The 288,358-nt window shown below is 40.6% G+C and overlaps 2 protein-coding genes and 1 pseudogene across 12 annotated transcripts; 1 reads left to right on the top strand and 2 right to left on the bottom strand.

The window, feature by feature from the left end:
• Nucleotides 1–53,021: 53,021 nt before the first annotated feature.
• On the bottom strand, nucleotides 53,022–229,810 carry OSBPL3 (oxysterol binding protein like 3). 11 transcript variants are annotated; one of them, XM_053553467.1, is made up of 24 exons: nucleotides 229,543–229,810; nucleotides 147,960–148,197; nucleotides 147,603–147,653; nucleotides 120,514–120,630; nucleotides 120,316–120,369; nucleotides 119,154–119,267; nucleotides 115,788–115,955; nucleotides 115,084–115,207; nucleotides 112,984–113,087; nucleotides 112,685–112,777; nucleotides 109,898–110,054; nucleotides 103,400–103,530; nucleotides 99,980–100,087; nucleotides 93,640–93,774; nucleotides 92,594–92,687; nucleotides 88,387–88,637; nucleotides 85,571–85,708; nucleotides 72,099–72,162; nucleotides 68,491–68,569; nucleotides 67,275–67,419; nucleotides 62,302–62,446; nucleotides 59,289–59,415; nucleotides 57,596–57,718; nucleotides 53,022–54,444 (listed from the first exon to the last, which is right to left on the bottom strand). In XM_053553467.1, exons 2-24 carry the CDS (start codon nucleotides 148,053–148,055, stop codon nucleotides 54,348–54,350), a joined length of 2,715 nt encoding a protein of 904 aa, XP_053409442.1. In that variant the 5' UTR covers nucleotides 148,056–148,197; nucleotides 229,543–229,810; the 3' UTR covers nucleotides 53,022–54,347. The 11 variants fall into 11 exon arrangements, with proteins under 11 accessions (XP_053409442.1, XP_053409450.1, XP_053409447.1 ...); XM_053553475.1 differs by lacking the exon at nucleotides 147,603–147,653 and adding an exon at nucleotides 129,071–129,101; XM_053553472.1 differs by lacking the exon at nucleotides 57,596–57,718.
• LOC128560026 (uncharacterized) lies at nucleotides 228,361–230,840 on the bottom strand. The gene is made up of 3 exons (XM_053553479.1): nucleotides 229,961–230,840; nucleotides 228,932–229,119; nucleotides 228,361–228,658 (listed from the first exon to the last, which is right to left on the bottom strand). The coding sequence occupies exons 1-2, from the start codon at nucleotides 230,422–230,424 to the stop codon at nucleotides 228,948–228,950; spliced, it is 636 nt and encodes a 211-aa protein (XP_053409454.1). The 5' UTR covers nucleotides 230,425–230,840; the 3' UTR covers nucleotides 228,361–228,658; nucleotides 228,932–228,947.
• Nucleotides 230,841–238,436: 7,596 nt separating this feature from the next.
• On the top strand, nucleotides 238,437–239,339 carry LOC128560276 (T-complex protein 11 X-linked protein 2-like; annotated as a pseudogene).
• Nucleotides 239,340–288,358: the final 49,019 nt, after the last annotated feature.

Here is a 288,358-nt window from a genome sequence, read left to right as displayed (position 1 = left end):
GAGATGAATGATATGAAGAATATAGAAAGGATATAGCAGAGCTGAAGGAACTGAAGCAGTCAATTAGGGAACTTAAAGATGCAATGGAAAGTATCAGCCACAGGTTAGACCAAGCAGAAGAAAGAATTTCAGAGGTAGTGGACAAAGCTCGTGAGATAACTCAGATAGTAAAAGAGGCAGAAAAGAAGAGAGAGAAAGCAGAACGTCACTGTCAGAATTATGGGACTTTATGAAGGGCTCCAACATACGAGTTATAGGAATCCCAGAAGGGGAAGAAGAATACCCCAGAGGAATGGAATCCATACTACAAAACATTATAAAGGAAAATTCCCAAATGTCACCAAAGATTCTGACACACTGCTTTCAGAGGGATATCAGACCCCAGGTCACCTCAACTCTAACCGAGCTTCTCCAAGACACATTGTGATGAACCTGTCCAAAGTCAAGACAAAAAAAAGATTCTGCAAGCTGCTAGGAGTAAATGCCAGTTGACCTACAGGGGCAAATCCATCAGAATGACTGCAGACTTCTCTAATGAAACTTTCCAAGCAAGAGGACAGTGGTCATCTACCTTTAATCTACTTAAACAGAACAATTTCCAGCACAGAATTCTATACCCTGCTAAGCTAAGCTTTAAAATTGACGAAGAAATCAAATCATTTACAGATATACAAACACTGAAGAAATTTGCCACAACAAGACCAGCTCCACAGGAAACACTTCAACCTGTTCTACACACTGACAATCACAATGGATCAGCAACAAAGTAAGAACTCAGAAATTAAAGGACAGAACCTAACTTCCACACATATGCAAAAGATAAAACTAAGCAATGGACTCTCACAAAATAAGATGAATAGAATACTACCACATTTATCAATTATCTCAACAAATGTTAATGGCTTGAATTCCCCACTGAAGAGACACAGATTGGCTGACTGGATTAAAAAACACAAGCCATCCATTTGCTGTCAGCAAGAAACACACCTGGCTTCAAAAGACAAATGAAAACGCCAAGTCAAGGGTTGGAAGACAATTTTTCAGGCAAATGGAATTCAGAAGAAAAGAGGAGTTGCAATCTAATTTTCAGATACATGTGGATTTAAAGCAACTAAAGTCAAAAAAGACAAAGATCTTCACTTTATATTGGTCAAGGAAAAAATGCAACAAGAAGACGTTTCAATTTAAAATATTTATGCACCCAATTTAAATGCTCCCAGATTCTTGAAACAGACCCTACTCAGTCTGAGCAATATGACATCTGATAATAACATAATAGCAGAGGACTTTAACACTCCTCTTACAGAGCTGGACAGATCCTCTAAACAGAAATTAAACAAAGATATAAGAGATTTAAATGAGACTCTAGAACATATAGATAGATGCATATAGAACACTCCATCCCAAAGATAAAGAATATACATTCTTCTCAACAACACAGAATATACAATGTTCTCATGGAACATTCTCCAAAATTGATCATATCCTGGGACACAAAACAAATATCAACAGAATCAAAAGAATTGAAATTTTACCTTGTATCTTCTCAGACCGTAAGGCACTAAAGGTGGAACTCAACTCTAACAAAAATGTTCAACCCCACCCAAAGGCATGGAAATTAAACAACCTTCTGTTGAATAACAGATGGGTGCAGGAAGAAATAAAACAGGAAATCATTAACTTCCTTGAGCATAACAACAATGAAGACACAAGCTACCAAAACCTGTGGGATACTGCAAAAGCAGTTTTGAGAGGAAAATTTATCTCTTTAGACGCCTACATTTGAAAAACAGAAAGAGAGTGCATCAAAAAACTCACAAGCCACCTTAAGGAACTGGAAAAAGAAGAACAATCTAAGCCTAAACCCAGTAGAAGAAAAGAAATATCCAAAATCAAATCAGAGATCAATGAAATTGAAAACAAAAGAATCATTCAGAAAATTAATGAAACAAGGAGTTGGATTTTTGAAAAAATAAATTAAATAGATAAACCATTGGCCAGACTAACTATACACAGAAAAGTAAAATCTCTAGTAACCTCAATCAGAAATGATAAAGGGGAAATAACAACTGATCCCACAGAGATAAAAGAGATCATCTCTGAATACCACCAGAAACTCTATGCCCAGAAATTTGACAATGTGAAGGAAATGGATCAATAGTTGGAATCATACCCTCTCCCTAGACTTAGCCAGGAAGAAATAAAACTCCTGAACAGACCAATTTCAAGCACTGAGATTAAAGAAACAATAAAAAAGCTTGGAACAAAAAAATGCCCTGGTCTAGATAGCTTCACACCAGAATTCTATCAAACTTTCAAGGAAGAACTTATTCCTGTACTGTAGAAATTATTTCAAAAATTGAGGAAGAAGGAATTTTCCCCAACACATTCTATGAAGCAAACATCACCCTGATACCAAAACCAGGAAAAGACCTAACTACAAAGGAGAATTTCAGACGAATTTCACTCATGAATATAGATGCAAAAATTCTCAATAAAATCCTAGCCAATAGATTACAGCTTATCATCAAAAAAGTCATTCATCATGATCAAGTAGGTTTCATCCCAGGGATGCAAGACTAGTTTAACATACACAAGTCCATAAATGTTATCCACCGTATTAACAGAGGCAAAAATAAAGATCATATGATCCTCTCAATAGATGCAGAAAAAGCATTTGATAAAATTCAGCATCCTTTTCTAATTAGAACACTGAAGAGTATAGGCATAGGTGGCACATTTCTAAAACTGATTGCAGCTATCTATGACAAACCCACAGCTAATATTTTACTGACTGGAGTAAAACTGAAAGCTTTTCCTCTTAGAACTGGAACCAGACAAGGTCGTCCTCTGTCACCTTTACTTTTCAACACAGTGCTGGAAGTTCTAGCCAATACAATTAGGCAAGACAAGGAAATAAAGGGAATCCAAATGGGAGCAGAGGAGGTCAAACTCTCCCTCTTTGCTGATGACATGAAACTATACTTAGAGAATCCCAAAGGTCAACCACAAGACTCCTAGAAGTCATCAAAAAATACAGTAATGTTTCAGGATATAAAATCAATGTCCAAAAGTCAGTAGCCTTTGTATACGCCAATAACGGTCTAGATAAGAAGCTAATTAAGGACACAACTCCCTTCACCATAGTTTCAAAGAAAATGAAACACCTAGGAATATACCTATTGAAGGAGGTGAAGGACCTCTATAAAGAAAATTATGAAATCCTCAGAAAGGAAATAGCAGAGGATATTAACAAATGGAAGAACATACCATGCTCATGGATGGAAAGAATTAACATTGTTAAGATGTCTATACTTCCCAAAGCAATCTACCTATTCAATGCCATGCCTATTAAAATACCAACATCCTACTTTCAAGATTTGGAAAAAATGATTCCGCATTTTGTATGGAACCAGAAAGAACCCTGTATAGCTAAGGCAGTTCTTAGTAATAAAAATAAAGCTGGGGGCATCACCATACCAGGTTTTAGGCTGTACTATAAAGCCACAGTGGTCAAGACAGCATCGTACTGGCACAAGAATAGAGACATAGACACTTGGAATCGAATAGAAAACCAGGAAATGAAACTAACATCTTACAACCACCTAATCTTTGATAAACCACACAAGAACATACCTTGGGGGAAAGACTCCCTATTCAATAAATGGTGTTGGGAGAACTGGATATCCACATGTAAGAGACTGAAACTGGACCCACACCTTTCTCCACTCACAAAAATTGATTCAAGATGGATAAAAGGACTTAAATTTAAGGCATGAAACAATAAAAATCCTCCAAGAAAGCATAGGAAAAACACTGGAAGATATTGGCCTGGGGAAAGACTTCATGAAGAAGACTGCCATGGCAATTGCAACAACAAAAATAAACAAATGGGACTTCATTAAACTGAAAAGCTTTTGTACAGCTAAGGAGACAACAACCAAAGCAAATAGACAACCTACACAATGGGAAAGCACATTTGCATATTTTGAATCAGACAAAAGGTTGATAACTAGGATCTATAGAGAACTCAAATTAATCCACATGAAAAAGCCAACAATCCCATATATCAATGGGCAAGAGACGTGAATAGAACCTTCTCTAAAGAAGACAGATGAATGGCTAATAAACATATGAAAAAATGTTCATCATCCCTATCTATTAGAGAAATGTAAATCAAAACCACCCTGAGATACCATCTAACCCCAGTGAGAATGGCCCACATCGCAAAGTCTCAAAACTGCAGATGCTGGCATGGATGTGGTGAGAAGGGAACACTTTTACACTACTGGTGGGACTGCAAACTAGTATAACCCTTTTGGAAGGAAGTATGGAGAAACCTCAAAGCACTCAAGCTAGATCTCCCATTTGATTCTGCAATCTCATTACAGGGCATCTACCCAGAAGGAAAAAAATCCTTTTATCATAAGGACAATTGTAGTAGACTGTTTATTGCAGCTCAATTTACAATCACCAAAATGTGGAAACAACCTAAATGCCCAGCAACCCAGGAATGGATTAACAAGCTGTGGTATATGTACACCATGAAATACTATTCAGCCATTAAAAAAAATGGAGACTTTACAGCCTTCATATTAACCTGGTTGGAAGTGGAAGACATTATTCTTAGTAAAGCATCACAAGAATGGAGAAGCATGAATCCTATGTACTCAATTTTGATATGAGGACAATTAATGACAATTAACGTCACGGTGGGTGTGGGGGAAGGGGAGAGCAGAGGGAGAAAGAAGGAGGGAGGAGTGGGGAATGGAAGAGCAGAGAGAGGAAAGGGGGGGTGGGATGGGGCCTTGGTGTGTGCCACACCTTTTGGGGGCAAGACATGATTGCAAGAGGGACTTTACCTAACAAATGCAATCAGTATAACCTGGCTTATTGTACCCTCAATGAATTCCCAACAATTAAAAAAAAGAAAAAGAAAAGAAAAGCACACACAAAAAAATTCAAGTAAATGGAATGGATTTACTGATGGATTGCTTTAATTAAAACCTTCTGCAGCAGATATAAGTTTTATTGAACAAATGAGCCTGGTGATTTGGAAGCCCAAAGGGCATTCTGTCAGCCTCATTCTCTTCTTTCTTAGGTCATTAGCCTCATCCCCTGCTCCAAGGATGACTTACTCTCTGGATCCATCTGATGCTAATTATGTCTTTTTATTTCTTAAAGTCTGGAAGTTCATGTATATATATGGGTGTGCTTATAGTCACAGAAATAGCACTAAAAAGTAAAAAGTTATATGCCAAAATAGTGTTTTATTATGGTGGTGCAAACTCAGGAAATTTCTAGTTCATTCTTTCCTTTTAGTTATGATTATTGTGTTTCTATTTCTAAAATTAATGAATAGAATTATTATGTTCATTGTATTATTCTATTATGTTATTTTATAATTATTTAACTTTTTATATTTCTAAAAGTAATTATTTTATGATTAAGAAAGTAAACAATGCCAGGTACAGTGGCTCACACCTGTAATCCTAGCCCTCTGGGAGGCCAAGGCAGGTGGATCGCCTGAGCTCAGGAGTTTGAGACCAGCCTGAGCAAGAATGAGACTTCCGTTTCTAAAAATAGCTGGGTGTTGTGGTGGGTGCCTGTAGTCCCAGCTACTCAGGAGGCTGAGGCAAGAGGATTACTTGAACCAAAAAGTTTGACACCAAGCATGTGAGCTGTGACACCATGGCACTCTACCCAGAATGACAGAGTAAGACTGACAGGTAGTGACAAAATCATCCTCTCTAGTGACTTTCCAAGGAGATAAACAAAATCTCTGTGACATCCTCACCAACTTAGTATGACCACTGGAAGGGCAGTGAGGAGTAAGTCTAACTCCAGAAAACCTTCTAGAAGGTATAGGGCTTGAGCTGAGCCTTAAGGGGGAGGAGGTGTGTGGTGGGCAGACACACCAGCCAGGCATGACATGTACGAGAGTGTGGAGAGTGGAGACTGCAGCAGCTCAGAATGACAGGACAGAGGCACACCCAGGGGAGGTGGTGACATGTGGACATTCATTAGAGCAGTCATCGCCAATGAATTTGTATTTGTTACCCAGCACCTTATAAAATAGTGAAAGCTGCTTCATTCTCCATTAGGCACTGTGACAAGAAATTTACATACATTAGGGACAGTTTTGGACTACACATTACATATATTATGCAGAGGTGTGTTCTGCAAACTATTTGGTTTCAAGATACCTTTATCCTCTTAAAAAATACCAAGAATCCCTAAAAGCTTTTATTTGTATGAATTATATCTATCATTTTTTTTTTTTTTTGAGACAAGGTCTCACTGTGTGGCTCCCACTGGAGCACAATGGCATCATCATAGCTCACAGCAACCTCAAACTCCTGGGCTTGAGTGATGCTTCTGCCTCAGCCTCTAGGTAGCTGGGACTACAGTCACCTTACATGTCTGGCTACTTTTTTGCGGGGGAAAGAGGTTATGTCTATTGATATTTACCATGCTGGAAATTCAAACTCAGAAATTTTAAAATATTAATTCATTTAAAATATGTTAACATCAGAACATACTTCTAACGAATACGTGTATAGCTATCATCTTCAAAAAAAAAAAGAGAGGGAGGGAAGGATAGCATGATTTTACATTTTTACAAATCTCTCTGAGGCCTAGTTTCAAAGAAGACTGTGAGATTCTCATACATACTTCTATATTAACCTGTTTTGTAGTTTCTGGAAAACACTGTATGCTCATGATAGAACACAAGAGAAGGTGGGGGGACAAAATGGCAAACTGAAGCCAGCTTTCCACAGAGGCTCCCTCCTGAAGGAGAGTTAAGGGACGAAAATTTAGCAAGTAACCTGATGGATTCAAGCAGCACCAAGCGAGAAAGTTGAAGAACGCACATCAACCCTGCTGAGGAGAGCTGTGACCACAAGGACACAAACAAAAGGTACAAAACCCACCACCAAGAGAACGGGAGTTGCCCCTCCCCCACCTGATCAGCTTAAGAACCCCACAAACAAACGGGCAGAAATCAAAGGCCCTCCCACTACACTTCACGGGAGAAACCTACTAAAATCTGGACCTACCTCCCTTACTAGGGTGCCTAGGCTTTCTCCTGCCAGACATAAAACTGTATAAAACTGTAAATATCCTTTGCCGGCAACTCTGAGCTCCCAGCACTTCCCTCCACTCTCTCTGAGGTCTAAAAGCCTGTCCCCCAAGAGTTCGGATTCTTGGGTGACTTCTAGAGGGGGAGGACATTCCCCGAGCTGCGGCTGGTCGGCGCTGATTCTGGGGCATGGGAGAGAGGTGAGGACAGTCAGCAAAGGGCGGCCCTCACCAGGGCGGTGCTTCCCTGAGGCGTGGTGCAGCAGCCCTCCTTGGGCAACAATACAACCAGGCATAAAACTGAGCAGAACTGTAGGACCTCACTACCGGTGGCTCTGGGCTCCTGGCTCTGGGCTCCTGGCTCTCCCCCCGCCCTCACTCTGTGGTCTGGAGACCTGAGCGCCTACCATGTGGCCGGGCAAGGAACTGGGTCGAACTGAGTCTGTTCGCTGCTGGGGCTCTGAGATCCAGCTGCTCCCCCCACCCGCCCTCACTCTGAAGCCTGATGGCTTGAGCTGCAGCACTGCAGCCGGATGAGAGACTCAGGACTCTGGGCTCTGGACCCCCACCCCTCGCTCTGTGATCTGGAGACCTGAGCACCTGCCGGGCAGCCGGGCAGCCGGGCAATGAACTAAGTGGAACTGAGTGTGTTCACTGCTGGCGGCCCTGGGCTCCCACTTCTCCCCACACCCTGCCCTCACTCTGAAACCTTGAGGCTTGGGCTGCGGCAGTGTGGTGGAGCTAAAGATTGGGAGGAACTGAGTGAGCTCGCTACCAGTGGCTCTGGGCTTCTGGCGCCACACTCCACCCTCACTCTGTGATCTGGAGACCTGTCCCCTGGGAGTCCAGATTCTTGGGGAATTTGTCAGGGCGTGGACAGTGCCCAAACTGTGGCTGGTCGGTCCTGACTCTGGGACACAGGAGTGAGGCTGGGGGAGAACCACATCAGAGCGGCAGTTCCCTGAGGCGGCTGAAGCCACACCCCCTGCCTCCCTGGGCAACCAGAGGAGGCCACCCCTGAGTATAGGATTTGCCTGAGGTGACTCACAGACCCAGGAAACTTACAGGGCAGGGCCAACTCAGAGAACTGAGACTTCAACCCAGAGCAAGTGCTTCACTGGGGTCAAACAGAAGCCAGCTGAAAATAAATCAGAACCACTTAGCCCCACCACACCAGACAGGGCCCTAGTCTCTCAGGCCACAACACTGAACGGGCCCTCAACTAAACCACAGGGGAAAAATCAAAGGGAGTAAAACAACCATGGGGCGGAATCAGCGGAAAAACTCTGGTAACATGAATAACCAGAATAGATCAACACTCCCAAGGAAAGATATGGCAGATGTAATTGAAGATCCCATTCATAAACAACTGGCAGACATGTCAGAAATCGAATTCAGAATTTGGATTGCAGACAAGATTGATAAAATGGAATTAGGAATCCAAGGAGAAATTCAAAAGTTTTCTCAAGAATTTAACGAATTTAAAGACAAAACCACCAAAGACTTAGACACACTGAAGCAAGAATTTGCAGCCCTTAAAGATATGAAAAATACAGTGGTATCCCTCAGCAACAGAATGGACCAAGCAGAAGAAAGGATTTCTGACATCGAAGATAAAGCCTTTGAACGCTCCCAAACTCTCAAAGAGGAAGAGAAATGGAGAGCAAAAACGGATCACTCTCTTAGAGAGCTCTGGGATAATTGGAAGAAGGCCAATATACAAATAATAGGAGTTCCGGAAAACAATGAAGTGGCATCAATGGGCACAGAGGCCCTTCTGCATGAAATTATGAAAGAATTTTCCAGACATGCCTGGAGACTCTGAAATTCAGATAGCAGATGGTTTCAGAACTCCAGCACGATTCAACCCCAATAAGTCATTCCACAGACATATCATAATTAGCTTCATTAAAGTTAACATGAAGGAGAAAATTCTCAAGGTTATCAGGCTAAAGAAAGCCATTACCTACAGAGGTAAGAACATTAGAATGACTGCAGATCTCTCTGCTGAAACTTTTCAAGCCAGAAGAGGGTGGTCATCGACTTTTAATCGCCTAAAGCAAAATAACTTTCAACCCCGGATCTTGTACCCAGCTAAACTGAGTTTCATCTATGATGGAGAAATTAAATATTTTAATGACATTCATATGTTGAAGAAATTTGCCACAACCAAACTAGCTCTTCAGGATATTCTCAGACCTATCCTCCATAATGACTAACCCTATCCTCTACTACAAATGTAAACTCACTCAGAAACTCCCGATCAAACTCCAACTTCTACAATGGCGAAAAGATTAAAAATGTCCACTGGACTTTTAAAAAACTCGATACCCAAAATTTCACCAAACTTATCAATAGTCTCCATCAATGTGAATGGCTTAAACTGTCCTCTAAAGAGACATAAGTTGGCTGACTGGATACAAAAACTCAGACCAGATATCTGTTGCTTACAAGAGTCACATCTTAACTTAAAAGACAAATACAGACTCAGGGTGAAAGGATGATCTTCCATATTTCAGGCAAATGGTAATCAGAAAAAAGCAGGTGTTGCAATTTTATTTGCAGACACAATAGGCTTTAAACCAACAAAGGTAAGGAAGGACAAGAATGGTCACTTCATATTTGTTAAGGGTAATACTCAATATGATGAGATTTCAATTATGAATATCTATGCACCCAACAAGAATGCACCTTAATTTATACGAGAAACTCTAACAGACATGAGCAACTTGATTTCCTCCAGCTCCATAATAGTCGGAGATTTTAACACTCCTTTGGCAGTGATGGATCGATCCTCCAACAAAAAGCTGAGTAAAGAAATTTTAGATTTAAATCTAACCATCCAGCATTTAGATCTAGCAGACATCTACAGAACATTTCATCCTAACAAAACTGAATACACATACTTCTCATCAGCCCACGGAACTTACTCTAAAATCAATCACATCTTAGGTCACAAGTCTAACCTCAGCAAATTTAAAGGAATAGAAGTTATTCCATGCATCTTCTTGGAACATCATGGAATAAAACTTGAGCTGAGTAACAACAGGAATCTGCATACTCATACAAAAACATGGAAGTTAAATAACCTCATGCTGAATGATAGCTGGGTCAGAGATGAGATGAAGAAGGAAATTGCCAAATTTTTGGAACAAAACGACAATGAAGACACGAACTATCAGAACCTCTGGGACACCGCAAAGGCAGTTCTAAGAGGGAAATTTATAGCACTGCAAGTCTTCCTCAGGAGAACAGAAAAAGAGGAAGTAAGCAACTTAATGGGACATCTCAAGAGACAGGAAACAGAAGAACACTCCAACCCCAAATACAGTAGAAGAAAAGAAATAACCAAAATCAGAGCAGAACTAAATGAAATTGAAAACAAAAGAGTAATACAACAGATCAATAAATCAAAAAGCTGGGTTTTTTGAAAAGGTCAACAAAATAGATAAACCCGTTGGCCAACCTAATCAGGAAAAAAAGAGTAAAATCTCTAATCTCATCAATCAGAAATGACAAAGACGAAATAACAACAGACTCCTCAGAAATCCAAAAAATCCTTAATGAATATTACAAGAAACTTTATTCTCAGAAATATGAAAATCTGAAGGAAATTGACTGATACTTGGAAGCTCGTCACCTTCCAAAACTTAACCAGAATGAAGTGGAAATGTTGAACAGGCCCATATCAAGTACGGAAATAACATCAACCATACAAAACCTCACCAAAAAGAAAAGCCCGGGACCAGATGGTTTCACATCAGAATTCTACCAAACCTTTAAAGAGGAATTAGTACCTATACTACTCAACCTGTTCCAAAAGGTAGAAAAAGAAGGAAGACTACCCAACACGTTTTATGAAGCAAACATCACCCTGATCCCCAAACCAGGAAAAGACCAGCAAGAAAAGAAAACTACAGACCGATATCACTAATGAATATAGATGCAAAAATATTCAACAAGATCCTAACAAACAGAATCCAGCAACACATTAAACAAATTATATATCATGATCAAGTTGGCTTTATCCCAGGGTCTCAAGGCTGGTTCAACATACCTAAGTCTATAAATGAAATTCAGCACATAAGCAAAATAAAAAACAAAGACCATATGATTCTCTCAATCAATGCAGAAAAAGCTTTTGATAAAATCCAGCATCCCTTCATGATCAGAACACTTAAGAAAATTGGTATAGAAGGGACATTTCTTAAACTGATAGAGGCCATCTACAGCAAACCCACAGCCAATATCATATTGAACGGAGTTAAATTGGAATCATTTCCACTTAGATCTGGAACCAGACAAGGCTGCCCATTGTCTCCATTGCTTTTTAACATTGTAATGGAAGTATTAGCCACCGCAATTAGAGAAGAAAAGGCGATCAAGGGTATCCACATAGGGTCAGAAGAGATCAAACTTTTGCTCTTCGCAGATTGTATATCTGGAAAATACTAGGGACTCTACTACAAAACTCTTAGAAGTGATCAAGGAATATGGCAACATCTCAGGTTACAAAATCAACATTCATAAATCGGTAGCCTTTATATATACCAACAACAGTCATGCTGAAAAAACAATTAAGGACTCTATCCCATTCACAGTAATGCCAAAGAAGATGAAATATTTGGGAGTTTATCTAACAAAGGACATGAAAAACCTATATAAAGAGAACTATGAAACTCTAAGAAAAGAGATAGCCGAGAATGTTAATAAATGGAAAAACATACCATGCTCATGGATGGGAAGAATCAACATTGTTAAAATGTCCATACTACCCAAAGCAATATATAACTTCAACGCAATCCCTATTAAAGTTCCACTGTCATACTTTAAAGATCTTGAAAAAACAATACTTCGTTTTATATGGAATCAGAAAAAACCTCAAATAGCCAAGACATTACTCAAAAATAAAAACAAAGCAGGAGGAATTACTCTACCAGACCTCAGACTATACTACAAATCGATAGTGATCAAAACAGCATGGTATTGACACAAAAACAGAGAAGTAGATGTCTGGAACAGAATAGAGAACCAAGAGATGAATCCAGCTACTTACCATTATTTAATCTTTGACAAGCCAATTAAAAACATTCAGTGGGGAAAAGATTCCCTATTTAACAAATGGTGCTGGGTGAACTGGCTGGCAACCTGTAGAAGACTGAAACTGGACCCACACCTTTCACCATTAACCAAGATAGACTCTTACTGGATTAAAGATTTAAACTTAAGACATGAAACTATAAAAATACTAGAAGAGAGTGTAGGGAAAACCCTTGAAGAAATTGGGTTGGGCAAGTTTTTTATGAGAAGGACCCCCAGGGCAACTGAAGCAGCTTCAAAAATACACTGCTGGGACTTGATCAAACTAAAAAGCCTCTGCACAGCCAAGAACACAGTAAGTAAAGCAAGCAAACAGCCCTCAGAATGGGAGAAGATATTTGCAGGTTATGTCTCTGACAAAGGTTTAATAACCAGAATCCACAGAGAACTCAAACGCATTAGCAAGAAAAGAACAAGGGATCCCATCGCAGGCTGGGCAAGGGACTTGAAGAGAAACTTCTCTGAAGAAGACAAGCACGCATCCTTCAGACATATGAAAAAATGCTCATCATCTTTAATTATCAGAGAAATGCAAATCAAAACTACTTTGAGATATCATCTAACTCCAGTGAGACTAGCCCATATCACAAAATCCCAAGACTAGAGATGTTGGCGTGGATGTGGAGAAAAGGGAACACTTTTGCACTGCTGGTGGGAATGGAAATTAATACATTCCTTTTGAAAAGATATATGGAGAACACTTAGAGATCTAAAAATAGATCTGCCATTCAATCCTGTAATCCCTCTACTGGGCATATACCCAGAAGACCAAAAATCACATCATAACAAAGATATTTGTACCAGAATGTTTATTGCAGCCCTATTCATAATTGCTAAGTCATGGAAAAAACACAAATGCCCATCGATCCACGAATGGATTAATAAATTGTGCTTTATGTACACCATGGAATACTACGCAGCCTTGAAGAAAGATGGAGACTTTACCTCTTTCATGTTTACATGGATGGAGCTGGAACATATTCTTCTCAGTAAAGTATCTCAAGAATGGAAAAAAAGTATCCAATGTACTCACCCCTACTATGAAACTAATTTAGGACCTTCACATGAAAGCTATAACCCAGTTACAACCTAAGAATAGGGGAAAGGGGGAAAGGGTGGGGAGGGAGGGGGGAGGTGGTAGAGGGAGGGGCATTGAAAGGATCACACCTGTGGTGCATCTTACAAGGTTATATGTGAGGCTTGGTAAATGTGGAATGTAAATGTCTTAGCAAAATAACTAAGAAAATGCCAGGAGGGCTATGTCAACTAATGTGATGAAAATGTGTCAAATGGTCTATGAACCAAGTGTATGGTGCCCCATGATCATATTGATGTACATAGCTATGATTTAATAATAAAAAAAAGAACACAAGAGAAAAAGTCAAATAGTGTCTTAATATTTTTATAAAAGTATTTTAGACCTTGCAGACCTCTTTCATGGGACTTAAGTGTTTCCAGATCAGGCTCTGAGAACTTAGAGACTAAGAGTTTCTATCATGGCTTCAAGTTCAAGACCATACTATGAGCAAGTTACCTGACCTAGGTCTGAATTTCTTCTTGTTAAGAATGGGGTCAGTAAGGGACCCTCAGAGCAGCTTCTAGCACAGAGAGAGGGCTCCATAAACGACAGTGGTCACTGAGCCTCATGACCAGCCTGAAGGTTTACTCCAGTTCAGAACTGAGGAGACCCAGGCTCAGCACAGCAGAGCTAGGACTCAGATGCAATCGTTCTGACTTAGACGTTGACCTGGTGACTGCTGTGTTACACACATCACACTCAGACATTTCAGGAGAGAAGGATTATAAGAAGATTAATGATATGACCTGATTTTAGAAAAATCACTCTGGTGACAGCACAGAGTATGGATGGGAAGGAGTGTGGGGACTGCAGATGGGGCTCCATTCAAAGTGTCTGGCCTGAGTCAGGGGCTCTGGGGCCGGGAAGAGGAACTTCCCAGGTAGGTGGAATGAGGGAGAGGGAGGAGGTCAAATTCAGTTCCAGGTTCCTTGTGTGGGTTTATGGGTGGTAGTGACATTTACTGAGACAGAGAGAGGAAGAATGGGTTGGAAATGGGGAAGATGATTTCCTTCTTGAATGTGCTGAGTGTGAGATGCCCCAGGGGTTCCAACCGGGGTTTTCATAGGCAGAGAAATGAAGATGCCAAAGTCAGGCATGGCAAGGCTGCATCAGGTGTACATCTTCTCTGCAGAGAATAGAAGCCTAATTTTGGATGAGCATTGCCAAGGTGCTTGCCTTTCCAAGCTTCTCATTGCTATAATAACTTCCTAAGACCCAAAGTGAAGCTTACCTTTCATTAGTTTAGTAATGTCTTTCTGGGACCTTGAATTTCTTAGATGATGACTGGAGAGAGAAGACTCCCCACCCATGTCCATGGGTACCTGCCAACCATGGTTCCGGATACAGCAGGTGTCAGCAAACTGTAGCCTGTCAAGTCCTGCCAACTGCCTGGCACACAGCCATGCCCATCCAGGTACTCTGGTTGCATTGGTACCATCTGGATTTATTTTTGCAGATCCCCGGGGTGGAGTCTGGACTGGTCTGTACCTTGAGGGGTAGTTTCATTATTCTCTTAATAAAGTGTCTTTAAGCACAGTTCCTGACACAGAAAATACTGAAGAACTATCAAATAATGATCACACCTTTTTCTTTTTAATATAAAGGGTTTTCAGGATCTCTTTAGCCCATAGTGCACTTGTTTAAACATTTTATCACCTCAGTCTTGGACTACCACTTCCTGTCTCCCTAGCACCTTCCTTCCAGTGCCGGCTCTGACAACTCTTCAGCCCCACTGCTCACTGTGCCACTGACTGTGGCTCACAGCCCCTCCCCGTGCACATGCAGTGTGATTCTTCTGGGTGGGCAAATAATTTTCACTCTTAAGATTAAAAAGAGAAGATGATTTAGAGCAGATTGTCCTGGGTCTGGGAATATTTGTTGACTGACAGAAAAACATTTCTACCTATTCTTGAGATCACCGAGAGGCAGGAGCAGACTTTAATGATAATCTGTCCCTTTGCTGTTGGGGCAGATGAGATTTGAAAGGGGACATGGCCTGTCCAAAGTCTCACCACTAACTAGAATTAGGTTCCCCAAGTCCCATTCTGGGGCTCTTTTCTGTATGTTGAGTTGCCCGCATCCATGTCAAAGACCTGAGAAACCTTTGAAACTAAGATTAAAGAACAAGCTTTTAAACTTGGAAAGGAAAGGGGTGCTGGGATCACATCCTTTACATCTCATCATGTCACTCAAGGAGCTGGATTTGGAAACAAGGCAGACATGCCCTCGTATCCCTGTACTGTTATTAACAGGTGGTGAAAGTTTGGCCAAATACCTTAACTTCTGGTCTTCAGTGAACACTTCAGATAAATGGGGATTGCCTATCTGGGGCTGTGGTGAGGCTTCTGCAGTAGGGTTGCAAAACTACAACTCACAGTGTAACTCAGAAGTGAGAAAAATATCATGCTGTCATCTTGTCAATAACTGTGGGTTGGCAGAAATAAAACTTAACTAAAGATCCACCTTTGTTTAAAATGTAATCTAAAGTCTAAATGGGTACAAGAGTTTCAGTTTGGGATAATGAAAAAGTTCTGGGGATGGAAGATAGTAATGGTTGCACAACACTGTCAATGCATTTGATGCCACTGAATTGTGTGTTTAAAATGGTAAAATGTAAGTATATTTCACCACAATAAAAAAGTATTTAAAACACCATGTAGTCTAATCTGATTATTTAACCAGGGTTACCCAACCTTATTTTTTTTTTCTCTGCTGCACACTGGAAGAGTAAGAGTTGTCTTGGGCCACACATTAAATACACAAACACTAATGAAAGCTGATGAGAAAAAAAAAAGGCCTGTGCATATTTTTCATGGCATCTGACACCACAGATTAGCAAACAAAGTCCCCACAAAATCAACATGCATGCAGCCCATGGCCACACAGGTTGGACACCCCCACCATCTGGACAATTGTTTTGATAGTGCTCAGTTACTTTTGGAGAGATGATTTCTCTCATAGATTCCTGAAGCTTAGCCTCACTGTTCCTCCACAGACTATTTAGATGTAAGTAAAGAAATTGGAGGTGGAGGCTTATGTGACCTGTGGCTAAAGGAAGAGTTGAGGTCTCTGGGCATAATTCTGTTGGTTTCCTCTGGTCCCCTCAGCCACCTGAGTGCTGCCTGCCTCTACTCCACATCCTTTGCCTCTGGGTGGAGGAAACACCAGATATTATGATGTGTCTGAAATTTCAAGGCTGGACAACAGTGTAGGTTGTAGGTGTAGGCTGAAGGCTGTAGGTAATTGGAGGTTAATTACCCCAGAGAGGAACCTTGAGTCATCCTGGCTGCAGGTTCTCCTCTCCTTCCAGTCAGCAGCTTGGTCGATCCCACATCCTCTCTCACCTCACCACTTGGACGTCTTCTATTACGAAGCCTTCTCACCACACTGTGCCTGTTGACTCACCCACCAGCTTCTCCCCAGGCTGGAAACTTTCAAAGGTACAGGATTGTGTATTCCCAGCATCTAGGACCATTCCCAGTTCAATGTTTTCAGAGACTCTGTCATAGCAGCTGCTGGGTGCTCCCAGTCCACAAACTCTTTTTAGAATATTTGTCAGATATTACAGGGGAAAGGGAGATATAGCCCCTACCTTTAAATTGCCAAGATAGTACAAAAACAATATACAAAATTAATGAAAAGAAACACATAGTTTTATCAACATTCCATTTTTTAAGTCCTAGAACAAGCATGATAATTAGAAGGTGGTTTCCTGGCTCTGTGGTGATCAAATGCTGATCAACAAACCATGGTGCTGTGTGGGTCTGAACTCCCAGGGGGGACTTCGTGATGTATGAGAGTATGCATGTGAGGGTGCAAGTGAGTGTGTGTATATTACCATCAGGACATTAGCCACGTCTGAGAATCTCTGCTTATGTTGACATATCTTCCTCAGTCTGATAGCTGTTTAAATTATGGTGGTTAATAAACAGGAGATCCTGCTCACAGCTCCTTAAATACATTACAACAATAATATTACTGAGAACCAAAGAGTTTGTAAAAAGCACTTGATCTTATACTCTGGTTTCTCTTCAGATCACATAAATCTTTCACCTTTTACTAAAAAGCACTTGATCATAATTCACCCTTGGTAAAATAAATGCCAGCCAAAATCATTTCACAAATTCTATTCTCTCAAAGGCTCTTCCCTGTATTTGCTTATGGAAAATTCCTCTAATGCTCAGACATGATCTATGTTGTGAATAGGAGCTCCAGGTGCTTGTTTTTCTATTTGCACTGGCCCTTCCCCTGCCCTGGGGACTAAGCCCTAAAAACTGAACCCCAGCTACTGTGCTCACTTGGCTCAGCCACTCCTTAGCTCTGCTGGGACACTTGCACCCGGAGGGAACAAAGGTTGGGCTAGTTCTTCCATACTCTGGGCTGGAGTTTTCTGGCAGAGGCTATATGTCTCTCTCCAACTACAGCTGGCTGTCCCCTCCTCAGAAGCTCCTGCTACTGGGAGGTAGTAATCACTTCCCACTGCTGCTAATCTCACAACCCTGCAAGTAATCCTTTCATTTAAGTCTTTTTAATCATCTACCTTGGATTCTACTTCCTGTAAGGGCCCCAAATATTTAGTCCATAATAAGAAATCCTCTTCTGGTGTCGACTAGAGAGACGGTGATATCCTGGTTTGCTAATCACTGATGGACATTAACTCTGTTAGTATTTCATTGGTACGACTAGAAAACAATCAGACTTCATTTCTAAACTAATGGCTTGGAACTTATACCTTCAAATTTTATTGCTTCCTCAAAGTCGACTCTTAGGATGCTTTAATAGCAATATGTAAAATAATGGCCAACATGTTGAAATATTCCGAGGCTGCCTTTTAAGAATACTTTTAGTGTCAAGGCAGAACAAGATGGCAGCTGAGTAACAGCTTTCTTGCATCTGGGCACCGTGAGTTTGGGGAGATAGAACTCCAGGCATCTCTGGCTGGTGGGATCTGCCTATCATCACCCCTGCGCAGGTACAGGGAGTCAGGGAGAGACTTCTGGACCCCAATAGGAGGACTAAAACAGTGGAAAACTGGCAAGTGGTCGCGTGTGTTCAATCCATCTAAACCCGCCCGAAACTGTAAGTTCAGTAGCAGCGAGACTGCAAACCAGAAAGGCCTTACCTGTGAACTGTTTTGGTGTCTTTGGACTTGGCACTCAGTTGAACTGCCATGGGGAGAGCCTGAGAGGGAGTGCGGGGAGCTTTGGCCATTGTCTAGGACCCCAGTCTGAACTGCTGAGCCAGACGGAGCTTATAGTGTTTGGCTGTGGGTCACAGGGAGCCATTGTGAGCGATCTGCCCTGGCAAGCTCTGCCCTCAGGGTCACAGAGCTAGAATTGGGTGGGAGCTGGTAACCCAGCGACCAAATAGCCTAAGAGCAGGGTCTGAGCCGCCTTGCAGCCCTAAAACTCAGGGGCAGAGTGAGACCAGTTTTGGCACACTGGGTAAGTGGATAGCCACTTCAGCAGTGATTCCAGCGACAAGCACTTTCCTGGGAAAGCTTCTGCTCAGCAAGTGAACAAGCTCAAAGTGCCTTTTAAGTGGGCTGAAGAGAGATTTAGGGTGTCTACCTGCTGGGGTTTGAGAAATCAGCACCCTCCAGTCGTATCAGAACTGTGATTAACATCTCATACCCCAGAAGACCATGTGTTGCCCAGACAATATTCAATAACATATACATACTGCTTTAGTTTTGGTTGTGTTTTTTTCTTTCTTTTGGTTTGGTTGGTTTTTTTTTCTTTATTTTGATGTTGTTGATGTTGTTTTGTTTTATACGTTCAACCTTTTCCATACAGATCCTTTTTCCTTCTCAATTTTTCTAGTTTAATTATAATTTCCCATTGCTGTCTTTTTCAATAATTAGAACTTCATTTTTGCTAGTGTTTCTACTACTATTATTTGGTTTCTCACCCAATTTTATCCCATAAAGTTTTCTGTTTGCTTGTTTTCGTTTGATTTATAGCATTTTTGTCTTTCCTCTCTACTGGGTGGAGGTGGGGTACTGTGTCTGATCAGGTTAGCAAAGAGCTGCTGACCTCAAGGGAACCACACCACTGGGCACCCCCAGAAGGTGGGTTTTTTTTAAGGTTGTGTCAAAGTACCCTACTGTACACCTATATTGTTCTGTCTCCCTCTTTCTGTGCCTCTCTTCTTTTTGTCAATATTCCTTTTACCCAACCCCTCTTCTTTCTCTATTTTTCTTTTTTTTTCTTATCACTTGGTCCTCCTTTCTTTCATCCCTTTTTTGCTCTTCAACCTTCTCACCCCTCTGGTCCTGTAACCCTTAGTCCACAGGCACGAGAACTTAAAGAGCAAGAGGAAGTAAAAGGAAAATTAGGGCAAGGAAACAGATAAAAGAACCACTCATGAGGAACCATCAGAAGAAAACTCCAGGCAACATGAAGAACCAGTCCAGAAAAACCCCGCCAAGGGACCGTGAGGTAGCTACTGCAGAGGATTCCACCTATACAGAAACGTTGGGAATGACAGAAAGGGAATTTAGAATACACATGTTGAAAACAATGAAAGAAATGATGGATACAATGAAGGAAACTGCTAGTAAAGTGGAAAATAACCAAAAGGAAATCCAAAAACAGAATAAAATAAGAGATGAAAGATATGAACAATATAAAAAGGATATAGCAGAGCTGAAGGGACTGAAACAGTCAACTGGGAACTTAAAGATGCAATGGAAAGTATCAGCAACAGGTTAGACCATGCAGAAGAAAGAATTTCAGAGGTAGAAGACAAAGTTTTTGAGATAACTCAGATAGTAAAAGAGGCAGAAAACAAGAGAGAGAAAGCAGAACGTTCACTGTCAGAATTATGGGACTTTATGAAGCGTTCCAACATACGAGTTATAGGAATTCCAGAAGGGGAAGAAGAATGCCCCCAGAGGAATGGAAGCCATACTAGAGAATATTATAAAAGAAAATTTCCCAAATATCACCAACGATTCTGACACACTGATTTCAGAGGGGTATCAGACCCCAGGTCGTCTCAACTCTAACCCAGCTTCTCCAAGACACATTGTGATGAACCTGTCCAAAGTCAAGACAAAAGAAAAGATTCTGCAAGCTGCCAGGAGTAAGCGCCAGTTGACCTACAGGGGCAAATCCATCAGAGTGACCACAGACTTCTCTAATGAAACTTTCCAAGCAAGAAGACAATGGTCATCTACCTTTAATCTACTTAAACAGAACAATTTCCAGCCCAGAATTCTGTACCCTGCGAAGCTAAGCTTAAAAATTGACGAAGAAATCAAATCATTTATAGATATACAAACATTGAGGAAATTTGCCACAACAAGACCAGTTCTACAGGAAATACTTCAACCTGTTCTGCACACTGACCACCACAATGGATCAGCAGCAAAGTAAGAACTCAGAAATTAAAGGACAGAACCTAACCCCCACACTGATGCAAAAGATAAAACTAAGCAATGGACTCTCACAAAATAAGACGAATAGAATACTACCACACTTATCAATTATCTCAATAAATGTTAATGCCTTGAATTCCCCACTGAAGAGACATAGATTGGCTGACTGGATTCAAAAATACAAGCCATCTATTTGCTGTCTGCAAGAAACACACCTGGCTTCAAAAGACAAATTAAAGCTCTGAGTCAAGGGTTGGAAGACAATTTTTCAGGCAAATGGAATTTAGAAGAAAAGAGGAGTGGCAATCATATTTTCAGATACATGTGGATTTAAAGCAACTAAAGTCAAAACAGACAAAGATGGTCACTTTATATTGGTCAAGGGAAAAATACAACAAGAAGACATTTCAATTCTAAATATCTATGCACCCAATTCAAATGCTCCCAGATTCTTGAAACAGACCTTACTCAGTCTGAGCAATATGATATCTGATAATACCATAATAACAGGGGACTTTAATACTCCTCTTACAGAGCTGGACAGATCCTCTAAACAGAAATTAAACAAAGATATAAGAGATTTAAATGAGACGCTAGAACAACTGTGCTTGACAGATGCATATAGAACACTCCACCCCAAAGATAAAGAATATACATTCTTCTCATCACCCCATGGAACATTCTCCAAAATTGATCATATCCTGGGACACAAAATAAATACCAACAGAATCAAAAGTATTGAAATTTTACTTTGTATCTTCTCAGACCATAAGACACTAAAGGTGGAACTCAACTCTAACAAAAATGTTCGACCCCACCCAAAGACATGGAAATTAAACAATCTTCTGTTGAATAACAGATGGGTGCAGGAAGAAATCAAACAGGAAATCATTAACTTCCTTGAGCATAACAACAATGAAGACACAAGCTACCAAAACCTGTGGGATACTGCAAAAGCAGCTTTGAGAGGAAAATTCATTGCTTTAGATGCCTACATTCGAAAAACAGAAAGAGAGCACATCAACAATCTCACAAGAGATCTTATGGAATTGGAAAAAGAAGAACAATCTAAGCCTAAACTCACTAGAAGAAAAGAAATATCCAAATTCAAATCAGAGATCAATGAAATTGAAAACAAAAGAATCATTCAGAAAATTAATGAAACAAGGAGTTGGTTTTTTGAAAAAATAAATAAAATAGATAAACCATTGGCCAGACTAACGAGGAATAGAAAAGTAAAATCTCTAGTAACCTCAATCAGAAATGATAAAGGGGAAATAACAACTGATCCCACAGAGATACAAGAGATCAAGTTTCTGAATACTACTAGAAACTCTATGCCCAGAAATTTGACAATGTGAAGGAAATGGATAAATATTTGGAATCACACCCTCTCCATAGACTCAGCCAGGAAGAAATAGAGCCCCTGAACAGACCAATTTCAAGAACCGAGATCAAAGAAACAATAAAAAATCTTCCAACCAAAAAATGCCCTGGTCCAGATAGCTTCACTCCAGAATTCTATCAAACCTTCAAGGAAGAGCTTATTCCTGTACTGCAGAAATTATTCCAAAAAATTGAGGAAGAAGGAATCTTCCCCAACACATTCTATGAAGCAAACATCACCCTGATACCAAAACCAGGAAAAGACCCAAACAAAAAGGAGAATTTCAGACCAATCTCACTCATGAATATAGATGCAAAAATCCTCAACAAAATCCTAGCCAATAGATTACAGCTTATCATCAAAAAAGTCATTCATCAAGATCAAGTAGGCTTCATCCCAGGGATGCAAGGCTGGTTTAACATACGCAAGTCCATAAACGTTGTCCACCACATTAACAGAGGCAAAAATAAAGATCACATGATCCTCTCAATAGATGCAGAAAATGCATTTGATAAAATCCAACATCCTTTTCTAATTAGAACACTGAAGAGTATAGGCATAGGTGGCACATTTCTAAAACTGATTGAAGCTATCTATGACAAACCCACAGCCAATATTTTACTGAATGGAGTAAAACTGAAAGCTTTTCCTCTTAGAACTGGAACCAGACAAGGTTGTCCTCTGTCACCTTTACTATTCAACGTAGTGCTGGAAGTTCTAGCCAATACAATTAGGCAAGACAAGGAAATAAAGGGAATCCAAATGGGAGCAGAGGAGGTCAAACTCTCCCTCTTTGCTGACGATATGATCTTATACTTAGAGAACCCCAAAGACTCAACCACAAGACTCCTAGAAGTCATCAAAAAATACAGTAATGTTTCAGGATATAAAATCAATGTCCACAAGTCAGTAGCCTTTGTATACACCACTAACAGTCAAGATGAGAAGCTAATTAAGGACACAACTCCCTTCACCATAGTCTCAAAGAAAATGAAATACCTAGGAATATACCTAACGAAGGAGGTGAAGGAACTCTATAAAGAAAACTATGAAATCCTCAGAAAGGAAATAGCAGAGGATATTAACAAATGGAAGAACATACCATGCTCATGGATGGGAAGAATCAACATTGTTAAAATGTCTATACTTCCCAAAGCAATCTACCTATTCAATGCCATTCCTATCAAAATACCAACATCGTACTTTCAAGATTTGGAAAAAATGATTCTGCGTTTTGTATTGAACCAGAAAAAACCCCGTATAGCTAAGGCAGTTCTTAGTAACAAAAATAAAGCTGGGGGCATCAGCATACCCAGATTTTAGTCTGTACTACAAAGTCATAGTGGTCAAGACAGCATGGTACTGGCACAAAAACAGAGACATAGACACTTGAAATCGAATTGAAAACCAAGAAATGAAACTAACATCTTACAACCACCTAATCTTCGATAAACCAAACAAGAACATACCTTGGGGGAAAGACTCCGTATTCAATAAATGGTGTTGGGAGAACTGGATGCCTACATGTAAAAGACTGAAACTGGACCCACACCTTTCCCCACTCACAAAAATTGATTCAAGATGGATGAAGGACTTAAATTTAAGGCATGAAACAATAAAAATCTTCCAAGAAAGCATAGGAAAAACACTGGAAGATATTGGCCTGGGGAAAGACTTCATGAAGAAGACTGCCATGGTAATTGCAACAACAACAAAAATAAACAAATGGGACTTCATTAAACTGAAAAGCTTCTGTACAGCTAAGGAGACAATAACCAAAGCAAAGCAACAACCTACAAAATGGGAAAGGATATTTGCATACTTTCAATCAGACAAAAGCTTGATAACTAGGATCTATAGAGAACTCAAATTAATCCACATGAAAAAAGCCAACAATCCCATATATCAATGGGCAAGAGACATGAATAGAACTTTCTCTAAAGATGACAGACGAATGGCTAACAAACACATGAAAAATGTTCATCATCTCTATATATTAGAGAAATGCAAATCAAAACAACCCTGAGATATAATCTAACCCCAGTGAGAATGGCCCACATCTCAAAATCTCAAAACTGCAGATGCTGGCGTGGATTTGGAGAGAAGGGAACACTTTTACACTGCTGGTGGGACTGCAAACTAGTACAACCTTTTTGGAAGGAAGTATGGAGAAACCTCAAAGCACTCAACCTAGACCTCCCATTTGATCCCGCAATCCCATTACTGGGCATCTACCCAGAAGGAAAAAATTCCTTTTATCGTAAGGACACTTGTACTAGACTGTTTATTGCAGCTCAATTTACAATCGCCAAAATGTGGAAACAGCCTAAATGCCCACCAACCCAGGAATGGATTAACAAGCTGTGGTATATGTATACCATGGAATACTATTCAGCCATTAAAAAAAATGGAGACTTTACATCCTTTGTATTAACCTGGATGGAAGTGGAAGACATTATTCTTAGTAAAGCATCACAAGAATGGAGAAGCATGAATCCTATGTAGTCAATTTTGATATGAGGACAATTAATGACAATTAAGGTTATGGGGGGGCAGAAAGGGGGATGGAGGGAGGGGGGTGGGGCCTTGGTGTGTGTCACAGTTTATGGGTGCAAGACATGATTGCAAGAGTGACTTTACCTAACAATTGCAATCAGTGTAACGTGGCTTATTGTACCCTCAATGAATCCCCAACAATAAAAAAAAAAAAGAATACTTTTAGTGTCTATAACACATTGTTTTGAAGAATGCTGGAAAATTGGCAATAACTTCATCATTATGTTAATATACAAATTTCACTAATTGTCCTCAAAATGTCTTTTATAGCTTTTCCTTTCTTTTTTCTTTCTTTCTTTCTTTTTTTTCTTTTTTTGAGACAGAGTTTCACTATGTTTGCCCTGATAGAGTGCTATGGCATCACAGCTCACAGCAATCTCCAACTCTTGGGCTTCAATGATTCTCTTGCCTCAGCCTCCCAAGTAGCTGGGACTACAGGTGCCCACAATTTTTTGTTGCAGTTGTCATTGTTGTTTAGCTAGCCCAGGCCAGGTTCAAACCTGCCAGCTTTGGTCTATGTAGCTGGCACCCTAGCCAATGAGCTATAAGTGATAAGCCAGCTTTTCCTTTCTTTTAAGCCAGGATCCAATAAAGGTTCATGAATGGTTTCTGGATGTCTCTTTAAGTTCTTTTAGGGATGCAGAAACAACTTTATGTGAGTAACTCTGCAATCTAGTGCATTGTGTAAACGCTGTAAATAGTATATCAACAAAATCAAATGGGACTTTAGAGAATGCTAAAGGTCTTCCTGACATTGCAAAGAATTCAACTCATGTATGGGAATTTATAGAATGAAATAGTATATTGATGGAGAGCTAGGAATTCAGGATCTATTCAAGAACCCAATTGGAGAAATGGTAGCCCATACAAAATTTCAAAGGGGCTGAAAGTTGAAGCCTGTTTGGGTGCAGTCCTGGTCCTCAATAAGGCAATACTTGGAACCAGGCTGGGAAGTTTACTGAGTCAATTTCCTAATAGTTTGTTTAACATATTGATTTGCCTATTCTACTTTTTCTTAAGACTGAGGTCCCCAAGGGCAACAGAGATGGCAAGTCATGCCAAAGCCTTGGAGACAACTTGTGTAATGGTAGACATGAATGATGGTGCATTACCTCTTTGTAGGGATTTAGGCAAGCCAGGGTAAGGAATGATCTCATTTAGCAATATCTTGATGAGTTCAGATTTTTTTTTTTTTCTGTTCTTATTAGAAAGCTTTCATTCCTTTCTAGCTTCTGTTTTTTGGGGTAGTGTTTCTGATGTGGGAATTTGATGGAGTCTTTTAATTTGACAACTTCTGGTTGGGCTTTCAAGGCCCAACAAGGAATTCCCTGATCCCAGACAACTGGATTGATTTGAGACTTAAATTTAGCATCTTGTGAAAAAAGTATGCATTTCTGATTGTAAAGAAGAAATTATATCCCAGTGATTTAGGAGACTCCAAAAGTATCTTAGTGTGGAGAGACCTGTAAGACGACGGTGGCCACTGGCCTAAAAAGGCGGAGGGATGGGAAAAACCTAACCTGTAGAGATAGCTGCTCCCCAGAAACAGATGATGCGCTAACTGCTTGTACTACATTAGGCAACCTATAACGGAGCCCCTTCCCTAAGCCCGGGGGCCCCCTCCTCAGCCGGTGAGACTCAGTACAGAGGCGTCCCTCCAGGAGGGTTTTAGACTCTGTAGGGAAGATGAGACAATTAGGCTTTCTCACCTGAGGGCCACGAGGAGCCAGATTATTTTGAGTAAGGATGATTAGTCAGGCAGGTGTCCGTGCTTTCTTAAGTAATGATCATTAGGCGTGATTCAGAGCCACTGTTGTTCTGGCCACTACTTAAGGCTTTTCACCTGGGGGGACGCTTCCGCGCTTGCTCACCTGTCCTCCGCAAGCTGCCTGCAGGGCGCCCCACGAGTCTGTCCGAATCCCGTGTGAACCTTCCTGCCTCAAACCCTGGCAGTACAGATTCCATTTCAGGAGAAAGAAGAGGAAGGAAGAGGAGAGCTTGCTTTTTTCCGAGCTGTATCATTTCTACAATAAAGTGCCCTTGATCCTTCCGTTGGTGTCCTCGTCCCTGCTGGTCAGCGGCCCTGCGACACTGACATCTTAGCCCTCATGCAACAAAAGATGTCTTGCCCAAGAAAACGATCAGGACATTTTGCACTACCAGAGATATATGAGTAAAAGAATGATTATTAAGAAGACACAGTAATAGGGGTGTGAATTTCCTAATGAGTGGGTAGCCCACAATCGCTAAAATAGTACATATTTTTGAAGTGAGAGGTCCTGAGAAGAAGGTGAGGACAGAGTGAGCCACCCCAGTATCTAAAATGAATTTATAAAGCTTATCTGCCATGTCCATATGTACTCAGGGTTCAAGGCTGGTGATGGTAATTTGCACAGGTGGGCAGACTGAACCAGGCCTCCTCATTCAAGGGCAACCTGGGTTTCCAAAGAAGCCAATGCTTCCCCTGCCCCACCAGCTCCTCAGTCCCTGGGGCAAAAGACTACCTAATGTCCCATTCCCATTACATCTGTAACTTGGAGTTTGGGGAGAGTGATTACAGATTGGGCAGCCCTTTGCAAATTGCCCCTCATTGTGGTAGATACATTTAGGATTGTCCAAAGAGGACTTAGACATCCTGGTGCATTGCCTGTCCTGTAGGTGGGGCTAAGAACTGGGTATGCCTCTTCTCTTCCCTCTGCTCCCTCTCCTGAGCCCAAGTCTTATGCTCTCCATTTCCATTGTAATTCACTGTATTTGCAACAGCCAAAAGCACCTCTAAAGATGTCTCACACCTTGTGACAAAAGCTTTTGACAAAAGCTTCTGGAGTTTTGTCCCATTGCCTGAGGCTGATTGAGCCTCTTATCTCTCAAAAATGACCTTTCACTCATGACTCTCAAGGTCTAGTGCTGCTTGGCCAGAGCATCTTTAAGATGCTGAAGAAAAGTGATAGGATCTTCTTCCAAGGATTGAGTGACACTAGCCACTGCTACATAATCAATGAATTTCTTTCTGGCCACACAGAGACCAGATTTAATGCACAAGGCATAATGATCTTGTTCCTACCACCTAGATAGGTAATTATAATCCCAACTGGGATCAGCTGCAGCACAGCTATGTCCCCTATGGCAGTGATTTTCAAGTGGTGTGCTGTGCACACTAGTGTGTCCTGAGAGGATCTTAGGTATGCTGCAAAAAATTTTAAAGATCAATAATTAAATTGTTTTCAAAAGAAGTTCAAAGCACAGTAAGTATATCATTTTTTTACTTTTTTGGATCAAAAAAACTTAAGTGTGCTGCAGAAGTTTGACTGTAGTTTGAAGCATGCTGTGAGATTAAAAAAGGTTGGAAAACATTATCCTATGGCATATTTTTCATTTGAGAAATGAAGGCTGTCTGCAAATTTTTGAGCCTCTTTTAGGACCTGTCCCTTTTCCAGGTCAAAGCTTGTACCAATATAATTTGGAGGTCCTTCCAAGTAAGATCATATGCCAAACAAAGATGTTTAAAAGCCTCAATATGTTGGTCAAGATTATCAGTGTAAGAGCCTAACTTGGTTTTGATTTGTTTAACTCAGTAAGGGAGGAAGGATTGTGAACTAGTTCTGGCCCAAACTTTCCATCTACAGTCTCAACCAGGAGCAGAAACATGGTGCCTTTTGGTTCAGCCTATGGTGGCCTGGTGATACGGGGAGAGAGGTTCAGGTGTAGGAGGTCCTTCCTGTGGAGGAAGGACCAAGGCAAGAAGGTAGGAATGTTCTCATTAAGGATTTAACCTTTTGGTAACAGAGGTCAGGTTGATCTCTGAGATGGAAAAATACCTGGACATATGGGATCTATGACCACTTACCCAGATACTTACAAAAATTGTATGAGACAGTCCATATGTCATAGTTTAAGGTCCTGTTAAGTGGCCAATGTTGAGAATGTTCTAATTCATATTGCGGCCAAGCTGTTTTACAAAAGAAAATCAAACGACGCTTTTTAAGAGTCTGGGGCTCAAAGTATTTCCAATTAGAAAGAATATATCCCAATACGCTGTCAGGTGGAAGAGATGATTGGTGACCAGACAGCTGGTTACCCATCTGGAAAAAGGAAATGAAAAGACTAGCCCCAGGGTCTAATCAGCTGCCCTTGTCACAAGGTAGTGTCTTCTGTTACCTTTAGAGGAGGTCTCTGAAAAAGGACGGTCTCTTACTAGTGAACCAAATGATACCTCGAATGTTCCTGGGATCCTGTGCAGCCGCCTTCAGGTGGAAGCTTTGGAAAAGAGACTTCTCTGCCAACGGGAGTCTCAGCAAGGAGAGTCGATCAGCGCTGGGAGAAAGTAACAAAGTAAAAAAGGAGAAGGGGATGGATGGGATTATTAGGCCATGGTGAACGAATGCTGTCCCCTTTGCCAGCACTGGGAAAAATAAAAATGTAAAGGGGGAGAAGGCAAAGTTGAATTTGTCTGATGTAGACCTCCTTGAAATAACAGGCTTGATTCATCACTGACTCAGCTGAGAGATAGGCTCCCACATTGCCAATACCACTGGCTGTCTTAAATAGCTAACCAGGAAGGCAACTGTGGGAGGCATGGGAAGGGCTTTGGCCTCTCACAAAGAGCACAGGAATCTCTGTTCCTCTACCAGGTCAGAGTGGCACTCCTCTTCTGGACCTTCTAGGGAAAATGGAAGGGAAGAGATCAAGTCCTGGAATACAATGCAAATTAAAAGAAGCTGTTTGCTAAGAGTGTACCAAGATACAGTAATGCCAATTAAAGATTCTCACTCACACTGTGACCTTCTGTTTAACCTGGCTGTGAAACAGAATATAGATGACTCTCTGGCATACACAACCATCTGCCTTTCCTCAGGAGTAACAGAAGAAAGAGTTAAAAGTGAAAGTACATCAGCAGGGTGGCGCCTGTGGCTCAGTGAGTAGGACTCTGGCCCCATATACCCAGGGTGGTAGTTCAAACCTGTCTCCAGCCAAACTGCAACAAAAAATAGCCGGGCATTGTGGTGGGCGCCTGTAGTCCCAGCTACTTGGGAGGCTGAGGCAAGAGAATCGCTTAAGCCTACGAGCCGGGGGTTGCTGTAAGCTGTGATGCCATGGCACTCTACCAAGGACAAAAAATTGAGACTCTGTCTCTAAAAAAAAAAAGAAAAGAAATTACATCAGCAAAGCATACCTCCCCCTGACTGGCTCATCAAAATGTTAGTGCACAAGGTGACTTGAGAGAACAAATAAGGTTCTAGTAAGAAAAAGAATTTATTCATGATGTATGACTTCTTTGATAATAAACTGTAATCTATTGGCTAGAATTATGTGGAAAATTTTTGTGTCTGTATTCATTAGTGAAATTGGTCTGAAGTTCTCCTTTTTAGTTGGGTCTTTTCCTGGTTTTGGTATCAGGGTGATGTTTGCTTTGGAGAATGTGTTGGGGAAGATTCCTTCCTCCTCAAGTTTTTGGAATAATTTCTGCAGTATGAGAATAAGCTCTTCTTTGAAGGTTTGATAGAATTCTAGGGTGAAGCCATCTGGACCAGGGCATTTTTTTGTTGGGAGACTTTTTATTGTTTCTTTAATCACAGTGCTTGAAATTGGTCTGTTCAGGAGCTCTATTTCTTCCTGGCTAAGTCTAGGGAGAGGGTGTGATTCCAAATATTGCTCCATTTCCTTCACATTGTCTGATAGTATTCAGAGATGATCTCTTGTATCTCTGTGGGATCAGTTGCTATTTCTCCTTTGTCATTTCTGGTTGAGGTTACTGGAGATTTTATTTTTCTATTGCTAGTTAGTCTGGCCAAAGGTTTATCTATTTTATTTATTTTTTCAAAAAAACAATTCCTTGTTTCATTCATTTTCTGAATGATTCTTTTGTTTTCAATTTCCTTAATCTCTGATTTAATTTTGGATATTTCTTTTCTTCTGCTGGGTTTAGGCTTAGATTGTTCTTCTTTTTCCAAATCCATAAGATGGCTTGTGAGTTTGTTGATGGGCTCTCGTTCTGTTTTTCAAATGTAGGCATCTAAAGCAGTAAATTTTCTTCTCAGGATTGCTTTTCCTGTATCCCACAGGTTTTGGTAGCTTGTGTCTTCATTGTTGTTATCCTCAAGGAAGTTAATGATTTCCTCTTTTATTTCTTCCTGCACCCAACTGTCATTCAGCATAAGGTTGTTTGATTTCCATGTCTTTGTGTGGTTGAATGTTTTTGTTGGAATTGAGTTCCACATTTAGTGCCTTGTGGTCTGGGAAGATACAAGGTAAAATTTAAATTCTTTTGATTCTGTTGAGGTTTGTTTTGTGTCCTAGGATATGATCAATTTTGGAGAATGTTTCATGGGGTGATGAGAAGAACATATATTCTTTAGCTTTGGGATGGAGTGTTCTATATACATCTATCAAGCACAGTTGTTCTACGGTCTCATTTAAGTCCCTTATATCTTTGTTTAATTTCTGTTTAGAGGATCTGTCCAGCTCTGTAAGAGGAGTGTTAAAGTCCCCTGTTATTATGGTATTGTAGGATATCATGTTGCTCAGACTGACTAAGGTCTGTTTCAAGAATCTGGGAGCATTTAAATTGGGTGCATAAATATTTAGAATTGAAATGTCTTCTTGTTGTATTTTTCCCTTGACCAATATGAAGTGACCATCTTTGTCTTTTTTGACTTTAGTTACTTTAAATCCACATGTATCTGAAAATAAGATTGCAACCCTTCTTTTATTCTTCTTCTTCTTTTTTTTTTATTTTTGAGACAGAGTCTCATTATGTCACCCTCGGTCCTTGGTAGAGTGCTGTGGTGTCACAGCTCACAGCAACCTCAAACTGTTGGGTTTGAACAATTCTCTTGCCTTAGCCTCCCAAGCAGCTGGGACTACAGGTGTCTACCACAACACCCAGCTATTTTTTGTTGCAGTTGTTTAGCTGGCCCAGGCCGGGTTCAAACCTGCCACCCTTAGTGTATGTGGCTGGCACTATAACAACTGTGCCATAGGCACCGAGCCCCCTCTTTTCTTCTGAATTCTGTTTGCCTGAAATGCGAGGCTGGTTTAACATACACAAGTCTCCAGAAACATTATTCACTATATCAACAGAAGCAAAAGCAAAGACCATAAGTTCCTCTCAATAGATGCAGAAAAAACATTCAATAAAATCCAGCATCCTTTTTTTTCTTTCCAGCATCCTTTTCTAGTTGGAACTTTTTTAAGTGGCGCATTTCTTAAACTGATCGAAGCTATCCTTGACAAACACATAGCTAATAGTTTACTGAATGGAGTAAAACTGAAAGCTTTTCCACTTAGAACTGGAACCGGACAAGGTTGTCCTCTATTGCCATTACTATTCAACATAGAGCTGGAAGTTCTAGCCAATACAATTAGGCAAGAGAAGGAAATAAAGGGCATCCAAATGGGAGCAGAGGAGGTCAAACTCTTCCTCTTTGCTGATGAAATGATCTTAGAGAACCCCAAAGACTCAACCACGAGACTCCTGGAAGTCATCAAAAAATACAGTAATCTCTCAGGATATAAAATCAATGTCCACCAGTCAGTAGCCTTTGTGTATGCCAATAACAGCCAAGATGAGAAGCCAATTAAGGACACAACTTCCTTCACCATAGCTTCAAAGAAAATGAAATATCTAGGAATATACCTAACAAAAGAGGTAGAGGACCTCTATAAAGGAAATTATGAAACCCTAAGAAAGGAAATAGTGGAAGATATTAACAAATGGAAGAACATACCATGTTCATGGCTGGGAAAAATTGACATTGTTCAAATGTCTATAATTCCCAAAGCAATCTACTGATTCAATGTCATCCCTATTCAAATACCAACATCGTACTTTCTTTTTTTATTTTTATTTTTATTTTTTTATTAAATCATAGCTGTATACGTTGATATGATCATGGGGCATCACACACTAGCTTCATAAACCGTTTGACACATTTTCATCACACTGGTTGACATAGCCTTCCTGGCGTTTTTCAGTTATTGGGCTAAGACACTTACATTCTATATTTACTAAGTTTCACATATATCCTTGTAAGATGCACCACAGGTGTGATCCCACTGGTACCCCTCCCTCTACCCACATCCCCCCTCCCTCCCCTCCCTTTCCCCCTTCCCCCTATTCTTAGGTTGTAACTGGGTTATAGCTTTCATGTGAGAGCCCTAAATAGGTTTCATAGTAGGGGTGAGTACATTGGGTACTTTTTTTTCCATTCTTGAGATACTTTACTAAGAAGAATATTTTCCAGTTCCATCCATGTAAACATAAAAGAGGTAAAGTCTCCATCTTTCTTTAAGGCTGCATAATATTCCATGGTGTACATATACCACAATTTATTAATCCATTCGTGGATTGACGGGCACTTGGGCTTTTTCCATGACTTAGCAATTATGAATTGGGCTGCAATAAACATTCTGGTACAAATATCTTTATTATGATGTGATTTTTGGTCTTCTAGGTATATGCCCAGTAGAGGAATTACAGGATTGAATGGCAGTTCTATTTTTAAATCTCTAAGTGTTCTCCATGTATCTTTTCAAAAATGAATGTAATAATTTGCATTCCCACCAGCAGTGCAAAATAATTTGCATTCCCTTTTCTCCGCATCCACGCCAACATCTCTGGTCTTGGGATTTTGTGATATAGGCTAGTCTCACTGGAGTTAGATGGTATCTCAAAGTAGTTTTGATTTGCATTTCTCTGATGATTAAAGATGATGAGCATTTCTTCATATGTCTGAAGGCCATGTGCCTGTCTTCTTCAGAGAAGTTTCTCTTCAAGTCCTTTGCCCAGCCTGCAATGGGATCCCTTGTTCTTTTCTTGCTAATGCGTTTGAGTTCTCTGTGGATTCTGGTTATTAAACCTTTGTCAGAGACATAACCTGCAAATATCTTCTCCCATTCCGAGGGCTGTTTGCTTGCTTTACTTACTGGGTTCTTCGCTGTGCAGAGGCTTTTTAGTTTGATCAAGTCCCAGCAGTGTATTTTTGAAGCTGCTTCAATTGCCCAGGGGTCCTCCTCATAAAATACTCGCCCAGACTGATTTCTTCAAGGGTTTCCCCTGCACTCTCCTTTAGTATTTTTATAGTTTCATGTCTTAAGTTTAAATCTTTAATCCAGTGAGAGTCTATCTTAGTTAATGGTGAAAGGTGTGGGTCCAGTTTTAGTCTTCTGCAGGTTGCCAGCCAGTTCACCCAGCACCATTTGTTAAATAGGGAATCTTTTCCCCACTGAAGGTTTTAATTAGCTTGTCAAAAATTAAATAATGGTAATTAGCTGGATTCATCTCTTGATTCTCTATTCTGTTCCAGATATCTACTTCTCTATTTTTGTGCCAATACCATGCTGTTTTGATCACTATCGATTTGTAGTATAGTCTGAGGTTTGGTAGCATGGTTCCTCCTGCTTTGTTTTTATTTCTGAGTAATGTCTTGGCTATCCGAGGTTTTTTCTGATTCTATATAAAATGAAGTATTGTTTTCTCGAGATCATTGAAGTATGACAGTGGAGCTTTAATGGGGATTGCGTTGAAATTATATATTGCTTTGGGTAGTATGGACATTTTAACAATGTTGATTCTTCCCAGCCATGAGCATGGTATGTTTTTCCATTTGTTAACATTTTCAGCTATTTCTTTTCTTAGAGTTTCATAGTTCTCTTTATAGAGATATTTCACGTCCTTTGTTAGATAAATTCCCAAATATTTCATCTTCTTTGGCATTACTGTGATTGGGATAGAGTCCTTAACTGTTTTTTCAACTTGACTATTGTTGGTATATATAAAGGCTACCGATTTATGAATGTTGATTTTGTAACCTGAGACGTTGCTGTATTCCTTGATCACTTCTAAGAGTTTTGTAGTAGAGTCCCTAGTGTTTTCCAGATATACAATCATATCATCTGTGAAAAGCGAAAGTTTGATCTCTTCTGACCCTATGTGGATACCCTTGATCGCCTTTTCTTCCCTAATTGCGGTGGCCAAAACTTCCATTACAATGTTAAAAAGCAATGGAGACAATGGGCAGCCTTGTCCGGTTCCAGATCTGAGTGGAAATGATTCCAATTTAACTCCATTCAATATGATGTTGGCTGTGGGTTTGCTGTAGATGGCATCTATCAGTTTGAGAAATGTCCTTTCTCTACCGATTTTCTTAAGTGTTCTGATCATGAAGGGATGCTGGATATTATTGAAGGCTTTTTCTGCATCGATTGAGAGAATCATATGGTCTTTGTTTTTTAATTTGTTTATGTGGTGAATTACATTTATAGATTTACGTATATTGAACCAGCCTTGAGACCCTGGGATAAAACCAACTTGGTCATGATGTATAATTTGTTTTTTTTTTTTTTTTTTTTTCAGCCTTCTGCCTTTTATTTTATCTTTGTAGCATTTTTTTTATTTTTTTATTAAATCATAACTGTATACATTGATATGATCATGGGGCATCATACACTCGCTTCATAGACCATTTGACACATTTTTATCACAATGGTTAACATAGCCTTTCCGGCGTTATCTCAGTTACTGTGCCAAAACATTTACATTCTACATTTACCAAGTTTCGCAAATACCCCTGTAAGATGCACCACAGGTGTGATCCCACCGATTCCCCTCCCTCTACCCACCCCCCCCTTTCCCACTTCTCCCTATTGTTAGGTTGTAACTGGGTTATAGCTTTCATGTAAGAGCCCCAAATTAGTTTCATAGTAGGGCTGAGTACATTGGGTACTTTTTCTTCCATTCTTGAGATACTTTACTAAGAAGAATATGTTCCAGCTCCATCCATGTAAACATGAAAGAGGTAAAGTCTCCATCTTTCTTTAAGGCTCATCATCTTTAATCATCAGAGAAATGCAAACCAAACTACTTTGAGATAGATAGATAGTCCACTGAGACTAGCCTATATCACAAAATCTCAAGACCAGAGATGTTGGCGTGGATGTGGAGAAAAGGGAACACTTCTGCACTGCTGGTAGGAATGCAAATTAATACATTCCTTTTGGAAAGATATATGGAGAACACTCAGAGATCTAAAAATAGATCTGCCATTCAATCCTTCTGGCTTTTAGTCCAATATTTCTTTTTTTTTTTTTTTTTTTTTTTTTTGGTGAAATTTTTTTTTTTCTTTTTTTTTTTATTGTTGGGGATTCATTGAGGGTACAATAAGCCAGTTACACTGATTGCAATTGCTAGGTAAAGTCCCTCTTGCAATCATGTCCTGCCCCCATAAAGTGTGACACACACTAAGGCCCCACCCCACTCCCTCCCTCTCTCTTTCTGCTTCCCCCCCCATAACTTTAATTGTCATTAATTGTCCTCATATCAAGATTGAGTACATAGGATTCATGCTTCTCCATTCTTGTGATGCTTTACTAAGAATAATGTCTTCCACTTCCATCCAGGTTAATACGAAGGATGTAAAGTCTCCATTTTTTTTAATGGCTGAATAGTATTCCATGGTATACATATACCACAGCTTGTTAATCCATTCCTGGGTTGGTGGGCATTTAGGCTGTTTCCACATTTTGGCGATTGTAAATTGAGCTGCAATAAACAGTCTAGTACAAGTGTCCTTATGATAAAAGGATTTTTTTCCTTCTGGGTAGATGCCCAGTAATGGGATTGCAGGATCGAATGGGAGGTCTAGGTTGAGTGCTTTGAGGTTTCTGCATACTTCCTTCCAGAAAGGTTGTACTAGTTTGCAGTCCCACCAGCAGTGTAAAAGTGTTCCCTTCTCTCCACATCCACGCCAGCATCTGCAGTTTTGAGATTTTGTGATGTGGGCCATTCTCTCTGGGGTTAGATGATATCTCAGGGATGTTTTGATTTGCATTTCTCTAATATATAGAGATGATGAACATTTTTTCATGTGTTTGTTAGCCATTCGTCTGTCGTCTTTAGAGAAAGTTCTATTCATGTCTCTTGCCCATTGATATAAGGGATTGTTGGCTTTTTTCATGTGGATTAATTTGAGTTCTCTATAGATCCTGGTTATCAAGCTTTTGTCTGATTGAAAATATGCAAATATCCTTTCCCATTGTGTGGGTTGTCTCTTTGCTTTGGTTATCGTCACCTTAGCTGTACAGAAGCTTTTCAGTTTAATGAAGTCCCATTTGTTTATTTTTGTTGTTGTTGCAATTGCCATGGCAGTCTTCTTCATGAAGTCTTCCCCCAGGCCAATATCTTCCAGTGTTTTTCCTATGCTTTCTTTGAGGATTTTTATTGTTTCGAGCCTTAAATTTAAGTCCTTTATCCATCTTGAATCAATTTTTGTGAGTGGGGAAAGGTGTGGGTCCAGTTTCAGTCTTTTACACGCAGACATCCAATTCTCCCAACACCATTTATTGAATAGGGAGTCTTTCCCCCAAGGTAAGTTCTTGTTTGGTTTATCGAAGATTAGGTGGTTGTAAGATGTTAGTTTCATTTCTTGGTGTTCAATTCGATTCCAAGTGTCTATGTCTCTGTTTTTGTGCCAGTACCAAGCTGTCTTGAGCACTATGGCTTTGTAGTACAGACTAAAATCTGGTATGCTGATGCCCCCAGCTTTATTTTTGTTACTAAGAACTGCCTTAGCTATACGGGGTTTTTTCCGGTTCCATACAAAACGCAGAATCATTTTTTCCAAATCTTGAAAATACGATGTAGGTACTTTGATAGGAATGGCATTGAATAGGTAGATTGCTTTGGGAAGTATAGACATTTTAACAATGTTGATTCTTCCCATCCATGAGCATGGTATGTTCTTCCATTTGTTAATATGCTCTGCTATTTCCTTTCTGAGGAGTTCATAGTTTTCTTTATAGAGGTCCTTCACCTCCTTCGTTAGGTATATTCCTAGGTATTTCATTTTCTTTGAAACTATGGTGAAGGGAGTTGTGTCCTTAATTAGCTTCTCCTCTTGACTGTTATTGGTGTATACAAAGGCTACTGACTTGTGGACATTGATTTTATATCCTGAAACATTACTGTATTTTTTGATGACTTCTAGGAGTCTTGTGGTTGAGTCTTTGGGGTTCTCTAAGTATAAGATCATGTCATCAGCAAAGAGGGAGAGTTTGACCTCCTCTGCTCCCATTTGGATTCCCTTTATTTCCTTGTCTTGCCTAATTGTATTGGCTAGAACTTCCAGCACTATGTTGAATAGTAAAGGTGACAGAGGACAACCTTGTCTGGTTCCAGTTCTAAGAGGAAAAGCTTTCAGTTTTACTCCAGTCAGTAAAATATTGGCTGTGGGTTTGTCATAGATAGCTTCAATCAGTTTTAGAAATGTGCCACCTATGCCTATACTCTTCAGTGTTCTAATTAGAAAAGGATGCTGGATTTTATCAAATGCTTTTTCTGCATCTATTGAGAGGATCATGTGATCTTTATTTTTGCCTCTGTTAATATGGTGGATAACGTTTATGGACTTGCATATGTTGAACCAGCCTTGCATCCCTGGGATGAAGCCTGCTTGATCATGATGAATGACTTTTTTGATGATAAGCTGTAATCTATTGGCTAGGATTTTGTTGAGAATTTTTGCATCTATATTCATGAGTGAGATTGGTCTGAAATTCTCCTTTTTGTTTGGGTCTTTTCCTGGTTTTGGTATCAGGGTGATGTTTGCTTCATAGAATGTGTTGTGGAAGATTCCTTCTTCCTCAATTTTTTGGAATAATTTCTGCAGTACAGGAATAAGCTCTTCCTTGAAGGTTTGATAGAATTGTGGTGTGAAGCCATCTGGACCAGGGCATTTTTTAGTTGGAAGCTTTTTTATTGTTTCTTTGATCTCAGTGCTTGAAATTGGTCTGTTCAGGAGGTCTGTTTCTTCCTGGCCAAGTCTAGGGAGAGGGTGTGATTCCAAATATTGATCCATTTCCTTCACATTGTCAAATTTCTGGGCATACAGTTTCTGGTAGTATTCAGAGATGATCTCTTGTGTCTCTGTGGGATCAGTTGTTATTTCCCCTTTATCATTTCTGATTGAGGTTACTAGAGATTTTACTTTTCTATTTCTAGTTAGTCTGGCCAATGGTTTATCTATTTTATTTATTTTTTCAAAAAACCAACTCCTTGTTTCATTAATTTTCTGAATGATTCTTTTGTTTTCAATTTCATTGATCTCTGATTTGATTTTGGAGATTTCTTTTCTTCTACTGAGTTTAGGCTTAGATTGTTCTTCTTTTTCCAATTCCATAAGGTCTCTTGTGAGATTGTTGATGTGCTCTCTGTCTGTTTTTCGAATGTAGGCATCTAAAGCGATGAATTTTCCTCTCAAAACTGCTTTTGCAGTATCCCACAGGTTTTGGTAGCTTGTGTCTTCATTGTTGTTATGCTTAAGGAAGTTAGTGATTTCCTGTTTGATTTCTTCCTTCACCCATCTGTTATTCAACAGAAGATTGTTTAATTTCCATGCCTTTGGATGGGGTCGAGCATTTTTGTTAGAGTTGAGTTCCACCTTTAGTGCCTTATGGTCTGAAAAGATACAAGGTAAAATTTCAATTCTTTTGATTCTGTTGATATTTGTTTTGTGTCCCAGGATATGATCAATTTTGGAGAATGTTCCATGGGGTGATGAGAAGAATGTATATTCTTTATCTTTGGGGTGGAGTGTTCTATATGCGTCTATCAAGCATAATTGTTCTAGGGTCTCATTTAAATCTCTTATATCTTTGTTTAATTTCTGATTAGAGGATCTGCCCAGCTCTGTAAGAGGTGTGTTAAAATCCCCTGTTATGATGGTATTATCAGATATCATATTGCTCAGACTGAGTAAGGTCTGTTTCAAGAATCTGGGAGCATTTAAATTTGGTGCATAGATATTTAGAATTGAAATGTCTTCTTGTTGTAGTTTTCCCTTGACCAATATAAAGTGACCATCTTTGTCTTTTTTGACTTTAGTTGCTTTAAATCCACATGTATCTGAAAATAAGATTGCAACTCCTCTTTTCTTCTGAATTCCATTTGCCTGAAAAATTGTCTTCCAACCCTTGACTCGGAGCTTTAATTTGTCTTTTGAAGCCAGGTGTGTTTCTTGCAGACAGCAAATGGATGGCTTGTGTTTTTTAATCCAGTCAGCCAATCTATGTCTCTTCAGTGGGGAATTCAAGCCATTAACATTTATGGAGATAATTGATAAGTGTGGTAGTATTCTATTCGTCTTATTTGGTGAGAGTCCATTGCTTAGTTTTATCTTTTGCATCAGTGTGGGGGTTAGGTTCTGTCCTTTGATTTCTGAGTTCTTACTTTGCTGCTGATCCATTGTGGTGGTCAGTGTGCAGAACAGGTTGAAGTATTCCCTGTAGAGCTGGTCTTGTTTTGGTGAATTTCCTCAATGTTTGTATATCCGTAAATGATTTGATTTCTCCATCAATTTTGAAGCTTAGCTTAGCAGGGTACAGAATTCTGGGCTGAAAATTGTTCTGTTTAAGTAGATTAAAGGTAGATGACCATTGTCTTCTTGCTTGGAAAGTTTCATTAGAGAAGTCTGAGGTCACTCTGATGGATTTGCCCCTGTAGGTCAACTGGCGCTTACTCCTGGCAGCTTGCAGAATCTTTTCTTTTGTCTTGACTTTGGACAGGTTCATCACAATGTGTCTTGGAGAAGCTCGGTTAGAGTTGAGGCGACCTGGGGTCCGATAGCCCTCTGAAAGCAGTGTGTCAGAATCTTTGGTGATGTTTGGGAAATTTTCTTTTATAATATTCTCTAGTATGGCTTCCATTCCTCTGGGGCATTCTTCTTCCCCTTCTGGAATTCCTATAACTCGTATGTTGGAACGTTTCATAAAGTCCCATAATTCTGACAGTGAACGTTCTGCTTTCTCTCTCTTCTTTTCTGCCTCTTTTACTATCTGAGTTATCTCAAAAACTTTGTCTTCTACCTCTGAAATTCTTTCTTCTGCATGGTCTAACCTGTTGCTGATACTTTCCATTGCATCTTTAAGTTCCCTGATTGACTGTTTCATTTCCTTCAGCTCTGCTATATCCTTTTTATATTCTTCATATCGTTCATCTCTGATTTGATTCTGTTTTTGGATTTCCTTTTGGTTATTTTCCACTTTATTAGCAGTTTCCTTCATTGTTTCCATCATTTCTTTCATTGTTTTCAACATGTGTATTCTAAATTCCCTTTCTGTCATTCCTAACATTTCTGTATAGGTGGAATCCTCTGCAGTAGCTACCTCATGGTCCCTTGGCAGGGTTGTTCTGGACTGGTTTTTCATGTTGCCTGGAGTTTTCTGCTGATTCTTCCTCATGAGTGATTTCTTTTATCTGTTTCCTTGCCCTAATTTTCCTTTCACTTCCTCTTGCTCTTTAAGATCTTGTGCCTGTGGACTAAGGGTTACAGGACCAGAAAGGTGAGAAGGTTGAAGAGCAAAAAAGGGATGAAAGAAAGGATGACCGAGTGATAAGAAAAAAAAGAAAGATAGAGAAAGGAGAGGGGGTAGGGATAAGGAATATTGACAAAAAGAAGAGAGGCACAGAAAGAGGGAGACAGGGCAATATAGGTGTACAGTAGGGTACTTTGACACAACCTTAAAAAACCCCACCTTCTGGGGGTTGGGTGCCCAGTTGGGTGGTTCCCTTGAGGTCAGCAGCTCTTTGCTAACCTGGTCAGACACAGTACCCCACCTCCACCAAGTAGAGAGGAAAGACAAAAATGCTATAAATCAAACCAAAACAAGCAAACAGAAAACTTTATGGCGATAAAATTGGGTGAAAAACCAAGTGATAGCGGTAGAAACACTAGCAAAAATGAAGTTGTAGTTATTAAAAAAGGCAGCAATGGGAAATTATAATTAAACTAGAAAAATTGAGAAAGAAAAAGGGATCTGTATGGAAAAGATTGAAATTAAGAAACAAAGGAACATCAACAACGTCAAAATGAACAAATAAAAAAACCCAACCAAACAAAAAAAAAAAAAGAAAAAAAAATACACAACCAAAAACAAAGCAGTTTGTATATGTTGTTGAATATTGTCTGGGCAACACGTGGTCTTTTGGGGTATGAGATGTTAGTCACAGTTCTGATACGACTGGAGGCTGCTGATTTCTCAAACCCCAGCAGGTAGACACCCTAAATCTCTCTTCAGCCCACTTAAAAGGCACTTTGAACTTGTAAACTTGCTGAGCAGAAGCTTTCCCAGCTTTCTCGCTGGAATCACTGCTGAAGTGGCTATCCACTTACTCAGTGTGCCAAAACCGGTCTCACTCTGCCCCTGAGGGTTAGGGCTGCAAGGCGGCTCAGACCCCACCCTTAGGCTACTTGGTTGCTGGGTTACCAGCTCCCACCAGTTTCTAGCTCTGCGACCCTGAGGGCGGAGCTTGCCGGGGCAGATCACTGACAATGGATCCGTGTGACCCACCGCCAAACACTATTAGCTCCGTCTGGCTCAGCGGCTCAGACTGGGGCCCTAGACAACGGCCAAAGTTCTCCGCACTCCCACTCAGGCCTTCCCCAAGGCAGTTCAACTCAGTGCCAAGTCCAAGGACATTAAAAGAGTTCACAGGTAAGGCCTTTCTGGTTTGCAGTCTCGCTGCTACTGAACTTACAGTTGTGGGCGGGTTTAGACGGGTTGAACACACGCGACCACTTGCCGGTTTTCCACTGTTTTAGTCCTCCTCTTGGGGTCCAGAAGTCTCTCGCTGACTCCCTGTATCCTCATAGGAGTGATGATAGGCAGTTCCCACCAGCCAGAGATGCCTGGAGTCCTATCTCCCCAGACTCACGGTGCCCAGATGCAAGGAAGCTGTTACTCGGCTGCCATCTTGCTCCGCCCCCTCGTATAATTTGTTTGATGTGTTGCTGGATTCTGTTTGTTAGGATCTTGTTGAATATTTTTGCATCTATATTCATTAGTGATATTGTCTATAGTTTTCTTTTCTTGTTGGGTCTTTTCCAAGTTTGGGGATCAGGGTGATGTTTGCTTCATAGAATGTGTTGGGTAGTCTTCCTTCTTTTTCTACCTTTTGGAACAAGTTGAGTAACATAGGTACTAATTCCTCTTTAAAGGTTTGGTAGAATTCTGACGTGAAACCATTTGGTCCCAGGCTTTTCTTTTTAGGGAGGTTTTGTATGGTTGATGCTATTTCCGAACTTGATATGGGCCTGTTCAACATTTCCACTTGATTCTGGCTAAGTCTTGGAAGGTGACGTGCTTTTTAGTATCGGTCAATTTCCTTCAGATTTTCATATTTCTGAGAATAAAGTTTCTTGTAATAGTCATTAAGGATTTTTTGGATTTCTGAGGTGTCTGTTGTTATTTCACCTTTGTTGTTTGTGATTGATGAGATTAGAGATTTTACTTTTTTTCCTGATTAGGTTGGCCAAAGGTTTATCTATTTTATTGACCTTTTCAAAAACCCAGCTTTTTGATTTATTGATCTGTTGTATTATTCTTTTGTTTTCAATTTCATTTAATTCTGCTCTAATTTTGGTTATTTCTTTTCTTCTACTGGGTTTGGAGTTGGAATGTTCTTCCTTTTCTAGTTGCTTGAGATGTCCCATTAAGTTGTTAACTTCCTCTCTTTCTGTTCTCTTGAGGAAGGCTTGCAGTGCTATAAATTTCCCCCTTAGAACTGCTTTTGCAGTGTCCCAGAGGTTCTGATAGTTCATGTCTTCATTGTCATTTTGTTCCAAAAAATTGCCAGTTTCTTTCTTAATCTCATCTCTGACTCAGCTATCATTCAACATAAGGTTATTTAACTTCCATGTTTTTGTATGAGTTTACAGATTCCTGTTGTTACTCAGCTCAAGTTTTATTCCATGATGGTCCAAGAAGATGCATGGAATAATTTCTATTCCTTTAAATTTACTGAGGTTAGACTTGTGACCTAAGATGTGCTCAATTTTGGAGTAATTTCTGTGGGGTGATAAGAAGTATGTGTATTCAGTTTTGTTGGGATGAAATGTTCTGTAGATCTCTGCTAAATCCAAAAGTTGGATGGTTAGGTTTAAATCTAAGATTTCTTTGCTCAGCTTCTTGTTGGAGGATCGATCCAACACTGCCAAAGGGGTGTTTAAATCTCTGACTATTATGGAGCTGGAGGAAATCAAGTTGCTCATGTCTGTTAGAGTTTCTCTTATAAATTGAAGTGCATTCTGGTTGGGTGCATAGATATTAATGATTGAAATCTCATCATATTGAGTATTACTCTTAACAAATATGTAGTGACCATTCTTGTCCTTCTTTACTTTTGTTGGTTTAAAGCCTATTGTATCTGCAAATAAGATTGCAACACCTGCTTTTTTGTGATTACCATTTGCCTGAAATATGGATGACCATCCTTTCACCCTGAGTCTGTATTTGTCTTTTAAGTTAAGGTGTCACTCTTGTATGCAGCAAATATCTGGCCTGAGTTTTTGTATCCAGTCAGCTAGCCTATGCCTCTTTAGAGGACAGTTTAAGCCGTTCACATTAATGGAGAATATTGATAAGTCTGGTGAAGTTTTGGGTATCGAGTTTTTCAAAAGTCCAGTGGGCATTTTGAATCCGTTCACCAGTGTGGAAGTTGGAGTTTGATCAGAAGTTTCTGAGTGAGTTTACTTTTGTGGTATAGGATTGGGTTGGTCTTTATGGAGGATAGGTCTTAGACTATCCTGAAGAGCTGGTTTGGTTATGGCAAATTTCTTCAACATATGAATGTCATTAAAGTATTTAATTTCTCTATCACAGATGAAACTCAGTTTAGTTGGATACAAGATCCGGGGTTGGAAGTTATTTTGCTTTAGGAGATTAAAAGTCAATGACCACCCTCTTTTGGCTTGAAAAGTTTCAGCAGAGAGGTCTGCAGTCATTCTAATATTCTTGCCTTTGTACGTAATAACTTTCTTTCGCCTGGCAGCTTTGAGAACTTTCTCTTTCATGTTAACTTTAGTGAAGCTAATTATGATATGCATGGGGGATTTCTTATTCGGATTGAGTTGTGCTGGGGTTCTGAAGCTTTCTGCTATCTGTATTTCAGAAACTCTAGGCATGTCTGGAAAGTTCTCTTTCATAATTTCACGTAGAAGGGCCTCTGTGCCTTCTGAGGCCACTTTATCGGTTTTAGGAATTCCAATGATTCGGATATTGACATTCTTCTAATTATCCCAGAGCTCTCTGAGAGAATGATCTGTTTTTGCTCTCCATTTCTCTTCCTCTTTGAGAATTTGAGAGCGTTCATAGGCTTTATCTTCAATGTCGGAAATCCTTTCTTCTGCTTGCTCCATTCTGTTGCTGAGGGATTCTACTGTATTTTTCAGATCTTTGAGGGCTGCAAATTCTTGCTTCAGTGTGTCTAAGTCTTTGGTAGTTTTGTCTTTAAATTCGTTAAATTCTTGAGACAGCTTTTGAATTTCTCCTCGAATTCCTAGTCCCATTTTGTTAATCTTTTTTGCCATCCAAATTCTGAATTCGATTTCTGACATCTCAGCCAGTTGTTTATAAATGGGATCTTCAATTTCATCTGCCATATCTTTCCTTGGGGGGGGGGTTGATCTATTCTGGTTATTCATGTTACCAGAGTTTTTCTGCTGATTCCACCCCATGATTGTTTTACTCCCTTTGATTTCTCCTCTGGTGCTTTGTCGAGGACCCATACAGTGCTGTGGCCTGAGAAACTGGGGCCCTGTTTTGTTTAGAGGGGCTAAGTGATTCTGTCTTGTTTTAAGCTGGTTTCTATTTGACCCAAGTGAAACAGTTACTCTGGGTTGAAGTCTCAGCTGTGGAGAAATACCAGCAATTAAGTCACCCCACCCACCACAAGCAACAAATGGAAAAGGAAAATCAAACCTTCCTACAATCAGACACCCAAGGCACCACCTGGATAGTCCCCAGGTGATTGGCTCAGTTCAAAAGGTCGAAATCAATTGTCTGAGTCAGCAGCTGTCTTGGGTGGGAGAGTTCAAGAGGTCCCTGGGAACTGGATCACAGGGGTCTGGTGACTGCTCTACTATGGCTTGCTCCAGTGCTGTGTGGGGTCAGGAGGAGCCATCCAGTAAATAGATCAGTGTGGGAACGTTGATGCCTCCTTCCCCACCTTACAGCTCTGTCACACCCAGTTGCTGCTAGCCCCACAGGGCTGTTACCTAGTCAGTTGTCTGCAGTAAGCAGATACTCCAGAGGTTTGCACCTGCCTATGTCACAGGGTGGTCTGTGGCTGCTCATCTAGGCCGCTGCTCTCTGTCTTTATCCAGCAGGGGGTGGTGTGGCCTGTCAACCTCGGGCACTTGATGGAGGCTGGAGTTGTTCACTCAGTTCCAGTCCCACCCTTAGTTTATGTTACTGGATGAACGGAACAACCCTGTGGGGTTGTTTCTGACCTTGCTAGATTCCTCAGCAGAGGAGAGGCTGATTTGCGTTCCCAGAACCTGTGCCTCAGGCCCTGTCTTTAGTCCTGTGGGTTTGTATTTGCAGCACAATTAGTTGTCAGCTGTAACCTCTTGGCCTCCTTTGTCTGTAGGCTGGTGATCCCCTGAGGGCCAGGTGCGTCTTAGGCTCAGTAGAGAGGTCCTCTGGATCAGCCCCACCCTGGGAGTTTCCTGGCTCGGTGGGTGTGTTTTCTAGTCCCTGTGTTCCACCCAGGTCAGTGCCGCCTCAGGCAAACCCTTTACTCACAGGGCCTGTGTTTCAGTCCCAGGTCTGTTCTGTGATGGTTGCCGTCTGAGAAGATGCTCGGCCTCATCTGGTTGCCCAGGGAGACAGGAGGAGAGGCTATGGGATATCTGGGAGTGGGCCTTGTTATTGATGAAGATGGCTGTTGCTCTGCACCTTGGGGCACCACTGCTCCATTGTGATTCCCTCTTAGCTGACCGTCATCTTCTCACTCCTGAGCTGCAGAATCAGCACTGGCCAGCTGCAGTCCAGGTCCTGTCTACACCTCTTGAGAGTTCACCCAAGAATCTGGACTCCTGGGGGGGCAGGTCTTCAGATCACAGAGTGAGAGTGGAGGGGAGTGCTGGGAGCTCAGAGTTGCAGGTCGTAACACCAAGCTCATTGAGACCAAATGAACAAATAAACAGATACAAAGGTTATTAGGCACATAGGCCCATAGATACAGAAACAGACGGAAACACATAGACATACAGACAACACCCATGACAACAGCAATATAAAAACAACTGCAATAAAAATAGTGATAATCATAAAATAATTGAAAGAAAGAAAAAAAAGAGGGAAAAAAGTGGCATTATTAGAAATGTTAAAAGAGAAGAAAGAAATTAAAATTAGAAAACATAGAAATAAAAAATATATCTATATAAAAAGTAATAATAAAAAATTATCGAAAGCTCCTCCAAGAAAATGGTGAGGAAAAAACAGGACAAAACAAAACAAACCCCCCCCAAAACAACAACAACAACAAAGAAAAAAAAAGGCACCAACTACAAAAATATTTTTGCGCGTAGAAATATACCTATATACATCTATATATCTGCTGTAGGGATCAACTTTCGTAGGAATATATTCATACTGCAATATACTTTCTGGACACCAGATGGCGCTGTGAGTGGTTCCAAGGCTTATACCTGATTTTCAGTTTAGGTTGTTACCATGGTAACCACCTTCCATGGCCGATCACCATTTTGGAATTTCTGTAAAAGTTTGTCGCCCAAGAATTGTGTAACCTCAGCTATTCCCTTCCAGATAGCACTTGCGACCGACCTTCCCACTCAGTGCAAGTGTCCACGCCTCTTAAGTCTTTCTATTCTGCTCCCAGGTTCTCCTGCAAACTGGTGACTGCAATCGGCTGTGGGGAGAGTGGCGCTGGGTTCCCATGGTTGCTGGCGGGCTTGTGGCTCCAGCTGGCTGTAGCTGGCTCCTGAGGCTCTGTCCTCGGCTTTAGCAACTTCAGTGGCGGTAGCCGGGATGGCGTCGGGTTGGGGGATTCAGCTGGTTCCCGTGGTTGGAGCACTGGGGGACCTTATTCTGAGTTTTATGGTTGAGAGTTTTCCGTTTGGATCGGCACCCGCCAGATCGCCCCTCAGCCTGAACTGCCAACCCCCTCCAACACCTGGGGAAAGGTGCCCACCCTTTTGGGTAGTTCTGTTTCCTGGGCGGGATCCCTTTCCTTCAATTGTCTAACAGGTTGCCCAGCTCCCCGTGGTTTTGAGTGGCTCTCCTTTCAGATGTCTCCCTCAGTTCAGGAATAAATATTTGTCAATTGGGTTTTGTCAGCATTTACAAGCTGCTGACCTCCGTAGGGGAGCAGGGAAGAATCTCTACAACAGAGTCTGTGGTTTAAATTACCGCTCATATATAGCAATCTGCCAGTTCGCTGAGCGTCTCCAGCTGTCTGTCCGCTGCAATAATCCACACACGGGGAACCAGACCCCCTTTCCTCTCACCTGATGGCTTGGGAGAGGTGGGCTACATGTCCGTCCTGTCCGCCATCGTGCTCTGCCCCCCACCCCTGTACTTTCAATATTTGGAAAAAATGATTCTTTGTTTTGTATGGAACCAGAAAAAACCCCATATAGCTAAGGCAGTTCTTAGTAATAAAAAATCTGGGTAGCATCTGCATACCAGATTTTAGGCTGTACTACAAAGCCATAGTGGTCAAGACATCATGGTACAGTCACAAAAATAGAGACACAGACATTTAGAATCAAATAGAAAACTAGAAAATGAAACTAACATCTTACAACCACCTAATCTTCAATAAACCAAACAAGAACAAACACTGGGGGAAAGACTCCCTATTAAATAAATGGTGCTGGGAGAACTGGATATCCTCATGTAAAAGACCGAAACTGGACCTGCACCTTTCTACACTCACAAAGATTGATTCAAGATGGATAAAGGACTTAAATTTAAAGCACGAAATGATAAAACTACTCAAAGAAAGCATAGGAAAAACACTGTAAGATATTGGCCTGGGGAAAGGCTTTATGAAGAAACTTCCATGGCAATTCCAACAACAACAAAAATAAACAAATGGACTTAACTAAACTGAAAAGCTTCTGTACAGCTAAGGAGACAACCAAAGCAAATAGACAACCTACGCAATGGAAAAGGATAGTTGCATATTTTGAATCAGACAAAAGCTTGATAACGAGACAAAAGCTTAATCCACATGAAAAAAGCCAACAATCTCATATATCAATGGGCAAGAGAGATGAATAGAACCTTCTCTAAAGGTGACAGATGAATGGCTGGCTAGCAAACATGAAAAAATGCTCATCACCCCTAATTATTAGAGAAATACAAATCAAACCCACCCTGAGGTATCATCTAACCCCAGTGAGAATGGCCCACATCACAAAATCTCAAAACTGCAGATGCTGGCGTGGATGTGGAGAGAAAGGAACACTTTATACTGTTTGCTGGTAGGACTGCAAACTACTACAACCTTTTTGGAAGGAAGTATGGAAAACCCTCAAAGAACTCAAACTAGACCTCCCATTTGATCCTGCAATCCCATTACTGGGCATCTACCCGAAGGAAAAAAATCCTTTTATCATAAGGACACTTGCACTGGACTGTTTACTGCAGCTCAATTTACAATCACCAAAATGTGGAAACAGCCTAAATGCCCACCAACCAAGGAATGGATTAACAAGCTGTGGTATATGTATACCATGGAATACTATTCAGCCATTAAAAAAGATGGAGACTTTACATCCTTTGTATTAACCTGGATGGAAGTGGAACACATACTTCTTAATAAAGCATCACAAGAATGGAGAAGCATGAATACTATGTATTCAATTTTGATATGAAGACAATTCATGACCTAGTACACAGTGGGGGGTGGGGGAAGGGGAGAGCAGAGAGAAAGAGAAGGTGGGAGTGGGTGGGGGAAAGGAAGAGCAGAGAGAGGGAAGGAGGGAGGAGGTGGAGTCTCAGTATGTGACACACCTTTTGGGGGCAAGACACAATTGTAAGAGGGACTTTGCCTAACAAATGCAATCAGTGTAACCTGGTTCCTTGTACCCTCAATGAATCCCCAAAGATAAAAAAAAAAAAAGAAAAGAAAAGAAAAGAAAACCCAACCAAGCTCAAGGTCAACAAAACAAAACAGAAAAAGATTTCCATTCATCTTGAGTGTTTGCTACTGAGCACATTGTTTTTTTCTGCTAGCACTTTTATTATTTTCATGTCTTTTTCTTCTCCCAGTTTTAGTAACTATAATTAACAAATAAACATTGTGTATATTTATGGTGCACAACATGATGTTTTTATATAGCTGCACATTGTAAAACAGTTACCATAATCACACTGGCTAACATATTCACCCTCTGGCATGGTCGTATGTGTGTGTGAGAGCAATTAGAATACTTTAAGATCTACTTACTTAGCAAATGTCAACCATACAATACAGACTTATAAAGTAGAATCACCAGGCTGTACATGAGGGCTCTAGAACTTGCTCATCCTTTATAACTCAACATTTGTACCCTTTGACCAACATCCTTCCATCCTTAACCCCACCCCAAAACCACCAACCTTCTCTCTCCTTCTGAGTTTGACTTTTTTAGGTCGCTACTGCCTATTTTTAATCTAACCTTCAAAAGCAAAACCTGTAAGCAATGAAGAGATGCTATCTAATTGAAATAAAATTACAGACGACAGTCTTTTCTTTTACCTTCACATTTTCTGTTTCCCTTTTCCCTCCCCTCTCCCATGCCCATCTATAGCCTTGAGAGGAAGAGGGGGAACCAGACAGGGCAGAAATCATGAATAAATAAAACTAATAAAAGTGAAAAAAAAAAAAAAAAGAATTTATTAACAACCTGCACAGCAAGCCGGACCTTGTCCTAGTGACTGCAGACAACATGGAAAGCGGGCTTCTGGGTTTTGTACATAACTTTCAGGCATATCAGCAGCTTCTTGAAAGTCTCCTACAGGCTTAATTAACTGTTCTCAAAATAGCCCACTTCCAAAGTCTTGAAAACAGCCCCTGGCAAGGTCTTAATAACAATCCACCTGTAACTTCTTAATTAGCCTCATTCCTATAATAGCCCAGACCAGTCCAAAATAGCCTAACTGCATCCATCACGTACCCTGCTCATATCTAGCTAGCTACCTAACATTTCCAAAATTCTTTGTGTTCCAGGGTATTCTTATCTCCAGCCCCCATTACTTTCGGTAACCTGATCTGTTTCTTCCTTGAAAGTGTCTTGTTCTATCTCCCTTTGGCAGCCACATATACCCATTAATCTGGAAAAACAAAGACAATGGTGACCTTTTTCCATATTATTTATTCACATTCAACTAGCTACATGAGGGGGATAAACATTAATAGGAGCTTTGGGGAAGGCATAAGGGTATGGAGGGAAGGGTTGGATTTAAACAGAAAACAATTGCACAGTTAAAAGTAAGACTTATAAATACTCATTTTAAAAACAACAGTATCCTCTGAGGGTAACAGAGGAAGATATGTAGTAAAATCACAAATGAAATAGTAGCCACTTATGATCACTGCATTCCCCAAAACCAAAGTCTCTGAAAATGATTTGGAATTTTGACTGCCATAAACTGCAGATATTCAGCAATGCGGATTTTCAATACAGAAAAAGACTAACACCGAGTAGATTGAGCACATGAAAATAGCTATCATCTGGTAGCAAAAATAGATTTATGCTAATGTTAATATCAAAATTAAAGACGTTCAAACAAACTATGCCAATACATCGGAACTATTATTCCTAAGATCCTAACAACAACTTCTTGTGTCTTTTGTTCCTAACTGCAAGGTTTCAGGAGATTCTATGATAGCTAGAGACATCATGGAACTTGTCCATGGTAGATAGCAGGCCTAACTTAAAGTTCCACAGCCCAATCAAAACTTTATTATTTTTCTTTTAGGCTTGACATCTTTAACAGTAGAACAAGATCACTCACCCTATATCTGGAAAAGACAGATGAAAGAAAGTGCTTGAAGTGCAAGCAAATAATTTATTGGAAGTTATTAAAAGTAGAAAAGGAGAAAAGCAGCAGCCCCAATGAAGTAAACATCAAAGAAAATCATCTTGTATATTCTCCCTGCAGAGTCCTGTATGAAGGACAGGAAGACTGCGGCACTGTCCAGGCATCCTGGTACTTGCTGCCTGCAAGTGAATTCTCTTCTCTTTAGTTAGGACCAGAACCAGCCTGGCTGCAGGGAGGGACCTCGACTGAGAGGCTGCATGGAGGCTTTTATTATTAGCTTTGACTCAGGGAAATACCAGCCTTGGGGTGCTCTGGGGCCTGGGGAGGGAACTGATCTCTCCTGCTACCCTGGAGACTGGTGGCTCATTCCGGAATGGATTTCCAGGGGTTTGGGGTAGTCAATAGTGGCAACAGGAAAATCATCTGAAGTGCACAGATGAAGTGGGTGGTTCCCTGCAGAAAGCCCTATTTCTGAGAATTTCTTTTGTAATTCACCAGAAATTTAGGATGGAATCATTAGGAATAAAATAGAGGTTAAAAAATGCATCTCAAATGGCGCGGTGATTGGCATTATCTAATAGGGCGATTTAAAGTCTAGAAAATTAAATTCTACCTCAATCCTTCCCAAATAATGCCATGTTTCTATTTTCTTCATCATAAAAACATAAAATGTGGAGATATAAATTTGGTGGCAAGGTGCTTTTGAGAAAAGGAACAGAAGGAAAGAAGCCATTTCCCTCTGAAGGTAGTTTTAAGCTTAGAACATCAAGATGCATCACCAATCTGTTAAAGTTCAAGAAAGTCTTTTGTAGATGTTGGCACCAACATGTTCGTTATCATATTTTAATTTGTCCTCATCCCCATCTCAAATAAGATGACTATAAAGGTGAAGTTTGGTCCAGTGTCCTTCTGATTCCAAAATAAAGCATAATATAAATTGAAATAATAGCATTGGAACAATTAAAGAATTTCCAAATACTGCATGACAATGCTACCTCCATTCAGGCTGTATGATTTGTTTTTGTTGTTGTCTTTTTCTTTTTTGAGCCAGCCTCTGGAACAGCCAGTTTAACAGCCAATATTACTAAAATGTTACGTTTACCCTCACATTGTGAACACTGGATTTGTTTTCCCCTTGAGTACTCTTAAATCTATATCCTGCTTCCTCAGTCTGTGAGCAGAATTTGGATAAATACTTGAAAAGGAAGGAACAAAACACATACCAAAGAATGTAACTATGTCATTCGACTGCTGAGAAATGGAAATGACATTCACATTGTATTCATCTTGGCGTCTCCATAATGGAATAAATGAATCCCATATTTAATGAGTGGTTTTAAAATGCCAGTCACTTGCAGATTCCAAAGACCCACTTTAAGTAACTCTCCATTTTGAAAAAGCAATGCTGTCCAGCTGGTTCTTTCATGTGACACTGAAAAATCCTCCATTCTTTTCCTATTTTTTAGTCTACTCTTCACTTACAACATTCCACATGCTCCGAGTATCTTTGAATATCTAAAAATGTTTTTGGGAGAAAGCTTTTTGCCACATCATTTTACCTGGTATTCTTCAGAATTGTTATGGTTGTTAGAATAAAAGGCTTAACAATTAGGCTTTGGTTTTAACATAATCTGGGCAGAGGGTGGAACTGCTTTGGCAATACAATTCAACTACTAAACAAATTATATTCTTGTAATTCGAAATAACACATTTAGAAAGACAAAGTTTCCTCTTTTAGAAATTATAATATTATTCAAGGCTGCTGCAAAACTCAAAAAAGAGTGATATGAATAACAAGAAATTGTAGGAAAGGGCTAAGACACTTAAAGCTTTATCAGAATACAGCACGAAGGAAGAACATCAATTCTCTACGTTTGTCTATAAGGCAGATGGTCAAACTTTTTATACAAGATCTAAAATACAGTGCTTATTAAGAGGTAGAAAATACTAGAACAGTATTTAAGAAAACATGTTGAGTTATTCAAAACAATCAGTTATTTTGCTAAACTTTTAGAAAGTCAAACTGCTGTGTGGAATGAACTGTATGTTTTTTCTAAACAGGGACATTCCATACTCAACAGAGATGGTCGAACAGGAGGGGTGGGAAAGCTAGGGGTGGAGTGGGAAGCGGGAAGTAATTTCTTGTTAAGGATTCAGCTCCCGAGAAGGAGAAATTTCCTCCTACTTCTATGGGATGCCATTATGATATTTCATTAACAGGGGAAGTCTCTAATTAACGATAAATTCTCTGAGCAAGAGTGTATGATTTTGCACATAAGGCAATAGGAACTACAGGGAAGAATGAACTCAGATGCTTCTTTATCAAGAAGGTGCCATATCCGTCATATACTAAAACACATCCCACTAATATACCCTCCCCCAATCACTAAAATGCACATGAAAATATTCTTCAGACTCCAGCACCAACAGAATTGTTCTGTATGAGCAACTCAAGAGCTGTCTGAGGCAAAAAGATAGCTCAGCCACCAAATTAAACTTGGGTAGCTTACGCATGGGTGAGTGACCCCGGGTATTTTGCTTATTTCTTAATGCACCTGGGAGAGGTTGATTTTTTTTTCTCTAATATAATTTATAAGGCATAAATTTGAATTGAATTTTCCCTAACCTTTGGAAAATTAGTGTTAAAGCTTCTTTTTTTAACCCATACGTTAACATTCAATTCTTCATTTTTATTACGTAGTTTATATATAAAAAGAAATGGCAAGGTGTTCTCCATTCACATAAACAATCATGATAACATTTGATATTGTGAAGAAACCCACTGAAGAAAATGTATACTTAAATACAATGCTAAGCTAAGCACAAGTGATCATTCCAGATTTTATCTTTTAAGTATGCAGACACAGGTTTGTGCTGCTTCAGGAAGCACACAGGAGAAGTACACCAACATTTCCCTCTTCTTCTTCCCTTTTTCACCACAAGACAGGATGGTCCAGTTTGGAAAAGGCAAGATCCTTCCTAAGTTCTAAATAGGTGCCGTTGCTCAGCCAAGAGTCATCATCCGATTTCCTATGAAAGAGGAAACGATTTCTTGCAGACTTTTAAAAATAGTGTCATATTCTCTCTCTCTTTTTCCCTCCTTGCCTCCCTCCTTCCCCCACCAGTATTTTCATATGCATTTGACATCCCTGAGAGTTCAGTATTGGCTGGAAAAGGGAACTGGTAGCCTACAAACCATTTGGATACTTTGACTTTACCTCTCAATCTTAGAGGCTGTGAAAGTACTTCTGAAAGAAGGACTGAGTGGGTGGGGGCGGAGAATCTGTCATGTATAAAACATGGCTGGGATGACAGCCACTGGCTTGGGAATGACTACATAAAAGCTACACATTAACCAGGTTGTACATGGGAACTGATAAATTAACACTGAAAAAAAGGGGAATTGGAACCCATAACGCTCTGAAGAGCATAGTCTTTACTATTCTTTAAATAGATAATATATTATATAGATCAAACTTCAAAAGGCATGAAAGGGTATTTGGGTATAAGTTTTCTTCCTACCCCTATCTCAGAGCCCCTTAGTTCTTCTCCTCAGAGGCAGTGATGTGATCCGCTTCATTTTTGCAGAGAAATTCCGTGGCCATGTGTGCATGTATACACACACTCCTCCACCCTCTCCCATTTTGACAAATGCTATACTAGATATAACAATAGACATACTTGAGTTTTTGACATAACAATACAAGTGGAATGCTGTTTTATTGGAAAACAGCCATGCCCGTTTGTTCAAATATTGTTTATGGTTGCTTTCCTGTTGAACATCACAGTTGAATAATTGCTACTGAGACCTCATAGCCTGCAAAACCAACAATATTTATCATTTGCTCCTTACAAGAAAGGTTTGGTGACTCCAGCAGTAAAGGATTCTTCATTTTCCTTTATGACATTTGGTGACATTCCACTGCATGGATGGACCATGATTTACCTAACGGGTATCCTATAGATGGGCACTTAGGTTATTATCCAACTCTAGCTATTATAAACAAAGCATATGTAATTTTCTATGTGTGTGAGTACAGTTACATTAAAAATTGCTGTAATTAGAACAATTGCTGTAAAGAGTCCATGCATTTCTGACTGATGCTCTCATATGTTTTTGGAAGCAAAAGTGGAGCGTGCCTGTTTTCTCAATTCTCAGGAACACAGGTATTTATCATGATTGTTTCCCTGTCCCAATAAAGGGACATGTTTGAAATGAGCCAACCTGTGTATCAGGTAGTCCACTATTTTAAAATAAAGAGGCCTGATGCTACCTGAACTCCGCCTACACTCAAGACGTCCCAGTGACACTGCTGTCCATCCTCAGCAAAGGTCAATGACAACATCCAAGTCTCTACACTCCTCTCTGAAATCTCTTTCCCAGGTTTCTAATTTGAACAGTCCCAAATGGCTCTGTTACTGATAAACAACTCTCCCTTTTTCTCCAATTTTTAAAAAGTTCCCACACAATACTTTGATGACATTATAGACAATCAAAAAGAAGAGGAATGGCCTCCTCAGCTGCAGCCCTTTCCCACCCCAACCTGATGCTTTCGTGGCTACAGTGACAGGATGTGAAATGTTCTATCTTTTGCATTTAAATGTTAATTTAATATGTTTCCCACAGAGCCCTACAAACTTTATGAGGTCATTTTTAATGCTTTCATCTTGGTGGACTTGAGGAATCTCCTTAACTAGTCCTGGAGACAGTTTGGTTACCCACAATTTTTAATGATCCTAAAAAGTGTTGTAATGAAAATCTTTATAAATGTAGACTTTCCTTTTTTTTAAGAATGGAACTAGGTGATCTGTGGGGGCGGAGGGGGGAAGAACTGATCTATTAAATCAATTGATTGGCCTGTTAATCTATCCATTTTGCTATCCCTTGCCTTTTTCACAAAAGAATTTATCATGTCTATCTTATTTTTAAAATGTTTAAACAAAGTTATGAATATTTTGGATGTAATTCTGGCCAGTTAACTTCAGTCAGGATATCAGTTAACTAATATCCTGAATTTGTGGACATTGCCAGAAAGGATCTGATAGAATCTACATCAATTTTAGGCAAAAAGAACACCATATTTTGGAGATAAAATGTTATTTATTGCTATTTTGGAATACATATTTTATTGCAGCTACTTAACCCTTCTAAAAATACTTCTGTTGTCTGTTAAAAACAACCCCCCCCAAATAAAAAAAAACACACAAACAAAAAACACCCCCAAATAAAATAAAACCCTGGTTGCCCTGAAAGCAGGACTGGGCAGGAGCTTGCTACTTTTCTACATATGGCTGTTTTAACTTTGATTTAAAAAAAAAAAGAATAAACAAAACTCCTAAAACCATCTCGAGGCTGGCCTGGTAGTCAGAAGAACCAGGCCTTGGTCTAGAACAGTGGTTCTCAACCTTCCTAATGCCACGGGCCTTTAATACAGTTCCTGTGGGTCGCGACCCACAGGTTGAGAACCGCTGGAGAATGTTCTACTGGTTCCTTTAACAATCACTCATGTTCCCTGGGTCTTTACTTCTCAGTTAAACTAAAAGAGGGACAGGAGAGGTGAAGAACTGAGGATCTTTCCTGCCTTTTTCAAAATGTAAACGTATTTTTAACAAGACCCTCTTAGTAAGTTATTTTAAAAATAACAGTAGAAGTTCCAAGTCCAAACCCAAGTGCATTGGCACTTCTAAAATCCAAGAATTAGACTACTTGGAATTTCCATATTGGTAACCAGCAGAGTGATCATTAATTATCTCTATCATTGAGTAAAACAGGAGGGCTGTGTGGGAAGTATCCAGCCATATAATGTGAAAAATCGTATTAATAATGGCTGGATACTTTCTGGACAGCTGTCATCTGTCCATGGAGGTGTCCAACCTTAGCTGTGAATTTAATAAGCTGGCCTGGTGTCAGAACAGCTCTGACGGCCTCCCTTACTGCGTGCCACCTCTGCACAATTCACCAGCTGAGGCGCTGCAGGGCAAAAAGGGGCTCAGCTGCTGCCTGAGGTGCCCGAAGGAAGTCGGGCCTGGCACAGAGGAAAGGTTTCACCATCTACAGCAGGAAAAACATGGAGAATGCTCCCATCTAGGGAGAGGACGGTTCTCTTCACTTTCTGCAGAACAAAAGCCTGACGTGCCAGCACCATCTACTAACCAACGACCCCCATGCCCCAGCACCAACCTGAAAAACCGAGGCTGGTACTCCCCGTAATTTTCTTCTAAGACCCGTCGCCTCTCTCTCTGTAGCTGTTCTATCCTTTGCTTTTGTATTTCAGCTTCTTCTAAGTTCCCTTCTTCTAGAAACCTGAGGCATTCAGGGAAATAAATACAGGGAATTTAACTTCACGTAAACATAACAATCATTACCACTAAACTTGCAAGTGTCCAAGACTGATGTCTCCTCTGCATAAGACCCCTCCCTCAACCCTTCAAACAATGTCTTGCAAAAGTCAGGGAAGATAATATCTTATGCATCATTCTAGAGATTATTCTACATTTACAAACATATATTAATATATATTCTTACCCTGCCCTCCCTTTAAAAAATATAAATGTAGCAAGCTATACATACTATTTGTACCTGAATCTTGTGTTTTGCTTTACTTAATACATTTTAGAGATCTTTTCCCGGTAGTACGTGGGTATCTTCATTTTTAATAGCTATGTAATACTGAGTTGTGTGGACATACTTTAATTTTATGTAATTGAAATCATTTATTACTTAAATGATTCCCTATTGATAGATACTGTGATTGTCCCCAGTTTTTCAATGTGGCTGCAACAAATGAGCTTGTATATCCATCATTTTGTACATGAGTAAGTAGGAGAAGTCTAAATAGAAATTTCTGGAAATGGAATTGCTGGGTTAAAGGATGAGTTTGTAATTTATATATTACCAAACTGCCCTCTGTGGGGGGGTTTATAGCAATTTACATTCCCATCAGCAATGTTACGAGAGTGCCCTTCTTTCCCACAGACTCAAGAGTGTACCAAACTTTAGAAATTTTGCCAGTCTGCTAAGTTAAGAAATGGGATGTCAATATAGATTTTAAAATGGCATTTTTCTTTTTCTGAATGAGGCAGAGCATCTTCATACTTGTTGAAAGGACATCTGCATTTCCTATTTTGTGAACTGTCCATTTCCCCATGTCCATTTTTTTCTAATGGGCTGCTGATCTATTACTTAATTTCCTGAAGCAATTCACGATATGGATTACAGGCATAGATTTCTCAGTTTGTCATTTATCTTTTGATCTTATATATTTTTATTTATTTTGCCACAAAGAAAAAGGGATTTGGGGTTGTTTTCTTTTTCTTTTTTTAACTAATACTTAGTTCATGGAATTGTTTGGTTTGTTTTTGATAAAGCCAAACATAGTCATGGGGATTCTGGATTCTGAGTGTTAATTAGAAAGACCTCAGAGAGAGATTATTATTTCTATTTTACAGAGTGGGAAACTGAGGCTGAGAAAGATGAAAAGATTTATCACATGTCACATAGCCTGCTAGTAGCAACCAGTAGTTAGTTCTCAGTATACCAAAATAATGCTGCTGGACATTTTTCCCTTTTTCAAATACACAATAAGTTCTTTATTATTGCACGAAATAAAACTCTTAAAATAAACATCTTTTTTTTCTTTTTGGCATTTCATTAGAACCAGAACTTTACTGATAAATATAGGCCCCACAGAGAACTAAGCTGGGAGCTCCACTTCCCGCACAACACAATTGCTAAAAGCCCCCCTGCACCTCTCCACTCCCACTGACTTTTTCTACCTCTCTTGGGTGGTTCTGGTAGCCTGGGAGTGGTTAATAAGACTTTTTGTAAAGAGTTTTACATATTTGGAGAGAAAAATATTTTAAAAAATCCTTACCTTTGGTCTGGCCTAAATCGAGTGTCAGTAGGTGGCAAAAAAGACTTTGACAATGAATCCATTTCATTTAATTCTAGTGCGAACTGTGTGAAGCCATAATATTGTTCATAGCCTTTTGGCATGGGATCTAAAAGAAAAATCATTCATCCTTAATGTGCATTTCTTTTTTTTTTTTTTTTGTAGAGACAGAGTTTCACTTTATTGCCCTCGGTAGAGAGCCGTGGCATCACACAGCTCACAGCAACCTCCAACTCCTGGGCTTAGGCGATTCTCCTGCCTCAGCCTCCCGAGTAGCTGGGACTACAGGCACCTGCCACAACGCCCGGCTATTTTTTTGTTGCAGTTTGGCCGGGGCCGGGTTTGAACCCGCCACCCTCGGTATATGGGGCCGGCGCCCTGCTCACTGAGCCACAGGCGCCGCCCCTTAATGTGCATTTCACTTATGTTATACTTTAATTCCTTTACTGTTTTCATATCAAACTAGCTACAATTTTTCTCGCTTAGCTCTAAACGGTTTCATTTCTATTAGGATATTCTGACTCATGAACAGGTGATGAATATTTCTAAGTTTCCTTCTCTGTAAGTTTCCTCCCCTCTACAGGGATTTAGCCTCCTTTGTGTGGTCAGATAGCAAATTTATACAATAGTGTGAAGCTTATTATTGTTTAAGCTATAAAAATAATTTAATATTAAAATAAACATGTTAAAAAGAACCCTGGGACCACTCTTACTAAGAAGACGCTTACTCTAGAGTAATTAATTTTTTTTAATTTTAAAATTAACTTTAATTTTATTTTTTCTCAATTTTTTATTAAAGCAACACCCTGAAACTCTTGTCTAGCACCTAGAATGAAATGGTGTAGAACCTATACCAAGGGGTCAATAAATGTTATTCTTTCCTTTCATTTGTGCCCTTCTTTTTACCAACCCTCCTGTCCAAAATTTTATATCTATAACTTTAAAATACATGTGTTAGGTGCATTGCCCTATCTTGAACTCCAGCTAAAAATCAGGCTAAACATACCCAAACTTATATACCATATAAATTGAATGTAGACTAATAAAACCCACTCATGGCCTAAGGGCCCATCATTAACACGTAACAAAATAAATGCCCTCCAAAAACTTTTCTGCAGATCCATTTTTGGAAACTTTAGAAGTCCTCCTGGTAACTAATCTAACTCTTCATGTATCTTAAGCATGAAAATAATAGAAAAGCTTCCTGCCGTGAATTCAAAAAACTACCCCAGCTCTACAACCACCAGAACACAGTGGGATTTTTCATCCTTTTAATAAAGCTTTTTTTTTGTAGACAGAGTCTCACTCTGTCACCCTGGGTAGAATGCTGTGGCATCATAGCTCATAGCAACCTCAAACTCTTGGGCTTGAGCAATCCTTTCGCTCCATTCTCCCGAGTAGCGGGGACTATAGGCACCTAGCATGATTCCTGGCTAGTTTTTCTATTTTTAGTAGAGACGGGGTCTTGTTCTTGGCTCAGGCTGGACTTGAACTCCTGAGCTAACCAATCCACCGATCTCAGCCTCCCAGAGCACTAGGATTACAGGTGCGAACTGTAGTGGTTTTTCTGAAAAATGGGCCAGGGATGCTTACAGCCATGGCAGAGACATAAAGTCAAGGAATAAGAACATAAGAAAAAACTCCCACAGGTTGCTTTGTCAAGATACTACTTCAACCTTGAGAGAGGATGGCAGTTCTCATCTGTGACATATGCTTCCAGGAGGAGAGAGACTATCTCACAGGTATCACTGAAGCTAGGAAGGCATTCATTGGTACCATTCATTCTAACTTCGTGGCAATCTCTGTGATTGTGGAAGATGTGGCTGCCACCCATTGAAAGAGCCACTGCTGACTGCCTACTCTACCATTTTTGCTCTTTCTTACTTGCTACGGGAGCACTGTTGCTGTTTGGATGGTACTGTGCCCTCACCAGGAATAAACCATTTAAAACCCATCTGAGTCTCTCCTGCCTGCCCTGTTGCCCATGATTGGTTCAGAGATGGGTCTGGATCCACTTCAGGCTGATGTGATGGAAAGATACATTTGCTGGGGGATCTTAGGAAATATTATACTCCTAAGAAAAAAGAATTGTAAGAGCAGAAAGCTCTTTTGTATTCCCCTTCTTCCGTGCTTGGTGTGCTGTCCTGTAGAGACATGATATTGAATTGTGACAACTGTTTTACACCCATTAAGGGGAACATCACAGCCCCCTGGGAGTGGCAGAATGTGTCCTCTCTGATCTATGACCTTGACACAGCTAAGCTGCCTATGTAACAATGCTGAAGCCATCTCTTTACTTATTGCTAAGTAACAGCACATAATGCGTTAAGCAATTAGTAGAATATTTTTTTTTTTAGTTTGGGTTTTATCAGCTTAAAGCATCCTAACAATTGTATCTCAGAACAATGATTTTATTTAATCACAATATAATTGTGACTTGGAAACAATATTTTTCAGATTAGAAGATGGAATAAAGTGCTAAAAAGTTGTGGGGACATTCTGGTGGAAGTGAGGACTCCCCAGCCCTTCTCCCCACAGCTTCCTTCCAGGCTCAGTGTCTGTCTGAATGACAGGAGACATCAGAATGGTGCTGGGTCAACCCGGTGGTTCCCTAAGTCTTGCAGCAAGCACTGCCAAGTTACTGTTTTTCCAGCAACACTTTCCTCACTGTCTTGACTCTGGAATGACTTCTTGCATTTCACTGTATTTTCTCATCATGCCCAGCACTGTGGACCGGAAGACTCCCTCAGAGAACGCCTAAGGATTAGCCGAGCTTCATTCAGGACCCAGCAGCCCAGCAGAGGTGTTGCTATAAACCATGATGAGGAGCTGGAGGTGACGTTAGAGGAATGAAAGAAGGGCCAACACCTCCAACCAAGTTCAAAGCGAGAGAGGCCGGAGACATCAAATGGACACTGTCGCCTGACCACTGTGGCTCCTCTTGCCACCCCCACCAGCTGCCCTTGGCGTGCAGTCCATGGACCCAGACACTCACTTGCTCTCCAGACACAAGCCGAGGAGGAGGAGCCTCCACAGTAGATGCTTTCATGCCACTTCCCAAACAGCCGATGCACCACCTTCCCACTCCTGTCAAACACCGTGCCTTCAATCTCGTGGGCGTTGGTACTCCAGTATTTCGCCTAGCATCAAACGAGAATTGCCTGCTTAGTACTCTGGCATCAGTTTCTTACAGATAGCGAGAAGAGGAAAAAAAGAAAAGAAAAAAGCAAGAGAAGGAACTGGAACGGATTCCATGCTGCTTATGTTTGCCAGTTCTGAGGTCCTGTTCTTTGTAACTGACAAAAGAGTGTGTTGTGTACAACATATTTTAAAATATACATATATCGTGGAATGGTTATATCAATCTAACGTGTATTAACTCACATGATTGTCACTTGTGATGAGAACATTTAAAAACTACTCTTGGCAATTTTCAAGCATACAATACATTACTATTAACTCTAGTAGTGTTATACAATAGATCACTTGAACTTATTCTTCCTGGCTGATTGAAATTTTGTATCCTTTTCCAGCATCCCCTGATCCTCCTGCCCACTCTCCTACACTCTCGTATTAACCACCCTTTTACTCTCTGCTGCTACCAGTCGACTTTTTTTGATCCCACATATGAGTGAGGTCATGTGGTCTCTGTCTTTCTGTGCCTGGCTTATTTCACTTAGCACAACATCCTCTGGGGTTATCCATGTTGTCATAAATGACAGGATGTCCTTCTTCTTGTACACACACACACACACATCACATTTCTATCTGTTTATCCATTATGGATACTTAGGTTTCTCCCATATCTCACCTACTATGAATAATGCCTCTGCAAACATGGGCGTGTAGGTATCTATTCAACCTTATTTCCTTTGGTTCTATACTCAGTAGTGGGAGTGCTGGATCATATGGTAGTCCTATTTTTAATTTTTTATGAAGCTCTACTCTGTTTTTCGCAATGGCTGCACTAATTTACCTTTCCACCAATGGGTGTAAGGGTTCCCTTTTCTGTATAGCCTCACCAAAACTTATCTTTTATTTTCTTGATAACAACCATTCTAACAGATGTGAGATGATATCTCATTGTGTTTTTAATGTAGATTTCCCTCATGATGAGTGATGTTGAGTATCTTTTCATATGTCTGTTGGTCATTTGTATGTCTTCTTTGAGAAGTATCTGTTAAAAGTCCTTTCACCATGTTTAGCTTGTTTTTTTACTATTGAGTTGGGTTCCTTGCATAATATATTTTGTGTATTAACCTCTCATCAGATGTATAGTTTGCAAATATTTTATCCCATTCTGTAGGTTGTCTCTTCACTGTATTGATTGTTTCTTTCTCTGTGTAGAAGCCTTTTATTAATAGTCTGATGTGGGCTCGGTACCTGTAGTTCAGCAGCTAGGGTGCCGGTCACAAATGACCAGGGCTGCCAGGTTTGAACCTGTACCAGGCCTGCCAAACAACAATGACAACTGCAACAAAAATATAGCCGAGCATTGTGGCAGGCACCTGTCGTCCCAGCTGCTTGGGAGGCTGAGGTAAGAGAATCACTTAAGCCTAAGAGTTTGAGGTTGCTGTGAGCTGTGACACTACAGCACTCTACTGAGGGTGACATAGTGAGACTCTGTCTCAAAAAAAAAAAAAAAATAGTCTGATGTGATTCCATTCCTCTATTTTTGCTATCATTGCCCCTGCTTTGAAGGTCTATTGATAAAAACTTATTGCCCTGACCCATGTCATAGAAGTTTCCCCCTGTTTTCATGTAGTGCTTCTATGGTTTTAAGTCTTATATTTAAGGCGTTAATCCATTTTGAGTTGATTTTTTTTATGTAGTGTGAGATAAGATTCTAATTTTATTCTTTTACAAATGGATATGCAGTTTTCCCAACATCATTTATTAAAGAAAATGTCCTTTCCCCATTATGTGTTCTGGGAATCTTTGTCAAAAATCATTAAATATAAATGTGTGATTTACTTCTGGGCTCTCTATTATGTTTCATTGGTCTGTGTGTCTGTTTTTATGCCAGAGTTCTGGCTTTTTAATTTTAAATCATAGCTTTATTATTTAAAAAAAAAAAAGGTTAACCCTCTATTTGTAGTTTAAAATTCAACCAATATTTGTGAAGGATACATTTTCTACTTTTGCTATGCACAATGTAGAAAGGAAAGGCTCTGTTTTACTCTTAGATGTCAGCCAAGCGGCGTTCCTGTCCCATGACTGCCACTGTGTCTCTTACAACACGGCAGCTCTGACTACTGCAACTGAAAAGGAATTTAACTCATATAATTTTTTTCTCTAAAGGAACTAGATGGTCCTTGGCAAACCAATCAAAGAGATTGCTTGAATTTTCAGTTTATTTTTCCCCCCCTAAAACTAGGATTGTTCATCCAGCCCAAAGGAACCTTATATTCTCACTGTGTATTGATGCCCGTGAGGCAGCTTTGCACTCGGCTCGGTTCAGCTCAGCCCAGTTCTGCCTTACACGTTTTATAAAGTACCACATGCAAACCAGCAGAGGGAGCTATAACTCCCCGGAGTTGTCTTTCTGCAAATCTCGCAATTACCTGGCTGTCCTAAAAATCTATGAAAGAACAGAAGGCACTTTTCCATAAATCAAAAATCCTGGTACTATTTTCAGCTGCAGAACTCACGTTTGGAAACCAATAAAGCTGAATGGCATTTTCAGGTCATGTTTTGGCGGTTCAGCTTCCCCAATCTAAGGCTGTGGTAAAAATGGTCTGAATTAGAAATTTAAAGTTGAGTTCTCTAGCCATGTAAGAATGGAGAAAAGATGGGGAAAAACAGTCTCTTCAGTTTATTTTGAAGCAGGAATCATATTTTTAAAAGAGATATTTGCCTACAAATCCAATGCTGACAATCCAATGGAAGCCACAACAAAGCACTGTCATATTCTGCAGGGAACTAACTCTGGCACCTGCTTCTTGCGTTTGTGTTCTTGGTCAACCTCAGAAGCGTATCCAGTGTGCATCTCTTATAACCACAAAACTCCATTTTCTGCTTCTAAATCAATGAGAACTGGGTAGGTGGTCGACATAAGAACTAAGCACAATTCCCTGGGGATAATGTTGAAAGCTAGGTGGCTGTCACCTGGATCACTAGTAATACATCCCTGCTCCAGAATATCTTTTGTTTCTTTCTGTAGAGAGTTTAGACAAAGTTTTCAAAGAATGGTCATTTTTTCTTTTGCCCCACATATAAGCTTTACATCTGCCTACCACCCCATTTGACTTATTGGATATAATAAAGACCTCAATCCACCTCTTCATAAGTGTCCCTTATGCAATACAGGTGGTACAGAGTTATTACATGATACTCCACAATTAAAACCTACTTATAGCTTATAATTTTTTTTCTTTGAGACAGAGTCTCACTTACCCTCAGTAGAGTGTCGTGGCGTCACAGCTCACGGCAACCTCAAACTCTTGGGCTTAAGTGATTCTCTTTCCTCATCCCCCCCAAGCAGCTGGGATTACATGTGCCCACCACAATGCCTGGCTATTTTTTTGTTGCAGTTGTCATTGTTATTTAGCTGGCCTGGGCTGGGTTCGAACCCACCACCCTTGGTTTATGTGGCTGGCACCCTACCAACTGAGCTACAGGCACTGACATGTTACAGCTTATAATTTTGATTTTAGTTAAATGCAAATATTCTTTGAGGAAGGTAATGTTTTAAAGCCACTTCAAAAGTGCCCGAGATTTTATTTATTTATTTTTGCTGTTTTCGGCTGGGGCTAGGTTTGAACCCACAACCTCCGGCATATGGGGCCGGCCCCCTACAGAGACCACTCCATACTTTTTGCCTCTGGCCAATCTTTCCAATGTTCTCTGAATGTTTATAAGTCTCTGACTGTGCTGGGGACCATTCTGGGCATCAGGGCTACACTCTGCTAGAGTTAGGAATGATGAGGAATGTGTTGAGAGCAGAAAAAAATCAAGTACTACAATAATGAGCCAGTTAACTTTAGATAGCAATAAACACTCTGAAGAAAACAAGAAACAGTAGGGAGTGAGTGACAGGATGGGGCTAGATCTGGGGAGAGTAGCCGAAGCAGAAGGAAATGAAGAAAGGGAAAGAACGCCCGTGGCCAGGTCGGAGGACAGCAGGGAAGGAAGGGGAAGGCGATTGGAGCTGAGGTTGGGGAGAAACAAGGGTGGCACATGGGTGTGCATGTGTTTTGCACATGTGGGTGTGTAAGTGCATGTGCAAAGGGGTGTGGGAGGGAGTGCAGATGGTGCAGGGCCTTGCGGGTTACTGAAAGGACATAGACTTTCACTCTAAGAAACAAGGGAGTTGTTAAGAGAATTTTGCTGAAGGAAATAAAATGGCATGACTTTAAAAAAAAATTGTGGTAAACCATCTAAAACACAAAATTTATCATTTTAACCATTTCTAAATGTATGATCTGGTGGCATTAAATACATTAAAATGTGGCCCAACCACTGTTGTTATCTATTTCCAGAACTTCATCACCTTTCCAAATTGAAACTCAACCCCTTAAACAATAACTCTGTAGTCCTCCCTCCTACAGTCCTTGGCAACCACCATTCTACTTTCTGTGTCAATGAATTTGGCTCCTCTGGAGACTTTCTGTAAATAGACTCATGCGATATGTGTCCTTTTGGGTCTGGCTTTTTCATTTAGCATAAGGTCTCCAAGGTGCATCAATGACGTAGCATGATGACTCAGGATGCCTTATGTTTTAAAAAGGCCCCTCTGCCTGCAGCACTAAGACTACATGGGAATTAGGGTGGAGGGGGCCAGAAGGAGCCATGGCCCTGGTCCAGGTGAAGGGGTAGGCCGGGACTGGGGAAGCCAAGAACTGCTTGTCTGCTGGCACAAAGGTAAAGGTGAAATGCCCCCACCTCGCACCCCTGCCCTAAGTGCTCTGTGCTCTGAGGCCCTGGATCTGCCACAGCCCTTCAGGGACAGAGAGACCCACCAGTTACCTTTATAAAATTCACTTTGCAGTGGCAGGAATCATCATTCACGTTCCTGATGACAATCTCCCCGTAGTGCTCAATCCATCTCTGGCCGCTTAAGATGTTGTGGATACAAGAGGTCACTTTGTTCCACTCAAAATGATCTCCAAAACTGAAAAGAAGGAAAAAGTAAAAGCACCGAGTCTCAGAAGAGCCAGCAGCACATGCAAACAAGCACTGCTAGTTTATAAAATAAGGCATACAATGAACTACTCATTCTTCCATTCACAAACCAACGCTGCCTGGCTACACCACGCTGGTGTTCTAGAAGTGTCCACTCTTCAAGGAGGCATGCATGTCACTGGGGACGGTGCAGTCACACTAGCATGCTGGAAGGGGCCAGAGGCTTCACCAGGTGCTGGCGTTCTCCTGGAGAAATCCACTTCCTCTTGTGACCAAGGGGGCAATTAAGAGTCAGAGGTGACTTGCCTAAAGTTGCTGAATGAGGAGGGAAGTGGGCATGAGGAAGGTATGGGGGTGTTATAGAACTCAGTAAACATATATTACCTGCATCTTTTATGATGAGAAATTGTTCAGATATTACTAATGGAGTTACATAATACTTATGAGGAAATAGTAATAAGACTAGATATTATCTTGCATGTGCTGTGTGCCAAGTACTATTTTGAGTGCTTTACATAAGTATATTATCTGTTTAATCTTCACAACAGCCCTACCAAGAAGGTGGTTTATTATGCAGATTTTACAGGTGAGGGAACTGATGATTGGAAAGGTGACATAACTCACCCAGGGACTGATTCCCAGTCAAGGGCAGAGCAAGCCTGAAGCCTTGGTGGTCTGGTTCCACAGTCCCTGCTCTGAATCATTTTGCTTTATAAATAGCTTCAATCCTCCCTATCTGATCAAGGCCATATCTTTCTTAAAAAGAATTCTGACAGCAAGGTGGGACTACGATATTAAAGAAAAACCTCCATTCTTGGTCTTGTTAGGAAGTAGAAATGAGTTTTTAAAAAGCTTTTATTCAGGGAACTTTGATATCCAGGAGACACTTCCATATGAAGGGGAAAAATGTGAGATTGTCAAAATGAGGAACACTTAAACCTACTGTCAATCAGATTAAAAGAAAAAACATATACTCAATGCCACGGGGAGGATGGTGAATGTCCTGTCCCCAAATCCTGGCCCTAAATTCTATACATTTCCTAACTACAGAAGAACTTACGCTGGCAGAGTCACATGTGTTGTGCCAATTGGGACAATTTCCATGGATTTGCCCCAGAATTTATTTTTCCATCTTACATCTGAAATGAAACACCAAATATTACATATTTAGCCAGAGAGACAGGTAGATCAGTTCTTAGGCTAAATAAATGATCAATCATCAACCTCTTCATAAGCTGATCAATCATTGTATAGAATAACTTTTCATAAAATGTAAGTACCAAATGGATACAGAACAGAATCAGGGAATATAAATCATATGATAAAGTCCTTGCCTCATGTTAGCAGCATGAAAGTAGTAACCACACAAAGAGGCGCTAGCTTTAACTGAGTGGCTATGAGTTACCTTTAACTGTGAGGTGAAATGGACCAGAGAGGAATGAGCATGCTTAGGGATGGCGTCAGGGGAGGCTTGTCAGAAGGGGCCATTTAAACAGGACTTTGAAGGAGTTTACCAGGAAGAGAAAAAATAATTCAAGGCAAAAGAAATAGCTCATACAAGGGGACAGAGGTGTAAGAGAACATAGTGTGGTTCTATCCTGTAGGTCTCAAATTGGCTTGAAGAAAGAATAGAAAGTCAGACTGAGAACAAAAAACAGTAGGCTTTACAAGTCTGGCTGAGAAGTCTGGTTTGTGTGCACTGGGTAAAAACAAACAGGGAACTGATGTGATTAGACACAGGACCTTGCAATTGGAAGCAATGTGGAGAATGGGACAGGGGAGGAAGAGATAAGATGTGACCAGTTAAGAGGCTGTTGCCCATGGGATAAACAGGGAGGAAGTGAGCCAAAACACAGGACGCAGTGGATCAATATTTTGATTCCCAAAATATTAACGGAATAGAAATAGACAGAACCAGATGACAAATTAGATACAGAATTTATGAGTAACGTCAGATTTTTCTAACTTGCAAGAATGATGATACCAACAGAGGAGACGGGGAATAAAAAAGCAGTCGAGTGGGTCTCTTGGTCTGGCTGCTGTTCTGAGGACATACAGACCTTTGGAAGCAAGGAGGCCAGTCGGGGGCATGGCTGTGTCCAGGGGTTGGAGAGGTAGGGCTGGAACCAGGGAGCACCTGGGCCTCATCTTATATGATCCTATATATAAGATGCCCCACTAGGTAAATTTATGGAGGCATATAGTAATTGCCTAAGGCTAAGGGATGTTGAGGGAAATGGGGAAGTGGGTATTTGCTAAAGTGGTTTCTTTCTGAAGTGAAAAAAAATATTCTAAAATTAACCATGCTGCTGATTGCACAACTCTGTGAATATAATTTTAAAAATATTTAATTGTACACTTTACATGGGTGAATTGTATGGTATATAAATTATATCTCCATAAAATTGTTACCAAAAGAAAAAAGAAAACTCGTTTAAGGCAAAAAAAAGAAACGTAGGGCTTATAACATACATAAGTAAAATGTATGTCAAAAATAGCACAAAGATTGGGAGGGAGGAAATAGAAGTATACTTTTCTAAGTTTTTTCTTTTTCAGGACAGAGTCTCACTATGTTGCCCTTGGTAGAGTGCTGTGGCATCATAGCTTACAGCAATCTCAAACTCCTGGGCTCAAGTGATTCTCTGGTCTCAGCCTCCTGAGTAGCTGGACTACAGGCACCCACCACAACGCCCAGCTATTTTTAGAGACAGGGTCTTGCTCTAGCTTAGGGTGGTGTCTACCACCTGAGCTCAAGCAATCCACGCATCTTGGCCTCCCAAAGTGCTAGTATTACAGCCATTGTGCTCAGCCTCTTTTGTAAGTTACTTATACTATACATGAAATGGCATAATACTACTTGATAGATTGTAGTACATTTAAGATATATAACATAAATTCTGAAGTAACAGCTAAGAAACAAAACAAAGAGTTATAGCTAATTAGACAACATAGGAGATAAACTGGAATTATAGAAATTGCTTAATTCATCTAAAAGAAGGCAGAAAAAGAGGAAAAGGATAACAAAGGACAAATGTGACAAACAGAACCCAATAACAAGAGGGCAGATTTAAACCCAACCCCATCTATAATCACATTAAATGTAAATGATTTAAGAAACATAATTAAAAGGCAGAGAAATGTCAGCTTGGTCAAAAAGTAAGATCTGCAAATCATGGGCCTATGGTAATAGGTGGGATTGCCCAGGAAAAAGCTGATGAGGAAGGAGCTGAGAAAGGAACCATGTAAGGTAGGGAAAACACAGGAACTACTTTGAGAAGACCCCTCCCAATTAAAAATACATAACTTAAAAAAACAAAAACAAAAAATAGGTGCTTATCGTGTCAATGAGATTTAGCAAATAAGAAGTCAGGGATATTATAAAAATTATTTCCAGAGGGTTTTGGTAAAAGTTAGAGAAGTTTCAAATCAAGCTTTAATTTTAAACTTGAATGGCAAAGATGAAGGAAAAAATGCATGATACTTGTAACTTTAAACTGGTAACATTGATTGAGAGAGGAACTGGGTGACTGGTAAAAGGGAGGAGGAGAGTATTACAATATACTCTTATACTTTTAAAATTTTAGAGGTATGTGTGTACGTGTATTTAAAGACCATGTGTGTGATATCACTGTCAACAGAGAAAAATGTTTTTTTGTTGTTGTTGATTTTTTTGAGACAGAGTCTCACTCTGTTGCCCAGGCTAGAGTGTCGTGGCATCAGCCTACCTGATAGCAACCAACTTTCTGGTTCAAATGATCCTCCTGCCTCAGCCTACTGATAACTGGGACTACAAGAGCCCTCTACAATGCCCAGCTAAGCTTTCTATTTTTAGTAGAGATGGGGTCTTACTTGGCTCAGGCTGGTCTCAAACTCCTGAGCACAAGGGATTCTCTCACTTCAGCCTCCCTGAGTGCTAGGATTACAGGAGTGAGCCACTGAGCCTGGCTGAGAAAAATGTTTTAAAAAATGATCTGTGTTCACTGCTTGAAAACTCAGGATGCTCCTTTTTTCTTTCTATAGTACATTCTGAGTTTTTGAATAAATGAAGATGTTAACAAAATTAGTTAATGCATCTAGGAAATATATGCAGCCTTATTTATTCTTGAGAAAAACTCACCCACTTACCCTCCAATTCAAAATATAAACTGAATAAAATTATAAGAACCACCTTAAAAATGAAAAAAAATCAATGATATAAAATGTGATTTCAGAATGAAATTTAAATTTTAAAAAGCAAAAAAATTCTCTGCTGTCTATACTGTGACAAATAACTGTAAATATTTAGCATCTCTTGAAATAAGTGAGACATTTCAAGTACTTGTGAAATAAGATAGAGAAAAATCCATAGGAATAAAGGTGGTAGCTCAGATAAAGATCGGGAATTTTTTCCTGATAAAAGCTAAAGATAAAAACTAAACAATCCCCTGAATATTTAATATCAATAAATAAGAAATTAAAATTAAATACTTAACATCAATTGACAATTGACAAATTCTAATTACTGTTCAGAGATGAGAGGTGAGAGCAAGTGGTGTGGATCCTTCTTACCAGGCCCAGGCCCAAGGACCACTTTTGATATTAACCAGCAGTTATAGCAATACTTGAATAAAATAAATCTATAATATCATACAAAATGATGGAGGTCAAATATATTACTTGGTACATTACCTTGCCAGAAAACAAAATTTCTAGACTCAGCATGACACGCAGATATAGGTGGGTGGTGGCTGACCTGATGAAAACAAATTAGAAAAAATAAAAAGTGAATGAACTTTTGTGTCTCATGAAATCCATGCCTTCACCCTTGCCCTGAAATGTAAGAAACACAACATGCAGTGTTTTAACTAAAGACAAACTTCTTTAGTTTCCTTCCTCAAGTCTGTCCTCAAGAGGGCGCTCCTGATACAGTCCGCTCCGACTTCCTAGGTTTGTCATGAGTTAGAAGTGAGTGAGCGAATGGAAGCCTCCAGGAGCCTCCTTGGGAGGGCTGCCAGGTGGCCAGTGGGGAGGACTGAGAGAGAGACCCACTTTGAAAGATTTTCCAAGGACTGCCTATACATAAACTATATGATTGGACATAAAAGCCTCTCTTAGTTGTTATGAAAGTGCCTCCAAATGTTTTCATTAAGATGTCAAATACCAAGTGTTTTAACATGCTATTTCTAAGCAACCACAAAAACACATTTTTTTAGGCTCAGGGGATTTAACTGTTGAAAACTCTTCATCACAAATGAACCAGATCATTTGAACTGTTGAAAACTCTGCATCACAGGCGCTTGTCAAATCACCTATAAAAAGAACAATGCAAGATAATTTTCTAAATAACAATAATGTTTCTATAAAACAGCTGCACACATAATTGTTGAGGAAACATTTGTCAACTGCTAAAAAAAAATATTTATTTTTTGTGAAGTAAAAAATATCTTGAGTAAATAAATACATTCCAGAAAATAGGATCCTATGTAACAGAGACTGCCTTTTGGTAAAGGGTCATACTTGTTTTATTCAGTAAGGAATAAGCTCAAGAGAAAACAGCTCCTCCAGTCTATTTCCTCATTATCTCAGTAACACGCATCATTGAGAGGTGGCGGGTATGTGCTGTGATTATAAATCAGCACTAGTGAAGCCAGAGCAATGCTGCCAGTGGTGCTTCCAGAAATTTCTTTGATTTAGCTGGGTCTTTGCAGAGATGCTGTACTTTTAGAGTATTACACTCAAAGCCTTCATATTATAAACAAGGAGACTGGAACCCGAAAGATGAAGTAACATTCCCCAAACCACACTAATAGGGAAGAAGTCAGGTAACTCAGCAGTTTCCCTTAGCCCCAGTGATTTTCAAACTTAAAAAAAAATTTTTTTTTAAGTAGCTGCCCTCTGTTCGCAAACACATTTTTTTTTTAGAGACAGAGTCTCACTTCTCACTCTATCGCCCTTGGTAGGTGCCAAGGCATCACAGCTCACAGCAACCTCCAGCTCTTGGGCTTAGGCAATTCTCTTGCCTCAGCCTCCCAAGTAGCTGGGACTACAGGCGCCCGCCACAATGCCTGGATATTTTTTTGTTGCAGTTTGGCTGGGGCCGGTTCGAACCTTCTACCCTCGGTATATGGGGCTGGTGCCCCACTCACTGAGCCATAGGCACCGCTCATTCAAACACATTTTATCAAGAACTCTTTCAAACACATCTTATCAAGAATGCTAAGCACTGTTTGAGATGAATAGGGAGGCCTCTCCACAGAACTAAGGAACAGGGTTCAAAGCCACTCCATTGTGGCATGCCTCTAGGTGGAGAAACAAGGGTGGGATGGTCCCCGAGTCATGCATGCCAGCCATACCCACATCTAACAGATGGCGCTACGACCATTCCAGCTGGGATCACAAACAGGAAAGACAAAAATTAAATAGTGTGAGTATTGTTCAGATACTCAGTGAATATAACTGCCACAGCAAAGTGGAGTAGAGGATGTAAATGCTCTGTGTTTTTTCTTTCTGGGCTCCTGCAAGCCTCCTAAGAATGCACGTCCCTCATGGTAACTTACAGGATTTTCACAGGCCATGTTCACTTCAAGCAGACTTAAGAAACCTAATTCCACCTAGCACTCTGGGAGGCCGAGATGGGAGGACTGTTCTGAGACCAGCCTGAGCAAGAGCAAGAGCAAGACCTGTCTCTACCAAAAATAGAAAAAGTAGCAAGGTGCTATGACTCGCACCTATAATCCTAGCACCCTGGAGGCTGAGGTGGAGGATTTGCTTGAGCTCAGGAGTTTGAGTCCAGCCTGAGCAAAAATAGAAAACTTAGCTGGGCATTGCAGAGGGCCCCTGTAGTCCTAGTTATCAGGATGCTGAGGTAGGATAATCACTGAGCTCAAGAGTTTGAGATTGCTGTGAGCTAGACACTATGGCACTCTACCCAGGGTGACAAAGTAAGACTCTGTCTCAAAAGAAAAAAAGAGAAACCTAACTCCTATATAATGTAACTCTCTGCTTTCCTTTGTTGTTTTTTATCAAAAACTGTTGCATCCTTTTCCTTCTCTCCCTCATTAGTTGGCTCTCACTGAGAACAATGGAGATGAATTTAAAACCATAGGATCACATAAAACTAAATCAGGGCACAGTGGTGATGTGTGCCCGTAATCCCAGCCACTTGGATGGCTGAGGTGGGAAGACTGCTTGAACCCAGGAGTTTAAGGCTAGCTTGAGCAACACAGCAAGACCTAATCTCAAAAACAAACTAACCCCCCCCAAACGAACCCCACCAAAACCCACGAAAAACTGAATCAGGGTAAGACAAGTTCCACACCTCTCTGTTGATGGAAGAAGAGCTATGGAATGCTTCCCCTCCCCACAAGGCAGACATACTTTAAAGTGGGTTATAATAAAGTAGATTATGTTCATCCTTCAGAAACAAGGTACTAATGGGTGAGGGGGGCATTACAGCCTTGATGGAGAATTTGGCATTTGTATAGGTGTGGCTAATGTAAAAGTCAAAGCCAAATATAGTATATGAGAACTGCACATTTCTTCTGTAATAATTTTAAACCCCATAAAACAAGCATAAATTACTGTCCAAATGAATTATAAGAGAAGTATTGTGTCCACACATTCCATAAAAACCCAACTTTGATTTTTCAAAAACTACGACATATTGTGTTAGATTAATGAATCAACGTTCAGGAGAGTACCTTTATATAGGTTCAACAGATGTTGTCTGAATGAATAGATTTCAACATTCAAATAAAATTATTTTCCTTATTTCTTTATGGCTTACATCAGCCATTGAGAATGGTGTATTTAGTCCACATGGCTGTAAGGGGTCTACAAAGCTTTCTGGGGAAATTTACATGGATGGATGGCTTATTTTTCTTTAGTGTATTTTCTCATAGTGAGTATTCATGACGCATTTCTGGGGTGTCTGGCAAGTACTGTGCTAGTGCAGGGAACAAGGGAGAGCTTTTTGTTGCCCTACAGAGCTGGGACCTGACTGCAATGCCATCTGCTGGCTGTATGACCTAGAGCCCATTTCTCCACCCTCTCCATCCCAGTTATCTCATCATTGAAATAAAGCTAATACCACTGCCTTGGCCAGTTATTGAAAAACAGTAACTTGTAAAGTGTCCAGGATCATATGCTGATGTGGTTTAGGCAGAAATTAAGTATTGAATTTTTATGAGTGTATTGTCATTAAATTCTTCTATTGTTTGGTGTCTTTATCGGCCTCTTTTTATAAATATGGAAACAGGGGAACTGTACAGCAAAGAGCCTGCCCGACACTATCCTGATAGCAAGTGACTAAGGCAGCACTTTATCCCCAGCTCCTTTGATTCCAGATCCAGTTCTTTTCTGAATGTTTCCTACGGCTGCTCTCAGAGCTGGACTTGTTTCTCCCAAAGCCACACCATATCAGTGAGGTACCCTCTCATGGTCATTTAGAGAAAGAGTCCTCTTTTGAATCTGACTTTTCCAACCTGAGTCTCAACTGTTCCTTTGTAACCTGAGGCTGGGGAATCCCTCTTGGCTTCCACAGGCTCTGATTCTGTTGTAACGTCTGCTTTCAGGGTCTTCTTCCAATCTTGGCATCGAAGGTGGAGAAGGGTGCTGGCCAATTTGAAAAGATTACACGAAGGCTTTGATTAACTTGAATCCCCATGGAAAGAGATAATTCAGGGTTAACCATTTATCTTAGTTGATGGCAATCTTTCTAAAATCTCTTAAAGAATAATAAACACAATCTAACCTGTCTGTGTCAGTGTGGGATCTGGTTTAGTCTCTATTCTCCTTACATCCTAAACTAGGCAAAAAAGGACAGTGGATGCATTTCAATTTGGGCTGACCAGCCCTGGTGTGGATGCTGCCTTAAGTTAGGCTGTTGGAAAAATCTAGTTTAGAATGATTGGTTAGCATCCTTCTCCATCACTCCCTCTCCCTCAGTCAAAGAAGAACAATTTCTGATGGGTAAGGATGCCCAAGCACTCAAAAAATTATTGGAAATGTTTATATGATAGAATATGTATCTTTCTACAAGCCTCAATACAGTTCTCATGGCCATTAAGAAGTCATATAATTTTGGAGGAGGGGAAGGGGAAAACCCTATCTAGCAGGTACAATGAACATTATTTGGGTGATGGGCATACTTACGGCAGTAACTCAAGTGTGACAAAAGCAATCCACGTAATGAAAAACATTTGTACCCCTTAATACTTTGAAATAAAAAAAAAGAATGTATGCAATTTACCATTTATTTGGCAATCTGAGGCCTTTATCTACCCTGACCTAGTCACTTCTGATTTATGTTTTGAATGAACTTTATATGTGTCAGAGGGTAAAGGAGAAACAGATGGAGAAAGGACATATTTCAACGTTTGCCTATTTGGAAAGCTTTTATTTTTCAGACTTAGAAAAACATCCCTTATGAAATACACCACTTCATCCCTGCTACTGCCTAGAGAGGTAACTACCTAGTGTCCCATTCCTTATGGAAAGAGAACACGTACCAGGTGAAAAAGCCACTCAGGGAGGGGACCAAGTGGCCATTTTTCCCAGCTCGTTCATCAGGCACTTACCAATAGCCTCTGATGTGTGAGGCGCCATCCTCATCACTGGGGATACAATGATATAAACAAAAGAAACAAAAGCCCAGGCTCAGAAGGAGTTTGTTTTAGTGTGGGAGTGAGTGAGACAGACAACACAGAAATAAGCACATAATTTGTCAGTAGGAATATGTGCTAAGGAAAATAAAGCAAGTCGTGTGGATGGGGGGGCAGTGGGTAGGAGTGCTATTCAGACAGTGGGTAGGGGCAGAATTCCTGAATTATGGAAACCTCTGAATTATGGAAGTTAACCACAGAAATCTCTGGGAGAAGTACATCCCAGACAGAGGACACAGTGAAGTCTGGGGGTGGAAAATGCTGGATAAGAATCCAGAGAAGCGGCTGGGTGCAGTGGCTCACACCTGCAATCCTAGCACTCTGGGACGTCGAGGTGGGTGGACTGCCCAGCAAGAGTGAAAACCCATCTTTACTAAAAACAGGACAATTAGCAGGGGGCTGTGGTGGGCACATGTAGTCCCAGGTCCTTGGGAAGCCAAGGCAAGAGAATTGCGTAAGCCCCAGAGTTTAAGGTTGCTGTGAGCTATGACACCAGGGCCCTTTACTCAGGGTGACAGAGTCAGACTTTGTCTCCCTAAACAAACAAACAAATCAACAAACCAAAAAAAAAACAACAACAACAAACAAACCAGGAGAAGCAAGACCAGGGTGGCTGAAGCTGAATGAGGGGCAGGGGAAGTGGGAGAAGTGTGGTATGTGAGTACAGGCCTTGGAGGGCTTTGTATGCCATGGCCAAGACTTTGGATTTCATTCCAAGTGACGTGAGAAGTTGTTAGAGCAGATGTTGTTTTTGTCTAAAACAATCACTGGCTGCTGGATGAGGAATTAGTTGGCTATAGAAATAAAAGACCAGTGAATGAGTCAATTGCAAAAACTGCCAGTCATTGACTGAGGTGCCTTCGGCTAGGTGGCCAGCACAGTGAGGGAGACAGTGAAGACGGCAGGCTTCGGAAGGAAGGTTTCTGGAGGGAGACCCCAAGATTTGCTGATAAATAGGATGTGGATTTTAAGAGAATGAGCTACTAAATGATGCCAAAGATACTGGCCTGACTTTTGGGAGAATACACTTGCCAATTATTTTCTCTTCCACTATGTTCAAGTGAATTACGTATTTCAGGAACACATGGTTTCTTGCCCAAAAACAAAAACAAAAACACATTAAGTGATGACTTGGTCTGGAAATGTAAAAAACTGCAAAACACTGGTAGAGTTGTCTCATATTCAACTTTTTGCTAGTTTTATTTCAACAGCTTGAATTTCCCCTCTGATAGTGTCTTTAAATAAGATACCACTTGAATCACTGGTAAATAACTCTGCCTATTAATAGAAGAATTACTCCGAGAGGTGGGATGAGCCTGCACGGAGAGAAGGGTGGGGGTGGTATTTATGTCTGTCCAAGAATGTATGTTCAGGGTCCTCCAAATGAGCAACAGAAAAGGGAGAGAGGGGCTAAGCCCGTAGAACAAAGGAAAAGAGACTTCTTCAAATCTCTTACATTTTAGTAACTTTTAAGGCTGCATTCTGCTTGTTTGACACAAACTCGCAACAGGATTATAGCTGGGCGGGTAGATGGTTAAAATCACTTGAACAATGATATGAATAACTGAAGTTTCATGTAATTAGGAAAAACTACTTTTAGACTATAGCTTCATTACATTTCCTTTTGATACTAAACCTTTCCAAAAGGTACAAAAAATGAAGAAATGAGTTTTCTGATCCAACCCTTTCTTTGATGAAGCTCAAGACTAGCATGTTAGCTCAGCCAGGCAGCAGAGGGAAGTATGGAATAAGCTGCCAGCAGGATACTCCATCCCTGACCAGAAACCAAAGAAAGTCCTTTCTTTTTGAACTCCCTGTTTTCTGGGCTTATGTAGAAAACCAAGGCTGAAGCAGATTTCTTGGCACAAAGGAAATCCCTGAGCAGGTGGAGCAGAGTGTGAGAACATAGGACAGGAATGTTTATGATTTACCCCTGAGGGTAAACTCCCCAAAGCCACACCCCACCCTGCAATGGGAGTTGAGAACAAAAGCCTATGTGAGTTTGGAGGAGTAAAGGTTTAGATCAGGGTAGGAAACCTTTCCATATTGGAAGGCTACATTAATTTAGCTGTCATCAAATAAAGTTGCAGTCAAGAAATTTCGAGGAGATATACTTAAAAATGTATATTATGTGTAAAAATCTAACCACTGTGTATTTAATAATTTCAAAAAATGAAAACTATTTGTTAATTTTGAAGTTAACTAACCTTTCAGTGACTTTCTTTTGTCTGCTTTTGTTGCAAAGCATTTGAATAGCTGGTTGCAGCACAGAGGTTCACGGTGAAGGACGTCTTGCTTTGGGTTAGGGAGGAGAATGTAGATTCACAGCAATAAGTAGTTGAAAAACAAGAAAGCGTTTTCCAGGCATATTGCCTAAAGCACGGGTATTCTGTATTTTCCAATATTACTAATGGATCTTTCTTAGCATAAAACAGTACTGAGCTCAATCAATTCCATCCACAGTTCTTCAGATACCTTGGTGATATCAACAAGGTGAAGCGGAAATGCTAACTTGAGTGTGACGTGATTCTCAGTCAGTGAATCATTCATTGTATTTTCTAATTAATAGGTCTATGACAGCTGTGTAATCTTCAAGTGATTTTCATATACATGTATTCATCCTGCTCATCAATGACCTTTGATAACTGGGAAAAATGTTCATCTGCAATTTCCTTTTGAAAAAAGATAGCTTTTTCTAAATGTTTGGAGTTTTTGCTACATAACATATATAGACTTAGTTTTACCTTGCAAAGAAATATTCAAGTCGTTTTGATTCAATATGATATCACACAGAAATGCTGCATTACTATAGAAATTTTCTTTCAATAATTCCCATTGCTGATTCTGTTCTTCATAAAATGTAACTATCTGTTCTTGCAAAGATGAAATACTGGCTAATGCCTGTCCCTGCAATAGCCAACATACTTCACAATGATGGCAGCAAATCCACACTGAATACCTCATCCTTCGACTTCATCATGTTATGAAACCAATGTGTGTTGCATTTGCATGAATATAGTTTATAATTATAACTTATTGCAAAGTGTCACTTAAAATAGCAGCTTTAGCACAAATATTTTGCTGATACAAGACACAATGAAAAGAAAAGAGAGCATCTGGATCTCTTAATACATTTTTTTAATCTGTGCAAAAACCCTTCATGTTTTCCAGTCACAGAAGGTTCGCTGTCTACACATACACTCACTAAATTTACCAAATTCTGTCTACTTCACAATATTTATCTTGAAAGTTGTTGAAGATATCTATTCCCTGTGTCTGTCCATAAGAGTGCCCAAAGTGAGTAACTGTTCATAGCAAAGAAAATCTTCTGTTATGACCTGAATGAAGTATGAAACCTGTGCTGAGTCAGGACTAGCAGTTGATTTATCCAATGTGATTGAATGATAAATATTTTCCTTTTGGAGCATTGCACGAAGTTCTGTTAAGTTGAAGGCTAATTCATACTGCTGATCAGTTATGGTTCTCCTTGAAAGAGGCAGTTGTTTGTACTTTGAAATATTACTGGAGTCTAAGCATCCGACGACCTTGACAGTACCTTCTTTCACAATTTCTGCACCACTGAATGGTTTTGCTTCTAATCCTGAGTATATAAGCTACTTTATAAGTTGCTTCAGCAGCATTATTTCCAGGTCTTACTGCTGCCTGAAAGAATATTTTCTATTGCTTTTCATCTTTTAATTTCTGCAAAACTCTTTAAGCCTCTTTCTTTTATTTAAAATAAATGAGTTCCTTATGAGGGTCACAGTGCTGATGAGCACTGAATTTCTCTAATGTTGATATTACATTTGTATCACAAGGCAGGCAAATCATCTTGTCTTCTGCAGAAAAAAGACAATATGACAATTCCTAATCCTCCTTAAAAAATCTGTTTTATTTGTTCAGTGTTCTCTTGGCCTTCTTTGACATGATGGGCTGTTAGTCACACCAATGGGGGGGAAATGTCAGGAACATGCAGAAACAAAGGGGTGCCTCACTCCCCCATTGGTATGCAACTGTTAATTAAGCAGACAGAATTTGAAAATACTGTGGAGCTGTGCAACTATTCACAGATTGCACTTCAGACAGTAACACAGTGCACTGCTGTCAAAGTGGATAACAGACTGGCACACCTGACCTCCATAAACTCTCACGAATTGGTACAGTAGTGGAACCAGTCAGGTGGGGGAACTCAGAACTAAATCATGAATGTAGCAGCTGTCAATTTAGTCCCTATGGCTTTCTAATGCTCTAACTGTGCTGGTCAATCAGGAAGGTTTATTTCCTTGAAACTTTATTTATTCTTTGGTATTTTAAAAATAAAATAAAACATAAAAGATGACAAAACTATATTAGTAAAAATAAAAGGATTTGTTCTGTAAAATTTGGATTCAGTCCAAAGGCAGCACTTAAGGACCTAGAAGGCCACATGTGGCCTGAGGGCTGCAGGTTCCTCACCCCGGTTTTAGACAAGGCCATGTAAAATCTCATACACAGAATAGTCTACAAAAAGGCTATTTTCACAGCTACCAGCATCAACTCTAGCAGCTCTGAGCACAGTCATTAAATCTATACAAGACACCAAAAAGGGTGAGTAAGAAAGGACGCTGGAACGGAAGCAGAGGGTCTGGTTCTAGCATTAGCTGAGGGGCACTGGGAAGTGCTGAGCCTCTAGGTTCAACCCGTGTGTGCAGGATACCAGTGTGCTGTGAGAGGATCTTACGTGTGCCATGAAAAATTTTAAAGATCATTAATTAAATTATTTTCAAAAGAAGTTCAAAGCATAGTAAGTATATTCTTTCTTTTACTCTTTTTTTTGACCAACATAATTTAATTGTGCTATGGAAGTTTAATTACAGGGTCAAGTGTGTCTTTAGATAAGAGGGTTGAAAAACACTGCTTTAGGCCTTGGTTTCCTCACTCATAACTGGTCCTTGCCTCACCCGCTGCACAGGGCTATTCTGGGGATCAGATCATGTACACATTTGGAAGCATAAAGCACTCTACAAACCTAATACTTTTAATTGTTGTAAGGAAAATTGGAGCAAGAGATGCTTTCTCTGTCTTGTGATCGCATGAGTCATTTCGGTACCATGTGTTGGGTCCTTTAGGATGAGAACCAGCACAGAGAGGCTTCAACGTGGTTGGACTCTCTGAGCAGTAGTTACTTCTATGTCCCTGGACACTCCGCACCTGCAATATCTACACACACACCAAAAGCACAAACAAAATCCAGGGACTGGGAGGAAAGAGATGGTTACCACCTTTCAAGTCTCAGGCTTTGTAGTCTAGGAAACTCAGGAAAAAAGCCAAGTTATTTCTCTCTGGGTGCTTTAGTTTAGAGATATCATTTTCATCAATGTCCTCTTTGGAATAAAATTCTATCCAAGAATATGAATTTGGGGGCCTCACCCAGTTTATCATCTTATTTAGAAACCTGTATTCATTATAGAGAGGTATAAGAAAGCACAGAAACTCCAAACCCTAAAAGCCTAAGTATATATATCACCTCCACGTGATGGGCAAGGGTAGAGTCATGCTGTCTCCATAAAGGAAGACTGTCTCGTGGGGTAGAAGCAGAAAGAACCACACTGGCAGGTACCAGCATGAAACAGAATAAATGGTCTGGCATTCTCTTTAGAAGCATTACATCGTGTACAGTGAGTGAGCTGGTCAACAGAAACAAGATTGTGAGAAGGGGGTGGTGGGAGCTAAACTGCTGGGTCTCCTGCTGATCAGGAAAAAGAAGGCCCTGGCTTCACACCATTCCTACTCCTAGGGTAGAAGACAGCCTGCCGTATTGAATCAGACAGCCACATCTTCTTCACATTGTACACTCATCTATGACTATAATTTGGTTTCCTAAGTCATCTGTCTGTTGGAAAAACATACCTGGTCACAATGACCAAAGCTTTCTGGTCCCCGTGGTAGGTTGATTTTTCACAATAAATGCATTCTAGTTTATATATCAGTCTCCTATAAGCCTAATTAGTGTGACTCTATCCCTGAGACTCATCCATTCTTGGGTATATTAAGATAACCAACTCTCTGAGGTCATCAGGATAACCTGCTGTTAGATGATGCAGCACCATCATAATCAGGATTGATGATATTACCATGGCGAAGCTGGCCATGAGAACTCCTGGCTACCTGATGGCTGGCTTTTTGTCAGAGATTCACCAGCAACACCAGGTCCCCTTCAAACCACTTGCACTAGTAGAGTAGGTATAGCATATTTTATTGTAATAAATTAAAGCATGTATGATAAAGGATACATACCTTTCTAGTTTTCTTTGATCTAGTTGTTCCTGAAGCTCATCTCTAACTTGTAACACTCCTCTCCCTATTCTTAACACTCTATATTAAAAGGTATTTTAGAAGTTCACTTTGGATATAAGAGCAATAGCCACTTACTGAACTTTTACATCAGTGTGTTATTTCATTTAAGCCTAACTACAACCTGTGAGCCAAGTGTTATCATCATTCCTCTTTTACGGATGAAGAAACAAGTGAGGCTCAGAAAGTCAAGTAAGCAGCTTATACAATGCCACACAGAGTGACATGTAGAGTTAGGATGGGAAGCAGGCAGGTCTACAAATCTTCACCCTGTTCATCTTATGCTAAGAACAACAGCCAGATCTCTTTCTTGCTCTTTTCCTTGGGATCCATTCCATGGAAGTAAAGTTAAGTTATGTAACCCTTTCCCATCTCTGTGCACGTGTGGTCCAGGAACTCTCCTGAATTTGGCCTTGCCCCGTTGGGCTCAGGGGACTGAAACTCAGCTTTACACAAGCTCACGTTACTACTCTTTTCTTATAGCTATTCATCTTCTCCTGATTGTCTGCTGTAGTCTGGGGCTATTTCTGGTCTTTATTTTTTTCACCAGAGTGGATATAATACCATGGAAACCAAATTATATTTTCATTTATTCGTATTCTATTTTGGGTTCGGTATTTAAATAACCCAGATGAATTTGAATTAGACACACCATCTTATCCCTTTTAACTGCTGATTTAACTCCTTTTGTCCCGACAATCAGCCAGTGTCTAATTTCTTGTTTTAGTTTCTAACTAGCAAGTTACTTAAAATATTCTTTCAGCTGTTACTGGATATTCATTTTCCTTTGAGTTCCAGAAAACACAGCTTGTCGTTTACAGTGAAGATAAGCACCATCCTTCATAAATGTCTCAGCCATACCATGTGATGCAAATCCGTTGATGAAAAGGGCAGCAGGGTAAAAGGAAGAAAATAGCATTTTAGCAATCCATTCCCCCTTTTCCTCAGTGTCCCAAGAATTGGGAGGAGAGAGAAACATGGAAGCAACGATGTTTTGCAACCAGGCTGACATTTAGGGATATACAGAAAGAGAAAGTGCTCGATTATACCCTAACAAGAGAGGAGAGGGTTATTTTTTATTTCAGTACGTACACACTCTGTTTTAGCTAAACAATGCCTTGTTGACAGATATTTTGGATGTGCCCAACATCCCACTATTAACAAATGATGCTGTCACCCAGCAGCGACGATAGCGAACACTCACACAACATTTACCTTCATGCCTCAGAGGCTGGTCCAAGTGCTTTGTAGACAGTTTCTTATTAACCATCACAAAGAAAGATGACATTTAATTGCCATCTTTCCCCTTTAAAGAGGAAACTAAGCATAGAGAAGTTATTTGAAGAAGAATTTGCCCTGGTTATAAAGCTGGTATGAGGTAGAGCTGAGATTGCAACCTGGGCTGTCTGACTCCTGAATATCCTTCTAATTCTTATGTGAGAAGAATCTAATGGGACCTAAGGCTACATAACTGGAAGGTCTGTCCATGCATTAGATGAGGGCAGGGATGCCTGCCTGGCCCCCTAAGCCCTACCCTGCTGTAGTATCTTAGCACCTAGAATAGTGCCAGGTACATGGTATAGGGTCTATAAACAATTTCTTGATTTGAATGAATAAATATAAGAATGAATGATTTCTCTTACATCATAATCAAGAATAGCATGTTTATGTGGTGCTTACCCACTCTGATGGTGGTATTCATGCTGTGGAACAACAATGTTAGTGACTTAGGGAGCATACTTTAAACTTCTAAAATTACAGTTTTGGCAAATGCTTCATGCCTTGAAAATTCCTTTCACTAATAACTTTAAAGAAAAAGGACCCTGGCTATGCATATAGCCTACTGAGTACTAAGAATTACACCTTTATGCCCATGGTGGTGGCCAGGTTTCAGTGGAAAAGAAATCTATCCCTCCCTTTATGTTTAAAGCACTGTAATCATCTCAGTTGCTTTGAAGGCAGTGAAAGGTGAGAAATAAACATTTTAGAAGCACATTTAATGAAAGGCATAAGCAAATCCTCCCGACAAACAAAAAGAGTATATATTCACCTGTTCTGAAAAAAACTGGAAGCCCTTGTCCTCACGAATACATTCATAGGTTTCTCCAAGAACCGGATTAAATGGTTAGCAAATCCTCCCGACAAACAAAAAGAGTATATATTCACCTGTTCTGAAAAAAACTGGAAGCCCTTGTCCTCACGAATACATTCATAGGTTTCTCCAAGAACCGGATTAAATGGTTTGCTCCCAGCTCGGAAGTAGCTAGATGCATATGCTGATATGGCAAAAGCTGCCACATACACCTAAGGACAAGAAGGAGAGAACTTTGTCATTTCTGTGTCACCAAGAAATTTATTTTTCACAAAGAAATAAAACCTTTTTCTCTTTCTATGGCTTTATTTCAGAAAGTCAAAGATTTGCCTTTGGTTAAACACTACCAAACCAACATAGGTTTATAATTGTAGGTTTATATAATATTTGTTTGGGTCCAGAAACAAACCAACCAAACATTTTTAAACTGTTCATTTATTTTGATGCCTAAAAGTTGGGAGATGCTATCAAGATGATGACGCTGTTAGCATGGACTATACTGTTTTTTGAACTGTTAAGCTGATGCCAGTACCTTTAAGCCTGACATTACCTGAGAATCCTGATTAGCAGAAGAGAGGGAATGAATATTTTTAAAAAGCCATATTTCCTCCTAAATTGAGAGATGATTATCTATCATAAGCTTAGCTATTTGCAGTTTGATATTAACAGAAACCTAAAACTCAGTGTGACCAAAGAAAATCTGTAAGAGTCATTTCCCTAAGCCTGGGAAACAAGACATTAAAATTATTCTTTTCTGGGAGGGCGAAAAGAATGTTAAAAAAAAGGAAAGAAAATTTTATGTGAACATAAAATTAACAAAATCTCTTAATGGCCCTCACTGTGAGATTCTCAGCATTTTTCTCAGTTCCCTGTTGAAGGTACCACCAAAGAGACATATTACCCCCTCCACCAATTTTTTTTTTTTTTTTTTTTTTTGCTAAAAAGTTAAATCCAAGTAGTGATAGCAAAGTTTTCTTTCTAATGTTGGGTAGTAACAATCTCAACATTTCTTCTTCCCAGCACATTTCATAAAATTTCTTATATTGAAGAAGTGCTGAGTGCCTTTCATAAATATTTACTAGTCATATACACGTATGACCTTCCTTGTTAGCCTTTTGCAAAATTTCTGGTGTTTCCTGAAATAGATCCCACCTTGCCACCTCAGGTCTCAGGAGGCTCTAGAACAGCTGGGTGGCTTTATAAGAAGAAGTGCACTACACTCGAGCCAGTCCCATCTGTGAATGCCTATTCTTGAAACCTGGGTATCTGCCCGTCCCTCTGCTTCCCATATGTTTGTGACACACTGGATATGGAACGCTGACTCAATCCTGAACTGCATTCCAACTTAAAATACAACCAAACTGATAAGAGCACCTAGTGCCATTCATGATGCTGGGAGTGGGAGGGAGAAAGTGAGGGGCAGGAAAGGAAAGCCCTCTTGTTTTGGGTTGGTGACACGAGGGACACCTCTCCTCAAACTTCTGCTGAAGGCTGCTTATACCAATCAATCAGCCGAACATCCTAGGTGGCTCTAGGATAGAGTCTGCTACAAGACTGACACCTTTAAGAATAGTTTCATCTTCAAGGTGGATGGTTTCCTTTAAAGAGCTGTCCACAAATGTTGACTTCTAACACTTGCCTTAGAAGCTGTTTGCCTCCCTCTCTTTTATTTCCTCACAAGCAAAAATTCTCTAGGGAAAAGTAACAAAGAAGAGTTTTGAAAAATACAGCTTGTTTTTCTCTCCTACCCTGATTATCATTTGTGTCAAGGAAGAAAGTCTCTTTGACGGCAGAGGCCCTGGAGACTGGGTAGGATGACTGTGGGGTCTCTCTGAGCAGGCAGTTCACATTCCACCTTACCCTTCAAATCGCCAAAGTAAGGATCTTGTAATGAGAGTTAAGACTCCAGAATGCCTAGGATTTAGGAAAGAATGGCATCCTCTATCAAGGGGAGGGTATGGGCCTGGTTAGGTCTGTGAGGTCAAGGGGGCATTCCAATCCCAATTTAGCCAATCAGTGAATGCCCAGGAAGGAATCTGCATATGGGGACACTGAATCTCATACAATGACCTTATTGCTCATCAGGTAACTTATCAAGAGGCAAAAAGAGACACAGACACCCAGTTTCCAAGAATAAAGTCAGGCACAGTCATAAAAAAGACTGATTTGCCCCTAGTCATAACACCCCCCACCCCCCCAGGACTGTCTGTCCTCCCCATCCCACAGGACAGGGGAGCCTGAGGGAGACTCAGTAGCACCTTTGAAAGCCAAGGATCTGTGATTGAAGACAGAAGATGAATTTTTCTAGGATGAGTTTTGTTTTGTTTTTTTGAACTTACTCATTAAAATAAGAGGGAGGAAAAAAGATAATCTTTCTGATGTGAAAACCTCCTCTGTGAACTATATTTTCCAAAAACCTAGGAGCTGATGGGACAAATCCAGAAATAAACAAAAACATTCTCAAGGGAAATTTACCCTGGAGGATAAAAACAGCTCCAGAAATTAAATTCCGTCCACCCAGGGGTAGCAAAAATAAACACGCAGACAGCCCTGAAGATGTTTTCCAGCAAGGCATGTGAGGACAATCAGATGGAAGGCTCTGGAGAAAGATGAAGCACAAACCACAGACCCAACCACCTCAGGCTTCAGCTGCCAGAGAAGGCTGCCTGAGAAGCCCTCCATCCCCAGGGCAAATCCTGACAAGGTAACCGGCAGAGGAGAACCAGACAGTTCTGAGAAATGACCCTATCTCAGGAGCAATCAAAATGAAACCGGAGGGCATAAGAGCTATCTCTCAGCTCTGCCCATTTTGGCTCTGATGGACCCACGTGAGTGGCCTCATGGCGCAGGGATGAAGGTTGGACGGTGACGTTGGAAGTTAAGTCCTTACCATTCTTTCCAGGGGGTTTGGAATTTGTGCAGCCTTGTCCAGAAGCTCACTGTACTCCAGCTCCTCACAGAGCCTCTGCAGCGTGTTCAGGGGCTCATTCAACTCCACGGGCATGGCCACCTTGGATAGGTCCTTCCCTATGTTATTCCTCAGGATGTTCCACAGGCTGATGTTACTGGTGTTGGGGCCTGGGGCCGGCAAGCAAGTTCTTCTCTTGGACTTTGCATCCCCACCACCTTCAAGAACGAGCCCTGAAAGAAAGACACCTGGTTGTCTCTACAAAGCTTTTGATTTTATTCCATTATTTTTTAAAAATCTGTGAAAAACCTTACCTAGCAAGTACTCAATTTTTTTTTTTTTGAGTCTGATTTTTTTGCCCCAGTAGAGTGCTATAGCGTCATAGCTCACAGCAAACTCAAACTCTTGGGCTCAAGCAATTCTCTTGCCTCAGCCTCCCAAGTAGCTGGGACTAGAGGCACCCACCACAACACCTGGCCATTTTTAGAGATGGGGTCTCTCTCTGTCTCAGGCTGATCTCGAACCTGTAAGCTCAGGCAATCCACCCGCCTTGGCCTCCCAGAGTGCTGCAGTTACAGGCGTGAGCCATCACACCTGGCCAAAGTACTCAATTTTACTATTATACTCAGGTATTCAATCTTATGACTGGAAGCCAGAAAATAAGTAAAAGCATTTTGAGTATTTAAATATCAAAAGTTGGCTCAGCACCCATAGCTCAGTGGTTAGGGTGCCAGCCGGTTTTAACCTGGCCTGGGCCTCCTAAACAACGACAACTACAACAGCAATAACAAAAAATAGCCGGGCATCATGGTGGGTGCCTGTAGTCTCAGCTACTTGGGAGGCTAAGGCAAGAGAATCGCTTAAGCCCAACAGGTGGAGGTTGCTGTGAGCTGTGACGCCACAGCACTCTACCAAGGGCAACATAGTGAAATTCTGTCTCAAAAAAAAAAAAGAAAAAGTAACAATAAATAAATAAATATCAAAAGTTTCATGCACTAAAACTCATGGACTTCATTCATAGGGAGGCCCTTAAGTTCCTACTCAAGCTAGTTCCTCGTTGCTCACATACACTTAGAAATTAGAATTAGAAATTAGGCTTCTCTGCCTGCAGCAGGTTACTGAATATAAAAACTTATACATTAACCTTTAAAAATGCCTTCAAAATCTGATTTTAAAATTATGTTTATTATAGGAGAATTATATAGGAAATAATAGTAATTCATTATTCCACCACCCCCAAATTAGAGCCATTTATATTTTAGAATATCTTCATTTAGTGTTTTCATCACTCATATTATTCATACTGTATGAATTTTTCATGTTCTACTTATTCAGCTAACAAATTCCAGGTTATTTAAAATTCTCCTAAAACATCCTTTTTGTAGTTGTTTGTTTTTGGAAACAGAATCTCATTCTTTGTTGCCCAGGCTGGAATGCAGTAGTGTCATCATAGGTCACTGAAACCTCAATTCCTGAGCTCAAGTGCAACTCAAATTCCTGCCTCAGCCTCCCAGGTAGCTGGGACTACTGGCATGTGCCACTGTGGCTGGCTAATTTCCACACCCCCACTCACCTCTCTCTCTCTCTCTCTCTCTTTCTCTCTCTCTCCCTACAGAATCTCACTCTGGCTGGTTTTAAACTTCTGACCTCAAGAGATCCTTCCACCCAGGGTACTAGGATTACAGGCTTGAGACACTGAGCCCAACCCTAAACCATTTTTAAGGACTGTAAAAATACTCCATGTTGTTGTATGCCATAATTTACTGAATCATTCACGTACTGTTGGACTTTTAGATCTGCTTCAATGTTTCATGATACAAAACCAAAGCCGACAAAAATCCAGTAGTGAATGTTCATAATTTAAATATTTGTCTGTATCTCTGATTATTTTCTTGGATACGAAGAAGTGGAATTACTATGTCAACAACTATGAATGTTTTTAGACTTTCAATTCATATGATGTGGCTGCTTTTCAAAAAGGCTAAATCCATTTTCCCATTTATGGGTAACATATGTGAGTATTGATCTTCTGAGGCATTTCTATGCTTGTCATTGTTTTACATTTTTGTCACATTGTCAGTTAGGCAGTATTAGGCCCATGGAATTTTTTAATGAATAAAACACACACAATTTATATAACTCTATCAATCTTTTCCTTTGTTTCATGCTCTGAAATTCTTTTTCCATCCCAAATATGCCTATATTCAAATGAAATCTTTTACATTATACCAATATATTTTAATGGTATATATTTATTAGACATAAATCTTTAACATTTACTCATTATAAAAGTCAGTCACTCTGAATAGAAAGGCTGCTTTGATGAATAGATAATATGAAAATGGTGTGATACTATGCAATCTCAGGTTAATCTAGGCATGCAATTAACTTTTGAATTTGTTTTAATTGCTTAATATGGGTAAAGTCTAACATAGGTAAGTAGTTGTAAATGGTATTTGTTTTTTTCTTAATGATAATTGTTTTTTTAAATAGTTTCCATGTAGTCTTAAAATAGTTTCTTTGATTTCAAAAATATAAATTTTGAAAGAATACTTCTGTACCACCAATACTACCAGTGGCTATCACACATCTTGCTTCTGCTTGTCTTCTAAGCATTTTGCATGTATTATTCACATTTATTCTTTACAACTATTTCTTGAGGCATACAATATTATTAACCCCATTTTACAGATGAAGAAGATTAAACAAAGAGAAGTAAGTTGTCCTAGATCACACAGCCAGTGAGTAGCAGAACTGCGGTTAACTGACCAAGCCTGGTCCACAAATCCATATTCTTAACCACTTAACTTCCTCATAGCACTGAGCAAAGTAACAGTTCCTAATATGTACTCAGTGAGATTTGGGGGAAAACATTGATATGAAATATTCTAAATGCCTCACATTTACTTTAAGCTTGGAGAAATTCTAGAATAACAGTGTATCAAGACCTTGATCCTATCCTTTTTCCTACTGTAGCAAAATGGTACTATGAGACATAATGATAATTTCCACATCCTATCTGTACAAGCTAGTATTGATGTTTAGATATATGATCCCCCTTCTTGAAGAATTTCTGTGACAAAATGGAGGATACCCATTTCTAGCATTCAAATACTGACAAAGAAGGCTGGGTTTTGCCCAGTGCTCGTTTAAGCTAAGGCAACCTCAGCCAGGAAAACAGCTGTGGAATAAGGCAGAACGAGCCCTGAGCTCTCATCCAGGCTGCTATCAACTCAGCGCAGTCAAGGTCAAGGTTCTGGATCACATTCTCTGTTTTCAGTCTCCGCTTGCAGGTACTCTATACCAGTGACCCTTGAACAATATGGGTTTGAACCACGTGGGTCCACTTATGCTCAGATTTTCTTCCACTCTGCCACCCTGGAAACAGCAAGACCTACCCTTCCTCTTTCTCCTCAGCCTACTCAACATGAAGATAACAAAGATGACCTTTATAATGATCTATTTTTGCTTAATGCAAATTAAATAGATTTTGTCTTCCTTATGATTTTCTTAAGATTTTTTTCTCTAGCTTACTTTAAGAATGCAATATATAATACATATTATACATATATATAATACATATACATATTATAATACATATAATACAAAATATGTGTCAATCAACTGTTTATGTTATTGGTAAGGCTTCTGGTCAACAGAATGGTATTAGTAGTTAAGTCTCTGGGAAGTAAAAATTTATAGGTAAATTTTTCTTTCTTTCTTTCTTTGTTTTTTTTCTTTCTTTTCTTTCTTCTTTCTTTTTTTTTTTTTTTTTTTTTTGAGACAGAGTTTTGCTCTGTTACCAGGGCTAGAGTGCCATGGCCTCAACCTACCTGACAGCAACCTCAAACTTCAGAGCTGAAGTGATCCTCCTGCCTCCTCCCAGTAGCTGGGACTACAGGTGTGTGCTGCCATGCCTGGCTAATTTTGCTAATTTTTTTTAGTAGACATGGGTTCTTGCTTTTGTTAAGGGTGGTCTTGAACTCATGAACTCAAGCAATCCTTCCTCCTCAGCTTGCCAGAATGCTAGGATTATAGGTGTGAGCCACCATGCCGGCCCTAAGTAAATTTCTGACAGCAAGAGGTGTTGGTACCTTAACCCCAACATTGTTCAAGGGTCAACTGTATATGCTTTTTAGTATTCTGTGAAAATTCAATCTTTTCAGAGTTCAAATAATGTAAATCTTACCCAAGGTTTGTCTTTCATTGTCTAAATCATTACTGAGATTGTCTAAGGAAAGATTGTCACTTATATCACTGACATAAGAATCGTCATCAGAAATCTACGGGAAAGAAGAAACAAATATATCAGAGTCAGAGTACACAACCTTTGTCATAACATACTTATTCCAAATGATCAAGCATTTTGAGTCCCACATTATAAATCTATAGAAATATATTTGAATGCTGTTTTCATAGAGGTAACTCACCAAACTGCCTAGGTTTTCACAGAAAACCTGTTGTTAAAATTCTTATAAATTCTTGATTAGCTCTTGCAAGGAAAACAAGTAAACTTGATATTTTTGTTACTATAAAAATTCTTAGTAATTCAGATTGCATTTTCACAATCTGTTCATGTTAGAATAGGAGGTACAATTTATCTTTGAACTACTTGTGAAAACAGAATCTTCCGTGGGAATTAATATATAAGCAAGATTACTACTCCTATATTAAGGGGTAAAATTGTTAGTAGACATGCACAGCAATGTAATACTTTGCTTCCTATTCAGGAAAGTATGATTTTTATGTATTAACTAAAAATAAATTATTATATTATAAATTAATATAGGTCAAATTCCATGTTAAAAAAGACATAGGATGCTAATTTTTCCTGTAGTAGAAATACTACACCAGTAAAGAGGTAGAAGTCAAAATTAGTAACCTTTATTTGAAAAGAAATGAAACAAATCAAGTAACAGAAACAAGAAAATATTCAACACCTTCTACTTTTACAACTACTTTTCTTCTAACACAGTGGTTCTCAACCTGTGGGTCACGACCCCTTTGTAACAATGAAAATACATCACGGCATTAGGAAGGTTGAGAACCACTGTTCTAACATGTTGTATCATTTTGAACCTTTTGGGTGATTTATGAGGGGAATTCTCAGAATATAATGACGGAAAGAGGTCTCTGAAGTCAGTGTTTCTAAATGCAAATAATTACTGAACAGGTTAACAAACAAAGCAACAAAAAGGGATCTTTGAGGCACCTAACTGAAAACAGAGCTCAAACCTCATTTTCTGAAGAGCTTGGAGATAACAGAACTTCCTGAGCGTCAAAAAACTCTGAGAGGGAGTCAGTGATGGAGAGTCTACTTTCATTGGAAAGCTGATGGACTAGAGCTCGGTTTTCATCTCCGGAATTTTCCTATTGGAAGAACAAAAATACATATGTACTCCAGAAACAATCTTAAGAGAAGCAAAATAAACAAAAGATTTAGTTGCATAACACATGAGGTCACAGGCCCATGCAAACTAGCAACTCAAAGCACAGGTCAGCTCCAGTGCTGAGGAGAAGCAAGCTTCCCACAAAACAACAGGAACATGAAGTTCTCCCTGAAATGGGAACCTACTTACAGGCACCATTACTGTTCACCCACATGCAACAAATTACAAAGCAAAAAAAACCGCCAAAGTGAACTTGTTCCATTTACGGGGGGAAAATTCCAGTGCTCTCTGAATCACATCCTCTTATTCTCTACCACTGCTGAATGTTTCTTTCATCCTGAAATTCTTTCTGAATTACACTCAATGTACGTCCTTGAACGCCTGGTTCAGACCAACATAGCTTTTTCTTCTGCCCCCCCGCCCCTCGCTCAGAGCCCTACATGCTGCTTTTGAGGCACCCCAAGTAAACAGAGTGTTTTGGTCCAGAAGTGCCCCTGGTGGTAAGTCATTCACAATTCATAGACAAAATGACATAAATTCTCTTTGTTTGTCTCTCTCCACCCACAATGACTCTTCAAGAGAAGGAAATCCCTATTCCTCTTTATAAGCCTTTGTATAAACAACACAAAAGAGTATCACTGTTTTCTCATCTGGCATGGCCCGCCATTCTCTGCTGCATCGTGCGGACTCCCTCTCAGGAGGACCTAAATGCTTTGGGTTGTATTTTCTATTGTTTGCAAGTGAAAATTCAGCTCAATTCAATAAATTGAAAAAAAGGTTTTTAGAGGCCTGAGCTGGCCATGAAGGGATAAAACAGTAAGATACGGTTTCTGCCCAGAATGTGCCCTGACGCACAGCAGATCCAGACTGTAGCTCAGACAGCGTGCTACACAGGCAAAGAGGTGCGATTGGCTCTGAGTAGGGGCTTTGGTATGAGGGGAGGAGCACAGAGGTAAAAGAACAGATTCAGGACAAGATGATTCAATCTGTTTGAATCAGAGTACATTGCTCCCCTGAGTTTTCCAACTCCTCATATCTTTCACTGGGCTGATAAAGGAATTGCTTCTCTATTATGTATCTGATAAGTGAGTCCCAGAATAATATGGGGGACAAAAGTTAAGACAGATTATTACATTTCACTAAGAAATTTTATGATTTCAGCATACTCAGTCTCATAAGTTTAAGTTATACCCACGTAAGGGATACTATGACAGAACCACAGATTTTCCTAAGTAATCAAGGGCAAGTGGTCCCTTTATGAAGTATCTACCTCAGGAACACACTAAAATACATACACGGCATCCCTTTCCTAAATGGCAAGCTGCTCTTCTACCCTACCCAAGAGATCACTTTAGAATCTTTAAGTGTCACAACTGTCATCATCAAGGAAAAGGGCCTATTCACTACCCTGTCTTCCAATTCAATATCTTTTCAAAAGAGCCAGGCACAAAGATACTGAATTGGAAGACAGTGTAGTGAATCGGCCCTTAATGCTCACTTAAACAACAGAATCCTCCTGTGGCTTTGGTGTGCTCCTGCCACATAACAAGCTAATGATTTATTTACTTATCCTCTCATTAATTTACTACTAGTCACTGCTGTTCTCTCTATAGCTTTCCCCTCCTAAAACGATGAGTCAAAAAGATCTCCTGGCTGACCAACACCAAAAATAAATAATATTCACTGTCCCAAACACCACAGAACCTCATTTGTTAAAATATTAACCTATTTTTGCTTCATTCAATAATTTCCCCTCGTGTTTGTAATGCACTAGTGGTTCTTTGTTGTTTACCTTACAAAAAGTTAAACAAAGAGACTAGGAGGGAAGAGAACTCTCATAATCCTATCACACTGAAACCACCACTTTAGTAAGCATTTTGACACATTTCTTTCCAAACCTTTTTATACATGTAGTTTTGTTTTGAAATAACTGTAATCATACTATTTGCATATATGTAATTTTGTAAGTTCTTCCCAAACAATACCAAAATAGATTTTTTCAAAATTAAAATGTGTTTTGAGGATAAAAGAAATATGTATTCAAAATAAAAAATACTAAAAAATGTAAATAAAATGTAAGTATTAATTCATTTCCCATCCCCTAGATGTGGCCACTGTTACCTGGTGGTCTACATAGAATTTTTTTGCATTAAGATATTTGGGTTTAGATTTTTTTTTTTAATATGAAAAATCAGGTTCAAACTGTACCTAAGTTATATATTATCTGTTACATTAATGTTTCCCTAGACCATTAAATTTCTTTAAGACAATGGACTCAATTGATAGTATTTTATTATACATATGTGTCATCGGGTAATAATTCCCTTTATTGGAAATTAAGGGTGTTTCCAAATTTGCAAAGATGGTGTGAGGATGTTTATAAATATGACTTTGTTTTGTCTTGTTATTTCTTAGAATCAATTTTCAGAAGTAGAATTATTAAAAAAATTTAAGGCAAAATATATATTACTTCATCACACCAACAAGTAATAACACCTATTTTCATTACATCTCTAATATTAAGGAACTGAATAGCATAATTCATACAATTTTTTGTGCTAATCTAATTGTTTTCATTTTCATTAGGGTGAACATTTTTTCCTTTTTAAAAAACAAGTTAGAGAGATTTTAGTATCAGGAGAGGCTGGAGGATTCAAGGTCCTTCCTCTGTGTATTTTTGTACTTTCTTGTGAATTTAAGTGTTGCAAAATAAAAAGTAAAAAATAGCTCTCCCACAACTATCTGTATTAGGGTTTATTTGTTTTGTGAGTTACATCCTTTACCCACTTAGTTCTTGAGGTCCTACGTTACTCGATATTATTTGTTTATTGTTTACATATTAAAAAATTACCATTGATTTAGCATTAACTAAGTCTGTTCTTTTCACTGAAAATATTTTCCCCAGTATATTATTTGCCTTCTAATTTTTTTATACACACTATTTTTTCCTAAAAAAAATTATAGTCAAATCTAGTCAACATTCCTTTCATAGTTTTTTCTATTGCCCCCCAATTTAGAAAATTCTCCCTACTGTAGCAGTTTGATATTTAAATGAATATTTTTCAGTCTGAATTTTTTTTTATTTACATACTTTGTTATTTTACAGATTGAGTCAGTTATTCACATGAAGCATGCCCTTCACCCAGATAGTGTGCATTGTACCCAATAGGTCTGACTTTACCTGTGTCCTTTCCCCTCTTCCTCCCAGCTTGACTTTCACTGAGATTGACTTCCATAAACTCGCTTAACTGTTGGTTGAATGGTTCCAGTTCAGTTCTGATTTCTCTATTCTTGTGATGTTGCACTTAGAAGAATGGGTTCTAGTTCCCTCCAGGTTGTCCAAAGATACTAGATCATCATTTTTTTTTTTATGGCTGAGTAGTATTCCCTAGTATATCACATTTCATTAATTTATTCATGTATTGGTGGGCTCTAGAGTTGTTTGCATGTCTTTGCAAATGTGAATTGTGTTCAGTTTAAATTTTTATATTTAACTTGAATTCACTGGTGATTCACTTTAGCATGCAAAGTGGAAAGAGTTCATCTTCTTCTAAATTGCTTTGAGCTGCACCAACCTAATTTACTGAGTAAGCTTTCTTTTTGATGCCTTTTCCACCATATAAAATGGTGTTTGTGCCTGAGATAGTTATTCTGTCCCATTTTTACACCATCATTGCCTTATTTTAACAACTAGAGCTTCAATGAGTGTTTTATTTTCTGGCTTGGTATATCTATCCTCATTATATAGGAGCATGATGTTATTGAGGAAACAAGTATTTTGGCCTCTTTAGAGGTTAACTCTCAGCTCCATCTCTTATAAGCTGTGTATGAGTGAAGTTATTTAACCTCTTTGGGCTTCAGTTTCCTTGTCTCTAAAATGAAATCACCACCACCTACCTCACAGAATAATGGCTAGGATCTGTGAGATGATGCATTCAAATGCATATGGGGCATAGCAAACTGCCAAGCCCTTAAAAGAAGTTTCCTTCTTCTCTTCCAGATTTTTCTTTAAAAGTTTTGCTCTTTTTTAGTCTCTTAAATGGACTTTAGATGTAGTACAATGTTACCTCCAGAAGTCACTTGGCTTTTCATTTGGAATCTAAGTCAATATAAAACAATCTAAGAACTAATAACCTGATCATACTAAATCTTCATATTCAGGAATATAAAGCAGGAGGACTTTCAGATAGCAAAGGGGGGATTTTTGAATTCAAGTAGCCAGGTCTAATACTAAAGAGCTGAAGAAAAGCTAACAAAGTAAGCAAAGGAAGTGAGGGGTCCTGAAAACCAAGCACATTGGGCCAACCTCACTGTCAGGGACTGTGCTGCAACAGAGTGCTGGAGCCACCTAAAAAAAAACCAGAGTCAAGTTCTTGGTCTGGGAGGCCATTTCCACGTACTCTCCGACTTATTTCCTGAAGACAACAATAGCTTTTCCCTTGCTGGGAAAATCAGCCTGAGTCACTTAGTAAAAGAAGGGATAAACTGTGAGAAACAGACAATTTCTGAAAGAGGAAATAGGTAAATGAGACAAATGCACCATTGATTCGAGACTCAAGAAGGCTATTTTAAAAGTTTGAGAGATATTACTGCCACCCTTCAAGAACAGTTCATAGCATTTATGCTTTCAGGTATGTTACCTTTGATATCAATTAAAAAATATGCATTTAACATATATGATTTAAATATATGCATTTTAAAAGACTTGTAATTTTAGTTTCCTTTCCAAAACACAAATAGTCCCAAGTATAAAGGCTGCCCATAAAGCGATAAAAGCGTACATGAAGCTTACCTATTTAATTTGTTAAGTAGATAAATTCATGTAATAATGTACTGCTTAAAAAGTAAGTACTATTTGGAAACATGTTCAAAACTTTGGAGAATGACATGGTGCTTGGCAAAAAACAACTCTCAATGATGGCCGGTCTTGATCACAACTGAGCCCTACTGTTAGCAATTATGCAGATTTAAAAGAGGACCCATCCAGGCCTAAAATGAAGGCCATCATAAGTAACGTTTAGGTGATCAATCCTGCAAATGACAGTTTAGGTCGGGGCTAAAATAACTGAAAAGTGATCTCTTTGGGGTAGTGCCATCTGTAGAGAAATTTCACACTCAACCACTACCATGTGACCTGGAAGTAACAAGAGCTTGCGAGCCTCTGCATAGAGGAGGCGACTCTCATCAGACAGGATGGTCCCATTCACAGGGGGCATAGTTGGTGCTGCAAAGGGGACCTGCGGCCTGCAGCCTTGAGTCTGGCTGACTTCAGACTAAACTCTCCTCCTCATCACCTTTCACAACAGCTTCCCCTGTAGGGAAGGAAGTATTTTCTTTGAGGACAGTAAAAAAAAGGATTATGATTAAACATGACCAACTTCTTTTAAAAATGTATATAAACACATACCCCTTATTTATTACCTTCCTTATTTTTTATTTTAATGTACTTAGCCTCATAAATGTGTTAATACAAAATATAACACATATGAGGCAAGCATATAATTATAAAAAAATAACTAAAAATGTTTTTACCTTTGCTACTCTTTCTATTTTTTGAGTAACCTACTTGTATTTTTCTGAAATTTCTCTAATTTTAAACACATTCAAAGTCTATTTTGGATACATATCCCAAGTCTAGAAAAAAAGACCTTTTTGAATGTACTATTAATGGACCAAGACACTTCACTTATAACACAATTGTGTTCTAGAAAAGAAAAAGAAAAATCACAGGAAGGGGGAAAAGGGAACAGCCAAAAGGAAAGGGTAGAGTGATTCTACCAGAGGGAGCAAAGGAAGCTGGCGAGGAACTGGGAAACTGTAGGTCAGAGAAATACATGTTTCTTCAAGAATTAACAGGAGAAAATGTCTATTTCTCTATAGTTTCCACCCCAGTAACACCTAGTGGAAGGGGTGATACTCAAGAGGAAAATGGGGTGAAGAAATGCAAAACGAAGCATCCTAGACTTGGGGTGGGGAAGCAGTTTCACAATGCAGTTAGCAGCATACTCTCAAGAGAGCTTCTGGGACCTCAGCCCTGGCGGCCTCTGTGACCAGGCCCCGGAGGAGGTGGGTGGAGATGTGCCCCACTCATGAGGACGAAGCAGGGAGGCCGTGCAATTGGACAGAGGGTGTCATGGGAGGGGGTGGCAGTTGGGGAGATGTTACCAGATGAGAAACCTACCCACCTCTGCCAGATTGTCCCCCGACTTGGCCACAGCAGGGGGGTCGAGGAGCAGAGACTCAGCATGGATTCTGCGTAAGCGTTCTTTAAGGTCTGTGTTTTGTGCTAGGGCCTAGAACATGTTAAAAATAGTGGGGCTCTGTTAATAAATGGATGTCTCATAAAAGCACAGCAGGGGGCCCAACAGGAAAGCTTGCTAAGACCCTGATAAACCTCTCAGTGAGGGCTTGTCCCTGGACTGCTCTCCAACAGGACACTGGCTCTAAGAAGCCTGGGAGGTAACAAATTGGAAACTCCGGAAATGACGCTCCTTCTCTGTCTCGTTTCCAGCAGGGGAGGAGGGTTAACAAAGTGATAGAGACAGAAATCACAGACACTAGGAGCTTTTAAGACTAGGGGCTCCGTGGCACCTCCCCCTCCTTTCCAACCGTCTGTAGTCTCTTTGGCCAACTCCCTTCTCCCCTGAAGAATGAGGGAGTCCAAGCTTTTCTGGCCTTGAAAAAAATGCTACGTCCCCCACCCCATGACTGAGCATCTTCATAATCTTTAATTATCACCCCCACTGAATTAGATCATAGGAAGAGTGCTGAGAAGTAGGACCTTGTGGAAGTCCTGCTTTGTTATTAATTTTACTCTTTTCAAAAATAGGTATTGATTATTTTATTCATTCTTCAGGATGAAGGCAATTTATTTTTTAAAAAATAAACAAGCCTCACTTACCTGCATAAGGACTTTAAGAACATGGCCCTGGGAATGGGTTAATTTGCTCACGATGTGAGCATATATGTGATCACCCCTGATCTCTTTTCTATTCCCCTGGGCAGGTCCCATATCTTATCTCAAACTCTCAGTTAGGAGGGACCTGGCTCAAAAGGAAAGGAAAATATTTCTTTCATGCTGATACTCCTATGTACTTCATGACAACTGGTCTCTGATGGTCTGACTTTGGAAGGAGACAAATTCTCTGGATTGTCTCCCCAAACACTACCACCACCAACCCCACAGGTGGTTGTGCGTGGATTCAGCCATCTGCCTGTGTTCCTGCCTCTCTTCTGAGAAGCTCTGAGCTGTTCCCATCCATCAGGGCCCATGCAGCTGACCTGCTGAGAGCATAGGAGGACACAGCACTGGGTGATCCACCAGGTGAATATCTAATAGGGATTCTGGGGCTTTAAAAAAATTTTTTTTAGTACCCACAGCATGTATGGGCTATTTGAAAATTCTTGAGGACCATTTAAGAAACATTGCACTAGAACTAAGATCACACAACCACACATAACAATCTCTCTGGGGCTCTCACTTTATTCTGGCCAATAAGTTGCTGGGACGATGGCTACAATCTTAGCATAGCCTGAAAATTATGTTAATTTAGTAGCTTCTCTTTCTTTTGTAAGCCAAAGGAAGAAAAAGAAACACTAAGACTGCACATACAACACCGGTATGTGCATTCTAATAGCTCTGATATGATTCAAAAAATTTTAACTTTAAAAAACAAGTCTTGACCTAATCATGAATCCAGGCCACAAAAAGAGAAAGAAAAGTTCATTCTGTTTTATCTGAAGTTTTCCAAATCATGAACATGGATGAGAACATAAATTCCTTTGTGAAGGTGAGAACAAACTTGGCCTAGGATAGCACTGCAAATGGGTCTCCGTGGCTGTACAAGCAGATTAACAAGATGAGGCCAGATCTCCCCCAGGGAGAGGGCAGGGAGAGGTGAGAGAGAGACGGAGAGCACAGGAGACAGACTTTTAGGAGCCCATCAGAGATTCCTTCTAATGTGCTAAAAAGCTAACCTAGAAATGCTTTGTACACTTTTAAAAAGGAAAAAAGAAACATGTTTGTAACCCTAGCACTCTGGGAGGCTGAGGCAGGTGGATCTCCTGGGCTAAGGAGTTTGAGACTGGCCTAAGCAAGAGGGAGGCCCCGCCTCTACTTAAAAAATAAAAAAAAAATAAAAAAGCAAAACAAAAACTAGCCAGGTGTTGTGGAGAGCACCCATAGTCCCAGCTACTTGGGAGGCTAAGGTTCAAGAGGATCACTTGAGCCCAGGAGTTTAAGGTTGCTGTGAACTATGATGCCACAGCACTCTACCCAGGGCAACAACAACAACAAAAAAAGACCACTTTGCCCCTTTCACACCAAGGGAGCACCTAGTATATGGCCCGCTGTCCACTACAATCCAAAAGATGGTGTTTCTGTCTCTGACCCTAAGACAACAGTATGACTCTTCTTTATACATGGGGTAAGCCAATGTTATTTTTAATCGCTCTTAAAGACAAATGAATATACCTTAAGTATATCCTATAACAATTATATACACTATTGGTAAAAGACTTATGATTAACATTATGCCAAGAGCATTACTTTCCTCAGCAACATGATGAATAGAAAATAGGAATGGACATTTCCTAGTTTTTTCAATGACTATATTGGCCTCTGGTAACAAGATCCCAAAAGTTACCATCACCCACTCTTACCCGACCCAAAATAGAAAATTCAGTATTGCTTCAGATGGTAACTTTTTATGTGCACATTCTGTTTCTCTTTGTAAAGCAGGAATTTTAAAGCAAAAAGTAAGAACAAATAAATATGTGATTTTAAAGGTTTTCTAGTCTCTTAATAGAGGGTAGAAAACTCAACAATTTCACCTTATTCACATAGGGTTAGGACACAGCACTTCAACAGAGCCGAACTATTCTGAGGAATAAATTGAAACTGATGGAAAACAGGAGAGAGAATGAGTGACAGAACGGTACACTGAAAAGCATTTGAGGCCTTGACAGTGATTTTTCTGTTGCTATGCAGGCTAAGTGATTGCCTGACAGACCCTTCTGCATGATTCATGCCTTGTACCATGGGGGTTGGGAGGAGAACTAACTGTTGTGTACCATCTAACCAAATAAAACAATGCTCACGTGTTTGAAGGAGTGGTAAATGGGATCAGTGCTTTACAAAAGAGAAGATAAGAGTGTGACTTGGAGATTTTGCTCTGCCACCTGTCATTTGGAAAACTCAGTCTAAGCTTGTAGTGTCTCAGAGCCACAAAATCATCTCCAAACTGTTATATTCTATAAGCATTAATAAACTAACTCCTGCAAGACACACACACACAAACATACAATAAAAGTTTTAGAGAAACATAAAAAATTAAGATTAATTGGCGGAAACCAAACTGAAAGAATCTAACATTTAGCAAAACACCAGCTACTAAGATTTGGGGTGGGCTAAATTTTGGTGTTTCAAATAAGATCTGATGAAAGGTGGAATATAATTTGAATAACTTGTTTGGTTTTCTCCTGAATTTTCAACACAACCATGACAATCACAAATTTTCAACACAAACATGGAAATAAAAAATACAAAAAATTCATGAGCCTGCCCACATTTTCAGGCATTTCTGTGACACAGACATGTAACTTACGGATGACAGGGCGTGCTTCAGACCAATGACCTGAGCACAAGGGGAGGAAGAGGTATCCTGCTCCATCAGCTGCCTCATTTTCTCTCTCTCCGTTGACATGATATTAAAAGCTGACCTTAAAGTGAAGTAAACTATAGAGATATAATCATTATAAAAAGGAATAAAAGAAGAGGCATAATTATTAATAAAAACAAAATACATTAAAAACGTATTTCTTATAAATGAATTTAACAAAGTAACAGCCCCAAATATTTTAAGGGTGGCAAATGTAAACAGTACCTTGATTTTTTTTTTTTTTTTTGAAACAGAGTTTCACTTTGTTGCCCTCTGTAGAGTACTATAACCTCATAGCTTATAGCAACATCAAACTCTTGGGTTCAAGTGATCCTCTTGCCTCTCAGCCTCCTGAGTAGCTGGGACTACAGGGGCCTGCCACAACATTTGACTGTTTTTTTTTTAGACACAGGGTCTCGCTCTTGCTCAGGCTGGTCTCAAACTTCTAAGCTCAGGCAATCCACCTGCCTCAGCTTCCCAAGGTGCTAGGATTATAGGTGTGAGCACAGCGTCTGGCCTAATACATTGACTTTTAAAATAAAACACATTTGCTATGTACAAGATGAAGAGTGAGCCCTAATGTAAACTGAGGACCCTGAGTGATGATGTGTCAGTGTAGGCTCATGGGTGGTAGCAGGTGTACCCCACTCTGGGTCCCACACAGCTGACAGTGGGAGACGCTGTGCCTATGTGGGGGAAGGAGTTTATGGGAACTCTCTGTACTTTGGGCTCGATTTTGTGTAGACCCACAACTGCTAGAAAAAATAAATTCCATTAAAATTAGCACATAAACACACACATTTTCCAATCCTAAAGTTACCCATCCACTATAACATCTCATGACTGTATGACTTATCATCAAGACATTTTGACACTTGGACTATGCTTCTAGATTTTCAAAGATTAGCATTTAGTTTTGTTTGTATCCCAAAGACTGGAAATGATTCAGAATCATTTGAATGATTCAGAATAACTTGTTTGGTTTTCTCCTGAATTTTCAACACAACCATGACAATCACAAATTTTCAACACAAACGTGGAAATAAAAAATACAAAAAATTCATGAGTCTGCCCACATTTTCAGGCATTTCTGTGACACAGACATGTAACTTATGGATGACAGGGCGTGCTTCAGACCAATGACCTGAGCACAAGGGGAGGAAGTGGTGGGGCAGGGGAATTCCCCTAGCCAGGGGAATTGTGACAATACAGCAGAAACCTAGCCAGCACCTTAACCAGGTGATCAAAATTCATTATAAGTGAGAGGCAGGTGGAATGTGTGCCTCTGGGTATGATACCCAAAGACATATCTTCTTTGCTGTGGGCCAGCCAGGGATAAGCAATCTCAATTCGATCATCAGGAAACATCAGACAACCCCGAAATGAGGAATATCTATTTTAAAAAAATGGCCTGTATTTTTCAAAATACCAATTTTATAAAAAGAGAAAGAAAGGCTGAAGAACTGCTCCCAATAAAGGAGGGCAAGGAGGCATGACAATGAAATGCATGGACTAGACCCTGTATTGAAGAGGAAAAATGGAAGTAAAGGACGTTATTGGGATAGTTGGCATTTGACTATGGAAAGTGGAATGGATGAAAATAGTTTCAATGCTACATTTCCTGACTATGATAACTAAACTGTGGTTATATAACAGAGCATCCCTATGTCTATATACTAAACTATAAAGGCATAAAGAATGACATAATGCCTGCATCCTCTCAGATGTTTCAGAAAAATGACAGTGTGTGCATTGTGCATGTGTGTGAACAGCGATAAAAGAAATGTGGCAAAATATTAAAAATGGTGCATCTGGGTAAGTGTATATAGGTGTTTTTTGTGTTATTCTTGCAATTTTTCTGTGTGTTTGAAATTATTTCAGAATAATGTGTTGCCTCTTCTCTTTCTTGCTAGTCCTTCCAGCTGCAGGACCCAGAGCCCCACCCCTAGTCCTGCCATTCAGCTTCCCTGTTCACTTTCGTGAGCGTTGAGGTCCAAGAACTCAGTGCTACTGGGCCTCCAATACCTGAAGTAAAGTTTTAAAAACCATTAACATATACAGCAAAAAACTCATCCGGTTTTGAGCACATAACATACAAGATACCTTCTATGGATGAGAAAACTGTCCTCTAAATTATTCATCCTGGATCTCACATTGTATATTATCTTTCCAATCTCCCTTATTATATTTGCTTGAGAAAGGCAGGAAGAAGGAAGAGACTGAGATACACATCTTCTCAAATGACCTGGCACGTAAGAAGATTCAGGACAACTACTTTAGAACATTTAACAGATGAGGCAACTGAGGGCCCGAGAGGTTAACCAGTGAAGGCCAAGCCCCATAGCTGGTCGGTGATAGAGGTTCCCTACTCAGTAACATACGTTAACTCCAAAAAGACTTATGTTTGAATTGTTTCTTGAGGTATATTTTTTAGGAACTTTATTTCTTTCCAGGGTATTAATGGCTGTTGGGGGTTGGAAGAAAGGGAGCTTTTCAAATAATACTGAAAATCACTGAGTTAAACAAAACTAACAGGTTTCTTTGCTGCAGGACTTTTCAGGGCCTTTACTATTTAATGTTTAATGTGTAAATCCAAAGGGTATCAAAGTCAGCAGTGTTTTCCAAACATTTTCAACCACGAAATTCTTGTTTTCTTAAACATTTTATAGTTAATGGGTTCCATAAAATATGTTTTAGAAGGCCAGGTGCAGTGGCTTATGCTTGTAATCCTAGTACTCCAGGAGTCTGAGGTAGGTGGATTGTCTGTGCTCAGGTTTTCCAGAATAACCTGAGCGAGAGGGAGACCCCCATCTCTAAAAATAGCTGGGTGTTGTGGCGAGCGCCTGTAGTCCCAGCTACTTGGGAGGCTGAGGCAAGAGAATTGCTTGAGCCTGAGAGTTTGAAGTTGCTGTGAGCTGTGATGCCACAGCACTCTACTAAGGGTGACAAAGTCAGACTCTGTCTCAAAAAATAAAACACATTTTAGAAAATGTAGAAGAGTGATGCAGTCAAGAAGGTACAATAGACACTGCCAGCAACAAAACCAGGCTTCCATGGGAACAAAGGCCATGGTGCTTTCAGTCTGAATGTAAGGAACTGAGAAAGCAAACTAGGTCACAGGCTTAGAGTGAACCGGAGCGCTGCCCTTATTCCGTGAGGCCCCTGAATTATATAGCCTGTGTAAAAGGGACTCCCTGAACGAGGAAAAGGAGTAACTTTCTGTCTCTGCAAGTGTTCTTTATAACCACAGGGATGAAATACAGCTTGTTAGGCTCCCTGTGAAATTCTCAGTCTGTAAGCCCACAGGGCTCAGGCTGTTGCTGAATAATCACACCTGGGCCTTTCTCTTGTGTACAAACCTTGCCCTAGTCTAGGTATGTGGCTTATGAAGCCCAAAAGACAGAACAGCTGGCTGGGGGCCATTATAGATTTCCCACAAGGTGGAAGCCTCTGTAGGAGGATTGGATCAATGGACCCACTCAACACGTAGCCTCTGTCCTGCTGAAGAGGCAGACTCTTCAATGTAGGTAAAACTCAGGATGTTTCCTTTCTGCAGGGATGCTTTATCTTCTCATTTAAAAAAAGACAGCTCTTGTTATTAAAAAAGAATGGTGTTTTATAGAAATTTCCTCCCACAAAACCTAAAATGCCCTAATTAAAATGTACTCTTTTGATACTACAGTATGCCCAAGGGAGCGTTGGAAGAGTTTTTAAGGGTGGGCCAGGTAAGTCTTCCCATTTTACATATGGATTGTACAATAATCTGACAATTTTTGTCCACGTAAAACACTGACAACATCCTAATGGTAATTGGGATAAGAATTTGAGGTAGCAATCTGTAAAAAGGATGAATGGTTTCCCTTTGACCCACTCCATAACTAATATGTTTCACACTTGTAGGATAAAACAGAGCTGAAGGCATCAGTAAGGTGAAGAAAGGAAACTATGGGGCTGGGAGAGGAAGAAAGAGAGGGAATGAATATCTTCTTTCCTCCCACTTCAAGCACGTCCTCACTGTGCTCCCACTGAAAATTTTTCAATCTATTTTCTCTTTAAGAAAAATAATCACTATATGAAAACTGAAAAAAACAAAAGAAGATAAGAAGAAAGAAGATAGTAAGTACTTATAACTCCAGCCTCCACACTGAAACATTTGTATCATTCTTCTGGACCTTTCAGTATGCCTATATATGCCAGAAATATATTTCCTTTTTCCAAAAAAAGGGATCACCCCTATATATTGTTTTGTAACCTTTCATTTTTACTCAATGATGTGCATGTGAACATCCTTCTATGTCTGTAAGGAACATAGGAAGCTTTCCTAAGCCTGACCACTCCATCTGTAAGGCCAGTGAAACACCAGGTAGGAATTCAGACTCTGGGACCAAGCAAGTTAGGACTCAAGTCTCAGCTTACCTATTTTGTAACCATGTAACCCTCAAGAAGTTCTTTAACATCACTAAGCCTTAGGTTTCTCAACTATACAACAGATATCACAGTAATACCATTCCACAGGGTGCTGCTAGAATTAAATGAAACAGTGCAAGTACTCAGCAAATACCTCTCGTGACAGTTATGTGCTCAGTGTAAGGTAGCTATTATTATTATGGCTGAGTATTTTATTTATATTGCTTTAAAAAAATCTAATCCTCTATTTTGAGCATGTAGGTTATTTCTAATTTTTTAAAAACTTTTTACTTTGAAACTGTTATAGATTTCTAGGAAGTTGCAAAGGACAGTATGGAGAAGTCCTATGTACCCTACATCCAATGTTCCCCAGGGATCACATCTTACATAACTATGGTACAATATAAAAACTAGGAAATTGACATTAGTATAATCTACAGATCTTATTTGGATTTCACCAGCTTTTTAAATGCACTAATTTGTTTATATGTTTGTGAGTAAAAGTCAATGCAATTTCATCACACGTGCAGATTCCTGTAGCCAGCACCACAATCAGGTGACAGAACTTCTCGTCAGCACAAAGATTCTTTGTGCTGCTACTTTTTTTTTTTTTTCCAGACAGAGTCTCATTGTGTCGCCCTTGGTAGAGTGCTGTGCAGTCACAGCTCACAGCAACCTCAAACTCTTGGGCTTAAGCAATTCTCTTGCCTCAGCCTGGGACTATAGGCAACCGTCACAAAGTCCAGCTATTTTTTGGTTGCAGTTGTCATTGTTTGGCAGGCCCAGGCTGGGTTCAAACCCGCCAGCCTTGGTATATGTGGCTGGCGCCCTAGCCACTGAGCTACAGGTGCCGAGCCCCTTGTGCTGCTCCTTTATAATCACACTGATATCCTTCCCCTTTCCTTCCTCCCTGCTCCTAAGCTCTGGCAATCACCAATCTCTTCTCTATCTCTATAATTATATCATTTCAAAAATGCTATATAAATTGAACTATATAACTATGAAGCCTTTTGAGATTGTCTCTTTTCACTCAGCATAATGCTCCTGAGCTTCATCCAGGTTGTGGTATATAACAATACTTTGTTCCTCTTTATTGCTGAGTAGTATTCCATGGTATGGATGTATCACATTTTGTTTAACCATTCCTCTGTTGAAAAACAATTGAGTTTGTTTCCAGTCTTTAGCTAATACAAAGAAACTTGCTCTGAACATTTGTGTATATATTTTTTATATTTCTGTGTAGATATAAATTTTCATGTCTCTGGCATAAATGGCCAGGAATACTAGTACTGATTTGTATGGTAAGTGTGTGTTTCTTTTTATATAATAAACTATTTTCCAGAGTGGCTGTAGCATTTCATATGGCCACTAACAATGTATGAGAGATTAAGTTTTATGCATCCTCACCTGCATTTGATACTGTATTTTCTTTTCATTTTAGCTGTTCTCATAGGTGTGTAGTGCTGTCTTAACATGGCTTTAATCTGCATTTCTCTAATGGCTAATGTTTCTGAATACCTATTTCTAATTTTTGATGTGATAAACAATGTTACAGTGGATATCTGTGGATAAACTTTAAGTTAATTAATTCCAAATAAACTCTTCAAAATGGACTTGCTGGATGGGCAGATTTAAAAGACACAGTAGGACCTCCATAGTTGACCACCTCCCTACATTAGCCACCATCTTAAATTGATCTAATTTTCATTGGTTACAGTTTGTTACAGTCCCTTGCGTGGTCAACTTATAGAGGTTTTCCTGTAGTTGTACATAACATCATACTGCCCTGCAGAAGAGTGCAATTTGCACTTCTGCAGTATATAACAATCTCACTGTCTCTCTCAAGAGGTTAAAAAGAAACTTCTTGCCAATACATTTTCTACTACCAGAGAAATAAAATAAAAATTAGGTTCCCCCAAATATTAATAGAGTAGAAAAATGAACCAACTAAAATTACCGTCTCCAAAGACATCCCACATTCAGACATGCAATTAACGTTTTTATCAAATACATTAGGAGAAAAGAAAACTCATTTACCTTTATGGGCAATATGACACAGATCTTCCTGCATTTTAGAGAACTCTGATGAGGTTTCAGAGCCATCGGAATAATTTTTCTCTTCTCCAAAATCTAGTGTTGACAAATTAGGATTGGAGGAGTGCAGTCTTACTGGGCCAAAAAACGGTTTAGGGACCTAAAGTGACATCAAAGGGAGAAATTTTCTTTCATATGAAGATGGCTTAGAATATTTACTTGGTTCTAAGATTGGAACATATTAAGAAAAGAAGATTGTACAGGCAAGTCTTTCTACTGAGTGATAACTTATAAGAAAAAATAAATGAAAACTCAGTAAAACTCCACAACTTGCTTCTTATGAATTAAAAATGGGTAAGATAGGGCGGCGCCTGTGGCTCAGTAAGTGGGGCGCCGGCCCCATATGCCGAGGGTGGCGGGTTCAAACCCAGCCCCGGCCAAACTGCAACAAAAAAATAGCCGGGCGTTGTGGTGGGCGCCTGTAGTCCCAGCTACTCGGGAGGCTGAGGCAAGAGAATCGCTTAAGCCCAAGAGCTGGAGGTTGCTGTGAGCCGTGTGACGCCACGGCACTCTACCCGAGGGCAGTACAGTGAGACTCTGTCTCTACAAAAAAAAAAAAAAAAAAAAATGGGTAAGATTTCACATATTCTTCTGGAAATGATAGAAGCATTAAAGCTATAGGTTGAAAATGACAGCTCAAGCTGCCAGGATTTCTCATTTATACTCAATTTTTTCCTCTTGGCAATAATCAGCCAGTATCTAGGCTGTTAGTAGTGGATAGGTTTAAAATGCTTTACTTTTTTGCACCTGGGGCTTCTACACAACAAAGGAACTTTGTATATGGAACATTCATTATAATAAATTTAAGTTCAACCCCTAAAGTGGTTTGAACTAAAGGTGTACAGGAGCCTATCAGATGATTTATTCAAAAGTTTGGGATTTATTTTGATTCTAACAAACTTGCAATTTAATATGCAACAGCTAAGCTGTTCATCTTGGCTTAGCTGGGCATTAAGAAAGACAGCTCCGGGCGGCGCCTGTGGCTCAGTCGGTAAGGCGCCGGCCTCATATACCGAGGGTGGCCGGTTCAAACCCGGCCCCGGCCAAACTGCAACCAAAAAATAGCAGGGCGTTGTGGCAGGCGCCTGTAGTCCCAGCTACTCGGGAGGCTGAGGCAAGAGAATCGCTTAAGCCCAGGAGTTGGAGGTTGCTGTGAGCTGTGTGAGGCCACGGCACTCTACCTGAGGGCGGTACAGTGAGACTCTGTCTCTACAAAAAAAAAAAAAAAAAGAAAGAAAGACAGCTCCTAGCATGACACTGTGAACCGCTGATGAGGGATTGGGAATTTGGAGATAAGAGGCAGCGGAGAATCTGCACAATATTATGTGTCCAGAAAATCAGGCCTGTGGTCTCACAAAGATGACAGATCCACGGAGCGTCAGCAGAAGCAGGAGGTCAGAGCACACGGCAACAGCAGCCACAAAAACAAGGCACACGCTCCAGCGGGAGGAGGACAGGCACACGCTCCAGCAGGGAGGACAGGCACGTGCTCCAGCTGGGAGGGAGGACAGGCACGCGCTCCAGCTGGGAGGGAGGACAGGCACGCGCTCCAGCTGGGCGGGAGGACAGGCACGCGCTCCAGCTGGGAGGGAGGACAGGCACGCGCTCCAGCTGGGAGGGAGGACAGGCACGCGCTCCAGCAGGGAGGGAGGACAGGCACGAGCTCCAGCAGGGAGGAAGACAGGCACGCGCTCCAGCAGGGAGGGAGGACAGGCACGCGCTCCAGCTGGGAGGGAGGACAGGCACACGCTCCAGCAGGGAGGAGGACAGGCACGCGCTCCAGCAGGGAGGGAGGACAGGCACGCGCTCCAGCTGGGAGGGAGGACAGGCACGCGCTCCAGCAGGGAGGAGGACAGGCACGCGCTCCAGCAGGGAGGGAGGACAGGCACGCGCTCCAGCTGGGAGGGAGGACAGGCACGCGCTCCAGCAGGGAGGAGGACAGGCACGCGCTCCAGCTGGGAGGGAGGACAGGCACGCGCTCCAGCTGGGAGGGAGGACAGGCACGCGCTCCAGCTGGGAGGGAGGACAGGCACGCGCTCCAGCTGGGAGGGAGGACAGGCACGCGCTCCAGCTGGGAGGGAGGACAGGCACGCGCTCCAGCAGGGAGGAGGACAGGCACGCGCTCCAGCTGGGAGGGAGGACAGGCACGCGCTCCAGCTGGGAGGGAGGACAGGCACGCGCTTCAGCAGGGAGGAGGACAGGCACGCGCTCCAGCAGGGAGGAGGACAGGCACACGCTCCAGCAGGGAGGACAGGCACGCGCTCCAGCTGGGAGGAGGACAGGCACGCGCTCCAGCAGGGAGGACAGGCACGCGCTCCAGCTGGGAGGAGGACAGGCACGCGCTCCAGCAGGGAGGAGGACAGGCACGCGCTCCAGCAGGGAGGAGGACAGGCACGCGCTCCAGCAGGGAGGGAGGACAGGCACGCGCTCCAGCTGGGAGGAGGACAGGCACGCTAAACATTACAGGGGGAGAACCAAATATTTCCCTGCAACCTCATGCCTTTATTCCCTTAGAAAATATTCTCTCCCCTGACCAACTACCCACTACATGCTTGTCCTAGTACCCAGAAAATCTAAGTGATTGAATCCATCTCCCTGTAGAGGCCGGGAGAGAGAAAAAGTAGAGTGTTTACTTGTCTATCATCCTGCTGGAGTCACAGTGGCCCCCACACACTGCGTGCAGAGAAGGGTCAATGAAGAGACCAGTCTGCTGGGGGAAGCGATGGTTACCTGCAGCATTCCTTTAGCATCTTTGCCAATAGCTCTGGACCGCCACCTCCTGTGCGATCTTTTTTCCTTTTTGGGACTTTCAAAAGCTCCACCCTTTGTTTCAAAACAGGAAAGAGAGCACAGACAGTAAGGTCCACCAAACCAACAGGGGATAAATGCATAGCAAAGTGATCACCTCCATCCCTTTGAGTTTGGCTGAAGCAACCGACCAGACAACATTCCACTGTTAGTCAAAGGCTGGGGAGGAGAAAGTAAAGAAGAAGGTGCCAGAACGCACACAGAAGAGGGGTGTGGCTAACCTGGATGGCATTGATAGCTGGTGCCGAGTATGTCCGATGTAGGACGTCCATACTTTGTAGGAGCTGGCTCATTTCCACCAGGTAGGCATGGCAGTGTGCCAGGTCTGGGGGGGCAAAAGGAGAGTGCTCGTAATTCTCCACTAGCAAGCAGGATCACTATGCTGGGGCCAGCTACTTTTCTTATTTATCTCTATTTGAGTTTTCATCTGCAAGGGTAGGAAATTTTACATCCTTTTTGCAGGCAAGCTTGTGATCTAGAGCATGGATCTTGAGAACCAGGCTGCCTCAATTGGAATCCACTTAATGACTTGTGTCTCTTGGAAAGGTTACAGAACTTCTCTGTGCCTCAGTTTTCCTATTTGAAAAATGGGGTAATCACATACCTCATTCACAGGATAGTTGCGAGAGTTGAATAAGTTGATCTGATATATGCGCAGTGCTTAGAAGAGTGCCTGGCTGAATGAATCAGCCATCATCATCATCATCACCATTATTTGTAAGCCTGCAACAATGGGCTGCCACTCTCTACTATAAGGACCCAGTACACATTACATGAATAAAACTCAAATGAAGGTTGCCCCTAGTCTCTAAGGGCAACTTTATCAATCACAGACCTGCCTCAGGAACACGATATAAAAGGACTCTCAGGCCAATTATAGTCACTAACTTAACAGAGACCCCACAGTTTGCTGTACACTGGATGCCAATGGATGTTTTGCTTCAGAATAAAGGTCCAAATGCCTTAGGAGAATGGCTCGAAAACTTTGTCATGGGAATTACCTAGAGACCTTGTTAACCTGAAGTTCCTTGGGCCCTACCCCATCTCTGATGCAGTACCCCGGGGTTGAATTTGTATTTCTAATAAGTGGCCATGCCAGTGCTGCCGGTCCAGAGACAACACTTCAGGGAATGTATTGAAAAAATGTCATTCAGAAAAGCTGTGAGTGATATTTATTGGAAGGGCAAAGCCTACATGGCCTCTGGGTTAATAAAATCTGTATTCAATAAAAGAAAGTGCAATTTTTCAGGGCAACCACCCAAAGTCTTTCTCTAGTGACTCTTAATTGTGGCTACACATTTAAATCAACTGGAGAAATTTTTTAAATTACATATACCCAAGTCTCAACCCCAGATAATTAAATCAGAACCCTCCCAATCCTATTGGGGATGTTTTCATTTTTGAGTTTCCAGGGAGAGTCTCAGCTAATTAAGGTTGAGAACGCTGAGCTTCCTTATAACAGGAGAGTTCAACCCCGGCTCCTTGTCAAAAATCACTTGGGGAACTTTGGAAATTTAGTAACTCCATAGCCCCATTCAGACCAATTTAAAGAGATTCTTTGGGAAGGAGGCCTGAGCATGGGTACTTCCGTACAGTACAAGCCCTCTGGGGGTTCTAATGTGCAGTAGAGAAGACCCACCTCACAGGGCTCTCCATCTGGCCACTGCCTCACCTCCAGAACACTGGTTCTCAACCTTGGATGTACATCACAGTCATTTTTAGTACTTAAAAAAATAGAGCTGTGCAGACCCCCACCCCTGGGGACTATGATTTATAGGCTCATGTGGAAATCAGCCACCAGTACTCAAGAAATAGCAAAGGAAACCTGTCTGCATGCACAGTCAGGTGAACATGTAAAGCTCTTCAAGGACAGCATCTTTAGGCCCGGTGCAGTGGCTCATGCCTGTAATCCTAGCACTCTGGGAGGCTGACGGGGGTGGACTGCTTAAGCTCAGGAGTTCAAGACCAGCCTGAACAAAAGTGAGACCCCCATCTCTAAAAATAGCCCGGTGTATGGTAGGCACCTGTAGTCCCAGCTACTCAGGAGGGTGAGGCAAAAGGATCTCTTGAGCCTAAGAGTTTGAGGTTGCTGTGAGCTATAACACCACAGCACTCTACCAAGGGGCAACAAAGTGAGACTCTGTCTCAATAAAAAAAAAAAAGGGAGAAGGTCTTTGTTGATAATGAGTGCAACCTTCATAAACAAAGTAGAGGCAGGAATATGGACAGGCCCAGGAGGCAGGATGCAAATGAGGTGTGTTATCAAACCAGCATCATTTAGACTTGTGACAGAAAAGAGCAGAGATTTTAAGTCACTCTACCTTTCGAGCATTTTTCCATGTCCTCTGAAGACTGTAACCATAATGGAACTCGTGTCTCACCACCACAAGAAAATGATAAATTGCTTCCAGTTTGAAATGAATTCTGTTTTGATATACTGCTATGCTGTTCCCCAGAAAACAAAAGCACATTATAAATGAAAACAGACCAGCGGGGACACTTTAGAGTCAAGGATAACAGAGTGAGCTAGTCACTAATAGGACACCATCTGCCTATGATGAGGAAGAAGCTTCTGGCAAAGCATGAAGATCTCTGGGTATACCCAGGTTGGCTGTATTATACTATGAGCTCTTGGATGGCAATCCTTAGTTTTTCTTTTCTCAAATAACAAATAATGATATAAATGTTTGGAAATATTTTGCAACCCCACCATACACAGACCTACTATATTTTACAACCAGAAAAAGAAACCAAAGTCAAGTCAAACCAGTTAAGAGAAAGGGAGTGCAATTCTAGATAAATTCCTCTTTACATGCCGTTTTTCAATCACTGTTCCTTGATTAATAGATGCTCATCTGGTCCTGGTTCTGACTCCCTGGGCAAACAGACTAATTAAATATAGCCCAGGCTTACCCTGCACCTCCCCATAAACCTTTCCTTCCTCAGGCTCAGCTGCTGAGATGGAACAACCCCCATACAAAGCACCCCCTCCTTTCAGATTCATTATTGGCAAAATACTCCCTACCTTCCTACTTGAAATGGAGTCAAACACTGCAGATGCAGAGTCTGTGACCGTGGACCCTGAGAAAAAGTGATTAACTTCATGTGGAAACATGGCGATTTCATTCTGACGATACATTCTGTGATGGCGGAGTTTGGATACCCACTCATCAAAGACTTCTTCTGACTTCACCTAAAACGTGTGAAGTTGAAAGAAGGAAAGAAGAGAGTCACAGGAAGGAACAATTATTCATCAGATTGAGATAACTCCTGACATCCTCTTTTTTTTTTTTTTTTTTTTGTAGAGACAGAGTCTCACTGTACCGCCCTTGGGTAGAGTGCCGTGGCGTCACAGGGCTCACAGCAACCTCTAACTCTTGGGCTTACGCGATTCTCTTGCCTCAGCCTCCCGCTGACATCCTCTTTTTAAGTAGGCACAAGTAGAAATAGCCTCATAGTGACTTGGTTTACTTGCATGTAGTCTACAGAAACAAATTTGAGGAGGAAATGGAGAGTAAAAATGATTTTCATAAAGCATATATTTAGGCTTTCTATGAAAGAGTCCAATTGTTATGCTATTTTTAAGAAAGCAAAACAGTGCCAGTTATGTTAAAGAACAGATGAGCTGAAAGTTATATTTATCTGTCCCTGAAGCATTTCCAAGTTCTTTAATCCCAGCTTCTCTTATCCCTACTGAAAATATTAGCACCATTTTTCTTTTTAAACTCTTTTATAATTCAGACATTTCAGATCAATCGTCTCTGAACTAGAATGAATTAGTAAATTCTTCCTAAAATATTTAACCTTGCTCATCTTCTCTGACAAAGACTACACCAAGAGGAGTGTATGTTAATGATGTGAAGGTTATTCCAAAGAACATTTCCAGTACTCTCAGAAAAAACTGGCAAAGCATTATACAGCAATATATTTTTTTTAATTTTTATTGTTACATACTCACATATAACCATTCCTTCCATAGATGAATGACTAACAATTTCTAATTTACTCAGAGAATAATGTTTGTAACTAGTATTTATTTTTATTGGAAAATATTTCAAATATTCATAAAAATACCAAAAAGAATGTAACAGACACCCACCTATCATGGCTAGTTCTTTAAAAGTCAATAATTGTGTGTGTGTGTAAGACAGTATTAATATTTTCAATGTGAAAACTGATAGGTACCTACATATTAGGACACAGAGACTTAGGAAGCTGCAATTTAAAATAAGCCAAAAGGATGCATGGCAGGCTAACTTCTAAGATGAGAAATCCAAGTTAATCCTATGAGAGGCTTTATTAATGCCACAGCGGATGGCATTAGGATGTGCAAAATACCAGCACCATTCATTGAGGAATGGGCAGTTGTGTTGATTAGTAGATGGAAATATAAAACTGAAAACCCCTCTCGAAGCTATTTAATGTGTCATTTATAGGAAGAAGCAGTACAGACTCACACTTATTTGTCTACCTCAAATTATGTTCTTGAAATGTATGTCATTTCCCAGATGTGTTAAAGAGGAATTTTACAGGAATCTTGGGTCGTTTTGGACTGATCTATTCTCAGAGGCCGTTTAAAAGTCAGTTCTCAAAGCACTCTTGGACTCATTTTTTATTAGTTAAACGAGGTAGAAGAAAAGAAGGACTTTATAAAATAACTGACCAGGGTTCTGTTCTGGTCCCTAAGGTTATTGTAAGGGCTATAGGTGGACATTTACCCTCTCTGCTGCCCATATCTCTCATCTATAATGTCAGAGAAGGGGACCAAGTGGCTCACATTTAAAAACTGTCTGATGCTGAGGCTATTTACTCGAATGCTCAGATAGCTACACTTACCTATGCTAAGTGATAGCTGATGTTCAAAAGAATGAATAGGAAACCAAACAGAACTTAAAGCAAATCACACAGAAAAATGTTAAACTGTATTTGTCATAATATTAGCATTCAGTGTATTTTAAAGCATTCTAATTCTTTAAAAATAAGGAAGAATTGCTTTTATTCTGCTAATACAATAGTGGATAAATAAGAGCTTATTATTTCTTGACCATATCAAATCAGAACTAAGAGGCATTGGAAGTACATGGAGAAATGTTCTAACCGACCCCAACAGAGACTGACATTGAAATAGGAATTGTGGCAGGAGGGTAGTATTTTTCTTAATTTTTTTCTAAGATTATGGATTTTTTCTTCCTTAATACTAGTGATTTAAACCAGGGGTGATTTTATGCACTGGAGACATTTTGGTGTTCACAACTGGAGGGGGATGCTCCTAGATTCAGAGAGAAGGTAGAGGCCAGGGACACTGCTTAACACGCTACTGTGCACAGGATGGCAAACAGTTGTCTAGTCCACGGCATCAACAGTGCTGACCTTGAGAAGCCCTGCTTTATATCAATGGCACCCAGAGGTACAGTTAAACTGGGAAACAGTAAGAACTCAGCTGTCTTGCCTATTGAACCAGCCACCTGTCAGTGTTAGGCTCCTATAGCACAGTAACCACACATATGCTATGGAGAAGAAGGGGACACACTAGCGCAAGCAGCTCCTGACCTCATGCTTTTATTTTCCTAACTCTCAGCATGGCAATTTGCCCAAGTAAGAAAAGAATTGTAACATTTTCTCAATTGTCAACATTCAGGTACCACCTAATAATCACAATAACTATAATTCTTGAGCTTACTGTGGGCCAGTTTTTATGCCAAGTTTTCTACGTGATGAGCACTATGATAATTTTCATTTTGTTTTAGGTGAGAAAACTGAGACTCTCAGAGATGAGGTAATTGGCCAAAGTCCAATGGCTAGTAAGTTTAGCCATGTCAAGATCTGAGTCAGGTCTAGATATCCGGCTTCATGCTTTTACCTTTCTCTACCACAGATGGGATAGAGAGAAAAAGAGGGTAAATAGCTTTGAGAAATACTATCTGGAGACCAACACTGTAGGGAAAAAAATCCCTGACATTTCACTGTAATATGGAATTTTAATGGAATCTCTATAAGATTAGCTGAAGTTTTAAGGTAAGGCTCCACTGACTAAAAGTTACATGGTATTTCAGGCAACATAATTTAACCTACAGTGAATGGGTCTTCACTAAAGATGTCACTAGCTCACTAGCTGCAGGAAGGGTGGTTTGGAGGCATGAAAGTTTTCTTGTTATTGTTGTCACAATCACTGGAGAGAGGGATGGTTATTAGCAGATGAGGTGAGAAGGATGCTAAACCTTCAAGCAGCGTGATAGACAGTCCTGCACAGCTAAGACCTGTCCCACCCGAATATCAACACTGTCTGCTGGGAACACTTAGGTAATGAAGATCTTTTGCATGTTGGCTGAAGACCCAAAAGGCATCCACCTTCCCAACGTAAATGGACTCTGCACAACGGAAGCCGTCTTACCTTCAGATGGTAGATGTGCTCCTCGGTGTCAAGGTCTATGCATTTTGATGACTTCTTTACGGACATCACTGAGAGCCCAACGTCAATGCAGCCATGCAGCTTCTCTCTCTCTATCTGCAGAGGTACGAAGAGGGCCACTCAAGAACCTTGGCCTGGCCCTCCTCTCCCTCACCTCCCCAAGCCCTCAGTGTGAACCGGTACTGACTTCAGAGCTATGCATGCACAGGATAGGAAGTATCCTCCCTGGTTTACAGATAAGGACACTGAGGTGCAAAGGTGGTAACTAACAGGCAGTTAACACAGCCAGGAAGGTAGGAGGTGGGAGAGCAAATCCCAGGGTTGACTCCCACAGCAAAGAATTTACCGGTTGACTGCCCAGCCTCTTGCTGAATTAGTTTCTACGGCAATGGTTCTCAACCTGTGGGTCAAGACCCCTTTCAGGGTCGAATGACCCTTCACAGGGGTCACCTAAAGACATCCTGCATATCAGATATTTACATTGTGATTCATAACAGTAGCAAAATTACAGTTATGAAGTAGTAACGAAAATAATTTTATGGGTGGGGGTCACCACAACATGAGGAACAGTATTAAAGGGTCGCAGCATTAGGAAGGTTGAGAACCACTGTTCTAGTGTCTAAATTCATTTAGAAGTGATTTGAAAGGAAGGAGTGTGGGGAAGAGGCTAGGAGAGGAGGGAAGGAGGGGAGAAGGATGCCTACATGGGGCAGAACTAATGGCCATCAGACCCATTTCCTAGTGTCAACTAGAAGAGGACCTTCTCCTTCCCCCAGGGCTTTCATTGCCCCTCAGTCACTATAAGACTGGGAGTGACACTCACCCTGTGTTTTGTTCCTGTTCTCGAGCTATAAAGATGTCCTCTCCCACCCATAGAACTCCTCAGGTACAGCTCCAAGACCAGAACAAACCTTTGGTTATCTCGTAGGGTATGGGAGGAGTCCCTGTACCTTTACCAGGTGGGCAACTGAGGCTACCTAGATCCCAGAGCTAAGAGCTGGCACCTTGGTCACACCTTAGAGAGACTATGAACCTCCATGCTTTCTAGATCAGAGATGTGTAATCACCTGTTCCATTTTCATCCCTGAGCTGATAACAATTACCCTTCCGAATTGTTCTACATTGCACCCACAAGAAGACTTACATCAGTTTGGCTCTTGGCATATTTCAAGATTCCTTTGTCCAGATAGAAGAATCTCTGTGGGGAAGAAAATACTAGTTATTAAAACATTCCATTTAAACATCCTTGGTCTCAAATTTCACCTTAAAATTAAATGTAAGTGCCTAAGAACTAGGTACTCAGTACGTTACAAATAAAATGAGGCCAACGCAAATGACGTACCTTATGCCAGCCTTTTAAGGGCCATTTCCTCTTTTTCAGCAAAAATCCTTTCTGGACTGGTGGCTCCTGGGTGTAAGTCATCTCCCCCCTCAGTCCTTCCACCACTTCCCAGCTGTCCTGTTCCAAAAAAAAAGAGTCCACGGTAATTGTTTACCTCAAAAATAATAATAATAATGTGAAGAAGCACTTGATCCTATCACTAAATCCATTCGACACAGTGAGTTGGCTGCATTTGCTGTGGAGAAGAAATTCAAATTTAATTTCCACCCAATCTCTGGACTTTATAGATGTAAAGCTATAATTTGGTGGCACCAAATTTGATTTTTTATTTATTTATTTATTTATTTTTAATTGTTAAATCATAGCTGCGTACATCACTGCAATCGCCTGTACCCATTCTAAGATGCACCATAGATGTGGCCCCACCCATTACCCTCCCTCCACCAAAATCTCCCCCCTCCCTTTCCCTTCCTTGGCCCTTTCCCCATAGTCTTGTGCTACAGTTGGGTTATAGTCTTCATGTGAAAGCTATAATTTAGCTTCATAGTAGGGCTGAGTACATTGGATACTTTTTCTTCTATTCCTGAGATACTTTGCTAAGAAGAATATGTTCTAGCTCCATCCATGTAAACATGAAAGAGGTAAAGTCTCCATCTTTCTTTAAGGCTGCATAATATTCCATGGTGTACATATACCACAATTTGCTAGTCCATTCGTGGGTCGATGGGCACCTGGGCTTCTTCCATGACTTAGCAATTATGAATTGGGCTGCAATAAACATTCTGGTACAGATGTCTTTGTTATATGTGACTTTTGGTCTTCTGGGTATAACACTAGTAAAGGAATTATAGGATTGAATGGCAGGTCTATTTTTAGGTCTCTAAGTATTCTTCAAACATCCTTCCAGAAGGAACATATTAGTGGGCACTCCCACCAGCAGTGTAGAAGTGTGCCCTTTCCTCCACATCAAGGCCAACATTTCTGGTTTGGGGATTTTGTTATGTGGGCTACTCTTCCTGGGGTTAGGTGATATCTCAAAGTAGATTTGATTTGCATTTCTCTGATGATTAAGGATGATGAGCTTTTTTTCATGTGTTTGTAGATCTTGCATTGGTCTTCTTTAGAGAAGTTTCTCTTCAAGTCCCTTGCCCAACCTGAGATGTGGTCACGTGTTCTTTTCTTCTTAATATGTTTGAGTTCTCTGTGGATTCTGGTTATTAGACCTTTATCGGAGGTATAACCTGCAAATATTTTCTCCCATTCTGAGGGCTGTCTGCTTGCTTTACTCACTATGTTCTTGGCTGTGCAGAAGCTTTTTAGTTTGATCAGGTCCCAGTAGTGTATTTTTGATACTGCTTCAATTGCCTAGGGAGTCCTCCTCATAAAATATTCACCTAGGCTGATTCCTTCAAGAGTTTTCCCTGCAATTTCTTCAAGTATTTTTATAGTTTCATGTCTTAAGTTTAAATCTTTTATCCAGTGAGAGTCTATCTTAGTTAATGGTGAAAGGTGTGGGTCCAGTTTCAATCTTCTACAGGTTGCCAGCCAGTTTACCCAGCACCATTTGTTAAATAGGGAATCTTTGCCACACTGAATGTTTTTAATTGGCTTGTCAAAGATCAAATAATGGTAAGTAGCTGGATTCATCTCTTGAATGAATTCTATTCATTCTGTTCCAGACATCTAATTCTCTGCTTTCATGCCAGTACCATGCTGTTTTGATCACTATGGATTTGATCACAGTCTCAGGTCTGGTAGCGTGATTCCTCCTGCTTTGTTTTTATTGCTCAGTAATGTTTTGGCTATTCGAGGTTTTTTCTGATTCCATATAAAACGAAGTATTATTTTTTCAAGATCTTTAAAGTATGACAATGGATCTTTAATAGGAATTGCATTAAAATTATATATTGCTTTGGGCAGTATGGACATTTTAACAATGTTGATTCTTCCCAGCCATGAGCACGGTATGTTTTTCCATCTGTTAATATCTTCAGCTATTTCTTTTCTTAGAGTTTCATAGTTCTCTTTGTAGAGATCTTTAACGTCCTTTGTTAGGTATACTCCCAAATATTTCATCTTCTTTGGCACTACTGTGAAAGGAATAGAGTCCTTGACTGTTTGTTTGGCTTGGTTATTGTTGGTATATATAAAGGCTACAGATTTATGGGTGTTGATTTTGTAGCCTGAGACATTGCTATATTCCTTGATCACTTCTAAAAGTTTTATAGTAGAATCCCTAGTGTTTTGCAGATATACGATCATACCATCTGGCGAAGAGTGAAAGTTTGATCTCTTCTGACCCTATGTGGATACCCTTGATGGCCTTTTCTTCCCTAATTGCAATGGCTAAAACTTCCATTGCAATGTTAAAGAGCAATGGAGACAATGGGCAACCTTGCCTGGATCCTGATCTAATTGGAAATGATTTCAATTTAACTCCATTCAAAACCATATTGTCTGTGGGTTTGCTGTAGATGGCCTCTATTAGTTTAAGAAATATGCCTTCTATACCAATTTTCTTAAGTGCTCTGATCATGAAGGGATGCTGGATATTATCAAAAGTTTTTTCTGCATCAATTGAAAGAATCATATGGTCTTTATTTTTAAGTTTGTTTATGTGTTGAATTACATTTATAAATTTATGTATATTGAACCAGCCTTGAGACCCTGGGATAAATCCGACTTGGTCATGGTGTATAATTTTTTTGATGTGTTGTTGGATTCTGTTTGTTAGGATCTTATTGAGTATTTTTGCATCTATATTCATTAGTGATATTGGTCTATAATTTTCTTTTCTTGTTGGGTCTTTCCCTGGTTTGGGGATCAAGGTGATGTTTGCTTCGTAGAATGTGCTGGGTAATATTCCTTCTTTTTCTATATTTTGGAAGAGGTTTAGTAGTATATGTACTAGTTCTTCTTTAAATGTTTGGTAGAATTCTGACGTAAAGCCATCTAGTCCTGGGCTTTTCTTTTTAGGGAGATTTCATATAGTTGATGCTATTTCAGAACTTGATATAGGCCTTTTCAACATTTCCACTTCATTCTGGCTAAGTCTTGGTAGGTGGCGTGCTTCCAGGTATTGGTCAATTTCTTTCAGATTTTCATATTTGTGAGAGTAGAGTTTCTTGTAGTATTCGTTAAGGATTTTTTGAATTTCTGAGGGGTCTGTTGTTATTTCATCATTACCATTTCTAATTGATGAAATTAGAGATTTTACTCTTTTTTTCCTGGTTAGGTTGGCCAAAGGTTTATCTATTTTATTGATCTTTTCAAAAAACCAGCTTTTGGATTTATTGATCTGTTGTATAGTTCTTTTGTTTTCAATCTCATTTAATTCTGCTCTGATTTTGGTTATTTCTTTTCTTCTGCTGCATTTGGGGTTGAAGTGTTCTTCTTTCTCTAGTTACTTGAGATGTTCCATTAAGTTATTGACTTCCTCTCTTTCCGTTTTCTTGTGGAAGGCTTGCAGTGCTATAAATTTCCCTCTTAGGACTGCCTTTGCAGTATCCCAGAGGTTCTGGTAATTTGTGTCTTGATTGTTGTTTTGTTCCAAAAATATGGTGATTTCCTTCTTAATCTCATCTATAACCCATGCATCCTTCAGCATAAGGTTGTTCAGCTTCCATGTTTTTGTATGGGTATGCAGGTTCCTGTTGTTATTGAGTTCAACTTTTATTCCATGATGGTCTGAGAAGATGCAAGAAATAATTTCTATTTTTTTAAATTTGCTGAGGTTAGATTTGTGGCCTAGGATGTGGTCAATTTTGGAATATGTTCCGTGGGCTGATGAGAAGAATGTGTATTCAGTTTTTGGGGGAATGAAATGTTCTGTAGATGTCTGTTAGGTCCAGATGTTGAATGGTTGAGTTTAAATCTAAAATTTCTTTGCTTAGCTTCTTTTTGGAGGATCTATCCAGGACTGCTAAAGGGGTGTTAAAATCTCCAACTACTATGGAAGTGGAGGAAATCGAGTTGCTCATGTCTGTTAGAGTTTCTCTTATAAATTGAGGTGCGTTGTGGTTGGGTGCATAAATATTAATAATTGAGATCTCATCACATTGGATATTACCTTTAACAAATATGAAGTGTCCATCCTTATCCTTAATTATTTTGGTTGGTTTAAAGTCTAGTGCGTCTGTGAACAGGATTGCAATGTCTGCTTTTTTCTGCTTTCCATTTGCCTGGAATATAGATGACCATCTCTTCACCTTGAGTCTGTATCTGTCTTTGAATGTAAGATGCAATTCTTGGATGCAGCAGATATCTGGCTTGAGTTTTTGTATCCAGTCTGCCAACCTATGCCTCTTTAGAGGACAATTTAAACCATTCACATTAATTTAGAGTATTGATAAGCCTTTCGAGAGACCGGTGGATATTTTTAATCCTTTTGCGACTGTGAAAGTTGGAATTTGATCAAAAATTTTGGGGGTGGGTTTACTTTTGTGGTGGAGAATTACTCTGGTCTTTATGGAGGATAGGTCTAAGAATGTCCTGGAGAGCTGGTTTAGTTGTGGCAAATTTCTTTAACATGTGAATGTCGTTGAAGTATTTAATTTCTCCGTCATAAATGAAGCTCAGTTTACCTGGGTACAGGATCCTGGGTTGAAAGTTATTTTGTTTTAGGAGATTAAAAGTCGATGACCATCCTCTTCTAGCTTGAAAGTTTTCAGCAGAGAGATCTGCAGTTATTCTGATATTCTTCCCCTTGTAGGTAATGGTTTTCTTTCGTCTGACAGCTTTCAGAACTTTTTCCTTCATATTAACTTTGGTGACATTGATTATGATGTGTCTGGGGGATGTCTTATTTGGGTTGAGTTGTGCTGGAGTTCTGAAACTGTCTGCTATCTGAATTTCGGAATCTCTTGGCATGTCTGGAAAGTTCTCCTTCATAATCTCATGGAGAAGAGACTCTGTGCCTTGTGAAGCCACTTCATCACTCTCGGGGATCCCTATAAGATGAATATTGGTTTTCTTCAAATTATCCGAGAGCTCTCTGAGAGAGTGGTCTGTTTTTGCTCTCCATTTCTCTTCTTCTTTGAGGGTTTGGGAGCATTCGAAAGCTTTGTCTTCGATGTCAGAAATCCTTTCCTCTGCTTGCTCCATTCTGTTACTGAGGGATTCTACTGTGTTTCTCAGATCTTTGAGGGATGCAACTTCTTGTCTCAATGTGTTGAAATCTTTGGTCATTTGGTCTTTGAATCCATTGAATTCTTGAGATAACTTTTGGAATTCTAATTCGATCTTATTTGCTATCCAGATCCTGAATTCAATTTCTGACATCTCAGCTATTTGTTTGTGCATGGGGTCTTGTGCTGTTTCTGCCCCCATTGATCCCTGGGGGAGTTGATCTACTCTGATTATTCATATTGCCAGAGTTTTTCTGTTGATTTCGCCTCATGATTGTTTTTCACCATTGTCTCTGGCTGTCCTCAGGGTTGGGGAGGTGTCTCTCCAAGATTAGACCTCAGCGGGATCACTCTATTGTTGCTGGATCTTTGTAGGGAGTGACTCTGTGTAGTTCCTCTGGGGCTGCTCTAGCTGGGGAGTTCTGATTGTGGAAGCAGCTCCGGTTTGTGACACACCTGGATCCAGCAACAGGGCTAGGGGTGGTGCGCACGGTTCTGGGAGTGCCAGGTGCCCAGTGAGTTTGGCACAGAGAGCCCAAGGCTCCAGCAGTCTCTGGCCAGGAGAAGAGCTCTGTGCAGAGGCAGGGAGGGCTCCAAAGGGCACGCAGCTACCAGAGTCCCTGTCCAGATGAACTGGCTAGTGTGGAAGCTGGGAGGACACAGGAGGGAGGATTCAGGGTTGCGTGGCTCCCGCAGTTCCTGGTCAGGGAATGTGGAGGCCCGGTGGGTGCGGGTCACCGGTGGAGGGTTGCTGCACAGCACTTATGGAGGTCTGGGCAGCGCCAAGCCCAGGAGTTGGAGGTTGCTATGAGCTGTGACGTCACGGCAGTCTACCCAGGGCAACAGCCCAAGGCTCCAGTGTGCCAAAACTGTCTCACTCTGCCCCTAAGGATTAAGGCTGTAAGGCAGCTCGGTCCCCGCCTTTAGGCTGTTCAGTCAGTAGGTTACTTTGACCGGCTCAATCCTTGCTCTGAGACCCTGAGGGCAGAGCTTGCTGGGGCAGTTCTTTCACGTGGCTTCCTGCGCCCGGCTCAGTGGCTCAGTCTGGGGCCCCAGGCAATGCCCAAAGTTCTCCACACTCCTGCTCAAGCTCTCCCCAAGGCAGTTCAACTGAGTGCCAAGTCCAAGAACACCGGAACAATTCACAGGTAAGGCCTTTCCAGTTTGCAGTCTCACTGCTGCTTGTACTTACGGTTGCCGGCGTGATTAGGTCCATCGAACACACGCAACCACTTGCCAGTTTTCCACTGTTTTTGTCCTCCTCCTGGGGTCCAGAAGTCCCTTGCTGGCTCCCTGTATCCTCAAAGGGATGATTATAGGCAGATCCCACCGGCCAGAGATGCCTGGAGTCTTGTCTCCCCAGACTCGCTGTTCCCAGTTGCAGGGAAGCTGTTACTCGGCTGCCATCTTTAATCTCTCCCAAATTTGATTTTTTAAAACTCTCTTTTAGGAGAGAATGACTTTCTCTCTTTCGGTGTTTAAAACTTGACAAGCAGAGCCAAAGGTAAAGATTTTACCTTAGTTCTATTTTTGTTCACTTTGACATTGTCACATAATTACTGTTCACTCACTGCTAGACTTCTGAAATCAAGTCGGTAGGAAAAATGATTTAGTTGAAAACTAACATTCACAAGTGGTAGGTATTTAAATACCAGAAATCCTTAAGCACTAAAAGGATGGTTTTGCAACAAGTACTATCATCCTCTTTTTGTAAAAATTTTTTTTTTGTTTTTCCCTCTTTCCTTTGTTCCAAAAACTTTTCTATTTTGGTCAATTATTATAAATAGTTGTTATAATCAATCTTCTCTTGTTGGCCAACTAGTCGAAAAATGCTAAAAGTTTTAAAAATTTATTTTAAAATGCTTAAAAATACATAAATCATCGCTCTATTACCCTGAGATAAACCAAAATTGGCAATACTTTAGTGACTGGGAGAGCAATATTTATTGTTTTAATTTTTATATTTTTAACTGGGATGTAATATAATGACATGCACAAATCTTAGGAGTACAACTCGGTGAGTTTATTTATATACATATGCACTTAGTAGCTATCATCCAGATCATTTACAAACCTTTTCCAACTCAGAGTAATTAAGTTTTGACAAGCATGCCATTTTGGCCAAAATTTCACATTGACTAGCTTGCTGTGAGTCAAATCTCTAGCCTACCAGCAGGTGGCACAACCAAACACCAAAAGTATAAGGACATAGATGGTAAATCTGGACCAGCACCAGGGAGTGGAAGGTAGGTAGACTCACATCCTGGGACCTGGGCCCCAGGCAATCTAATGGTGTGGCCTTGGAAACCTATAGAGCATCTTGAGAGGTTCTAGTTCAATTTCTATGTTGTTCTCAAGTTCAATACCTGGGACCCACCTGGTAACAAGAACCTTTTCCTACTTTATACCATAATGATCCTGACAGACCTGCCTTCTTTCTCATGGTGCTTACTCTGAATGGAGTTAAAGGTTTATTCCAGAGTTTTGAAATGCCACGGTGACATCCCAAGATCTGAGATTGTGAAAGGAATTTCTTCAATTGGAAAAAACAAAGCTTAGAAAAAATATTTAGCTTTTAAATTTGAGGATTTTTTTTCTAGAAAGGTAGAAATATTGAATAAGACTTCTTTATAGCAATTATTACCAGTTATTCAAAATTGCTTAATTTCAATCAGACAATAAACGGAGAATGTATACTCCTAAGTGATGAGGCCGCTCTTCCCAACGCTGAAAAACACACACACACACACACACAAAATCCTGCTCAAGTTTATTTTAGTTCAGAATGCTATTCCTCAAAATTTAACATGTTTTACTTGCCTAGATGTTAATGAATCTCTAAGGTTAAAAATTCTACCTCCTCCAGAGGAAAGTACCATTTCATCCCTAGAGAATCCATCAGTTTTGTACCTTATTTTGCAAAGGTTTACCTCATGCATGATAATATCCATGAGGTGTTACCATCCCTGCTGGACAAGAGGCTCCTTGAAAGAATAAAGGATCCAGTTTTCTTCTGTTCCCTCAGAAGGCCTACCCTGTTGTCCTGTCAATGGTATGTATTTGACTGACAAATGAATAAACGTAGTCCTGGAATAAGGCTGCAGATTTATATTCTTGGATATTATACATTGGTGCTCATTTGAAGTATGCCCATTACTTTTTGACCAAAGAACATTTTACAAATTACATGCAACACACTCATATGAAAGAGGGGTATGTGTGTTGTTGTTATTGTTGAATAAAAATCTAAGGCACAAAATCCTCAGGAAAGCATTCTGAGTGGATCAAGCCTTTTTGACTTGTTTGGTTTTAGACTCCCCAATAAAAGCAACCTGCTGAATGCTAATACTAAACAATCCTGCACATCTGCTCAATAGGGTCGACTGTGTACCATGCAAATGCCAAGAGGGATTAGGTTTTTGCATACTTACAGAACTGAATTAAAAATAGATGAGATCATACCTGTAGTTAAAAAAAAAATCCAAGAATTAAATCTCAAAACTGTTTCAAGAAAAAAAATGTCATGAAGGCTATGTTAACCAGTTCGATGAAAATATTTCAAATTGTACATAAAACCAGCACATTGTACCCCATGATTGCATTAATGTACATAGCTATGATTTAATTTAAAAAAAAAAAGAAAAAATGTTTAAAGGATTCATGTTTGAACTAGATTTCTCCTGAACTTTTGAGACAAGGTACATTCTTATCCATGAGCCAACATGGAAGGCAGGGAATTAGAGTGGGTTTCTTGGCCATTAAGCCAAAAAGGGCTTGCATTCTTTTTGTTTTTTTACAAAATATCATATTTTCTCACTTTATCTTCTACCTGGGCTTAGAACATGAAACTGTTTGCAGGTTGGAAAAGCCAGATTTGAAATATTTAAGAAAGTGGGGGGCCTTCCTTGACCGAGGAAGAAAGCAACACAGCTAAATTCTTTCTGGACTCAACATCCACATCTTCCCCCCCACCCAGCTTCCCTGTGGAAGCCAATATGCAGCCAGGTAGTTCTCAGGGCCTGAAAGCCAACATGCAGCCAGGTGGTTCTCAGGGATGCTGAGACTGCTCCCTCGAGGCATGATGGAACCCTGGGGGCACTTTTGGGTGTCCCAATGTCAGAGGGATGACTCTAGTCTCTGAACAGCTGGGAGCCAGGAGTGTAAGATGTCCCCCAGTGCCCTAGTCTTGCACAATGAACAAGCTGCCCCACATACTAAAAGATTTTCCAAAGTGCTGTTAGACACTTTTGTAGGTAGAAGTGTGCTAAAAATCACTTGAGCATACCGAACTCTATTTCACACACATACTGAGGTATTTGTGCATGTTTTTTTGTACTCTGAATTTTTGAGAATGCACATACTAATTAACGGAGGGAAGACTCAGCTCTTTTAGGAAACTTAGTAAGTGTTGCCCACCATTTAAGAGAACATTGCTGAAGGTCATGCCATGTGAGTTATTAACACAACACACCAGAATCATCTGCATTCGGAGCTGTTCTTTCTATATATAGGTTTATCTGACCACTTCACATGTCTTCTGGTGTAGTCATGCTTGGGCTTTTATGTATTGAAATTTGTTTTAATATTAACCATATTCTTTGAATTTTCCTTTACATTGTAGTAAAGCATGATGTTGATGTTTTCAAAATTATGTTTCAAATATATTAAATTAATAATGAATTTTATTTGAGGAGAGTAAAACAGTCATTGAAATATTGTTCATAATAAGGGGATACTGGTGAAGAGGATGATGAGGTTAGAACGGCTGATGAACCTGGCACAAATTCTCTGTACTGTTTTAGGAAAGAATACCAGGCCAGGATGCCACATAGATTGAAAATTGTGAGGGCTGCCGGGTGCAGTGGCTCACATCTGTAATCCTAGCACTCTGGGAGGCCGAGGCAGGTGGATTGCCTGAGCTCAGGAGGTCAAGAGCAGCTTGAGCGAGACCCCATCTCTATATCTAAAAATAGCCGGGCATTGTGGCAGGTGCCTATAGTCCCAGCTACTCAGGAGGCTGAAGCAGGAGCATCACTTGAGCCCAGGAATTTGAGGTTGCTGAGAGCTACAACGGCATGGCACTTTACCAATGGTGACAAAGTGAGACTGTCTCAAAAAAAAAAAAAAAAACAAAGGAAAGAAAGAAAATTGGGAGAGTTCTAATATTTTATTTTTTTTTTTCCTTTTTGTAGAGACAGTCTCACTTTATTGCCCTTGGTAGAGTGCCATGGTGTCACACAGCTCACAGCAACCTCCAACTCCTGGGCTTAGGTGACTTCTCTTCCCTCCCGAGCAGCTGGGACTACAGGCACCCACCAAAACGCCCAGCTATTTTTTGATGCAGTTTGGCTAGGGCCAGGTTTGAACTCACCACCCTCTGTATTTGGGGCCGGCACCCTACCCACTTAGCCACAGGCGCTGCCCCTAATATTTTCTTATAAGTAAGTCTTGTTGGTTTCATCTTCAAAATGTGTTATTTTCTCTGTCCCATCCCTCATGCAATATAAAAAGGCATGTGACATAATGTTTGTCTTTATTTCTACTTCAGTGATTTACTTATATTGTTCCAGCCTCCCAGAATCTTCCCTTGATCTTTTCCCCCCAGGAAAACTCTTCGGGATTTTAGTGCAGTTTCTACCTTCTTCCACAAAAATTCTTAAATTATACAAACCGCATTAGTCACATGTTCCTATAAATTATGGTAGTTTTTGTTTTATTTTTATCTCCAGTGCTTTGGTCTTTTCTTCCCAAACCATCCTAGGGATTATCTTCTCAGTTTGCTTAGAATGCTAGAAAAGTACTAAGTATACAGTAGGTACTAAATGAATTCCCCTGGTTTATTAATTGTTGAAGTCTCAGAAAATGGCACAGGGGAGTTGGCCTGTGGTATTAAGCTGTAACCTCAATATTATACAGTGCACCACAGAGAACACAAAACACTAGTGCCTCAGGAAATACTATTCGGTAGAGTCGATGGAAATAATACATAACGACAACAATATAAACAACACAAAATGATTGCAGGACACTTTCCAGCTCAATGAAAGCAGGAACCTTTTTAGTCTTGTTCCCTTCTTAAAATAGTTTACTGTAGATATTAGTACATGAAAATATGGTGAAAGAATAAAGCAATTATTATAGCTACCATTGATTAAGCACCTTCTTTATGTCAAATAGTGTGCTAAAAACCATACTTACATTCTCATGCTTAATTATTGCACATTTCAAGGTTGGATTTATTAGTATCCTTATTCTTAAATGTGGATCACTTCTCTGATGTTATAAAGATACCAAATGAACTGCAGAAGATATATATATATATATATATCTTTTTTTTTTTTTTTTTTTACACGGATTCTCACTCTGTTGCTGTTGCTCTGGGTAGAGAGCCATGACAACATAGCTCACAGCAACCTCAAACTCCTGGGCTCAAATGATCCTCTTCCCTTAGCCTCCCAAGTAGCTGGGACCAGAGGCACCCACCACAATGCCTGGCTAGTTTTTCTATTTGGTAGAGAGGGGTCTCAATCTTGTTCAGGTTGGTCTTGAACTCTAAGCTCAAGCAATCTACTCACGTAGGCTTCCCAGAGTGTAAGATTAGAGGCATGAGCCACCATGCCTGGCCAGAAGCAGCTACAGTTTTAATGATTTTTCTGCATATTGCATTTTTACTGTAGTTTAAATATGTAAATTCTGAGGATGAACAAGGAGTGATTCCCATGGGGCAGGGAGATAATGGTGGGTAGAACTGGGAAGTGGCCAAGAAAGACAGTGAAACAGTCAGGAGTTCAGAAGCAGCGCCATACAGTGGAAGTAAGGTCTGGGACCCTGCTCACAGCCACCATGTTTCCTATCCTATATACCAAACAGGAATGGGAAATTTGCCTATGCATTTTAATATTGCCAAGTCTTTGCGCATTTGTTTTTTCACATCTGGAATGCTTGCCTCATCTACATCATAGCCTGGTGAATTCGCATTTAGCCCTAAACCTCCTGTTCCAAGCAGAAATTCCCTTCTTCCATGATTTTTTTTTTTAAAGACAGCATCTCACCCTGTTGTCCTGGGTAGAGTGCTGTGGTGTCAGTCTAGCTCACAGCAACTACTCCTAGGCTCAAGTGATTCTCCAGCCTCAGCTTCCTGAGTAACTGGGACTATAGGCATACACCACCATACCCAGCTAATTTTTCTATTTTTAGTAGAGATGGCGTCTCACTCTTGCTCAGGCTGGTCTCAAATTCTTGGCCTCGAAGGATCCTCCCACTTCTGTCTTCCAGAGTGCTAAGATTACAGGCATGAGCCATTGTGCCCAACCTCCCTCCATGATTTCAGCATTAACATCCCTTGCCTGGCCTGCCTCAAGAGCTAGAATGTGGGGATTCAGTGAGGACAGAGTCTGTGTCTTATCTATTACCTGGGAATAGAGGCTCTAAATAAATATTTACTTAATGAGTCTTCGGCGCAAGAGGGGTGTCAAAAACCACCCACCCCAAAGCACTCAGGGTGTGGGAGTTTAATAATGTGTGCTAGATTAGAGTGAATTGGTACCTTGGACAAAGTAAGAGAGGCTGGATTCTCTTGGCTAAAGGGACCAGGCCTCAGGGAGAGGCTCTTACTGTCCTCCATGTCCCCAGTGACTTGGAAATAGGGCATATACCTGAATTGAATATCCTAAGAAATACAACATAGGGTTAACTGGGGCCCCCAGGGAGCCCAAGGTCCTGCTAACTTAGCCCAACACAGCTGGGCTGATGTCCCATCCTATGGGGTGTCAGGCTTATAGGTTACCATGAATATCAGATGGAGAGAGAAACATGATAGGGGCTGGGTAAAGGGGCTTCTTAAGGGTTTTGCTTGAGTTGAACCGAAGATAGTCTGGCGCAGTCATCTGGTGTTACATTCAGTCTGTTTTACTGAATGTCTAAAATGTGCCAAAGATAGAAAGCTGCTTTCTGGTTGGAAAGGCAGCTAAGCATTTATTCATGCTCATGAGCTGGCAAAGTTCATTTACATATTGCTGAGTACATGAATTGAAAGCGCATCCCTCCAGCACAGCTGCTTTCAGGGTGTACATCTCCCAGGCACCTTTCAAATGCTGAATCTTCAGTTGCTGCCCTTGTAGTGATGTCAGAAATAGAAAACGACTTAAACTTTCATTCTTCCCACAGCTGAAAAGGGTTGGAGAGGGAAATTTTGTGGCTGCCTCTATCGGGCTGGACTAGAGAGTGGGTTGTTCTAATCACTTATTTTGTCTGTTTATCAGGTTTTTTAAAGTCACAATACCAGGCATTAAATCACATAGAGCATAATTTCATCAGCCTTTTATGATTTGAAAGGCATTTGTGATCTTCAAGGGCCTATTAAGAAAGGTTAAAGCTCTTTAATATTACCTTTTATGATTGTACTAGGGACACTGGCAAGGCCTGTCAATGGATTTCCAATTAATAGAATGACAGCTTTAAATGATGTCAGACCAATTCTGTACTTATATTTCAGTCGCTGAGAGTTGATGGAGTTGTTGCTTTTTGTTAAAAGTTTCTTTCTCGATTAAGATTTTTTTGAGCACCAGCAGGCCTGATAGCAATAGCAATTAAAAAAGAAAAAAATTGGTTGGGGGAAAGATAGTGTATGAGATTTCCTTCAGTGCTTCTCGAATTGCGACGCATGTCAATACCTGGGGATTTGTCAAAATGCAGGTTTCAGTTCAGTAGGTCTGAGGAAGGCCTGAGATTCTGTACCATCAGAGATGAGGCCACAAGCTTACTTCAAGCATGCATGGCCAGGAGGCCAGGCTGTCCTGAGGAACTGGGGTTGACTTGATAGACTCAGAGGGCACAACCAGGACTCATGGGGGAGCTGCAAGGACCTAGGTTTTAGCTCCCCCAAAAGATGGATCATCAGATTATCCGATAATCAGTGCTGTGAAAAATGACAAAAAGACGTGGCTGCTCTATGAATGTGCAAACTCCCTAGTCTCCACAGAGCTCCGTCAGAGGCTGAGGGCTACCTGCTAGAGACAGCAAAGAGGGCAGCCCGAGACCAGGAGGGAGGTCAGCATAAGTGGGCTACGAGGTCCTTTCTAAATCTTCTATCACAAACTTGTATCACATTAAACAGCACATTAGCCTCTGCCTAGTAACCTCAGGTACAATCCCTGACTTTAGGAAATAAATAAGAACATTAAAGAAAAAAGGGGACTGAAGTAAGAACCACTCGGATTCTGCAGGTTACGGGGAAGTGGTAGTCACCAGCTGCCAGCTGGCACTGTCCTTCCTCTCCCCTCACACAGGGATGTAGCTCACAACCAGAGGATTCAGGCCCAGAAATGTTTCAAGTCCAATTAGTTGGCGAGCCACATGCCAAAACCACTGGTGTCTCAATTACTTGTAATTAGATAATGGGAGACTATTCACCCAGTTTGGGCAGTGACCCCTTGAGAAAGCACAGGAGAGAGGTTAAAGGACTACCTGCCAGCGGCTGATACTGACAATGGGGAGACAAAAACATGAGCTCTCAGCTCTGTTGGGCTCCATCTGAGGCCATTCCTATTTTTTTTTGTTTGTTTGTTTGAGACAGAGACTCACTCTGTCATTCTTGGTAAAGTACCATGGCATTACAGTTCACAGCAACCTCAAACTCTTGGGCTCGAGCAATTCTCTTGCCTCAACCTCCCAAGGAGCTGGGACTAAGGTTATCCCAGATAACCTTATGCATCAACATAGCAAGACCCCGCCACAACGCCTGGCTAGTTTTTAGAGATGGGGTCTCACTCTTGTTCAGGCTGGTCTCGAACTCCTGAGCTCAGGTGATTCACTTGCCTCAGCCTCCCAAGTGCTGAGATTACAAGCATGAGCCACTGAGTCCAGCCAATCATTCCTATCTTGAGTTTCCAAATAAGAGAAAAATTTTCCAAATGTGCTGACCACTGATGGATGTGTAATTCAAATAATATTAATAAAAAAACTTCAATGCACATACAAGGATGACACTTATCCTGTCAATCAGGGCTGCGATTACTTTGGCATGTTTTTTAATATTTGTTAAATATTCTCCTAATTGTATCCAGCCCCTTAAGGCTATGAACAGAATTCTCTATGCATCTTTCTTTCACAGGCTGCTAACTCCTCAATGTCACTCTGCTCTGGCCAGGCAGCCCCCAAGGTGGTAGTGGTATACACGTAGTTGTTATCATGATAGTGGTTACAGTAATACAAATAACAACTACCTTTTTTTAATACTGTGTCCCTTTTAGTGATTCTATAATGGAAGTATTATCTTCATTTTATAGATGAGAAAATTGAAGCTTTCAAGTAGTTGGACCAAGACCACAAACTATTAAGAGATGGAACCCACTTGTGGACTGAGTCTGCAGATCACAGGCAGAAACTTGCAGTGGAACATCCACTCTGGACATGATTCAGTGGTTCTCAACTTTCCTAAGCCATGACTCTTTAATACAGTTCCTCATGTTGTGGTGATCCCCAACCATAAAATTATTTTCGTTGCTACCTCATAACTGTAATTTTGCTACTGTTATGAATCGTAATGTAATTATCTGTAATGCAGGATATGTTTTTCGATGGTCCACAGGAGTTGTGACCCACACAGTTGTGACCACTGATCTAGAAGTAAACACACACTCAGCTGAGTTTGCCGAGGGCCACCTACTCCCCCAGCAATCCTGCCCGTCACCTCCAACTCTGCTCTCTCCCCAGGCAGAACGAAGCTGTCTCTGATGGCACGTCCCTGCCTTTTACACACTCTGTGTCTCAATAGTGAAGACAGATGGCTCTGTCCAGAGTACTCAAGGGTCTCTTCTGGGCTTTTCTTTTTTCCTTTCAGGGTATAGTGTAGTGATTGGCTTACTCCCACAGAGTCAAGGAGTATTTTTTTTAAAGCTCAGAGTTTGAAAGAGAACGGGAAAGTCATCTATCCAGCTTTTTCATTTTTCAAGATACAAGGCTACATCTTACGTGAGCAGGACTACAGAAATGAGTGAGGGCCTTCCGAGGACCATGACCCAGGCCTGACTGTGACCTCTTTCTCTGCCCTCTTTCCTAAGAAGTGCTGTTTGCACAGCAGCACTTGGCTTTGTGGAGGAGATTCTGGACTAACTCACCACACATAGGCACATACCATGTGGGGATGCAGGAAAATCTCCAACCTACACTCCCATGTGAATGGCACAGGGGCTAGTGGTGAGAAGGTAGAAGTATGTTTGTTCTTTACTTTATACCTTCTAGCACTGTTGTAGTATTTTACCTTTATTAGCTTTCAATTTTTAAAAAACAAGGTCAGGTGCAGTGGCTCATGCCTATAATCCTAGTGCTTTGGAAAGCTGAGGTGGGAGGACTGCTTGAGGCCAGGAGTTTGAGACTAGCCTTAGCAAGACCCCAATTCTATAAAAAAATAGTAAAATTAGTCAGACATAGTGATTGCACCTGTAGTCCCAGCTACTTGGGAGGATGAGGCAGGAGGAATGATTGAGCCCAGGAGTTCGAGGTTGAAGTGAGCTATGATATTGCCACTGTACTCCACCAAGACCCCATCTCAAAGAGAGAGAGAGAGAGAAAGAGAAAAGACAAGACCCACCCCATTGCTGGATGGTGCTAGCTGACTACAGCTCTCTTACAGTGTGCTCAAAACTATTTTTTTTAGAGCTAATTAAAATTTAAAGTCAGAGACACATTCAGGTAATTAATGCATATATGATTAGAATCACAGGAGTAAGTGGCAGAAATTTAGCACAATAAACTCTTCCTATCTTTGATCCAAATCAGCAGTGATTTTTTTTTTCCACAGTACTAACACAAGGAGAATTGCTTCTCATAATGAGAACCTAGTGACAGGTTAAGATCCCAGATAACCTTGTGAATCAAAGAGGGAACAACTTTAGTGCTAAGCATGTTATAGTCCAGGCTGTAACTGAGCTTCTCCTTAACCCCTCCTTAAAGGTTGAAAGCTTATCACCAGGAACTCAAAATGCAAAGATGTAAACCATGTGCTGGCCTTCAAGAAGTTAATATACATTAAAAATAAAGACACACATCACAAGGTTGAAAACTTGTAAATGTCAGGTGGGAGATTCAAACCAACCCACTGTAAGAGCTCAGGTAGGCGCAATCACTAAGGCCTAGCTCCACCTTAGTTACAGCCAAGGACGCAAGCTGGGACTCCCAGAAAAGTTGACGCACAGCAAGCAGCAGAGCAAATTAGTTTCCCTGAGGCTACCCTAGTGAAATACCACAAATGTGGTGGCTTAAAACAATAGAATTTTATTCTCAACAGCTGTGGAGGCCTTAAGTTCAAAACCAAGGGCCATACTCACTCCAGAGGCTTGAGGGGAAAATTCATTCCTTGCCTCTCCCTGTTTCTGGTAGCTGCCGCCACTCTACAGAGTTCCTTGGCTTGTAGCTCCATCACTCTTATCTCTGCCAGCATCACCATGTCACCTCCTCCTCTGTCTGTCTTGTCCACTATGTGTTTCTTAGAAGAACACTTGTGAATGAATTTAGGTCCCCCCTGGGTAATCCTAGATGCTCTCCTCATTGCAACATCCTTAAGTTAATCACATATGCATATGCATATCCTCCTCTCAAATAAGGTAACATTCACAGGTTCTGGGGTTAGGATGTGCCTACTACACAGGGCAAGCAGGACTGCTAGGCCAGGGATCTGACTCATCTGGAGTAGCAACAGAGAGGTGATTTTGTTACGATGCAGCTTGTGGACAGGTACAAAGAGAAACATAGTTATACTCGACTGTAGGGTGGAGGCTTAGAGGGACGCCAGAGTATTCTAGGGAAGTCTTCTGTTTTTCTCGTCCTACTTCTTGCATGTCACTTCTGGGCCTTTAGTATATTAAGATCTTCAAAGTACTTTAGTAGACTCTCCCCTTCCCAACCATGGAGTCAGTTGCATCCATATTTGCATAGCTGGTAAGTTGTACTCTCAACCAAAACATGTGGGGCAGGTTTCTGCCTTCTTGTATCCTGCACTGTTGCCAGATAAAAGATATTCATTTTCTTAAGGCATCCCATGTAGTTTTTAATCGAAGTAATAGCTCTAAAACCTACCCAAATATATTTGCTAGGTTTGTTCTGGAATTGCTGAAGACAGTGTCAACAGTTCAGAAACTTCCAGAAATATTAAGAATTCAGTTTCTCTGCTCTTCTGAGTGGGGTGGGTAGCTGACAGCCTGTTATTTGTGGACATGGAGAAGAACAAAGAAGCAGCAGTGTGATGTGAACCTGTGGCCTTGGGGCCACATGTGGCCGTCTGGATCCTTGAGTGCAGCCTTTGACTGCATCCAAACTATACGGAACAAATCCTTTTAATAAAGGTTGTGAAAGTGAGCTCTTCTGATAATGAATGTTTGTTTCTTTCTGTGTAAGGCTTATTCAGCATGGAAATATATTGAGAATTGAGTCTAATTTCCCTGCCTCCAAGGTACACTGTCCCAACCATGGGTGCAGCTAAAAGGTCGGCAGTAAGGAAAAGTAAAAGGCCAGAAAATAAGAATCTGGAGAACTAAACTCTTAAGAAATATATACTAAATGATTTTCCTCCTTGGGCACACCAGAAAAAAATAGCTCCAGGCAAACAGAGATGAACAAGGCTGCTTTACTCACCACGTCATCCTCGGTCCTGTACTTACAGAGGTGTTGGCTGATGGAGGCTTATTTTGATAAATATGATTGGCATGTAAGACACATGGAACTGAATCAACTTCTGAAGAAGGCTTCCTGCATCTAAAGAGACCCAGTACTCTCCAAATAGATGGTGAGTCTGGTCCCGTGACTCTGAACAAGTCAGCTCATATCTCTGGGCCATATTTTCTTTTCATGGTGGAGACAACAACACAGACCTCACTGAGTTATCTTGAGACTCCAAAGCACAGCGTGAATGAATATTATGAGCTGTACAGAGGCTTCTGAATAGTTTTAACTCCCAGCGTCCTTGCTGACCCTTCCACTCAGAGCAGCCTAGACAGACAAGCCAAGCCATCTGACCTGCTCGGTGCTGCCCACTGCACAGCTGGGAAGGATGAATGAGGCAGGGAAGCAGCTGTGGTGTTGCCCGAGCAGCCGGGGAGCCCCCTGCTCACCAGCAGAGAATGTTTACTTGTCAAACACCTGCACAGCGCTTACTAGTGCAGGCTGTCTTCCACCTAAGCACCTGAACCTTATAAGAAACCAAGGCACAGAAGGATACGTAACTTGTACAAGGTCAAACACCTCACAAACAGCCCAAGATTCAAACCCAGGCCACGCTCGCCTCTTCTATGACCACTACAGAACAATGTGACACAATCGTGACCTTCCCAAGGCCCCTCCTCCTCAACTGGTCTTCCCTGTGGTGTTTATTCAGCTCATACTTACAAAAGGCAGCTGGTAAATCTCCGAATCTAAAGGCATGACAAATTAAAAGAAATAAATGAAGCTAAGCATTTCTAATATCCAGGAAGCTGAAATTATAAACACCTGAACATAATAGCTGTAATTCACTTTTCTCTCCTTGGCATATTCACCCCCATTAAACTCACTCATCTTATGGGTGCTGGCACTGAGCCCAGGCTGGGCTCTCTGGAAGGCAACATAATCAAATAGCCTGCATAAATAAGCTCCCATCAGGTGACCCTGGGAGAGCTCAAGCCACCCTGGATTAGCCCAGAGACAGCAGGGTGAAAGAGTGAACTGCATAATTGTATGGGGACTCACCTAGAAATAGATCTCTCCATTTCAAATCCCCTGCAAACATGAATGAAGCAGTTGTTGATTATTTTGGTGGGATTCACTTTCTGATTTCTGACTTTCATGTCAAATGCTGACAACACATAAAGAAAAGAAGGGAGGCTGCAACCCATAGTCATTCTAATCAGAATTGGGTTTTATTCATGACAGTCTGGCTGTCAAAGCATAGCTTCACATCTCCTGGTCAGGGCCTTTCAATAATAGGTTCTTAAAAAAAAAAATAGTTTCTTAATAGATTTTGGTTGAAGAAATAAAACTCAGGGCTATAGCACTCTTTCAGTAAAGACAAACTATATTCCTTTTTTATCTGGCTTGCTCTGGTCTCTGAAATGCATTACTTTGAAGTTCTAGGAAGGAAGTGTAAGGGGGTAGTGGGAAAAAGACTAGGAAATTGCAATTACTCATATTTTACAGGTTTTTAAATAGCAATTCTCCCTCCCACTTAGATATCTTTCAATCCTCTTAATACATCTACAGAGCTCTGTGAGTAGTAAGCTTTCTAACTGCACGCTTATTCATTCATTTCATTTGTATTTACTGAATGCTTTCCATGTGCTAGCCCAGCCCAGTGGCTTCATATTTATTATTTCATTTAGTTCTCAAAAGGAAGCACAATTATCAAAGTCTTATAGCTAAAAAGCTGTGACTCAGAGGTTGTAAATAATATGGCAAGGTCATCCAACAGGTAAAAAGCAGAACTGATACAAACACAGGTTAGTTTCAATACTCTTGGCTTTTGTTCCACAGGTTCAGTAGAGTAGTTCCTTCACAGACCAAAGGCATAGAAGAACATTATGGATTTCCTCACTTGACAGAATAAACTCGATGAAGATGTCCTTCTTTATTTTTTTTTTTCAAAGATCCTCATATTATGTCCCTGAACTGAGGGAGCTTAAGAATTTGTAGGGTTTTTGCCCCATGTGCTCCCCATGAATACGGGGCCATAGAAACTAACCTACCCTGACAGAAGGATATTTGCTGCCAGTGTTCAATGAATTCAGTCCAATCATTTATATCTTCACATGCAAAGCCTGGTGAACTGTGAGAGATACAAAAACAAGTAAACAGGACCCAGGACTCAAAGACCCATATAAATTAACCAATGAATTAATCAAAAGAATTGATCACATGGGGCAAGAGGACTGCCATGTTAAGCACAGGGTTAGCCAAGCTCCAGGTTCCAAAGTAGAACATTTGTGAAGAGCTCTTATCAAATCCTGTCCAGGAGCCTAGTGGAACTGGGTGTTCTATTCCTGTGTTCCTGGTCTCTCATGAATCGACTCTCACCAGACTTTCGCCTCACAGCACTGCAAGGAAACCACTTGACAGAAACCAATGACCTCCACAACCCATGCTCATTTTCAGGCTTCATTTTATTTGATCTACCACCAGCCATTCAAAACTAAATCCATTAAAGTATTACAACTCACATTTACCTTGTCAATGACCTACAGTGCACATATACTATTTTTATAAGAAATTTTTTTGAAGGTTTTGAAGCAATAATTGAAGATTCTTGCCAAGGAAATGACAAAATTCAAAAGGGCAGTTTGGTTTCCTCTGGATCCGTTAGCTAAAGGAATAGCTGAATCAAAGCCTAGGATGGGTAAGAACACTGGAGACAAGATCAACTTAGAAGCCCACAAATAATAATAGGGTATGATTAAGATAATCAGAAGGAACCAACAACCTATTTTTTGCATAAGTTGGATTCCTTCATTTGGGTATTTCCTATCAAAAAAATAGATTCCCATATGGTGAAGGCACCATATCTGAAAAGTGGTCTACTTCAAAGAGACTCATTTCTTCTGATGAGTGTCAGCATTCCTGAAACCAGACCATCTCAGTTCTGGTTGGCTTCTGAACTAGCCAAAGTATGGGCAGGTCCTCTGTAATTCTACCATTTTGTAAGTTTACAGAAGACTTTTATCCAAAGAGTTTCAATCTCTTTTAGCCAGTTCAATCACTCAATTTTCTCTCATATTGCAAGGAAGAAAGCAGGAGGGAAGTCTTTTCTCTATTAATGGATGAAACAAACTTCAATTGCCTAAAGTTTCTCCAATAACAAAATATAAAGATTGCATCGGAGAGCTCTCTTTCATTTTTTATTGTTTGGTACTCATTGAGGGTCCAAAGAATTAGGTTACACTGCTTGCATCTGTCAGGTAAAGTCCCTCTTATAATTGTGTCCCACCCCGAAGAGGTGTGCCATATATTGTGACCCCCAACCCCCTCCCTCTTCCCCTCTCCCCGCTCCTTCATTCCCATACTCCCCCCCACATGTATTTAGATTATCTACTGCCTTCATATTAGAAGGTACACTGGATTCTTGTTTCTTCATTCTTGTGATGCTTTACTAAGATGAATGTGTTACACCTCCATCCAGGTTAATACAAAAGATGTAGTCCCCATCCTTTTTAATGGCTGAATAGTATTCCATGGTATAGATTTATCACAGCTTGTTAATCCATTCCCGGATTGGTGGGCATTTAGGTTGTTTCCACATTTTGGCGATTGTAAATTGAGCCATCAGAGAGCTCCTGATTTCAGTTTTCCCCCTCAATAAGGGGTGACAAATGTGGTGTCTATGGTGCTGCTATCACTGCTGCCCAAAAGTCACAGCTGAAACCATGGTACTCTTTCCTCAAACCCAGACTTAATTGTTGAGCCCTTCTTAACACAATGCTCTGACAGCTGCTACCAATAGATAGAGGCTGGCATGGGGTGACAGGTGAAAATCATTTACGCCCATGCACGGTCAAGGCCCAGCAGAACAGAACAGGGTAAGAATTCACCAACCTTTCTCACTTGTTTTAGGTCCAGCTTATGCCAGATGTTAAAGATATCAAATATAGCCCAATTATTAAACGTCTTATTAAGTATTGTATTAACGTGTAAAACAAGGCACTTTGTAATTGAAAAGTACATAGTCACACGTACAGTATATGTTTTGGTTGGCTTTTGTACAATTTTAAAGAGGTATATGTGGGTACATGCTGTCTTTGAAAGTTTTGGGGGGACAAAAGGTAGAATTATTTACTGTAAACATTCAGGCCTTTCACAATAAGAATGAAATTCAAATTAATGTTAACTATTATGATAACAATGAATGTTTTATTTACTCCGCACTTACCCTTAGTCTGACCCTGGATTAGGTTCTTTTCTTTTAATCCTTACAACAACCCTATGAAAAAATAACTATTATTATTCTAATTTTATTATGGGAAAACCAAAGTTTACAGAGTTTAAGGTCACAGAACCAATTAGCAGAGGTCCTCAAACTACGGCCGTGGGCTACATGTGGAGGTGTGATTGTATTTGTTCCCATTTTATTTTTTTTTACTTCAAAATAAGGTATGTGCTGTGTGCATAGGAATTTGTTCATAGTTTTGTTTTTTTTTTAACTATAGTCCGGCCCTCCAACGGTCTGAGGGACAGTGAACTGGCCCCCTGTTTAAAAAGTTTGAGGACCCTGAATGGGTGGAGCCAAGATTGGAGAGTTCAAGTTCTAATCACTATGCATCTCTTTCTCCCCAAACTATCTTGATTAAAGTTTTATTCACAGGCTGTTTATATACTGGCAAAGTGAAGCCTACTGTTTTTAAGATCTTAAAGGCCCCAATGTTTAATTTAAAAGATGAAAAAACCTTCTCCTAGGGTTTGCATGGCCCTAAGTTGTATACATTTTAGGTCAGATGTAAAAGTGACAACACAGATCACAATTAACACTTAGGTCTCAATCATTTTCTCCTTTAAAGAAGCAAGTTCTCTCAGCATAGATGCACAGATAGGGAGTATCTACACATAAATGCACAATCCTTGAGATTTCATAGAAGCAGATCTCTGATAGGAAGGCCACATTCAAATCCAAGTTCAGTTCAAAAAATATGGACAAGGGTAAATTAATTCTAGGAACTGAAAGAGAGCCAGTGGGGCTGGAATATAGACTCTAAACATCACCTGCCAATCCTGGGTGAGAATTTTAATGAAAATAACTTAAGAAGAACAAGTCTTGCAGCCAACAGAGGATTTTAAGTTTATATATTCAGTGCCCCTTCCCTACAACCACCCCCACTCCAAATATAGCGAAAATATACAAAAGTATAAACATGTAGGGCTCTTTTGTATGTGATAAAAAACAAGATTCAAAATCTAAGAAAATGTGGTATGTGTGTGCGTACACACAAAATGGAATATTTAGTCTTAAAAAAGACGGACCTATCATTTAAAGCAACATAAATACTAGACATCTAATATACACATGGTGATCACAGTGAATAATTCTGTATTGCGTACTTAAAATTCGCTACAACTATAGATGGTAAATGTTCTTACCACACATACACCAAAAGATGGTGATGCAAAATGATAGATATGTTAATTAACTTGATTGCAGTAACCATTTCACAATCTGTACATATCATGTTGTGTACCATAAATACATACAATTTTTATTTATCATTTATACCTCAATAAAGCTGAGAAAAAGAGAATTTGGCAGGAAATAAAAAGATTAAATATCTCCAAGGATCAGAAACCAAAGAAATGTAGAGTCTACTGTGGACAAAGGTGTCCGTTAGTTGCTTCTGTGGGCTAATGGGGCTAAAAATGTCCCCAGGAAAAGGTAAGCACCTGGGCCAGGCTCATTGTGGGGAATCAGAGAACAGAGAGGGGGAAGCTTCCACACCACAATGAAGCTTTAAAAATCTGCTAGCCCGGCGGCGCCTGTGGCTCAGTGAGTAGGGCGCCGGCCCCATATGCCGAGGGTGGCGGGTTCAAACCCAGCCCTGGCCAAACTGCAACACCAACAAAAAAATAGCCGGGCACTGTGGCAGGCACCTGTAGTCCCAGCTGCTCGGGAGGCTGAGGCAAGAGAATCGCGTAAGCCCAAGAGTTAGAGGTTGCTATGAGCCGTGTGACTCCATGGCACTCTACCTGAGGGCGGTACAGTGAGACTCTGTCTCTACCAAAAAAAAAAAAATCTGCTAGCCCGGGAAGGTGATAGGAGGCAGACACAGCCCCACAACCTGAAGCTGGGCCACGCTGTCTGCTGGCCTGGTACTAGGTCTAGATATTCCATCATCACCATGGAACAGAAGACCCTACCTATAAACATAAGACTTGGCTCTGGATTGGGGTCCTTGGAGGTAGGAAGTAGGCAAAAGCAAAGCCCTAGATGGGTTGGGGTGAGCGTAGAGAAAGAACATGTGAGGTTCCAAGCCATAATTCCAAAACACACGAGAAAAACTAAGAAAGATGGCAAATAAAATCAACATCAGGTATATCCCCTCCAGATGCAAGGAAAAGAACACAGCAACTTGAAATGATTTTAAACTGGAGTTTTAAAAACAAGTAGACATTTGTACAGATTAGCTGCAGTTATATTTTAATATTTCTCAAATTAAACTTCTCACTATCTAATTTTGAGGTTTTAAACATTTAACTTGTACTTGCCAGTAATGTGACTGGAAACAGTGTCATCCCTATAATTAGGAACCAGGAGACCACCAGATGTGGCTGTGTTCCCTAAGAACTGTGAAGCAAGCGCTTCCAGGGAGCACCTTCAAAGCACCCAATCTTGGGCCAGTTTGTGAGGGAAGAACAGACACGAGCTGCCAAGGATGATTACATGATGGAAGTGTGGAGGCTGTCCTGGGACAGGACATCTTTCTTTAACAGAAGGATGGGAAAGCAGAGGAACTACAAAAATGGTCCCCTGAAAATTAAACATGGACTTTATAATTCACTTCAGACTAAAGGTTAAATAAACTTACTAAATTCTCCACAGAGGAAACATAAGTGTTTACATTTACAAAGAAACATTATATATATGTATTAAAGTGGGAGGTTCTAGATATAGAAGACGACCATTTGATGTCTGACCAAGCATTCAGGGTCAGAAACAGTTGAAGCATCAACTATATTTCTCTTACCCTTTATGAGGTAACCTCAAAAAAGCTTTATGGAAACATAAACAATTTCCAATATCACACTAAAAAAGTTCCTGCAGTATTTGACCTGAGAATTTCACCAGATTCCTAGGGTATTACCCCCACATTCTGTTTACATTAGTCAGGTTCTCTCCCTTTATCCACAGAGAACATAGCAATAGATGCTATGGGTGCAAAAGGGGACGGGGTGGGTGGAGGAAATTGCACATTCTGCTCTACTGACAACCAGAAGTTTGGCTTAGGAAGAAAAATACCCCCGTGGAAATCTGACAAAGGAGGCAAGCACAGTCACCCTCTTGAAAATAGAACTCAAGGGAGTCATAATGGATGATGACAGTGGTTCTCAACCTGTGGGTCGTCACTCCTTTGTAACAATGAAAATACACCACGGCATTAGGAAGGTTGAGAACCATTGCATTAGACAATAACTAATGTTAGTCTTTTTTTTAATCTTAGAAGGAAGTGATGACAAAACTCTCCTTCTTAGCCCTTCAGATGATATCTTGAAGGGCTTCCCAAATGCCTGGCCTATGGCAAAATCTAATTTGCCTAGAAAATACATTCATGGATAGCAAGCAGTGTTCAAATGGAGAGAGACCCATGATGATGTGTCATAAGCATGTGAACATGCCTGAGGTGGGAGGCACCTTCCAAATCTGGAACCAAGGAACGCTGGGTAAAGTCCCAGGCCAGTACTTCTCATGGGGGAAAGGCGATGCCAACAGAGCCAGCAGATGCTGAAAAGGAGAGAGACCACTTCAGTTGTAAATTCAGCTTTTTGACAGCTCACGCTCTCTCTAACTGAAGGAGGAAGAATTATAAAGATTAATATGCATTTACTGCCATTGCTCTACAACCAGCAAATTCTGCCAGTAGAAATTGGAAAGGAAGCCAAGAAACAATATATAATTGTTACTTAGGAGTTAATTTTTATGTCTTTTGTTTCACTTTTTTCTTCCTCCTACTTAATTCTTTTGACCATTTTCCTCTTGATTAGGTTCCTTATCTATTCAAGAAATAAGCAGGTAATAACCAAAGCAATCTAAGCAGGTACTAACAGAGCAATCTGTGGTTACAAGCTGTCATGAAAGGTTTGGTGAAGGGAAGGAAGTGGGGGGGGTGGATACTATAATTACTGGAAAAGTGATTGTTTGGGGGTTTTGTTTATTTATTTGATTTGGTTAGCAAGATATAAAGGAAAGTGTGGCTGTGAAACCAAACAGATTGATCTTCGGGGCTTTTTGCTGCCTTACTCACTTACTAGCTGTGTGTCCTTGAGCAAGTAACCTGGTAAGTCTGAGTCAGCTTCCTCCTGGGGAAAATGGAGATACTAATATCTAGGTTGGAGGGCAGTTGCAAAGATTAAATAACAAAGAGCTGAACACAGGTCTTCCCTCCTGGGAGGGACTAAAGCTGCATAATTGAAATTATCCAGAAATCACTCTCCTCATATAATTAATTACATTTGCTTTTCAGTCACATATAATTTTCATATGTGACTGAAAAGCAAATGTTCTTGAAGTGGGAAGTAGGATTTCCTAAGTAAATGAACACATTTTAACTGGAAAACTTGGTGATTTAAATTTGCATCTTAAAATCTGTCTGTGTTTGACTTTACCTGCCGGCTTCCCTGCTTGGAGGAACAGCTGCTTGTGCTCCTTGAAGGGGAGACCAATTTTTGGGACACAGCAAGGTTCTTCTCATCACTCATCATGAGCAGCTAGTCACTTGACCTTGACACAGTCAAAACGCCATCAGAAGATAATGGAGCCCAGAGAATGGAATCCCACACAGGCGGGGGCTCAGCTCTTATCCAGTATGTCTAAAAAGCATTTTGAATGATCCACAGGAAATCCCTAAAACCAAAAAAAGAGAGAAATTAGAAAGCCAAAGGCATCAATACATCATCTCTCATTAGCCATGGTTATCTGTAAGTGGCTTGAACACACTACAGATTACAGAGCTACAATGTTCAGCTACAGCAGAAGCTGAGAAGGAAGACACTTTACATCTTTCTCTTACTGGGAATTTTGTACAGGTGGTTCTTCATGTAGCTTTGCAATATGACAGGCTTAAGAACATTAATGTGTTCTTAAGCCCAGAAAACACACGAAATCAGTACTATAAGAAATCCCAAACCACAATGAGATACCACTTTCACATCTACTATGATAGCTATGATAATAATTTTAAAGGGAAAAGAACTTGCGTTGGAAAGGGTATGGAGAAATTGGAACTCTCAGACATTGCTTGTGGGAATGTGAAATAGTGCAGTCATGGTAGAAAACAGTTTGTCAATTTCTGGAAAACCTAAATAAGTAACTACCTTATGACCCACCAATTTTACTTCTAGGTATAGACCCAATAGAATTGAAAATAGGTGTTCAAACAGAAAATTGTAGACCGATGTTCATAGCAAGGTTAGCCACAAAAGCCAAAGGTGGTAACAGCCCAAATGCCCATCGAACTGATGATTGGATAAACTAGATCCGGTATATAAGGAAACATCACTGAGATATTAAAAGGAATGAAGTGCTCATACATGCTATACGCATGTTCCTTAGATGAACCATGAAAACATCATGCTACGTGACAGAACCCAGCTCCAAAAGACCACATACTGTATGTTTCTACATGAAAAATCCAGATTTAGCAAGTCCATGAAGACAAAAGGCCCATAATTGGGGGCCCCTGAAGGTGGGTGAGGCCTGCTCAAAGGCTCCAGGATTTCTTCTGGGGGTGATGAAAATATTCTGGAACTAGATAGTACTGATGGTTGCACAACACTGTGGATGAACTAAATGTCACTGAATTATAGATTTGAAAATGGTTAAAAAGGTGAATTTTATGTTGTATATATTTTATTACAATTTTCAAAAATAGCTTTCTGCTTTGGGGGGAGTAGAGTGGGGGAATTTTTTCTCCCTAAGGCTTTGGAAACATCTAAAAAACTATACCATAATGTGACAAAAACTATTGAGGGAGGAAGAATTTTCCATATCATCTATTAGCATATTAATAATTTATAAGGGTGATGATTTATTGAGTATGTACTACTCACTGCGAAGGACTATATTAAGGTTTCCCACAATTGTTCTCTCATTCAATCAACATCTGATGGGAGTGTAGTATTTCTATTTTATAGAGAAGAAAACTGAGCCTCTGAGAAGGTAGGGAACTGGCCGGATGACATAGCTGGCAAGAAGCTGAATGGAGGTTATTTCCCAGCCCTATACCCTTGGCACTGGAAATTAGCACACCCTAGTGGCCAGGTCTGGTGATAACAGCCGTTGCCCCACATCTATGACCTAAGAGAACAGGTATGTGGAGGGCAGGGGAGGAAGGTGGACTAGAGAGAATCAGGAGGGAGACTGTCAAGCCAGTGTTGAAAAGGGACAGCCCCACTCCTCCCTCCAGCACACTTCCAGTCTCCAGGATGGCGGCAAGTGGATTGACCAGGACAGAAGCAGGGACACCCACTATAGGTAGTCAGCTGGGCTGCCACCTGCCATCCCTACAGCTCACTGGAAACTTGTCCTGAATGTGGGCTTCCTAGTTTTCAGAGAGGAGAAATGTGGGTTCAGAATCACTGCCTTCTTCAACAACCTCGGGTTGATGCTAACTAAAATGTTTGGTTTGGGTTTCAGAAAACCAGGACATTAACACACTAGGTTCAAGTAAATTCTATAGTTTTCCACAGCACGTTAACAACATAAAAATAAAAATCACGTCCGACCCATTCAGTTCTTAATGTTCACATAATCTAATTTTAAAAAGAAGAGTGTTATATAATTGTCCAGGATACAGCTAGTTAGATATCAAACTTTGGGTCAATTACTAAATACTCAAATCTCCTAAGACTTCAATAACACTTAGTTCTTTTAAAAATAAGCACGTTAAAGCCATAAATAAAAATCAAAACCATGAACAGGAATATCCCAATATCAACAAATGAAATTAAGGTAGAGTTCAATTCCCATGTTTCTCTCAGATAACCCCCCCCAAACCTCTTTATTCATTTGGTCTTGGATCCAACAGCAAGTAAGCAAATCACAGTAGCCTCTTTATAAAGTTAGCTTTTACTTATGGGGGCATGACTAAGTGTACCTGAAGTTAGAGGCAATTGCAATCCAGTTAAAAAACCGCCAAGAGAGGCCGTAAAGATGTATTAATAGATTGTTTAATAACAGTGGCAGCTGTTGCTGTTTAAGAAAGGGAAGGAAAGAAAAAAAACAACCTGATGGGAGCCCAAAATGATGGTGATGGTGGTGTGTGTGTATGTGTGTGTAGCTGTTGCTATGGCAACCAATTTCACAGTGCTTCAGGAATACGTGCAAGTTTTGTGGGGTTTTTTTTTTGTTTGTTTTTGAGGCAGAAGTTCTGACAAATGAGTCTTGGATGAGAGACTGTGTGAAATATGAAGAAGGGAAGAGAGACTTGGACAATAAAATGAGAGCCACAGGGATTCTAAAACTATACCAAATCAAAAACACCATAACTCTGTCCCAGAGATGACTGATATTGAGGGCCATGTTCACCTCTTCATTTTGCTGAATTTCACTTTGCAGGCAACAGCCAAGGTTGTTAGCATAAACCCAATGCTACGGGAGTTGGCACTTAGGGTTAAGGCCTCTGGCAGCACTAGTCCAGCAGCCTGCATCCCACCTCATTTCCCCTTTATGGGAAAGAAAGGGGGATGATCCATTATCCCTTCCCAGGCCCATTCCTGCCCAGAGTCTGGAAATGTTGCCTAGGAAAATACATCTATTTCACCCCAGAATCTTCTCGTCTAGCTTCTTCCAAAATTTGGTTAAAATTACCAAGAGCAGCTTAAAGGGCAAAAGAAGCCAAATTCCAAGAGGAGGATATATAGTTATACACCACTAATGACATTTTGGTCAATGACAGACTGTGTATATCAGTGGTTCTCAACCTGTGAGTCACGACCCCTTTGCGGGTCAAACAACCCTTTCACAGGGGTCGCCTAAATTCATTCTGCATATCAGATACTTACATTACAATTCATAACAGTAGCAAAATTACAGTCATGAAGTAGCAATGAAAATCATTTTATGGTTGGGGGTCACCACATGAGGAACTGTATTAAAGAGTCATGGCATTAGGAAGGTTGAGAACCACTGGCATATATGATGGTGGTCCTGTAAGATTATAATACCATATTTTTACTGCCCTTTTGCTGAGTTTAGATACACCTTGTGTTACAACTGCCTACAGTATTCAAAACGGCAACACACTGTGCTGGCTTGCAGCCCAGGAACAACAAGCCACACCACCGAGCCTGGCCGTGTGGGAGGCTGTGCCATCCAGGTCTCTGTGAGTACATTCTGCAACAAAATTGCCAAAATTCCTCAAAACACACCCAGCATAAAGTGATGGTGACTGTACTTAAAGGGGGGGCAGAATAAAGAGTAAAGGCAACAGAAGCCCAACACTACGCATCTGAGGTGCCAAGGTGGTCACTTGGATGAGGGCAGCTACTGCAACCACTCCAGGGACACCACAGGACTGGGCTGGGGTCACTAGAGGGAAACCCAGGGCAAAAGTCCCAAGAGAGTAGGCCTCAGTGAGGGGTGTCTCCTACTCCCTGACTTCACTATGCTCACCTAGGAAAATGCTAAAGATAAATTCCTTAAGAGGAATAAGGGGCCAAGGGCTCTGCTGATTCCATGGTATATGAACTAATAAGCTGGGTGCATATGAAAGACCCGGTGTGTGCTTTCCTCCACCTGTAGGCTCTACTATGGAAAACCTCTAATTCAAAGGGTTTAGAACTTGAACAATATAGTTTTCTGTTCACACAGTGTGAATAACTTAAGGACAATGATTTATTTCTACTTTATTTTTTACTGACGTATGCGTTAGATATACTAACATGCACAAATCTTAAGTGTGTATCAGAATTCTACACCTGTAAATACTCATACAATCCTCGTCTGGATCAAAAAAACAGAACATGTACAGCCTGCCAAGAAGGCCCCGTGGTTCCCTGGAGCTGAGCCTCCTACAGAGTCTGTCCCCAAGGAAATCTGTCCTGCAAGTCCTAGAGAGGCAGGACTGGCCCAGCTCATAGGAACGGGTTGCTTTTGTGTGTTCCACCCAGTTCAAGTGTTCAATGTGTGACAGGATTCAGTCTGGGATCTGTTTTCATTTCAACAAACCCCCTGGAAGTGAGGTTGAAGAGTGGAGGACTTAAAACTTTCCCCTTCCTCTAAATCAGGGAGACCACCAAATCTGACAGGTGTGAAAAGTCAGACACGCCTATGTTGATTCAAACAACCGCTTGTGCTTCTGCGGGGAAGGCGGCCTCTCTCCCCACTGCTACCACCTGTGAGAGGCTAAAGATGGTTAGACCCAGAAGAAATGGGCCGAGACATACATGGAAGCAGACACCATGCTGGGGCTTCCATTCAGGAGAAAGAGAACTCTGATTTCTACCAAAGAATGGGAAAAAATAAAAGACAAACACACGGCCCACTATCCTGGCAGCAAAGGCTCACTTTATGGACTTACACATCTTGTGAAAAGATGTAAAGTAGACAGAGACACACCATAGGTGTGCACTGGGGGGGATCGGACAGAGATTTGAATTGGTGCACCTTGACACACGGACTAACCTCTCTAATCTCCCAAGAAGCATTTCCCATATAAAACAGGAAATAATAATAACCACTTCTAAGGGAACTGTGAGGATTATGTGAGAAATTGAGGATACAGTGTCTGGCTTCTGAGTAGAACAGACACTCCACAGACTATAAGTCCCATTTCCTCCTCTCTCCCAGAGGTATGTGCAGTGCAGGATAAGGACCTCTGACCTTCTTTCAACCTCAAACAAATAATGACTCTATAGAATCTTAAAACATGTGTCTTTCAACATATTAACATTTCTAAAAATCCATCACACAAGTGTGAATAGATAATTTTTAAATCACTCAAGTGCTGTGCTTTCTTTGAAAGAAGACATAGAGAGCTGCACCAGGACTGCGATCGACACTATCCCACCTCCAGAAGAGCTGCCCCGCGACCCAAGATCGGCACCCTGCCAGACCTCCAGAAAAGCTGCGCCCTCCAGGAGCCCGGTAAGAGCTACGCCAGGACCTGCTACCCTGCCCGCTGGGCCTCCCACTCCCTGACCAGGAACTCCAGGAGCTGAGCAACCCCGCGTCCTCTCTCCTGACCCTCCCTGCCTCCATACCACCCGCTCATCTGCCTAGGGACTCTGGTAGCCACATGCCCTCCGGAGCCCTCCCTGCCTCTGCATGGAGCCCTTCACCTGGCCAGAGACTGCTGGAGCCTTGGGAACTCTGTGACAAAGTCACTGGGTGCCAGGCACTCCCAGAACCTTGTACACCACCCCCCATCCTATTGCTGGATCCGGGGGTGTCACACTCTGGAGCTGCTCCCACAACCAGAATCCCTGGCTGGGGCAGCCCCAGAAGAGCTACATAGGGTCACTCCCTACAAAGATCCAGCAACAATAAAGTGATCCCCCAGGGTCAGAGAGACACCACCCCAACTCTGGGGATGGCCAGAGGTAACGGTAAAAAACAATCATGAGACGAAATCAAAGGAAAAACTCTGGCAATATGAATAATCAGGCTAGATCAAATCCCACAAGGAACAATGGGGCAGACACAGCACAAGATCCCATGCACAAACAAATAGCTGAGATGTCAGAAATCGAATTCAAAATCTGGATAGCAAATAAGATCGAATTAGAATTCTAAGCAGTAACCCAAAAGATGTCTCAAGAATTCAGTGAATTCAAAGACCAAATGACCAAAGATTTTGACACATTGATGCAAGAAGTTGTCACCCTCAAAGATCTGAGAAACACAGTAGAATCCCTCAGTAACAGAATGGAGCAAGCAGAAGAAAGGATTTCTGACATTGAAGACAAAGCTTTTGAATGCTCCCAAACTCTCAGAGAGGAAGAGCAATGGAGGGCAAAAACAGATCATTCTCTCAGAGAGCTTGGACATAATTCTAAGAAAACCAATATTCATCCTATAGGGATTCCCGAAAGCGATGAAGTGGCTTCACAAGTCACAGAGTCTCTTCTCCATGAGATTATGAAGGAGAACCTTCCAGACATGCCAAGAGATTCTGAATTTCAGATAGCTGACAGTTTCAGAACTCCAGCACAACTCAACCTGAATAATACAACCCCCAGACACATGATAATCAATTTCACGAAAGTTAATATGAAAGAGAAAATTCCGAAAGCAGCCAGATGAAAGAAAACCATCACCTACAAGGGCAAGAATATTAGAATAACTGCAGATCTCTCTGCTGAAACCTTTCAACCTAGAAGAGGATGGTCATCGACTTTTAATCTCCTAAAACAAAATAACTTTCAACCCAGGATCCTGTACCCAGCTAAACTGAGTTTCATTTATGATGGAGAAATTAAATACTTTAATGACATTCACATGTTGAAGAAATTTGCCATAACTAAACCAGCTCTCCAGGATATTCTCAGACCTATCCTCCATAAAGACCAGCATAATCCTCCACCACAAAAGTAAACCCACCCAGAAAATTTTGATCAAATTCCAACTTCCACAGTTGCAAAAGGATTAAAAATGTCCACCGGACTCTTGAAAGGCTTATCAATATTCCCAATTAATGTGAATGGTTTAAATTGTCCTCTAAAGAGGCCCAGGTTGACTAACTGGATACAAAAACTCAAGCCAGATATCTGCTGCATCCAAGAATCTCATCTTACATTAAAAGACAAATATAGATTTAACGTGAAGTCATCTATACTCCAGGCAAATGGAAAGCAGAAAAAAGCAGGCGTTGCAATCCTGTTCACAGATGCAGTAGGCTTTAAACCAACCAAAATAAGGAAGGATAAGGATGGACACTTCATATTTGTTAAAGGTAATACTCAATAAGATGAGATTTCAATTATTAATATTTATGCACCCAACCAGAACGCACCTCAATTTATAAGACAAACTCTAACTGACGTGAGCAACTGGATTTCCTCCAGTTCCATAGTAGTTGGAGATTTTAACACCCCTTTAGCAGTGCTGGATAGATCCTCCAAAAAGAAGTTAAGCAAAGAAATCTTATATTTAAATTTAACCATTCAACATTTGGACTTAACAGACATCTACAGAACATTTCATCCCAATAAAACTGATACACATTCTTCTCACCAGCCCATAGAACATACTCCAAAATCGACCACATCCTGGGCCACAAATCTAACCTCAGCAAATTTAAAAAAATAGAAATTATTACTTGCATCTTCTCAGACTATAATGGAATAAAATTTGAACTCAGTAACAACAGGAATCTTCATACCCATACAAGAACATGGAAGCCAAATAACCTTATGCTGAAGGATAGATGGGTCATAGACGAGATTAAGAAGGAAATCACCAAATTTTTGGAACAAAACAACAATGAAGACACGAATTATCAGAACTTCTGGGATACTGCAAAGGCAGTCCTAAGAGGGAAATTTATAGCACTGCAAGCCTTCCTCAAGAAAACGGAAAGAGAAGAATTTAATAACTTAATGGGACATCTCAAGCAACTGGAGAAGGAAGAACATTCCAACCCAAAACCTAGCAGAAGAAAAGAAATAAACACTATGGATTCTACTACAAAACTTTAAGAAATGATCAAGGAATACAGCAATGTCTCAGGGTACAAAATCAACACCCATAAATCTGTAGCCTTTATATATACCAACAATATAGCCAAGCTGAAAAAACAGTCAAGGACTCTATTCCTTTCACAGTAGTGCCAAAGATGAAATATTTGGGAGTTTATCTAACAAAGGAGGTGAAAGATCTCTATAAAGATCTATCAAAGAGAACTATGAAACTTTAAGCAAAGAAATAGCTGAAGATGTTAACGAATGGAAAAACATATCTTGCTCATGGCTGGGAAGAATCAACATCATTAAAATGTCTATACTACCCAAAGCAATATACAATTTTCATGCAATTCCTATAAAAGCTCCATTGTCATATTTTAAAGATCTTGAAAAAAATAATACTTCGTTTTATATGGAATCAGAAAAAACCTCGAATAGCCAAAACATTACTCAGAAATAAAAACAAAGCAGAAGGAATCACGCTACCAGACCTGAGACTGTACTATAAATCGATAGTGATCAAAACAGCATGGTACTGGCACAAAAACAGAGAAGTAGATGTATGAAACAGAATAGAGAACCAAGAGATGAATCTAGCTACTTACTGTTATTTGATCTTTGAGAAGCCAATTAAAAACATTCGGTGGGGAAAAGATTCCCTATTTAACAAATAGTGCTCGGTGAACTGGCTGGCGATCTGTAAAAGACTGAAACTGGATCCACATCTTTCACCATTAACTAAGATAGACTCTCACTGGATAAAAGATTGAAACTTAAGACATGAAACTATAAAAATACTTGAAGAAAGTGCAGGGAAAACTCTTGAAGGAATCAGCCTGGGTGAATATTTTATGAGGAGGACTCCCCAGGCAATTGAAGCAGTATCAAAAATACATTACTGGGACCTGATCAAACTAAAAAGCTTCTGTACAGCCAAGAACATAGTAAGTAAAGCAAGCAGACAGCCCTCAGAATGGGAGAAAACATTTGCAGGTTATACCTCTGATAAAGGTTTAGTAACCAGAATCCACAGAGAACTCAAATGTATTAGCAAGAAAAGAACAAGTGATCCCATCTCAGGGTGGGCAAGGGACTTGAAGAGAAACTTCTCTAAAGAAGACAGACGCATGATCTACAGACACATGAAAAAAAACTCATCATCCTTAATTATCAGAGAAATGCAAATCAAAACTACTTTGAGATATCACCTAACCCCAGTAAGAGTAGCGCACATAACAAAATCCCAAAACCAGAGATGTTGGCGTGGATGTGGAGAAAAGGGCACACTTCTACACTGCTGGTGGGAATGCACACTAATACATTCCTTTTGGAAGGATGTTTGAAGAATAATTAGAGATCTAAAAATACACTTACCATTCGATCCTATAATTCCTTTACTAGGTATATACCCAGAAGACCAAAAATCACAATATAACAAAGACATCTGTACCAGAATGTTTATTGCAGCCCAATTCATAATTGCTAAGTCATGGAAGAAGCCCAAGTGCCCATCAACCCATGAATGGACTAGCAAATTGTGGTACATGCATACCATGGAATTATGCAGCCTTAAAGAAAGATGGAGACTTTACCTCTTTCATGCTTACATGGATGGAGCTGGAACATACTCTTCTTAGCAAAGTATCTCAAGAATAGAAGAAAAAGTATCCAATGTACTCAGCCCTACTATGAAGCTAATTTATAGCTTTCATATGAAGGCTATTACCCAACTATAGCACAAGAATATAGGGAAAGGACAAGAGAGGGGAAGGGAGGGGGGAAGTAAGGGTGGAGGGAGGGTAATAGGTGGGGCCACACGTACGGTGCATCTTAGAATGAGTGCAGGCGAAACCTACTAAATGCAGAATACAAATGTCTACATACAATAACTAAGAAAATGCCATGAAGGCTACGTTGAACAGTTTGATGAGAATATTTCAGATTGTGTATGAAACCAGCATATTGTACCCCTTGATTGCACTAATGTACACAGCTATGATTTAACAATAAAAAAATAAATAAATAAATAGATAAAAAAAGAAAGAAGACATAAATAAATACAGCAAGGTAAAAGTCACATAATCCAGCACCACTAGCTGTCCATGGAAGCAACGTAGCACGAACTAGTAGTTGGGGAGCAGTGGCATGTAACACAGCTACTTATTAATCCATTAGGCCTGAAGGCCTGCCCTCAGACATTTGGCCATCTTTTGCTTGAGAAACAGATTTTGCTTCCTTAACTAGAAAGAACTTTCACAAAGGTCAGATGGCATAGAGTTCCAAATAATGTGCATTCCCAGTAAAATACATAAGTAATTGATGTCTTCAATCAATACTAAAAAAAAAAAAAAAAAAAAAACTAAGTAGGATACCTGCTTCTGGTCTTCAGTGAAAGCAAATTATTCAAATCCTGAATATGCCTTTTTAGGAATGGCATCCTCAGAAAACCCTGATCTCAAAATTGTTACATAACCAAAAGCAGGGCTTTGGTTAGTTGGCTCTGAGCACCACAGACCAGAGAGTCAGGATCAGAAGTTTCTGGAAGCATGTTCTCATCACAGTAACTTCCGATACTAAGAGGCAATCCTGACCAACCTGTCCTAACTAGCTGGATGACTGGCCGGATCCAGGGGCACCAACCTCTGACTGTTTCTAGAGCATGAGTTCTGAGGCACAGAGTCTGCAGAAGTCATTCTCTAAAGGCAAACAATTCCTCCACAAACCATTTTATTATTGTATCCTCCCTCTTCTCTTTTTGGAAGACAGGGTTCAAAAGGCCTGCAGAGTCAGATGCTTCCTGCAGCCCATTCAAACAGAGTATGGATTTTTACCCCCTGGTCCATCCACCACCTTCACAATCCACTTCTTCTGGGAATATCACAGATGGCTCAAAGCCCATGAAGCAACAGAAACGCATATGGATGCAGTTTGAAAGCATGGCAGCTTCCATGAGACAAAAACCTTGACAGTGGGGCCAGCCTGTAGGTTTATGCTTGAACCATTTATTTGCCACCACTAAGTGAACAGAACAAAAAGTGCAAAAATACCTGTCATACCACAGACTAGGGGAACCTAAAAATGAACTCTAGCCCAGCTTCTAATCAAAGCAGGCATTCCTTCTATAACATGGCTAGGTCATGACAGCTTGAACACTTCCCATGATAGAAACAGGGGACTCCATTTCACTTTTTGTTTAAAAAATAATTCTCTTCTAGACAATTTGTTATCATTTAGAATTGAAAGTTGTCTCAGTATAATTTCATGTACCATTTGCCCTCAGTAACTACAGAGAATAACCATTTTTTCTAACATACTCTGCACTGAAACTGCCACTATTCCCACCTCCCATCCACTACATATTTTCTCCTCCTGACCAAGCAGCCACATTTACAACAGCCATTTCTCAGGGCACATGAATCCAGAGCCCAGGTGTCCAACTCTGCCTACACTTCAATTTGCCTCTGCTTCCCTGACAGTGATGGCTACATTTAAAGACAAGTTCCAGGTATGGTCCAGTCAGAGCAAAAAAGAAGGCAACAACCACCTTTCTTGCCTCAAACACATTGCAACTGTTCATATTGCTAACTTTGTCTTACCTTTGGGAGTATGGGCATCTCTGTCTAGTCTTTAGCGTCCTTACCTAGAACTACAAGATCAGAGGAACTGCTAAGAAGATGGCCATCCTTCTTTCAGAACAGGACTCTTTACTTCTTCCTTCAACTGAAATTCAGGTGTTGACTATTCTATTATTGTTATTTTTATCATTATTAAATTATCTCATTTTAATTTTGACCCAAGGCAAGATATTTCTGAGACTGATGGTCACTGGCTGACTTTACCTTTGTCATAGCATCTACAGATTGCAGAAGCTTGTGAATTCTGTTCTCACCCAGGCAAATCACACTTGGAGATTTACCAAGCAGAAGAGCTCCAATTACAATGAAATCTTCTCCTTAGCCTGATACTAATTTGTCATGAATTAGCATTTCTGTACAAATGTGCTGATCCACTGTAAAGCCTCCTAAATGCACAGTCACATTCAATTTCTCAAAGTGTCCAGATCTACTTAATTCAGGGCCTCCTTTGTTTCTGATTTTTGCTATTAAAAATGGTGGTGGAGCAAATACCTTTGTATCTGTTCCTTGTGAAGCTGTGTGGTGATTTTCCAAAATAAGTGGAACTGTTACATCTTAAGGTAGGACTAGTTTCAGTTTTACTAGATCCTATTACAGTTTGCTCTTTGAAATGGCCATACTAATTCACACCACACCAAGGTTCCTTTTAAAAGACTCTTGAGTACCACTCCTAAATGGATGGCTGCTTCTCAGCTTTTAGACACTGAGAGTTTGTACATGAGCACATGTCCCTTTATGGGGGGTACTAGGATGGACAGAGGGTCACACTCGTGGCTTGCTGTGGAGAGTCCCCAGTGGCAGGAGACGAGTGTTTCTGCATGCTTCACTTACCTTCCTTGTTAGCATGCTCCGATTCTCTCAACCACTGACTAGTTCCTTGTGTGGTATGTGTATAATTGGAAACCACTTCAAATACTTTGTGGTATAGGACATTTAAATAAATTAATTACCCTCTTGTGCTGGGTGAGTTTCCATGTGGCTCCCATTTCATCTTCTTGGGTGAGCCGAGCCCTCTGGCTCCTGGCCTCGGCAGGCCAGTCCCAACTGCCACACACAGAGAGGAATAAGGGAAAGATGAACTCACAATAACTCCCAGCACACGGAATCAGAAAGCAACATAGCAAAAGGGCTCGCTAGTGAAGAAAGGAATAGACAGAAAGAGACCCGAGTGGTCATGGTGGCTTACTACTAGCCTTTCAGAGGTGTGCAGGTGGACGCTTCAAAGCTGGTGGGATTCATAGGAGAGGGAAGGCAGATTTGGGGAAGGAGGGAAAGAAACTTCCAAATGATTAGTATGAACATTTAATCCTAACCTTCACCAGAAGAAAAGCTACTGACGCATGTCCTCATTTTCTACCTTGTTCACAAGGATAGCACAAGATATTTTGACAAATATGGCAAATAGATTTTCCAGAAGTCTAACATCCTCCCTTAAAAATGGGAAGGAAGCTTGCTATACATAAACCCTTGAGTTTGGCAGTCCAGGCCAGATAGCTTGATGTCCAGGGCTCCTTGCCATATGGGCTCTAGCTTTGCACTTCCCCCATCCCTAACCACAGACTTCCCTCAGGATAGCAGATTTAGTCATCAGACGGACTCCATCAGGCTGTGTCCTCCCCATGCTGCCACATTTTCACCATCGGGTGATTCCCAGTGTTACAGATGTCACCTAGCATTCCATCCAGCCCTAGCTGAGACAAGTGCCTGGCCTGGGGACAGCTCATCCCCCAACCCTCAGGCATAAACTGGTAGAAATAAAATAAATACTGCATCTGTGATAATTTTTATGATCCAGTAACCTAATCACAAAAGGAAATGACAGTAATTAAGCATGTCTTGTCTTAAGTGAATTAAAACAGGCTTCTTTCTGAAATGCCAACTGTTTGACTATTTAGTAACAATACAAAGAATTTTGCAGTGAATGGACAGAACTCATCTGTACAGACTCATGACTTTTACCTCCGGATGCCCATCAGAAGATCCTAAGGACCTTATTCCACTTCAATCATAAACTCTAGAAGTTGGGGCCTGGGCAGCAGGATTTTCTAAAAGCTCCTCAGTAGATTATAGTGTGCAGCCATAGTTGAAAATAATTGGTCTAGAGTTTTCAGAAATTTCCTTTCTCTTTCTGATAATCTTCACACCATCTACCCATCTGGAGGCTTAGATACCTATCTCCATCTTCCTCATTTGGTACAGTTTACTATCAGAGTTCCCATGAAGACTGAAGCAATTCAACCCCCTGGTGTGTCTGTCGAGCTGGTACCTAGAACCCACTTCACAGAGCTGGGTGCACATCTCCTATCCCTTCACTGGGTTTCCACTCCTCTTCTTGGTGGTTATTCTGTTCTTTCCCGTTAGCACTCTCCTTTAGAAAGGAAATGAAAAATAAGTGGCATTGGAATAATCCTTTTGACTCCTGATATTTCTGTACATAGAATCTTATCTCCTATTTGCACTTCTAGATCTGAATATATGTCTGTTTTCTAGCTTTTAACAGCTTTTTGGAAGCCTCGGCTTATGCCTGATACCAGTTCTACGGACATTATTCCAGCATGTTTTTGCGACACTCTTGTGTTTCCCCTTGATTATGATTTATAAGCTTGGACTGTTCTAGTTCCTGTTAATTTTATATGTGTATGTGTGTGTGTACAAATAAACCTAATTTTAAATTGTGGTTAGAATATTTATCATAAAATTAACAATTTTTAAGTGTACAATACAATATTGCAAACTATGGACACAGTGTTGTACAGCAGATCTATAGAACTCACTCATTTGGCAAAACTGAAACTCTGTCCCTATGAAACAGTATTTCCCATTCCCGCCCCCCCAGCCCCTGGCATCCACCATTGTGCTCTGGAGTTGACTATTCATGTAAGTAGAATCACGTAATACTTGCCTTTCTGGTTTATTTTACTTAGCATAATGTCCTCCAGGGTCATTCATCCTACTGCAGGATTTCCTTCTATTTTTAAAGACAAATAAAATTCCATGGTACATATGTTCATCCCTCAGTACCCATGCAGGATTGGTTCTAGGATCCCAGAGGATACCAAAGTTCATGGATGTTCAAATCCCTGATATAAAATGGTGAAATATTTGCATATAACTTATGAACATCCTCTCGTATACTTTAAATCATCTCTAGAATACTACTACCTAACACAATGTAAATGCTGTATAAATAGTTGCTACACTGTATTTTAATCTATATTATTTTTTATTGTTGTATTGTTATTTTATTATTTTTTCCCCTCAAATATTTTTGATCTGCTGTTGCTTCACTCTACAGATGCAGATTATACAGATATGGAGAGCTGACTGCATCTATAACATTTTCATTATTATTATTTTTTTAATAAAAGAGTTGACCATTTTATTTTCACATTACGCAATACAAATGAAAACCACAACTGCATCTTTTTTTTTGTGACCTACTTCCCCCCTCCAAACCCTTTCCCTCTTTGACAGGAAAGGGGACCAAGTCTTCCCTGTCACTCGAGTAAGAAAACACCCCAAGTCACAGCACTGTAATCTCCTGGTGAGGTAGAACAAAGAATACAAAATTGACATAAGGAGGCCTCTTTCTGTCCTATCTGTCTGTTGGAGTCATTCCAGGCCCCCACGTGGGCCCTGTCATGGGGCAGGTGAGGATGGGAGGCCCCAGGCATCATTGTGGGCAGACTCATTCCAAGGGCAGGTCACACTGGCATCTTCCAAGGAGAAGGAGGGCCCATCACTGGCATCTTCCAAGGAGGAGGAGGGCCCCCCATATGGGGTGCTGGCATCAGACAGACCAGCGTGAGGAGGACCACGAGGCAGGGGGAGGTGGGGCTGTTGCTCCTGCAGGAGGGAGAGGAGCAGAGAGTCGTCTTTCACTTCCCTGTTGTATTTCCTTCTACTGCAAAGTGTCTTCCGCACAGATGGACAGTCACGGGTGAAGTGTGTATTGCAGTAGTCACAATAAAACTTGGGCATGCTGTTCTGCCAGCCGTTGGCCACCCTGTCCCTATCACGTTTTATTTATATATTCATCCACTGACAAGACACTTAGGCTGTTTCCGCATCTTGGCTACTACAAACAGTGCTTCAGTGAATGTGCTAATACCTCTTAACTTTAATCTCTTATTTACTAGCTCCTCTTCTCTCTCCAGGGACACAGCCACTCATTGAAGTTCTGTCCTTCACCTGCTTCTGTCCACTCACTTTAGCTCCCGGTTATCTTACCCATACCCATGACTTTGGCAAGGCAGCTGTCCACCACTCTGCTCCTTACCCGCCTGCCTGTCCCTAGCCTGGTGGACAGACCCTGGATTCATCCCTGGAACTCAAGCTTTGCTGACCATCCCTTGTGTCTGCCACTGACTTCCCTGCCTGAGAAAGACACCACCCTCTCCTAGTCCAGGCAAACTCTCTCCCAGATCTCCCAATACTGGGAGATTCCATCACCCCCCTTTAATATGATTTCTATTCTTCTATTCATAAAGCCACCAATCCAGTTTAGACAGCCATTAGGCCTTGCAATTGACGATTTTTTCTCTCTCATCACTTCAGTTCACCTTCTACTCCCCAGTCTAATTCATCTCCAGGCTTGTTACTCTGCATCAAATTCCCAACACTTACAGGATTAAATAAAACATTGCAAGCCCGGGCATGCAACTGTCCTCTATAGAGTTACATTTAACTGGCTTTGGTCTCACTTTACTGTATGTTACTAAACTTCTGAGTTGTTTCCTCGTGTGGAAACGGGCATGAACAACAGTACTCTTTCACAGGGTTTTGTGAAGACTGTCTTTTGAAATAATGCCTGTAAAGCACTCAGCACAGTCCTGGGCAGGCATCACTCAGTTCTATTTTGACTGTTAACACCCCTCTTCACCTCTGATAACCCACATGTGCACACTCTATACTCAGCACTCTCCTTTGTCCTGGCTAGTTCTTATTCACGGAGCACCCTGCTAACCCACTTCATCTCTTCCATCTGTGGAAATTGCCTCCATCCTCCAAAGACCATTTTCAGCATTGGCTTCTCCACGAAACCTTCTTCCAAGTCTTCCCCCACTCCAAGTGAGTTTGTTTCCTTTTGGATCCCAGCTTCACTTCTGTGCTACCTGAAAACATTAATCATGTTTCCTGAAATCTGGACTCACTCTTTGTGTCCCACCTGCTGGAGGCTGGGTCCACTTCTCACTCAGGAACTGTATGTCACTTATTTTTTACATTCTGTGGAAAAGTAACTTACAAAGGTTGCCAGCAACCATTGTTGAGCCAGGGAGGTTCCCTGTGTGAGCACATTTCTGTATTTCCACAGGAGCCTTCCTCTTTTCCAGTTCACCAGAATCGCTGGGGATTCTTTGCAATTTCAGAATATTTTAGCTATCCCTTCCTTTTAAGATCTCCTTCTAATTTGAAGTCTTTGTACCAGAGACATCAGTTCTTTCTTTTCTCTGACCTGTCTGAATGTTCCTAGAGTACACGGCAATGCACAAAGCATCCTTCCTTGGGGATTTCACCTCCTGGTTCCTGTCACTTTCCATCACTGCCTAATGATTCTTTGTCAGGTCAGAAAGAAACCCAGAGATGTCTTTCCTGCAGCATTTTCTCAGTCCTCTTAAAAATTAAACGATTGGCAGATCAAGTCAAGAATTTATCAGAAATGAGCAGATTGAAACTTCCAGGGGGTAATTATCTGGGTAAATCTCCTTTTTATCAGCACAGTTGGTATCCATTCTAAAGTTATAGTTTCTGAAAAGAAAGCAGCATCCACAGTCTCTGTCTGGCAACCCAAAATATTGACCCTACTACAACCTTTCTTCCCCCCCCTCCACCATGCCCCCTTATCCAGGCATTCATCCTTCGAGTCTAAATTTCTATAGGACTGCTTTTTTAAAGCAAACCAATCCCCTCTAGAATCATATTCTAATCACAAGAGCCACTCTAAACCTTGATGAGACAGATCTGATGAACCCATCTATGTCCAAATTTTAATGTTTCAGGTTTACTTTGCTTAGTCCCCATAGGCTATGCAATGGCTATAAGTATCATGACCAATCTGCTTCTCAGGTATTTTTTTTTTTTCTTTGCAGTTTTTGGCTGGGGCTGGGTTTGAACCCACCACCTCCGGCATATGGTGCACACACCCTACTCCTTTGAGCCACAGGCGCTGCCCGTTGCTTTTTGTTGTTTTTTTTTTTAATGAATGGCTAAAGTTTTTCTCCTTTGCTACTATTCTTATCTTGGCTATACCTTTTGTTCTCCATCTAACCAAGTTTTTTTTTTTTTTTTTGAGACAGAGCCTCAAGCTGTCACCCTGGGTAGAGTGCCATGGCATAACAGCTCACAGCAACCTCCAACTCCTGGGCTCAAGAGATTCTCCTGCCTCTGCCTCCCAAGTAGCTGGGACTACAGGCACCTGCCATAACACCTGGCTATTTTTTGGTTGCAGCGGTCATTGTTGTTTGGCGGGCCCAGGCTGGATTCGAACCTGCCAGCTCAGGTGTATGTGGCTGGTGCCTTAGCCACTTGAGCCACAGGTGCCAAGCCCATCTAATCAAGTTTTAATGTTTTTCTCCTTCCCATCCAATTTCAGTTCAACTCTCTTAATCAGGTTAGCAAATCTCTTGTCCTTAAAAGATGGGAAGAGCCCATGCTGCAAACCAAACCCTGCCCATCAGAGTCAATGCTACCTGGTCTTCAGTTACGGGTACACTCTCTACCTCCTCATGGAATACCTTCCCCCTAAGGGTAGAAAAGCACCTCCTGGAGTCCCTTGGTTTCCAACCATGACTTCACCGCACTTATGATACATCTGAGGTTTCTTTTGACATTTAGGGTATTTTTATCCAAACCAGTGAACAGGGTGGTAATTGATAGATGTGGTATTTTGCTAAGGTTTCTCATGCATGCCTTGGCTTGCTGTCCACTGGCATCCATTCTCCCCTTCTTTAATAACTGAACTCTCCTTTGAGTTGGGCTCCTGGTCATCTAATAAGAGGATACATTCCAGCCTTTTTTGCAGCCTGCAGCCTATATGGGGCTTTGTGACTAAGTGCCACCAAGGAGATATGAGCAAAAGTTATGCTTCCTGTAGGTCATGATCCTACAAAGAGATGTGCATGTGCTGTTCCCTGTCCTGTCTCCATTCCCAAAGGCTGGGACATAGTGATAACTGTACCAAGAAAGGAAAGCCAGTAGTTGGGGATGGCAGTGTCACTAGGCCAGTCCAGAAATAAGCATATCTAGGACAGTTACATAAAAGAGAAATAAACGTCAGTCCTGCTAAAGCCACTTGATTTGAGGGTCTCTCAGTTACAGAGGAGTAGTGCAAGGACTGCAGGCCTTCAGTGACAGGTACACCTTCAATTAGGAACTTGAGTCACTGCTGTAGCCCTCAACAGAAAGTAGCAACCACCTCTGCCCTGGGCAGCTTCCTATGCCAGAAACAGGAACCCCTGGCAATGAGAATCCTTTTCTCTGGTTGACAAAACAAGGAATGCTGCTATTTTCAAATTCTAGGTGTTTATTATTCTCACTGAAATAATCCTCTATTCTCCAAACTGGACTGGTGATAGAAATATGATTTTTATATAATTTTCATCTTCTCCAGCAGGATAGCCCCTTCCTTCCGTGTTGTATTTCCCATCCATGTGGCCCCAACACAACTACAGATCGATGTGAATGGATGTTCTGATTAGAGAGGAATGAGTGCACGGGTCATATGACAATCCCTCTGCTCCTCAACAGAAAGATCAGACGTAGGCTGAGGTTTCTTCTTCCTTCTGGAGTTTAGCTACTCTCTCTTGTCTTTCCATGTCTTAAAGCAGCAGTTCTCAACCTGTGGGTCACAACCCCTTTGGGGGTCAAATGACCCTTTCACAGGGGTAGCCTAAATATATCCCACATATCAGATATTTACATTACGATTCATAACAGTAGCAAAATTACAGTTATGAAGTAGCAATAAAAATAATTTTATGGTTGGGGGTCACCAGTCACCACAACATGAGGCATTAGGAAGGTTGAGAACCACTGTAAAGGGAATAAACACTTACAAATGATATGGACTGATAAAGGAAGTAAAAAGACAGGAGGCTAAAGGAAACAGCCACACTGATGAAAATTCAACTCAGTATATACCCTATAAAGTACCTACTATGCGTCCATCACAGGCTAACCCCTCAGTGACAGAAACTAAGTGAAGAAGCTTCAGTCAGGAAAGCAACCATGCTGACGACAGAGATAAGATGTGCACAGATGAACACAACCTGGGGTAGGCCATCTACCAGGAGTTGTGGGCAGTCACAAGGAAGAGGTCAGGGGTGGAGTTGTGAGCCAGCACCTGGAGGATGTGGGCTGTGGGGAGCCTTAGAGATGTGCTTGGGACTTGGGGACGGGGGGCGGAGTGAGTCTGGCAGGGAGGGGCACCTCCTGCGACATTTCTCAACCCTGGCTTTAAGACATGATCATCCCAGTGGAGCTTCTGCAAAATTCTCAAGCCTGGAACCACTTTATACCAATTTGTCCAGACACTCTGAGGACGAGGCCAGAGCAAGGGCAGCCTGAGAAGCTTCCAAGTGACCGTTGAGCTACTGCCTCAACCTAACCTTGCATCCAACAAAGATAGAAAGATTTACTTCACAGAACTGCCTCCTTTTATGTTGGTATTTGATTTGAGTGTCTAATGCCAGACCTATGTCTGCTGTATCTAATTTACACCAAATTAAAATGCAAAGCAGGATGTGACTTAGCAGTTTAAAGGGTAAGAAAAGATAGCACCCCCCAAGAACTTAAAATAACATCTGGTGGTTAGAATTTTATCAGTGGGTGTTGTTACCCTTGCTTAACTGACAACTGCTTGCAGAAGTAGGGTAGAGTTTAAACAATTGGCAACCACAGACAGCACTTCATTGCTTATCTAAGAAGACTATTAATTGAGTCACTATGAAATGTGAGTGTGAATTTTTAAAATGTCTTTATCTCTTATAAAAATCTACTTGTCATCTTTTCAGAAATGTAAACATTCAGCTAAAAATGAATAATGCACCATAAGCACTAACTAAACACTCTCAAATAACAAGAAACGGGATACCTTAGTCGTTAATGTATCAGATGTACACACTTCAAGCTCATTTGTCCACCTAACTAAAAATAACCCTCAGACTGAGAATCTGAGCTTAAGCCAAACTGTATAAATTAAGTTCCCAAGATATATTTTGGGAGAATCCTTCCAAAACTGCAGGGCTAACAATAAACAATGCCTTGTAAGAGAATCACTAATTTAGTGAATGTAGGTGCAGAGAAAAAGGGATAAGTCAGATTGCTATAAGAAACTAAAGATGGGACACTTTGAAACTAGCACAAACTGAAAGAGAGAGAAAGAAATAGAAGGAAAAGGCAGAGAAAACAGGTTTTTAAAAGGTGGGGGGATTACTAGTAGGCTAGAAAATCTTAAAACGATCTCTGTTCCTTTATGTTGTTTTTGAAACAGAGTCTCACTCTGTGGCCCTGGGTAAGGTGTTGTGGTGTCATAGCTCAAAGCAACCTCAAACTCTTGGGCTCAAGTGATTCTCTGGCCTCAGTCTCCCAAGTAGCTGGGACCCTACAGTTGCCTACCACAATGCCCGGCTACTTTTTCTGTTTTTAGTAGAGACAGGGTAGGGTCTCACTCTTGCTCAGACTGGTCTCCAACTCCTGAGCTCAAGCAATCCACTTGCCTAGGGCTCCCAGAGTGCTAGGATTCCTGACTGGCACCTCTGTTTCTAATGCTAACAATGCAATAGCTATTTTATTATCTCCAGTAGACTGTAAAAACAGAAGCAATTTGAAGACTCTATCTTACTGCTTTGTTTGTTTTTCTTGTTGGGGAATCATTGAGGGTACAAAGAGTCAGGTTACACTGCTTGCATTTGCTGGGTAAAGTCTCTCTAATAATAGTGTCCCACCCCCAAGGACCACACTGTGGCCCCACACCCCCCTCTCTCCTTCCCTCTTTCTACTCCCCCATTTTCCCTCCTCCCCATCATGTACTAGCATGGATTGTCCTCATATCAGAATTGAGTATATTGGATTTTTGGTTCACCTTTCTTGCGATGTTTTACTAAGAATGTATTTCAACTCCATCCAAACTAATACAAAAGATGTAAAGTCACCATCCTTTTAAGCGGCTGAATTTCATGGTTTACATATATCATGGTATACATATATCATGAATTTCATGGTATACATATATCACAGCTTATTGATCCATTCCTGGATTGGTGGGCATTTAGGTTGTTTCCACAATTTGGTAATTGTAAATTGTGCTGCAATAAAAAATCTAGTGCAAATGTCCTTATGATAAAATGATTTTTTTTCCTCTGGGTAGATGCCCAGTAATGGGATTGCAAATGGGAGGTCTAGTTTGAGTTCTTTGAGGGTTCTCCATACTTCCTTCCAAAAGGGCTGTATTACCCTGTTTCCCCCAAAATAAGACATCCTCCGAAAATAAGACCTACTCACAGGAAAGATAGGACGTCCCCTGAAAATAAGACCTAGAGCATCTTTGGGAGCACACCTTAATATAAGACACTGTCTTATTTTTGGGGAAACAGGGTAGTTTGCAGTCTCACCAGCAGTGTAAAAGTGGTCCCTTCTCTCCACAACCACACCAGCATCTGCAGCTTTGAGTCTTTGTGATTACCAAATTGATTATCTATGTCCTCTCCCCCTCATGCTAACTGCTGAAAAATAGATTTTTACTGAAACTTATTTTATCTCAGAAGTAGGAAAAGAAATACTTTAAAGTATCAATATATCAAAGTAGGAAAAGAAATATTTTAAAGTATCAATATATCAAACTTTAAAAATTTATAAAAAAAATGAATCTTAATTCTTTAGGAGTTTATATGAATAAAATGTTACAAAAGGGTACCAGGTAATAGAAACTACAAGTAAGAAAATCTAAATCAAAATGTGAAGCGTATATAATACATTAAAACTCAAGTTGGATTCCATCAAATTAATCACATTCAGCAACCAGGACTCTAGTTTTTCTTTTTTTGGTAGAGACAGTCTCACTTTATGGCCCTCGGTAGAGTGCCCTGGCGTCACACAGCTCACAGCAACCTCCAACTCCTGGGCTTAGGCAATTCCCTTGCTTCAGCCTCCCGAGTAGCTGGGACTACAGGTGCCCGCCACAACACCTGGCTATTTTGTTGTTGTTGTTGCAGTTTGAACCCACCACCCTCAGAATATGGGGCCAGCGCCCTGCTGACTGGGCCACAGGTGCCACCCCAGAACTCTAGTTTTCCTTGAATATTACCCTACATTGTACATGCATCGCAATCACTTGAATTAGAGAGTTTTAACACATCGAGGGTGTTTTAATAAACCATTTTGTACTTAGATAGCATCTTTCATCAAAGAACTCTGAACACCATACAAAGCTATGCAAGGGGCAACTTTCCAATACTAACACCAAAAGACAGAGGAGCCTAGGCAAAGAGCAATGAAAATCACATCTCCTAAAAGCAAGAAGCACCTGGTCTCCAGATCCAAGGCAGACCTCAAGGCTTATTTATGGCTTAGAGTGAGATGGCGCCAATTCTGATTCATCATGATTGGGTGTGGAAGATGATTCTTTCAAAGATGACCACACCAACATATATCCCATCCCACATGCTCTTCTAACAAAGCAACACTGACACTTCTTCATTTACAGTCCCATCCCTTGGGATTGTAATTTTAGCAGAAGCGATGCTGTTTGACTTCTGAGGGTATGTTAGAAATGGCTATATAACTTCTTCTTGATGCTCTCTTGCCTCAGGATGCCTGCCCTTCAATGTATCCACCATGATATGAGGAAGCGTAAGCTAGCCAACGTGGAGGGCCCCATCTGTGAAAGAATTCAGACACCCTCCCACTGATACACAGCATTGAGCCCAGACACTTGGTGAGCAAGTCTTCCAATGGTCCAGGCTGCGGTGCTGTCAGTACTGACAATGAGTGGAAGAGAAACCAGCTCTCATCATCTAGTCTCGCCCAATTCACAGATTTGAAAGCTAAACACTGTGATGAACGTACCAAGTCACTTGTCACTCCCAAGCCTTGGGGTTGTTCATTACACAGAATTAGATAACTAAACTCCCAGACAGGAATCCCAGGGAGCTCTCCAGGTTGGGCAGCTGGGCAATAGGAGGGCATGGCATCAGAAAGCCTCCTAGTTAAATCACAGGAGTGCCCTCTTCTGACCCTCAGGTTGGTAAGCTCCTGCTGCCAGATGTTTCTACTTCTGTCATGTAAGTCATGGAGAAGGGCTCCTTTGGCTAACAAACCTAGACTCCTTTACAAAGTCACTCCCATGAAGCAGACACTGTCTAGTGTGGGGGCCAATTAGCTGATCAATTAGTCTTGCAGTGATAGACCACAGAGGAGACATTGGAAATCTAAGAGTATCACAAAGATGAAAAATAAACAACCCCCCTCCTGAGCCCTGTAAATGTACCTTTCAACCCGGACCTCAAAGTTTCTCACATGTCATTTGGCATTTATCTTCATGATAGCTTAAGCTATGGTAGTGCATTCTCAATTGGCAACTGAGCCACAAAGAAATTAAGTATCTTAATTTCTGGGCCAGTCAGTGAGGGTTACAACTAGGATGAGAACTCAGGACTATTCTCCCCATCAAGAACCTACATCCAGAAGGGGAAGAGGGAGGTAAATTAAAAGTTCCGTATATGCATTTAAACCTTCCTAAAGATTAGATTTATGGCAAAAGAACCACGAACTCTTGGTCCTCTGCCAGAGAATCATGTGGTTAATCTCCCAGGGCACAGATCTATTCCCAGCCACATACAGGCTTCCCTGAGGGCTGTCTGTGCCCAGAAACCACAAAGGATGCCGACAAAGCAATACAGTAAACAGTGCTTCGTCATCTGAGTTGGAGAGAATGAGTGAACACAGAGGGAACAAGGAACAAAAGATGAGAGACCAACCAGGGCTAGAGTGAACACTGAATGATTGTGGGAAGAAAAGATCAACATGTAGACCAGGTCTGTAGCCACAGAGCAGTAGGTGTTGCCCAACGCTGTAACTTCTAGATGTACACGTCACTAAGCACCTGAAATGGGGCCGGTGCAACTAAGAAACTGAATTATAAAGGGCTGGCAGCTGCCATACTGGAAAGCGCTGTTTTAAACTGTGCCATTCTAAATAATTTATTTGCTCCTTCTTTTCTGTAGCACAAAAGGAGGACACTAGGAACGTGTCTGCCCCCCTCAGATCCACCAGGTATGTTCTCGCCTCTCCCTCCTCTGAAAAAGTCAACAGCTGACCTACACCTGAGTCACCACAAAGCATGACAGCCAAAATTTACAAGCAGTAGGTCTTATCTGGGCAATTATGTTTCCCATTCTTGTCTGAATAAAATGAAATAAAGTGTGAAACAGGTTGTTGGTTTTCTACATGAGATCAGCGGAGATTTTTTTAGTAATGAGTCCAACTTGAACTTACAGGTACTTCAATCTGTACTGAGATGAACTGCCAAACAAGGACCAGACCCTCTAGCTCATACAACTTCAATGGAAAACCATTTGGAATGTCACAAAAAAAAGTGTGACGTTTATGTGTCATTTAGGAATGGCTTATGCTACGTAATGCCTGCTCATTATTACATCAACAGTCTATGAAACAAAAGATTGTATTTTGAAACAAAAAATATTACAAGTTCAAAGAAATATAAGATGCCAATTTTAGACATAGATAAAAATATATACCACTTTCTACTAACTTGGGATGGTGAAAAAACCCTGCCACCAGCCACTCAGGTGTCTTTTTACAGTGAGAGAGGGGAGACGAGAAGTCTTTAAAGAAGGCTCCCACACAATTTACAATGCCCTTGCTACAGCTCCACAAAGCTGCCCAACAGTCACCATGTACTTATAGGAAAGTTGTTAATGTGGCAAAGAAGTGAGAAACTCAACAAGAATACAGCCAGCTCCTGAACGTTTACATTTTTCCATACCTGACCCCTGATTTACCAACTCAAATGTATTTCAGGCACTGCCCAAAATACTTCCACCATATCAGGCAAGCACTCTGAAATTTTCCTCATTTAAGATAGGCATTCTCATCAATTGCTAATAGAATATAAATTAGAACAACCTCTTTCAAAAACAGTTTGGCAATAGAAAAGTTGTCTTTCAAAAACAAAGGCAGTAGGCAACAATTCCTAAACATGAAATTCCCAAACAGAAAATATTATCTTTTTTTTTTTTTTTTTTTGTAGAGACAGAGTCTCACTTTATGGCCCTCGGTAGAGTGCCGTGGCCTCACACAGCTCACAGCAACCTTCAACTCCTGGGCTTAAGCGATTCTCTTGCCTCAGCCTCCTGAGCAGCTGGGACTACAGGCGCCCGCCACAACGCCCAGCTATTTTTTGGTTGTAGTTTGGCCGGGGCTGGGTTTGAACCTGCCACCCTCGGCATATGGGGCCGGCGCCTTACCGACTGAGCCACAGGCACCGCCCAGAAAATATTATCAAACTCGGGGATTATGGCATCCCAAATCCCTTCTTAGAAAATAAAATACTTGGGCGGCGCCTGTGGCTCAGTCGGTAAGGCGCCAGCCCCATCTACCGAGGGTGGCGGGTTCAAACCCGGCCCCGGCCAAACTGCAACAAAAAAATAGCCGGGCGCTGTGGCGGGCATCTGTAGTCCCAGCTGCTCGGGAGGCTGAGGCAAGAGAATCGCGTAAGCCCAAGAGTTAGAGGTTGCTGTGAGCCGTGTGATGCCACAGCACTCTACCAAGGGCCATAAAGTGAGACTCTGTCTCTAAAAAAAAAAAAAAAGAAAGAAAGAAAAGAAAATACTTATTGACCATGAAACCCACCAAACATTAGATTATCAACAATGACAAGCCAAAGTAAAAAGGCCAATAGTTAACATGGTATTGATTAGGATTAAACACATGGAGAGCCAACCAAGGGGAATGAGAACTGTGGAATATTAAAAGTATAAATCCTGACTGGGCGCAGTGGCTCACTCCTCTAATTCCAGCACTCTGAGAGGCCTAGGCAGGTAGATCGCCTGAGCTCAGGAATTTGAGACCGGCCTGAGCAAGAGCATGATGCCATTTCTATTAAAAATAGAAGAACTAGCTATGCTTCCAGAGGGACTAACCAAATAGTGTGGAATGAACAGTACAAATCTTCTCCTATAAGCAATTTTTTTTTTTAGGATACTAAGAAATGTTTTAGATCCATCACCAAAGGGATCTAATATAAAGGGCTATAAATGTTTTCTCTCTTCTGATCTGCTTTGTTTCTTGTCATTCACCAAAGTCTTGATAATAGTTATAAAAAACCATTATTTCTATTATTAAAAGTTACTCGGTTGGGTTGGGCGCAGTGGCTCATGCCTGTAATCCTCGCAGTCTGGGAGGCTGGGCAGGTAGATTGCTAGAGCTCAGGAATTCGAGTCAAGACCAGCCTGAGCAAGAGTAAGACCTTGTCTCTACTAAAAATAGAAAAATTGGCCGGGCATTGTGGTGGGCGCCTATAGTCCCAGCTACTTGAGAGGCTGACTCAAGAAGATCACTGGAGCCCAGGACGTTGAGGTTGCTGTGAGCTATGATACCACAGCACTCTACCCAGGGCAACTGAGTGATACTCTGTCACAAAAAAAAAAAAAAAAGTATAAATCCTCACAAAACAAAAATAAAATAAGCTATAAACTATGAACATCTGAAAGTGAGGCAGAACTGGAGGGAGAAAGCATTGGATTGCTTACCATGTTGTCCTATTATGCCCAACGTATACTGACCCCCAACCTCTTGGCAGTTTTCATCTCTTTTCTAAACCCAAGAGGGCAAAAACTCTTAGGATGAAGAATTACTTTTCAGAAAATTGCCTTTTCTTTTGGTTAAATTTGAGTAAGATCAAATTGAACATTTTACTTTTAAGGCTATATGTTGTTTAAACTCAGTCTTACACAATTGTTTCTGTTCATAATTTATCTATTTATCCTTCCATTCATCTCTCTCAGGATAGAGGCAGAAATATTAACATTGGTTATTTTCTGGTTGAGATTTTGAGCAGTATTTTACTGTCTCCTTTAAGGCTTTTTTTATTTGCTGGGTTTAAAAAAAATTAGGCAGACATATCACTTTAATTAAAAAAAAAATAGTAATTACTTTTCTGGCTTATATGGTTATTTTCCCCAAATTGTTTTCCCCACAATGTCCACTTGATCCATTTTTCTCTTATTTCCTCCAACACTCATCAACCTCAGCTTCTGACTCAAATATCTCTATCAGCTCTTTTTAGTCTCTGACCTTCCATTTTCTGGTTGTGTCTCAGTTGTTGGAGAAACATTAGGGGCCAAGCTCCAAGGTGAGAGAATCTGTCTAATTACATTCCTCTGGGCAGTAATCAAGCGGTGCAGTGCACAAATCTCCCAAGAATGTAGATAAGAAAAACAGCTCACACCTGCAATCCCAGTATGCTGAGAGGCCAAGGCGGGTGGATTACCTGAGCTCAGGAGTTTTAAGACCAGCCTGAGCCAGAGCGAGACCCCGTCTCTAAAAATAACCAGGCATTGTGGTGGGCACCTATAGTCCCGGCTACTCAGGAGGCTAAGACAAGAGGATCATTTGAGCTGAAGAGTTTGCGGTTGCTGTGAGCTGTTAACACCATGGCCTCTACCAAGGCTGACAAAGTAAGACTCTGTCTCAATTAAAAAAAAAAAAAGAAAAACTGGTATTTCTGTCCTTTCACTAGAGGTGTGAATGGAAAATAGGAAACTATGTATGTACACTGACAATCCAAGCTACGCTGTGGTTACCCCACAATGGCAACACACACCAACGCAGACAAACTGGATTTACTTTAAGTGAGAGCAACTATACCACTAATACGCCTTCCATTTTTTTCCCCCATTTCTCTCTCTTTCTCCCTCTTTATATCTCTTTTTAAAGATAATTAAATAGCTTCTATGAGATGACTAGGAAGAAGGAAGTAAAGGTAAGTATGTGGGTAGAGAGAGGGAAAAAGAAAGAATTATTAAGAATATAGAGTGGTCTGTAACCACATTTGTAACTGGACAGTTTGTTCTACCATAGACCTTAAGAATGCATTCCAGTGATCGAAAGCTTTTCTGCCACCCCAGCAAACATAGTCGCCCACATTTTGTTTATTCCACAGCAGAAGTCAGTGGTCATGCCTTTTGTGAGTCGTCCTCCTGTCCTCTGTCTTAAGGGGTGTGTATTAAGGGGCCAGGCACAGTGGCTCACACCTGTAATCCTACCACTGTGGGAGGCTGAGGTGGGTGGATTGCCTGAGCTCACAAGTGCTAGATTAGCCTGAACATGAGACAGACCTCATCTCTAAACTAATAGCCAGGCATTGTGGCAGGCACCTGTAGTCCCAGCTTATTTGGGAGGCTGAAGCAAGAAAATCACGTAAGCCCAAGAGTTTGAGGTTGCTGTGAGCTGTGACACCACAGCTCTCTACTGAGGGTGACAAAATGAGACTCTGTCTCAAAAAAAAGGCGGGGGAGTGTATCAGAGCAAAAGCTGCAGAAGTCACATTTTTGAGTTCATTAGACTAAGGACTATCAGGCACCACACAGATAAGTTACATACATAACAGATTTTTGAAAACTACAAATATTTAGATTCTGGAAAATAGGGTATTTCGTAAGTTGTATACATCTATGCACAGAATTTTATCAGTTTTTAAATTACTCCTAATTTAAACTCTCACTTTTGTGATAGTTCTTAATAAGATAAGAGACATAGTCAGTTCCTATATTATATATAAGTAGACATAACCTTTCCCAGAAATAGCAATTCAAAAAGAGTAAGAAACTAGACTATATATTTGAAAAATAAAGGCATTAACTCTGGATTATAATTACTCAAAATGTGTCCTGCTAAATACCAGTCCCCAAAATCTCTGTAGAGGAAAAAAATAAAGTCCCACAAACTAGTCATCTTTGGGGAGTGATATTCATACATTACCTCTTGAAGACACCATCTATTATAATATCTGTTGGCACACTAAAGGCTCTGAGAAACCCTGTAGTTAAAACAAACAACAACATCAAAATTCAACCTGTTAACTTTGTTAAACTCATTCCAAGCCCATTGGACAATGGAACCCATTCTTTAAGGCAACATTTACCCACTTACCAACATTCCTTTAAACCCACTGGACAATGGAACCCATTCTTTAAGGCAACATTTACCCACTTACCAACATTCCTTTAGCCTGACCATCCTGTCTAGCTTTCAAACTCAATTATCCCATGAGTCCAGAAAATGATTTGAATGCTTACCTTGAAAGGTTGGCTTATCCTTATGCACATAATAATTTAACAAGCACAGGTACCATTTCTTGGTTATGAATCAGTCTCACAGCAACCAGTTAATAACACCCAAATACTGGGTGTACAGTTTCAAGTCTAGAGTTGAGAGATCTAGAGAGTCATGAGAAACTATGACCAACACATAGAGACCATAAACTATGCTCAGAGACTAGGGACATGCTTTCCTATTTGACCTGATACTCACTAAAAGTCCCTCCTTGGTTCCTCACTATCACATAGCTTTGTCCATACCTGACTTCTCCACTCCCTTTTCTACCTGCTTCTTAAAGTTTACTACTCAGATAAGATCTCTTCTATTTCAGTTTAAAGTTTCCCTAAAGAGGAAACAACCAGATGGGAAGTACAACATTTGAAAGAAAGAAGTGCCACTCAAGAGAGTTACAATACAACTCTAAGTTAGCTGGATAAACTACTCAAAAATATCTTGTGGAAAATACCTCAGTAATTAAACAGTGGCACAGTTGTTATGTAGGTTTATATAAAACATATGTACAAGCAATTAGCATTATATTTATCCAAATAAATGAGAACATGGGCTCAACATTTAGTATTCATTTAACAAATGTTCATTGGTCACTTACTATTGGTCAGGCACGGTTTTAAAACATTGGAGATAAAATAGTGAATTAAATCTAAAACACCACACTACAAATAGTATCACAGAATAGACCAGAATATTCCATAATACTGATCCATATGATGACCCTGAAGAAAATAGTTTCTAAATGGAAGAAGGCTGACTCAAAGGAAACATTCAGAACTTTATCACAAGTTATAAGAAAAGGCTTTACATCCACAAGAAGGGGATAAAAAGGCAACAAACATATATGCTGCTCCTACCATTTCCCAAGCACCATGTTTGATACTCTTCAGTAAGTTACATTATTTAATTCCCAGGATTATCCTTTGATTTGGTAAAGTTTCACTGTATAGTTAAAAAGCTGAGAAAAAACCAGTGGCTAAATTTTTGGGACATGTCTACTTATATCCAAATCCATACCTTTTACACAAAAATAGTGAGGTTAGATCTGAAACCGGACTCACAGCCACTTCAAAGTAACATTTCTAATATGACTTCATGATGATAGAGAAAAGATGTATGAAAGCACATGGGCTAAGAGGGTGAACATCAACACCATAGCAAAAAATCATCTTTTCAAACTTGGAGGACTCACATTTCCTGATTTCAAAAGTTACTACAAAGATATAGGAAGCAAGACTGTGTGTACTAGCATAAAGATAAACATCAGCAAGCAAAGTAGGATTGAGAATAGAGAAATTCAACCCTCATTTATAGTCAATTCATTTTTGACAAAAATGCCAATGGGAGAACACAGTCTTTTCAACAAACAGTGCCAGGACAAACTGATATCTACATGCAGAAGAGTGAAGTTGGATCCCTACCTCACACCACATACAAAAATAAAACCAGAATGAACCAAACACCTAAACATAAGAGCTAAATCTATAAAACTCTTAGAATAAAACATAGGGGGTAACCCTCCTGACCTTGGTTTCTTAGACATGACACCTAAAACATAAGAAACTAAGTGGGGGCTGGGGGGTGGGAGACAATAAATTAGACTTTGTCAAAATAAAAAACTTTAATGCTTCAAATGACAGCATCAAGAAAATAAAAAGATAACCTATAGAATAGTAGGAAATATTTGCAGATCATACATTTGGTACAGGTCTAATATCCAAAATAAATTTAAAAATGCTTACAACTCAACAATAAAAAGCAAATTACTCAATTATTGAAATGGACAAATGACTACAATAGACATTTCATCATTTCATGGGCAAAAAGCACACGAAAAATCCTTAACATCACTAACCATATGGAAATGTAAATCAAAACCACAATGAGTTACCACTTTATTTCCTTTAAAATGGCTATGATAAAATTAATTACTTAATTAACTAATTAACAAACAATAACAACTGTTATCAAGGATGTGGAGAAATTTTGGTGGGAACATATTCTTTGGACAACTTTGGCAGTTCCTCATAATGTTAAACACTGAATTATCATATGGCCCAGCACTTTCACTCCAAGAGAAACATATGAAAACATACATCCACAAAAATCTTATGCAGGAATATTCATAGCAGCATAATTAATAATAGCCAAAAAGTAAACAAACAAACAAATGTCTATCGACTGGTGAACACATAAATAAAAATGAAAATATCTACATAATGAAATAGAAACTTTAATGCTAGAAAGTAATTAAATACTGAGTCATGTTATAATATAAATGAACCTAGAAAATATTATGCCTCAAGTACAGGACAGCAGATATTTTATTTATTTTTTAGAGACAGAGTCTCACTCTGTTGTCCAGCCTAGAGGGCCATGGTATCAGCCTCACTCACAGCAACCTCAAAGTTTTGGGCCCAAGTGATCCTCCTGCCTCAGTCTCCTGTGTAGTTGGGATGATAGGCTAGGCACCTGCCATAATGTCCAGATAATGAGGACAGATGTTTTAAAAGGCCATACATTGTATGGCTCCATTTATATTAAACATCCAGAGTAAGAAATTCTAGTATTTCAATAGAAAGTAGTGCTTGCCTGGGGCTGGAGGCAGAGGGAAATGGAGAAGTCTGAGGTTCATTTCAGTGACAGACATTAATTAGATAGTGGTGATGGCTGCATAATTTTGTGAATATGCTAAAAAAATAAAGTCACTGATCTGAAAGAGTAAATTTTGTAGTATGTGAATTCCAGTATGCATCTCAGTTTTTAAAAATCCCTTGGTAACTCCAACAGGAAAGTTCTGAAAACCCCACCAAGACTGCTTTAACATAGCATCATCAATTGAGAACAAATGAGCAAAAAAAAAAAAAAAAAATCAACATTGGAATATATGATTTCAGATTGGGCCACATAAAACTTCTGAATCTATACCATCTAGTCAATTCGTGAAAAGAAAATAACAAAATAGCAAAAGCCAAAGGTCAAAATCAACCTCAACATGTGGAAACACTCTTACAAATTGTGATAAGACTTGTCAGCCCTGGTGCCACATAGCCATCCCAGAACTCACAAGTACATCACAGATTCCTCCTCCCCTTGACAGGTTGATGGTAAACAGATCCAGAAATGAACCTGGGATCTTTCAAGAGCTTAATTAAGCCTTTCTTCTATCCTGGGAGGAAGCACCAGCTTGCATCTCTGAGGGACTATTTACATGCAATCTGGGGTCTAATTAAAACCTTTATACAATGACTAAAAGTCAAATCTGGATGTGACGTCAAAATGACCTTCAAACCCTGAAACAGTTGATCTTTGCTCTATACTCTTGCTTTACATTTAGCAGTGACTCAGTCCCACATTTAAAAAAAAAAAAAAGTATTTTCCCCTCTAATTCTTAGAAATACCACTAAATAGGTTAAAATAGATATACATATGTACACCTGTATTCACACAAACCAACCTCATTCGTCAAAAAAATAATATAAGCTAATGAAAAGCCTGAATTCCACTGTCTGCAGTCAAAAGAGTGAGATAAACAGAGCAAGCATGGATAATTCCAACTTCTGAGAGGGGTGTTCTAAAAGCTAATTGTAAATTGACCCTTTGAAACACTCAAAACACATTTTTTCCCTACAGGTTTGTTAGCTTGTGGTCTTGTCCCCAGGCCATTCAATAGAGGCCTGTGCAGCAGACTGCTGATGGCGCTTCTTGCAGGTGGAGAATGTCTTCTCCCACTCCAGAAGGTAGATCAGAAGCAGCAGCGGCCTGGCTGCAGCAACAGGAAACAGACAAGTGCACCCTCCCTGCGCCCGCTGTCCTGGATGAGCAGATACAAGGTGCAGTCCCTGCTGGGGCTCCCATACTGCTCATGCCAAAACAACCCAGCCCTCTTCAAGCAACCTCAAAGTATGGAAGGGCCTGTGACCTTTTCCTACCCTCCCAAAATACCAATTTCACTAGATTTCTGCTTATCTGAAAATGAAAGTAAACATGTTATGGGATTTTTAAGAACTTTCTGTTGAAGTACTACATATACAGAAAGCCAAATTGCTGAGGGTTTTCAAAGATACATTTTATAGGAGAGATAAATGAAAAGTAGGTTAGATAAAGCCAGTAACTTTTGGCAATTTCTCGGTATCTCCTACGGCCAATACAGATTCTGTTTTTCACCACCATTATGTCCTGCACCCAGCAAAGAGGCTGGCACATAGCAGCCATCTCCAATACACTTATGGAATCTCTGTACCTGTAATATTTTTAATATTGTGCATATAATTTATTTTTTAAATGGTGGAATTTACATACAATGTGATGGGGATTAACAGGATTGTCTTGGCTTCAGGAATGATATAATTTAGGTGATAAACAAAAAATAGAAGGTTAAAAAATAAACTATCCACAAACACTGCACTGTCTGGACAATGAGGAATCCCAACAGGGAGCTGTGAGGTAGGCTGGGGAGAAGACAGGTGAACTTTGGTGTTAGAAAGGCAGGCTGACCCTTGCCCATGAGGTGATCTTGAGCAAATCTCCTCACTGGGCCTCATTTCTTCAACCAGGAATAATTCCCTTTCAAGAGGAAATTGTGTGGCTAAATGACCAGAGTGGGAGAGAGATTAAGGTTTCGGAGGACACCCTGATGCTTTCTGACTTTGGTTCCATAAACATGCATCTCTTTTTAAACAAAGAAACAAAATGTATGTTTATGATTCCTCATTACACTAAACCCCAAGTGAGAGCTGGGGAGTGTGTGGTGACACTAGGCTACCTTTCCCAGCACTTCCCCACCACCTCCTTGCCCCCCTCCTGCTTCTCCTCTGACTCCCACTGAGCTGCCAGCTTTGCCACCAATCCTCAGGCTGACCTCATTCCTGCCTGACCACCTGCTTCTGACTCAAGCCTTTGCTATCAACCCTGCCATTTGCTCCTAATCCCCAACCCTGCTTCTGGTTTTCAGGTCAAGAATCTCTGTCCATTCCTGGAGGGGTGATGGATCACCCTCATCGGGGAGAATCACAGGGTTAAAGCTGAATCCAAAGCAAGCATATTAACTTACAGTTAATGGAAAGGAAAGAGAAGGGAAGGTGGGGGGCGGGAAGGGAGGGGAGGGGAGACAAACATGAAGTATAACCATTAGAGATATTCTACACTATAACTATCACCTCCAACACACAGAGTATCAGAGATGGGACCAATTACACATATCTTCCTCAATTTGTAACTGCAAATCTACTCCTAAAAGATAGTTTCCATCAATCATTACAGATCTTCTACCCCAATACAGCCCTCACCGGGCCCACAAAACAGACCAGGGCACACTTGCTGCACACTGTCTGCAGAGTGGTGTTCATCAGGACTGATCGTGGTCCTTCAGGGTCCACTTCAGCAACCTGCCAGGATGCAGCCTCTCCCACTGTCAGGGTAGGCCCAGTGTCCAGGTCTGTGCCTCTTGCCTCTCTGACCACTGAGGTGACCCCCAACCAAGGGCAGCCACTCTGCTGACCTAATTAAACCAGCCAGATTCTCTTTCTCAGAATTTGGAAGCTAGACACAGGGACCTAGGGAGACTCTATGACTACCGACAAGTAGGACTGTCAGGGACAGCTATTTTTAACCATGTACAGAGAAAAGAGAGATGAGAACAGAGGTTGCAGCACAGAGAAAAAGAGAAGAGAGATAGACAAGGGACTCAGAGAAAGGCAGAGTGAGACACACACAGATAATACACGCATGGATGAGACAGAGGCAGATGATGTAACAGACACAAAAGAAAGGACAAAATGGAGAGCCCAAGGGGGTAGGGGGCCCTGGGGGATGAGGGGCCTGTTGGGGCTTCTCTCTGCCATGCTGGAGGCCTCCTGCCTTGCCTTCTGACCTGCCTCCTGCCCTCTCTGAGGCTCTAGGAGTTACACTTTTGCACCTTGCATCATCCCAATAAAACCCTCTCTTACTTGATTCAGTTTCAAATGCTATTTTTCACTTACAAAATTTAGAAAAATAATTTTAAATGTCAATAAGGTTTAGCAATTTTGACACATGTAGCAGATAGCAACAGAGATAAGTAAAAATATTTAAGAAACCTATTTAGCTATCATTATCAAAATTTTATAAAATATTACCTTTTGATTTAATATTTATAATAGGAGAAATATATAAAACCTTAATATCCAACAGCAGAAGAAAAGTTAAGTGAATTAAAAGCAGAATACATTATTTCATGCAGTGAATAATACTGCCTCTAAAAGCATTTATAGTTAAGGGAAAAACACCAAATATAAAAGGACATAGAACTATGTAAAGATGTACATTGAAAATAAAGATCACAAGGAAATAGCTAATGACAAGAAGCTACATTTAGATGGCAAATCAAAGAGGTTTTACTTCTTCTTTCTTATTAATTTGCTCTATTTTCAACATTTTCATAATGAGAATATATTAAAGATAACATATTGAATGACTTAAATAAAACCAAGGAGAAGGAGAAAAAAATAGTAAGAGTCTATGCCCCATATATTTTTGAACTTGTGACTTTCCTATTGCTACAAAATCCAGTACAGATTCTTTTTTTTCTTTTTTCTTTTCTTTTCTTTTTTTTTTTGAGAAAAGGTCTTACTCTGTCACCCAGGCTAGAATGCTATGGTTCAATCAAAGCTCACTGCAACCTCAAACTCTTAGGTTCAAGTGATCTTCCACCTCAGCCTCCCAAACAGCTGGGACTACAGGCACACGACATCACAACTGGCTAATATTTTTCTATTTTTTGTAGAGATGGGGTCTTGTTATGTTGCCCAGGCTGGTCTTGAACTCTTGGCCTCCACTGGTCATCCCACTTTGACCTCCCAAAGTGCTGGGATTGCAGGCAAGAGTCCAGCCCCCACCCTGGATTCCTAAATCACATTATTGACTCTCAGAAGAGCAATCATCTGGCTGAGCTTCTTGCCAATATTGTCATGGTGACTATTTAGTAAACACGTCCTCAATGTTTGCCCACTTTGTAGGAGGCTGAGTTTAACTTGCTGCTGATAGTCTGATGGATTACTATGTTCTGAGGCAACCAACTCCATTTTTAAATGTTTTGGTGTTATCAAGTATTTCCAACTTTATCAGCTGTCCTGGGGCCTATAGAAGCAGCTCCACAGTCTGACAATAGTCAGAAGGCTGTTTGATGTCAAAAGAATTCCCCTTTCTCCTACATATTTTGACCTATAGCTGCTCCTGGCTCAGGCTATTTGTTTTCCCTTCTTCAGGGATAATATAAGTCAACTACACATAGGTATTATTAGCATCCTCTTTTGCGTGTCCTTTCTATGTGTATATTCAAAAAGGAGACAAGGGGAAAAGCACAGTAATTCATCATTTTTATATGTCTTCTGCTTTTTATAATATAAGAACACAATGGAACTATACATACAATCAACATTCAGAAAATGTTCTAGGTGGGCCCTGGAATAGGGCTGGGTATGCCATGGTAATTACATCCTAGTCTTTCTTTCTTTCTTTTTTTTTTTTTTTTTGCAGTTTTTGGCCATGGCCAGGTTTGAACCCGCCACCTGCAGTATACGGGGCTGGTGCCCTACTCCTTGAGCCACAGGCACCGCCCATCCTATTATTTCTTTATGTCTAGAACAATCACCCCAAAGGTGTTCTAATTTGAAGAAAATGGTAGTGACTTCTTTGCATCCACAGAAGTAGTGTTTATAATATGGGAACCGTTTCATAGAAATCTTTTCAGGTTAAAGTTGAACATAGCAGGTCCTCTCATGCCCCTGCTCAAATTTCTTCATTACCTACAGATAATAGGTAATCTGGCTGCAAATCAGAATCATCTGCAAACATTTTAAAGCAAAATACACACTCGGGTCCTCTTCCCAAAGATCCTCATCCCTGCGATCCAGGTATGAACAGTTTTTCCAGCTGATTCACATGCACAGGATTATAAGAGGAAGTCACTGTGCTACTTACAATCTACTCATCTCACATTTCACCTTCCAGCCACACCAATCCACTTACAGCTCCACAGACTCTCGGGAGCCTTTGTAGCAGCCAGTCCCACTCTCTTTGGGGCAGGCAGGGTGGCGGCCATCCAGGCTGTAGCTCAAATGATGCCTTCTATGCTTCCCGCCTAACATTCCCAGGCTGGGGCACACCACACAGCCTGCACTGATCTTATACCAACAGCTATTGACAGTAAAGACGGTTGACTGCACGTCTGTCTCCTTACTGAACTGTTAAATCCCTGGAGGACAGACACTGTCTTTGGTCTTTCTATCATGTTGCTGCCTAGCAAAATGCCCGTCATGTGATAGGTACTCAATACGTTGGTGATGCACGAGCAGTAATCACACCCATGTGACAGCAACACAGCTGACATGGTAAGAAAAAGACTGCCGGAATAATTCTGTTTTAGCTGAGCAGAAGAAAATTTGAATGGATACAATCACTAATTTTTATTCAATTAGATTTTCCATAGTGAGCCTTGGGTTCTGCAGTGAGCCAGGAGTAATTTAATCATCCTCAAGTATGCTGCAAGAGAAAACTCTTAGCAATCTCTGACTCAGTTAGAAGCAATGCTGCCTTCATCTCATGTCTGGAACTCGTTTCAAGGGAACTCACCTGCCTTCGGTTGTAGTCCTAGATATTGCTGAAAGAAAACTCAGAAAAAAGGAACTGGCAGGGGAGTTGACAAGGTGAAGCTCTACTTTATGCGCAGTTTAGAGTTTTCTGAATAGCATTTTTCTAAGCTACAGCCTTACAGGATTTAAAATATGACTCAGAACACCAACCATGATGCTAACATTTTTATTTTTAGAATTTGCAGCAGAGAATATCGCAATAAATTCAACCTACTCAGTCTACAAATCCTCTGAACTTCCTCTTAGAGAACAGAAAAGCACTTGGCATTTCTTGGGGTATTATTTCATTTGCATGTATAGTTATGCTAGTAAAATCTTGGTAACCAAAGAAGAATTAATAACTGAAGCTCGAAATGATTTCCATGATTACTATTCAAGTTGGAAAAATGTCCTCAGGCCCAGAAAAAAACTTGCTTGCAGAAAAGTGTATGGGCGGATTGTTCAGTTTTTTCACAGTAGTGGTGCACTTGCTTGTAGTCACGTCTGTGTTCTCAGACAAGTGGCAAAGGCACAATAACAGAAGGTCACAGTTTTTTTGTTTTGTAGTTTTGGTTGGGCTTGAACCCACCACCCCCAGTATATGGGGCCGGCGCCCTACTCCTTGAGCCACAGGCACTGCCCCAGAAGGTCCGCAGTTCTGAGAGAGAAAATAGGACCACAGTTTTGAGGGAGAAAATTCAGTGACATATTCAAAATATTTTATGCTTTATACTAATACTGACTCTGCTTTTGCCCTTCAATACCTTAACTTTGAACTATCCTATCTCTGTTTCAGAAAACCATGTTTATATACAATAAAATGCATCCCTTTTAAGTATATAGTTTGACAAGTTGGCAACAAATGTATATGCCAGTGTAACCACCACCTCCATCAACATGTAGAATATTTCCTCACCCAAAGAGCTTCCTCATGTGCTGTGACCTTCACTCCTCTTATTTCTATCACTACCGATCAGTTTTATCTGTTCCAGGACTTTGCATGAATGGAGTCACACAGAAGATGCTCTTTTTGTGTCTGGCTTCTTGCCCTCAATATGATGTTTCTGAGTTGCATCTGCATTTTTGCCTCCTCAGTAGCCTTTTCTTTTATGTTGCTGAGTAGTACTCCATTGCATAAATATTATATATCACAATTTGTCTCTTTGCCCGTTTTTGAATAGTTATTTCTAGTTTTCAGTTGTTATGATAAAGCTGTTATTGACATTTGTATAATATGCTTTTCTGTTGGGTAAATACAAAGGAGTAGAATGGCCGGGCCATACAGTACGTGTGTGTAACTTTAGACATTGCCAACCTGCTCTTCAAAGTGGCTGTACCTTTTCATACTCCCACTGGCCATGAAGGACAGCTCTAGTTGCTCCACATGCTAGCCAATCAGTCTTTCAAATTTAGCCACGCTGGTGGGTGTGTAGATGCACCTTACTGTATTTCAGTTTACAAGACAGGAAATCCATTCGTTCAGTGTAGAACGTTTTCCTCTTTCGGTGGAACACAAGCAATATGGCATAATGAGAGATCACTGGGTCAGAATCTAGAGTACTGAATTTTGTGACCAACTTTGTCACTAATAATATAATGCTATAAAGACCATCTGTCCCACCTTATGCTTTTCCTATTGATAAAATGGTTAAGTGAGGCCACATGAAACTTAAATTCTCTCAAAAGCATCATAGTCCTTTCATAATAGTTAAGCATTCCTTTTGCATAATGTCCCACAGTTTTCAAAGAAAATTTGTATATATACAATTTAATGCCATAATTATCTCCAAAATACCACGCAATTAAAAAAAAGAACTAAGAATCCATCAAGAAGGAAGATTCCATTACACAAACATAAGGCTCCCTCCTATGCCTGGTGCTTAAAGCTGATCTGCCCACTCATGAACCTTAATGTGATCCCGTTTGTAGTCACCCAACCTTATTTCCAAATTGTACCTGCTTTTAAAAACCCCTCTAATTCAAAAAGCATACATAATCATCTCTGGTCATTTGCATTTTACATACTAAGCTTGAAATTGTATGCAGTGACTCAATTAGCAAATCTTTGGATTTTGTTTGGTATTTTCCCTTATGCTTACACAATACTTCTTTACTATTGCTCCACCTCACATATCTAACAAGGTAAGAAAACTAAACAAGACCCCATAGTTAGTCCTCATCTCTCTGGTTTCCCATAAGGCAAAGTTAAGGGCAAAGGTGAAGGCCAAGTGAAAGATACAGGAAGGAAACATCATGCATTCTTTATGAGGAAACTTAAGGAGTTAGAAGGAAGGGTAAAAAAAACGGTCAAAGGTGAGGGAGAAATGCGTGGCAACACACTAAAGGAATGTGCAAATTAGTTTTTTCAGTTGCAAAAAATATGCCCTGAAAGAAAAAAAATTGCAAATCAAACATCTGGTATTTGTGGGGATATGGAAGGAAAAAAAAAATAAACAAAAAAACACTTTTTATCTCCAATTCCTGTCTGAACAAACAAATTGTACATTGCCTACCCAAGATTCAGATTATACTTAACAAAGGTACTCATATCTTATTGTACAGATATCTCACAACATGCCAGTGGAAACAGAATAAACCTTTTATTCCTGATGGTAAAAAAGACATGGGTTTCAGTGGGAGGTCTATTTCAATATGAATGGGGGAATCTGAGTTGTAACTAAAAAAAGAACACATATGAAAAATATATACACAGTGCGTTTCCAAGGGCCTTCTACCTAAGGGGAAATGGAAAATAAAGCCATTAGTTCAGTTGGTCATTAACTTTTCCTAGGTCAACAATCTCTTGAAAATCCAATAAAAGTTATGGCCCAGTCTTTCCACAAAAAGGATCATATGGCTTTGCTAAGCCCTGAAACTTTTGTTTAGGAGCCTTTTAGGGTTAGAGTTTAACGACCTAGATTCTGATAAAGGACGTCTGACTAAATGAATTCACCTATGAGATTTCTGCTAATAAGAAGTCAAATTTGACCTATATCCAAAAACAAGAAGGCAAACCTCTCCCCAGTCCAATGGCAAATATGTATATGGTAGAATGTGATGGTGATTTTTTTCTTTTTAAATTCTAAATATTATTTAGCATTCACACAGGAAGTACATATTCAGAGGCAGAAAGTGAGCTGTGGGAAGACAGATGCTCTCAGACACCCATTGCCTCCTTAACTTCAGGGTAAGCCAAGAAGTCTAAACAGTCATTTGAGGGGGTGGTGTCATTTCCTTCCATTTCTAGAATAGGTCTATTCTAAAAGAAGATATTTACTGTGGGACACAGAGGAGGAGAGTGAATGGCTAGCAAAAATGTATGCAAGTCGACTCATAAATGTTATTTAGTTTGAAAAAATTCAGAACTATAGGTAAAAAAAGGATAATTTGAGATTTTGGGGTTGTCAGGCAGGTGGCTGTCTGTGGTGGGAAGAATAATAGACCCCAAATTCATCCATGTTCTAATCCCCAGAACCACTGAATTGTACCTTATATGGAAAAAGGAAATGTTCAGGTATGATTAAATTAAGGTCCTGGTGATGGAATGGTTATCCTGGATTATGCAGGGTGGTCCAATCTAATCGTAAGATTCCTTATGAGAGAGAAAAAGGAGATGTAGAAGGCAGTGTAATGACAGAAGCAGAAAAGGAGATAAGATGTGAGGCCATGAACCAAGGAATGCATCTCTTTAAAAGATGGAGAGAGTGGGTGGTGCCTGTGGCTCAAAAGGGTAGGGTGCCAGCCCCATAGGCCTGAGGTGGTGGGTTCAAACCCAGCCCCGGCCAAAAACTGCAAAAAAAAAAATAAATAAATAAAAGATGGAGAGAGCAAGGAAGTTGAGTCCCATGAGAGCTTCCAAAAGAAATGAAACCCTGCTGACACCTGATTTTAGATTTCTGACCTTCAGAACTGTAAGAAGAATAAAGATGTGTTGTTTCAAACCACAAACTTAGTGGCTTAAAGCAACTGAATTTGTTACAGCAACAATAGGCAACTAATACACTGTCTTTCCATTTTATAAAAAAATAAAAGGGGAGTATGAGGAAATGAAGAATGGGAGGTATGAAACAGCACATAGAAAAAGTATTTTCTGATGAACCACAAATACCTCTATCAATGAGACTGAGACTAACTCAAATGCAGCCCTGGGCTAGAAACATAAAAGTTGACTAAAGCTTCATGAAAAACATGAGGGATTAGAAAGTCTGGGTTTTCATCCTCGCTCTTCCACATGCAGCTGTGTGTCATTAGGCAGCACAACCTCTTTGGGTCGTAGTGAATGACCTGTAAAACGAAATCCATAGACTAGATAAATTACAATGACTACTCAACAAAGGCCAGGAGGCTTTCTGTACAGATTGGTGCTAGCCAGTGGTCAGTTTTCCCATGACCCAATTCTTGCGCATCTGATCTTAATCCTTACACCACTGTGAAGCTAGACATGATTTCCCAAGTTTAAAGCTTTGGCAACTGAGGCTTATCAAGGTTACACCCTTTGCCCACCATCCTTGGCATCTGCATGCAAGTCTGTCTGCTGGAGGTTACCTTTTTATGCGCTGCACATGCTGCCTTTCCTGGCCAAGTTCACACTGTGGGCCCATGGATCTGAGAACACAAAAGCAAGAGAGCACCACCAACACAAACCAGGATCGTGGCAGTGCTAGAGATAATGAAAGGGAAACTGTCTATGTCCCCCTAAATCATCTATTCCAACCTAATCACCAATTTGATGGCATTGGGAGGTGGGGCTTCAGGGGGTAATCAGGCCAGGAAGGCAAAGCTACCATGAATGGGATCAGTACCTTTATAAAGGAGGTACCAAGACCTGCCTTGTCCCTTCCACCCTGGGAGGACGCACCTAGCAGGCACCACCTAGGAACCAGGACACGAACCTCACAAGACACGAAATCTTCCACCCCCTCCATCATCAGCCTCCAGAACTGTGAGAAGTAAATTTCCATTGTTTATAATCCACCTAGTTTATGAATTTTGTTATAGCAGCCCAAACAAATTAAGACAGGGACAAAGACAAAACAGCCTTATACTCAAGCATTTTTAAATGTTGAACCTTCAAAAATGACCATTCTGAGATCACTTTTTAAAACAAAAGAAAATCTCCAAGACCCAAAATCCTGCCAGTGGGCAGACACCCCACTTCTCTGAGAGGTGGAATGCCACGTTACAAACCAGCAAACCATCTTTCCTTCATATTCAGATTCCACACGAGATCTGATGCTGCTGTTACAGCAACTCCAGTTTTCACAGTTCACAGGAGGAGAATGGAAAGGCTGCTGCCCAAAATAGTTTAATAAGGCCAGCAATGATTCACAGAGTAATAACAGGCCGAGCAAGCAGACGCCTGCAGAACTGGAGCCCAGCTGAGAGGGGGTTTCACTGCTCAAGGTTAACATGGAGAACAAAGAGAATAGGGACATTCAAGTACACATGTTCAAGGAAGAAAGTATCATTAGTACCACCTGCAAATTCTCCAGAAGGGAGCCACATATGAGACATTTCAGCTCAACAATTTATTACCTCTGTCCTAGAGTCAAAAGAGAACAGACCCACGGAGATGAAAAGCAACCTTGGAAACACATACCCTTAGAATGTCTTCTCTCTCAATGGACTCTGATTGGTCCCAAATTTTGCTGAATAACTTCATACATAAGAGTATCTTCAGTTTATGAATAATCAAAAGAAGCAGAACATGAGAAGGAGGACAAAAATATCCAGAAAACTTTAAAGATATAGTCAGAGTCACAGGCTGGTCTAAAACCCAACTTAGATTCACCCTACCACACAGAACACTTAAGTCCTGCATTGTATTTCTGATTATACTTCTCTTCCCAAGGAAAACTAGTAGTTGAACAAAAGTTTGAACTTGTTATATAAAAAGGAAGGAAATTTTGCTTTTCCATAATGCATTTATCTTAAATTCTAGTTGAGTCAAGGATTAGCTATGCTTCCATTCTGATCAGAAGTCAATGTTAAAATATTTATGAGAAGGGCGGTGCCTGTGGCTCAACGGAGTAAGGCGCCAGCCCCATATGACGGAGGTGGTGGGCTCAAACCCAGCCCCAGCCAAAAACTGCAAAAAAAAAAAAATATATATATATATTTATGAGAAAAATAAACCAAGGAGTAATTCACAAAGTTAATAACTACCTACTTTTGCTATCAAACTTTAGAATTTCAGTTAAATACACAGTGAAACATACCTGTACACGATGTACACAAGAATTATACTATATGGAAAAAAAATGGACAAAACAATAGAGACTAAAATTTGTTGGCATTACATCGGTTTAGTCTATAGTTCAGCTCCATGGATAAAATGAGAAAAGCAAGGTTTGAAAGGAAGAAGTGAAAGGTGATGGAGCCTATGGGAGGATGCAGTTAGACCAAATGTGCAATAGTTCTAAAATAAAACTGTGAAAGTTAATTTTCTCAGCTGGCACCAAGAATTAGAGCTTGGATGTCATAGAAAATAAGGTCACATGAGAACAGTGTTTTATGTGAAAAGTTAAATCTCACCACTTCAAATAGGCCTCAGGTGAAAACCACCAGCAACAGTCATTGGGACAAATTTTTATTAACTGTTACACAGATAAACACAGCATGCTCAACACTGCTCTTATGGACAAGTGTAAATCTCCTTTGCTGGATGTCTCAGAAGCAATAAACTTTTCATTATAATCCTTTCATGTGTCTGAATTATAAGCTTTAATGGCAAATAACAGAGCTCCTTGGATCAAAGACACATTGAGCAATAATAGACTATAAGTGAAGTGAACACTTGTCAACTAAACCAAACAAAACACCTCATCTACAGCTACAGAGTAAAGTATCTGCTGTGCCTAAATGGGGACAATTTAGGCACAGTATGTACTCCCCTCATATAATACATGTTTTGCCAAAAACATACCCCCGACTGCTAAGTAGTAGCATAGACTACATTAAGGTTTCAAGAGGCCTGTACCCAGGCGGGTTTTCTCAAAATTGGATTAAAAATCAAGATGAACAAAGGAACTTAGCATAACTACTTAGATGGCTTTGCCCTATAAAACAGTTTGCTACTTATCTTTGAATGAGTATTTTCTAGAAATACCTGAGAAGCAATGTAGTAATCTGGGCTTGGAATTAGGCCAACATTCATATATGTCTTCTACTCCTTGGCTCAGGGTTCTACACCTTTGGACTTTAAGCAACATGCAAATGGAAAAGCCAGAAATTGCAATTTTGCTGCAATGCCTTCTTTCTGGGGGACTTAATTATCTCTTCTGCACAGATTTGTTTTATTTTTTGTAATGTACGATATTAAAAATTGCATGTAGCCACTGAAAATGACCCATGAGAATCCTGTAATGGTGTATTTTTTTAAGACACCCTTTGAAAACTGTGCACAAGATTGCTTATTACAAAGTTGTTTGTACTAGTAAAAAACAGGAAAATATCCAAATGATTAAAAAATTGGTTAAATAACTTAGGGTACACCTATATAATAACTTGTAAGACATTTGTTAAAATAAAACAGGCATGAAGGAGATTCTTTTTAATTAAAAATATTATAGATTCATAAGAAGTTGCAAAAACATTCAGAGCGATCTAGTGTACCCTTTACCTAGCACTGACCATTGACATCACCTTATATATACCTATAGTCAAAAATAGTAATTTAATATTGGCACAATATAATTAACTAGACTACAGAGTTTACTCAGATAACAGCTGTGGCGCTTACTCAGCAGAAACTTAACCAGTTTTTATATGTACTCATTTTGTGTGTTTGTGTGCAGGTATGCATATTGTGCATAGTTCTATAAAATTTTTGTAAAGGATAATTATGTCATTGCCATCTCAACCAATATATAGAACTATGTCATCACCACAGAGGAACTACAAGAGAACCTTTTGCAGTACTAGAAATATTCTTTCTATATCTTGATCTGGGTGGGGTTATGCTGTATACCAGATTTATACTCTTTAGGTTATAAATTATTCCTGAAGTTTAAAAGAGTGATGATGAAGCTCTATTGGTTGATATGACACATTAAGAAAAAGTTATAAACATGATTCCATTTTTACATAAAACCTGTTTTCATTTTCATATACAGTATCTCTACATGCCAAAGGAAAAAAAATTTTAAAATACCCCTCAAAAAACCAACATTTAATTTTCTTCTACAAATTCTATTTCATGTTTTCTGATATTTATATTGCAATGAGTAAGAATTACTTTAATAAGCAGAGGAAAAGACTCCCCCCCTCCCATGTACTTCATATTCTCAGAGAAGGAATCTTCTCATCATCATTTAAGTCATTCTCAGATTTCCCCTGGTTAAAAAGTACAATCCTTTCTATCATTTCCTTAAAACACAACCTTTATCAACTTCACAACGAAGGGGCTTAAGCTACTGGTTCCAGTAAGATATGAACTTGAAAAAGCCTTTCTTGTGATCCTCAACATGTTAGAATGTGTGACTTTTCAAAGGAAGCTGAGATGGTGAATACAGACTGTAATTCTGGGCTCACTTTTCCTCTCACAATTACAAAAAACAATATGACACCACAGCACCCTAGCCTAGGCAACAGAGTGAGACTCAGTCTCGAAAAAAAAAAAAAAATACTTTCTTGTAATACAGAGTCTTTAATGACCTTGGACTATGCACTAAAATTATGCAAAGGTGCTCCAGGACCTCAAGATTGACAAGACAGAGATCCTGCTCATAACACGGTCAAAACTGGAATACAATACGATAAGCCAACTTCCTACACCACCAGTGAGATAAACTTTGGGAGTACAAGGAGTGGAAAAGTGGAAGGATTCTAGAGAAAGGAAGACCCTGACTCTGGACCATGAAAGCTCATCTATGGGCTTCTAACAGGTGACAAGAAGAAAGTGGGACTTGGGGAGAGTCACTCCAGTGGCAGAAATTGCCTGCTGACACAGGGACTTTGAGGGCTGCTGAAGAACAGGAATGCACAAGTTTGGGAAGACACAAAGGGTGGTGATTCTGGAAACAATCCTGAGACCATGATAAAAGTTTGCCTGCATTTATCTATAGGCAGTAGGAAATCCGATGGTTTTTTTAAGCAGAGGACTCTATGGGAGCAGTATCAAAAGTGAGTTGGAATGGAGAAAATAGAACAGGAGGATAAATTATTGAGCTCTTAACAGTACACCAGGGGGAAATAATAAGGCTCTGACTAGAGGCAGCAGCAGCAGTTGTCATAGAGAAGAATGCCAATTAATAACATTTTATTTCAATTGTTTAACTGTATAAAAACAGCATCATACTGTACATAATCCCCTGCTTGACTTTTTGTTCAACATTATTCTTGAGACTTACCTATAAGGATACATGTAGTTTTAGCTCTTTCATTTGGCTGCTCTATAGAATTTAATTGACTGGAAACATCACAGTTATTTATCTATCTTGTTCACAATTAGGTTGCTTCTAATTTTTTGCTCTAACAAACAATACAGCAGTGAGTAGAGCATACACACCTCCCAATACATGTGTATAACACTCTTACCTGTCTGGAAGTAACCGCACACTTACGGGGCTGTAATGTCTAAAACCTTGCAAACCTAACTTTGTGTTGCCAAATTATTCTCTAAACGGGTTGTTCCAAATGATATTCCCATTAATAAGAGTTTCCATTTTACATGTCCTTGCCTATAATTGCTATAGTCAAACTATTTACATTGAACAAATCCATGAGAATAGAATGTGTGTTCTTGTTCTGGCTTTATATTATGCTTCCAGGATCAAGAGATATTTCTAAAGTATAATCCAAGAATTAGAATGTAGAGAGTGAGAGGGAGAAATGAAAACTATGGAATGTTCTATTTGGGTAACCAGAGTATAAATATCTATTAGAACTACATTAGCTGCAATGAAGAGAGACACAACTCTTCACCCCCAAATGGCCTAGATAAACAAGGGCTTGCTTGTAGCTATGGTCTGAATGTTTATCCCACCAAAATTAGCGAATTGAAATTTAATCACCAACATGATGGGTATTAGAAAGTGGGGTTTGGGGGAGGGGGTTAGGTTACCAGTGCTCCCCCCACCCCGTCTTGTGGGATTAATGCCTTTATAAGAAAGGCCCCAGAGAGCTGTCTCTCCCTTTGCTGTGTGAGGCCACATAGAAAGCACCACCTGTGAAGCAGCGAGCCCTCACCACACACTGAATCTGCCAGCAATTTTTTTCCCTCCCTAAGTTTACAAATATTTATTTTTTAAAAGAAGATGCTGTACTGTAAGACTATAACTTTTTTTGATGACTTTCTTTTTTGTCCTTGAGCAAAGGACAGAGAATCTTTCCACTTTCACCACACTGGTTTGCCAAGCCAGAGCCACTTCAGCTCCAGGCTCCTCATAGTGGCAAGTCCAGTGCCATCTTAAAGTTGGAGAGGCTCCAGGGGCAGGGCGGCAATGAACACATGGGCTCTGAGGGATGGGGGAAGGGAGACAGTGCCCCAGAGTGGTGGCCCTCCAGGGGGCTCATCAGGGAACCCACAGCACGCTGTGTGTCAGAGGAGGGTCCGCACAGGTCTGCTTTTCTTGCAGCCCCCCCTCTCAGGTAGGGGATATGAGTATCTGCAGTTGTCAGAGTCATCCCGGCTCTGAACCTGCCAGCATTTTGATCTTAGACATCCCAGCCTCCAGAGTTGTGAGCAATAAATGTCTACTATTCATAAATTACCCAGTTTAAGGCATTTATGATAGCTGCCTGGACACCAGCCATGTGAAAATCCAAATCTGATATGGTAGCTCCATAGTCATAGGAACTCAACATCCTTCAACCCTACCTTCCATCTTTTCAAGATCACCACAGGGTCCAAGATGGCTCTGAAATTCTTGTTATCTTTCAAATTTAAAGGCCAAAAGTAGGAAAAACTGACAGTCAAAAAGGCTTACTTTCCCACTAAACAGTTTTCATTTTAATAGGCTTTCTGTAAGTCCCATACAATACTCCCAAGTAAGACACACAAGCCAGACCTTAGTCACATGGCCATATCTATCTGCAAGGGAAATTGGACAATCATGTTTTGTTGTTGTGTTTTGCTGGGGTTTTTGTTGTTGTTGTTTGTTTGTTTTTGAAACAGAGTCTCACTCAGTCACCCTGGGTAGAGTGTTGTGGCATCATAGCTCACAGCAACCTCAAACTCTTAAGCTCAACTGATCATCGTGCCTCAGCCTCCCAAGTAGCTGGGACTATAGGCACCCGCCAAAACACCTGGCTAGCTTTTCTATTTTTAGTATAGATGGATCTTGCTCTTGCTCATGCTGGTTTCAAACTCCTGAGCTGAAGCAATCCACCTGCCTCAGTCACCCCAGAGTGTTAGGATTACACTCCCAGAGTGTTAGGTGGCGTGAGCCACCACGACCAGCTTTGTGTTTGTTTTTTGAGATTAAAGTGCCCAAGAAAGGGAGAAAAAAAAAATTTGTAACTAAGGAAAAAGTATATAATAGAAGGCAAAATTACTTGCCATAGTACATGATATGACTAATCAAGACAAAGAATTCAAGAACAAATAAGAAGAAATAAAATGGTGCTCAAGAGGTACAGGTCAGTGTAGCAATAAAGATTTAAGAATTTTCAGTGTAGAGTTATCACATGAAATCATAGGAATAATGAAGATCGCTCAAGGAAATACCATTGAGCAAAAAGAGATGAAATGCACACATCAAAAAAGCCAAGATTTAAGAGGAAGAAAGAGAAAAAGTCAATGAAGGGAACAAAGACTTTGGAAATATTCAGGGAAAGAAGAAAATCAGTGTCCATGATTCAGGGGTGCAAGTCTTTCAGGGAGGCTACTGGTAATGTCTGCCTGGTGGCTATTCTCCCTGTGCCACTTCCTGGTAAACAGAATTCCAGTTTTGTCCAGTTACTGGGAAGCTATGTGCTTCAGGGTGGGCCTGCACTCCTTGCCACCCGCTGTATCTACATCATAGCAATTCTAAACCCATCAGGGAATTTCCATTCCCCTTGCTACTGATTGGCTTAGGCAAGTGTGTATTCTATAATCCTGGCCAGTGGGACCCTAGGAACGTTTGGGAGGAAAAATAGTTATTGTACTATGAATGTCATGGATAAAAGACTAAAGAAACAAGGTTCCTGACGACACCGTCAAGCCACTGAATTAAATGACTCTGGAACTGCCCTACATTCAGGCTTTTTTCATGTAGCCTCTTTGATTTGGATTTTCTGTTACTTGAACCTCAAATCAATTTAACTGATAGATTGTCCACAATATCAAAAGTTACAGACAGGCCAGGATGTCATCAGGAGGCATTAAGAGATAGTTAAGAATTAGAATGGAATGACCCAGTTTAATCACTGAGAAGGGGGTGGGGGGGCGGGCATCAATAACTCAGGGACTATAAATAAAGTCAGGAGAACTTCTTTCTTGTGACCTCTGTTTCTAGATAAAATGAAGACAAATTCCACTGCTGAGAACAAGATTGTAGAAGAAATTCACATATTGAAGAGAATAATAAAGGTATGGAATAGCAGCAATGGAAAATGGGAAAATGTATAAATTTTGGATCTGCAAAAACATTTCCAAGTAATGGCAAAGGTTTCTGTTAATATTAAAATCATAAATTTGAAAGGGAGCCAATAATCAGAGCTATAGATAAAGTACAAACACAGAAGTAGACTGCTGTGTTGAATGAGAGTTGGGGATAGAAAGAAGGACTACAGAAGGTCGAGGTGAGGACCTCTACAGTACCAGGAGCAGATCATTCAAAGGGTTGTCTACATAGTCCAGGGACCCCACAGGAGCAGTCAGAGGAATGGGGAGCAAAGGCCAGATTGGGTGAGAAAACAGAGTGTGGATCAAGGGCATAGATTCACGATGTGTCTGGAGATCAGGCTTAGGGAGAGAAAGATTGGAAAGACAGGACAGGACCTTAACAACCATCTCAAAAGTGAGAAGACTCGAGTGTGGCCCCTCAGTGGGTTGCCAAGGTGGGCGGGAGGTCACTGAAACCAATGAGACAAGGAATGGTGAATGAGGGTGGCAGGGTGAGTCACCAGTAGGGGCTCAGCAGAGAATCACGGCAGGTCAGGAGCAAACAGGAGACAATTATGAACCGAAAGCTGACAGCTCTCACACCACTGTTCCAAACATCTCTTTAAGAATAAGAATTCTGTTAGCCCTAGCAAGCATTTCAGGCAAATAACCTTTAACATATGTATAAAAAATGTTGCCCTGAGCCCTAGGAAAATCCTAGAAAACCCAGTCAACTCCTAATCGAGTCTTCCTTCTTACCAATTTACAAGTGCCCTTGAGGAAGAAAATGAGAAGAGTGGAGACCAATCAAAGGCATATCAGACAGATCTTAAAGTCTCAGCTTCCAGCATTTCCCCCTTCTACTCCCACTGCTGGCTGCCAGGTTCAGGCAACAATTATTGTTTCTTGCCTAGATGACAGAAGTAGCTCCTCTCAGCTCTCCAGTCTCTCCCACTCAAACCTTACCGGAGCACCTTTCTGAACACATCACTCCTCTCTGCAAAGACCCACAGTGACTCCTCTGCACCAGAGCACTTGATTTTAAGCCAAGCTCTTGATGGGCCACAGTGTTCCCACCACAAAAAACAAATAATGGTAATCTGTTCTCAAATTGCACAATGAACAAAAATATATAGATGCAATAGATAATTTTTCTTCATTGTAAGTTTCTCTCCCTTCCAATTTTGGTAACTTTGTATACCTAATCCCACTGTCCAACAGCCTCTAGTAGGAGATATCTAACCTAGCCTAAAACAATGCATTTACTTAGTTGAAAGATAACACATCATAGCATGGAATTCTACACGCAAAATCTGTGAGGAAATGATGCCCAAAGGCCAGCTATGTAGTGATGCATTCAAGGCCCTCCCAAGTTCTCACCCCATCTTCCCTTCCCCTTCCACTCTCACATTTTACGCCACTTACCCTAAATGCAAGACAAGCTGGGCTGTCGCCATGCTTTAGTGTTTTATAAGAGCACAGGGCTATATCTTGCCTGCATTTCTCTTGGAACACACAACATAATGGGAAGAAATAAGCTTTGTTCCATCAGGCCTGCCGTGTATCTACTTCACACACTTGGGGCCCTTCCAGAAATGGATTTTGGGTCTGACTGATCCAAGCTGCCTTCCCTTGACAGTATCTTAAGGGATTTCTTTTTTATCTCCAAACTTTATAAAAAAAAAAAAAAAAAAAAAGAAAGAAAGAAAAAAAAGCAGTGGAGTTACTTGAAAGCAATGGAATATAATACAATATGAAATGAACTAGACCAAATTTACTAAATAGGCAATCTAAGTATATACACACACACATATCTATATCTATCTATCTATCTGTATATGTATATATATATATATATATATATATTTTTTTTTTTTTTTAAGAGCCAGGGTCTTGCTTTGTCACCCAGGCTGGAGAGCAGTGGTGTCATCAATAGCTCACTGTAACCTCCAACTCCTGGGACTCAAGTGATGTTCCAGACTAGCCAGGACTACAGGCAAGTGTCACCATAGATATTCTTTTATGCAACTACTACAATGAATGTATAATGCTAAACTCAGCTAACAGCCTCCACTCCTGACCATAGTATTAGGAACACTTGTAGCTGGGGGTGACTGAAGCCACGTCTGTCCAGACACTCCGCTTCTGCTGTTTCTTGGCTTTAGATCCTTCAGGGGCCTCTTTTCCCTCCACGATAATCCACACATTCCCCAGTGATCGTCAACACATAAGGAGCATCCTAGTATCGGCTCTCATCTGCTTAACCAGGAAGAATTTAGAGTCCCTGAAATATTAAATTAGAACAAATGTGAAATGTGAAATTTCTGTGTTTCTATGGTCATGGCCATTTTTCTTCCTGTTAAGGGCAAGTTTTCAGCCCCTTTTCTAAAACCTTTGGGGCCAGAAATATTCAGATTTTTTTAATTTTTAAGAGTGATATGGTGCACATATCATATGTTTTATAGCACCTCCAGCAGGCTGAGAGGAATGCTTCATAGTCAAACATTAATATGTTTCACATGCACGAACATCCCTATTAAGTGGGATAAAGATCATGAATAGTTTCATGTCAGGGCAGGGCAGACTTTGAAATGAAATAAGCTAAAAAAAAAAAAAAAATGTCTGGTACCTGTGGCTCAAAGGAGTAGGGCACCGGCCCCATATGCCGGAAGTGATGGGTTCAAACCCAGCCCCGGCCAAAAACTGCAAAAAAAAAAAAAAAGCCTGTTACTATTCTAATTTTACAACATTTTAATCCACTTATGCTAAATGCAAGACAAGCTGGGCTGGCTTCACAGGGCTTCCTATAAGGACACAGGGCAGTATCTTGCTTGCATAAAAGACCATATTACAAAGTGCTGTGCAACACTGGAGTGTAATGAATTGAATAGTGCTAGTGCTGTATCTGTAAAGATAAAATGCTTTGGTAAATGTCTACCTGCAAAGGCTGTTCTCTCCAAAGAGAACAATGGCTCAGGGCTAGAAAAAACCATCTGGGTAAAATGGAACCTAAGTTTTCCATCATTAAATTATGCTATAGAGCTGTGGTCCCCACCCCTAGGCCATGGACCAGTACCTGACAGGTTCATGGCCTGTCAGGAACCCAGCTGCACAGCAGGAGGTGAGTGGCTGCACCTGTATTTACAGCTGCTCCCTAACACTGACATCAATCACATCCCCAGTGAGACCCGCCTCCTGTCAGATCAGTGCCAGTATTAGATTCTCACAGCAGCATAAACCCTACTGTTAACTGTGCATGCGAGAGATCTAGATTGCATGCTCCATATAAGAATCCAATGCCTGATGATCTGAAGTGCAGCTGAGACAGTGATGCCAGTGCTGGGGACTGGCTGCAAACACAGATTATCCTTAGCAGTGAGGTTTGATGCACAGAGATCATAATCAATTGCATGCAGATTCTTTTTTTTTTTTTTGTAGTTTGAACCCACCACCTCCGGCATATGGGACTGGCGTCCTACCTCTTTGAGCCACAGGCGCCACCCAATTGCATGCAGACTCATCAAAACCATCACCTTCCACTCCAGCCTGTGGAAAAACTGTCTTCCATGAATTGGGTCCGTGGTGCAAAAAAAGTGAGGGACTGCTGCTGTAGATCATTCAGGCTTTAATCATGAAGTCCATCCTGGTTGTGGCAGACCAGGGGTTTGTGGTTTAACCAATTTATGACCCTTCCATGGCTTCCCCGATGCAGTGCTATGCCCAGTGCTATCTAGCTATATTCATGCTCAAGAATCTGACCCTCTCCTTTTGAAAGTCTCTGCTTCCAGCAAATCATGACACAAGGAGCAAGGCAAGAATGCTTCTGCATGAGGCAGCTTACACATATCTGCTCCCACCTCAGAGCCTCAAAGGAAGGACAGAAAACATTTTAGTCTGCTCACTCAGTCATTTCATTGCAAAACAAAACAAACATGTTTTCTGGCTTCTAAGTCAGCTTCCCTCCAAAGATTCTGGAGCCAGGGACACACCCATTCATAACATTCCTAGGTTCCAGTTTCTTGTCCCTCTGGGAAAGATAAACTGGTGTTTAGTAATCAGCAGGTTCACTGCTGTAACATTTGAAAAAACAAAGTGAGCAAACATGAAACAGAAAAAAGGGGCGGCCTGTGCACAAAGGGCAGCCTATGCACACCTGCAGATGTAAATCAAGTGGTCTGAGGACACAAGGGGTGCACTCTGCTGAAATGTCTGACTAAAGAAAACAGCCTGAAGACTGGGAGCATGGCTACCAAGTGTTTATGTCGGATTTGTCCCATTATACAGTATGATAAATGAGAGTTTGCATTCCCAGAGTGGGTTTCGGCATAACAAGGTACACCTGTATTTGGCATAGGTTCAAGGACACAAATCACCTCAATTCTTCCCTGAACAAGATGTCACAAACTCCCTCCCAGGCTCCCTCTGTCTTCTCTAAAGTTTTCAACTAAAAAAGTCCCAACTAAAAAAGCATAATCCTTTATCTCTTATTAATAAATACAAATTCCTTAAATTGCTGGCACTGAGTTTGGGATTTGCCAGGTACCCTGACCCACATGGTCCTTCTTTTGGAAAAGCTGGGTAATTTCAGAGTGATACCTGAAAATGACATTTCCCCCAGCCCCACCCCCACCTCTGAAATTACTCCTGCTATGGGGCACTGCATTCCAACAAGAAATTGATCCCCTCAAATCTTCCGTGCATAGCTTCTGTATTTGCTTTTGTGGGATATTTTAATGATCTAAATAAGAGCATACCTTTCTAAGAAGAATTCTGTTAAGCCAGATAAGATCAAATTAACACTATAACTATGAAATCTATACATGTCTCCAAGGAAACCCATCTACTATTAAAGTCATACTAAGAAACAGATTCCATTTTGAAACAAATCAGGCAAGTGGAATTTAATAAAATGGAAATGTGACGCTAAGAAAAGCTCTCATGTTCCCTGATACTGTATCTTCTCTGTGACACGACTAAATTGGAATGGAGAATCAGTTTCATAAACAGATGTGCCTTTAGTTGGTCCATTCTGAATCTTCCTTGACATTTATCGTTGTACTTTTCACCAGAGAAGTCACATTAGGATGTTTACCTTATGTTTCAGATTAAATACAAACTGGAAGAAAACATAAAAGTTAAATTAAGAATCCTTTACTTAGTCTTCCCAGCACAGACAGGAGACTGTTCATAGTCAAAAATTTCCATTAATCGCCTAAGAAACCAAGGAAGAAATTTAAAAATTCCCAATCTAATCTCAAAGATAATTTAAGAAAAGAATTATATTGGGGAGAAACCAAAGATTAAAAAGTGATCATGACTCTGAGGGATTATTAGCTGCTTTGTATTCTAAGATATAACATCTGATTACACAAGTAGCTGTAATACCTCTGTTTTCTCATTTGCGTTAAATTTGATCAATTATTGAGACTACAACGATGATGTTAATAAGAAACTCCAATTGTTAAAAATGTCATGGCAACATTTAAGACTTTAAAACCTTAATAGACGTGACCTGCCACTTCCTTTCAAAAGATAGGAATGCCAAAAGTTCTTCTGTATACACTATTTTAACCAAAGGTTTGTACCACAAAATGGTATTTATATTTTTCTCATCTGGCAAGGTATGTAGCTCCTCCATGAAGCCCGTTCTACTCTCTTTAGAAGTGACATTTCAAATGAATGAACAATCCATATGTATCACATCATTGTGAAAAATATTTTAGAACCCCCAAAACAGAAATCTGGCCCAATGGAATCCACATCTGATTTTCTTTTCCTGATGAATTCCATGATTAGGGTTGTTTTTTTTTCCTTGTATTTGAGCAAGCAGTATTCTTAAACAAAAACCACCACTGCCAGGTAATGTGATGGTAAACTCCACCTAAGACTTTATTACTCTTTATTACTTGATAATAAAGAGGCAAAAAAAGAACCCACTTTTTACTTCAAATCTAGCACCATTTCTCTGCCATGTAATAATCCTTCCCTCTATCAATCAACTCTTTCTTTTTTCCAGGCTACACATCCCCAATTAATTCACTCATCCTACAACACACTTTCCAGCTCTTTCTCCCTTCTATTCACTCTTTTAAAAACAGACCTCATTGTGAGCATGTGCTCCAATCACCTAACACAGGGTCTGTGTTTACTCATTCGACAGAGACTTAGTGAACACCAGATATCATTCTAGGAACTGGAGACACACTGTGTCAAGAACCACTGCTTTCTCAAAGCTTAGCAGCTCATCTGCACCTAGAACAAGGCCAGACACAAAGTAAGCATTCACAAACTATTTGTTGAAAACATCTTTCATGAAATGTAGTACCCAAATTTGAACACAATGATTCTAAAAATAGTTTAACAAGTTGAAGGTGGCACACTCAGATATGGTGAAACGAATACAGGCAGCAAGGGGAAAAATGAAAAACTACGAGCACAGGTAAGACTCTGATAAGCTAAGCAGTCTAGAGTCCCTTTGCAACTCATTTTGTAACTTCAGGATGTTACATTAACTACAAAATAAGATGTACGATGAACATTCTTTTTTTTTTTTTGTGGTTTTTGGCCAAGGCTAGGTTTGAACCTGCCACCTCCGGCATATGGGACCGGCGCCCTACTCCTTGAGCCACAGGCTCCACCCACGATGAACATTCTTAAGTGGTTGAAATTATGTTTAGGCTCTGCTCAGAAAAAGAGGACAGGGAAGAACACACTTCAGAGACATGTATAACACAGTTGATTTTAAATATTTTTATTTCTTGTTACTTGTTCCAATTACTATTTCTAAGTAACTATGTACTCCAAAACTTAGTTAATAAACCATTTTATTTGGCTCATAATTTGAGGGGTCTAGAATTCAGGAAAGGCTGGGCTGGGGAGTTCTGGCTCAAGGTCTTTATGTGATAATGATCAGATGACATGCCCAGCGGGGCTGGAGTCTCGGAAGGCTCAACTGAGTGGGCGTCCAGGAAGGCACCCTCACGGGGCTGGTAGTTGATGCTGGGAGTTCAGCTGGGGTTGTTAGCTGGAACAAGCGGCTTCTCCAGCATGGGAATCTCAGAGAAGTCATATTTCTACCTGGCAGTTAGCTTCCTCAGTACTAATATCCCAAGAGAAGCATGTGGAAATCAAACAGCCTTTTACAATGTAGCATTAGAACTATTTTGCCATACTTTTATTGGTTGAAGCAGGCACAAACTAACTCTTATTTGAAAGGAGGGTACACAGACCCTACCACCAATGAGAACTCCTCTCCTGGCTGTCAAAACTCCCACAGGATTTAAATGGGTAAGTTTCAGTTAGTTAAGAATTATGGCTAGGTAAAATAGTCTATTCTAGATATGAGAAAGTACAATGGAAATACTATCTGTGATTTTACTTAGTACAAATATCTTCTTTTGTTAAATAAGCTAAGTTAACCAATTGATTAGCTTAACAAGAAGGTTATAGAATAGATCTTGGACTTTGGACTCTCAAGCAACAAAAGGCCACACAACCATAGACGTCCTGCCCATTGCTTAAGGGCAGACTCAGGGTCCATCTTACCCATTCTGGGTGGCAAAGATATGGTCTCCATCTGCATCTGAAGAACTCTTTCCCACAACACCCAGCAGGCATACAATAAAGGTTTGCTATTTGGTTTGTGCTCAGAATGAAAAGGATGAGTGTGACTGTTCACTATTCTTGCCCTTTTCATATTTTAAATGGCCAAAACAAGGAAAACAATCTGTACCACAGGAGGCTGGACTGCTGAGCTCTAGTAAGGTTTAGAGCTAACTAAAGACAAAGCCAGGGGTTCCCTGCCCCTCATAATGGTCAGGTCAAGGTGTTACATGATAGAAAGACTTAAAATATCAGATAGAGGTTGGACTCGAAGATTCTTAGGTCTCTTCTAAGAAAAACTTCTATAATTCATAAAATAGGATTTAGAAAATGAAAGCAACACTGAATCCCTACAAACGTGTGAGATGTTACTATTTATTATCTCCTGCTTTCCAAAAATGTATTAAACTAGAATAAAAGAAAGCTATGAAATTCTCTGCATAAAGCTCTTCCAGGTATATTTCAATGGTCTACAGAAGGAACCAGTCTGCAACCTGGCTTTACTGAAGCCCAGAAACCTCCAGAGCAACACTGCTAACTGTTGCTATTATTGACTTATCAGCTACTCCTGAAAGCTGCATAACTCTTATTTCATAGAAAATATCATGCCATGGTCACTAGCAATAAATGAATTTCAAAGTCACATTTTTAGCATGCTGTTTTATCCCTAACCATATCCCTAACCATATCAGCAACTTATCTATATAGAGGAAGGAGGAGATCTGGGAGTTACTGTTTCTAAGACGACAGCCTATTTCCAAAAATTCGAACATTAGAAATAAGCTATAAACTAAACTACAATCTGAACATGAGTAGTATATGTATATATTCATAGGTATCTAGTTAAGTTTTATATTATATATGTATATGTATTCCTGGCATACTACCCATTTGCCAGATTCTGGGTGTTGGTGATTTGACAGTATTTAGGCAGACACTATAATGGCTCCAAAGACCTCCATCCATTCACTGTATGTCAAAGATACAAGAGATGGTATCACATACTAAACTTTAAGAGTAACAAGGATTTTTTAAAAATTCCAATGCTGACTTCTAAAACTTTTGATGGAAATAAGAAAACCTGTCAAATACCATACAACGATCTCACAGACCTACAGAGAAATCCTTTGAGCTGGAGCTAGCAACAAGGGCAGAAGAGAATCACAGTCCCCCTTAGCAACTGAAGACAGAGACAGAAACTCGCCAGTGGTTTCAAGTCTGGGAATAATGGCCTAAAAAAGAAAATCTCAGGAGAAGACAAGGTAGCTATTTTCAAATATTTGGAGTACTGCTGTGCAGAAGACATCAAACTTATTCTACATGAGAGGAAATACCTGAAGTATTAATATACAAAAGAGATGAGATTTATTCTACTGCAGAAGGTAGATACAAGCTGGGGGTAGAAGTCAAAGCAAGCCGACTTACCTTGTTGAAAAAGACCCTTCTTACAATTCAATAGCTCACAGCTGGAATGGATTTCATGCAATTTTACTGAGTCAGAGGCTGGTATTCATCAGCAAAGTTGTGTAGGAGACTACAGAATCAGTGGTGTCAAGAATGGAAAAACAAACATTGCATGTAGTCTCTATTAAATTGGAGCTAACCAAGGAGCACACATGTGCATAGAGGGAAGTGAAACTCAATAGGAATCAAGCATGGGGGAACAGTAAGGAAAAGATGAGCAAAAACCTGCCTAATGGGTACAATGAACGCTGTCTGGGTGACAGTCACACTTATAACCCTGACTCAAGCATTACAAAATTGATCCTTATAATCGAAAACATTTGTACTCCCATAATGCTTTGAAATAGAAAATAAAAATAAGATTAATTTAAAATAATCAATGGTGTATTGGATTAGATGATATTTAAGATACCTTACTCTAATTCTAAGATTCTATTATTCCTTTTTTTTCTTTGTAGAGACAGAGTCTCACTTTATCGTCCTGGGTAGAGTGTCGTGGCATCACACAGCTCACAGCAACTTCCAGCTCCTGGGCTTAGGCGAATCTCCTGCCTCAGCCACCTGAGTAGCTGGGACTACAGGCACCCGCCACAAGGCCCGGCTATTTTTTTGTTGCAGTTTGGCCAGGGCCGGGTTTGAACCTGCCACCCTCAGTATATGGGTCCAGCACCCTACCTACTGAGCCACAGGCACCACCCAGATTCTATTATTCCTTTTATAGAATAAGAAGTGTCCATCTTTTCTTTGAGTAAATAATTCCCAAATCATCTACTAAAGGTCTCAGGATCCTAAATTCTACATCTCTGTCTGTGTATTTGTCTAGGTAGGCTAATATTGAAGTCAATGAATCTCATTAAGCCCTCTGTCATCAAGGATGGGAAAAGGGATTAGAAGCATCTTAATTGGGAAGGTCCAGGGGGACTCCCTAGGAAAAATCCCTTTTGAGGTGTGTGCACATATTAAAAGGTCATGATTGCATATAGGTACTTGTAGGAAACCAGCTGTTCCTAATGACAATGATACTCCTTAGTAAACAGAAACAGTATTTAACAAATTTCTAGAAGGTTTTAGATCTGATCTTCATGACAATTACTTACAAAAAGACTACAAAACATGACTTCTCTGGACAGCTACTTGTTTCTTTACTTCTTCTTTGTCAATTTCATTGTACCATGTACATCTTTGCCATGAAAGTATTGTTAGTAATCGTACCACAACCATACTGAGGATTATTAATGTTAACAGTTCCCTGTAAATGCTCCTAGAATTTAATAAACTGTTTATTCCTATTAATGGAATCACCTTTCACATATTATATAACCTGAGATTTTCAGGTTTATATTTATTTATAGGAATACTTCACAATGGACTCTACCCATCTTTCCATAATAGGACATGCAGACCTACAGCACTGTGTTTCACCAATGCTAGGACATGCTTTTCCCCACGTTTTAATATATCCCACAGTAAGTCTGCCTTACATTTAATGGCCATCATAGTTTACTTGGCGGCATTATTTTTCTTCCTCAGTGGTACATTTTCTTTCTTGGTGGTATGTAAATTAATGATGGCTCTTACGAGTAATGTGATCTTAGATTCAATGAAATAGGTGGGCTGTACAGCACATAATCAGTTCGTTTCTGGATATTTGCAGCAGCTACTCTTGATGTTCCTGTTATATTCCCTCAGCCCAGCTCTGATTTCAGGCATTCCACACCACAACCCCACCAACCCCCGCTCCTTGTCATGGAAGGGAGTTGAGAGCTGCCTAACACAGCTATCTCTTTTGTCCCCAGGGCCTTCTTTGAAGCTCTGGGCCAATTCAGCCTGAAGGCAAGAGCAGCACAAGTGTGGAAATGCAGATGGCCCAGGGCACAGCTCTAAGCCTTGTAGATAACTTCTTTCAGGACCCCTGTAGCAGCAACCTTCACAGCTTAAACTGACACTGACTTTTCTGCCTTCCCCACCTCTTCCTGCTTCCTGGGGGCACCTCCCAAATAATCTACTTGTACCCATCTCCTTGCTTCAGGCTCTGCTTTCATAGGATCAAATTGAGCCCAGGCCTTAGTAGACTATTTAAACAGTCTCCATTTTAGCAATGCTTTGTGCCTCAAAAGTATGTTTGTAAATCAACTGCTTAGAATTTGAAATCCATTTTCAGATTTGCAGTCCCACACAAAAGGCTATTATAAATGATTAGGTTCTCCAGCCAGGTCATAAAAAGTATTTGTAGCAATAAGTGGTACCAGCACAAAAGTTCCTGAGGAAACACATAACTGAATTTCTTCACCAGAAAAAACATCAGTAATGCAATCATGGCTTCAGGAACAAGCATCTATTCACCTTGACATGAACACACAAAAATACACACAAGCGCACTCGCGCAAACACTGATGAAAGAGTATTTATAAAGAATCAAAATTCCTGTATCAATATTCATTTAAGTTCTTATAACTAGAACTTATAACTTGAAATACAAGACAAACAGAAAAAGTTAAACATATCAAAGCTTTCAAAAAGGGAAAAGCAGTAAAAATTTAGTTTAATTCACAAAACGAATAAAACTTCTTGGGGAAAGAGAATCATTCAGAACAACTTTGTGCAGATCATGTAGTTATGTAAATTTGAGCTCAGCCCACCACGAAGACCTATTTAAAGGCAATGCCCAACAGCTAATAGTCAAGTTACAAAATCACTGAAGACTGAATCTAAGTTGAAAAAAAAAAATTTAAGTATCATACGAAGCTAAGCCCTAAGTCTTAATAAATAGATTAAAGTTGCATTTTTACAAAATTATATCAAAATCCCACAATTATTACTAATTTAATATTCAAATCAACACTCTCCCTCTCTAACCCACCCCAATAAGACTCTCCTAATGCAAATTATTGATGAATGCAGTATCAGAGGATGGAACGTGGGAGAAGGGAAATGAAGAAATCTAGGATTATGTAATTAGATTGTGAAAGAAACCAATCAATATCTTGTAATAATCTTTTTCAATGACCTAACATAACTAGATCTTTTTTTTTCTTGTTTCTTAACAACAAAAATGTCTTTAAATAAAAGGAACTCCTTGATAAGGAAAAAGGGTAAATCGAAATCACCTTTTCAATCATGCATAAAGAATTTATATTTAATGTCTTATCCCTCCTAGTCTAAAATAGGGAAAAATGAAAAGTAAAGGCAACCCCCCAAATCATCAAATATTATTTTATATATACATAAATTCCATGACTATGAATGCTGCCACAAAAAAACAAAAACATTTTGAGAGCCAAAAAGGAAATCTGGTTTACAAAAGTCAAGATTAGTAGTGTTTATGACTTAAACTTTCTTATTGTGTGCACACACACACATGTGCGTGGATGCGTGCTCCCACCCATGCCCACACACACAAAGGATGCTTTGTTTCTTTTCCCAAGTCCCCCAATTTAATGGTAAAGATGTAAGCTTTGAGATTAGAGAAAAAATATATTCTTTCACTTCTTTCTTCCATGTATGGGCTGACAAAATGCGCCACAGGGGAGAAACTCATATTAATGATCTTCATGGCTTGCAAGAAAAACTCTATTAATTTCAGCCTAAACAAACACAAATAAATAAGGACAAAACACTCTAGATAGACATAAACCTGCTGCAAAAGCTCTCCAAAATCAGAACACCCACGGTACATCTTTCAGCTTGAATGAATAAACACTTCCAGTGAGATCGCAAATGTTTTCATTTTTTTAGAACATGAAAAGGAATCATTTTATTCAAACATAAGGAGACTGTAGAGAGCTTTAGTATTGTTGATAGCAATGCTTCTTAGGGCTATTATTAACTGGATTATATTGCCAAATAACTGAAAGGAAAGACAGGTTTTCAAGCTTTAAAAAAAGGTTGACAGCTTCTCAAGCTTTAAAAAAAGGAGCTCAGCCAAAAGTCTTAGAATACAACAGGTAGGGGGGCATCTCACCTGCCTGGACAGAGGAAGGATGCAGAAAATTTTGTTCAGTAGGCTAATATTTGATGTGGGTTAGGATCTGTAATCTAAATAGAAGAAAAATAATTAAGAGGCTAACCAAAACAAGTAATCCAACCTTTTATTTAAAGGATGGGGAAATGGAGGCCCGCAAGGCTCAAATTTTGCCCAGTAACCACTAACCATATCCCTGGTTATCTGGGTCTCCCACAACTCAACACAATGCACTGTAGCACTGTACCCTTGGAAATTCAGAAGGTATCGTCTAACTTCCATGCCTAAAAAAATGTTTTTTTATAATATGCTTAAGGAATACCCTAAAATTGTATGAAATTTTCAATGTTGCTGTTCCAATAAGGAAAGACCCCCATAAAGACCCCCATAACTCAAACTTTTCATCTAGTCAGTGCCGTTCATCCAGACATGTGCAAAATTCATAGGCAAGTTCCTACAATGTTCTTAACGCTGCGCATGACGTCATTGCTATGGAGATTATGGTTAGGTTATTTCCAGGATTCCTCGTCCTACCAATATGCTAGCCCTTAGCTATAAACGAGAATACCATTGTTTAAAGGTTCCCAGATTTAAAATATTGCCCCACACAATTCCCTACCATCCCTCCTTCTCTCCTACCTCACTTAAAATAATTCTAACCTAACTACATTACATAATACTACCTTAAAAAATGAGACGATTAAAATCTTCACTTAAGTAGTTCTGCTTCACCATTCTAATTATTCTGGCAATCCCGATTCTCAATATGCAGCCCTTTGTCAGATCTTCCAAACAAAGCAACTCTTCCCTGGTATTTCTTTCAGGAAAAATTATAACAGCAGGTTCTAATCTCCTATTCCTGTAGAAAAGGCTGCTCAGAACTAATCTCCTACCCCTGTAGGAAAGGCTGCTCAGAAGTTGGGTTTAAATATCTCTTATTAAAGTATTGCCATGTCTGCTGAATTACAACCAGATTTTCAAAATTCATCTTAAATAAAAGCTTATTAATTGAGCACTTATTATTACTCTCAGTACAAAAACCAGATAGATTATTAGGAAAAGAATTAGGTACATTAGGAAACAGATTATATCACCGATTAGCTCACAGCCAAGGAAAGAAACTCACTTTAAGCAGAAGCTATAGATTTGTACCCACTACCTAGTTCTGGTACAAGAGGTGTTCAATAAATGCTGAACGAGTATAAAACTTCAAGTCACTTTAGACATTTAATGAACGGCCAACGCCATCTGACACTCCATTAAATAGCATCAACAGCATCAACTAGAAACACATAGCATCTATCCTAGGATATGTGCTGCTATAAAATATGAGACAAAACAGCTTGAAAGTAATCTTCATGCTAATAAATATAACAAAAGTGATAAACAGTCTGAAACACTTCCTCAGTCCCTAAATGAACCTTAGTATATACTCAGAGAAAGGCTCTGTGTTCATGAGGGGTAGCAGTCCCCAATGGGTCACATGAAGTTGTTTTTCTCCAGCCAAGACCTTTTTTTCTCTTTCGTGGTATTCCATTCTTTTGTTTTCTCCAAAATCTATTGTTTTCATTTAGGCAAACAAAGAAGTAATAATCCTCAAATATATAGTAACTGAAGTAAAAATACTCCCAAGCCCCAGAAGTCATCTAGCTGATTTATTAAGCACAGAAATATCTGTCTGGTCAAACACTTTGGATTAATTTTTTTTTTTTTGAAAATGAAGATATTAGACATGAAGTTATTTATTCTACACCAAAAGAGACTTAACTTTTTTAATCCTTTCTCCTTAGGATATCAAAATCTTTCAGTTCTAAGATAAGGCACCAAACCAAAATAGCTTTATAATTTCTGTATAATGATGAATGCTGTTACTGCTTCTCATGCTAAGAATCATTTACACTACTTGAATTCACATAAACACATCCACTAAAGACCCATTTAACCTCAGCATTTCTGTTCCAAAAAAGGATTTAAGACAAACAATACTCTCTCCATTCTAACCATATTATTCAGTGCTGCCTAACCAATTCTCTCAAACAAATCAGAAAAAAAAAAAGAGAGGAGGGATGGGTGTAAAAGGCAAGTTCTGCAATCCCCCTTACCCCATCTCTTGAAAATAAACTTAGGTTCTGTCCAATAGCACAGTAAAAAGAATGAAAGACTTGGATCTTAAACAAAACAAAAAGTCATTCTGCACTGACACTCTCTCTTTAATTTCAAACCTGTAAACTTTTAGCAGAAATATGTTAACCAAACCATGTTACCTAGAAATTATAAGGATGGAAGACACTTTGAAAAAGAGTTTTTTTGAAAGAGCCTAAGAAGTATCACACAGAGTCTGACAAGTGGTCCTTCTTGTCTTCCCACGGCTTCTTGTCAACAGCACTAAAGGGATAGATCGAAGAATAGAAGAGAGGGGGAGACAACAGGACAGACAAGGGACATGTGATTGCGCCTTCCATAATCGTGACCTCAAAGATCCAAACTGTGGCTTGGCTGCTTCATGATTCTCAATGTCCCACCATTTGCCAGCTCTGCCAAGGAGTCAGCCATATCTCGAATTTCACAGGGGCGGGGATTTTGTTTGGTGCATTTGAATGGCATCTGGCACACAAGAGGCTCCCAATAAATTATTTCTGAATTAATAAATTATTATAGTTCAGTCATTCATGAGTTTGCTTAAAGCCAGCAGCAGATTAACTTATCAGTTAATTCCCTACTAGCAAGACAAAAACCAAACCATTCCCACAATGAAATTGGGTGCCACCGTATCATTCAGCAATTCATATATTCAACCCACAAAAATCGAAGGAGCATCTATGATGTACTGGTAATTTTTCTGATGCTGGGGATAAAGTAGCAGACTAGACAGAGGAGGTTACTGCCCTCGTCAAGACTCATCCTAGAGACTCTCTCTGACTGCTCTATAGAGGACAGGCCATAGCAGTGACTTCAGGGCTGTAACACTTCCTGTTTCCTCTACCTAGATCACCTTCCCCAGACATGTGTATAATCTGTACATCCTCTCTCATCTCAAATGTCACTTTATCAGAGTGGCCTTTGATATTCTATGTATTTAGCAAATATATATTTGTTTATAAGCAAACTCCACAAGGGCGGGGACTTTGTTCACTCTTGTATCTTTAGGATCCACCAGGGCTTGACACATCAGATATTCATTAAATATCTACAGATTCAATGTTTGTTAAAACATACTTGATCATTAAGCTCCTTCTGCACATCCATTGCTATGCAGCTTAGTCGACCTTACAGATCTTTTTCATTCAAAGCAGTTCTTGGTCCTGTAGAGAAAACCCTGTACCTCTGGCTATGATATCCAGCTATAACCCAACTGCCTCCAACTTACCAACTTGGACTTGAGTGCACCATCTGAAAACCCTAAGAGTATAATTTCCATTGATATTCCAGATCACCAATGAAAATGTTCATTTCCACAAGCCCCTGGATCGGTCTCCATGGAAAATACTCCCTGAGTCCTCCTAGAATGACAGTTAGTGACCTGCGGCCAACATCTAAATGTGAACTCAGAGCTCATGCCCATCATCCATGAAACCACTTAGTCACATAACGCATTTTAACCATGAAAGCTTCAATAAAACCACTCTGTGACGGAAATACTGCAAAGCCTGACTCAAGGCAATCCCTGACACAGGCTCAAAGGTGCCAGTGGGTCCCGATTAACCAACCGTTTCCTGTTCTTCGGCAGTATTCCACATCTACACAAAATGACAGTGGACAGTCTTATTCAGTATGGGATCAAGCCACTCAGATTAGAACATAGTTAATTAAAACAATCTTGCATCAGTTTTTTTCTACTCTGGCTTTATTTCCCAGCACCCCATCCTGTGTATTTGTTGTTGGAAAGAACTGAAGAATAAAACACCATAGCACCTGGGGCCATTCTCACATGTTCTCTAAACTATCCAGTGGGCGTCCTCCTGCACCTCTCTCTTGTTGCTCATGTGCATGTGTTCTCCAAGAAGTTCAGTTAATAAACTTGGTCTCATGGTTAGATGTAAAACTTTCACATTCCTTGTATTCCTCCTTGTGAAACTGGCCTTTTTCTACATGTTGTGGTTTTCCCATCTGTCTTTTAGCTATTGTAATTTCATTTTAATAATAAAATTCTACTTTGCAATAAAGATGTTGTGTTTCTTTATTGGAAAATTTAGCCTTTTTTTTTTTTTTTAGACAGAGTCTAGCTCTGTTATTGGGTAGAGTACCACGGCATCATCATAGCTCACAGCAACTCAAACTCTTGGGTTCAAATGATCCACCTGCCTCAGTCTCCCGAGTAGCTGGTACTACAGGCATCAACCACGATGTCCAGAGAATTTTTCTAGTTTTAGTAGAAATGGGGTCTCATTCTGGCTCAGGCCGGTCTCCAACTCCTGACCTCTAAGTGATCCTCCCACCTAGACCTCCCAGAGTCCTAGGTTTACAGGCCTGAGCTGGATACTGTCCAGGTCTTTTTCTTTTTTCTCTCTCTCTCTCTCTTTTAGCTTTTTTACCCTTCAACCATTACTTTCTTCTCATGGAGTCTCTCTGGTCTATTAACATTCCTTTTTAAAATAGGTTCTCTTTGTTCTATTAAATTTCTAGTTCCTGAACTCCTAATCTATTCCATCAATTAAAACAGTAAGATCTTAAGCACATCCCTTAACATCAATGAGTTCTGTCTGCCTATCAGTATAATTGGAATAAATCATTTTCTGTCTTCTTTGCCTAGTGCTATAAAGGTCAAATAAGACAAGGGAGGTGTAACTGCCATTTAAACTATTCTAGAAAGTTCCAGTCTCTAAACTTGACTAGGCCTATTTCTTCTAATAAGAAAAATTTAATACTCTGAAAGAAAAGGGCCAATCCTATTGAAGCCACATTAATGCATTCTTTGCTGAGACATGGGGGAATAGATAAAAAAGAAAAAATTCACCATTATCAATCTAATATTTGAGAAACAAAATCAATACCTCCCTTCCAATCAAGAAAAACACAAGAATGCCATTCTAAACCCCTAAAACAAACAAACCTGCAGATTATATTAAACAAAAAGTCATCAAGCATGCAGCCGATTCTTTTTTTATTGAGATAGAGAAGCTACCAAAACAATGCATGAGTCACAAAGGTTTTCAAGTTCTTGATTTAAAAAAAAAATAAAAGAAAAGAAACGAGGTGACCAAAGGAAATCTCAGAATAGGCAAAGACTGCAGAAAAAGATGAAAAGAAAGTAATTTCCTTAAAACAGTACCAAAATAGCTATTGCTTTTAAATAAACCTCCAATTAAACTACCAAGGAAAAAAACAAGTATTTTTCCCAATGTAGATACATGCCTCAGCACCCAGCCTCCACCCCAATGTTATTTTAACATACTACGCAACAGAAAAAGATAGAGAGCAAGAGTACCATGGGAGTGGTAATTAATGGCAAATGCAGGTGTCCGAATAGAAGGAAAATAAGAGAAACGAAACACAAATCCTTCTACCTCATTAGGCCTCTAAAAATATTCTCCTAATACAAAGGCATGCCTTGCTTGCGTGGTGTATAAATGAATGAGAAACAGAATCAAAATGATTTTTATGAATCTTGACCACAGCCCAGATACAAATACTTTGGAGATTAAAAACAAGAAAAATAAATCAATGGCCCTGAACTCATCAGGCAGGGTTTAAAATAAACACAGAAACTGGGCGACACAACATCAATGTATAGTAAACTCAAGTATCTGGGCTAACGGGGACAGATTTTTAAAAATCCTTTTTATTTGGCTGTGAAATACAAAAATTACAGGCACTCTGAGACTGACAGACTCAGATACTTACCCTCTTGTGAACTTGGCATTAATTCATTTTCAGCTTAATCCCAACAGGAATGAAGAGGAAGGCAAAAGAAAAAGATCTCAGGTCTAGGTAACCACCAGAGGAAGGTGACTTGGCAGCCAACTTTCAACTTCCTGTTTTAAAAGGAGACACCAAAAAGATGATCAAATGAAATTCACAGATAATCCATCACAGGTGGCCCAGTGCCCATAGCACAGTGGTTATGCCAGCTGGCAGGTTCGAGCCCGGCCTGGGGCCAGCTAAACAACAATGACAACCACAATGAAAAAATAGCCAGGCACTGTGGTGGGAGCCATAGTGACACTCTGTCTCAAAAACAAAAAATCCATCACAGGTCATGCTGGTCAATGTACAAAACTGGTTTTGCACAGAAACTTCAAGTAGGTAGCCCCTCCAAAAGAAGTGAGAAAAAAAAAAGACAAGATGCTGCCAAGGTTTTAAGATATACCCCTTGATCTTATCTTGTCCACCTTTAGGAACAGATGCTAATAAACATTGACATTTGCAGAAGGCAGGTAGCAAAAAGGGAAACCTTCACTTCCACTAACTGTTGGCTCAGTCCCACACAACACCTCTGCTAGGAGGAAGGAGAAACAGTACTGTCCACAGGCATGTGAGGGAGTCCAGACTTGCCAGACCTCAGCATGAGTAAATTAGCTACAGCAAAACCCAAGTATCTCCCTTCCTAGAATGTGGTTGTTTTTCCCAACTGGTCTGTGATGTTTTTAGCAATAAAGGAAAATCAGGGCACCTGTCGGGACCACACACCTTACATTTTGCAGAGGGAACCCAAATTCTCACACCCTATCCTGGTCCCTGGTATTTGTCAAAACAAAGGTGTCTTAATCTGTGGGTCAGAAAAGTCAATCATCTTACATAAACATCTCTCCACACCTCTGTATACACACCTACAAAAATAGGATGTCTGTATGCCACAGGACAAAAGAGGCTTGGGAGCCTTTAATGAAGAACCAAATGAGGCAGAGCTGAAAGTAACAAACACTCTGGAATGCAGTGCTGGCCCCTGGGATCAAAGACTCGAAAAACAGGAATTACAAGCCAGGAGCATGATGCAGAAGCAGGTCCGCATGAAGGAGGCTGTGTTAGTCCTCTTTCTGAACCATGTTTAGGCCTCAGCCTTCAACCCTTTTCTTCTTTGACACGGTTTTTATTGATATCACTCCTTAATCACTCACTCACACACACAACCCCAAATCTAAGACAAACTAGACTAGAGAAAGACTAAGCTGAAAACCTAATTAGGGTAAAATATTACAGTATTTGTAGGTTTATAAGGTAAAAAAAATTCCTGATAGAACCACAGAATCTCTCTAAAGAGGCTGCACTTGTCTGTGCCTCGCAAGGCCAGATCATTATTCATAAATAAATCATATTTGCATAAATATGCGTCAACAAAGAATCATTTCTTTATTCCCCTTCATTTTGTTATTCCCTATTCACAGTCTTCTATAAAATATAAGAAAAATACATGGAAAATATCCCGTAAATTATTAACAAGATAATATACGGCAAGTTCAGCTTAAGTCAAAAAAACAACTAAAAGACTGAATTACCCTCATAGTACCAGGCTGCTAGTGAACACTTGTATTCATAGGCGTCTATATTATCTGCCTCAAATTTTTACGGTAATTTTTCCTACTCCTGCCATCCTTCCTCCCCACAATGAACCCAGTAAATACTCCATTTATGCAACATTTAATTTTTGTATTTGACAGCCAGTCTAACTGATATTCCTTTGCTCAAAACATTCCATGGCTCCCCCAATTGCCCTAGGATGGAGTAGCCATGCACCACCCTCAGGTTCCCAGGAATTACTGCCCTCCAGCTACACAGAATAGCCATGTTTCCACCTTTGCTCATCACTCCACTCCACCTGAAAAGTCTTTCTCTCCCTTCTTCTCCATCTTTTCAAATTGTACCACACTTGCAGGTCTTGCCCCAGTACAATAATATCCTTCCTATGTGTATAATAACATCCTTCCCATGTGATCTCTTCTGGCACAGTCTTTGGAATCACCTTCCCCCACACGATGGTTATCACGGAAACAGTACTCACATCAGAGAGTGGTTGTGAGAATTAAATCACATGATGTTCTTTCAAAAAGTACAGAGAATAGTATCTCACTTCTAGTTGATAATCTCTCTATAAAACCCTATTATTACGATGATTTTATGGTCCTCTCCCTCTGTGACTGTTTACCAGCTTACATTCCCCAAGATACCACATGTATCCCCTTTCTCTCCTGAGACCTGCCCCAAAGATTGCACAGGTTGGGCCTCCTCAACTATCACAATTTCAACTAAATTGCTGACTCCCAGAGCTGATCACCAGTTTTGCCCTCTCTTCTGAGTTGCTGCCGGACATCTCCACACTCCCTATCACCGTACATCAAGCTTAGCATATCCAAGACCAAAAGCATTCTTTGTCTCTAAGATCTACTCATCTTTCTATCTTTTCCACTCATGGTCAATGGCATGTTAAATAACACCAACAGTCACAACAAGCCTGAAACTCTGTGATTACTTTTTGGTTTGCTTTCCATATTTATTTCAGAATAAGTAATACATTTACCTGGAACAAAATTCCAAGGCACAGTTTCAATCTCAGGCCTATCCTGCCTCCCATTCCCCCTTCCTGAGGGAATCTGCTATTACCAATCTCTTGTGCATCCTTCAAGAGAATATTTTATAGTCATTTACACACAGAGGGTATTAGCAAATGTTTATCAACAGCTCTCTGGAAAAACAAAAACAAAGATTTGCTGATTTCCATGGTGTAACTACTTCTACCATGGCCGATTTCAAACTCCTAACAAAAGGTAATCAGCCAAGGACATGGGAAGTGATGCACACAATTGGCTGTTAAAAAAGCTCGTAGCAGCTGGCTTCAGGCCAACAGTTATATGTGACTGTGCAATATGCATAAAAATAGGTACATGTATATATGGATGCATATAAAATATATCCATGGATGTTTTTCACTCACTGGAAGCATGTCATACATACTTTTGTATATATGCTATGTATACCATATATACATAGGTATACCACATACCTATGTATTCTATACCTGGCTTTTTTTAATCTAACAATAAATAAATCTCACAGATCATTTTATATTAGTAGATGTAGAGCTGCCTCATTTTTAACCACTCCATTATTTTTTAACAAGTACCTATTGATGAAAATTAAGTTACTTACAATCTTTTTCTTTTTTTTTTTTTTTAAGACAGAGTCTCACTCTGTTACCCAGGATAGAGTGCCAAGCCATCAGACTAGTTTACAAAACCTCAACCTCCTGAGTTCAAGCGATCCTCCTGCCTCAGCCTCCCAACTAGCTAGGAATATAAGCTCACACCACAAAACCTGGCTAATTTTTTCTATTTTTAGTAGAGACAAGGTCTCCCTCTTGCTCAGGTCTCAAACTTCTCCCATCTCAGCCTCCCAGAATGCTAGAATTACAGACAAAAGCCACTGTGCTAGGCCTACCTGTAATCTTTCATTTATTCAAACAAGGCCCCAATAAACAATTTTGCACATCCATCATTTTCTACATTTGAATAACTATAGGATAAAATTTCTAGAATTGTTACTGCTGATTCAAAAAGTATATGCATTTGCAATTTTAGCAGATACTGCCAGTGGTTCTCCATAGTTTGGACCAATTTAAGCTTCCATTTAGTGTATGAATACCTGTTTCCTTGCATCTTTGCCAACACTGTTATCACATTTCATGTTTGCCAATCTGACAGGTGAGAAACAGCATCTCACTTAAGTTTTAATTTCCATTTCTCTTTTTAGAGTTAAATTTAAAGTTTTCATGTTTAAGAGTCATTTGTAACCATTTTGTGAACTGTATGTTTAAATTTTTTTGCTATTAGAGTAACCAGTTCTCTCTCATGATTTATTAGAATTATTTAGATATTGAAAGTAGATCCTTGTGATATGAATTGCAATTATTTTTCTAAATTCATTGATTTCTTTTTAACATAGTTAAAATTTTTTTCTTCAAAAATCATATGTAATCAAATGAATCAGGGCAGCTCCTGTGGCTCAGTGTGTAGGGCGCTGGCCCCATATACCAAAAGTGGCAGGTTGAACCCGGCCCCTGCCAAACTGCAACAAAAAATAGCCGGGCATTGTGGCAGGCACCTGTAGTCCCATCTACTCGGGAGGCTGAGGCAAAAGAATTGCCTAAGCTCAGGAATTGGAGGTTGCTGTGAGCTGTGATGCCACAACACTCTACTGAGGGCAATAAAGTGAGACTCTGTCTAAAAAAAAAAAGAATCAATTTTTTATTTCATATTATTATTTTATTTTATTTGTTGTCTGGACTTTGTGTCATAACTAAAAAGGATTTTCTATCTCCATTACTATTAAAAATGGTATTCTATTTTTTCCTAATTGTTTTAATGTCAAAGTTTTGATCTATGTGTTATTAGGTGAAAGGTATGAGATAAGGTCCCAACTTTATCTTTTGTCTGATTGTACCAACACCATTTATTTTCTCCCATAGAATTACCTCTGCTTTCTTGCTCAATCCCCACCTTCAGGCCATAGTCGCTAGAGGCCATCATTCTAACTTTCCAATATTTCAAGGTTCTTTGGGTGGAAGCAACAGAAGCCAATGAGCCAAAAAAAAAATGTGTGTGTGTGTGTGTGTGTGTGTGTGAAAAAGATCAGTCCAAGAGCTAAGACAAGGCTGAGCAAGCCCTGTCACAGCTCCATGGCAGCCAAAGCCAGACTACAACACTGCTACATGGACAGAAATGATCTGGTCAGGACACGCCCTCACAGCAGAATCTCCATGACAGCCACAACCCAGAGTCCAGGAAGAGGCACCTGACAGACCTGGCTCACAGGGCCAACCCCAGCCTTTGTTCTGAGCCCAGGAGACCAAATCCAAAAACAAGAAGTGATTTTGCAAACGGAAATCAGGAAGGGAAAATGGATATTTTTAAACCAAAGAACAAGTAACTGCTCTCTAGCCTCTGTTTTGTCATTGGTAGACTGGAATGATAGTAACTACCTCACTTGTTATAAGACTATCTGAGGTCTTATACCTTGCTTTTTAAATAAAGCACCTGGCCTAGCACATTGTAAGTGCTCAACAGTTACTTATAGCCACTGTCATCATTATTGCTCTTCCTAATTATTACCACCTTTAAAAGCAGCGTCTTATGATTCCATCAGATTCTTAAGGAAACTTTAGTTAATTCTATATACAGCAGAAATTTGCTTACACAGGAAATTGTGAGGAAAAACCCAAGTAGGCTTGCCCTATATTCTTTCAAATACTTCTAACTCACTTCATCTCGGATGCTAGACAACTGAGCTACATGAAATGGAGCCAGCAAGTTATTTTAAGCTACTTTCAGGGCCAGACAGGTTGTTATATCTCATTCCATTTCAGTTACAAGGAAGGTAAAAATTCAACTTTGGATTCGACTTCCATGAGCAAATAAACCTGTGTGTCACATCATAAAGAGAAATTCAAAACCTCAGAAAGGGAGTTCCACCCTCCTCCTACTCAGTTCCACACGGCCTCCTCCAATGACAGAAAGTCAAAAGGGCAGGACCCCGCTCATCTGGTCCTCCTTGGAGGATTCCCCCACACTGCCCCTCCCACACACACATTTCCTTGTCAGCTGCCTGAATCATGACTATAGAAAATAAAACTTTTCTCTCCAGAGTACCAATTAAAATCCAGACTCATTCCCCTTTGAACCTCATCTTCCCATTGTAATTAATGAATTTTCCTTAATTCTTCCATGTCCACATCCCCTTCTGGACTATAAGCTCCTTGAAAGGCAATTACATATCTATCTAATTAATCACCCTATTTCTTGTACCCAACCTGGTGCCTGACACATGGCATAGACTCAACAAATGCTTAAGAAATATATGAACAAAAATCGTAGTGCATGCTTTCATCTAGGGGGGCACTGACTTCAAATTTAATAACAGGCATGAGATTAAATACTTACATACATAGATTATTTACCTTCTGCTTCTAAAGATTTCAGATCACTGCCCATCACAAATGATGTGAGGAGGAAAATTTATTTTATAAGACTTAAATTATAAGTTTAAATTTCTTGTGACTATTACAATACTTGATAGCAAGACTGGAAACAAGCATGGGAATCTCTACATTTTAATATGTAAGTGAAGAAATTTTATATTGAGAGAAGTGTTTAACCCACACAACATTTAAAAAAAATTTTTTTGTTAGTATTTTGACTGTAGAGAGCAAATAAAATAGTAAACTTTATTTATACTGACAGTCAGCAATCTTCTGCTTCCTTGGGCTGCTCATTGCTATTTGATTCTGTGCTGCTTTTCATTCAAGCTATTTTTTTTTTTTAACTCAAATCCACTCTGACACAATCTCCAGAATCACAGATGGGAATACCCTCCAGGGTTGTTCACCCAGCCCATGCCCTCAGACAACTGGGTTTATCACCTCAGACATCATCTTGTGAGTAAACATAGATATCTAGACAGCAACATCATTTTCATCTAAAGAAATTTTTATAAAAGAAATCTGTCTCTTGGCTTTGTCTCTGTATATTGTTATTCCTTAAGAACCATATTCCACTCATCGTCTAAAACAATCATATTCTGGCTCCCCAACAAACAACAGATTTAGATAGAGGGAATTACTAAGCAAGTCCAGGAAAATCCCATTTCAGGGGCCTATAAATAACGTGACAAAGAATAAGGAAATTAGCACTAAGTTTTCTCTATTTCTCCAAGATGAAGGAAATATTTCATTAACTTCAAAACAAAAGAACCAGATAATTAGAAGGGCAATTCTTTTTTTTTTTTTTTTCGTTTTTGGCCAAGGCTAGGTTTGAACCCGCCACCTCCAGCATATGGGACCGGCGCCCTACTCCTTGAGCCACAGGTGCCACCCAGAAGGGCAATTCTGTACCCTCACACTGCTATTCCATTTATTATAAAATAATTTTTAAATTTTCACACAGTTAAAATAAGCCCAGGAATAAGATTTGAAGGCTATATCCTATCTACTATAAGTTTCTGCAGAGAATCGTCTTTGAAGAAATTAGTTTTTTTTATCTTTTCAGATCAGAGGAATCCTATATGAAAAATATTATGCTCTAGGATATTTTTTTTTTCTTCCAGTTTTTGGCCGGGGTTGGGTTTGAACCTGCCACCTCCGGCATATGGGGCCAGCGCCCCACTCCTTTGAGCCACAGGTGCTGCCCCTCCAGGATTTTTTTTTTCGAAATCAGATGTATTTGATATTTTTAAGCTTTTAATTATGAAAAATTCCAAACATATACAAATGTATAGAGCTGCACTGTCCAGCAGAAATATAATACAAGCCATACGTGTAATTTTAAGAAGCCAATTAATCATTAAAAGAAAATAGGGGCTCAGCACCTGTAGCTCAGTGGTTAGGGCGCTGGCCATATATATTGAGGCAGATGAGTTTGAACCTGGTCTGGGCCTGCTAAACAACAATGACAACTGCAACAACAACAACAAAAAATAGCCAGGCATTGTTGCAGGCACCTATAGTCCCAGCTACTTGGGAGGCTGAGGCAAGAGAATCACGTAAGCCCAAGAGTTAAGGGTTGCTATGAGCTGTGATGTCACAGCACTCTACGGAGGGCAACATAGTGAAACTCAGTCTCAAAAAAAAAAAAAAAGAACAAAAGAAAAGAAAATAGGTAAAATCAGTTTTATTTGCATATTATCATAATATATCCAAAATATTATCATTTCCAGATGAGGTGATAAAAATTTTGCATTCTTTTTCATACGAAATCTTTGAAGCTCAATGTGCATTTCACATTTACACACACCTCAAAAAGGATTAGCCATACTGCAAGTGCTCAATAGCCCTGTGTGGCCAATGGCTACCTTGGTGGATAGTAGAGAAAGAAAGAATACCATTAAAAACCCTACAAAAACATCACCCGCCTTCAGTAATCAACTTACAGATGATCTTGTTTTGTCTGTATTCCTTCTTCATACCCAGATTATATTGCCCTTAAAAATCGTAGCGTTTCATCCATATTCAAATTTCCTTGATTATCTCATTCATTTTTTAACAGTTGGTCTGCCAGATCTAAACTTCAGACTAAGGAATCAATGCCTAAATGAGTAAAGAACCTGGGGTTTGAATCTCAGATCCACAATATATAATATGCATTGCAAAGTAGCTGTGAACTAACTTTTCCTGGTCTTATCTGGAAAGTGGAGATATAAAAATCATGCCTGCTTTGATGTTGCTTGGAGGATTAAATGCAATTAATGAATGTATAGCACTTATAAGAGCACATAAAAGATTAGCAGTTAATATTAACTACATAAGCCACCCCCAAAATTTTAACAAGTTCATGACAGTACTTAAAGAATTTACCTAGTCATGGTATGAAAGAAAGACTTAGGTAGGAAAATCTATCGCAGACAATGTTAGGACAGAGTGCAGAAGTCTCTAAGACCCTGTGCTAAGACATTGCAAGGGCATTAAGAAGGGACCAAGATAAAAGATGAGTGCAGTGAACATGAACATGATCTGAACAGCAGTAACTGTGAAGTCAAAAAGAAAGTTTCCAGAAGAGAAGGGTCAGACAGCTGATGAATAAGTAGAAGTAGATAAGTACGGCATTTGCTGGGAACCATAAACAACTCCCAGTTATGCATGGAGAGCTCTTTTAACCTAATAGTTTTCATCTTCCCATGTCCTCCTCACTTCCATGGGCATTCCTGGGTTGAAGGGTTCTCCAGCCCTCCCTGGAATATTCTGAAAAGGAATTAACAATTAAGAAAATACAGTACTGCGAAGAAGCACGGAGAAAAATATTACATTACCCTCCAAATTAGAATAAAGTAGAAGAAAAAGGGACCAGTAATTCCTTGCCCGTCCCTATTTTGCCATAAGCCCTTTACATGGTGATCATACCACCCTGCTTCAACTTCTTTTCAACCTCAGTGTCAATGCAAGACTGGAAAGAGTTAAAATTTAGCTATTTTATCAAAAAGTTTACAAAAGCAGAAGCTTTGGGAATTAGTAGTAGTTTCTAACTCTACATTCTTCATATAAGATCAGAGGAACTAGCTGTCTTTCCAGCACTTTCTTCAAAAACTATTAAGTATTACTGTTCAGAGTTCTTTTACTGGAGTAAGTAAAACCAATTAGATTTCCCTTTAGATTTAGGTGAAAGGAAGATTTCCTTTTCTCAGTTCCCAGTCCACCAGGCCCACAAACCACAAACTCGACCACAAAAATCAATGGCAGTAAGAGTCTCAAGAAAACAGTACAACTAGACACTTGATATTGGGACTGGAAAGTTCATAGTCCAACCTCAAATATTGTTTTAATATTTGCATCTTTGGACTCTATCATAATGATCAATACATAAGTAAATAGAGGGGCAAAAAAGATCACAGAATAATAGAAGGAGATAAGGGTAATTTAGAGTTGGAAAGACCACTGACAAACTATAGCTCAGCAATTTACTGGTGACCCTGAACCAGTTCCTGAACCTCAGCTTCTGTTTCTTTGCCTAAAAAATGGAGATATCCTCACAACACTGCCTATGAAGATGGTGAAAATTAAATGAGCTAATACAGACTATAGCAGCCTAGGAGCATCTGACCCACAACATAACTCTTAGCTATTACTGAAAATATATCTCAATATTTAAACAAATCTTTTCACTAAGCAATAGCTTTTGATACAAATGTAGCTAAATATCTATTGACTGTAATTGTGGAAACTACATTTTAGTTTCTTGGAAGAAGCCCCCACATAATAGAAACAACATGGGCTGGAATCCTGATTCTGCCAGGATAACCTTGGGAAATGTGGTAACCTGCTGGAGCCTCAGTTTCCTACCTGGTTAAAACTGCCTTGCTAATAAGACTACTACTATACTGTTTAATGGAGCAATCTACACGAAGTTCCTTGTACATACCGGTATGCTAGGAACTCAGTATACCAACTACTAATCAGTCAGTAGTTATTGCTATTTGTTAATTTTCTCAATAGAAAAAAAGGATAAAGATAAAAATCAAAATGAGCTATGCACCTTGGGAGACAGAGGTGGGAGGATCACTTGAGGCCAGTACAAGACCAGCCTGAGCAACATGGGGAGACCGGTGTATAGGAGAAATTAAGAAATTAGGCATGTGGCACAGAACTATAGTCCCAGCTACTCAGAAGGATGAGATGGGAGGATCCTTGAGCCTAGGAGTTGAAGGCTTCAGGGAGCTATGCTCCAGCCACTATACTCCAGCCTGGACAACAGAGTAAAACCCCGTCTCTACCCAAGAAAAATATTATGAAATCACCATTTCTCAAATTTGAGGAAGAGATGTTTTCATTTATTCATTCTGTAAGTGTTTGCTGCAAACCTACTTTGTGTTCCTAACATTGGGGATCAAGTGATTGAGGAGACAGATAAGGTCTCTGCCTTCCTGGAACTTGCATTCTTGTGCGGGAAGGCAGATAACCCAATAACCCAAAGGGATAATTTCAGGGGGAGGTAAGTTCCAGGAGACGCAGCAAATAGGCCCGTGCAGAGTTGGTGGAGGGGACGTCGTTTAGCTTGATGCATCTCTGCCCAGGCCCGCTTGACTGGTCTCCTTCGGCCAGAAGGGGGACCTCATCTTGTATCCTGTTTGGGGGAACAGCGTGGATGCTCAGAAGCCTGGCCTGCGCTTTTAGTTGTCTGTGCAACTATATCGCTTTTGCAGCTGCAGTTTAAAATATTTATCAATGCCCCTATCCCACTACTCAAACTCTCAGGATCAGCGCAACGTCTGGGGGGCCTTAAGCGCCTCAGTAGCAGACACATGGAAAATGACAACTTCACAGCGTCCCGAAAGAGTATGAGTGTGGAGAAGGCAGCTAGCAAGTTGCCAAAGGAGGGCGACGCGTCCCAGCTTACGAAGTATGTGCAGGACCTAGGAAAGAGCCCTTCGGCGGCTCCAGAGACTGCAAACACTCCCCAGGGCGCCGGGAAGCCCGAAGGCGCGAATGCCAGTGGCCCCAGCCTGGCAGCGGGTAACCCGGCAGCCCGCGGGGAGAAGGCGGGCGAGTGGGGCGGCTGCACTGAAGAGCATTACCCGGGTTTCCCTGGCAAGGGAGATGCTGTAAAGCTTCCCTCTCGTCCCAATTAGACAGATGTCCTGCGCCTCCCGCCCCGGGGCAGCGCCTGCAGCTGCCCAGCACAGCTCCTCTGCAGGGCATCCTCCCGCACCTGCACCCGCTCCGCACCCCGGGCCCTGCGCTCGCCTCCTCTGGCGGTCAACCCCGACCGAACTGTCTCTGGAAGGACCGAGCCCTAGGCTGGGCAGCACCCGGGCCCTCCCTCCCGGGGAGCCGGAGCCGGCACCCAGGGCGATGCTCCCGGCTTGGGGCTGCCCCGCGGGCAGTTCTTCCCCCGGTGACTCCTGCGGAGACTGGCGCCGTTCCCTGCAGCTGCAGCCCTGCTGAGCCCGCGCGGCCGCGGGCCCCACCACGCCCAGACACGATTCAGACCCGCGCCCCGCTGGTTACCTGAGCGCACTGCAGCCAGGGACACCGCCTAGTTCCCCGATGCCGGGCTCCCGGGCTAGCGCAGACCCAGGAAGAGAAAGTAAACCCGGCTACTCCGATCCCCTCTCAACCAGCAGCTGACAGCTCCCACGCCAGCCGCAGGAGCCAAGAGAGAAGACTGCCACTCGCGGACCGACGGCGGGGCAGGAGCCAGCTGCGCTCTGGTCGCCTCGCGCGCGGGTCCCCGGGCTCCCGCTGGCGCTGCGACCGCGCACACAGTTCTCAGCACTTTGCCCAGAACTTCCCGGCGCGCGCCGCGAGGCTATTAGCCAGAGCAGCGGAGCCCGGGGCGGGAGCGAGGAGGAGGAGCCTCAGGCCGCCAGAAGGCGGGGCCACGCGGAGAGGGCGGGATGGGACGCAGAGTGACCCACACTCTCACCAATCAGAAGCCGTCTCCAGAGAAGGCGGTGCGGCTATGCCCCTGGAAGAAGCGGCAGATTCCGTGTGGAAGTCCGGGGAGTTGAGACCCTGGGATCCGGACCGGTGGGCTGGGCGGAGGGAGGCGAGAGCGGCGGTGGAGCTGGGGAGGGGCTCCCGGCGGCCCTGCTCGGTGCCTGCGCGTCGTAGGTGCTCAGTAAACGATCGTCGAGGAGCGCTTCCGGGCGGGACGAGGAAGGAGAAGGGCGGCGCGGGAGGGGCGCGTTTAGGGGGCAGGTTCCAGGGGACACACGCGGCCAAACAGGTGAAGAGAATCCGACCTCCTGAGGAAGTCAGGCTGAGGCAAAGAAATCGAGCAAGGAGAAAATACCTGGTGAAGGGAGGATTGTAGGCTCCGGATGACAAAGACAATTGGTGTGGGGCCCCGGGCTCGGAGACTATGGCCTGACCCCCAGTGACAGTCATTGAGATCCGTGCCGGCGGCCCAGGAGAACAGTGGTTAACTCTCCTTGATAAACGGAAAAGCCCACCCGATTCTGACTGCCCACTCGCTCCTCCGCCTCCTTTGATCCTAGCGTGAATTTAGTAGCAACTGATAAGTTGGGTTTACTTTGCACACCGCAAATGCGACGGGTGCAGCAGGTATCAGGGTTGGAAAGGAACGAGCATTTACTGAGCGCCTACTGTGTACCAGGAGCAGATGTGGTCATTCCTTATTGTCGTCAAGCTTATTGAGGAGAAGAGAATATACTGAACAAAAACATGCTGACGAACTGCTAATAAGTACCGAGATAAGAGCTAAGCAGAGCTTTCAGAAGTGGTCGTGTGTGTGATACTGAGCTCTCCTTGAGGACCGTTAGGCAGAGGTGGCTTTTATGCAGATTCCTGAAAGTGGGAAAGGAGCTGCCACACCCCAGTGCTGCGAGTGTTCTAAGCTAGGGGAATCGGAAATGCTAGGCATTGAACCTCCCAGGCGACTCTTCTGGTGGACCTGATCGAACTGAGCAATACTATGGCTCGCTAAGCTCGGCGCCTGGCCCTGTGTGAGGGCTCCAGAATGTTAAATCCCGGTGCCATCCGCCACCTACAGCACTCCACGCATTTCCATCTCCGAACTGACCCTAACTCAAGGTTTCCTAGGCTCTTTCGGAGCTGTTCCATGTGTATATAGTCATACTTCATTCGTCGCGCTCAGATCTCGGCTTTCTGGAACCATCCCTTCGCGGAATGTCTGGGACTTTTGTTTTGGATCTGGCAGGCATTGGGCGAGGGCGGGAGGATCCTGAGATGCTGCAGAGCTAACCGCCCGTCATTCTGCCGGCGTCTGCACACGGAGAGCCTAATTGGAAAAGATTTCAAATTGAATGACTCCGCGGTACTTAAACCACCTCCCAACACCCAGCGAGCTCCAGATGGACGAACGTGCCTGCGAGCACCGGTCCCTTCGTTCCGAATTCAGGGAGGCACCGTGCCCACGCCCAGCCCAGGTTGCCTGGGCAGCTCAGCCTTTGTTTCCCCAAACCTCCTTCCATTTTTCAGTAATTCCTCTCGGAGAGAAACTTGCTCTGTTCTCCCCTCCCAGTCCGCTTCCTCATTCAAGCTACTTTATTTCTTTTTTCTTTTCCTCTCCACCTTCACTCTCACTGCTTCATTATTAGCATTGGGTTTTTTGTAAGAAGCCTTATCCGAAATGAAATTATTTGCATAGGATGGTACCGTTTAAGCTAGCATCCCATTCTTAGCTTTTTCTTTAGTTTCTTCCAAATCAAAATAGAGTGTATTTTTTTCCCATCTGTACTTGAGGCAGCTAATTGGACGGAATGAGTAAGTTATTCATATTCAGATTATGCCTTGCCTCCAACAAAAAGAGGAATCATACTATGTTTTTTTCGGTTTCATTTCCTCTTCTCCTAAATAAGCATTCAGTCTCTCCAGCTCCTAAAATCAAAAGAAAAAAAAATAAAGTTGAAACCCACGCAGAGCTAGCTTGTTAATATTCTAAAATTAGCTTTCTCCTAGAGTTTTATTTTAAAGAAATGATCTGAATGCCTACTAGAAAAAGATCATTTGTTCCATATTAAGAGTGTCTGGAGACTCTCTTCTTTGAACTGTTAAACAAATACTTTTATTTTTGCAGACATACCCACCACGGTGGAAATTTTTCACAATTGGCTTCTGAAATCTTGAAATAGGCAAGCAAGTGTTGCTGGCAGGTGCATGTTTTGATAGTAAAGGGAGCTGATTATACTGGAGTATAGTGGCAGGGAACTCTGGAGGCCTCTAAAATCAAGCTACCTAGGTTCCTGTCTTCTTGTGACCATTTCCTGATGAGCAAAGTAAAAAAAAAAAGAAGAACACCTTTCCTTGTCTGCAAAATGGAGAGTATTATTGTACTTACTGGGCTCAGAGTTTGATCCTGTGCCTGCAAATAACTGCCATGTAGCCTAACAGTGAGTTCTCAACCTCAACACTATGAACATTTTGCTTTTGAGGGTGGGAGGGTGTTGTCCTATGCATTTAGCAACATTCATGGTCTATATCTACTAGACACAAGGACCACTCTGACCTCCCTCATTCTAACATAAAAAAGTCTCCAGTCTTTTTTAGAAAAGTCCTCTGAAGGTGAAAATTGCCCCTGAGAACGAATGGCATACCATGTAGTACTATAAGTGCCCGCAGATTAGGAAGCAGTATAGGGAAGTGCTTAAAGATATGGGTTTCTGGAGTGTCAACGAACCACAGGCAAATTTTGCTTCCTTAGACCTCCACTGTAAAATAGGAATCATAATAATGCTAACTTCTTTAAATTGTCTAAGGATTAAATACAATTTACATGTGAAAGCAATTTGCACAGTGCCTGGCACAAGGTAAGCTTCAAACATGAGCTTCTGGTCTCATTATTCTATGTGAAGGCTTTCAGCTAGATCAGAGATGACCTATCTTGACTATTTGTTTTCACTCCCCTCCCTGCCTCATGGAAGGCATCATTAAGTCAAGGCTGTCTTTTCTACTGAGCCCAAAGAAGGCCTCAGAATCCTTCCTAACACAATGCTTCAGGAAGCTGCTACTGATAGGCATGTAAGATGATGCTGAACTGCCATCCTAGGGCTAGACGACCTTTAAGATTCCTAACAGCTTTAATCTTCTGGAATGATTATGTGAGGAGGAACTATAGTTCATCACTTCATCAACCTCTTTTACAGAGGGAGGGGGACCATGGCCCACAGAATTCTGACATCTTCATGGTAACCATACAGCTTATAAGTGGACACAAACCACATCTCCATCCCTTTTAAACAATCAATCATCTTTTTGCCGTATCTGCTGCCTTTGGGACAGTGGAGAAAACACTTATCTAAAGCATTGTTGCCACCCTCTGCACCCCGTACATTCCATCATCTTTCTCCTTCACTTTTGTCTGGAAAATGAATCAAAGTATTTAGTTATATATGATCATATTGTAAGAAGTTGTTCTCAAGTGTTAGCTCATGACAAGGATTGCTCAAGAATTCGCCAGTTCCTTCATTAAATATAGTTTACTGCCTCCTTTGTATAAGAGACCATTCTTAGCAAGCACTTTAAAGTGAATCAAGATGAATCAGTGTTTCTGCCTTCAATGCTTTTATAGTTTTCTATCTTGGGCAGATCAGATATGGACATAAATAACTATAACATGAGCTAAAAACTGTAAAATGTCCTAAGAGAGGTACCAAAAGTATGTTCAGAGAAGGGAGGAGAAATTATTTTGGGAATTAGGAGCAGAGGATCACTTCCTGCATGTCTTTGTTGACATTTTTAACTTTTGAACAAAAATTCTTATTTATTACAGGAAAGTTATCCTTGGAGAGGAAGTTGCAACATTGTTACTTTTCCTGTTTCAGATACAGCTCCTGCTTAGTTTAAGTGGATACTATCTGTGCAACTAAAAGTCATACATTATTCTAACTCTGAGTCATTTTTTAGACTGGTTAAAATTTCTGGGATATTGCTCACCTTTAGTTCCAATAAGCTAGCTTCCTCCAAAGCATTAGACAGCCAGTTTTTTTAGCATGTTACACTGTGGGCGCATAGGCTACTTGTAAAAAGGAACGTAGTAGGGGTTTAGGGACAACAATGTCATATACATTAAGCCACGAAACAATATTTCCTTCAGAACCGAACAATGGCAGAAGTCAGAGTGAACAATGGAACAAAATAGACAACCTAGATATAAAACTATCTATGTAACAACCAACTGATCTTCAACAAAGCAGACAACAACATATACTGGGGAAAGAAGCCCTATTCAATAAATGATGCTGGGAAAACTGAGTAGCCACATGCAGAAGAATGGAACAGGACCCTTATCTCTTGCCATATGCAAAAATTAACTGAAGATGAATAAAAGGCTTAAATACAAGACATGAAACCATAAAAATTCTAGAAGAAATGTGGGAAAAATTCTTCTAGACATTGGTGTAGGCAAAGAGTTTATGATAATACCCCAAAGGCAAATACTACAACAACAAAAATAAATAAGTGGAATGTAATTATACTTAAAAGCTTCCACACGACAAAGGAAATAATCAGCAGAGTGAACAGACAACATATTGAATGAGAGAAAATATTTGCAGGCTATATATCTGATAAAGAGCTAATATCCAGAATCTACAAAGAACTCAAATAAATCAGCAAGAAAAAAAAAAAAAACCTTCAAAGAGTGGGCAAAAGACATAAGTTTTTCTACAGAAGATGGAAAAATGGGTAGTAAACATATGATGTAATGTTCAACATCACTAATCATCAGGGACATGCAAATTAAAACCACAATGACATACCACCTTACCCTGTCATAATGACCATTTTTAAAAAGTCAAAAAACTATAGATGCTGGGCGGCGCCTGTGGCTCAGTCGGTAAGGTGCCGGCCTCATATACCGAGGGTGGTGGGTTCAAGCCCAGCCCCGGCCAAACTGCAACTAAAAAATAGCCGGGCGTTGTGGTGAGCGCCTGTAGTCCCAGCTGCTCGGGAGGCTGAGGCAAGAGAATCGCTTAAGCCCAGGAGTTGGAGGTTGCTGTGAGCTGTGTGAGGCCACGGCACTCTACAGAGGGCCGTAAAGTGAGACTCTGTCTCTACAAAAAAAAAAAAAAAAAAAAAACTATAGATGCTGGTGTATACGCAGGGAGAAAGGAATGCTTACACACTGTTGGTGGAACTGAAAATTAGTACAACCTCTATGGAATACAGTATGCACATTCCTTATAGATATGTAGACTTACCATTTGACCCAGCAAATCCCACTTCTGGGCAGCTACCCAAAGAAAAAGAAGTCATTTTGTCAAAAAGATACCTGCATTTGAATTTTTATCATAGCACAATTCACAATTGCAAAGATGTGCAATCAATCTATGTGCCCATCAATTCATGAGTGGATTAAGAAAATGTAGTACATATATAAGCCATGGACTACTACTCAGCTATAAAAAGGAGTGAAATAATGTGTTTTGCAGTAATTTAGATGGAACTGGAAATCATTATCCTAAGTGAAATATCTTAAGAATGGAAAAACAAATACCACATGTACTCTGTAATAATCAGGAGCTAATTGATGGGCACACAGGGGCACAAAGAGATATAACAACCTTGCCTCAAGTTGTGATGTCTACTAGCAAACACAGATGGCCTATCTTGTCCATCATGCCCTGGTTCTTAAAATTTGTCACCTCTCATCTCAACAGAGTTGAACTCACATTCAGTTCAGGCCTCTTCCTCATTTTGCAACGGTCTTAAATAACATCTCCCTTGCTTGCTTAAGATTGTCCAGTATAATTTTGCTTTGACCCTAGAAATATTTGGATAATGAATAAAACAAATGCCATGGCATGATGTTGAATAAAAAAATAAGAAACATTACATCACCTTTGGGAAAAAAAGAAATCAGGATGAGCATATTATTATCCCTTAATTACTATCTCTATAGTACATAGACACCCTATATTATTATCTGCTGTAAACCCCAAGTGTAATAATAATAGCCCACATGTTTTAAGCATTTATGTGCCAAGCACTGCCAAAATAGGCTGCCAATTGCTGCTGCTCCTGCCATTGTCAGAGGGCTGTTTGTGAAATCAGAAAGATTTGGCAGAAGTGCCACAACATACCCCTTCTATCACAAGCCACACCAACAAAATACAGAGAGTGCCAAACAAATGTATGCACATTTGAAGAAAGGAAAAAACTTATTAAAATTGTAATACTCAAGTCACATTTGGCTTCTGCAATTACAAAAGATATAAGATACAATGTACAAGATAACAAACATTATTGGTATATATCGAGTATTACAATTCTTCCTTTCTTAAAACGTGTATACATTTTTTGGCACCCTCTGTACATGCCTCAAATCCTGCTGCTCTCTCTTATTACCTCATTTCCAAATTCATATCTTGCGTAAGTGCATCTGATTGGTACAGTCCAAGCCACATCTGCAAGTCTAACTGCAAGGAAGCCTAGGGCACCCAATTTTAATCATTCTGGCCTCTGTGCTATCGGACAGCACATTCGATGGAAGCTGAGTTAGATGTCAAGTGAGCTAAGCCACAGCGTCCGTGATATCGTTTCCTCCAAATCTCTTAACAAATACATTGGCGAAAAGTTTTATATGGTATATTCTCTAGTATGTTTCAATTTTTATAAAGTAACCCAGAAGACCTAGTCCACCACTGATCCTCCCAATTTCCCATCTCTGTATTTATCAGCACCCACCGCTGTAATCCAAGCCACTATCATTTCTTGCCTGGAAAACTGCAACAGATCAGGAAATGCCCTTGCTCTCCTATGAGCCTTCCTCTACTCTGAAGCCGAAGTGATTTTCTTAAAAAAACCGAATCTGCCGAGGAATGGATTAACAAGCTGTGGTATATGTATACCATGGAATACTATTCAGCCATTAAAAAAAATGGAGACTTTACATCCTTCGTATTAACCTGGATGGAAGTGGAAGACATTATTCTTAGTAAAGCATCACAAGAATGGAGAAGCATGAATCCTATGTACTCAATCTTGATATGAGGACAATTAATGACAATTAAGTTTATGGGGGGGGAAGCAGAAAGAGGGATGGAGGGAGGAGGGTGGGGCCTTAGTGTGTGTCACACTTTATGGGGGCAAGACATGATTGCAAGAGGGACTTTACCTAACAATTGCAATCAGTGTAACTGGCTTATTGTACCCTCAATGAATCCCCAACAATAAAAAAGAAAAAAAAAAAAACGAATCTGATCATGAACTGCTTCCACACTTTCCCATTGCTCTTAGAGTAAAGAAAAAACTACTTATGTGGTTCTCTAGGTTCCCTGTGGACTAGGGTCCAATCAGCTTCATCCTGTGCTACGTTGCACCTTTCTCCACACTGACGAGCTTCCAGGATTTAGGGCACTTGTACACGCTTTGCCTACTCTGCCTGGAATGTGATGATCCCTTCTCCTCGGCAGGTTAATGCTGACTCATCTTTTAGATCTCATCCAGTCATCTCTTCCTCAGAAGAGTCCTCAACGTCCACAGTCAGGTCAACTCACCTATCACTGCTCTTGTTGAAACAGTTGTTTCTTTGTTGAGAGGAAACAGTTTGTTTATTTGTTTTGGTAGTACCTGTCACAGGTCTAATTATGGTTATTTTTGTTATTTTCTGATTAATTTCTTCTTCTAAGGGATTATAGGCTCCACAAGGTGAGTGAGGGTCATCTGTGTTTTTGATCTCCTGTCAACCTAAATTACTGAGATAACCTTTCTAAAAGAAAATGTATTTATTTATGCACAGGGCATTACAATGGGAATACATGTGCCATTGTAAACTATGTGCATATTCAGAGAGGTAAAGGAAGACAAAGGTTTTCAAAAGAAAAGGGAGAAAAATTACATAATTGTTTTGAGGTGATTATCCTCGGCTATAGGATAATAACAGTGGTGGTACCAGTCTGAGGTTGGACAGACAGTTGCTGGCCTAATGTCCTCATAGAAGTATTTTTTGGAGACTCAGCCGCGGGGCAGCCGGTCCAGAACAGAGGAAGAGATAACATCAAGATGCCCAAGAGTGAGGAAACTGTACTCCAAAATGATCCTAATGAAGCAAAGTGTGGAGCCCATAATTCTGAAACATCAGAGAAGAACCAAGAAGAGGAAGACTTCTGTTTAAATGACTACTCTACTCGTCTAATAGAAACAATTAACGAAGTTTCCAGGATGAGCATTGCTCATGAAATCATAGTAAACCAAGATTTCTACATGGAAGAGAATGTTTATCTCCAAACAGTCTGGAAGACAGGTTCATGGAGACATTGTACAATGTTTTTTGGGACCATTTGAGAGAACAACTCTTGAGTAATCCTCCCGAATTCACTTGTGCTCTTGAACTTATGACAGAAGTTAAGGAGGTTTTGCTATCACTGCTATTACCACGCCACATCCGCCTAAAAAATGAGATTAAAGAAGCTCTGGACATGGATCTCCTCAAGCAAGAAGCAGAACATGGAGCCCTAGATGTCTCTCGTCTCTCTAGCTACATTCTTAGTTTGATGACCCTGCTATGTGCACCAGTTAGAGATGAAGCAGTAAAGAAACTACAGAGCATAACAGATCCAGTAAGTACAGTTACTGAGGGGCAGCTTCCATGTTCTGGGCCTAATGAAAATGGACATGGCGAACTATACCATCCAGAGCATTCGACCCTACCTGCAGGAATATTCCATCCAGTATGAAAGAGCTAAATTCCAGGAACTCCTTGACAAACAACCCAATCTCCTTGATTACACCAAGAAATGGCTAACCAAAGCAGCCACAGACCTCATTACACCATGGCTGAATTCTCCTGACATCCCCAGCTCCTCCAGCATGGCCTGTTCACCTCCAGACAAGGCAGCTAAGAATTCAGATCCTCCCAATCCCATAATGGTGCTATACCAGGGCTACCTGAATCTCCTCCTCTGGGATCCTGAAAATGAAGAATTCCCTGAGACTCTGCTGATGGATAGAATCCGGGTCCAGGAAATGGGGTCCCATTTGCGCCACTTGACTACATTGGCCTCAGTCTTACTAGTGGCTAGAAGTTTCTCTGGTTCAATTTTATTCAACTCACCTGGATTTGTGGATAAACTGAAATGCATAACCAAGGCTGTGACTGAGGAATTTAACTCCAAGCCTGAAGAAGCTATGTTGAATGTGAGTGAACAGGTGTCTCAGGAAATTCATTGTGGCCTCAAGGACCTGGGCTTTACTGCCCTAAGCAGTGAAAACACAGTATGTCTTATAGGACAACTCCGGAACATCACCAAGAAAGAAAACCGTGTCCGTAGTATCATTGATCAGCGCCTCCTTTTGTTTCTCAAAAGCTGTTTGGTTCGTAGCATGCAGGAGTCTCTGCTACACTTCCCTGAAGGCCTTAATCACATTGAAGGAGAGTTAACAGAACTAGGCCGGAAGTTTGTCAAGCTGATGCATCATAATCAGCAGGTATTTGGCCCATACTATGCTGAGATCCTAAAAAATGTCGATACTCTAGCTCAAGCACAAGAAACAGAAGTGGAACCTATCTGCTAGTGCTGGACTCCAGCCATGGCAACAGGGACCCAGGAGAGAGGGCTCAGCATGTTCCTGAGATGATATCACCTGTGGCCAGCAGAGAAGCCAGCCATCTTCCTCACTACAGCCGGGATACAGGGCTGCAGGGGTCAGCATGTAAACACCAGCTGACCCAACCCCGTTGGTTAATAAACTTCTGAGCTGCAAGAAAAAAAAAAGAAGTATTTTTTTGTGCAAGGCTGTGCTATTTATAGTCTTTTGGGATACCCTTTCCCAACTCTCTTAGTCAGTTTTCTTTTTTTAACACAAGTGACTCCATTTTGATTCTGACAGTTTTTACACTCCCAATGCTTGTCTCAATATCTAGCAGCTAGTAAGCCTTCACATGTTTGTTGAATGAATAAAGCAAATTCCAAAGACGAAACTAATGGTGGCCGGGGTTGGGGGGAAGGAGGTGAGTGCCCTCTCCCCAGGAGGCGAAGACCACTCAGGTCATAGAGAGGACCTTATAGCAGCTTGACATCAGAAAGATACTGCTCTTTAGCATAACCATTTTGCCAAAGTTATAAGTTACCTAGCTTTTGTTTTATCCTTTTGCCTTTCATATATTTCCCTACTCCTTAGAATTTCCACACCCAATGCCCAGAATATATCAAAAGAGGTAGCCTAGTTTGATTGTTTCTATCCAATCCAAACAGGGAACTATCAGGTTCCCAGATAGTTCCCTGTTTACAGAAATGCAAACTAGGAACGCTTCATGAATGTATCTGTTTTTACCTTTTTCTTGAAGCAAGTCTTTCACCTTTGTGTTACTTAGCCTCTTCCATTCTGCACAGTGGTGTTAGGTCTTGTATCATGTGGTTTCATCAAAAGAAAGTGCCTTGATGCTTATTCCTTATGCGCAATTCCCAACTGATCCACAGTAATTGGAATATCACACTTACAGGAAATTAGCGTTTCAGAGAAGAAGCTGTAGCTATCTTGCTGTGGCTTTTATATGTTGTTAAAATAATGAACTCAATTCCTGGAACCAAAAGTAAACTTGTCAAAGAAGAGTATATACTTAAAATCAGGCGTACCAACACCAATATAGTCCCGTTTTTCCTCCTCAAGTGAGTACAACTTGCTTATAAAATGGGCAAGAAAATCTGATTCTGAAAGAATGACATTCCAGTGTTTGCTTTACACCAATATTTCTTGCAAAAACAACTTTTTAACAAAATAACAACAAAACAAGAGCAAAAAAAAATCCCATAGTAAAAGTTAGCCAGGCACGATGGCACTCTATTTTCTTCTCTTTTTTTATTGAAATAGGGTCCTACTCTCTTACCCAGGCTGGAGTGCAGTGGTGCTAATGTAACTCATTACAGCCTCAACCCTCCCAGGCTCAAGTGATCCTCCCACCTCAGCCTCCTGAGTAGCTGGGACTACTAGCATGTGCCACCAACCTAGCTAAATATTTTGTTATTTTTGTAGAGATGAAATCTCACTATGTTGCCCAGGCTAGTTCAAACTCCTAGTCTCAAGGGATCCTCCCACCTCAGCCTCCTGAAGTGCTGGGACTACAGGTGTGAGCCACTATGCCCAGCTTTCTTTTTAATTCGATATTATGTGTTTTTCCTCACTACTGTTTCACAATTAACAATAGAATACTTATGAATTCATTAAAATAATCATTGTGAAGACTATAAAAAGCCTTTAAAAATACATATATTATCAAGTAAACTTATACCATAACAAGTTTATGGTATAAGTTTAATTGATAATAATGATAATAATTGATAGTAATAATGTATGTATATATTATCAATATATGCATATAATATACACATATATTATCAATTAATATATACATATAATATATACATAAATTATTGTATGTTGTTATATGTATGATTATATTATTATAATACGTATATTATTTCTGTACATAACAGAAATAACTGAAACTTGAATACAAAGAACTAGGTTTAAATACTACTTTTTCCATTCAGTAATTCTTTCATCCTGGGCAAGTAATTTAACCTTTCTATATTTTTGCTTCTTCATTTTTAATTAAGTTCATAATAGCTGATACATAGTTAATAAAGAGATTGAAAGTAATAATGTGACCAGCTAAGGTAGATCCTCAAGGAAAGGAAAATATTTATAAAAAATTATTTTTTAGTAATTTCCTTTTAATGTCTCCCTTTCTCAAAGACATCAAATTGATCTCTAGTTTAATCATGTTACAATGAAGCATTTGTTCCTTCTTAGGGAAGTTTCTAGAGTGTAGTTAAAATGAGTTAAAGATGTGAACTGACTATAGCTCTAAAAATTGCTTTCTAGCCAGGCATGGTGGCTCATGCCTGTAATCCTAGAACTCCAGGAAGCTGAGACCAGAGGATCACTTCAGCTCAGGAGTTCAAGACCAGCCTGAGGAAGAGATTCATCTCTACTAAAAATAGGAAAACTAGCCAGGCATTGTGGTGGGCACTTGTAGTCCCAGCTATGGGAGCAGCTGAGGCAAGAGGATCGCTTGTGCCCAAGAGTTTGAGGTTGCTGTGAGCTATGACACCACGGCAGTCTACCAGAGTGACAGAGTGAGACTCTGTCTCAATAAATAAATAAATAAACAAACAAACCAATCAATAAGTAAATCTTGCTTTCCTCAAGCTTTGTGATAATTGGTGTCGCTGTTCATTCTCTCCCACATTACAGAGCCACATTTTTTGTTGTTGCTGTTGTTGTTTTTGTTTTTGTTTTGAGACAGACTCTCACTTCGTCACCCTTGGTAGAGGATTGTGGCATCATAGCTCACAGCAACCTCTAACTCTTGGGCTCAAGCAATCCTCTTGCCTCAGCCTCTGAAGTAGCTGGGACTACAGGTGCCTGCCACAACCCCCAGCTATTTTAGAAATGGGGTCTCCCTCTTGCTCAGGCTGGTCTCGAACTCCTGAGCTCAAGCTATTCAACTGCCTCTGCCCCCAAGAGTGCTGGGATCACAGATGCGAGCCGCACCTGACCAGAGCCACATTTCTAAGGGAAATGTATAATAATTATATAATGAACAAATAAGAGTCAGAAAACCTGCTTGTTGATCCTGTCGGGTAAATCACTTATTCCTTGAATAGGATGGTACCTGAAGAACCTCTTTCCAACAAAGAGGAAATAGAAAATTGTAACAAATCTACATGCTAAAAAGAGCCTGAGCTCTGAGAGGCTGAACATTCTTCACTGGACTGACCATTTATGTCTAACAGCTGAAGGCTAGAGTGAGTTTGAACCATGGGCAGCTGTTTAAGGAACTTGAGTCTAAGCAGGAGTCCTCAAACTACAGCCCGCGGGCCACATGCAGCGGTGTGGTTATATATGTTCCTGTTTTGTTTTTTTATTTCAAAATAAGATATGCGCAGTGTGCATAGGAATTTGTTCATAGGTTTTTTTTTTAAACAGTAGTCTGGCCCTCCAACAGTCTGAGGGACAGTGAACTGGCCCCCTGTTTAAAAAGTTTGAGGACTTTGTGTGAAAGAAGAACAACCAAGAAGATGTTCTTTCAGGGGATGCACGTGTCCACACTCGCCTCAAGGTAAAAAGCAGACCAGAAAAGGCCTGACTCAGCTTTACAAGCTCTGTCTGGATGTCTTCCAGAGCTGCAGTCTGCCAGGGCGGATGTTTGCCTTCGTCAAGGCTGCTCTGAGTGTGAACGGGCATGCCCCAGTTCTTGACAAAGAGACAAGATTTGCTGAGGGCTTTGGAATCAATTGTATCCTGAATAATATGATCTCAGAATAATATGTGTGATAAAATAGCTTACATAATACATACATACCAGCATATGTTGTTGTATCTCTTGGGACTTAGGAAGGCTCATGTTAAATTCATTTGGGGACCTATTTTAAATATTCCTTTCTGGATGATAAACTCTTTTTCTTATTCTTCTTGGATGTTCTTCCTTCACACAGCATGTAAAAGACATTGTATAAGTTGTTGAACAAATACATACATATATTTTTCTCAAGACTACAATCTAAGTTCATTTGACAAGGTAGTGGAATTATATTCCTGCTGTCTGCTAGGATACTTTGGCTACAAATAAGAGAAATTCAATTAAAAACTACTTAAACAAGACGATCTATTATCTCACATAGCAAGCAATCTGGAGATGTAGAGACTTCAGCCTGGGTTCATTCAGTAGCTCAAACACATCAGCAAAAGACCCCAGGTTGTCCCTGCACTGCCAACTTTGCCATGGGGGCCTCTCCTTGGTCTGGTTGTGATACAGATGCAGCAGGTGTCAATATCATGTTGTAAAAACAAGCATGTCCAGAGGCAGAAAAGAATATCCCTTCCTCCAGCATATTCTATAAGGGAAAATGCCTCTCCTTCAGGGCCCCAGTGAATTTACCTTCAGGTTGTCACTGGTCAGAACCGAGGCACATGCCCATTCCTACTTAAAGCAATCATTGGCCAACATAAAATTTCTGCCATGACAGGTTCAGAATGGAGGGCTCTTTGTATCTGAAACAAACAAACAAACAAAAAAACGGAACAAAACAAAAAACTGCAGTTCAATTAGCAAATGTAGAAGGAAGGCAGGTACTCAGCATAAACCACAATAGTCTGCACAAACACTTCAGGCTACTCTGACCGCGTAGGGAATTGTGGGAGCCTTCTGACATCTGAGTTCCCAGATGCCAACCAAGGGCTAACCTTGCAGTCAGACCTTTCTAAGGACTATGATCTCAGCCCTGCCATTAACTCTTCCCTGCACATCTTTCTACTCCAAGTGTGGCTGATCTGCATGCTAACCCTCTTGAAATATGGAATTCATTCTTTTCTTCTTAAGAACAGTCTGAGCAAGTGAATTTTCAAGGATCTCTTTACAATCCTGGTAAATTCATGGCAGGACCCACATGACTTATTTCAGGAAATGAAACAATGTTTTTTTGGGAAATGTGTGTAGTTATACTGAGGGGCTGGTGTAGAAACCTTTCTAAGGCTGCTCACAGGGTGCCACTGGCCTGGCTCCAATCAAATAGTAACAAGGCCACGTATTCACTAAGGCTTTTATCTTTATTGTTAATAACATATATTATTTAATATGATTTATCCAAAATGTTGTCATTTCAACATGTAACCAATTAAAACATATAAATAAAACATTTTATAGTCTTTTTATACTAAACCTTTGAAATCTGATGTATATTTTTCACTTACAGGGCATCACACTAGCATGGGTCCTCAAACTTTTTAAACCGGGGGCCAGTTCACTGTCCCCTCAGACTGTTGGAGGGCCAGACTATAGTTTAAAAAAAAAACTATGAACAAATTCCTATGCACACTGCATATATCTTATTTTGAAGTAAAAAAACAAAACAGGAACAAATATAACCACACCGCCGCATGTGGCCCACAGGCTATAGTTTGAGGATCCCCGCAGAGACTAGCTAGGATATCCATTTATTAGCATATAGTTCAATGCAGATTATTTACAATTTTTTTATAGGAGCCTGAATCTGCAACAGCACACGTTATTCTCACACCCGTCTTGTCAGTTCGCCTTCCCTCCCTCCCAAGTGCCACTAATTATCATTAAAAAATGTAGATCAAGGTGGTCCTGTGTTTTTAAGCACTTGCTCATATTTTTCCTTCTTTTTTTAGACAGAGTCTCACTTTATTGCCATAGGCTTGAGTGCCATGGCCTCAGGCTAGAATGCTGTGGCCTCAGCTTAGCTCATAGCAACCTCAAACTCCTGGGTTCAAGTGATCTTTCTGCCTCAGCCTCCCAAGTAGCTGGGACTACAAGCACCCACCACAGTGCTCAGCTGATTTTTCTAATTTTTAGCAGAGATGGGGTCTCACTCTTGCTCAGGCTGGTCTGAAGCTCCTGAGGTCAAGGCATCCACCCACCTTGGCCTCCCAGAGTGTTAGGATCATAGGCATGAGCCACCACACTGGCCAGCACTTGCCCATATTTTAATAATAAGCAAGAAAATAAGTCCATTGTTGCCTTTGCTGATGAAAAAAGAAACAATATTTTCAAACAGTGTTCATATTGAAACAATATTTTCAAACAGTGTTCATATTGGAGGCAAGAAGACCCCATATAGTCAGCAAATATGCAGAGATACTCTACAGAGGGGAGACAGGGAACTTGGCCATGTGTGCATAGAAGATGTTGCCCTGATTTGGAAAGAGGATTATGATGGAGGAAGTGAGACCATGAAGTCAGTGGGCACCTAATGGGGCTGTGAGAGGAAGACAAAGTGGGAACCGCTAAAAGATAAAACGGTCAAAAGTGGGTAACTGTATAACTAACAACAAGATTTACTGACTTCACAATTAAGTTAAATTAATTTCTAGTAATAATATATGATTGTCATCTTTTTTAAAGGAAGAAAAAATAAGTTCGTTTAAATTTATTTTTTAAAACAGGAATCATGTGGGATATATGAACGACAACATGAAGGGACAGATGACTATGGGCTTTGGAGAAGAAAGACCTGGCGTGAATCGGTGGTTTTCCACCTGTGGTAAGGGACCATTTTCATCCCCAGGAGACACCAGACAATCTCTGGAGACAATTTTGGTTGTCACAACCAGGATGTGGGTGGGTTGAGGAGGGGAGATGCTATTGGCATATACATCCCGTGATGGCTAGGTGGTGGCTCTCTAGCACTCTGGAAGGCCAAGGCAGGAGGGCCACCTGAGCTCAAGTGTCTAGACCAGCCTCAGCAAGAGCCAGGCCCCATCTCTACTAAAAATAGAAAATTTAGTCAGGAGTTGTGGTAGGTGTCTTGGGAGGCTGAGGAAGGAGGATTGCTTGAACCCAGGAGTTAGAGGTTACTATAAACTAGACTAATGCCACAGCACTCTATCCTGGGTCAACAGAGTGAGACTTTGTCCCCCCACCTCCACCCACCAAAATAACAAATAAATAAATAAGATACAATGTTCATATTGGAAAAAGGAAGACTTCACATTGTCAGGAAACAATGCACAGCATGCCTCCTCCAAACAGAGAATTACATGTCCCAATATGTCGATGGTGTCAGGACTGAGAAACCTGGTTTAAACATTGGATGTACTGCCAACCAAATATGTGGCCTTGAGCTTTTATCCCTCTGAATCTCACTCAATCTTCCCATATGAAAATGGAAAGACTAATGCCTAAGCCACAGTGGTACTACCTAAAACACTTAAAACATCTCTTACTGAGGGCCAGATGCAGGAAACCAAGACAAAGAAGCTGATGTTCAGAGAGGTTAGTGAGAAGCTCAAATTGCACAGCTAGTGACTGAACAGGACCAGGAACTAGTCCAAACACTGTCACCTCCATGCCTCCCAGCCTCCAGCTTGAGGGGTGTACGGCTCCATTGACCATTCAGGGGGACAGGTCACTTGCACTCCCAGGGCCCACTTCCAAAGAACTGATCAGAATTATGCAGATCCATTGGCAGCAACCTGCTGTTCTGGATAAAGCTGAAGTGTCAAAAAAAGTGGTAGCCCAGAGCCAAGGATGTAATGAAACACTCGCCCAAATATCTCCAGAATGTCGTGATGTATTATAATCAGTGGATAATAGACTTACTGGATGTGAATGGACAATCTAACGTCACTCTTCCAGGAACAAAAGCCCTGACTCCAGCTTTCCAGAAAACACAGAGTGTTTAAGAGTCTAACACCACTCCCTTTGCAGCTGCCAAAACATGCAGCTCAAGTGCTTTAGATGGAAGCTTCTTACTCAAATGGGTTTCGCAAACAGAAAATGATGGCTCTACAAACATAAACACCAAAGAGCCTGTCTTTCTTTTGCGGATACATATTTCCATTGCTTTTCTCTCTTAGAACATACATTTCTCATCTCAAAAAAGATTTTGTAAACAAAGTACAAAATTCTAATTTAGACCTCAGATACAGCTCTAAATCTGGGAAAATACCCTATTTCCATGGAGTAAAGAGTCCATATTTACAGGCAATAACATTCTCAGTTGCAAATAATATTATAATAACAACTGTATATTAATGAGTATATTCCATGTACTTGATATGTACCATCGCTCTTTTTTTTATAATTTTATTTTTTATTAAGTCTTTTGTACATAGATCATAAATACATTTATGCCCATTTCAGTGTGTTGATTATTTATACAAATTGGAGTGCTCACATCATACTAATCAGCATAGCTTTCATCTCACTTACCCAATTATAGCATTAGGACATTTGTGTTCTACACATGATAGAACCAACTTGTACTTGCAATGTGCTCCATAGTTGTGGTCCCCCTACTATCCCCTACTATCCCTCCCACCCCTTTCCCTTCCCTCCTTCATCATAGCCTAAAGGTGTGTTTCATTTTTCATATGCAAGTGTGAGTGATTATAAATTGTTTTTTTTCCCATTCCTGAGATACTTTGCTAAGAAGAATATTTTCCAGCTCCATCCATGTAAACATAAAGGAGGTAAAGTCTCCATTTTTTTTACTGCTACATAATATTCCATGGTATACATATACCACAATTTATTAATCCATTCATGGGTTGATGGGCACTTGGGCTTCTTTCCATGACTTGGCAATTATGAATTGAGCTGCAATGAACAATCTGGTGCAAATATATTTATTGCCAAATGATTTTTGGTCCTTTGGGTATACACCTAGTAGAGGAATTGCAGGATCAAACAGCAGGTCTACAATTAGATCCCTGAGTGTTCTCCAAACTTCCTTCCAGAAGGAACACACTAGCTTGCATTCCCACCCACTTTCTCCACATCCACACCAACATCTGTTGTTTTGGGATTTTGTGATGTGGGCTACTCTTACTGGAGTTAGATGGTATCTCAGAGTAGTTTTGGTTTGCATTTCTCTGATGATTAAAGATGATGAGCATTTTTTCATGTGTCTGTAGACCATGCACCTGTCTTCTTCAGAGACACTTCTGTTCATGTCTTTCGCCCACAATGAAATGGGATCACTTGTATTTTTATTTTATATTTGAGAAAACTGGGCCTCAGAGAGGTCTAATGGCTTTCCCACTGTCACAGAAATAGAAAGTAACAAAGTGAGTTTGAAACTGGGGCTTTCGGAATCTGAAGTCTGCCATCATGTTGCTGTAGAACAGCAGTGACAACTGTGATGCAAATACAGAGACCAATCCTGACAGCTTCAGAGGAGAAAAGGACACTTTAGAAGTAGGATGAGCAATATCAGCTTTAGGATGGCTACTTTGTAGGAGACAAAGGTAAGAGGAACAGGGAATTTGGAGTCAAATTAGACTTGAATCTCATCTTCAAGTTATGTGGTCTCAGTGTTATGCTGTTTTCCATCCTCATTTTACCAAAATTAAGATTTTATGTTTGTATGATTACTGATCTATCTCCCTTATGTCAAGATATTTGAGTGTCAGGGTTTTTGCTAATCTTTTTATGCCTAGGATGTAGTGCAGAGCTTCAAACACAGTAAAGATTTGATAAACATTTGTTAAAAGAACAGATGGATAGAGGTAAGGAAGGAAGAAAGGAAGGTTTTCCTACACTTGCAAATTTGTGCTTGGACAGTCAATATATAATCTCTGTATACCCAGCCCCAACATTACCTGCTTGCTCAGTGTGGTTTCCCCTTGATTAGATTGTAAGGACGGGACTTAAAATCCTAGCAATCTGGAAGGCCAAGGCAGGTGGATTGCTTGAGCTCAGGAGCTACAGATGACTAGCCTGAGCAAAAGCAAAAGCCTGGTCTCTATTAAAGATAGAAAAACTGAGGCAAGAGGATCTCTTGAGCCCAAGAGTTTGAGGTTGCTGTGAGCTATGATGCCACAGCACTCCATCAAGCAGGACAGAGTGAAACACTGTCCCAAAATAAATAAATAAATCATAAGAACTGATTGATAGGAACATATGATGTAATAGTCGGAACTATATGGCCAGGCACAAGGGACATGCTTAGCAAATAGTTATTTTTACACAAGAGCAAGCTAAGTGCCCCTCGGTGGTTACATACCTTTCATAAGCAGAGAATGACTAAAGTGTTTGGGAAATGTGGGAGTGGGAGGATGGAGGAAGGATCGGGTTTTCTGGACTTTTTTTTTTTTTTTTTTGGCCCGGGCTGGGTTTGAACCTGCATCTCTGGCATATGGGGCCCGCGCCCTAGTCCTTTGAGCCACAGGCGCCGCTGCTGGGAAGGATTGTTTTTCCTCAGACGTTTTAGAAGCCAAACCACCCTCTACTAAGTTGTTTTGTCTTTGGAAATGTATGCTCTAATCAGCAGTATTTGAGATTTTTGTTTCTCTGCACTGTGGAGCTGACCTAATTTACTAATAGTTTTGGAGTACTGATTAGGAATGATTAGGGGTGTCAGTAATCTTATGAAAGTCTCATCCTTATTTCCCCAGGCTCCACAATCCCAGGGGTAAAACTAGATCCCAAGTGAGTCGGGAAACAGGATTTCTCTGACTCTACCACAGTACACAATGCTGGGTTGTCAGGACCCCTCAAAGTTCTGGGTGTTTCACCCAGAACTGGGTGGTTCTGGGTGTTTCACGTGTGTTTGTAGCAAAGGCCTCTCAGTTATCATGATATCCACCATTCTTCTCTCTTGATCTGTCTCATGTCACCACTGGAACCACCAACACTCATCCATGCCTGTGTCCCGTATGTCATGACTCTGTCTGACACTGCTGACATCTTGCAGAGGTCTTACCAAAAAAGCCGCTTTAGATTTTTATCAACACAAGCTCGCTCTTCAAATTTCAGGTACAGTAGAACACACACTAAAATTTTTACTGCTTCCTCATAAGGTTTTTATACACCAATATTTTCCTATACGCACACATAACCCTAATAAATTCTATTCTCCACATAGTCCAGTCTCTTAATAAAGTTAAATTCAAAGAACACAAAATGTTATTCAAAAACGTTTGCAATCCCTTGTACTGATCTCTTGAAAACCCTTACTGGTGTCCCCGTTTACACCACACACTACAGTTTTCAAGCTGCTAAATAACAAATTTGGGTGGCGGGGAGAGTTTGCCATAGTTGGAAAGTAGTTCTACAGTAACTGTAATCATCAAAGGCGAATTTGTAAATGGTCACTTGCATATGTACTAAGAGCTTGCCCAAACTGTAACTAAGTAATATTCAGGAGTGATGACAGAAGGATCTTGGGTATTTTGCTGGAAACTAGCACTCAGTTTGGTGGTGAGCTGCAGACTCAACCACCTGCAGGACGGAAACAAATGATCAACAGATGACATGCTGGCAATGAAATGCAGGGGCAGTAAGTTAAACCTTGTAGTTTCGATCACTGTGTTATTAATATTCCATTCACTAAAGGCTTTTCTACTTGACCATTTTTCGTTGAATTCCAACAGCCACTTTTCCAGTCTTATGTTGATAGGTGAGTGAGACCTGGTTTTGTAGATTAGTATACAAAATAATAATTACAACTATGTTAAAGCTCAGAGTGAGTATATATGAATGAAAATCTTTTCTAATTTTTGGACTCAGAGGCAGATATTTAAGCATCCAGTCACCTGAGGGCCCGTGTGTCATCATTTACAACACGTTTCAGCAAAATCCTTTCAAAGAGTTTTCATCCTATGGGGCAGGCAGGGCAGTACGAATAATCCTGATTCGCAGGGGGATATGTCACTTTAGAGGCTTTGGGCTACAAATAATAGAAACTCCAATTTACGCAAGAAACATTAATTATTTCACAGAATAAGTACGATAAGGGCAAAACTGTTTTTTTTCACAGGAGGAATTTAATTCTACCTGACAAAATGGAATTTAAGTATCTGTCAGATAAACTACAGTTACAAAGATGATAAACAGGCCCAAAGACCATGCACACAGCTAGGATCTGATAACTTAGAAGTACATGCCATAGGCTGTGCATATTTTCCATTGAAATGAAGACTTTTCTCTACATTTCCAAAGATGTCATATTGTAGGTATTTGTTTAGTCATTTGGAGGGTAAAAAATAGAAAATATTTATGTTTAGAACTATTGTTTTTCAAAAGAGAAAGTTCTAAAGATACATGTTTTGCAATTATCGAGTCACTAATTTTACCAAAAGAAAAAAAAAAGTTCTAGAACCAAAGAGACTATCAGCACATCAGATTCAAAGTAACTCAATTGAGAATAAAATGCACAGGGACCCAAGCTGGGCAAGCTTGAGATCAGCATAGTAGTTCTTTGAACTTGAGTCTGGAAGAAACTCCACAAACCAGATGATGAGGCCAAGTTCAAAGTCAAGTTCCTGGTGAATAGGTCATAGAATCTGAGCAGAGTATCTGGTGGAAGCAAAAAGGTCAGGAGGAGTCAAAGAGCACTCTGGAGTGCAAAGTCAAGGTAAGGGGACATTCACTGATCACCCACAATGGGACAAGTCCTTTGAAAACCCACCCTTTTTATTTATTTATTTTGAGATAGAATCTCGCTTTGTTGCCCTCAATAGAGTGCTGTGGCTTCACAGCTCATAGCAACCTCAAACTCTTGGGCTTAACAATTCTCTTGCCTCAGTCTCCCAAGTAGCTGGCTCTACAGGTGCCCACAATGACACTCAGCTATTTTTAGAGACAAGGCCTTGCTCTGGCTCAGTCTGGTCTTGAAACCCATGAGCTCAGGCAATCTATGTACGTCGGCCTCCCAGAATGCTAGGGTTACAGGCATGAACCACTGCGCCCGGCTTCACCCACCCTTTTTAATCTTCTAACAACACTAAGGAGGATGTGTGGAACATCCTCCACTTGCCACTTCAGAGGTGCTCCCCACCGTTTTGCTCCTCCCTTTGTGCACAGGACTACATCAGTGGTTCTGCAGGTGCTATCCAGACTATGTGCAATTGTTTGAGTTGTGGGCAGAACTAGCCCTTTATCATACTTCAAAGAGCTACTGATTGACGAACAATGAGTATTTGGCAGGATATAGTGTACAAGAATAAACTCCAAGTATTTGAAAAGGCTAATAAAATATTTCCCCTTTCCCAGCTACTCATCTGTTACAAAGCCAGATTGTTCCCATATACTTCAAACAAAACAACAGATAGATAGTAATAAATTGAATGCAGAAAGAGATGTGAAAATCCAATTGCTCTCCATTAAATCGAATTTCCAAAAACTTAAAATAATGCCAATCTTTTCAGTATTTGGTGGGGGTAGCGGGAATATAGCTATTGAACATAAAAATGTTTGTGCTAACATTTACTGAGTTTGTTTTTTATATGAATTAGTAACATTTTAACATTTATTATTAATAGTTTTATTAGAGAAATGATATCATTAAAAGTTCTTTCAGGTCCTTAATACTTTTTAGAATAAAAAGAGGTCCTGGGTCCAAAAAATTTGAGAACTGCTAGTCTAACAACTAGGAATACGAATGGTTCTGAATTTATGGTAAATAGTATCATTTTAAGTTAATGAATGAGTTTTGGACTTTACCATCATCCCTAACTCAAGCAAGCTTAGCACTTTTTTATTTTAATTGTTTTTGCATTCTATTAAATTTGAAAATTTGAGAAGGACTTTGGAAATTAGTTGTGACGTTTAATTTTACATGTCAACTTGGCTGGGCCCCAGCCCCCAGATATTTTGTCAAACGTTCTGGATATATGTGTGAAGATGTGTTTTGTGGATGAGATTAACATATAAATCGGTGGACTTTGGATAAAACATATTACCCTCCATAATGTAGGTGAGCCTCATCCACTCAGTAGAAAGCCTTAGTAGAATGAAGACTGACCCCAAACAAGAAAGGTTCTGCCCCCAGAAACCTTCAGAGATGAACTGCAACTTCCCGTCTTCTTGGGTCTCCAGCCTCAATTAATGAGCCAATCACTTAAAATAAATCCCCTTTTCTGAATATAATACACACATTCAATTGGTTCTATTTTTCTGGAGAACCTTAACTACTAATAACACATTAGTCTTCTCAAATATGAAAGACTTACAGTAGCTGTCAATAAATCCTTGATAGGGGAGGGATTAAAACAAGGAAAGAGAAAAATTTTTAGAGTTCTATTTATGATGTCAACCGAAAGTGTAACATATCTTGAAATAATACCAATAAACATAGATATGGTTTATATGAAGTCAAGGTTCTACACCTAAGACCTATGACTGCCAAAAACACAAAGCCGTCCATTTCCCTTCTGCTCATCTCTCCCCTCCCTCTGTTCCGGCCCCTCCTCTTTTCAAGGACGTCTCCATCCCCCTGGAGCTTGAGCTTTCAAACTGTGACAGTTACTTCAATTTTGAGAAACTGTTTTCAAGTAGGGTGTTAATGACTTTACACCTCCAAAACCAATTTGCCTACTAAATGATATCTGAAGACAAACAGTAGTATTTAGCACAAAAGTAATTAATTTCTAATAGTGGGTGTTGAGAACAATAGAACCTGAGAAAACATCCACAATAGGGGTCTTGCTGAGGCCTCTCAACCAATCAAAGCAGTTGACTCCCTTCCCCACCTGGCCCTGCTATCTTTTTGCAAAGCTGCACAGGTGGCGGGATCCTAGCTTTGTGTCTGACTCTTTAGAGGAGGTAATGAGCATGGCAAACAGCTATGTGAAGCACAGTGAAGAGTGGAGCTGAGCCTTGTAGAGGTTAAGGGCTAGTGGCTGCTACCCTACCTCAGCTCATAGGGCCAAGTCCCATGCAGGTATTCTCATGAATCACACAAGTGTTCAGATGATTTTTCCAGAGCAAGAAATTTAGGATCAGCTACCGTAAAATGAGGGGTAAATATTTTTATTTATTTCTCCCTAATGCAAATACAGAATATCCTTTGTATCTGTGGATTTACCATTTTGAGGTGTGAAGGCCATGCAGTGCAACCACTTGAAGTCAAATGTATGGCCATATATAGGTAACATGCTGCCGTAGCCCAATCAGTGGGGAGGGAGGCACAAATATTTGAACTGTATAAAATATGGGTTGAATTATTGCAAGGTTAATAAAGTGACTGAAATGTGCCTAAGCAAGTTGACTTGGATTTTCTTGCTGCTCTGTTCAAGTCTGATCCCACTCCTTGCCGTGAATACTGACTGGTTGCAGTTGTCCACTCTAGCTTAAATATTAATGGTGACAATTCTGGGTCCTGTAATTGGCTGGGAACTCCAGGACAGAAAGAAGTTTCCAGAAATCTCCTTATTAGTTGGTATACATTCTATTGATCTGCTCAGGGACTCTAAGGTGGAAAATGCTGGGAATACAGAGACTTAATCGCTGCCTTCCCTCTATTTGGGAAGGAACCTCTGTTTATGAGCATTTGACAAGGGTCAATCGTTGACTCAATAATATCCAAATTTTTGTTATTGTGGAATATATACCTGTGTCGATTTCCAGAGAGAGAGAGAGAGAGAGTAAGCTTTGAAGAAATAATGAGGTATAGCAAGACCCTATCTTTATAAAAAATTAGGCTGGTGTAGTTGTGTGTGCCTCTCATCCCAGCTACTCAGGAGGCTGAGGCAGAAAGATCTCTTGAGTCTAGGACATCAAGGTTGCAGTGAGCTGTGATCATGCCACCACACTCCAACCTGGGCAAAAGAGTGAGACCATGTCTCAAAAAAAAAATTCTGGTATGGAAGACCAAATATTGAAGGAAAAAATAAATGGTTTTTCATGCATTAATTCATAGGTTTAAAGTATTCTAATCTAGAATCCAAAGGACATTTTTGGAACTAAAAAAAATTCTAAAGTTGATCCAAAAGAATGAAAATAATGTTTGCAGAATTGGCTGGGCTCAGTAGCTCATGCCTATAATCCTAACACTCTGGAAGGCCAAGGCTGGTGAATGACTTGAGCTCAGGAGTCCAAGACCAGCCTAAGCAAGAGTGAGACACCTTCTTTACCAAAGAACAGAAAAATGGGTATATAGCACACATTTGGGGGATGGGACACAATTATAAGAGGGGCTGTACTTAACAAATACAAACCATGTAGCCTGATTCATTGTACCCTCAATTAACATGAAACAATAAAAATCATAAGAGGGGCTGTACTTAACAAATACAAACAATGTAGCCTAATTCGTTGTACCCTCATTAACATGAAGCAATAAAAAATAAAAATAAATAAGTAATAGAAAAACTAGTCAGATGTCATGGTGGGCACTTGTAGTCTCAGCTACTTGGAAGGCTGAACTAAGAGGATAACTTGAGACCAAGTGTTTGAGGTTATTGTGAGCTATGATGATGCCATGACATTCTACACAGGGTGACAGAGTGAGACTCTGTCTCAAAAAAAAAAAAAAAGATGTGAAGGCATGTCTAGCAAAAATGTGAACAATTAAAACTAAATAACAACAATAAAAAGAAACTCCCAATAAAATACAAAATATTTAAAATCTACACACAAATTAAGGATCAGAATAGATAGCTAAGAAGCAAATTATACTACATAAATTAATTCAGCTTAATATAAAGAAGGCATAATAAATCAATTAGAAAGAGAAGAATTATCCACTTATTAAAAGGGAAACTGACGTAGGTATTGGGAAGAAATAAATCCGTTTAGATTCTCATTTTACAAAATCATTCAAATAAGTCCTACATGAATCAAAGAGCTAAATAGAAAGAAAAAAAACCAAAATACCATTGTCAGGCGCCGTGGCTCATGCCTGTAATCCTAGCACGCTGGGAGGCCAAGGCAGGTGGATTGCTTGAGCTCAGAAGTTGAAACCAGCCTGAGCAAGAGTGAGACCCCACCTCTAAAAAATAGCCAGGCATTGTGGCAGGAGCCTGTAGTCCCATCTATTTAGGAGGCTGAGCCAAGAGAATCACTTGAGCCCAAGAGTTTGAGGTTGCTGTGAGCTATGATGCCATGGCATTCTACTGAGGGCGACAAAGTAAGACTCTGTCTCAAAACAAACAACAACAACAACAAAACCCCCACAACAATTAGAAGAAATTATATTGTTTCTAATAGCTAGAAAAGAAGAGACATTTTAAACTCAGAGTAAACTCTAAAAATCACTTGCAGAATTTATGAGAAGAAAATATTATTTGGCTGCGTTAATAACCATTATAAGTAATTACAAAACAAACAAGTTATAAAAAATATCTAAGACCAAATATGCAATTGTTTTTCTTGCTGTGTAAATATTTTGTAGAAATCAATGAGAAAAACTTGTTTTATAGAAAATAAGTACTGTTGCAGAGAACTGTAAATTGATTCAAGCGTTCTGGAAAGCTAATTAGCAAAATGCTTAAAAATATCTAAAAGTCAGACCTTTCTGACCCACTGCCAATATGTTTAACAAAACAATGCCTATAAGAGAGAAAAACTGACAATAATTTTACAAAAAAACCCCAAGTTCTTCAAAAAAGAAAATCTAATTTCACTAAGCATCAAAGAATGCAAACTTAAAAAGAAGAAAATATATTCAGGATTTTGAAGTTGACAAGTTATTTTTAAGGGACACAACAGCATTAACCACACAGTGAAAAAAATAGATAAACTGGATTCTATTAAAATGTACATCTTTATCAAAAAACACCATTAAAGGCTGGGTATGGTGGCTCACCCCTGCAAACCTAGCACACTGGGAGACAGAGGTGGAGTCTGAGACCAGCCTGAGAAGAGCAAGACCCGTCTCTAAAAATAGATTGGCACTGTGGTGGGTGCCTGTAGTCCCAGCCTCTTGGTAGGCTGAAGCAAGAGGATTGCTTGAGCCCAAGAGTTTGAGGTTGTTGTGAGCTATGACACTACGGCACTCTACCCAGGGTGACAAGGGGAGACCCTGTCTCAAAAAAAAAAAAAAAAAAGACAAAAAGCACCATTAAAAATAAGAAGGCAACCCAAAATGTAGAAGATATTTGATATCTGCCAAAGAATTCAAATCTAGAAAAGTGGGCAAAATATTTTTACAAACAAAGGAAGAGCTCTCCATATGGTTAGTGAACATTTGAAAAGTTCTTCAATTTCATTAGCCATCAAGAAATGCAAATTAAGGCCATAATGATTTCCCACTACACAGCCCAGCAGGCTCGCTAAAATGAAAATGACTGACAATACCAAGTGCTAACCCAAATTTGGGGAAACTATTATAGAATTCTTATCCTCTCCTGAGAGAGTCTAAATTGAAACAATCATTTTGGAAATTACTATTTAGCAGTATCTATTGAAGCTGAATATAGGAAAGTCCTATGGCCCAGAATTTCTACTTTATACATATGGTTATAAAAAGAAATGTACAAAAATATTTAAATCCAAAATTGAAAAATTTCCAAATGTCCATTAACCGCAGAATGGATAAGTACATTGTGATATACTGTGTTTCTAAAATGGAATAGCATACCAAAATGAGAAAAACAAATTAGACTGATCTATTGTTGTTAGAAGTCAGAATAGTGGTTATCCTTGAGTGACAGGAGTGGACATGAGGGGACTTCTGAGGATGGTGAATTGTTCTCTTCCTTGTTCTGGACACTGACTGCTTGGGTGTGTGTTTGCTTTGAGATAACTTAACACTTTTTTGTATGTATCTTTATACTTCAATAAAATGTTTCGAAAAATTGGATGGCGGGCGGCGCCTGTGGCTCAGTCGGTAGGGCGCTGGCCCCATATACCAAGGGTGGTGGGTTCAAACCCGGCCCTGGCCAAACTGCAACCAAAAAAATAGCTGGGCATGTGGCAGGCACCTGTAGTCCCAGCTACTTGGGAGGCTGAGGCAAGAGAATCGCTTCAGCCCAGGAGTTGGAGGTTGCTGTGAGCTGTGTGAGGCCACGGCACTCTACCGAGGGCCATAAAGTGAGACTCTGTCTCTACAAAAAAAAAAAAAAAGAAAGAAAAGAAAAATTCGATGGCATTTTGTATGGTTTTTAAATTGATAATTCTCTGTGCTGTCAAGAGTACAGTGAAACAAATATTTTTACATACTGTTGGCAGAACTGTAAATTGGTTCAAGCTTTCTGAATTAACAATATGCACAAAAATTTTATAAGTCTATTCTCTTTGAGCCACTAATTCTACCTACATGAATCTATCTTAAAGTAATAATCCACTGAATAAAATGATAAGAAAAAATTATGACAGGGAAAGAAACTGTATAAAACTGTATATAGAGTACAAACTATTTCAAATACATTTAGGGGGAAAAAAGACTGGAAGGAAATATACCATAAAAGATGGTTATGGTTTAAATGTTTGAGTCTCTACCCAATTCCTGTGTTGAAGTCTCAATCCCCATGTGGTAGTATCCAGGGATAGGACTTAGATGAGGTTATGAGGGTGGAGAGCCCATGATGGAATTGGTGCCCTGTAAGAAGAGGACAAGACATGAGAGCTCTTGTTCTCTTTACCACATGAAGCTGCAGCAAGAAGACAGCCATCTGCAAACCTAGAAGAGGGCCCTCCCCAGAACCAGACCATGTTGGGACCTTGGTCTTGAACATCCTGGCCTCTAGAACTATGAGAAATAAATGCTTGTTGTTCAAACCAAGTCTATGTTATTTTGTGATAGCACAAGAAGACTAAGGCAATAATCAGTAGCAAGGTCATGAGTGATTTTTGAATCTATCCTTTTTATTATTTACCAAATTTCCACAAACTTTATGAGTTACATTTGAATTTTTATAAAGCACAATTACTCATTAACACGTTGTAAAAGCAAACAGAGAAATATAAAGAACATAATAGAAAGAACTGAATATAGTTTGATCAGTCGGAAACAAACTGTTTGTTCAGGGACGAACAACTATGTTCGTCACTGTATCTTCAGGGAACTGACTAGAAGCTACATTTGGCACCCAACAAATGTCCGTTTGATCAATTCTTGAAGCCCAGATCTGTTTCCGATTCCATACTATTTTTAAAAGCCTTATAGAATCTGAGAATCATCTCTGAAGAACATCTGTAAAACTTGGGTCCTGCCCACACAGGGAACATGGATGTCATCCAACTATTCTCCTGAACTCAAATCCCCAATCTCCCTTGGTTTGGTTTCTCAAAGATAAATATAAGCACCAATAATAGTTTATGTATTTATCTTTCTAGGTATTTTACATTCCACATAGAAACACACATGTGTACCACATATGCAAGGAAATACACACATACAGAGTTTGGTTTCTCAAAAAACTGTTGCTTACAAAAAAACAGATCAACCTCATTATTTTCTATGTAGCAGTTAATAGTACCAATTTATTTTATCATCAGAATATTGAAAAGTGCACATTATTTCCTTTTAAAGGATTTCTAGATGCAAATATTCAATTCGATTCAAGTCTCCTAAACGTGTTTCTGTCTGTTCATTAGCTACGAAGCAGGAAGTCTTTCAGTCTCTGTTTAATTTTTCATCAAAGATGATTTGTGGAAGGATGCATTGGTGATTTGGAAGGCTTTCTTATACTGAATGCTACATCAGTAAAGATTTCTGTTTGCATGGAAGAAAAGTAAAATTATTATTTAGAAACCTCTCTAAAGGAAACTTACTTTCCTCTATTTTCCTAGATAGAGCTCAAGTCTTCTCTTATACTCAGTCCCATAATACAATGCTGTGTACTGTCTCATGTTCCAACCATTTCATGCCTCATCATGCTTCATAAGTTTAAGAATTTAAACCTTGCATCTTACAAATATGGTAATTTTCTGGACAAAAAGTTTTTATATATCTGTGAAATATATTATCATATATCATATAATACCAATATATAATTATGTATAACATGTTATACATTATATATTAAATATAACATGTTATACATAATTATATATTTATATATAGTCTTTATTTTGATATACTATAGTAAATTTATATGCAGACATAATAAAAGCCAGGCACTCACCTGGCTCAATCTCAGCAGGGAGTTGCAGACTGATTCCAGCAGTCAAAGGTAATTAGAAGTAATTCCAATCTTGCTGGCATCTCTCAAACATCATTAGAGAGGATCTGATCACACAGCCCACGGCAAACGCACTTTTTGTATTTTCTTCTTCTTATTCCCTCCCCACCAAACAGGCCCCTAAGCTTCTCTTCCTATAACTCACTCTAGCCTCTCCTTTTTAAAGCACTTGCTATCTTTCCTTATCTGTTTTCCCCCCACTGGATTACCTGAAATCCTGTAGTTTAGGGCCCTGGAGAGAGGACAGAGTAGGAGATGGACCAGGAGGTGGAGGGGGACAATCCTATCAGACGACACTAAAATCTCCACAGCCCGAGGGGAAAGGGCACGAGAGATGGGACAAGACCCAGCCACTTTTGCACAATAGTTTTGTAAACTTGTAAGATGTATCTATAGAGACCATACTTTTCAGATGAACGTTTTATATACAAAGTCTAGAACTGGGCTGGGATTATTTTGAAAAATCAAGGGAGAGGCTTTTTTGCAGTTTGTTGGTTTCCTGAGATGAGCTGCTGAATGCAAGGCACGGGGGAATACTTCCTTTCAGATGTTATTTTGCTCAGCTAGCACAGCAATGCTGTGGGGAATGTATTGTCGCCTCTGGTTCATACATGAGGAGTGTAATGTCACCTTTGCTGCATCTGTCTGGCTCATAAGGAACACTGTGTTCTCCAGGAATTGTCCTGTCAAATTTCCCCATCCACAAAGGTAAGCTTCCTCTAGCTAGAGCTGACTGGGCCAGAGGAGTGCGTGTGGCAGGGGGTGAGCTGGTCAGATTCTCTCAGGAGTTTGGAATCCAGGTTCAGTGACATCTGTAACTACAACTGTAAATTGTAAGTCAATCAACCCTCTCAGAGAGGGGGTGCAGGTCTGGATAATCTTTGCTGACTCCCAAGGTGGTACAGGTGATGCTGGACATTTATATTCAGCTATAGAAGGTGGGAGAAAGTTACTGCCCCTGCATGGAAGGGTTGAGAGATGGGGAAGCCTGGTGGGGATGGGATGATTCAGCAGAGAACTGGATGAAGTATTCGGGGCAAAAGAGAAGGACCTTTACTTAGAGGTGCTGCTGGGAAGGTCTGGGAGCAGAGAAGGCATTTGAAGAATTTTCCAGAGAGTGTGCAGGGTAACCTCCTGCACTGTCTTGTGAAGTCTTCAGAGCAATGCAATGAGTCTCTTGCATTTGGGGAGTGCAGGTTGTTTCTGGAGCAGTGCTGAGCCTTGCATCAATGCTGTGGGACAGCACCAGGGGCTAGGCCATGGGACAGCTGGTATTCAGGCTAAATGGGTAAGCTCCAGGGATGGGGGGTCAGGGGGGTTCTCTGTAGACAGAAGAATAGATACGTCTGGGTTGTAGAGAGGGAAGAAGAAAGCTGGTAGAATCTTTCTTGCCCTTGCTTTCTAGGAGGCATTCTTGTATACACATGAATTCTCTTTTTTAGTTCGGTCTAGTTCAGAATTGGGTTCTGTTCACAGCTACTAAAAATCTTAACAATGACAAGGAATCTATGGCGCCTGGAGATTCAGTACTTTGAACCACATTCTGTGACTATGAAGTGGGAGGCCCTGGGCTTCAGACTCACCTGTAGCACTGTCGCCTCTGCTCACACACTGCTCAGCACCATGGCCACCTGCAAACACCTGGGTTCATGAGCTCAAGCCAGCGCTATCAGGTCTGCTTCCCCTGCCACCATCAGTCATAAAGCCCATTCCCTCACCTCATCCAGGGCTCAATTCCAGTGTCACTCTGTTATACCTACGACAACCTCAGCTAAGTGAGTCACTCCCCAACTTCTTTCTAAGCTTTATTATTTATTTATTGGTACCAACACTCATCACTGCCAGAATTTATATTGCATATTTATTTGTATACTTGTTTCTCTCCCAACACCAGAACATAAGCTCTTCAGGGTCTGGGATCACCTTTCTTTTTCGTCGCTGTATGTTCAGAGAACTGACTAGAGCAACATTTGGCATATAGAAGGCACCCAACAAATGCCCGTTTGATCAATTCATGAAGCCCAGGTCTGTTTCCTATTCCATGCTATTTTTAAAGGCCTTATAGAATCTGAGAATCATCTCTGAAGAACATATGTGAAACTTGGGTCCTGCCCACACAGGGAACGTGGATGTCGCCCGACTATTCTCCTGGACTCAAAGGGTGTGACCATTTGAAGCAGCAGGCTCTGGTCCCACATGGATAAGAACAAAGGCAAAAATGTGTAAATGTATTTCTAGTTGTTCTCTCCTAATTAGTTTTTCTGGCCTGAGAAAACAAAGCTTCAGTGACAAAGTGCTTTTGTTCCCATGATACCACACGTTAAATCACAAATGACATCTGGTTTGTTCTTGGCATAATGTTATTTTCTGTTCCAAAAGGTCACTCCCTTTTATCATGCTCACTGTCTCCAGTCATCCTGAGACAGGTCTTGGATTTTGGAGGGGAGCCTGCCCCCACAATCAGACAGCAGGAAAGACTCTGGGGACATCACAACAGTGTCACTTATGGGAAGTCAGGAATGGACAGCTGTGGGAGGAGGCAGAGGAAAGCCTGGTGAGACTGTGCAATAGAAGGTCACTTCAGCTATGGCTTTCAGGTTCTGTCCCCCATTCAGCCATGTCGATGGCAGCTCCTAACTAGCCACTCTGACACACACACACATTGTTTAATGCATTGCTTATAACAATGGGGTGCACTTTGGGAGGTTGAAGCAGCAGGATCACTTGAGTTCAGGTGTTCAAGACCAGCCTGGACAATATAGCAAGACCATGTTTCCAAACACCCCCCCCCCCACCAAACACAATGGGTTAATGAAAGGAGGCAAGCAGCCTGAGAGTCAGCACAGATCCACAACTAACCCTAAAAAAATCATTGAAAATTTTAATAATATTAATGTATACTTGTACAAGTTTACGTTACTTTCTTTTTGTTTTTATATCCACCCATTCACCTACTCCTTCCCACCCATTCCACCACTGCGTATCTTTTATGTACCAGGTTTCATGGCAGTATGAGGGACTATAGGTACAAAAATTAAAAAGACAGTCCATGATCTCCCCTGCCCCCCATGTTAACTTCTTCACTTTCGTAGTACTTAACTTCAATAGATATAAGACCCACCATGATGAACTGGCTGAGTCTGGTTATTCAGCTAGTGAGTGGCAAGCCCTGAACTCAAACTCAGATGTCTTGACTGTCTTGACTATGGCAGCCTCCCTACGTCCACATTCAAGTATGGCTTGCTATCCAAATTAATTTCATTACGACTTTACATTGCCAAATACACAGAGTTTTTAAGGGTCACGAATTTAGAGAAAGCTAAAGATAAACCAGCAACTTGAAAAAGACAGTTGATAGTTTTTATTTGGTAAATCACAACATGAAGCCAGACCCTGACCCAGTTTAATAATAGCTCTGTTTCTAACGAGGGCCCTGTCTGGTGCCATGGAAAGAGGCAGTAAGTCAGGTTCATGGCCAGCCTTCTCCATGCCTGGGGAGGCAGCACCTGTAGTCTTCCTCTCTGTGTGTGGAGTCAAAGTCAGCAAGTCCTTCAGCTCCATGAACAGCAAAAGTCATTTTGTTCTGTGACCTAGTTTTGCCAAAATCCCAAACCCTAAGAAGGGCTAAAATGGGCAACCAGATCCCATTCCTTCACCTGACAGGAAAGGAAGCTAATTCCTGTGGTTCCGAAGATGTTAATAATTAATTTTGATTCTCCCTCCCTTCTACTACTCACCCATGTCAGATAAGGGGAGTCAGTGTTTACCTGAACTATCCAGATAATTGCTTATTATTTTCACTGGTATGAGTATGTTTTTAAAGCCTACATATCAATTACCACAGGAAGTGGTGACTTTCCCCCTACCTCTTAACTTTGTTTGTCATTTTTAAAAATGTAATGTGACCAGAGGGATATTCCAACATCCAGAGGCTAAGATGTGCCAACAGATAGATGGTAGAAGGGAAGGACCCTACCCATAATCAGAGAGCTGCAGGTGGAAAAAAGGCTTCAAGGAGAGAAAGGCATGAAGACATCTTTTTTTGTTTGTTTGGGGTTTTTTTGAGGCTGAGTCTCACACTGTCACCCAGGTAGAGTGCTGTGGTGCCAGCCTAGCTCACAGCAACCTCAAATTCCTGGGCTCAAGCAACCCTCTTGCTTCAGCCTCCCACATAGCTGGGACTACATGTGCCTGCCATGATGCCTGGCTAATTTTTCTATTTTTAATAGAGATGGGGTGTCATTCTTGCTTAGGCTGGTCTCCAACTTCTGAGCTCAAGTGATCCTCCCACCTCGACTTCCCACAGTGCTAATATAACAGGTGTGAGCCAGCAATCCGGCCACAAGACATGTCTTTGACCTTCAGTTTAAAAGTCCTGAGGTTTGTGTACAGCACTTTCATATCTGGGAATCTATCTCTTTGTCAGTTAGGGTCTAACCTGGAAAAGAGAAGGCCCTCTGGGTATTAGGGTACAGTTTAATGTAGGGAGGTGGTTGCCAGGGTAAGAGGCATCCCCCAAAGCTGAACACCAGCAAGAAGCCCTCCAGCTCCAGAGGTGGTGTTATCACACCAGGGCCGAGGGTCACCTGGCAGCCGGTAGGCCTCCATGGGCCTGCCTGGCAGCAGTGGGACATGAGAGACATGACTATTGGGGACTGAGCTTCTCTCTCCTCCCTTCTCTAGTCTCTCATCCATGCCTCCCATTGGAAAAGCCCATCTGGAAGCTAGGGGACCCAGGGACATAGGAAACTCAGCCTGCAGGGATCTGCCCAGCCCCATGCCACAGCAGAACTGCAGGAGGATAAGAAATGGCTCTGAGCCCTCCTCAGCCCAGGGAAGCAACCTAAAGTAAAATAATCAATAAGTAAATGCTTTCAAATGGGTAGATGAATTCATGGATTCCTGTAGCTAATTGTACCTAATTATAAAGATTAAGTTTGGATTTAAGAGAAGTGACAGAATCAGAAACCATTTCAGAAAATGACGTCGGGAAATATGCTGTAACATGAGAAGGATAGGGGGCATAAAAGCCAGAGTTATGAGAGGTAAAAATAGACCATGTACTTGTAAATGATAACAGAAAGAAAGAACGGACTCTACTCGAAAGTAGATAAAACACTCCAAGACAAATCACGAATTATAGCTCATAATCTCACGAATGAGCTGGGACTCATTTATAAAAGCAGAATGTCAAAATAATTTCCTGTGAGATGTGACATAGAATGGAAGCAGTGACAAAGGATCAGAGAAAACATACTCTTCACCCTGAGGTCTTACCACACGCCAAGGCACTAGTTCAGTATCTTGAGACACTGGAGTTCATATCTGACAGGTAACAGAGAATAAAGTGTGAAATTGGCAATGAAAATAGTCCTATAAGGGATCACAGAGAAGCTGTGGTGTAGGTCTTTGGGGACATTATCAGAAAATGACAAAAAATGCACAAGCCACTAGAGTACAGGACTGGAAAAGGGCAACCTAATTTTTATTTTGCCCAGAAAAGCTTAAATAAACAAAAGATATGAAGTACAAATGCCATGTCACTGAAGATAAAAAAATAAATCTCAGAATTAGTCCAGGCCTTTAATTGAATTCATTTAGGTAAAATCAAACCCATTACATTGTCTTTTTTTTTCCATTTGTTACAAAGTGGTATTTGGTAACCACTGGATTTTATGAATCCCAAATTTCTTCCTATTCCCAAGATTCTGTGATCCTGACCTGTTTCATTAAAGCAGTTTCTGTTTTACATCAGGCATAAGCTGAAGGAATTGTTAGGGTTAAGGGCAGATTTAAATTTATAATAATTAATATCCAGCCAAATGATTGACTTGCCATCAATCACCACCAAAGAACTTCTGTTGGTAGGGGGAAAATAAATCTCAGCAAAAGGAAAGATAAATGTATTGGCTATACCAGTGTTTTCCAATCGTTTTTGTCTCCTGGCACACTTGAACCTATAGTTAAACTTTCATGGCCCGCTTAAATTATGTTGATCAAAACAAAAAGTAAAAAAAAGAACATACTGTGCCTTAAACTTCTTTCAAAAATAATTTAATTAATGGTCTTTAAAAATTTTTGCAACATGTCTAAGATCCTCTCGTGGCACCCCACCTGAAAATCACTGGACTGTACCCTCTTCCCCAGCCGCCCTGTCTGCCGTGTTTGTACATGTCCCAGATGAATTTACCTTTCTTTGGCTGAAGCGCTTTAACCTACACTTACCACCTGGCCCAAGAGGATTTAATCTCTACATTGGTCAGAAATTCAGAGATTGGTTTGAAATAATCTGGACAAAGAATATTGTCCAAATGTTGCCAGACCAGTGAGTCCGTTTGCCTGTCACTCAAGCTAATCAACAGAAGCAGATGAAAGATCAGAATTCCACTTCTATTTGCAGGAAAACCAGCAATTCTGGAGAACAGTGTGGATATCTCTTCAAAGAGCTGTTCTGTTCTGTTTCTCCTTGTTACTTGTATATTCTCACAGTAAAAGCAAGCATCAACAATGTTATTAATCATCACAGCATACATTAAATACAGATGCCTTATAGGTTACAAGGTTATACAAGATCCCCTCATCTTAAAGTGGTTATATCTCCAAAGCATTCCTACTCTAGGCAGGGCATGGCCCCCCATGCCTGTAATTCTAGCACTCTAGGAGGCTGGGACAGGTGGATGGATTGTTTGAGCTCAGGAGTTCAAGACCAGCCTGAGCAAGAGTGAGAACCCCCCACATCTCTACTAAAAAAAAGAAAAAAAAAATACCAGCCAGGTGTTGTGGTGGGCACCTATACTCCCAGCTGTTTGGGAAGCTTAACAAAGTGGATCTCTTGAGCCCAGGAGTTTGAGGTTGCTGTGAGCTTTGATGCCACAGCAACTCTATCTAGGACAGTGATTCTCAATCTGTGGGTCACGACTCCTTTGTAACAATGAAAATATATCCTGCATATCAGATATTTACATTATGACTCATAACAGTAGCAAAATTATAGTTATGAAGTAGCAATGAAAATAATTTGATGGTTGGGGGTCACCACAATGTGAGGAACTGTATTAAAGGGTTGCGGCATTAGGAGGCATTAGGAAGATTGAGAACCACTGATCTAGGGTGACAGAGTAAGACTCTTTCTCAAAAAAAAAAAAAGAAAGAAAGAAAAGAAAAGACAAAAAAGGCATTCCTACTCTAGACTAAATGTATTGTTAGTCAGTACTGAGGTCTGGAGTTGGGGTGGGGGAGGAAGAAGCTTCAAATATCAATATTGGAGCCATCAGAATAGCAGAGTGTATGTTGCTCCAGAGAGGCCACGTAGGCTGGGTGCCCTGCAGCTTATCCAAGTCTCTGCAGAACCCCGGTGATATGCTCAGAACACAAGAGATTTGTGAGTTCTGCCACAAGGCCCTGCCCCAGCACCATGGTCTATGGAGCATCCAGCCTCTTAACCTTATAACAGTAATGCCCTAACTCCATTTTGTACATAGAGCCAGACTTACTCCATTTTGCTAAGGGCTTTCAACATGCCCCCTTTAAGCTTAGCTGAAAGCTGCAGAGTTTAGCAAAAACTGCAAACTCCTGTGAGACCACTGTTCTCCCTTGTAAGCACTCCCCCTACCATATAGATCTAACCTTGCAGGTAGTGACTTTTATGAAACTTGGCTTGCGTTAAAGGACTCCCTCTCCCCTGCCGAAAGCATCTTATAAAAGTTTGGGCGGCGCTTGTGGCTCAAAGGAGTGGGGCACCAGCCCCATATACTGAAGGTGGCGGGTTCAAGCCCAGCCCTGGCCAAAAACTACCAAAAAAAAAAAAAAAAAGTTTGTAATCAAGAGATTTTGAGGCATGAGCCTGCTCGTGACTGCTGGCCAATAAAGGACCTGCGCTTAATTTGGACTCAGTGTGCTGGTGTTTCTCTAGTCCACACACTTCAGGTGTAACATAACAATAAGGCCTTATGTAAGAACAAACCGGCCCCGCCAGGACCTGTCCAGCTGTGCTCTGTATGTAATGGTTATTTAGGTTAACAGTGGCCGCCATCACAAACAGGGATGACAATAGCTGCACAGATTACTGCTCTTTTGTTTTTTTGTTTGTTTTTAAGAATTTGACTATGAGATATATGAAGAGAGAATTTAGTTCCTCATAGCACTAATAGCAGTACTGTTGTTAAACTGGAGACTTCCTGATACTAAAAGACTTAACAGCTTTCTTAGCCACTGAGTTCAGCAGTGTGGCTCTGTGAGTGGTTCCTGGAAGCTTAATCTTGAGTCTTTTCCCTCTCAATGACTCTATTAGCCCTTTATTACCTGTAATGAAGCCTTTTCTGTTTAAACTGGTCAGAGTGGATTCTGTTCTTTGAAACTGATACAAATGTAATTCCTGCATTAAAAGCACTACAGCCTCTTGGGGAGACAGGCGTGTAAACAAACCCATCAAAGCGGTGCTATAATTCAGGTATGTGCTAAATGCACTGGGTGTACAAAGGAGTGAGTGCCTAAACTTAAGGCAGGCAAGGAATGATTCACACTGAAACCTGAATACCATCTGGGAGATCAGCAGAAAAACAAGGAGAAGGGGACGTTCAAGGCCAAAGAAATGACAAAGGTACAGAGTATGTGAGAGTAGGGCGGGAATGCCAGGTTTAGGGACAAGAGAAATGAGAAGACACCCCGGCCTGGTTGCCATTGCTAAATCAAAGAACCAATGAATGTTAGAGTTGTAAGGAGTTTCAGGAATAATCTGAAGCTGCCCTTTTGGTTATTCCGTGTGCAAATACTGAAGCCAGAGAGATTGGAATGACAGGTTCAAGACCACTGACCAGCTTTATAGGCTGCACTGGAGGGCAGGTCTTTGGAATCCCAGGTCAGTGCAGTGTTAGGTAATAATATGCAGAGTCTTCTAAATTTGTCACATGGTGGTGAATGCTACAACATTCTAAAGAAGCTGGGCAAGTGACAAAACTTATAGGGAGTAAGAAAGGGGAGAGCGTTGAGAGGAGCAAAGCCATTTGGAAGCCCTTTGTTGAGTACCTGGAACCGAGGTGGCAAGAGCCCTTTCTGACTGTCCTGCTCAATGGGCCTCACCAGGCCATCTGCAGGGAATGCTGGGGGAATAGTCCTACACGCCAGCACTTTGCCTGCCACATGCCTCCTGTAGGGGAGAGGTCCTATGTAGGTTAGCCATCGTGACTCTGTCCCATGAACCAATAAGCACCTGGCACCCTGCCAGGACATGAAGGAGAAGGGAAAGAGTTGGGGTAGATTTACCCAAATCTGTGACTGCTTTTGCAAAGCATTCCAGGAATCACACTCTTTCTTTCATCTCCAACATCAGTATCATCTATTCTTCTCTTCACCATCCTTCCCTCCCTTCATTAATCTGTTGATATTTCTCCGTTATCTATTGATTCCTATCTGCAGCTATAGTATCAAATACTTACCTAGTGCTTACTATCTGTCAGGCAGTGCTCCAAGTGCTTTACATAGGTTAACTTAACTAATGTAGTCCTGATAGCAGCCCTGTGGTGGGGGTATTCTTTTTATTTCATTTTATAGATGAGGAAATTAGACACAGAGAGGCTAACTTCTAAACCTACATGGAAACTGATCCTTTTAATACAAAACTATTTTTGTATATACCTTTTGTGTATTGGACCATTTGCCAATTCCTGGGGAATACAACAAATGAGACTGTTAACATTTCCTAATGAAATAATGAGACAGAAAAGTAAACAATTTCAGCATTGTGTGACACATATCTCTATACAAAGCCAGGTAATAATAAGAATGGATGATGGCCCCTGGAGAGGAGGATAGGAAATCATCATAGAGCGAGTAATAGTAGAGCAGAGTTTTGAAGGCTAAATAGGAATTCATCAGTCAAATAAGTGGAGAAAGTGTATTCCAAGACAGGAAATAACACACACGGAGTCTGTTTTGTGCACATGCAAACAGCAGTCATTTAGGTTTGCAGGTGTGTGCATGTCTAGGTTGGGTGCTTGGGAACTTGTGGCCAAAAACAAGATCCCGATGCCAGAATACCTGGGTTCAAGTCTCAGTGTTACCACTTAGAGTCTGTATGAATTTGGAAAGAAATTATTGACCTCATTGTCTGTAAGAGGAAGAGAGATAAAAAAAATAATAATACTTTCACTGGAGGACTTTGATGAATATTAAGTGAAATAACTGACATGAAATACTTAATATTATATCTTCTAGCATGGTAAAAATTCTTATGGAGGTAGAAAATGAGGATTTGAGGAAGGCCAGGACCATATCAGGAAAAGCTGTACAAGCCACACTGAAACCCTGAAACATTTTGCTCCAGGGTGTGAGGAGGCAGATCTCACCTGCACAGCGGTATGAGGGCCAGATGGAAGGTGGACTGAGAGAGGAAGCAGGAGAGCAGAAGGACGTCCATCTCAGCAGTCTGGGCAAGACGTGGGAAGCCTGAGTCCAGGCAGGGGTGCTGAGGATTGGGTCAGCGGTAAAACATGACTTTGGAAGATATTAAGGGAGTAAAGTTGATGGAAATTCATGACCACTTAAGAAAGAGACGGTCAACTGCTAGGAGAACATACAGGGTCTGCCTTGAGGGACTCGGATGGTAGAAGAGCCACCAACAAAGATCCTGAAATAGAAGAAAACTGGTTTAGAAGGGCTGTGTGTGTGCTCGTGAGTGTGGGGATAAACAATGGGTTCAGTGTACACCCAAGGACCCAAAGAGAAGGGAAGGAGATGAGTAGAGGAGTGGGTGTGGGTGGGTAAAAGTCCATGAGAGGAATCAGTTTCATGTATTCATTTATTTACTATCTGTACTTACTTTTTAGGCAGAGCAAAATAATTCTTGCTTCTCCCTAGCCATCTGCCTTTTGTTCAAGAAGATCAGAGTCAACTTCAGGTGGATGCTGGGAAGTAAGGGAGAGAGACGGGCTAGTGCAAGGGAAGGAGCCAGACAAGAGAGGAAGAGGTTGAAGACAGGGAGTGAGGGGCATCACTGGGGGAAAAAGGGAAGGTGGGAGATAGAGCAGCAATCCTCAGGCAGGTCCTCAGTGCCTACAGGCACCTGGGGAAATGAATTGTGCTAAATATTCAATTACCTGCACTGATGAAAGGTGGCATGACAGTTGGTTCTCAGGGGAGGCTGTGTCTCAGAAAGAATGAATTCGTTTAGCTCTTTGATGAGAATCTAATTGACCTCTCCCATCATTAAGCTGGGTAAAGTCTCCTTTTAGGAGAATTGATTCAAATCACAGCTCTCAGCCGCAAATGCACAGTCTGCAATTGCAGAGGTGGGAGGTGGGGAGTTGTTCTCTCTTTTGCAAAGGAAAGTCTTTCTACCTCCTCTCGCTGCTCTCGTTTCTGACTCCAAGCACAACTTAGGGTAATGTTCTCTTCCCTAAAAGGTGGAAAGAACTCAAAAACCTAACACTTCTGTTTCAGGGAGAGAACAGCTCCGCCAACTGTAGTATATTACATGGTGGGAGGGTGCAGGTTCCTTGCATGGAATTATGCAGCTGATGTCAGTATGTTAGACTCAATTCTTTTTTAAAAGGGAAGACAGTAGCCCTTTACTCACCTATCTGCTATCCTATTATACCAATTTCTTTTTTCATGTTTATTATTCCCACAATTCTGTAGATTTTTCAAGGAAAGAGACCAAGTGTTATTCATCTTCATGTCCTTTGAGTCTAGCACAGGCTGCTTATAGTAGGTACTACCATTATGTAGTCAAATTATTCAATGAACGACTGAATTATTCAAGGGAGGAAAAAAAGAAGGCCAGTATATAAATACCAGTCATAAATATGTCCTGAGAAACACATGTATTTTAGCAAAACTTCAGAAGTGTATGTGGAGTTAATTTATAAAAAATGAAATAAGCTGTGAGTTCTTTCCCAGTAAAGTTTTATTTATTTATAGGTTTTTTTTTTTAACTTTTTTCTTTGAAACAGTTTTAGGCATACAGAAAAGTTGCAAAAAGACAGTAGAGAGAATTCATGTATCAGATCAATTTGTTTTCCCAAATGTTAGCATCTTATATAGCAGTGGTCCTCAGCCTTCCTAATGCTGCGATCCTTTAATACAGTTCCGCATGTTGTGGTGAACCCCAACCATAACATTATTTTTGTTGCTACTTAATGTTTAAGCTTAATAATGTTTAAGTAGCAACAAAAATAATGTTATGGTTGGGGGTCACCACAACATGCGGAACTGTATTAAAGGGTCACAGTATTAGGAAGGTTGAGAACCACTGTTATATAGCCATAGTACCATTATAAAATCAGGAAATTAACATAAGCATAATACTATTAACTAAATTATAAACAGTATTTGAATTCTACCTGTTTACCCTCTAATGTCCTTTTTCTGTCCCAAGGTACAGGCCAGTTTCTCACACTGCATTTAGTTGTCATGTCTGCTTAGTCTTTTTCAATCCCTGAGATTTCCTACATGTTTCCTTGTCCTGCATGACCTTGACATTTTTAAAGAGTAGGACTCAGTGATTTTGTAGATCATCCTTCTTTTGGGTTTGTCTGGTGTTTAATGTGATTAGATTGAGGTTGTTTACGTTGGGGAAGAACACCACAGAAATGATGCTGCAGCCTTCTCCATGCACAGTGTCGAGGGCTACGATGTCGGTGTGTGTCATAACACACACAGTGATGTTAACCTTGACCAGTTGGTTAAGGTCATATCTGCTGGGATTCTCCACCATTAATCCATTATCTTGAATGAGTTACTTTGAGGCTATACTTATAAGGTGACTTTCCTCAAGCTTTCACCCACTGATTTTAGCATCCATCTTTCTAGCAACAATTATTACTATAGTACTTGACTAATGTACTAATTTCTTTTCTTTTTCTTTTTCTTTATTGTTTGGGATTCATTGAGGGTACAAAAAATTAGGTTATGCTGATTGTATTTGTTAGGTAAAGTCCCTCTCATAATTGGGTCCTGACTCAAGAAGTGTGCCATACACGGTGATTCCCCGCTCCCCTCCCCCCACCCTCCTCACGCTCCCTCATTCCCCTAACCCCACCTTGTATTAGATCATCTACTGCCTTCATATTAGAATTGAGTATACCACATCTTCTACGTTTTTAAATAAGCATTTTTCTGTATAAAAGAATTGTCACTTCTTCTTTTAAAAGTTAATTAATATTAGCAAGGACTCATGGATACTCGTGTTTTATTGAGTATAATCAATTTGGAGGGTTTTTTTTTTTGTTTTTTTGAGATAGAGTCACTCACGCTAGAGAGTACAGAGAATTGTTATAGCTCACTGTAACCACAAACTCTGGGGCTCAATAGATATCCCCACGTCAGCCTCCTGTGTAGCTGCGACTATAGATGTGTGCCAACACTCCTGGTTAATTTTTCTATTTTTTTTGTGGAGATGAGGCCTTGCTGTATTTCTTAGGCTGGTCTTGAATTCCTGATCTCAAATGCTCCTTATGCCTCAGCCTCTCAAAGTTCTAGGTTTATACATGAGCCACCATGCCTGGCCAAGTATAGTTCTATCATTATTAACTCTGTTCCTAGAATCGTCCTGTCTTTTCCCTCTGGTTGTCCTTTGTGTTCTTTTAACAAGCTCCCATCTTTCTTTCAAGCACTTCCTTATTTTCTGGCATCATAATGTCATGATGGAACATAAAATGTTCCAAGCTCATTTTGGATTTTTTCTGTGCAAATTCTGGAATCAACTTCTCCATGAAACTTTGGATCCTTATTTTAAAAATGGTTATTGAAAAACTGAGATGTGGACGCTAATTTTTCATGAAAGTCTTTTGCATGCCTTCTTAATCTGAAAATTGTGACTGTAGATTAAATTTTTAACCATTCCCTCATGATTCAGGTTCACTATTTCTTACATCAATTATTGAGGTGATACCACGATGTCCTCAAGAATTACTGAGATAAACACATAAGGCTATTAGCCTTGACAGTAACTGACTCTTCATCCTTTTCTGCTACTGAGGTGTCATTGCTCCTAGACCCTCTCAGCAGAGATAGGAAATACAGGTATGTATACCAACCCATGCACACACACATCTGTATTTATTCCTACATCTGTATATCCATGTATGAGTTTATGTGTGTGTGTATTTTAAACTATAAATTCACCTTGATACCTCTGGTTTTGACACAGCATCGTAGAGTTCATATGGGTCTTCCCTCTCTGAATTTGTAACATCTTTCTCTTTTTTATTATTTATTTATTTATTTATTTTTGAGACAGAGCCTCAAGCTGTTGCCCTGGATAGAGTGCTGTGGCATCACAGCTCACAGCAACCTCCAACTTCTGAACTCGAGTCTCCTACCTCCGCCTCCCAAGTAGCTGGGACTACAGGCACCTGCCACAACAACCGGCTATTTTTTGGTTGCAGCCATCATTGTTGTTTGGCGGGCCCAGGCTGGATTTAACCTGCCAGCTCAGTTGTACGTGGCTGGAACCTTAGCTGCTTGAGCCACAGGCACGGAGCCTGTAACTTCTTTCTCTTACAGTAAGAAACTTACTCTTACTATCTACATTGTTAAAGATTTTTTAGAAGACTACCTCTAAAGGAGAATAGCCCTCTCATTACTATATTTATGTTTTTATAATGAGTATAGTAGATTATTTTATGAATGATTTATTAGTATATGTTAATTCATAGTGGAGACGATTCCAAGATTATTTCCGTGGGTTTGAAGTATAAGTTCTAGATGAGTCACTATAGACTATTCTAGAAATAGAAAAATTAATAATCTTAGGCAAGATGACCCTGATCTTTTAATGGAATCAAGAGGTACCAAATACCATGGGACAAATTCTGTTATATGCTCAGCACCTTATGTCTCTCTCTCTGGAAGTTAGAACTCAGAGGAAAGACATGGGAGAGGAAGCTATTCTCGAGACATTACCATTTGTCCTTCAAATAGGAATAATGGTTAGAGAGATCAATTATTCTGGACTTTTTGGTGTCCACAAAGGCAGATGTGGGTGTCCTTCAGTAATTTTTCACTACTTCCAAAAGCATACTATGTATTTATCTATGTCAAGAATACCTGGGCTAATGAAAATGTCAGATTTTGAAACTGATTTTGATTGGCATATCTTTTTTCATTTTTGAGAGATGGGGTCTTACTATGTTGCTGAGGCTGTTCAAAAGCACGTTCTTGGCACACTTCATCCTCAAACTCCTACACTCGAGCGATCGTCCCACCTCAGCCTCCTGAGCAGCTAGGACTATAGTAAGACACTCCACCTGGCTGCTTGATTGGCTTATATTGATGCATTTAATAATTATAAGATCTGTATTTGTTCTTCAACCTCTACCTCATTCCTGAGACCCAGCCTTTACTGCCTAGACATAAAATTATAATGAAAGTTAAAGTTATTGAGTACTAACTGTGGGCCGGGCATGACGTGCTCTGCATGGATTGTCTTCTTAATCCTCATAGCAATCCTATGAGGGAGGTGCTTTTATTTTTCCCATTTTACAGATGAGAAAGTGAAGGCCTAGCTCACATAAATACTGTGAGTGAGCCAGGACTGAACCATGGCAGGCTGGCTCCAGAGGCCATGCTCTTAAGCACTGCACCATTGCCCTTCCCATCTCTACTTGACTGTCCCTCAGCACCCCAAACTCAGTATATCCAAAACTAAGGCTACAATCTTCCCCCTGGATACACTGGAGTTCCTCAGATATATCCTCCAATACATTCTATCTAGTCACCCAGACATTCAAAGTGGAAATTTTTTTTTTTTTGTTAAAAACACATAACATAAGGGCAGTGCCTGCGGCTCAGTGGGTAGGGTGCTGGCCCCATGTACTGAGGGTGACGGGTGTGAACACAGCCCTGGCCAAACTGCAACAAAAAAATAGCCGGGTGTTGTGGTGGGCGCCTGCAGTCCCAGCTACTTGGGAAGCTGAGGCAGGAGAATCGCTTAAGCCCAGGAGTTAGAGGTTGCTGTGAGCTGTGATGCCATGGCACTCTACCCAGGGTGATAAAGTGAGACTCTGCCTCTAAAAAAAAAACAAAAACACATAAGACATAAAGACACATCATCTTAACCAAGTGCACAGTTCTGTACTGTTAAGGATATTTATGTTCTTGTGAGACATATAAACATATCTCCAGAACTTTTTCATCTTCCAGATCTGAAACTCTATGCCCACCAATCAACAATTCCCCATTTCTCCCTTCTCTCAGCCCTTGGTAACCCCATTCAGCCTTCTGTCTCTATAATTTTGACCATTCTAAGTGCCTCATATATGGAGAACCATACAATATTTGTCTTTGGTGACTGGCTTCTTCCACTTAGTATGTCCTCAAGTTTCATCCATGTCATCAAACATGACAGGATTTCCTTCCTTTATAAAAGGCTGAATAATATCCCATCGTGCGTCTGTGCGTGTATATAATGTATACATCACGTTTTGTTCACCATTCATCTGTTGATGGAGACTTGGATTGCTTCTGCTTCTTGGCTACTGCGAACAGTGCTGCAATGAGCATGGGAGTGCAGATGTCTTTTTGAGAACTTGCTTTCAATATTTTTGACTATAACCCAGGAGTGGGATTGCTGGATCATATGGCAGTTCTAGTTTTGATTTGGGGTGGGAGGGAACTGCCATACTGTGTTTCTAAATGGAATCCTTGATCCTCTCTTTTCCTTGGTCTCCATATCCCGTCAGCAGCCAAACTGAATTGTATTCCTTCTTGTCTGTGTCCTTATGCCAGGGAGACACCCTGTGTCTGTCGTACATGCTAACAGGTGAGGTTATGCGAGGTCAAAGCCTAAACAAGGGTGAGATCAGGGAGGCGCTACTTTGGGTGCAAACGTTTTAAGAGAGTACCACAAAATAAAAACAAAAAACCCCAAACCCCAAAAGCATAAAACCAAAAACCCAAGTCATCAAGATGAGGCATATTTTAATGAAACACTTTTTAGAAGTTGGAATTAATAATAAAAACGTCCATCATGAGCAAGTGCCAAAATTATACGTTAAAAAAATACCTTGCCAAGCCATATTGGACCCTGAAGCAAAAATAAAACTCAGTAATACTGATCTCATCTTTATTTAAAATTACGTATTCAAATATAATTTATCTTGATGTCCGGTAAACTTCCACCTGTGATGAGTACTCAGAGGTCTCACTCTCATCCTGGCCCTGCCTGGGTTGTTCAGGGCAATTATCCCAGACTCTTTAGAGAATGCTGAGGACAGTAGCATATGAGGAAATAAAAATGTTATGCCACAAAATATATTTTGAGATGGCTGTTCAGAGGTAGCCCTACAAAACTATCTTGGTGGGGAGATTTGCATCTGTCGTGATGCTGGCTGGATTTTCTCTGAGGCCTTCCTGTGTAGATCTAGGAAAGATTAACCCAGAGTCTGACCCCTTTAAGGGACTGAAAGAAACATTTATTGCCTATTCTCTGGAAGGGCCGTGACCTGTGAGGTCTCAGCTGAATAACAAAATCACATTTGCTAGCCAAGCCTCTTCTTCTCCCTGCCCCCATAACGTGTTGTTCCATGACAAAAGCCCTATTTCTGTTACCTCAAGATGGCGTGTGAGATTCTGTGCCCCACTGAGAAGTGGCCATCAGTCTGTCCTTCTGCCTTGTGTGCACATTCATAGATCTCTGTGTTTTTCTCCAATTAATCTGCCTTCTGTCAGTTTATTTTTCTGCAATCCTTCAGAGGTGCAAGGGAAAGTTGTCGTTACTTTTATTTTTTGAAACACAACCTTACTTGGTCGAGGCCCTTGATAGAGTGTCCCAGACTCATAGCTCACAGCAATCTCAAACTCTTGGGCTTGAGCGGTTAGTAGCTGGGACTACAGGCACCCGCCACAATGCCCAGCTAGTTTTAGAGGTCTTGCTCTTGCTCAGGCTGGTCTCAAACTCCTGAGCTCAAGCAGTCCACTTGCCTTGGCCTCTCAGAGTGCTAGGATCACAGGCGTGGGCCACTGTGCCCAGCCTCCCTTGGCCCTTTCACACGTAAGCTCCCTTCTATGACACCATTCTCCATACTTTTCACTCACCCTTTTACTGAATGCTGCAGTCATACCCACCCATCAGCAGTCCTGAAGGATCCTTTGCTTCTTTGTACAGCTAACTTGTGTGTACACAAGTCTGCAGCATGGAATGCACTTCCTCACCTGTTAGAGTCCTTGCCATTCATCTAGCCCAACATGACCCCCACCCCCTCGGAGCCCCTTCCACACCTCAGTCGGAATTTCTACTTATTTCCTCATCTCCTCTGTAGTCATTCTTGTATTGCTGCACCAAACATATTCCATTGCTGTTGCTTATATATTGGCGTGTTGAGAAGAACAAACCACTTGTTTTAAATTGGTCCCAGATTACTATTAGGAAGAGAACTGTCCTCTTTTATGAGCCATTTTTATTTATATATTAAAAGTAGAGTGAGTCCATAACATCGGAGGATTTGGGGATAGACACAGTTTTATTTCCCAGTGGACTTGGGAATTATAGAGAGCTTGGATTATATCTTTTCCATCCTCAGTCCCTGGTAGGCACGTGATGGGCTTTCAAGAACATTTGAAGGGAATTTGGACTCAATGTACCAACACTGCTATATTACCCCCTGCATCTCAGTCAGTGAACAAAGCATTACCATTAACAGCTGTTTGAAAGACAAATTCTTTTTTAAAAATCTAAGAACTATGTGGAACAATAAGCCAGCATTCACTTAGTGGTGAGATCTATCAACCTTGCAGGAGATAAATGGGTCTAAATGCCAAAATCCAGGCTGTGAGCCAAGAGACCGGTTATAGAAAAGTTGTGTCCATCTGTGCTTGCTCTCCCCAGACAGAGGCAGAGTTAATCTGAAACAAAAGGCTTTGGAGGTAGAGGGAAAATCATCACTTCACTGATCTCAGTGGAATTCTTAGGACCAGAAACCAATTCCTTAGAGAAAGGAAAAGGTTAGCAGCTGGCCACTCTCTCTCACTCCCCAGGAAGCCACTGGAAAGAGAGGGAGAGAGACAAGCGAAGCGTTAGCAGGCAGGATCAGATCTTTAAACATACTCATCCTGATCTCCTTAAAGGGAACTAATGGTATTGAGAGAAGAGAAGAACTTTCATCTGAGGAATATGAGTCCTTTTAAATTATTAGGCCAGAGAGACATTACAATGAGAAAGCAATCACATCCTTGAGTTATGTATTCAGCCTCTGAAAACGCTGGCTATTGCCACAGTAGCTATAAATTAACCTACAATGCTATAAGCCACACCCTACAGGTTAACAGCAGGTAGCTAATCACTGAAAAATATTATTTCTGCAAACCAATGAGAATTCCTAACAAACAACTTTGTTTGCCTTTAAAAACCTATTACAAAGGCCTAACAGATCTTAGGTTCAGTGTTGCTCAGAGCTGTCTTCCTGGCAGCTGTCCTCACTTTGATTCAAGTAAACCCAGTTATATAGGAGGTCCATAAAGTTAGTGTGCAATTAAAAATGAGACTATTTTAATTTCACATGAACTTTATGGCTACCCTGAATTTTGTGCCTGAGCTTACTCCTTTTACTTTGACAGTTTTACTAGGATATTAACTATCTATGCACACACACACACAAAACAAAATAAAAAACATCTTTTAGCAGAATGTACCTGGTCAGTCTAGGATGGCTTATGATAAACACTCTGGGAATCTATGGATTTATCCTCATAGCTCCCTGGAAAGAATCATGTAAACTAAATACCTACATGAGTATTCAGATGTTTTATGACTTGAGTTTTTGCTTTAATAATGGCCACATTTATCCACTTAGAAGCCTCATATGATTAGAGCACATCCTAATTTTGCAAGAACGGACCAGGGGGCAGCTCTAGTGGACCAAGGTGTCCAGGGCCGACCTGTACCTCATAGTTACCTATATCCTTGAAATTACAAGTAGCGTTTGTTATTGGGTGACAGTGGTTCACAGATGTTAACTTAATATTGGACTCTGTAAGCAGCTTGTATATTTTTTATTTCTTAGATTTTCAGAAATATTGCTTTAAGAGATATTTGTGAAGTCCTTAATGCCTAATAGTAAACACACTTTAAGCTAATAGCTTACCGTTTTTCTTGTTTTTCAGAAGTATAAACTTGTCTCAGTTGTGCTGAAGATAAAACAGGAAGAAAAGGGCGGGTGCTCTGTGTGATGGCATTTGGGATAGAATTGAAAGATTCCACAAAGTATAGACGCTCAAGATGAAAGACCTATTAATACTTACATAGGCTTTCTTTCCTTTTTGCTAATTTTTTCATCAAGAGCTCTTCTGTGCTTGTCTTGGAGAATTCCCCATCACTCAAAATCACCAGAACACTCATGGTAAGGCCTTTAGATCATGAGCCCACCCAGGTGAGGTACCATTCATCACTTAGTGCCACTCAGTGTGAAATATGGCTCTAAGATCTGCAAGCTCAGATATCTGATTTGTTAGTATCCTCAAAGCGAATCCATCTTTTTTTTTGGGACAGACTCACATTAACCAAACTGACAAATACTGAAGTAAGCAGACTCAAGTATCGATGTATTTATTTATATGAAAACTTGAGTTGTTAGGAAGGCAAAAAGGTACTCAGTAAGTAGGCATTCGTTTAAAAAAATCGTTGTTTAGTGCTTACTATATGCCACGTGCCAGATAACATTTGAAAACAGAGATTACATCTTCCAGCAGTAGTTACAAATCTCTGAGGAAGTGTCAAGAAATAAGTTTGATAAAAACAAACAATAATTAAACTATCTTCAGATAGAAGTTAAGCCCTATAAAGAAAATAAAACCAGATAAGAAGATAGGGTATATGGGGTGACAAGAGCAGAGCACATTAGTTATGGAAAGCTCTCAGAATGACAAGAAAAATCTGGCCATCTGAGTGAGGCTAAGGAAATAACAGGTGTGAAGGTCCTGTTGCAGATGGAGTTTGGAGAAAGAGCAAGGAGCAGAGTTGCTATGGAAATGTGAGAGGGGCAGAGAGGAGACAGCATGGTGACAAAGTAGAGAAGGAAAAGGTAGGTCAGATCTCACAAGACCTCAAGGGTTATCATTTGGAGTTAGAGCACTGTTCTATGTGTAATTCAAAGCAGCTGGATGATTTCAGGCAAGGAAGTCATTGTAGAAATGGTATGTATAAAACTATATGCACGTTATGTAAATGACTATCTAAGTGATATGTAAATATATAAGTGATATAGACTATATATAAAAGTTACATATGTGTGTATATAAAAAAAGATTAGTGGTTGGAAGGGAAAAGGAGAGAGATGAGTAGGCTAAGCACAGAGAATTTTTATGGCAACGATACAATGTTACAATGCTACAATGTTACAATGGTGGATATATTTCATTACACCCATCAAAACCCATAGAATGTACAACACCAAGTGCAAACCCTAAGATTAACTATGGACTTAGGGTAATAATGATGTGCGACGTTGTTTCATTCATTGTAACAAATGTACCCTCTGGTAGGGATTTTATATTGGAGGAGGCTACGCATGTGTTGGGGTGGGGTGCATGGGATCTCTCTGGACTTTGTACTCAAGATTACTATATGACCTAAAACTGCTAAATAAATGATAAATAAAGTTGATTTTTAAAAGAAAAAAATCACATCAGGTTGCCTGATCCGAGGCCTTGGTGTTTTTGACAGCATGACAAATGTACTTCTGGGGGTCATGAAAATGTTCTACAGTTTGATCGGTGTAGTGGTTACATGAATGTATATATTTTTCAAAACTTATGCAGCTGTGCATTCAAAATGGGTGAATTTTATTGTATTTATAACTCAATAAACTTGATTTGAAACAACAACAACAAAAAAATGGAGAGGCAAAGTGGAAGAAGGGAGACCAGGAGAGAGGTCATTACAGTGGTCCAGATAAGAGATTAAGAGCCATGGCGCATAAAAACAGATAGATTCAGGGGCGGCACCCGTGGCTCAAAGGAGTGGGGCACTGGCCCCATATACCAGAGGTGGCGGGTTCAAACACGGTCCGGGCCCAAAACTGCAAAAAAAACAGGAAGATCAGGGTGGGGCTTGTGGCTCAGTGAGTAGGGCATTGGCCCCATATACCAAGGGTGGTGGGTCTAAACCCGGCCCCTGCCAAACTGCAACAAAAAAATAGCCGGGCGTTGTGGCAGCACCTGTAGTCCCAGCTACTCTGGAGGCTGAGGCAAGAGAATTGGCTAACCAAAAGCTGGAGGTTGCTGTGAGCTCTGACACCACAGCACTCTACTGAGGGTGACAAAGTGACACTCTGTCTCTAAAAAAAAAACAAAAACAAAAACAAAAAAACCCAGAAAGATTTAAAAACTGTTTTGAGGGTGCTACTGGCAGGGCTCCTTGGTTACATGTAGAGGAAAGAAAGAATAAAGCACACTCCCTGGGCTTGGATATTCAGAAAAAGGGGATTCATGCAGGAAGATTGGAATGGTTTAGGTATCAGAGCATTGGCCTGCTGAAACCTTCCCTGTTTGAGGCCTCCCAGTCTAGAGAGCTGGGCCAGGACCCGTCTTCTCCAGGCACAGTGGTGGCTGCTGTACACTGGCAATTCAGCTTTTGTGACCCTCCTTTTCTATGCATCCAATCAGTTCATTCAGCCAGTATTTATTAAGCACCTCCTGCATGGCTAACACTGTTTGAGGTCCTGGGAATTTAGCAACAGGGAAACATCAGCATAGAATATTGACAGTTCTTTGGGAGAATCTGCGGAAGACTCAGAAGGGACCTATCCCTCCCTTCTCTTGGGTACCCCCTTACTCCAACTTATCCCCCCACATCTGCTGTAAAGCTTCCTTTGGGTCATCTCTATCCAAATCCACCACCCACTTGCAGGCTCCACATTGGGCAGCCTCCGCACTCTTATGCAATAAAATTGTTTTGCCAGGCACCCTCTGTAATTCTTCCACTGCCAGTCCCGTACATGGGGTTCTCATGACTCGTTCCCAGTCTGGTAAATCTTTGGTCAATCATTTTGCATGAGGTGGGCTGGGATAACATAAAGGATGAGCTGAGATAATGTGGAAAACAACAGAATTTTAGATGAGCTCAGAGTAGCCCAGGAAATCCAAAAATATTCTTACTTCTCTGGCCAAAGAGCCAAATTCCCTCTTATTATGTCCTGCATCTGAGCCACAAAGGGGATTGTTTTCTTCCCAGCGTTTGATACTGATCAGATCTCAACTCTTCTTTACAGACTGTTCCCCTGCCCAAATACCTGCTCTTTCCCTCTCCCCAATCTTGGTAAGAACAAACCACTTTATGAAATTAAAAAAAAAAAACACCCAACACTTTATGTTTGCCTATTTTGCAAGTTAAGACATGCCTTCACCCATCTGACAAGATTTCATTTCAACTTTAAATGGCCTTGGAGAAGCAGACAGTGAGTGCAGAGACTTTGGTGTCATCTGAACATGTGAGTGGCTTGTCTGAGGTCACAGAGTCAGTATGTCCAGTGGTATTTTCACTCTGCTATGTCACCCTTTACCCAAAACTTTTTAAAGTGCGTGTTCTCAGTAACTGCCATATCTCTGAGAATATGCACATATCTACTCTATCTGAACATGGAAAATACCCACAATCCAAATATATGCAGCTTACACTCGCTCTTCTCTGAGATGTATTCCTGGAAACTGTCTGATAAAGTGGATACAAGATTCCCAGAGAAAAATGCAGTCTCTGAGAATTAAGTTGCTCACTGAGAACTCATTATCAATTGGATCATAGATTAAAATCAGAATGTGTGGGAACAGCAGTGCTGCATCAACTAGAAAGCTCTCAAGTCATTTGCTACTGCTTCAAATGGTTTATATACTGGAATTCTCGAGCTAGAAGGAAGCTTCGAGGTCATCTAGTGCAGCTCATTTAGTCTGCAGGTGAGGACCCTAAGACCAAGAGAAGCAAAATGAATCCTGCAAGGTGGCACACATCTCTAAGTCAGTGAGGGAGCTGAGACCTGCAGGAAGCCTCCGGTTCCCTGCCTGGCCTTCTTCCCACCACTCCACTCCCCTGCCTCACAGAAGTCCTAATCTGGTGCACGTAGATTATTCAAAGAACCTCAATATGGCTGTTGTTTTTTTCTGTTTCAACTCCTGATTCTTTTTTCAAAATGTGAGGTGTAAAATACATACAGAGATTTTAAGCAAACTGATGAGTTTTCAGAAATGGACACACCTGTATAACCGTCACCTTAATCAAGATACAGAACATTTCCTAGCCGGGCGTTGTGGCGGGTGCCTGTAGTCCCAGCTACTCAGGAGGCTGAGGCAAGAGAATCACTTAAGCCCAGGAATTTGAGGTTGCTGTGAGCTGTGACGCCACATCACCCTACTGAGGGTGACATAGTGAGACTCTATCTCAAAAAAAAAAAAAAGATACAGAACATTTCCATCACCATTCCATCAGAAATTTCCTCCATGTCTCCTTTGCAGTCATTTCTCCTTCCTCACTTGACCACACACAACAGCTGACCTGCTTTGTACCACTACAGATCAGCTTCTCCCCATGCAAACTTCATATAAATGGAATCATACAGCAAGTAGCCTTGGAGTGTGGATATCCTCCACCCAGCATGACTGAGAGTCTCCACACTGCTGCATCCATCAGTGGTTCATTCATTAAAAAAAAAAAAAATCCTTCCTTTGTATTGCTAAGTAGTATTTCCTCAAAAAGAATACATAACATTTATTTGCTGATAAATATTTGGATCGTTTACCGTTTACATGGATCAGTAAAACTGGTGGGATAAATTCTGTATAAATATTATTATAGACACCCACTACATTTCTTTTTTTTTTTTTTGTAGAGACCGAGTCTCACTGTACCTCCCTCAAGTAGAGTGCCGTGGCGTCACACGGCTCACAGCAACCTCTTAACTCTTGGGCTTACGCGATTCTCTTGCCTCAGCCTCCTGAGCAGCTGGGACTACAGGCGCCCGCCACAACGCCCGGCTATTTTTTTGGTTGCAGTTTGGCCGGGGCTGGGTTTGAACCCACCACCCTCGGCATATGGGGCTGGCGCCCTACTCACTGAGCCACAGGCGCCGCCCCGACACCCACTACATTTCTTAAGGGAAAATATTTATGAAATAAATTTCTGGGTGTTAGGGTAGGTGTTTGTTTAATTTTAGAAGAAACTACCAGTGTGTAGAAGAAGTTGTACCTCTTGACATCTTACCGGGAATTTATGAGCATTCCAGCTTCCCCACATTCTCACCAATACCTCTATGCTCAGTCTTTTCAATTTTAACCCTTCTGGAGTGTCGAGTACTGTTTCATTGTGGCTTCCCTGATGATGAATATTTTATCAAATGCACATAGGATAATTTATAAATCCAACCAGATGGAAAAACAAGCAAAAGTATGATACCATTGTTAGTTTCCTTAAAGTGCTTTTTCAGGGAAACTTGGATATTCTTAGTTGGATATTGGTTTTCTCCACAACTCTCCAGGCAAAGTTCAACTGATACTTCCTTTTCTCTCAACAAATTACTTGTGGCGAGCAGAGACATTTAGATGCATACCATTAGTGATTCTTTCTAAAGTAATTGATGTGCAATTAAGTGTTTGATAATTTCAGTTAGAAACTTATAAAAATTTAAAAGAGGTAGCAATGGAGTATAGGAAAAAGGGTGGGCTTTGAAGTCGCAGATTAGACTTGAATCCTGGTTTAAAAAACACAGGTTTTACTTTTCTTGACTGTAAAATGGAGACATGTTAGCTGGATAGCTGCTGTATTAGTTTCTTATTGATGCTCTAACAACTTACTCAGAGCATGGTAGCTAAAAAGAAATAAATTTGGCTGGGTGTGGTGGCTCACGCCTGTAATCCTAGCACTCCGAGAGGCTGAGGCAGGTGGATTGCTTGAGCTCATGAGTTCAAGACCAGCCTGAGCAAGAGTGAGGCCCCATCTCTACTAAAAATAGACAACCTGAGGCAAGAGGATCTCTTGAACCCAAGAGTTTAAGGTTGCTGTGAGCTATGATACCATAGCACTCTAACCAGGACAATAGCTTGAGACTCTGCCTTAAAAAGACAAACAAACAAACAAACAAAAAAAACAAAGAAACAAATTTATTATTACAGTTCTGGAGGTTAGAAGTCCAAAATGGGTCCCAGTGGGCCAAATTCGAGATGGTGGCAGGGTTGTGTTCCTTTGGTGCTTCCTTGCCTTCTCCAGCTTCCAGAGGCTGTCCACACTTCTTGGCTAATAGCCACCTTCCATCTCAAAGGCCCAGCAATGGCAGGTTGAGTCTTTCTCCTAACACATCACTCTGCCTCTGCTTGTGTGGTCGTAGCTCACAGCACTCTCCCTGACTCTGAATCTCCTGTCTCCCACTTTCACTTGTACGGGTGCTTGTGTTGACACTGGGCCCACCTAGATAACCCAGGAAATCTCCACATATTAAGGTCCTTAACTTAATCATATCTTAAGTCTGTTTGCCATGCAAAGTAACATTTACAAGTTTCCATGTACCAAGGATGCTTCACATAATTAAGTACATTTTGGGTTAAGTAATAGAAAACTTGCAAAACAGGTTTATCCCTTAATTAATAACCAACTGTTATTATGTCTTGAAGAGTGCTGGGCAAAACATGTTTACTTGCTAAGACTTACTTACTTACACTGCACCAGATGTGCAGTGACCAAAACATGTTTCCTCACAATTGATAACAAGACAGAGGGTGCCCAGATGCTGCTGAAGAGAGACTTGTTAGGAATTGCTATGAAAGCAAGGTGCTGAGACAGCATGCCAGCCGCTGCACTTTGCTGGTGCTATGAAGCTGACTGTGTTCAAGGAGACTCTATCCATCTGAAACAAGCTCCTACAAACACTCATCAACTTCATCTGCACCCATATCTGTCCTGTGATCCTGACTTCAGAACTGCTGTCTTCAGTGACATCCTGTGAGCGAAACAGTTCACTGGTAGCCCAGCACCCAACTAAGGACTGGGTGGGACTGAACCTGTTGCTCTGCGAGTGGCATTTTGGCTTTTGGGCAGAGGTTGCCTGTGGAGTGTGCTCTTGTCTGTATCAAGGGACATCAAGGGACTGCGCTGTGACTTATTCCCGAGTAAAGGTGTGTGGGCATACCATCTTTGTGTCTTCCGATTCAAACATTCCCAAGCTGTTGGAGTGGGAATTGAACACCCTGGTCTTCTCTGCTGACTCCAGTTGGTTGAGAGTGGGTCGTAGACTAGTTCTAAACTAGCCGAGACCCACTGGCCTAGCACCCCTTTTGAAAACTAGAAGTGATTTATAGGAAAGAACTATATTACCGCGAGGATATACTCCATTCACGCTGGCGACATCTAAGGATCAGGATGCAAGTATCTCTGGGGGGCCCATTCTTACTATTTTGTGAACCATATCTGCTTAATACAATTGTTGTGAGGATGAAAAGCAAAGATACATAAAAGCTCTGGCTCATGGAGATTGTTCATGAGATGAAAACTGATATAAGGTGAGCCAAGGTCAGCACACAAGGCCTAAAGTCTCCCAGAGCTCAAAACTTGCCGTTCCCTTCCCTTTCTCTCTTGGGAGGGTCTAGAGAACAGTGTTCTCTTGAATAGTATTCTCTTGCCAATCTTTTCTCCGTTTACATCAGTCAGGCAGGGTTGGCCCAAGGAGAAAGGTCCAGAGGGAATGTAGCTGTGTTCTTGAAAAGCGGGTGAAAAGTGGGCCAACTGTTACAGCTTGGTAGTAATAAGGAGTGTTTAAGGGCACCACGGACATTTGTGGCTTAACAGGGTAGGATTCTAGGAGTGCCCTTGACCACAGCAATAGCAAACAAACAGTGTTTCTCTGCTTTGAGCCCCCAACTTGAAGAATTGAAGGACCCCTGACCCTCACGCCCAGCCCCACAACCCTCTGGATCCCAGCGGGGTGCCGGAGCCATGTGCAAGCTGTCCCTGCAGCAAACTCTACTGCTGCTCCCCATGAGAGGACCCCACCCATGCTCTCCAACACTGGGCACTGTCCTTCCCCCTCTGCTAATGCACTGGCAGCCTAGGAGA

Source organism: Nycticebus coucang, chromosome 11, assembly GCF_027406575.1.
Source record: "Nycticebus coucang isolate mNycCou1 chromosome 11, mNycCou1.pri, whole genome shotgun sequence".
In the NCBI taxonomy this organism is placed as follows: domain Eukaryota; kingdom Metazoa; phylum Chordata; class Mammalia; order Primates; family Lorisidae; genus Nycticebus; species Nycticebus coucang.
The sequence above is the reverse complement of the archived record's forward strand: the minus strand, read 5'-3'. Positions and strand labels throughout refer to the sequence as shown.

Bases quoted from the DNA above. Each gene is read 5' to 3' on its own strand.
- LOC128560026 (XM_053553479.1), bottom strand. From the start codon at position 230,424: ATGACTGTCACTGGGGGTCAGGCCATAGTCTCCGAGCCCGGGGCCCCA. The intron at 229,120-229,960 runs GTGAGAGTGTGG...CTCCCTTGCCAG, and splicing joins CTGGAGACGGCTTCTGATTG to GGAAACCCGGGTAATGCTCT.
- OSBPL3 (XM_053553467.1), bottom strand. From the start codon at position 148,055: ATGATGAGTGATGAGAAGAACCTTGCTGTGTCCCAAAAATTGGTCTCC. The intron at 120,370-120,513 runs GTACGTCATTTG...TCTTCCCCACAG, and splicing joins CCTTAAAAGGCTGGCATAAG to AGATTCTTCTATCTGGACAA. The intron at 103,531-109,897 runs GTAAATGAGTTT...ATATCTCTATAG, and splicing joins GTGTCATATTGCCCATAAAG to TTTACTTCACTTTAAGGTCA.